Below are 288,358 nucleotides of genomic sequence, written 5' to 3' on the forward strand. Positions count from 1 at the left end.
TCGCTGCTTATTGTTTGTGACTCATGTACCCCCGTCTCTCTTTGAGAAGAATGGGATTTGTGTCCATCTGTCATCGTCTGTTATGAAAAGCTGTGATAAGCTGCATATGACATCACGGTTCTGAAAGCTTGTAGTCACATACGCATTATGACATGTAGCTCGAGCGCCACATCAGTCTGAGGTCCACTTTCCTCCATTCTCCACTCACTTCCACTTTTTTCCCCTACTACTGCAGTGCACTCCCTGCTCACTGCCACACTGCCACGGACAATGCCAGATCATTGGCATCGATCCATGGGTAGGCCTACAAACTGGACTCAGCTGCGGCAGGGAGTCAGGCATTTCCTCCTGACAGTGATATGAGTCCGGTCGGGGAGGCAGGGACCAGCGCTGTGGGAGAGACAGGCTGAGTTCTGCACCACTGATCCAAAGTGACAGTGATGGACAGGTTCTGAGAGGAGAGCTGATGGCCGGGCTTTTTCGCCGCTCTGGACAGTTTTTTTTGTTTAAAGGATGGACAAGACGGTCACAAGGCTTCAATGTCAGTGGGGCGTTTTGTCTTGTGTGTGTGTGTGTGTGTGTGTGTGTGTGTGTGTGTGTGTGTGTGTGTGTGTGTGTGTGTGTGTGTGTGTGTGTGTGTGTGTGTGTGTGTGTGTGTGTGTGTGTGTGTGTGTGTGTGTGTGTGTGTGTGTGTGTGTGTGTGTGTGTGTGTGTGTGTGTGTGATGCCAAACGGTCAAGCAGAGCAATACATGTGGAGAGGAGAAACACTTGAATTATTGATTTTGTTGAATTTGTACCCTGTTACAAGTGTCCATACAAGACACAGAAGATTCCATTAGCCTAATGATACTATGATGATTTGGTGACAAACCATCCTTGACATGATGAATGAATGCTAGCTTCACACTGACATTGTAAATTTACACGTTGACATTTAAAGTTGAAGTTTAAACAGTCAGGTTCAAGTCCTATCATGCTATGAGCAGGAGTTATGTGTCACAGAAGATGTTCCTCTCCCCCACCCAGCTTATGAAGTGTTGAGGTTCTCTGCTAACTCATTAATTCAAGAACAAATGTCGCCAAGCGCAGCAATTATTGCTAAACTTATTAGACACTATGCTGCCCCTGGGACCACACTCTAATCTGGACGTTAGGCCCTGGGTTGTGCCACTTACCAAGCTGTCAGCTTTGATGACTCGCACGCACGCACGCACGCACGCACGCACGCACGCACGCACGCACACACACACACACACACACACACACACACACACACACACACACACACACACACACACACACACACGTGTTGTTTACTGAGTGTGTGTGGGGGGGAGGAAGGATGAGAAGGATGTACATGTGTCTAGTATGTAGTATTTACAGAATGTGTGTGTGTGTGTGTGTGTCTATCTCAATGACAGCTAGGACAACCTCCTCACCAGACACAAATTTTACAGACAGATAGCTGTATGTCCTCTTTATGACCAAATTCATCTTCTCAGACTACATATGACTACTCCTTTCAAATTTGCTCATCCTGTGGAAAATATTTAGGCCTATGCCCAAATGTGTAGGACAATTTGTGAAGTTATTTTTTTAAAATTCCGCACTGTGTGTCTTCATCTGCCAGCACTCACAGTGTCACGTCAGAATTATACATTCATCCATGTTTCTAAAACGTCAAATGTTGAAGTGTTTAATTTTAAGTCTAGGCATTAGCTCAACATTTTGAAGGTTAGGGTTAAGTTTAGACATTAACTCAGAATTTCTCAAGGGTAGGCATTAACTCCGAATGGTTAAGGTAAGGGTTATGGTTTGGGATACGCTTACAACAAAATATATCAGAAACATCTTCCTAACGCTGGAATTGAACGTGCAACCTTTGCAATCGGTATCTGCAGATGCAGATGCTTATGGGCTCCCGAGTGGCGCAGTGGTCTAAGGCACTGCATCTCAGTGCAAAAGGTGTCACTACAGTCCCTGGTTTGAATCCAGGCTGTATCACATCCGGCTGTAATAGGGTGGTCCACAATTGGACCAGCATCGTCCAGGTTTAGCCGGGTTAGGCCGTCATTGTAAATAAGAATTTGTTCTTAAACTGACTTGCCTTGTTAAATAAAGGTTAGCTCACTGATGCCCCTAGTGGCCAGTTTCCATGTCACCTCCTGATGTTCTCAGACATGGATGGACATCGAATACTGACTTGTATCACTGGTGACCTGCCTCGTCATCATTGGAAATACTGTAGAAAGGGCCACATCCTGGCCTACCCATTTCTGTCTGTAACTTCTGTCTGGTGCTACTTTTCACTGAGTCCCCTGACTCAAGCCCTTCTGTTATGATCTAATTTTAGATGTTCCCTCGATCAATAATTAATCAGACACGATAAATGAAGAATAAACGACTAGCCTTCTGGTAAGCACTGCCTATGAGAATAGGATAGATGTACAGTAATAAGAATATTCAGGAGGTTGAGGAGAAGGATGGAGCCCCTCGACTACTTCCAGCACTATGTGTGATAGACATACTGTACTGAGCTGGAGATCTTCAGGGGGTTAGGAATAAGGATGTGTGTGTCATGTTTGTTTGTGTGTTGTGTGTGTGTGTGTGTGTGGCCAGAGACTTAGAGACAGACCCAGCTTTAGGGGCTTTTGTGAGGTTGTTAAACATGTTCCTGTTCACTTTTCCAGCTGTGCCTCCTAAATGGTGCATTAAACTCTGGTAAACCCCAAAAGTCACCTGGGAAAACATGAAATGCTCTGAGCGTCAAGTGTGTTCAAGGACAATCCTCTTGCTCTATTCTCTTCTTTCACATGTGTCATTTTTAGGGATACAAAGATAATAGACTCTTATAGATCACCAATTGCCATATATCACTTTAAAAGCATTTTTAAATAGCTTTTTAAACAAAGGGTGTGACCGGTTCGCACTCAAAAAGATGTTGCATAAAGCTTACTTAATTTTTAAAGATTTTTAGATTATTTTCACTGCATCAGGGATAGCGTACACAGACTTTTCGGATTTGCAGCCCTGTTCAGTGTGTACTGTAGGTACACACTGAAAAAATTGTAGGGAACACAGGTGAGTGACCGATGAGCAGCAGGTGCTTCTAATCAGGGTTGTCACTCATCTGCCAATCAGGGATGTGGCTTCTCTGGTCTACCTTAAATTCACTTACGCAAAATAGTTATAGGATAGAACAAATTGCTCCTATAATTAAGAAAATGTTGACCATTAAGCCCCATTTTACAATTTTACGTATCACTAATAGCATATTGCACAATGTTAAATTCAACATGTTACAAACATGTTTGTTTTTTGCTATTAGTGGATGTGAGTCATGCTGTAGTAATGTAATGTTGAATTACAGTACATAATAACTGTATTTTTCTAAACATATGTTCTGTAATTTTCCCTGGCCCAGAAAGATTACCCACTGTGGACTAGATGGATAAGGATAATCCTGAAATCGTTTTAGTGCTAATGTTACATCTGGTCACACACTGTGTTTGGTAGCCTATAACGACAGGTACTGGACAGATAAAGCCCATTCCTCTGAGAGCACATGAACCCAGCTAGTCTACATTTGCACTATCAAGGACACAGTATCACAGCTTGCTATTAAATTGATGAAGAACCCTGACTACTTATTGAATGTACGCTACAGCTTGGAATGATGCACTTAAAGATGCAGCGTTGCATTTTAAAATGATAATGAACAACATAAGAGGCTATTCAGACATGTTTTCCAATACATAATGCAGAGTTAATACCACGCCACAGCCTTGAATCAAGACCCTTCTGCCCTAAAGAAATTGACTAACACCAAGAACACTGAAGAGCAAGATGTGAAAACACACATTGTGGGGATAATAATGTAACATTGAAAGAGGACACTTATTCTGTAAAAAGCTTGCTCAAATGCGTTTAACATTCATAACGCAAAGCGAGAGGCAGTCAAAGGTGACAACCCACTGGGCGCACACTTCAATTCTATTCCACGTTGGTTCAACGTCATTTCATTGAAGTGATATGGAAACAACGTTAATTCAACCAGTATGTGCCCAGTGGGAAACCGTTTTATCAAAGCATAGTCTGGTTGTTTGGTGATAAAGAGCTATAGGTTGAGGAAAGATTGTGGATAGTACAGTGGGAAGAACAGTGACAACTGTTTCTTTGTAGACGACGAGTTCACAATGACTGTATGTGACTAGACAGCAGAATCTGTTAAAACATACATCATCACATAACGCATCCATCTTATTGGTTGCGGTATCCATCTTAATTGGTAGGACCTCATTGGATGATGGCCCGTGGTATATCTCTGCTACCCTTTGAGCAGACGCAGATGGGGTGATCTATGTATGTATCCATGTCGTCTCCTCTGTCATGCAAATAAACCGTCTTTTCGAGATGTTATCCTGTACACTGTTGCGCTCCTTATTAAAGAGCAATAGAACCCTGCTCCCGGGGATGCAACACGGACTCTCCTCTTAAAGAGAAGATCACGTCTTTTCACCTACCCTGCTGTTCACTGCCTCTGTTTATTCTTCCCTTATTTTTTTCATGGCAGGAGGTAGTTGCCACGGAAATATGACTTTGACCGATACGCTGCACAAAGGCAGTGTGATATCAATGCTTCACGATGCAAAATTCAAGATGTTTTTCTCTCTGTTCTGTGCATTAGACATGGGGCATTGTCATGGTAACAGCTGCCATTTTAAATGTTAAGGATTTCTTCACATTATGCTAGGTATGAATTGCACATAAATATTTCCCATAAGGGAAAAAATATAGATGTTCAATCAAACACTTGGTTTCATAAAGTTTCATTAAATTGATAAGGTTTTGAAGTGCCAAAACACTGTAATTTATGTTATTTTTTCACTAAAGCTCTCTGCATTGCTGCTATTCTAAATTTTAAAGTTGAAATAATCTAAAATATGCTTACATTTCTATCACTAAACACTGAGTCTAAAAACACTACATCATTGGCTGCTGCCGAGCCTTCTAAACTATGATGGTTACCAGGGCTACAGCAATATTTTCACAGCCTATTATTTTAACAATAACCACCTAAAGGCCAGTGAGAACTATTTCTCTCTAACAGAGTCTGGTAAATAAAACTTGAATTGACTATTGGCCTTGACGACAGCCTTACACTGACTGACTCTATGCCATGACTGTTAATCTGCCATCACCTGTTGCCAGGTAACGTAACAACGAATGAACGAACACAGTGCCATCACCATCCATTCTTTATGAAGAGATGAGCAATCTGTTTCTCCCTCCTCTCTCCCTTGCTCTCTGGCTCACGGGGGAGTTTCCACTCAAGGTCAGAGACAAGCCTCTTAGCTATCCAGCAGCTATATTCAAAACAAAGTGTATTGTGCAGGCTGACATGCACATGCACCATGTCTATATGTGTTTGTATACATATGTGGATGTACATCAATGTACTGTATCTGTTGGTGTATAGAATGTAAAACATACTGTACCTTACAAAAGCTATTCCTCATAAGTGCATATCATGAATGTTTGTTGTTGTGCAACAGCAGCGTATAATACAGTCCAGTTGTTACAGTAAGTGGCACCCATTTGGATGTAAAATGCCACCATAGCCCACTATGGAGCAACAGAGCTCAACAAATTACAGTGGCAAATCCTACTACCTTAACAGTGATTGCCCTTGTTGCCTGTCACTGTGATTTCGAAACCCCTGTGATTCAATAAGGGAACATTGTTTGGATTCGACCTGGGCTCGGAATGCGACAGTACCTCACAATAACATTTATTTCCCAAGCTTGCCGATTATCTGCACATGGTTCTGTCTGTACCATACTGTCATTTCAAAGAAAGTTGCAGAGCACAATCTCAGTAAGTTGCTGAAACTATTAGCTGAATTAGCTGTGAATAAGACCCTCTGAAAAGTGGCGCATGAGTCAAAGGTATACCGCTGCCATGGGGCTGTGAACTCTTTTCACAGTGTCAAAGAAAATAAATGACATTGCACAAGACGTCTGCCAAATATCTACTGGAAAACAGTTCATTTCATATCACATTTTAAACTATTTATTTCGATTTGATCAGATAGGATAATTTTGCAAAATGTATTGTTGATTACAAAAGATAAACATAATTAATGTGCGCCTTTTGATAGGCTTATAAAATGAATGGAAACAAGCTGAACCAGGTGTGTGGAATGGCCACACACACACACACACACACACACACACACACACACACACACACACACACACACACACACACACACACACACACACATACACACACAAACACACAACACTTTATTTCTGAGCTCCGTAACATGAGGGATAATTTTTGTTTTGATAAACTTTTACAGCTACAAAGCCAGACATTATTGTGAGATTCCTCTTCTGATCCACTCATTTCCCTAAGAATGCAAACCCTGAAAAATTCAGTAAGGTTGGTAAAATTCATGTCAGCTGATATTCAGAAATGGAGCTATACAGGCCATAAAATCTAAGACTATTTGATACAAAAAGAGAGAATATACTGTATAACAGAATCACAAGTTGCCTCAAAATCAATCCTAACCTAAAACATTACCTCATCATAAATATGAACTAATCCATTTTAATTGACTCAAATTTAAAACCTATGAAACTTGGTGGACATGGCAGGTACGATAAGCTGAAATGCATCCTTTGTATATTAAATAACATTTTACTCCTCTGTGATATGTTTTACAATCACATCTTCAGAGATGTCATTTACTAAAAACAAGTGTTTGGACGTGAGAATAAAATGTATCATATTTTATCTTCAAATGTATTTTTCATATACAGTATGTCACACCACGTCTTCAAATAAAAAAATGTTCTGCAATTTTTCAGAAATGAAAGCAGCATATTTTTGCCAGTGTTTGCAAAAATGGTGTTCGCTATACTTATTTACAACACTTGGTAATATGATAGTAGTAATACAACAATTGTGTAAATATTTTGTTCTCCATTTCAAACAAAAATATCTCAATTTTCACGGTGGCATAAAATACCTATATTTTGGAGGCCAATTTCTCACATTTCAGAAACCAAATATCTCACCGTTGACCTTGTCTGTAGCAGGGCTGCTGGTGTTGTTGTATTAGCTTTGGTCTAATAGGTGTAATGTGCTGTCACGTCTTTAGCTCAGGGGGAATCACACAGCATGGAGAAAGCCCAACACGCACGCACACACACACACGCACACACACACACACACACACACACACACACACACACACACACACACACACACACACACACACACACACACACACACACACACACACACACACACACACACACACACACACACACACACACACACACACACACACACACAGCAGCGGGAGAGCCCAACAAAAACCCCAGTGCAGTGGTTTACAGAGTAATGTGTGTGACAGGTAACTGTAGACCTGTTTCTAAGTCAGTGGAAGTGTTTCATATGAGAACTGACAGTTTTCCAATTGTATTGTGCTCAAACTGGGATGGTTTTTGACAGATGACACAATGGACAAACAGGCTCACGCATACACATAGGCCTATGCACACACACACACACACACACACACACACACACACACACACACACACACACACACACACACACACACACACACACACACACACACACACACACACACACACACACACACACACACACACACACACACACACACACACACACACACACACACACACACACACACACACACACAAACAGCTTCAATGCTCCTTGGCATAGATTCTACAAGTGTCTGGAACTCTATAGGAGGGATGCGACACCATTCTTCCATGAGAAATTCCACCATTTGGTGTTTTGTTGATGGTGGTGGAAAACGCTGTCTCAGGAATCGCTCCAGAATCTCCCATAAAAGTTCAATTGGGTTGAGATCTGGTGACTGAGACTGATATTATTTAAATAGTTTTCATGCTCATCAAAGTGTTCAGTGACCACTCGTGCCCTGTGGATGGGGGAATTGTCATCCTATGGAGGCATAACCATGTTACTCAAAATAATGGCCTGCTCAGCATTTTAAAACATGACCCTAAGCATGATGGGATGTTAATTGCTTAATTAACTCAAGACCACACCTGTGTGGAAGTACCTGCTTTCAATATACCTTGCATCCCTCATTTACTCAAGTGTTTCCATTATTTTGGCAGTTACATACTCACTCAAAATGATATCACGCCTTTTCAGATGTGGATTTGATGAGGCCTCTTGTGTACTTTGTCCTAAACCATAACAGCCATAATCTCCTATAATAGGCTTCAGTGTAGAAGTCTAACATCCTGTTCTGTCTACCATCTCCCTCTCCTTCTCACTCTCTCTGTATCCCTCTCTCTCGCTCTCTGTCTCTCTCTCTCCTGGTCTCATGTTTCTCTATGAATCTTTCCCCCTGTTTCTCTGCTTCTGTCTCTCTGTTTCTGTCTATGTTTCTCTATGAATCTTTCCCCGTCTGTCTGTTTCTGTCTCTCTGTTTCTGTCTCTCTGTTTCTCTATGAATCTTTCCCCCGTCTCACTGTTTCTGTCTCTCTGTTTCACTATGAATCTTTCCCCCTGTCTCTCTGTTTCTGTCTCTCTGTTTCTGTCGCTCTGTTTCTCTATGAATCTTTCCCCCTGTCTCTCTGTTTCTGTCTCTCTGTTTCACTATGAATCTTTCCCCCTGTCTCTCTGTTTCTGTCTCTCTGTTTCTCTATGAATTTTCCCCCCTGTCTCTCTGTTTCTGTCTCTCTGTTTCTCTATGAATCTTTCCCCCTGTCTCTCTGTTTCTGTCTCTCTGTTTCACTATGAATCTTTCCCCCTGTCTCTCTGTTTCTGTCTCTCTGTTTCTCTATGAATCTTTCCCCCTGTCTCTCTGTTTCTGTCTCTCTGTTTCTGTCGCTCTGTTTCTGTCGCTCTGTTTCTCTATGAATCTTTCCCCCTGTCTCTCTGTTTCTGTCTCTCTGTTTCTCTATGAATCTTTCCCCCTGTCTCTCTGTTTCTGTCTCTCTGTTTCACTATGAATCTTTCCCCCTGTCTCTCTGTTTCTGTCTCTCTGTTTCTGTCTCTCTGTTTCACTATGAATCTTTCCCCCTGTCTCTCTGTTTCTGTCTCTCTGTTTCTCTATGAATCTTTCCCCCTGTCTCTCTGTTTCTGTCTCTCTGTTTCACTATGAATCTTTCCCCCTGTCTCTCTGTTTCTGTCTCTCTGTTTCTCTATGAATTTTTCCCCCTGTCTCTCTGTTTCTGTCTCTCTGTTTCTCTATGAATTTTTCCCCCTGTCTCTCTGTTTCTGTCTCTCTGTTTCTCTATGAATCTTTCCCCCTGTCTCTCTGTTTCTGTCTCTCTGTTTCTCTATGAATCTTTCCCCCTGTCTCTCTGTTTCTGTCTCTCTGTTTCTCTATGAATCTTTCCCCCTGTCTCTCTGTTTCTGTCGCTCTGTTTCTGTCTCTCTGTTTCTCTATGAATCTTTCCCCCTGTCTCTCTGTTTCTGTCTCTCTGTTTCTCTATGAATCTTTCCCCCTGTCTCTCTGTTTCTGTCTCTCTGTTTCTCTATGAATCTTTCCCCCTGTCTCTCTGTTTCTGTCTCTCTGTTTCTGTCGCTCTGTTTCTGTCTCTCTGTTTCTGTCTCTCTGTTTCTGTCTCTCTGTTTCTCTATGAATCTTTCCCCCTGTCTCTCTGTTTCTGTCTCTCTGTTTCTCTATGAATTTTTCCCCCTGTCTCTCTGTTTCTGTCTCTCTGTTTCTCTATGAATCTTTCCCCCTGTCTCTCTGTTTCTGTCTCTCTGTTTCTGTCGCTCTGTTTCTGTCTCTCTGTTTCTGTCTCTCTGTTTCACTATGAATCTTTCCCCCTGTCTCTCTGTTTCTGTCGCTCTGTTTCTCTATGAATTTTTCCCCGTCTCTCTGTTTCTCTATGAATCTTTCCCCCTGTCTCTCTGTTTCTCTATGAATCTTTCCCCCTGTCTCTCTGTTTCTGTCGCTCTGTTTCACTATGAATCTTTCCCCCTGTCTCTCTGTTTCTGTCGCTCTGTTTCTCTATGAATCTTTCCCCCTGTCTCTCTGTTTCTTTCGCTCTGTTTCTCTATGAATCTTTCCCCCTGTCTCTATGTTTCTGTCTCTCTGTTACTGTCGCTCTGTTTCTCTATGAATCTTTCCCCCTGTCTCTCTGTTTCTCTATGAATCTTTCCCCCTGTCTCTCTGTTTCTGTCGCTCTGTTTCACTATGAATCTTTCCCCCTGTCTCTCTGTTTCTGTCGCTCTGTTTCTCTATGAATCTTTCCCCCTGTCTCTCTGTTTCTTTCGCTCTGTTTCTCTATGAATCTTTCCCCTGTCTCTCTGTTTCTGTCTCTCTGTTTCACTATGAATCTTTCCCCCTGTCTCTCTGTTTCTGTCGCTCTGTTTCTCTATGAATCTTTCCCCCTGTCTCTCTGTTTCTTTCGCTCTGTTTCTCTATGAATCTTTCCCCCCGTCTCTCTGTTTCTGTCGCTCTGTTTCACTATGAATCTTTCCCCCTGTCTCTCTGTTTCTGTCTCTCTGTTTCTCTATGAATCTTTCCCCCTGTCTCTCTGTTTCTGTCTCTCTGTTTCTCTATGAATCTTTCCCCCTGTCTCTCTGTTTCTGTCGCTCTGTTTCTGTCTCTCTGTTTCTGTCTCTCTGTTTCACTATGAATCTTTCCCCCTGTCTCTCTGTTTCTGTCGCTCTGTTTCTCTATGAATTTTTCCCCGTCTCTCTGTTTCTCTATGAATCTTTCCCCCTGTCTCTCTGTTTCTCTATGAATCTTTCCCCCTGTCTCTCTGTTTCTGTCGCTCTGTTTCACTATGAATCTTTCCCCCTGTCTCTCTGTTTCTGTCGCTCTGTTTCTCTATGAATCTTTCCCCCTGTCTCTCTGTTTCTTTCGCTCTGTTTCTCTATGAATCTTTCCCCCTGTCTCTCTGTTTCTGTCTCTCTGTTACTGTCGCTCTGTTTCTCTATGAATCTTTCCCCCTGTCTCTCTGTTTCTCTATGAATCTTTCCCCCTGTCTCTCTGTTTCTGTCGCTCTGTTTCACTATGAATCTTTCCCCCTGTCTCTCTGTTTCTGTCGCTCTGTTTCTCTATGAATCTTTCCCCCTGTCTCTCTGTTTCTTTCGCTCTGTTTCTCTATGAATCTTTCCCCCTGTCTCTCTGTTTCTGTCTCTCTGTTTCACTATGAATCTTTCCCCCTGTCTCTCTGTTTCTGTCGCTCTGTTTCTCTATGAATCTTTCCCCCTGTCTCTCTGTTTCTTTCGCTCTGTTTCTCTATGAATCTTTCCCCCCGTCTCTCTGTTTCTGTCGCTCTGTTTCACTATGAATCTTTCCCCCTGTCTCTCTGTTTCTGTCTCTCTGTTTCTCTATGAATCTTTCCCCCTGTCTCTCTGTTTCTGTCTCTCTGTTTCACTATGAATCTTTCCCCCTGTCTCTCTGTTTCTGTCGCTCTGTTTCACTATGAATCTTTCCCCCTGTTTCTCTGTTTCTGTCTCTCTGTTTCTGTCTATGTTTCTCTATGAATCTTTCCCCATCTGTCTGTTTCTGTCTGTCTGTTTCTGTCTCTCTGTTTCTGTCTCTCTGTTTCTCTATGAATCTTTCCCCCTGTTTCTCTGTTTCTGTCTCTCTGTTTCTGTCTATGTTTCTCTATGAATATTTCCCCGTCTGTCTGTTTCTGTCTGTCTGTTTCTGTCTCTCTGTTTCTGTCTCTGTTTCTCTATGAATCTTTCCCCCGTCTCTCTGTTTCTGTCTCTGTTTCTGTCTCTCTGTTTCTGTCTCTGTTTCTGTCTCTCTGTTTCTGTCTCTCTGTTTCTGTCTCTCTGTTTCTCTATGAATCTTTCCCCCTGTCTCTCTGTTTCTCTATAAATCTTTCCCCCTGTCTCTCTGTTTCTGTCTCTCTGTTTCTCTATGAATCTTTCCCCCGTCTCTCTGTTTCTGTCTCTGTTTCTGTCTCTCTGTTTCTGTCTCTGTTTCTGTCTCTCTGTTTCTGTCTCTCTGTTTCTGTCTCTCTGTTTCTCTATGAATCTTTCCCCCTGTCTCTCTGTTTCTCTATGAATCTTTCCCCCTGTCTCTCTGTTTCTGTCTCTGTTTCTGTCTCTCTGTTTCTCTATGAATCTTTCCCCCTGTCTCTCTGTTTCTCTATGAATCTTTCCCCGTCTCTCTGTTTCTGTCTCTCTGTTTCTCTATGAATCTTTCCCCGTCTCTCTGTTTCTGTCTCTCTGTTTCTCTATGAATCTTTCCCCCTGTCTCTCTGTTTCTCTATGAATCTTTCCCCCTGTCTCTCTGTTTCTGTCTCTCTGTTTCTGTCTCTCTGTTTCTCTATGAATCTTTCCCCCTGTCTCTCTGTTTCTGTCTCTCTGTTTCTCTATGAATCTTTCCCCCTGTCACTCTGTTTCTGTCTCTCTGTTTCTCTATGAATCTTTCCCCCTGTCTCTCTGTTTCTGTCTCTCTGTTTCTCTATGAATCTTTCCCCCTGTCTCTCTGTTTCTGTCTCTCTGTTTCTCTATGAATCTTTCCCCCTGTCTCTCTGTTTCTCTATGAATCTTTCCCCCTGTCTCTCTGTTTCTGTCTCTCTGTTTCACTATGAATCTTTCCCCCTGTCTCTCTGTTTCTGTCTCTCTGTTTCACTATGAATCTTTCCCCCTGTCTCTCTGTTTCTGTCTCTCTGTTTCTCTATGAATCTTTCCCCGTCTCTCTGTTTCTGTCTCTCTGTTTCACTATGAATCTTTCCCCTGTCTCTCTGTTTCTGTCTCTCTGTTTCTCTGTGAATCTTTCCCCCTGTCTCTCTGTTTCTCTCTGTTTCTCTATGAATCTTTCCCCGTCTCTCTGTTTCTGTCTCTCTGTTTCTCTATGAATCTTTCCCCCTGTCTCTCTGTTTCTCTATGAATCTTTCCCCCTGTCTCTCTGTTTCTGTCACTCTGTTTCACTATGAATCTTTCCCCTGTCTCTCTGTTTCTGTCTCTCTGTTTCTCTATGAATCTTTCCCCCTGTCTCTCTGTTTCTGTCTCTCTGTTTCTCTATGAATCTTTCCCCGTCTCTCTGTGTCTGTCTCTCTGTTTCTCTATGAATCTTTCCCCCTGTCTCTCTGTTTCTGTCTCTCTGTTTCTCTATGAATCTTTCCCCCTGTTTCTCTGTTTCTGTCTCTCTGTTTCTGTCTATGTTTCTCTATGAATATTTCCCCGTCTGTCTGTTTCTGTCTGTCTGTTTCTGTCTCTTGTTTCTGTCTCTCTGTTTCTCTATGAATCTTTCCCCCGTCTCTCTGTTTCTGTCTCTGTTTCTGTCTCTCTGTTTCTGTCTCTGTTTCTGTCTCTCTGTTTCTGTCTCTCTGTTTCTGTCTCTCTGTTTCTGTCTCTCTGTTTCTCTATGAATCTTTCCCCCTGTCTCTCTGTTTCTCTATAAATCTTTCCCCGTCTCTCTGTTTCTCTTTGAATCTTTCCCCGTCTCTCTGTTTCCCTCTCTGTTTCACTATGAATCTTTCCCCGTCTCTCTGTTTCTCTATGAATCTTTCCCCCTGTGTCTCTGTTTCTCTATGAATCTTTCCCCGTCTCTCTGTTTCTGTCTCTCTGTTTCTCTATGAATCTTTCCCCATCTCTCTGTTTCTGTCTCTCTGTTTCTCTATGAATCATTCCCCCTGTCTCTCTGTTTCTCTATGAATCTTTCCCCCTGTCTCTCTGTTTCTGTCTCTCTGTTTCTGTCTCTCTGTTTCTCTATGAATCTTTCCCCCTGTCTCTCTGTTTCTGTCTCTCTGTTTCTCTATGAATCTTTCCCCCTGTCACTCTGTTTCTGTCTCTCTGTTTCTCTGTGAATCTTTCCCCCTGTCTCTCTGTTTCTGTCTCTCTGTTTCTCTATGAATCTTTCCCCCTGTCTCTCTGTTTCTGTCTCTCTGTTTCTCTATGAATCTTTCCCCCTGTCTCTCTGTTTCTGTCTCTCTGTTTCTCTATGAATCTTTCCCCCTGTCTCTCTGTTTCTGTCTCTCTGTTTCACTATGAATCTTTCCCCCTGTCTCTCTGTTTCTGTCTCTCTGTTTCACTATGAATCTTTCCCCGTCTCTCTGTTTCTGTCTCTCTGTTTCTCTATGAATCTTTCCCCGTCTCTCTGTTTCTGTCTCTCTGTTTCACTATGAATCTTTCCCCTGTCTCTCTGTTTCTGTCTCTCTGTTTCTCTATGAATCTTTCCCCCTGTCTCTCTGTTTCTCTATGAATCTTTCCCCCTGTCTCTCTGTTTCTGTCTCTCTGTTTCTCTATGAATCTTTCCCCCTGTCTCTCTGTTTCTCTATGAATCTTTCCCCCTGTCTCTCTGTTTCTGTCACTCTGTTTCACTATGAATCTTTCCCCCTGTCTCTCTGTTTCTGTCTCTCTGTTTCTCTATGAATCTTTCCCCCTGTCTCTCTGTTTCTGACTCTCTGTTTCTCTATGAATCTTTCCCCCTGTCTCTCTGTTTCTCTATGAATCTTTCCCCGTCTCTCTGTGTCTGTCTCTCTGTTTCTCTATGAATCTTTCCCCCTGTCTCTCTGTTTCTGTCTCTCTGTTTCTCTATGAATCTTTCCCCCTGTTTCTCTGTTTCTGTCTCTCTGTTTCTGTCTATGTTTCTCTATGAATATTTCCCCGTCTGTCTGTTTCTGTCTGTCTGTTTCTGTCTCTCTGTTTCTGTCTCTCTGTTTCTCTATGAATCTTTCCCCCGTCTCTCTGTTTCTGTCTCTGTTTCTGTCTCTCTGTTTCTGTCTCTGTTTCTGTCTCTCTGTTTCTGTCTCTCTGTTTCTGTCTCTCTGTTTCTGTCTCTCTGTTTCTCTATGAATCTTTCCCCCTGTCTCTCTGTTTCTCTATAAATCTTTCCCCGTCTCTCTGTTTCTCTTTGAATCTTTCCCCGTCTCTCTGTTTCCCTCTCTGTTTCACTATGAATCTTTCCCCGTCTCTCTGTTTCTCTATGAATCTTTCCCCCTGTCTCTCTGTTTCTGTCTCTGTTTCTGTCTCTCTGTTTCTCTATGAATCTTTCCCCCTGTCTCTCTGTTTCTCTATGAATCTTTCCCCGTCTCTCTGTTTCTGTCTCTCTGTTTCTCTATGAATCTTTCCCCATCTCTCTGTTTCTGTCTCTCTGTTTCTCTATGAATCTTTCCCCCTGTCTCTCTGTTTCTCTATGAATCTTTCCCCCTGTCTCTCTGTTTCTGTCTCTCTGTTTCTCTATGAATCTTTCCCCCTGTCTCTCTGTTTCTCTATGAATCTTTCCCCCTGTCTCTCTGTTTCTGTCACTCTGTTTCACTATGAATCTTTCCCCCTGTCTCTCTGTTTCTGTCTCTCTGTTTCTCTATGAATCTTTCCCCCTGTCTCTCTGTTTCTGACTCTCTGTTTCTCTATGAATCTTTCCCCCTGTCTCTCTGTTTCTCTATGAATCTTTCCCCGTCTCTCTGTGTCTGTCTCTCTGTTTCTCTATGAATCTTTCCCCCTGTCTCTCTGTTTCTGTCTCTCTCTATGTTTCTCTATGAATCTTTCCCCCTGTTTCTCTGTTTCTGTCTCTCTGTTTCTGTCTATGTTTCTCTATGAATATTTCCCCGTCTGTCTGTTTCTGTCTGTCTGTTTCTGTCTCTCTGTTTCTGTCTCTCTGTTTCTCTATGAATCTTTCCCCCGTCTCTCTGTTTCTGTCTCTGTTTCTGTCTCTCTGTTTCTGTCTCTGTTTCTGTCTCTCTGTTTCTGTCTCTCTGTTTCTGTCTCTCTGTTTCTCTATGAATCTTTCCCCCTGTCTCTCTGTTTCTCTATAAATCTTTCCCCGTCTCTCTGTTTCTCTTTGAATCTTTCCCCGTCTCTCTGTTTCCCTCTCTGTTTCACTATGAATCTTTCCCCGTCTCTCTGTTTCTCTATGAATCTTTCCCCCCGTCTCTCTGTTTCTGTCTCTGTTTCTGTCTCTCTGTTTCTCTATGAATCTTTCCCCCTGTCTCTCTGTTTCTCTATGAATCTTTCCCCGTCTCTCTGTTTCTGTCTCTCTGTTTCTCTATGAATCTGTTTTCCCTGTTTCTGTCTCTCTGTTTCTGTCTCTCTGTTTCTCTATGAATCTTTCCCCCTGTCTCTCTGTTTCTCTATGAATCTTTCCCCTGTCTCTCTGTTTCTGTCACTCTGTTTCACTATGAATCTTTCCCCTGTCTCTCTGTTTCTGTCTCTCTGTTTCTCTATGAATCTTTCCCCTGTCTCTCTGTTTCTGACTCTCTGTTTCTCTATGAATCTTTCCCCTGTCTCTCTGTTTCTCTATGAATCTTTCCCCGTCTCTCTGTTTCTGTCTCTCTGTTTCTCTATGAATCTTTCCCCTGTCTCTCTGTTTCTGTCTCTCTGTTTTCTATGAATCTTTCCCCCTGTCTCTCTGTTTCTCTATGAATCTTTCCCCTGTCTCTCTGTTTCTGTCTCTCTGTTTCTCTATGAATCTTTCCCCCTGTCTCTCTGTTTCTCTATGAATCTTTCCCCCTGTCTCTCTGTTTCTGTCACTCTGTTTCACTATGAATCTTTCCCCCTGTCTCTCTGTTTCTGTCTCTCTCTGTTTCTCTATGAATCTTTCCCCCTGTCTCTCTGTTTCTGACTCTCTGTTTCTCTATGAATCTTTCCCCCTGTCTCTCTGTTTCTCTATGAATCTTTCCCCGTCTCTCTGTGTCTGTCTCTCTGTTTCTCTATGAATCTTTCCCCCTGTCTCTCTGTTTCTGTCTCTCTGTTTCTCTATGAATCTTTCCCCCTGTTTCTCTGTTTCTGTCTCTCTGTTTCTGTCTATGTTTCTCTATGAATATTTCCCCGTCTGTCTGTTTCTGTCTGTCTGTTTCTGTCTCTCTGTTTCTGTCTCTCTGTTTCTCTATGAATCTTTCCCCCGTCTCTCTGTTTCTGTCTCTGTTTCTGTCTCTCTGTTTCTGTCTCTGTTTCTGTCTCTCTGTTTCTGTCTCTCTGTTTCTGTCTCTCTGTTTCTGTCTCTCTGTTTCTCTATAAATCTTTCCCCGTCTCTCTGTTTCTCTTTGAATCTTTCCCCGTCTCTCTGTTTCCCTCTCTGTTTCACTATGAATCTTTCCCCGTCTCTCTGTTTCTCTATGAATCTTTCCCCCTGTCTCTCTGTTTCTGTCTCTGTTTCTGTCTCTCTGTTTCTCTATGAATCTTTCCCCCTGTCTCTCTGTTTCTCTATGAATCTTTCCCCGTCTCTCTGTTTCTGTCTCTCTGTTTCTCTATGAATCTTTCCCCATCTCTCTGTTTCTGTCTCTCTGTTTCTCTATGAATCTTTCCCCCTGTCTCTCTGTTTCTCTATGAATCTTTCCCCCTGTCTCTCTGTTTCTGTCTCTCTGTTTCTCTATGAATCTTTCCCCCTGTCTCTCTGTTTCTGTCTCTCTGTTTCTCTATGAATCTTTCCCCCTGTCACTCTGTTTCTGTCTCTCTGTTTCTCTGTGAATCTTTCCCCCTGTCTCTCTGTTTCTGTCTCTCTGTTTCTCTATGAATCTTTCCCCCTGTCTCTCTGTTTCTGTCTCTCTGTTTCTCTATGAATCTTTCCCCCTGTCTCTCTGTTTCTGTCTCTCTGTTTCTCTATGAATCTTTCCCCCTGTCTCTCTGTTTCTGTCTCTCTGTTTCACTATGAATCTTTCCCCCTGTCTCTCTGTTTCTGTCTCTCTGTTTCACTATGAATCTTTCCCCCTGTCTCTCTGTTTCTGTCTCTCTGTTTCTCTATGAATCTTTCCCCGTCTCTCTGTTTCTGTCTCTCTGTTTCACTATGAATCTTTCCCCTGTCTCTCTGTTTCTGTCTCTCTGTTTCTCTATGAATCTTTCCCCCTGTCTCTCTGTTTCTCTATGAATCTTTCCCCGTCTCTCTGTTTCTGTCTCTCTGTTTCTCTATGAATCTTTCCCCCTGTCTCTCTGTTTCTCTATGAATCTTTCCCCCTGTCTCTCTGTTTCTGTCACTCTGTTTCACTATGAATCTTTCCCCCTGTCTCTCTGTTTCTGTCTCTCTGTTTCTCTATGAATCTTTCCCCCTGTCTCTCTGTTTCTGTCTCTCTGTTTCTCTATGAATCTTTCCCCCTGTCTCTCTGTTTCTCTATGAATCTTTCCCCGTCTCTCTGTGTCTGTCTCTCTGTTTCTCTATGAATCTTTCCCCCTGTCTCTCTGTTTCTGTCTCTCTGTTTCTCAATGAATCTTTCCCCCTGTCTCTCTGTTTCTCTATGAATCTTTCCCCCTGTCTCTCTGTTTCTGTCTCTCTGTTTCTCTATGAATCTTTCCCCCCGTCTCTCTGTTTCTGTCTCTCTGTTTCTCTATGAATCTTTCCCCCTGTCTCTCTGTTTCTCTATGAATCTTTCCCCGTCTCTCTGTTTCTGTCTCTCTGTTTCTCTATGAATCTTTCCCCCTGTCTCTCTGTTTCTGTCGCTCTGTTTCTCTATGAATCTTTCCCCCCGTCTCTCTGTTTCTGTCTCTCTGTTTCTCTATGAATCTTTCCCCCTGTCTCTCTGTTTTTGTCTCTCTGTTTCTCTATGAATCTTTCCCCCCGTCTCTCTGTTTCTGTCTCTCTGTTTCTCTATGAATCTTTCCCCCTGTCTCTCTGTTTTTGTCTCTCTGTTTCTCTATGAATCTTTCCCCCCGTCTCTCTGTTTCTGTCTCTCTGTTTCTCTATGAATCTTTCCCCGTCTCTCTGTTTCTGTCTCTCTGTTTCACTATGAATCTTTCCCCCCGTCTCTCTGTTTCTGTCTCTCTGTTTCTCTATGAATCTTTCCCCCCGTCTCTCTGTTTCTGTCTCTCTGTTTCTCTATGAATCTTTCCCCCTGTCTCTCTGTTTCTGTCTCTTTGTTTCACTATGAATCTTTCCCCCTGTCTCTCTGTTTCTGTCTCTCTGTTTCACTATGAATCTTTCCCCCTGTCTCTCTGTTTCTGTCGCTCTGTTTCTCTATGAATCTTTCCCCCTGTCTCTCTGTTTCTGTCTCTCTGTTTCACTATGAATCTTTCCCCCCGTCTCTCTGTTTCTGTCTCTCTGTTTCACTATGAATCTTTCCCCCCGTCTCTCTGTTTCTGTCGCTCTGTTTCTTTCTCTCTGTTTCTCATGTTTCTCTCTTTTAGAATGTCTATAGCCTTGGTCACAGTATTGTTGAAGCAGCAATATACAATTCAAGTGAACAAAAGCTACTTCATAAAAGCTGTGCATGAGCGGAGGATGAAATAACACCAAGACACATAACATTCACATAACTCAACACTATTCTTAGGTTACCGGGCATAGAAACAGGCTGGGTATGATTCAATAATGTTATAATTACTTAATGACATTTACTTTAATCAGTAGGACAGAGCGTGGGAGCTGGATTTTGTCCAGACCATGCATTTCTTTGTTCAATCAGATAAAAAATAATAATGCCAATCCAATAGCCCCAATACAATCCAATAGCCCCAATACAATCCAATAGTCCCAATTCAATCCAATAGCCCCAATACAATCCAATAGCCCCAATACAATACAATAGTCCCAATACAATACAATAGTCCCAATTCAATCCAATAGACCCAATTCAATCCAATAGCCCCAATACAATCCAATAGTCCCAATTCAATCCAATAGCCCCAATACAATCCAATAGTCCCAATACAATCCAATAGTCCCAATACAATCCAATAGCCCCAATACAATCCAATAGTCCCAATTCAATCCAATAGCCCCAATACAATCCAATAGCCCCAATACAATACAATAGTCCCAATACAATCCAATAGTCCCAATTCAATCCAATAGTCCCAATTCAATCCAATAGCCCCAATTCAATCCAATAGCCCCAATACAATCCAATAGCCCCAATACAATACAATAGTCCCAATTCAATCCAATAGCCCCAATACAATCCAATAGCCCTAATACAATACAATAGCCCCAATACAATCCACTACCCCCAATACAATCCAATAGACCCAATACAATCCAATAGCCCCAATGAAATCCAATAGCCCAATACAATCCAATACAATCCAATACCCCCAATACATATGCAAGTTGTAATGCAGAATATGCCACAAGCAGATGCAGAATGCCGTGGCAGTGTGGTGGCAGGGTGGGAATGATGCACAGCCACAAGCAGATGCTCTTTATCTTTCTGCTGCAGAGTGAAATGTAGAGGAATGTAAGCTGTGCATTTACAGGGGCCCTGAGGAAATATAATACTCCTGCTTTGTGGATGTACTAATGTAATTATGAAAAGTTCCCGCTTTGGCTCAAGATTGCTATCCCCCACTAACATAAACATTTGTCCACAAGAACACCTTTTCAGTCTAATATGACCGTTTTATCTGTGTGTGCCCCTCCCCCCTCCCAGTAAAACCAGGGTGAAATGGTAAAATCAGATTTTTTTTGTAACACATTTAGTGTGCACACGCAGATGCATACACACACACACACACACACACACACACACACACACACACACACACACACACACACACACACACACACACACACACACACACACACACACACACACACACACACACACACACACACACACACACACACACACACACACACACACACACACACACACACACACACCACATTTTGGAATACAGGGTCTGTGATCTGAGTTTCAATGAAACATCTTGTTTGATGTATTTGGAAGGTGGACATTAAATAATGTCCAAATCACCAGCAGGTAAAACATCAAACAGAAACAAATGAAAACACTGTAATGACTGCTCGGACTCCGGCTTATTGTGCCTTCATTTGCGACCGGGCCCTGTGGACACAGCTACAGGACTGTCTGATTATAGATTAAAGATGGGTTGATTAGTCCAGTACTTTCATCTCTACCAAACTTCGACCACTTCTCATTTGCTACACGAATAGGGTCATCATTGATATGCTGTATCATAGTCTAAGCCAAAGTAATGCCCAGTTGGAAAGCTTGATGGCTAGAAAGGTGAATGGTGACATTCAGGGTGCGTGTTCTTTTATCAATGGCAGGTGACTGTGTTCCAATAGGGAATGAAGCTGCTCCCTAACCCCTCCCCCTCCTCAGAGTATATTATAGTATTATCCCGCCTCCCACTCATCATGGGGAAAGAACATGATCACCAGTATATTGGACGGTACTACAATGCACTTCTCTTGAAGATGATAAGGCAAGAAAGCTAATATAACAGACAGATTACTTAGTGATAATAAACCAATATATATGCATCATGCAACAACAAAATTACCTAAAGTCTTGGGAGAGAAGGGAGGCCCATATTTTTCATTCATCATTATTTTTTGCATGAGCTACGAACACATATAGAGGATTCTGACACAAAATGAACACCGTCACATCCTGGACCCTGTCGTGTTGATATTGGTGTTAGAAAGGGGGATTTGATTGTGTGCCACTGATTTAACAGTCAGAAGAACTAATGGATACCATTTCTGTCTCTGTATATAGTATGAAGGAAGTTAGAGGCAGTTTCGCAAGCCAACTAGCTAGCATTAGCACAATGACTGGAGGTCTATGGGTATCTGCTAGCACGTTAGCAGATACCCATAGACTTTGTCATTGCTCTAATGGTAGTTACCAATTGCGCTATTAAGCAACTTCAAACTGCACGCAGAGAAATAAAAATGGTATCCAGGAGTTCATCTGACTCTGGGGAAGTAGATAAAGGGCTTCATTGCCAAAATCCTGAAGTATCCCTTTAAGAGGTAGCTTTATCGTAAACATCTAAATCAGTGGCACACAATCAAATCCCCCTTTCTAACATCAGTAACAACACGACAGGGTCCAGGATGTGACTGTGTTCATTTTGTGTCAGAATCCTCTATATGTGTTCGTAGCTCAGGCAAAAAAATAATGATGAATGAAAAATACGGGCCTCCCTTCTCTCCCAAGACTTATTTTTGGAGAAATCCTGACGTATCCTGTTAAGACAAGACAAGATCCACTCCTTTCCAACTGAACTGCGAGTCCAAGAGAGCCTGCTTGTACTGTATTTATGGTCCTGGTCCCTGGTCATCAGCTTTCATCTGATTTTCATTACAACTGAAGTGAACGCAAAGCCAAGTTTCCAAATAATATAACAGACCGGTTCAGTGTCTCCCGGCCGGGGCCTGATGGATCTGGATGGCTCTGTGTAAACGGAGAGGCTGACATTCAAACACCGCGGCAGGGAGCCACAGTGGATTTAGCAGCTCTGCTCCTCTCTGGCCTGCCGTGGCCACAGCCCCCGCTCCTCTCTCTCACTCCAACGTCTGACAGAGAATTGGCATCTCACATGGTCTAATGAAGTGTATGTCACAGTTCAAATGCAGAACCGAGCAGACGTACGTTGTCTACTAAGAACAGCTGGGTGGTCAGCTTCAAGCAGGACCTACGGGCTGGAAGACCTTACTAGGCAATGATATTTGAATTAACGTTATTGAGCAGGATCAATCAGATAACTCTCCTGTTGACATTTCTTTCCATGACTACAGGTCTAAACAGAAGCTTAGCTCTCATCTTGCTCCATGTCTGGACATGAAAGAAAAGTAACAGTGAGCCATTGCAAACCAGAAAAAATCTCACATTTATTTGATATCAAACAAGAGTTGAATTTTTATATCAGCTGACAATGGGCACTTACAAAATAAATGAACTTAATCTAAACCGTGCTGAAAGTCGCACTACCCAAACATTTTTATTTTTTTCAAATTTTCAATAATTCTGTTAATAAATTAATGTCAAAGGAAATATGCTCGTAATATGCTTGAAATATCGCATTGACACAAATGTTTTTATTTTCTTTCAAGTAAAATAAATTACACAAGGATCCAATTCACTCCAAATCTGTGCATGGCATGGTGTTAACAACAAATATTACCGCCAAAACTCTTCGTTCATGAAAGCAAAAAGCACTTCACAAGCAGAGATGTGAGTATTGTTTCTTATGAGATTTTCAAAAAAGTATATATATTTTATGTTCAAACAGACTACAACGTGTCAAGTGAGAGGAAAAAAGACGTTTGCACCGTTTGAGCAACCTGTTTTGAGGACAATCTCCTCAATATTGAAAGGTTGTATAATTGGTTGCCACAACATTTGTATTCTTTTCTTTTTTTTTTACACTGTAGTACAGCAAAATATATTTGATTTAGCTGTTACTCTGACAACAGTTAAATGTGCAATAGAGAAAATATAATGCCTGAGTCTGAATTAGTGGTTCTTCATTTGACATTCCTCAATGTGGAGTGAAATGACTCTTAGGTTCTGGAGTGGAATGACTCAACAGATCCTCATACTGGAAACCCTTCCAGGAAGACTTCCCCAGTGTTCCTAAAGTTCTAAACCTAGAGTTTGAAACCATATTTTTCTTCTTCTTCCATATAATACAAATGCAAGCTGGACAGGGATGGCGCCAGACAGATTCCTCTCTGACACATTGAGTAGTCTGTGCATTTCCTTCTCTGTAGTCCCACAGCAGAGCGGAGCAGTTCTTGTCCAAAGGACATTTGTATGTGACCGAGTGTATGTGTGAATAAGCCATCCATCTCCTACCTACCAGCCACAAACATTTCACTTCTTGCTCTGACGGGTCATTGGGAGTGCAGAGGAGGGCCAGGAGGACCGGTGAGGGCTGGCAATAGTCTTGACATCAACCAAAGCCCACACACACATACATATGTTCAAACCTGTGCAAAAACACCAGAGAGGTGCTTCCTCTCCTTCCTCCATCCACCTGCTCAGAGGCTGGTAATGAGCTGCATCTGTCCATCCTGGGGGCCCTGTCCCTCAGGTTCACAGTCTTCAGCGCTGGGGGGCACAATGCACCCATCGCTGGTGCCCCGGTGTATGTGGTAGTAAGACAGGGGCTGGGGCCCATCGACCAGCTCAGGCATGCTCTTATGGTACAGGTCCTCCCCCTCACTCCTGGGGGAAGGGGACAGGTCGTCGGCTTCATCGGGGGGGTAGGGTGAGGCCGAGGGGGAGTCTCTCAGGTTGGGCATGCTGGTGTACTGGGAGTCCCCGTCCTCCATCGCCCCCACTGTCTTTGAGCCGTGGCCCCCAGGCCCCTCCACAGCCCTCCTGGGGGCCTTGTGGGCGCTGTAGAGCAGGGAGTGAGTCCTCTGGGGTAGGAGGGGGGCCTCTAACGCCTCCTTATGGTGGGGGTGCAGCAGCAACTCCAGGGTAGGGTGACCTCCTCCAATTACCCCGACTATACTACCGCTCTGGGGGGACGTAGCCTCAGCACGGTCATTCACTATGGCATCATCCTCGCTGCCGCTTCCACCCCCACCATCCCTATCCCTGTCCCCAGTCACCCTGGTCTGGGGAGGGGCCCGGTCCCTGTCCCTCTCCCTGCTATCCCGGTGGGGGTTGTGGCCCTTAGGGGGCCCGCGGGGCCTCAGGTTGTTGTGAACCAGCTCAGAGATGATCATCTTCTCGAAGGCAGCGTCGTCCAGGCTGAGGCCCCCCAGGTCCCCTGGGCCGCAGACCACACCCCCGCCCACAACATCCTCATAGTCATCGTCATGGTCACGCAGGGAGTAGCAGTTGTTAAAGTTTCCGTTGAGGGGGAGGGTGTCCATGGCACTGATGTCCTTGCTGTGGGTCAGAGAGTGCTGCCCTGCAACGAGAGGTACGACACATGGATTAGATATCACTAAAGCACGGTTTATAAATCATTATTAAATTACAAATCAATACAATACAGTTTGATACTGCTCAGGACACTTCACTGTTAAGTGTTTTCAATAGTTGCTAACTCGATTTTTATGTTCAAATTTTAATATTTATACATAATATACAGTTCAAGAGGTTCAAATTTCAAATCATTATCTATCATGTCTGTTTCCATTTTGCATCATCATGTCTGACATTATCATAGCCGATACTGAAGTTATCCTGAACAATATTCGACAAATGAGAAAAAAGAAAAAAAAGAAACATTACACATCCAGCAACAACACACTGATAATGTAGCTAGCCAGGTAGCAACAACATAGCAAGATAAACATATCATATCACAGGTTATGAGAGAAAGAAATACTGTGGGGGAGGTGGAGGTAGAAAAGAGACAATGAATAAAACGTTCATTCCAGCCTTAAAAAAATAAAAAAAGAAGGAGTAATGTGGAACACAGACGCAGGGCCACCTTGTTCACCCACTGGGGCCACACAAGCACAGCCCCCCGTACACACACACACACGACCACGACACAGGCACGGTGCAATGACTCACTTTGCCACCACTCACATCAAGTGTGTCTGCTCAGGCTATCTGGCCTAAGAACTGCTGATATGCAACAAAAAAAAGTAAAACATATGCTTTTTATTGCGGCATAAAAAACAAGAAAATCACTGAAATAAGATAAAAGAGGAAGGAGGCCTGGATTCAGTCGGCCCCGCTCAGATTTGGGTCCCCTTAAAAAGTTAACGATTTAACTCGAATTTACAGATTCACCTGAAAAAAATGTCAAACATTTGAGAAAGCTCTAGAGAAATAATCCTGAGAACAACTGAATCCAGGACTTGGCAGGTGGAGGGGTTTCAGCAGCAAGCAATCACAGCCTCTTTACAGTCTAAAATGGCAAGTACACTATCATATCATTACTATCTCTCTCTCTCTGCTTAGAATTTGATTGAGGGATGATTTGATTTAACAGGTTTCTATCTATCTACTTCTCCCAGATGGGTAGGAAATACTTTGTACACAATAGATCACATTGATAACCTCTTGTGAAGCTCAAAGATTGGCTAGAAGAATGTCGGCAGAAGATGAAGACTTGGAATAGGGGGATCAGTCTAAATGAGTAAGGGAAGAGGATGAAAAAAAGAGCCGTATTTTGGCAGTTAGTGACTGCCTCGCTTCAAGCTCCGCGAAAGGGGGGAGATTGAAGTTTTAGATTTCAGTTAAATGAGTCTGAATAGACCTGACTGTGAGATGGAGGAATAAAATTGGAGCTGGGCTGTGACACACACTGCCGTGGAGATAAGGACCGTCTCTTTCTCTCTTTAGTAGGGAGAAAAGAGTGTAAAAACAGACATCAAAGATTATTTTTTTTAAAGAGCGAAAGGAGGGAACGGGGAGGGAGGGGTGGGGGAGGAGTGTGAGGGCAAAGAAAGGGGGCTAGGGGGAAAAAAGACAGAAATGGCGTGAAAACAGCCCCACTGCAGGATTTGCATTTGTTTAAGCAGGGAGAGTCATTTTGACGCAGACAGATATTCTACAGGGAGAGGGGTAAGTGATGTGAACAGAATTTAACTGGACACTGCCAGAGCCAGACATCTGCATTCTGGGAAAGATTCCAACGGAGATTCGCCCAAGACGTTCTCTTTACCGTTACTGCAGCAAATGAACATCTGCACTGTATTACCTTTGTATTAATACACTTCATAGAAGCCATGTTGATCCTTCAGGATGGGGAGGATCATCTATAACGACTACAGCAGAACACATTAGGAATAAGCTAACATTTTCAACTTGAGCCTCTTCAATACTTTACACTCTCTTATTGATTTTCTATTTCACCTTTATTTAACCAGGTAGGCTAGTTGAGAACAAGTTCTCATTTACAACTGCGACCTGGCCAAGATAAAGCAAAGCAGTGCGACACATACAACAACACAGAGTTACACATGGAATAAACAAACGTACAGTCAATAACACAATATAAAAATCTGTATACAGTGTGTGCAAATGAAGTAAGGAGGTAAGGCAATAAATAGGCCATAGTGGCGAAGTAATTACAATGTAGCAATTAACACTGGCGTGATAGATGTGCAGATGAGGATGTGCAAGTAGAAATGCTGGTGTGCAAAAGAGCAGAAAAACCTTCACCCAAATCCAGACAGCTGATGTTCTGATAGAGCTGCAAAATCTGGACCTCTACTAATCAGCTGGTCTAGACAATCTGGACCCTCTCTTCCTAAAATTATCTGCCGCCATTGTTGCAACCCCTATTACTAGTCTGTTCAACCTCTCATATCGTCTGAGATTCCTAAAGATTGGAAACCTGCTGCGGTCATCCCCCTCTTCAAAGGGGGAGACACTCTAGATCCAAACTGTTACAGACCTATATCCATCCTGCCCTGACTTTCTAATGTCTTCGAAAGCCAAGTGAACAAACAGATCACTGACCATTTCGAATCCCACCGTACCTTCTTCGCTATGCATTCCGGTTTCTGAGCAGGTCACAGGTGCACCTCAGCCACGCTCAAGGTCCTAAATAATATCATAACAGCCATCGATAAAAGACAGTACTGTGCAGCCGTCTTCATCGACCTGGCCAAGGCTTTCGACTCGGTCAATCACCGCATTCTTATCGGCAGACTCAACAGCCTTGGTTTCTCTAATGACTGCCTCGCCTGGTTCACTAACTACTTCTCAGATAGAGTTCAGTGTGTCAAATCGGAGGGCCTGTTGTCCGGACCTCTGGCAGTCTCTATGGGGGTGCCACAGGGTTCAATTCTCGGGCCGACTCTTTTCTCTGTATATATCAATGATGTCACTCTTGCTGCTGGTGATTCTCTGATCCACCTCTATGCAGACAACACCATTCTGTATACATCTGGCCCGTCTTTGGACACTGTGTTAACTAACCTCCAAACTAGCTTCAATGCCATACAACACTCCTTCCGTGGCCTCCAACTGCTCTTAAATGCTAGTAAAACTAAATGCATGATCTTCAACCGATTGCCGCGCGCCTAGCATCACTACTCTGGATGGTTCTGACTTAGAATATGTGGACAACTATAAAAACCTAGGTGTCTGGCTAGACTGTAAACTCTCCTTCCAGACTCATATTAAGCATCTCCAATCCAAAATTAAATCTAGAATCGGCTTCCTATTTCGCAACAAAGCCTCCTTCACTCATGCTGCCAAACATACCCTTTTAAAACTGAATATCCGTCCGATCCTTGACTTCGGCGATGTAATTGACAAAATAGCCTCCAGCACTCTACTCAGCCAATTGGATGCAGTCTATCACAGTGCCATCCGTTTTGTCACCAAAGCCCCATATACTACCCACCACTGCGACCTGTATGCTCTCGTTGGCTGGGCCTCGCTACATATTCGTCGCCAAATCCACTGGTTCCAGGTCATCTAGAAGTCTTTGCTAGGTAAAGCGCCGCCTCATCTCAGCTCACTGGACACCATAGCAACACCCACCCGTAGCACGAGCTCCAGCAGGTATATTTCACTGGTGTTCCCCAAAGCCAACACCTACTTTGGCCGCCTTTCCTTCCAGTTCCCTGCTGCCAATGACTGGAATGAATTGCAAAAATGACTGAAGTTGGAGACTTACATCTCCCTCTCTAACTTTAAGCGTCAGCTGTCAGAGCAGCTTACCGATCGCTGGGTGATTCACCATTATATACCTAGGCCCGGGAATTGCCAGGGACTTCACGATACCGTATTATCACGATACTTAGGTGCCGATATGATATGTATTGCGATTCTCACGATTCTATATGTATTGCAATTTCAGACTGCGATTTCATCGCGAATCGATATTCCAAACATATTCCTCCCCATATGTCTGCTGCAGAGGGACCAGAGAGACATGAGAAAACACGTTCTGATCAGTTCTGCTGCAGGTACAGCCAAGTAGCACAAAAATAATACTGCAATATTGTCAAAATGATACGATGCAACATATCGTCAAAAATCATTTCCTGATCTGTAACTGTATACATCGCCCCCATCACCACATATAACACTACTTGACATCTGTCTGTTAGGAAGTTACACCCAAACCAGTCAACATCTATTGAGGTCCATTCCTAAGTGTTTCATGTCTTTCAACTGTTAGTCATTAATAATGTTTGAGTGCGTTCATTTTCTTTAACTGTGAGTCATTGTGTTTGAGGATGCAGGTATGTGGACTATCTCCCTTATGATTGGCTGTGTCTTTCATGTATTTCCATGATTCAGCCAGGCCTGTAGAGAGGCCTGTAGAGAGGCCTGTACAGAGGCCTGTAGAGAGGCAGGTCATGGGATGATCACACTGACGCATACAATAACCTGTTAATTAGAATCTGTCACTGTTAATTTATTACCATCGCTCAACTAGAATAAGTTATCTTATACTGTAATTACCTATGATGACTGTGAATTTTAATGTCCCAAAAGCATTGTTTGCTTTGCAGGTGGCGTGGGGCTATTTGTAGATTCTAGATACATTTGTGGTGTTTTGATTATGGTCATTGGTATATTGATTGTAATGAAATAGCAACGATATCATGAAATGTCTGATTTCTGTGACAATCTGTTCGTGGTAGGTTCCGAACTCTTTCCAACCTCCAGAGAAAAGGGCAGATGATTTGCCTTAAGTGTTCTCAGTGTGAAGCGAGCGAAATTGGAGACCTGCCAAATCCGAGCGAACAACTACACTTTCTGTATGTTCTCCTGTATCCTTCTCTTCCCTCCCTCCACACATTCATCCTGGTGCTGCTTCCTTCCCTTCCATCCTCTCCTCTTTCATCATCAAATGCCTCTGCATATCTGAGGGGTATAATTCTGCCTGCACTGCGTCTTGTACTCCTGTGTTTTTGTTTTTTTGGGCTTCCTCCTTTAGTCTGATAGAGAGCGTATCTGGTTCAAGCTACACAGACACTGACAAAATTAAAATGAAACGGGGATCGGGGTTTGTAGTCAAGACATTCTTTTTTTATAATGCCATTGAACCTGCTATAAATGTAGCGTCAACAGGTGTAGACGGAGAATGGTAAATAATAAGATATAATATATAAACGGAATAAATGCTTCTGATTTCCAATAAATGACTGTTGGAGTAGTCTTGATAAGATAGCACTGACCTTTCTCAACCGCATCTGGTTGGGTGTTACAAAGCACAGCTTGTATACTAGATAACAATGAAATACAGATCTGTGGTAATGAGAGGAGAGAGGAGAGGAAGGGAAACCCTACAATCGACAGCAAGACTTCTCAACACATGCTGTGTAGGGGCCACAACCCCACAAACAACTGCTATTACAATTAGTTTCAAACACACACTAAAACAAAACAAAGTGTGTCCACAAGGCACCCTATTCCCTATATAGTGCACTCATTTTGACTAGAGCTAAACTTATCAAGGTAACACACCACACAGGGAATATGGTTCCATTTCAGACACAGAGAAAGACAGATCACCATAGGGAGAAAGGTTAGAGGTCACCATGCACCTGGTGGGTGAAATGCCGGAGGGGAGGGGGCGTTGCACACCACCGTCTCAGCCAGCAGGTTGTTATAGGGGTTGTTAGGGTCGTGGGCTCGGAGCAGAGGGTTAGTTAGGAGGTAGTTGCCAGTCATTCCTGTAAGAAGGAAGGAAAGAGTGAGGGAGGGAGGAAAGACGAGGCAGGATAGTGAGAAAGAGAGGAGAAAGGGGGAGAGAGGGTATGTTAAGAAGTAGTTGTCAGTCAACCCTGTAAGAATGGCAGGGGAGAAAGGGAAACAGAGTGAGAGAGGGAGACAGTGAGTGAGAGAGGGAGACAGTGAGTGAGAGAGGGAGGGAGACAGTGAATGAGAGAGGGAGGGAGACAGTGAGTGAGAGAGGGAGGGAGACAGTGAGTGAGAGAGGGAGGGAGACAGTGAGTGAGAGAGGGAGGCAGACAGTGAGTGAGAGCGGGAGAGAGGATGCGAGTGAGGGAGGAGAAACACTAGTATCTGATTATATTTGATTATATTTAAAGGACAAGGCAGGAGAGTAAATAAGGGAAGAGGAGATGAAGAGAGAGAGGCCAGAGTAAAAAGTACCATCAGTATAGGGTTTGCAGCAGTGTGCTTCTTCAGTAAATGCAACAGGCTGGGTAGTTGATGTTTAAATCATGTCTACACATCTTATTCTCCAGATTTAATTTCACAGAACAGCAAGCAATATTGTCCGCAACAAGTGAGTCGCTATAAACAAAGCCACATTCTGTACCACCAGAAAGTACCAAGCAAACATGTACTAAACACATTGTAAAGTACCTTCTCTGTTAAACAAATACTTGACTAATAAATAAATACTACTGTAGGGACTACATTTTAAAGTGGGAGTCAAAATATTCCGCATGATTTCAGTAATGATAAGAGGCCATCTGCACTCTTTGAAGATCTTTACTACTGAATAGTGTCTGTTCCAGGTGCCTAGGAATCAAAAGAAGTACACTGGAATAGATTGTTTTCTGGGCACCATGATGTTTTTATGAACATTTATTTTTCATTCAAGCCTCAGTTTTGGATTATTCCTTCTTTTTGAAAGGTTTTTTTATTTTTTACAGTGTGCAGGTCTCCATCTCTTCTGGTATGTTTACAGTAGTCATGTAAAACATGTCATTGTAAACAGCCACTTTACAGTCTAGAGACAGTGGACTGTATAGACTATACAATCAAACTGATAATGTGGGGACTACACACCGACATCACTGTGCTCCCACATAATGGAAGTGTACATAATGCATCTATCTATAAGTGTAATGTATAATAGCAATGTCCAGTCATTGAAAACAATATCTCATTTCTTATCAGTGGTGATTAAGGGAGCTTAATGCTGGCACTGATAAGGGGGACAGAAGTTAAAATCTATTTTACAGTGCAAGTCTGAGCTGTATCATGTTAAGCCTCTCTGTGACCTCGCCCTCACTCTCTTCCTCTGTCCTCTGTCTCTCTTTCCCCTCTCTCTCTACCTCTCCTCTTTCTTATTCTCTCTGTCAGTCTCTCCATCTCCCCCCTCTGTCTGTTTGTCTTTCTTTCCCAAGTCTATGTCTGTCTCACTCTCTCTCTCTCTCTCTCTCTCTCTCTCTCTCTCTCTCTTCTCTCTCTCTCTCTCTCTCTCTCTCTCGCGTGCTCTCTTTCTTTTCTCTCTCTCTCTCTCTCTCTCTCTCTCTCTCGCGTGCTCTCTTTCTTTCTCTCTCTCTCTGTCTTTCTCTCTCTGTCTCTCTCTCTCTGTCTCTCTCTCTCTGTCTCTCTCTCTCTGTCTCTCTCTCTCTGTCTCTGTCTCTGTCTCTCTCTCTCCGTCTCTGTCTCTCTCTCCGTCTCTCTCTCTGTCTCTCTCTCTCCGTCTCTCTCTCTCCGTCTCTCTCTCTCCGTCTCTCTCTCTCCTCTCTCGCGCGCGCTCTCTCTCGCGCGCGCTCTCTCTCTTTTGCGCACGCTCTCTCTCTTTCGCGCTCTCTCTCTCTGTCTCATGGCAGAAAAACATCAGGAGACCAGGCCAGGGTGAGGATGAGTCAGTGCACAGCCAGCAGAGCCCCTGTAGCCAGTCAGTCAGGGTCGCCCAGAGTTGAACACACAACACCAGCTTCTCATCACTGCCACTTGAAGCCAGACTAAGTAGCTATGTAACACTTCTCTCATCCAACAAGTAGCAGCTGTGCAGATCGGCCACCAAAAGACACATTGACGTGAACTTTGAGTCGTCATAAAACATTTGTTTAGCGTGTATTTGTTTACTTGCTGCTGAATAACCTGTATTTTATTTGTTGTTTATGTTTTTTTTGTAATAAGGACAGACACTAGCAATATTGAGTAAACATGTATCATTTTACCACAAAGCCGCCTCCTTGAATGAAGAGCATCATCATTGACTTGTTAAATAAAAGGTTAAATACATCAAAGTAAAATCTGCATCTGCCTTATTTATTCAAGGGCCCATAACAGAGAGAACATAACATGTGTAGATAGAGACAGAGGGGCCAGTCTTACCCTGGTGGTTCAGGGTGGAGGTGCTGTTGATGTCTCCGGAGATGAAGGAGGATTCTGACTGCTTCCTCACTGTGTCGTTCCACATCCTCCTGATACGACTCTGTAGGAGGTAAACATCAACACACGTATTAGAATAACCTTAAACACTGATGTCACTTCCCTTTACATGCTATCATGCAACAGAAAAAGACCACAAGAAAAATGCCCTGTGAAGGAAGCAAGCAAACACAATGGATTACAAGAACAACCTCCAAAACAAAATGGATGCATGCGAAATGACACCCTATTCCCTATATGGTGCACTACTTTTGACCAGGGCCCATAGGACTCTTGTCAAAAGTAGAACACAAAATAGGGAATAGGGTGCCATTTCGGACGCAACTTCAATCTTCAACGCTGGTATCCTTCCCTGTTCCCTCTGTATGCTAGCATGCAGCAGGAGAACAAGGCGTGGGCTCTCCCTTTCACCCTCAGTGGAAAGAGAGAAGGCAACTTCACACAAGAGGATCAGAACGACCACCTTTAACTCAATACAGACTCTTCCCTCTATGTGTTAGCATGCAACAGGAGAGAAAGACCACAACTGGCCGCTTCCTTCCTATGCCGCAAGACAATCTCTCTCTGGGCAAATACAGTTACTGAAGTGTACTAGAGTTCTGCTCTCAATAAAAAAAAGAAAGGGTTGAGAGGAGGTATATTCAAGTGTTCATGCTGGTCCTTGGCGTGCTAGCATGCAACAGGAGAAAGAGTAGAAGAAGAAACCTCGTTTCCCTCTCCATAGAAAGAAAGGATAGAAAAAAGGGTGTATATAATCCAACTTCCCGCTGCTGTACCGTACCTAGTATGTACTGTACCTGTGTGGCGGAGGAGTAGCGTGCGGTGGATCGAGACGTGGCCGTCTTGGCCGAGCTGTGGGACCCTTCAGAAGGCAGACCTCCGCAGCACTGGGACTGGCGGAAGCATTTGCTGTACTCTTTACGGACCTGCAGCGGGCACAGGATCAGGGCAGAGCGACAGAGACACAGTGAGCTCAGAGACACCACAACAGTGACAGTCGACTCCAGAGAGCGATAGAGAGAGGAAAGCTTTCCAACAAAGCCACAAAATCCATATCTTTATCAAATGCCACCAAGCCGACAGCAGCAGTTCAAATGGCGTGTCTCTGGAGATAGGCCTATCACGTCCGCCATGATGACACATTCAAATCTCACACAGAGGGGGGTTTCCAGGGGGGCAAATATGACATAGAAGCGGTGCTAATATCAGAGATAGTCTTAAATGTCAAGAAACAGCAGACATTGAAATGAGAAGCATATATTTTGCCTTGGACTTAAGTACACATAGATACATACAGTCATCTTATTTCTTTGGGAAACTGGTCATTAGAAAGGTTATTTCCCACTTCTGGTGAGGAAAGCTTGTCTTATATTCAAACATTGACGTACAAAATGCAGTGCTTGTTAGAGTCTGCTTCATTATCTTTATATAGGCCATTGGCATTAAATCCTTACCTTTTTCTGGAGGAGGCAGTGAAAGATAAAGATGAACATCCCTTGCAGAGTGTTGAAGATGGTGAAGAGGTACGCCATGACAACGGAGGACTCGTTGAGGAAGAACAGACCAAAGGACCAGGTCAGGCCCAGGAGAAAGAGCAGGGCGAAAGCTCCGAGCACCCAGGATCTGAAACACACAAACAATATTGATCACAAACATTAATAATAACTGAAGCGGCTGCCTTGATTTCATCTTTCATTCATTTGAAGTTGCTCTCTGTTCGGTTCCTAAGATTTGTTCTGTGGGGAGAGAAGGGGGCCGTGTTAGTATTCCTCCTTCTGGACATGTCTATACACTGAACAAAAATATAAACGCAATATGCAACAATTTCAAACATTTTACTGACATAAGGAAATCAGTCAATTTAAATAAATAGGCCTCCCGGGTGGCGCAGTGGTTAAGGGCGCTGTACTGCAGCACCAGCTGTGCCATCAGAGTCCCTGGGTTCGCCCCCAGGCTCTGTCGTAACCGGCCGCGACCGGGAGGTCCGTGGGGCGACGCACAATTGGCCTAGCGTCGTCCGGGTTAGGGAGGGGTTGGTCGGTAGGGATGTCCTTGTATAATCGCGCACCAGCGACTCCTGTGGCGGGCCTGGCGCAGTGCGCGCTAAGGTTGCCAAGGTGCACAGTGTTTCCTCCGACACATTGGTGCGGCTGGCTTCCGGGTTGGATGCGCGCTGTGTTAAGAAGCAGTATGGCTGGTTGGGTTGTGTATCGGAGGACGCATGACTTTCAACCTTCGTCTCTCCCGAGCCGTACGGGAGTTGTAGCGATGAGACAACATAGTAGCTACTATAACAATTGGATACCACGAAATTGGGGAGAGAAAGGGGTAAAATAAAAAAGACAGATATGCATCTGTTGGTCACAGATAACTTTTTTAAAGTAGGGGCGTGGATCAGAAAACCGACCACTATTTGCTTCATGCAGCGCGACACATCTCCTTCGCATAGAGTTCTTCAGGTTGTTGATTTTGGCCTGTGGAATGTTGTCCCACTCCTCTTCAATGGCTGTGGGAAGTTTCTGGATATTGGTGGGACCTGGAACACGTCGATCCAGAGCATCCCAAACATGCTCAATATGTGACATGTCTGCTGAGTATGCAGGCCATGGAAGAACTGGGACATTTTCAGCTTCCAGGAAAGGTGTACAGATCCTTGTGACATGGGGACGTGCATTATCATGCTGAAACATGAGGTGTTGGTGGCGGATGAATGGCACGACAATGGGCCTCAGGATCTTGTCACGGTATCTCTGTGCATTCAAATTGCCATCGATAAAATGCAATTGTGTTTGTTGTCTGTAGCTTATACCTGCCCATACCATAACTCCACCATGGGGCACTCTGTTCACAACATTGACATCAGCAAACCGCTCGCCAACACGTCGCTTTACACGTGGTCTGCGGTTGTGAGGCCGGTTGGATGCACTGCCGAATTTTCTAAAATGATGTTGGAGGCGGCTTCTGGTAGAGAAATTAAGATTAAATTGGTGGATATTCCTGCAGTCAGCATGCCAATTGCACACACCCTCAAAACTTGAGACATCTGTAGAATTGTGTTGTGTGGCAAAGCGTCACATTTTCGAGTTGGCTTTTATTGTCCCCAGCACAAGGTGCACCTGTGTAATGATCATGCTGTTTAATCAGCTTATTAATATGCCACACCTGTCAGGTGGATGGATTATCTTGGCAAAGGAGAAATGTTCACTAACAGGGATGTAAAAAATTTGTGCACAACATTTGAGAGAAATAAGCTTTTTGTGCGTATGGAACAATTCGGGGATCTTTTATTTCAGCTCATGAAACCAACACTTTACATGTTGCGTTTATATTTTTGTTCAGTGTACATAGAGTACAACCCATAAATGCTGATACGTAGATTTGGAATGAACTGAGGTCCTCTGACACAGTCAAACTATGTTTCCCTGTTTCTTCTCAGGGTTGGTTGGCTAAACAGAAACCGCCAACACAGCATGTTTCTCACATGAGGTTCCAGGAAAGCCCAAAGAGAATCAGATAGCCAACGGTAAGTTCCAATGGCGACGGCTGGCAACGGGAGCCATCGATACGCAGCAGAAAAGGGCTGAGCCTCCACGGAAGACAGAAAAAGAGAGAAAAGGAGACTAGTGAAAACCAGACACCACGTCTTTTGACTTTCAGAGAGACAAAAGACAATACAAACCCGAAATAGCGAGAGATGCTACAGATTAGTTGCGCTTTTGTGTCCGTGTGTACATTGTTCATTATTTGATGGTATTTTGGGCGTGGGTATTCTGGCTCTTTATGCTTTTCAAACCTCAATTGACTTATTATTTCAAAGTCTTGTGGAAAGTTACAAATCTAACTTTGCAAGAGTAAATAATTGGTCGATTAGAGGTGGACTCCAATTAATGACAGTTTAATGAGTTTTGCATCCTTTGAATGATTTGTTTGAATGAGCCTGCTATCTTTGAAAGCAGACCCTCTTTGAAACTACATTCTTAACCAGGACAGCATGACAGAGGTCAATTCAACGATGCCTCTGCTTTTAAAAGCTTCGACTCTTCTTTTATCCAATTCCCTGGAACGACAGGCTGTTTGAATAAAGATGTGAGTACAACTCCAGTTCCTCCACCCCACACATGCATCTAAGAGCCACATGTTTAAGCCAGTGTTCCAGGGGAACCTGTACACGACCACAGGAGCAACTGATACAAGAGTTCAGGGATGCAGTTATGAAGAAATGAAAGAGGCAATGTAACCCCCCCGCATAGTGCAAACACTGCCCTCATAAACACCAAGCCCCCCAAAAAATAACACCCGAGGATAGAAATCAAATCTGAAAGGAAAATATTTGTCCACTCCAGTTATGGGTTATTGAGATGTAATTCTAAGGTCAAATACACCAAATAAACCGTTCAATATCACACAAGCAAGACCGTGGCTGGGAACAGCACGCAACACGTTGGTTTCTCACTTCAAACTGAGCTGACACGAAACCAGTAGTATCAGCCTTCACGTCATCTCCAGAGTGACCTCAGAACCCCCTCTCACCTGATACCGCCCAGCCGGGTCGAGTCGGGTTTCATAGAAGTAGAGTGCTTCACCATCTTGTACATGGTCACCACCAGGAAGATGAGATTGAGCTGTCAAAACAGAGGCACAGCGAGGTTAACACACCACACTGGAGCACGGCATTCATTTCCTGGTATGAGCAGCAATCCACGCCGCCAACATTTCATGGTAACTTAGACCCAGACCAGGATGGTTCGTACACAAATAGGAAAAAACATTTAACAAGCAGCATGTCGCCTACATGTTCAGTGACTCACTGAGATCATATAATAATAACAGATCAACATTATTGTGTTATACCAGGAGGGATATGAAACGTTCCATCTTTAAAACAGACTCCCAAATGTGAGAATAGAGAGGATGTAGCGTAGCTTTGGTCTCCAGCTCCACTAACACTGGCTCTGGTAAAGTGCCTCGAATGCCCCTTCCCACTCCTATGGCTGACGTAACGCACAACACCTCAGGCCTTGGCCAAGCAGTCTGGTGCCAAACACGTGTTATTACTCATCACAGCATGGGAATGTTCATCTAATACAGCAAAAAAACAGAACAGAGACCGAGAGAGAGACCAGAACGCCATATTTTAGAAACAAAGGACCGGAGCCAGGAAAAACAGCTCCATATTCTAAGCTATACATTCAGAGAGGTTTCCATGACTTCATGATGTTTGTCTGTAAGCACAGGGAGGTCCACCGCCACCAGGGGAAGGAGGGATATGGGACATTAAAACCTCACTGAAAACAATTGTTCAGTAAATATTATATCTTTTTATACTTCTATATATTTAGCATTTTCAGTTATTACAACATTCTCTATGAAAGAAAATAAATGACAATAACTGCCTGGCTTGGAAGGAATACAAACATATTCTGATCTAGCAGAGATACTGTCCCAAGATGATCAAATGCAATATACCTGAGGGCTGAATTTTATGAAAGCTGTTCAGTATATAATCTCACTCTAAAACATGAATACACCAGGCCAATATAGAGCCGTAGCTATATACATCCTTTTCAAATAGAAACCAATAACGTGGGGTGGAAGAGGGAGAGGGCAGAGTTAGAGAGAGTGATAGAGGGAGAGAGAGAGAGAGAGAGAGAGAGAGAGAGAGAGAGAGGGAGAGAGAGGGAGAGAGAGAGCGGGATAGAAGGAGAGACAGAGAGAGGGATAGAGGGAGAGAGGGATAGAAGGAGAGCGAGAGGCAGAGGGATAGAGATAGAGAGAGAGAGAGAGAGAGAGAGAGAGAGAGAGAGAGAGAGAGAGAGAGAGAGAGAGAGAGAGAGAGAGAGAGAGAGAGAGGGAGAGGGAGAGAGGGAGAGAGAGAGCGGGATAGAAGGAGAGACAGAGAGAGGGATAGAGGGAGAGAGGGATAGAAGGAGAGCGAGAGGCAGAGGGATAGAGAGAGAGAGAGAGAGAGAGAGAGAGAGAGAGAGAGAGAGAGAGAGAGAGAGAGAGAGAGAGAGAGAGAGAGAGAGAGAGAGAGAGAGAGAGAGAGAGAGAGAGAGAGAGAGAGAGAGAGGAGAGAGAGAGAGGATAGAAGGAGAGACAGAGAGAGGGATAGAAGGAGAGAGGGATAGAAGGAGAGCGAGAGGCAGAGGGATAGAGAGAGAGAGAGAGAGAGAGAGAGAGAGAGAGAGAGAGAGAGAGAGAGAGAGAGAGAGAGAGAGAGAGAGAGAGAGAGAGAGAGAGAGAGAGAGAGAGAGAGAGAGAGAGAGAGAGAGAGAGAGAGAGAGAGAGGAGAGAGAGAGAGATAGGAGAGAGAGAGGGAGAGAGAGAGAGAGAGAGGGAGAGAGAGAGAGCGGGATAGAAGGAGAGACAGAGAGAGGGATAGAGGGAGAGAGAGAGGGATAGAAGGAGAGAGAGGGAGAGAGAGAGGGATAGAAGGAGAGACAGAGAGAGGGATAGAAGGAGAGAGAGAGGGATAGAGAGAGGGATAGAAGGAGAGATAGAGGGAGAGACAGAGAGAGGAATAGAGAGAGGGATAGAGGGAGAGACAGAGAGAGGGATAGAGGTAGAGACAGAGGGATATAGGTAGAGACAGAGAGAGGGATAGAAGGAGAGATAGAGATAGGGATAGAGGGAGAGACAGAGAGAGGGATAGAGGTAGAGACAGAGGGATATAGGTAGAGACAGAGAGAGGGATAGAGGGAGAGACAGAGAGAGGGATAGAGGTAGAGACAGAGGGATATAGGTAGAGACAGAGAGAGGGATAGAGGGAGAGACAGAGAGAGGGATATAGGTAGAGACAGAGGGATATAGGTAGGATAGAGAGGGGGAGAGACAGAGAGAGGGATAGAGGGAGAGACAGAGAGAGGGATAGAGGTAGAGACAGAGGGATATAGGTAGAGACAGAGAGAGGGATAGAAGGAGAGATAGAGAGAGGGATAGAGGGAGAGACAGAGAGAGGGACATAGGTAGAGAAAGAGAGAGGGATAGAGGGAGAGACAGAGAGAGGGATAGAGGGAGAGACAGAGAGAGGGATAGAGGTAGAGACAGAGGGATATAGGTAGAGACAGAGAGAGGGATAGAGGGAGAGACAGAGAGGGATATAGGGAGAGACAGAGAGAGGGATAGAGGGAGAGACAGAGAGAGGGATAGAGGTAGAGACAGAGGGATATAGGTAGAGACAGAGAGAGGGATAGAGGGAGAGACAGAGAGAGGGATATAGGTAGAGACAGAGAGAGGGATAGAGGGAGAGACAGAGAGAGGGATAGAGGGAGAGACAGAGAGAGGGATAGAGGTAGAGACAGAGGGATATAGGTAGAGACAGAGAGAGGGATAGAGGGAGAGACAGAGAGGGATAGAGGGAGAGACAGAGAGAGGGATAGAGGTAGAGACAGAGGGATATAGGTAGAGACAGAGAGAGGGATATAGGTAGAGACAGTGAGAGGGATAGAAGGAGAGACAGAGAGAGGGATATAGGTAGAGACAGAGAGAGGGATATAGGTAGAGACAGTGAGAGGGATAGAAGGAGAGAAGAAAAGACAGAGAAGGGATTTTAGATCAAAGTGATGTTTGTCTCCTAGGCACCAGGGCCGATTTAGGTCTGCATGAGTCTAGTGGTTGGAGATGCATTTAACACAGCCGCCAGTGATGACACAGATCTGATGAGACAGGCAGAGGAGCAGGCAGAGGAGCAGGCAGAGACAGCTTAGGGCTGGCTCAACTACCGTAGAACCGTGTAACCGACTGTTATGGATGAAGAGCGTCATGAAAACAATAACTATCATAATCGTTTAAAAAATATATTTTTTACATGGCATTTTTTGTAATGTCAGTTGAGTTGAATCAACAAATCACAACCCATATTTTAGCATATCATTCACTAGCTGCCAGTCCACCCATTACGCCATCATTGCCTTGAAAGGGGACGCCCACTCTATTTATTCTATTTCTATGGCAGCAAATGCAATCAGGAGCAGAGAGCAGAAAATGGGCATAATTTCGTATATAAACGGTTATTGAGGTCACCACGGTCATTTGGCTGGCCAATTACCGTCAAATAAAGTTCCATGACCGTCACAGCCCTAAGGCAGGCAGGCAGAGAGGCAGGCACTGAACTGTACATGTCCTTGCTTCTCCCCGCACCCCACCCTGTACGGACTCTCTGCTCTGCACTACCTACTAGCTCTGCACTACCCATTACCTCCTCAGAAAACACACCACCAAAAACACAGCACCCTTTCCCTTATGTATCCATGCAGAGTATGTGCGTGTGTATGTGCTGTATAAACACAGTATGTACACATGTTTTCTGTGTGAATAATACAAATGTACAGTACCAGTCCAAAGTTTGGACACGCCTACTGATTCCAGGCCTTTTCTTTATTTTCACCATTTACTACATTGTAGAAGAATAGTGAAGACATCAAAACAATGAAATAACACACATGGAATCATGTAGTAACAAAACAAAAGTGGTAAACAAATCCAAATATATTTTATATTTGAGATTCTTCAAAGCAGCGTTGCACACTCTTGGCATTCTCTCAACCAGCTTCATGAGGTAGTCACCTGGAATGCATTTCAATTAACAGGTGTGCCTTGTTAAAAGTGAATTTGTGGAATTTCCATCCTTCTTAATGCGTTTGAGCCAATCGTTTGTGTTGTGACAAGGTAGGGGTGGTATACAGAAGATAGCCCTATTTGGCAAGAACAGCTTAAATAAGCAAAGAGAAACGACAGCACATCATTACTTTAAGACATGAAGGTCAGTCAATCTGGAAAATCTCAAGAACTTTCTTCAAGTGCAGTCACAAAAACCATCAAGCGCTATGATGAAACTGGCTCTCATGAGGACCGCCACAGGAAAGGAAGACCCAGAGTTACCTCTGCTGCAGAGGATAAGTTCATTAGAGTTACCAGCCTCAGAAATTGCAGCCCAAAAACATGCTTCACAGAGTTCAAGTAACAGACACATCTCAACATCAACTGTTCAGAGGAGACTGCGTGAATCAGGAATTCAAGGTTGAATGTCTGCAAAGAAACCACTACTAAAGGACACCAATAATAAGAAGAGACTTGCTTGGGCCAAGAATCATCAGCAATGGACATTAGACCGGTAGAAATCTGTTACATTTTTGGTTCCAACCCCTGTGAGATGCAAAGTAGGTGAACGGATGATCTCTGCATGTGTGGTTCCCACCGTGAAGCATGGAGGAGGTGTGATGGAGTGGGGGTGCTTTTCTGGTGACACTGCCAGTGATTTATTTAGAATTCAAGGCACACTTAACCAGCATGGCTACCACAGATTCTGCAGCAATACACCATCCTATCTGGTTTACTCTTAGTGGGACTATAATTTGTTTTTCTACAGGACAACGACCCAACACACCTACAGGCTGTGTATGGGCAATTTGACCAAGAAGGAGAGTGATGGAGTGCTGCATCAGATGACCTGGCCTCCACAATCACCTGACCACAACCCAATTGAGATGGTTGGGGATGAGTTGAACCGCAGAGTGAAGGAAAAGCAGCCAACAAGTGCTCAGCATATGTGGGAACTCCTTCAAGACTGTTGGAAAAGCATTCCAGGTGAAGCTGGTTGAGAGAATGCCAAGAATGTGCAAATCTGTCATAATGGGTGGCTACTTTGAAGAATCTAAAATACATTTTGATTTGTTGAACACTTTTTTGATTACTACACGATTCCATGTGTGTTATTTCATAGTTATGATGTCTTCACTATTATTCTACAATTTAGAAAATAGTAAAAATAAAGAAAAACGACCTGAATGAGTAGGTGTCCAAACTTTTGACTGGTACTGTATGTGCATGCATGGGTGTGTGTACGCGTGTGTGAACTCCATGCGGCCTGCATGAAATATTTAAAGGTGAGGATGGAGATGTCCATACAACGGGATTGGCTGGGGACGTGTCATGATCCCCGGGAGGGCCAGGGGGTTATGGGTAATGGCTGTCTGGCCCACCCACTCATTATTTCCATGTTCAACCCTGAGCAAATGACCTTCATGCCTGAGATTGTCTCTCCTCCTCCTCAGACAACTGACAGTGTAAGGCAAGGACTGCTTCCTCAATCATCAACTATTTCCACCAAACAAACAGCTAAGCTGATGAATGCTGCTGCTCACTAGACTAGACAAATTTCATAGGATTTTACAGCTGAATGACTGCTGATGTCCTCATGTCAGCTATAATGGACCACTTTCCTTTCATGCAACTTGATCAGCAAAAGCAAGAGCTAAGTGACCAGGCGAGACAGAAAAACAAAACAAACATTAACTTTTCTCCCCATTCACATTACTTTGTGGAAAACACATACATGTAACAGACTATACAAACATAGTAACAGACATAGGCAGAGACACAGACACAGACACCAACATAGTAACAGACGTAAGCAGAGACACAGACACAGATACCCACATAGTAACAGACATAGGCAGAGACACAGACACAGATACCCACATAGTAACAGACGTAGGCAGAGACACAGATACAGACACCAACCAAGTAACAGACGTAGGCAGAGACACAGACACAGATACCCACATAGTAACAGACGTAGGCAGAGACACAGATACAGACACCAACCAAGTAACAGATGTAGGCAGAGACACAGATACCAACATAGTAACAGACATAGGCAGAGACACAGACACAGATACCCACATAGTAACAGACGTAGGCAGAGACACAGACACAGATACCAACATAGTAACAGACGTAGGCAGAGACACAGACACAGACACCAACATAGTAACAGACGTATGCAGAGACACAGACACAGACACCAACATAGTAACAGACGTAGGCAGAGACGCAGACACCAACATAGTAACAGACTTAGGCAGACACAGACACAGATACCCACATAGTAACAGACGTAGGCAGAGACACAGACACCAACATAGTAACAGACGTAGGCAGAGACACAGATACCAACATAGTAACAGACATAGGCAGAGACACAGACACCAACATAGTAACAGACATAGGCAGAGACACAGACACCAACATAGTAACAGACGTAGGCAGAGACACAGACACAAATACCCACATAGTAACATACGTAGGCAGAGACACAGACACAGACACCGACATAGTAACAGACGTAGGCAGAGACACAGATACCAACATAGTAACAGACGTAGGCAGAGACACAGACACCAACATAGTAACTGACATAGGCAGAGACACAGACACCAACATAGTAACAGACGTAGGCAGAGACACAGACACAGACACCAACATAGTAACAGACGTAGGCAGAGACACAGATACCAACATAGTAACAGATGTAGGCAGAGACACAGACACAGACACCAACATAGTAACAGACGTAGGCAGAGACACAGATACCAACATAGTAACTGACGTAGGCAGAGACACAGATACCCACATAGTAACAGACGTAGGCAGAGACACAGACACCAACATAGTAACAGACGTAGGCAGAGACACAGACACCAACATAGTAACAGACGTAGGCAGAGACACAGACACAGACACAGACACCAACATAGTAACTGACGTAGGCAGAGACACAGACACCAACATAGTAACTGACGTAGGCAGAGACACAGACACAGACACCAACATAGTAACAGACGTAGGCAGAGACACAGACACCAACATAGTAACTGACGTAGGCAGAGACACAGACACCAACATAGTAACAGACGTAGGCAGAGACACAGACACCAACATAGTAACAGACGTAGGCAGAGACACAGACACCAACATAGTAACAGACGTAGGCAGAGACACAGACACCAACATAGTAACTGACGTAGGCAGAGACACAGACACCAACATAGTAACAGACGTAGGCAGAGACACAGACACCAACATAGTAACTGACGTAGGCAGAGACACAGACACCAACATAGTAACAGACGTAGGCAGAGACACAGATACCAACATAGTAACAGACGTAGGCAGAGACACAGATACCAACATAGTAACAGACGTAGGCAGAGACACAGACACCAACATAGTAACAGACGTAGGCAGAGACACAGACACCAACATAGTAACTGACGTAGGCAGAGACACAGACACCAACATAGTAACAGACGTAGGCAGAGACACAGATACCAACATAGTAACAGACGTAGGCAGAGACACAGACACCAACATAGTAACAGACGTAGGCAGAGACACAGACACCAACATAGTAACAGATGTAGGCAGAGACACAGACACAGATACCAACATAGTAACAGAAGTAAGCAGAGACACAGACACAGATACCAACATAGTAACAGACGTAGGCAGAGACACAGACACAGACACCAACATAGTAACAGACGTAGGCAGAGACACAGACACAGACACCAACATAGTAACAGACGTAGGCAGAGACACAGACACAGATATCAACATAGTAACTGACGTAGGCAGAGACACAGACACAGACACCAACATAGTAACAGACGTAGGCAGAGACACAGACACCAACATAGTAACTGACGTAGGCAGAGACACAGACACCAACATAGTAACTGACGTAGGCAGAGACACAGACACCAACATAGTAACTGACGTAGGCAGAGACACAGACACAGACACCAACATAGTAACTGACGTAGGCAGAGACACAGACACCAACATAGTAACTGACGTAGGCAGAGACACAGACACCAACATAGTAACAGACGTAGGCAGAGACACAGACACCAACATAGTAACTGACGTAGGCAGAGACACAGACACCAACATAGTAACAGACGTAGGCAGAGACACAGATACCAACATAGTAACTGACGTAGGCAGAGACACAGACACCAACATAGTAACAGACGTAGGCAGAGACACAGACACAGATACCAACATAGTAACAGACGTAGGCAGAGACACAGACACCAACATAGTAACAGACGTAGGCAGAGACACAGACACAGATACCAACATAGTAACAGACGTAGGCAGAGACCCAGACACAGATACCAACATAGTAACAGACGTAGGCAGAGACACAGACACAGACACCAACATAGTAACAGACGTAGGCAGAGACACAGACACAGATACCAACATAGTAACAGACTTAGGCAGAGACACAGACACCAACATAGTAACAGATGTAGGCAGAGACACAGACACCAACATAGTAACTGACGTAGGCAGAGACGCAGACACAGACACCAACATAGTAACAGACGTAGGCAGAGACACAGACACCAACATAGTAACAGACGTAGGCAGAGACACAGACACAGACACCAACATAGTAACAAACGTAGGCAGAGACACAGACACAGATACCAACATAATAACTGACGTAGGCAGAGACACAGACACCAACATAGTAACTGGCGTAGGCAGAGACACAGACACCAACATAGTAACAGACGTAGGCAGAGACACAGACACCAACATAGTAACAGACGTAGGCAGAGAAACAGACACCAACATAGTAACAGACGTAGGCAGAGACACAGACACAGACACCAACATAGTAACAGACGTAGGCAGAGACACAGACACAGATACCAACATAGTAACAGAAGTAGGCAGAGACACAGACACAGACACCAACATAGTAACAGACGTATGCAGAGACACAGACACAGACACCAACATAGTAACAGACGTAGGCAGAGACGCAGACACCAACATAGTAACAGACTTAGGCAGACACAGACACAGATACCCACATAGTAACAGACGTAGGCAGAGACACAGATACCAACATAGTAACAGACATAGGCAGAGACACAGACACCAACATAGTAACAGACATAGGCAGAGACACAGACACCAACATAGTAACAGACGTAGGCAGAGACACAGACACAAATACCCACATAGTAACATACGTAGGCAGAGACACAGACACAGACACCGACATAGTAACAGATGTAGGCAGAGACACAGACACCAACATAGTAACAGACGTAGGCAGAGACACAGACACCAACATAGTAACAGACGTAGGCAGAGACACAGATACCAACATAGTAACAGATGTAGGCAGAGACACAGACACAGACACCAACATAGTAACAGACGTAGGCAGAGACACAGACACAGACACCAACATAGTAACAGACGTAGGCAGAGACACAGACACCAACATAGTAACAGACGTAGGCAGAGACACAGACACCAACATAGTAACAGACGTAGGCAGAGACACAGACACAGACACCAACATAGTAACTGACGTAGGCAGAGACACAGACACAGATACCAACATAGTAACTGACGTAGGCAGAGACACAGACACAGACACCAACATAGTAACAGACGTAGGCAGAGACACAGACACAGACACCAACATAGTAACAGACATAGGCAGAGACACAGACACCAACATAGTAACAGACGTAGGCAGAGACACAGACACCAACATAGTAACAGACGTAGGCAGAGACACAGATACCAACATAGTAACTGACGTAGGCAGAGACACAGACACCAACATAGTAACAGACGTAGGCAGAGACACAGACACAGATACCAACATAGTAACAGACGTAGGCAGAGACACAGACACCAACATAGTAACAGACGTAGGCAGAGACACAGACACAGATACCAACATAGTAACAGACGTAGGCAGAGACACAGACACAAACATAGTAACTGACGTAGGCAGAGACACAGACACCAACATAGTAACAGACGTAGGCAGAGACACAGACACCAACATAGTAACAGACGTAGGCAGAGACACAGACACCAACATAGTAACATACGTAGGCAGAGACACAGACACAGACACCAACATAGTAACAGACGTAGGCAGAGACACAGACACAGATACCAACATAGTAACTGACGTAGGCAGAGACACAGACACCAACATAGTAACAGATGTAGGCAGAGACACAGACACCAACATAGTAACTGACGTAGGCAGAGACGCAGACACAGACACCAACATAGTAACAGACGTAGGCAGAGACACAGACACCAACATAGTAACAGACGTAGGCAGAGACACAGACACAGACACCAACATAGTAACAGACGTAGGCAGAGACACAGACACAGATACCAACATAGTAACTGACGTAGGCAGAGACACAGACACCAACATAGTAACAGACGTAGTCAGAGACACAGACACCAACATAGTAACAGACGTAGGCAGAGACACAGACACAGATACCAACATAGTAACTGACGTAGGCAGAGACACAGACACCAACATAGTAACAGACGTAGTCAGAGACACAGACACCAACATAGTAACAGACGTAGGCAGAGACACAGACACAGACACCAACATAGTAACAGACGTAGGCAGAGACACAGACACAGACACCAACATAGTAACAGACGTAGGCAGAGACACAGACACAGATACCAACATAGTAACTGACGTAGGCAGAGACACAGACACCAACATAGTAACAGATGTAGGCAGAGACACAGACACCAACATAGTAACTGACGTAGGCAGAGACGCAGACACAGACACCAACATAGTAACAGACGTAGGCAGAGACACAGACACCAACATAGTAACAGACGTAGGCAGAGACACAGACACAGACACCAACATAGTAACAGACGTAGGCAGAGACACAGACACAGATACCAACATAGTAACTGACGTAGGCAGAGACACAGACACCAACATAGTAACAGACGTAGTCAGAGACACAGACACCAACATAGTAACAGACGTAGGCAGAGACACAGACACAGACACCAACATAGTAACAGACTTAGTCAGAGACACAGACACAGATACCAACATAGTAACAGACTTAGTCAGAGACACAGACACAGACACCAACATAGTAACAGACGTAGGCAGAGACACAGACACCAACATAGTAACAGACGTAGGCAGAGACACAGATACCAACATAGTAACAGACTTAGTCAGAGACACAGACACAGACACCAACATAGTAACAGACGTAGGCAGAGACACAGACACCAACATAGTAACAGACGTAGGCAGAGACACAGACACCAACATAGTAACAGACGTAGGCAGAGACACAGACACAGACACCAACATAGTAACAGACGTAGTCAGAGACACAGACACCAACATAGTAACAGACGTAGGCAGAGACACAGACACAGACACCAACATAGTAACAGACGTAGGCAGAGACACAGACACAGATACCAACATAGTAACTGACGTAGGCAGAGACACAGACACCAACATAGTAACAGACGTAGTCAGAGACACAGACACCAACATAGTAACAGACGTAGTCAGAGACACAGACACAGATACCAACATAGTAACAGACGTAGTCAGAGACACAGACACTCAAGCCCATACTGTATGGATAATGCACATAATATACCAGGCTTTCATGCCATCATAGACACACACACATCCCATAAAGTATAATGTGGCTTACCATGATAATGAAGATGACAGGTCCTATGAAGCTCCAAATGAAGTGGTTATCCACCCTCAGCCAGCAGCTGCAATGGAACATGGTCATGTGATCAGGTGATTGACATCCCTCAAGAGCAAATGATCTATTCTGTCTCCCCCACTGTGACTGTGACATCTCTGCATTTTCTACACTCTAAAAACACAGCAGCATTTGTCACAATGTATCCTACTGATCAGTAGCCAGCCTGGCTTCTAGACTTGCTAGATGACATGATGATATAGTTACTACAGCAATAGAATAGTGATTGTCATTCTGGACCACAGAGAGAACCTGACCTTGAACACATTCTGGCTGTGAGCCATACAACAGCACTGGTATTGCATTCATGACTTCAGTCTGCCAATGTCTACAATTGAGAGAGCAGTCTGGCTATACTTTTGACCCTAAACACAGTCAAAACGTACGCACAAATAGTTCCAACAAGATTTGTGCTGAAGCTACTGTATGTATTATCAGATAATATGTTCATTCAAATGCAGGGAGTGCTGCACCACAGACCCGAATGTAAAAAGAATACCCAATTTACATAACTCCCTCTGGAAAAAGACAAGCCTACGACAAATCATATGGCTTGTTTCTTGGATAAAGGCCACTGGAGAAGAAAAGTTTAAAGAATTAAGGTCAAGAGAGAAAAAACTAGCTCACAGAGAACACACCAGACCAGAGCAACCGACCGGACAGACAACTCATTAATGTAGTAGTTTTGCTCACAGCTTTCCTATATGACAGGGTGTACATTTGCCAGGAGGCAGAGGGAGAGGCAGTGGGAGACTGGGGCCTGTGATGTAGCTCTCATTAGCAATATATCTATCTATGTGTGAAGAAAGGGATTCTTGATCTGGAGCTGGCTGGCTTGGGAGGCCTGATGCTCTCTGCACCAAGAAAGGAAGACAGATACTGTTGAATGATCCCAGTTTTATTGTGCAACGTTTCCACCCCAAGGTCAACATCCGAAGAGGGTATCTATCTTTATTTCTATCTTTCTTGACATTACTTTTCGTACCCTGCACCTGGCGGTTACTGGACGCACGGACACCACTTCTTAGCTACTGCATTTTGCACCAAAAACACAAAGAGAAGGTCTACAGATGTGATCAGATGTTACTTACGCTCTCGGTGTCCCGTAGCTGCGGTAGTCGATGGCGGCCGAGATTCCCACCACCACAGCAGGAAAGAGGTATCCTGAGGCGTAATAGTACTTCCTGCGGGAGAACTCACTCTCAAACACCTCAACCAGCATGAGGTAGAGCTGCACGCCCTCCAGGCACATCCAGGCAAACGCCGCGAGGAAGAAGAAATGAAGAACGACCGCGATGATGGAACACACCAGCTGGGATGGGGACACATTGAAAGGTGACACATAGAGCGGTAGAGGGACAGTGGCATTGAAGCTGCATTGAGACAAGGGAAGTTAAAGTAGGCAAATATAACTGGAACATATTCCCTGGGAACACAATGATAATTAGCCAAAACAACTGTGCATCGAAGCCCACTCCGATCCATGTGTACGTTCGGGGGGCACCGACACTCCTTACCTTGGGTTCAGTCATATTGATGCCCACAAGAAAGACCAGCTCAGCAATGAAAAGGTTGAGGCAGAGGTTCTTGTGGATGGTGTTGCGGTCGCTCTGAAGGCCCCTGAAGAAGCAGAAGGTGAAGAGGCTGATGGCCAGACACACCAGCGACACAGCGATTCCCATCCGGGTTATCACCGTCAGCAGCAGCTCATGGACACTCCCCTCTGCCTGGAGAACAGGGCAGAGAGACACAAACCTCCGGAGTTAGAAGCAACAACCTGCCGGATGTACCTAAACACGGGGGGTGGTTAGACCTAATAAGCTTTGCTTTGTTGCGAAGACCTTTTTATCTTATTCAAATGTATAGGGAATACAATGAGTAGGACGCTATCTAGTACAGTACCACCGCCACCTTCCTTTCTCAGGCCATTTTAAACAAATCCCGTTCCCAACATTTATCAGTATATGCTATATAATCTTAAGTATACCCAATAACCTGGTATAATGTACCATGTAAGATCATGGAGCAAGTATGATTTCATGACATATACAGATATTTATAAAGGGATTTAACTCAACATCTAGCTGCACCAATCAGAAACATGAGGCAACACAGGAGGGAGGGTTTAGACCCAATAGCCTGCCGGAAAACATAAAACATGACAGACTTCATGTCCCCATCAACGAACCTTGACATAACATGAATGTCCAGGCTCACTGAGGGTTTGAAAACCCAACATCTACTGTAGGAAACAGATGATGCCCTGCCAATGTAAAGTCCTTAGTAAGCGGTCACAAAAGCACGACATGTTATAACATATATTGGGGGTGCGCTCTGTGAAGAGATGACATTATAAAATATAGTGTGGGATCACTCTGTGAAGGGATGGCATTATAAAATATAGTGTGGGATCACTCTGAAGGGATGACATTATAAAATATAGTGTGGGATCACTCTGAAGGGATGACATTATAAAATATAGTGTGGGATCACTCTGTGAAGGGATGACATTATAAAATATAGTGTGGGATCACTCTGTGAAGGGATGACATTATAAAATATAGTGTGGGATCACTCTGTGAAGAGATGACATTATAAAATATAGTGTGGGATCACTCTGTGAAGGGCTGATTAAAGTGTGTGTCACAACCCATGAAAATGAACACATTTCAACGTAGGCTACAACCATACGCGAAAAAAATAGACGGCTTCACCATCCAGAATATCATTCAGGGACAGTGGTCTGAACATGAGGTAATGCGTTCCGTGATATGAGTCATTTTATTGAGGGCAGGCCAGGAGGAGTTGTAGTTGAGGTGTAGGGCTGGTGTGACGGGAAGTCCTAGCTCAGGGACTGGTTTCTCCTTGTGGTGAAGGGTTTTAAAGGTTTGGGGTTTGTGAAGGGAAGAGTTCATGAGTCGGGACATGTTATTATATAAACCACAAACTTACGTTCCACGTTTATTACTGGGTAGATGCTTGCAGCACATTATATTTATCATAAATTGGATTGTAATTGCATTTTGCTTGCAAATGGATCTCACCTACTTCATGTCGTTGAGTGGAAATGCTAATTAAAGAAGCGTAATGCAGGGCCACCGTGTACGTTTTCCTGTGTATGATTCCAGCAGACGTGCGTGAAGGCTATTAGTCACGGACCATAGGTAAAATTTATTTATTTCCAATAATGTTTCAGCTAGCTCTCACTACAGTATCTTATGCCTGCGATCTCTTACTTTTTTGCTTACGGCAAAGTAAGTGACAGCCTCCTTCCGTTTCTCTCCACATACATTAACTAACCCCATTCCTCACCTCAACTCCCATCCCTCCAACAATCCCCCCCCCCACATACATACAGTACAGTACAGTACATACGACGAGGGGGATGGGGTAGATTCACTAGTGTCCTTAAATCCCAAATCAACCCCTAGCCCCTACCCCCTAGAGCAGGGATCGGCAACTTTGATGGGGGTGGGGGCCATAAAAAAATCAACTCATCATGAGGGGCCACAGTGGCTCTCGGGTCTGGGTACCCACATCCATACCCACACTTGCAGTCAGAGGCGGTTCTTGCCTTTTGGGGGCCTTAAGAAACTTTTTTCTGGAAATTCTACACATTTTGTCATGGGTCGGAGAAAAGGGTTTGCAATTTTCTAACTAATTTCATGCAATTCTACTCCTTTTGCCATGGGGCAGAGACGAAAATGTGCAGTTTTACAGCTAATTTGCTGCATTTCTACACACTTTGCCTTAGGGTTGAGAGAAATGTTTGCAGCTCTTAATATAGAAAAAGAAAAACTTTGACGCACTTCCAAATGACAAAATCGCACCTGTATTCTACTATTCTAACTCTCAACAGTAATTTGAGACCCCGACTGAATTAAATTGTTTTTTGTATTGCGGCCGGGAAATACAATGGTCGTCAGTTGCCCATCCCTGCCCTAGAGACTTATGTATATCTAATAGGATTGGATGGGTATCCACAATATGGTTACAATTCCACAGAGGACAAGAATGGTGGACATTCCACCATATTTCTTACACATACAGCACTAGTCAAAAGTTTAGACACACCTACTTATTCCAGGTTTTTTTTTATTTTAAAAAAAAACAATTTTCTACATTGTAGAATAATCAAAACTATGAAATAACACATACGGAATCATGTAGCAACCAAATAATAAAATAAAAAAAGCTAAATATATTGTATATTTAGATTATTCAAAGTGGCAACCCTTTGCCATAATGACAGCTTTGCACACTCTTCGCATTCTCTCAACCAGCTTCATGAGGTAGTCACCTGGAATGCATTTCAATTAACAGGTGTGCCTTGTTAAAAGATAATTTGTGGAGCCAATCAGTCGTGTTGTGACAAGGTAGAGGTGGGGAGAGAACGTCAAGACTGTGCAAAGCTGTCATCAAGGCAAAGGGTGGCCACTTTGAAGAATCTAAAATCTAAAATGTATTTTAATTTGTAGAACATTTTTTTGGTTACTACATGATTCCATACGTGTTATTTCATAGTTTTGATGTCTTCACTGTTATTCTACAATGTAGAAAATAGTAAAGATAAAGAAAAACCCTTGAATGAGTAGGTGTGTCCAAACTTTTGACTGGTACTGTATACAATCCTCTCTGATCTACACAAGTGTCTAGGTGGTTAGTGGCTAGCCAGGGGATGGTTTGAACCAGCCACTCACCACGTTCCCTAGATGGGAACATGCATACATATTACATACATCAGTGGAGACCAACCCCACGGCACGATAGAACCCCTTGAAGGCCACTCACCACGTTCCCTCTATGGGCCATTAGGATGGCAAAGTTGGTCAGGTGACTACAGGAACAGGTGGTGTGGCTCTTGTTGGTGTCCAGGAGCTTACAGCCCTGAGTGGACCAGTAGCCTATCATACTCCTCTCAGAGTAGTTCCAGAATGAGCAGTTGGGGTTGTCGTAGTGCTCCTTCTACAGAGCAGGACATTAGGAAATAAGAACATTGTTTCAGACAAATAGTTAACAGTTAGGGTTGTAGAAGTTCTCAATAAGCAACACACGAGGAAACCTTTTGAATACCACAAACAATAACATTTTAAGCATTGTTTAAAACGAACTAACACATTACTTTAGAGTACATATGCTTCCTACCTATATATACATACTGTTATTTTCCATCAAAAGGCAATTAACAGCAGGCTAAGATTTGAGTTCAGTATACTATTAACAGTATATAGTCTAGTGAGTGTGTGTAGGAACAGTGCAGATCTACTAATCTGGGTAAGAGCCTAATAAAACTTGATTAGATTTTTTTTGTCTGTCATGCCAAGTGTAATTATACACAATTTCAGTCAATTATAAACAATTGCAGAATACCATGGCATAAACATGATAGCATGTTCTATGTAAACTAACAAACGTATAACCGTGGGAGTTCCAGATGTACACAAGTATCGATATTTTACAGCCGTGCTCACAGTGCAGCTGTATCTTATGACATTGGCTTTGATCCTCCAACTACTAAAGACCACACTGCCATTTCCTTTCCCACTATTTCCCCCTGCACTGAACAACACCGCAGAATGACACTAGGGCTAGGGGAACTCACGTCGAGGTGCTCCAGGGTGAAGATGACGGGGTCAGACACGAACACACGGCTGGACTCCTTGGTGATGGAGGCGGCCAGGATGTGCGAGTTGACGGTCAGGTCTGAGAGGTTACGTCCTCCTCCTCGGAGCGTGGCATTCTCTGTACTGAGGAACTGGCCCAGGTGCTTGTAGAGGACAAACACCAGCTTGGCCACACCTGGGGAAAAAACAGAATAAGATTTACGGTGGCATTGTGAACGTACAGAATTGCTGCTCATTTCTATCCTTCAGCCACTTTCTCAGTGAAGGACAATTATCCTTCAGCATGATCTCATTCATTCATTCATTCCCCCCTAGTTACCGTTTTTACTGTTAACTTTGACTGTGTTTGCAGACAGCTGAATCGAGGCTCCACCCTTGCTGGTCTGGGGGAACCTGAAGTCCTGCACCTGGCCGTCTGTACTGAGCACATACACATCCAGCACTGGAGAAGGACAAGGAGAGGGGGAGGTAGAGGTAGAGGGGGGGATTAGGGAATGTTGGTGGTATACATGACTAAAAGATCACGTTTCAATCAATGATTTATAGATACACTAGATGACTATTAAGGGGTGCTGTGTTGAAGCCACCGTACCTCCATCTTGGCACTCCCCACAATTGTAAAAAATGTTTTGGAAGCTATAGAAATGCATTCATTAATGTCGACATTAGTTTTTTGCATGCTTATTATTTTACAGATATCTTAATGCATACTTGTAATAATATTATGTGAGCTAAACATAAGAATATACAGTACCAGTCAAAAGTTGCGACACACCTACTCATTCCAGAGTTTTTCTTTATTTTTACTATTTTCTTCATTGTAGAATAATAGTGAAGACATCAACACTATGAAAAAACACATAGAATCAAGTAGTAGCCAAAAAAGTGTGAAACAAATCAAAATAAACGTTATATTTGAGATTCTTCAAAGTAGCCACCATTTGCCTTAGTGACAGCTTAGCACACTCCTGGCATTCTCTCAACCAGCTTCATGAGGTAGTCCCCTGGAATGCATCTCAGTTAACAGGTGTGCCTTGTTAAAAGTTAATTTGTGGAATTTCTTTCTTTCTTAATGTGTTTGAGCCAATCAGCTGTGACAAGGTAGGGATGGTGTACAGAAGATATCCCTAGTTGGTAAAAGACCAAGTCCATATTATGCAAGAACATCTAAAAAATAAAGAAAAATTGACAGTGCATCATAACTTTAAGACATGCGGGTCGGGTCAGTCAATACCGAGAATGTCAAGAACTTTGAAAGTCTCTTCAAGTGCAGTCGCTAAAACCATCAAGCGCTATGATGAAACTGGCTTTCATGAGGACCGCCATAGGAAAGGAAGACCCAGGGTTACCACTGCTGCAGAGGATAAGTTCATTAGAGTTACCAGCCTCAGAAATTGCAGCCCAAATAAAATGCTTCACAGAGTTCAAGTAACAGACACATCTCAACATCCACTGTTCAGAGGAGACCAAGTGAAAATCAGGCCTTCAAGGTTGAATTGCTGCAAAGAAACCACTACTAAAGGACACCAATAATAAGAAGAGACTTGCTTGGGCCAAGAATCATCAGCAATGGACATTAGACTGGTGGAAGTCTGTCCTTTGGTCTGATAAGTCCAAATTTGAGATTTTTGATTCCATCCACTGTGTCTTTGTGAGACGCAGATTAGGTGAACGGATGTGGTTCCCATCGTGAAGAATGAAGGAGGGGGTGTGATGGTGCTTTGCTGGTGACAATGTCTGTGATTTATTTAGAATTCAGGGCCCACTTAACCAGCATGACTACCACAGCATTCTGCAGTGATATGCCATCCCATCTGGAAAAGCAGACAACAAGTGCTTAGCATATGTGGGAACACCTTCAAGACTGTTGGAAAAGCATTCCAGGTGAAGCTGGTTGAGAGAATGCCAAGAGTGTGCAAAGCTGTCACCAAGGCAAAGGGTGGCTACATTGAAGAATCTCAAATATAAAATATATTTCTTGGTTACTACATGATTCCATATGTGTTATTTCATAGTTTTGATGTCTTCACTATTATTATACAATGTAGAAAATAGTAAAAAATAAAAATAAACCCTTGAATGAGTAGGTGTTACCAAACTTGACTGGTGCGGTATATACATAAAAAAATCTTAAAGTATAATTTTTTGACATTACTAATGTTACTGTCCCCACTACAATAACAAAAATACTTAAATACATGTAATTTTGCCCTTGAAACATTTAATTGAAATTTTGTCGAATTCCATTTATTCCTATGGCAACCGGTGGCTTTAAAGCATCTCAATAGCCAATACATAGAATCAGCAATTAAAGGTTTATATACATCATTGGTTTCAATAGCAACAAACAGTGTTTAATAGAGCTCTGATATAAAGGTTGGGAAGAGTGAAACAAGAGAGCAGCAATGTCCAGTGTTCCTGCTACAGAATCCAATCAATATCCCATCCAGTGCTATTTACTATATATATAAAAAATGCACTAAGCTGCTCCTGGTAACCCCAGTCTACAGAGCTCCTCAGGGAGAAAGAGAAAGATCACACCACCATACAACCTGCTACAGATAAAATGTTTGACCATTTCTTCCCCCTTTGGTCTCTCTCTCTCTCTCTCTCTCTCTCTCTCTCTACCTCTCTCTCCCTACCTCTCTCACATACACACACCTGTCTCTCTCTCTCTCTCTCTCTCTCTCTCTCTCTCTCTCTCTCTCTCTCTCTCTCTCTCTCTCTCTCTCTCTCTCTCTCTCTCTCTCTCTCTCTCTCTCAAAGGATACATCTGTTGGAGAAATGGAGAAATCTATTGTTGAGGCCTTGTGTGCTAAAAGCACATAAACTATGCAAGTATTCATGGTGCAGTGTATAAGCTTTTCCTTATCTGCTTCTATTGACCATTTACTGAGAAAGAGTTAAGGCATGGTTAGAGGATATAGCCACCATATAGAATATGAAATTATTCAATTGATTTCTTAGATTTTCCATAAGGAGACTGGACAGCTCATCTTGCAAGGCGCGCGGGGAACTCATAACCAAGGAACAAAGAGGCTTGTGTGGGGAAATGACAGTTCACTGCACAAAGCTGACTTAAATGAATGAGATCACATTGCTAATAAACTGCCTGTGAGAACATATTAGCTTGCCTGGCGCCGAGCGAGACATCAAACCTCCTACTGTGACTTCAACTAAATGTGGTCTTTTTAAAAACCACTTTGCCTCTCTCCTGGAGGAATAGCTGTCCAGGTTCTTTTTCTGTGTCTAGAATGAGAAGCCCGCGGAAACTAACATCAGTATCTTTCTATAGAATGGTTGTGAACGTTAACTTCCACTTCCTTGGACATAACCAACTGTTGTAAAAAAAAAGCACATTTTACTACTGAGGACAAAGTAATTTTCTTCCAAGACAGGGTCACAGTTCAATTAAAATGATAATTAAACTGTGGATTGCAACTGGCAGACGTGTCTGTCTCGTTTTTCCTTTTTATGAGTGACGGGCAGGGAGGGTAGAGAGAAGAAAACAAACATACGGATGTTGTCCGCAGGCACTTTGACGACAGCGGGCTCAATCAGGTTGTCGGCAAGGACGAAGGCTCCTTCCTCCAGGGTATCCAGTAACATGGTGGCGGCGTGCGTTTGCTCCGTGGAATTCATGTCTTCCCAGGACTTCAGGGCTTCCGGCCTCAGGAGGTTGTCAACCGTATCCACAATGGCCTGTATCCGTGGAAACAAATGTCAGAGTTTGTTGCTTTTTTATGCCTCATAAATTCTACAACTGTCCGCAGCAGAAAGGGGGCAAGGAAGGCATGTTATGCAGATAGCAAGCAAGGACAAGCAAATCAACATCAACAACTTAACACTTTAATAAATAAGGTCACTGGCATTATAGGATGAGATGAAGATACATTTAAATTAAAACATCACTTAAAGATGGCATGGCGGTCACAGAATATAAACTAAAGGAACTTGTCTCCCCACTTCCCTGGTTTAGACCCATTTATTTTCTTTTGAATAACAAAACTGTGCCAGAGGGGAAGTTGGAACACAAACCAAATGTTTTTCAAATGAATGGAGCAGTTCCTTCTCAATACTGCTCTCTTAGTTCCTGTTCTTAAACATCTTACTTTTCCCAAAGAACAATTATCTTCCCTAACAATGAATATATTCCATAACAGGATCTGGTGATAATGGCCTTGAAATGTGCAGTTTTTCCTTCCTTGAGGCGAAAATGGTATCAAAAAACGAAATGCATTTGTTTCTTGGGTAGCAGTCGAAGTAAAGATGGGGATATTTCTGCTTGTTTTCAATGGCAATCTTTTCATTTCCTGCTTGGCTGATAAGCAGTAAGTAAGCAAAACATTCCAAACCTTCTAGAAAAAGTATCATATTTTGATCAAAATGGAGGTCCCTGTGACCCTGTGCGGGAGAGTTCATGACTTCCATGTAGTTAAGCATATCTATATCCACACAGCATCGCTAACGCTAGCCCCACTGACGACTCTTATGTAGCTTAGCATATCCATAGCCACACAGAAACGCTAGGCTAGCCCCACAGATAAACATAGCCATTGGCATAATTACCCCACAAATCCATATCAACCCATGGCCCAATAAACCAGAGACAATTTAACCACAGGTGCCATTAACCACAGCAGAGGTCCAGGCTACACTATAGTGGTAATTAGGAAATAAAAAAGTCACTCTCTGTACCAATTAGTGCAAAGCTGTGATTATCATCCACACACACACACACACACACACACACACACACACACACACACACACACACACACACACACACACACACACACACACACACACACACACACACACACACACACACACACACACACACACACACACACACACACACACACACACACACACACACACTAATTGACCATAGGCACAATTACCCTGTTGCCGGGATTAAACAAAATAATTTATACATACACTAGATGACTGATGCGAGTGTGCTGTGTTGAAGCCCTGTGCCTCCATCTTACCACTCCCCCACCATTGTAAAAAAAAATATATATATTCGTTTTTGCCACATTTATTTTATTACAGACTTAATGCATACTCCTAAATTGTTTTATGTGAGCTAAAAAAAAAATCTTTAAAGTAGGAGTTTTTGACATTACGAATGTTGCTTTACCCAGTACAAGAACAGAAAATACATGTACATTTTGTCCTTGAAACATTTAATTGAAATATCGTAGAATTCCATTCATTCCTATGGAGGACTGCTCCTACTGGGGAGTACCAATACATTGCATCAGCAATCCAGGGTTTATATACATCATTGATTAAACCCTGTAGTCCCTCGCTATCAAACCAGACTGATGATTAACCAATCACCACAACATGTAAACAGACCACACAGCATGGCTACCATTATTACCTAGAGGTATGATAAGCGTACAGTCCAGCTCTGAATCAGATGCCTATAGTGTCTGTCTGTCTCTCTCTATGGGGGAGTGCTGACCCTTCAGATGGGAAAGATAGAGCCTCTGTTAAGGACCACACACACAACATCTAACGTTGATCTGACGTTGATTCGGGCGCGCTGTGCTTTAGGGAACACGCACTGTTGGATGTCTGACTGCACAAATTACAGCAGACACTGTTCAGAGGTGATAATTATTCTCGGCCGGCAAACGCTATTGGTGTGTCCTTTATTGGAGTGTGATGGGGGAGTCAGAGAGGGGATAGGGAGGATAGGAGAGAGGTAGAGAGTCAGAGAGGAGAGGGGTGTCAGAGAGGGCATAGGAGAGGTAGAGAGTCAGAGAGGAGAGGAGAGGGGTGTCAGAGAGAGGATAGGAGAGAGGTAGAGAGTCAGAGAGGAGAGGGGTGTCAGAGCGGGGATAGCAGAGGTAGAGTCAGAGAGGAGAGGAGAGGGGGGTCAGAGAGGGGGTAGGGAGGATAGGAGAGAAGAAGAGAGTCAGAGAGGAGAGGGGTGACAGAGAGGGGATAGGGAGGATAGGATTGAGGTAGAGAGTCAGAGAGGAGAGGGGTGTCAGAGAGAGCATAGGAGAGAGGTAGAGAGTCAGAGAGGAGAGGTGTGTCAGAGAGAGGATAGGAGAGAGGTAGAGAGTCAGAGAGGAGAGGGGTGTCAGAGAGGGGATAGGAGAGAGGTAGAGAGTCAGAGAGGAGAGGAGAGGGGGTCAGAGAGGGGGTAGGGAGGATAGGAGAGAAGAAGAGAGTCAGAGAGGAGAGAAGAGGGGGGTCAGAGAGGGGATAGGGAGGATAGGAGAGAAGAAGAGAGTCAGAGAGGAGAGAAGAGGGGGTCAGAGAGGGGTAGGGTGGATAGGAGAGAAGAAGAGAGTCAGAGAGGAGAGAAGAGGGGGTCAGAGAGGGGATAGGGAGGATAGGAGAGAGGAAGACGCTCTTATCCCGACTTACAAATTAGTGCATTCACCTTATGACATCCAGTGGGTCACTTAAAGTGTAAAACTTAGGGGAACAGGGGGAGACGAGGTGTGTCAGTGTTACCCAGAGAGGAGAGGTGTGTCAGAGAGAGGATAGGAGAGAGGTAGAGAGTCAGAGAGGAGAGGAGAGGGGTGTCAGAGAGAGGAGCGGGTAGCGTCAGAGTAGCAGTAGTGATCACAGGTCTAGGACCATTACACCCCAGACAAACAGAGAAACACTCAACGGTCCTCACTCCTGGTGAGAACCCCCTTGTAGGTGTGAAGGAGAAACAAAAAATGAAACAAATTCATGCCTCTAATTTGTGACAGTGTTAAAATAAAGTAAAAACTGTTCTGATTGAGTAGTCTTTTATTCTCGCCTGGGTGGAGGTCGCACAACGCAACAATCACAAGGGTGTTACCCAAGATGCCCCACAGTGAACAGGACATTCTTGGGTGGTGGTGCTGCTGCTGATTTCACTAACATTGTCTATTGATGGATGGCGATGCATAAAGAAGACAGCCTTAAATCAAGTTGACAGAGACATATCCCCATTTTTCCCAGTAAAAGAAACCTCAGACGTAGCCAACGGTCAGGGATGAGTTGATGAGCGAGGTGAGGTAAGGAGAGGTCTATGGTCTGGAGAAAACAGCCCTAACTCATCATGGTGAAGATTTGCTCCGACCAGTCAAACAGAGACTGATGAGAGAAACACAAGAGATCTGAGAAGGCTGGTTTGTGCTGTGTAAGACAGGCCCACTTTGTGTTTACGCCAGAGCCCATTCTTTCAACAGGACCTGCTCTCAGATTATAAACTCAGAGCAAAGGAAAATGACATGGAGAGAGAAAGGAATTAAAAGACCCAACATCCGATATGAACACAAACACATTAATTGGACTGAACACGAATCCACCAGACAAACACTAAGATGTCAGCGAGAGGAAGAACATGGAGACGCTGAGAATGGTAAAGTGTAAGCAAGTGAAAAACTGGGTACACTGACACTTTGATCACACTTACGGGTGACAGGGAGGTACAATTACGGCCGTGGGAAGGCAATTATTCATACAACACACAAGGAGCAGACAGGAGATGGAGGGATGGACAGAGGGATTGAGAGAGGGGGGATGGAGAGAGATATAAGTGATAGGAGAGATATTAAAGATAAACCGAGACATATTGACTGACAGACAGGCAGGCAGATAGATAGACAAACAGACAGGTGAGTCGAGAGGTAGAGAGATGGATGGGCAAACCGACAGGCTAATAGACACACAGGCAGATAGACAGGCAGGCAGATAGACAGGCAGGCAGATAGACAAACAGACAGGTGAGTCGAGAGGTAGAGAGATGGATGGGCAAACCGACAGGCTAATAGACACACAGGCGGATAGACAGGCAGAGAGACAGGTGGACACGTTGTGCATACAGACAAGCCAACAGATAATCACAGACGGACAGCCACAGGCATAACACCAATGCTACTGAGCAAACTGTGGACACTTTAAGAGGTAAAGGAGTCTATGTGGAACCAGCAGGTATACAGTACCTTCATATATGCCCTGCATGTCCTCTCTCTCTTTTGAAGCTTTTTAACACAAAGAGAAGATCAAGAACAAGAGAAACACTATTAGGAAGCAAAAAGCTTAGGGGAAAGAAAGAGGATGGTCTGTGTCTTTAGAAAACACCTAAAATACACCACTTACCCAACTTGAATCAGGAAGGAAATTAGAATATATAAACCTTACGTTAGGTAGATGAAATAAGAAGCTCACAATATATTATGTAGCACATTGTCAATGTGTTTGGGAAGCTGTGTCTGAATATGTATCTTACATAACTACAAGGTCCTGGCTGGCAGAGACAAGGCTGCACAGCATTGCGTTGTAGAGGGGGAATTGCTGAGATTCAATTCCTATGCTTTGCATTAACGATGCTTTATAAAGCATTAAGACAATAAGCAAAGCCAGAGGGGGTCATTTGGATTCCATGGCACTGAGGTTATAACAGTCTGCCAGCTCTGGGGTTTATTTAGAGCCTTAGTTGGCCTGTCTCGGTCTCAGTCAAAAGAGACGGATTCATTATTCCCACAGCCAGCTAAATCGTGGCTGAAGGAGTGTAGCATTGTGCTGTTGTAAGACAGTACAGTTAGAACACAGACAGAAAGGTTCAGTCTATGACGAGCTACGAAGGGAACAAAGAAAACACTACGGACGTGCCTTTTGGTCCAAATCCACTTCGCTTTCACCTTTGCGTTCTGAATAGCACTGTAAAACTGTCATTCATTTCTATGACTGTAGAAGTTAGGCCTTAAGATTCCTGCTTGTACCTTTCACTCAGAGAGACATGGTAAGTGCTCTGGAGGAGGGAAGGCAGCTCTGCTCTTGCCTGTCTGGTGGTAGAGAGGAGAGTTATTCTTTGTGTTGGCTAGCGGGGGGCTGCTATCCATTAGCTCTTAGAGCTGCCAGGTGAGAAAGCTGCATTTCAGAACCCAGTAATTTCTAGGAAAAGGTGGGGCTAGGGGCTGGAAGAATAAGCTCCCTCCTTACCCTCAGCCACAGCTCCCCCTAAGGGCTGGGGATGCCTTACCTCACTCCCTCCTTAACCTCAGCCACAGCTCCCCCTAAGGGCTGGGGATGCCTTACCTCACTCCCTCCTCCCCCTTACCTGGAGAAAGACTTGTGGTTGTGGAGGGGTGGGTGGGTGGGGGTGGGGGTTGGGGTTGGGGTTAAATGAGTGACTCATAATTCACTTTTTATTTTATTTTTATGTTTCTTCATACCAAGCGAAATTATCTAACGTCATTGCCAGATCAATTTGTTTATTTTAAGCTTAAAATGGATTTATACAAGTAACTTAGTTTAAGGTAAAATATCTTGAAAATGACATTTAAAAAATATAAATGACTTGTATAAAGCCTTGTTAAGATTAAAATAACAGAATGATCTGCCAATGATGTTAGATAATTTAGCTTGGTACAAAGAAACCTAAAAAAGTGAATTATCACTCCAAATAGGTTATTTGGGCTTTTGATTGGAATGAACTGCAGTGAGACTACCTTGAGGAGAGCAGGGAATACTACCTACCTAGATATATACACACATGTTCATACAGTATATGGCACTCGTAGCCTACCTGGGGTCACATACAGTATATGGCACTCGTAGCCTACCTGGGGTCACATACAGTATATGGCACTCGTAGCCTACCTGGGGTCACATACAGTATATGGCACTCGTAGCCTACCTGGGGTCACATACAGTATATGGCACTCGTAGCCTACCTGGGGTCACATACAGTGCGTTGGGAAAGTATTCAGACCCCTTCACTTTTTCCACATTTTGTTATGTTACAGCCTTATTCTTTAACCTGTTCAGGATACCACGGTTTACTGCCCCTTCTGGAGGATTTGGGTACCCATATAAAACAGGATACATTTTTTTCAAAAGTTGCTAATATATGCATATAAAAATATTATCAAATAGAAAACACTCTAACGCTTCTAAAATCGTTTAAATTTTTGTCTCTATGTAAAGCAGAAGTGTCAGGGCATGCATTCTCCCAAAGTCTCTCTTGTAATGGAAAAAGTTGGCACCACTTTGACGTCATCGTATACGCACTTACCAAGCAGTTACAAGCCTGGGAAGAGTCTGTATGTGTTCAGCGGGAAGCCTGCTTCCAATGAGGCGTGTAACTGTGAGAATCGCGCGCTCACGAGACTTTGAGCGTGCCGAAAGGTCTCGGTCACGCCTAAAAACAGTGCACCTATTTGCGCGCTCTGCACATTTTCTCTCTTTCCCTCAGGATCGATTAAAAGACGTGTGTGTTTCGCTTCGTCCTCACAATTGCTGTAGACCTTTATAACATGTTAAAGCTTAATTATGAACATAGTTTGACAAGTTTACTCGACATATGATATATATTTTCAACGTTTTGGTGCGCACCCACTTCAATTTTGCCTACATTTTGACCAAAAACAGGCTATTTTGAGAACCGAAAGACGCAGACTTGAAAACTGAACGCTAATTTGGTGAGTATAATCCCTTCCAGGTCTTCTGATGGAAGAACAGCAAAGGTAAGGGAATATTTATGTGTTAATTTTGGGTTTCTGTCGACTCCAAGATAGAGGAGTCATTATGCTAATGTGGGAGCGCCGACTCCCTATTATAGCCTAGTAAACGCAAAATGTAATGTTATAAATAAAAGTAACACAGCGTTTGCATTTAGAAGAAGTGTATCTTCCTATACATATGTAAAACATGCATATTTAGTCAAAGTTTATGATGTGTATTCCTTGTTAGCTGACGTTATCTGCCGGAGCTATTTAATTTCTCCGGACATTTTAGTAGCATTTTTTGAACGATGCATCATTGTAAACAGAGATTTATGGATATATATAGCATATTATTGAAAAAAAAATGAATGTACTGTGTAACATGTTATATTACTGTCATCTGATGAAGATTTCAAAAGGTTAGTGAAATTATTTTTCTTTTAATCCTGCGTTTGTTGATTGCATATTTTTTCCTACTTGGCTATGCAAATGAGCTATGTCTGCGGTGGTGGTTTGACATAAATATGTGCTATGTTTTCGCCGTAAAACATTTTAGAAATCTGACTTGCTGGCTAGATAAACAACTTGTTTATCTTTCATTTGAGCTATTTTACTTGTTAATGTGTGGAGGTTAAATATTTTTAGGAATATTTTTGCGCATTGTGCATTATGGTAATGAGCTTGAGCTGTAGTCACGCTACCCGCACAGGAATATAACCCCCTAACAAGATAATGGATTAAATAAAATTAAAATCTCATCAATCTACAAACAATACCCTATAATGACAAAGTCAAAAGTATTCAGACGCTTTGCTATGAGACTTGAGATTGAGCTCAGGTGCATCCTGTTTCCATTGATCACCCTTGAGATGTTTCTAAAATTTGATTGGAGTCCATCTGTGTTAAATTCAATTGATTGGACATGATTTGGAAAGGTCCCACAGTTGACAGTGCATATCAGAGCAAAAACCAAGCAATGAGGTCGAAGGAACTGTCCGTGGAGCTCAGAGACAGGACGACTGTGGCGAGGCACAGATCTGGGGAAGGGTACCAAAACATTTCTGCAGCATTGAAGCTCCCCAAGAACACAGTGGCCTCCATCATTCTTAAATGGAAGAAGTTTGGAACCTCCAAGACTCTTCCTAGAGCTGGCCACCTGGCCAAACTGAGCAATCTGAGCAAAAATGCCGAAATTGTTGCAACTCCTATTACTAGCCTGTTCAACCTCTCTTTTGTATCGTCTGAGATTCCCAAAGATTGGAAAGCTGCCGCGGTCATCCCCCTCTTCAAAGTGGGAGACACTCTAGATCCAAACTGCTACAGACCTATTATATCCATCCTACCCTGCCTTTCTAGTCTTCGAAAGCAAAGTTAACAAACAGATTACTGACCATTTCGAATCTCACCGTACCTTCTCCGCTATGCAATCTGGTTTCAGAGCTGGTCAAGGGTGTACCTCAGCCACACTCAAGGTCCTAAACGATACCATAACCGTCATCGATAAGAGACATTACTGTGCAGCCGTATTCATCGACCTGGCCAAGCCTTTCGACTGATTGCCTCGCCTGGTTCACCAACTACCTCTCTAATAGAGTTCAGTGTGTCAAATCGGAGGGCCTGCTGTCCGGACCTCTGGAAGTCTCTATGGGGGTGCCACAGGCTTTTCTCTGTATATATCAATGATGTCGCTCTTGCTGCTGGTGATTCTCTGATCCACCTCTACGCAGACGACACCATTCTGTATACCACTGGCCCTTCTTTGGACACTGTGTTAACTAACCTCCAGAAGAGCTTCAATGCCATACAACACTCCTTCCGTGGCCTCCAACTGCTCTTAAATGCTAGTAAAACTAAATGCATGCCCATCAACCGATCTCTGCCCGCACCTGCCCGCCCGTCCAACATCACTTCTGACTTAGAATATGTGGATAACTACAAATACCTAGGTGTCTGGTTAGACTGTAAACTCTTCTTTCAGACTCGCATTCAGCATCTCCAATGCAAAATTCAATCTAGAATCGGCTTCCTACGTCGCAACAAAGCCTCCTTCACTCATGCTGCCAAACATACCCTTGTAAAACTGACCATCCTACCAATCCTCGACTTTGGCGATGTCATTTACAAAATACCCTCCAATACCCTACTCAACAAATTGGATGCAGTCTATCACAGTGCAATCTGTTTTGTCACCAAAGCCCCATATACTACCCACCATTGCGACCTGTACGCTCTCGTTGGCTGGCCCTCGCTAAATACTCGTCGCCCTTGTCTCACCTGATTTGCTCACATTGTATATAGACTTATTTTTCTACTGTATTATTGACTGTATGTTTGTTTATTCCATGTGTAACTCTGTGTTGTTGTATGTGTTGAACTACTTTGCTTTATCTTGGCCAGGTCGCAATTGAAAATGAGAACTTGTTCTCAACTGGCCTACCTGGTTAAATAAAGGTGAAATCATTTGTTTTTGTTAATCGGGGGGGAAGGGCCTTGGGACAGGGAGGTGACCAAGAACTTGAAGGTCACTATGACATAGCTCCAGAGTTCCTCTGTGGAGATGGGATAAACTTCCAGAAGGACAATCATCTCTGTAGCACTCTACCAATCAGGTATTTATGGTACAGTGGCCAGACGGAAGCCACTCCTCAGTAAAAGGCACATGACAGCCCGCTTGGAGTTGGCCAAAACGCACCTAAAGGACACTCAGACTAGACAACAAGATTGTCTGGTCTGATGAAACCAAGATTGGCCTGATTGACAAGCGTCACGTCTGGAAGAAACCTGGCACCATCCCTACAGTGAAGAATGGTGGTGGCAGCATCATGCTGTGGGGATATTTTCAGTGTATCTTACAGGGAGACTAGTCAGGATCAAGGGAATGATGAACAGAGCAAAGTACAGAGAGATCCTTGATAAAAACCTTCTCCAGAGTGCTCAGGACCTCAGATTGGGGCGAAGGTTCACCTTCCAACAGGACAATGACCCTAAGCACACAGTCAAGACAATGCCGGAATGGCTTCGGGACAAGTCTCTGAATATCCTTGAGTGTCCTTGATAAAAACCTGCTCCAGAGCGCTCAGGACCTCAGATTAGGGCGAAGGTTCACCTTCCAACAGGACAACGACCCTAAGCACAAAGTCAAGACAACGCAGGAGTGGCTTCGGGACAAGAATGTCAGAGCCCGGACTTGAACCCGATCAAACATCTCTGTAGAGACCAGAAAATAGCTGTGCAGTGACACTCCCCATCCAACCTAACAGAGCTTGAGGGGATCTGCATAGAAGAATGGGAGAAACTCCCCAAATACAGATGTGCCAAGCTTTGTAGCATCATATCCAAGAAGACTCGATGCTGGAATTGCTGGCAAAGGTGCTTCAACAAAGTACTGAGTAAAGGGCCTGAATACTTATGTAAATGTATATATATATACATATATATTGTATAAATAACATTTCAAAAACTGTTTATGGACTATTGTGTGTAGATTGATGGGGGAAAAAACAATGGAATCCATTTTAGAATGAGGCTGTGGCGTAACAAAATGTGGGAAAAGTCAAGGGGTCTGAATACTTTCTGAAGACACTGTATTATTTTATATTACCTTGTTGAAGCTCCGCCCGGCCGAGTCCTTTTCGCTAGGCCGTAGCTCCTGGAGCTGAGCATCCAGGATGTCAACCAGCTGCTCCATGAGACGCACTGATGAGCTGACGTCACCGGCGAACACCGGGCCCTGTGTGTGGTGGGCCAGCTCATTGGCTAGGTTAGCCGCGTTCTCCCCACTACGGATCTAGAGTTGGAGGAGAAAAAAACATAAATATTAATGGACTGTTAAAGCTTTTAATTACTTGTTTCTTACTAAATACAGATGTAAGATCTGGATTTGGTCACTGTTTTGTTGCTGCAACTTTTCCTGCCCCGGAGGAAATGCACAAATTCACTGAAAACCCACATTAACACACAGTTATATTAACAGTATTCCACTTTCCATGCAGCCTCATTTTGACCAGATAATAGCCTAACCACCAATCATGCAACACTTTGGACTAAAGGTTCAAATCCGGTTTCCGCAGGATTATTTAGCTGCGACAATACAGGTCAAATGAAGATCCTACATCTGTACCTGGAATGTGGTACGTTAACTATGTGATAACAATGGATACTGCTGATTTACTGTGGAGAAAGGAAGAAAAACAGCACAGCAGGAAAAGGCTCAGGGTCATTGGTGCAACATCTCTGGAGGATCGGCATCACAGTGTCAGACCAGTATACAAGTAATGTATCATATACTGATTAAAACTCAAATCAATATTAACGCTTCAAGCTATAGGCTCCAGAGAGCAATTCAAAGTGGCAGAGATTTTTTTTACAGAGAAAAGTGCATTGAATGTGTATTGTTGTTTACATCTCGAAGTCATGCAGGGGAATACAGAATGTATGGGCAAACCACGTCTTTAGTGTTGCAACCAACAAGATGCTAATACAAATACAGATATACTTTTCCCTTTCAGAAAAGGTGGTGTTTTGTTCCTTCCCTGCCACCCAGGAGCTTTGGGAGGACACTGCTGACCAACCTTTTGTGCCACTTGAGCGACCCAGTGGGAGGTACAGTTGCTGAGGTCGGGTCCCTTTGGGTTCCAGGTCCCCCCTGCTACCGTGCAGAGGTAGGAGGCGATGCCTGGAGAAACACACAACAAACAACAGTTACACAACCCTCTATTGTCTGTTTCTGTTGTGTATCGAACACTTATGTGAGCATTTATTTGTGTAACATCTGGTGATGTTGCTGAACACTGTGTGAGCATTTATTTGTGTAACATCTGGTGATGTTGCTGAACACTGTGTGAGCATTTATTTGTGTAACATCTGGTGATGTTGCTGAACACTGTGTGAGCATTTATTTGTGTAACATCTGGTGATGTTGCTGAACACTGTGTGAGCATTTATTTGTGTAACATCTGGTGTTGTTGCTGAACACTGTGTGAGCATTTATTTGTGTAACATCTGGTGATGTTGCTGAACACTGTGTGAGCATTTATTTGTGTAACATCTGGTGATGTTGCTGAACACTGCCATCTTGAATACACGGTTATATCCCCTGCAAATGAGATTGTATGACAATGAGAATAGCCTGTTTAAATAAAGGTTGAATAGAAATCAATGAAACCGAGCCAGGACATCCGTTTGTCCTGCTCCTGCTCCTCTTACTATCCTGGCTTCTCCAGAGCACGACAAACAATTGACTGAGGGCAGCCATGGTAGAAAAGAAAATTTAAAAAGGTATGATGTGAAACATCTCGGAAGATTGCCAGCTTTGTGATATCTAACTGAGTGGACACTACACAGTGAGAGATCCTCATACATTTCAGCTGTATCCTGTAGGAATCACGGGTTGTCAATGAATAAAATGCTCTGTATCATATATATTACTGCATTCTTGTCAACAGGTCTTACTACCTATTGGTACACCTTCATATCCAACGTGTCTGCATTCCATACATTCCATTTCCAAATGATTGAAATAACAGTAACTCATCCCCTTCATGCCACCTACTGTTTTTTAAATCTTCCTATATTGTCTGTTTTGACAGTTCATTCATGGAACTATTTACTATTTGGAGGTATTAGCATATTGTAGGTAATGAACATTACATCTTGGCACCTTGTCTAACATATGGAAGGCTATATGAAAGACAATGTGTAAACACACTAACATGTTCATATAGAGGAACACACACACACCCTCCCTCCCTCCCTCCCCCTCCCTCCCTCCCGGTTCCTGATAGTACCTCTGGTTCCTTTGGGGCAGGGTCTTTCCACTGTGGCTCCAGTGTGTGTCTGGGGCCAGGAGATACCCCTCATCATCCCTCCCTCACAGAAGCGCCTGGGGGTGGGAGGGATCTCTGGGGTGGTGGGGTCAGCTGTACCATGGGGGTCCTCCGCTGGCTTACCCGCCTCTCTCTCTCTCCCATCCCTGGGGTCTGCTGGAACTGTGGTGTTAACAGGGACCTTGACTATGACCATGGTGGTGGTGATGATAGTGGTGGTCTCAGGCAGGGCCGAGGAGAGGGAGACGTCTTCTATAGTTGGCACTAGGAGGAGAACAGAGCAGAGAGAGAAGTGGAGGTTATAGCTTTAATAAAACCAGCCTTATATTGAACTCCCTCTATACCTTTCAGACATACATCAGATATAACAGTCAGCAGGGAAAGTTCAAGGTACTTTCAGTGTTTTAGTTCCACACCGCTTGGAGGGATGGCTGCTCTACTGAGTCACGTCTACTGGAGTCTACAGCAGCACTGGGGTATTACTCCACACTACTCCTACTCTCTCTGTTCCGTTAGGAGGAGGAAACCTGTTAACACTACACTGTCTCAGCTATTTGAAACCCAATCTTGATAATAACAGGAGGACAGGTAGTGTAGCAGCATCTGCTTGGCCTGGCTCTGCTTGGCCTGGCTCTGCTTGGTCTGGCTCTGCTTGGCCTGGCTCTGCTTGGTCTGGCTCTGCTTGGCCTGGCTCTGCTCGGCCTGGCTCTGCTCCGCCTGGCTCTGCTCCGCCTGGCTCTGCCTGGCCTGGCTCTGCTTGGCCTGGCTCTGTCTGGCCTGGCTCTGCTTGGCCTGGCTCTGCTTGACCTGGCTCTGCCTGGCCTGGCTCTGCTTGGCCTGGCTCTGCTTGGCCTGGCTCTGCATGGCCTGGCTCTGCTTGGCCTGGCTCTGCTTGGCCTGGCAGCGATGTCCTTCTGGAGGGAGAGTCAGTACCTTAGGCTGAGTCATGTCAACAAGGAAGACAAAGCTGGTCTGCATTTGACTATTTTCTCCTCCCTTTCATCTCTCCCCTTGATGAAGCCGGCGTAAGAAAACTCAAACTGGAATGCTCTGGTCAAAAACCATACATCAGCTATGCACAGCTATAAAGAACATGTGTGTGTGTGTGTGTGTGTGTGTGTGTGTGTGTGTGTGTGTGTGTGTGTGTGTGTGTGTGTGTGTGTGTGTGTGTGTGTGTGTGTGTGTGTGTGTGTGTGTGTGTGTGTGTGTGTGTGTGTGTGTGTGTGTGTGTGTGTGTGTGTGTGTGTTGTGGTCACCAAGAAGGTGTGGTCTCTAGGCCTTTTCTACAGTGTCTACCCATTTGTGTGGTCACAGCACTGTGAATGTACAGTAGAATGAATGAAAGAAAAGAAGAAAATAGATATAAAAGAATAAAGAGAAAACTGTATATGCATACCGCCTACGTATGAGCATGATGACTACACTGGCTGCCTCTTGCCCGACTGATTATATATCACAGCCACAGGATTGCTAGCGCTGATAAGAGGTGGCTTCCCACAAGGAGGTCTGCTACTCTGAGCGTCCTGCAGTGCCGTCTTCAGAGGCCCAGGGAACAGGCAATATCATGCTGTCTGATGCTCCATCATCAGACTCATATCTCCATTTCCTCCCCACCTGAATGGTGACAATGCCCACATTTAGCATCTGGGCTCCGGAGAGACTCGTCGTCTTTGTTTTGTGTTTCTGTTTCAGTGGAATATTGAAGTTCATAACAATGTCCTGTCTGTGTCTGTCTGTGCTAAGGGGGAAAAAGGAGCTGAAAGTGCATAACCAACAATACATTAAATCTAGCATGACGCGGTTCTCAGAAAAAGAGGAGGGTAAAAAAGGGTCCCGGGCAGCGACACATTTCTATTTAGAAATGTCAGGCAGGATCAGTCAGCCGTGTTGCAGTGTTGTTGTGTTATGACATTTCACTCAATGACCTTTTCTCCCATGGCAGAAGCAGTGTTTAATTGGGCCGTACTCATTCCTTCATTGTGCGTCCGTCTGTCTGTCAGCCACGCACGCAATTGCTCGTTCACACATTCCTGAGCACTAAGTAACTATGCAAATGACACTGACATATGTCCCGTTTATTGTTGTGAGAGCAGATGTTGAGAGGAGCTTATAATCTGAACAAAAATATAAAGGCAGCATGCAACAATTTCATCAATTTTACTGAGTTACAGTTCATAGGAGGAAATCAGTCACTTAAAATAAATTCATTAGGCCCTAATCTATGGATTTCACCAGACTAGGCAGAGGTGCAGCTAAGGGCCTCAGAAGACAAAGGCCTATCTACTTGGCATCAGTCCCACCCACTGGGGAGCCAGGCTAAACCAATCAGAATGATTTTTCCCCCAAAAAGGGCTTTATTACAGACAGAGATACTGGGCTGGCATGGTTATACGTGGTCTTTGGTTGTGAGGCCGGTTGGACGTACTGTCAAATTCTCTAAAACTACGTTGAAGGCAGCTTATGGTAGAGGAATGAACATTACATTCTTTGGCAACAGCTCTAGTGGACTTCCTGCAATCAGCATGCCAATGGCATGCTCCCTCAAAACGGTGGCATTGTGTTGTGTTACAAAACTGCACATTTTTAAGTGGCCTTTTATTGTCCCCAGCACAAGCTGCACCTGTTTAATGATCATGCTGTTTAATCAGCTTCTTGATATGTTACACCTGTCAGGTGGAGGGATTATTTTAGCAAAGGAGAAATGCTCACTAACAGGGATGTAAACTAATTTGTGCACAACATTTGAGAGGAATACGTTTGTGTGTGTATGGAACATTTGGGGGATTTTGTATTTCCGCTCATGACACATGGGACCAACACTTTACATGTTGCGCTTATAATTCTGTTCAGTGTAACTTCCGGTCTCTCTGTCGGTGTCTCTCTCTCTCTCTCTCTCTCTCTACCACTCTTTCTGTCCCTCATTCTGTCCCTATCCCAAGTGGCTCCGGTTGGAGCGAGTGGTCGCATCTGCACTTCGCTCCCGCGGGTAGTATAGTATAACTTTTTCATTATATTTCATTATAGCACAACGGTTTGATTTGTCTAATCTTAGCAATTTCTTCTCAGCTAGCTACATAGCCGTCTTTGTATCAAAGATAATTGCGTAATTATCGTATTTCGCCGTCCTAACGTAGTCTTCACTGGCCAGCTAGCTAACGTCCACTGATTAGCTGCACTGGAGAAACTATTACACTCAACTGAACGACTTGATTAGTGTAGTGTTAGCTAGCTACATAGCTGTCTTTGCTGTCTTCGTATCATCGTATCCAAGATAATTGTGTTGTTTAGGTTTAGAGTGTGTAGTCTTAGAGTGATTATCTTAATTTACCGAGGTTAGCTAGCCAGCTATTTGTCGTCCTTAACGTAGGTGACTCTGCTAGCTAGCCAACGCTAGCCAACGTCTTCTGTATAGAACTCAACAACCCGGTCGCATTCACAGGTAGTATCACATTTTCACTTCATTTCATTACAGTACAACGGTTTGATTTGTTTGATCGTAGCTAGCTACATAGCTAGCTACATAGCCGTCTTTGTATCAAAGATAATTGTGTAGTCTAGAGCGATTTTCTAGGTTCGCTAGCCAGCTATTGTCGTTCTTTTAACGCAACGTAACGTAAACAACACTGCTAGCTAGCCAGCTAGCCCCCGAATAGCAACACTGCAGAAACTATTACACTCAACGGAACGACTTGATTAGTGTAGTGTCAACAACGCACCCACTGCCAGCTGGCCTACTTCAGCAGTACTGTATCATTTTAATCATTTTAGTCAATAAGATTCTTGCTACGTAGCTTAACTTTCTGAACATTCGAGACGTGTAGTCCACTTGTCATTCCAATCTCCTTTGCATTAGCGTAGTCTCTTCTGTAGCCTGTCAACTATGTGTCTGTTTATCCCTGTTCTCTCCTCTCTGCACAGACCATACAAACGCTCCACACCGCGTGGCCGCGGCCACCCTACTCTGGTGGTCCCAGCGCGCACGACCCATGTGGAGTTCCAGGTCTCCGGTAGCCTCTGGAACTGCCAATCTGCGGTCAACAAGGCAGAGTTCATCTCAGCCTATGCCTCCCTCCAGTCCCTCGACTTCTTGGCACTGACGGAAACATGGATCACCACAGACAACACTGCTACTCCTACTGCTCTCTCTTCGTCCGCCCACGTGTTCTCGCACACCCCGAGAGCGTCTGGTCAGCGGGGTGGTGGCACCGGGATCCTCATCTCTCCCAAGTGGTCATTCTCTCTTTCTCCCCTTACCCATCTGTCTATCGCCTCCTTTGAATTCCATGCTGTCACAGTTACTAGCCCTTTCAAGCTTAACATCCTTATCATTTATCGCCCTCCAGGTTCCCTCGGAGAGTTCATCAATGAGCTTGATGCCTTGATAAGCTCCTTTCCTGAGGACGGCTCACCTCTCACAGTTCTGGGCGACTTTAACCTCCCCACGTCTACCTTTGACTCTTTCCTCTCTGCCTCCTTCTTTCCACTCCTCTCCTCTCTTTTGACCTCACCCTCTCACCTTCCCCCCCTACTCACAAGGCAGGCAATACGCTCGACCTCATCTTTACTAGATGCTGTTCTTCCACTAACCTCATTGCAACTCCCCTCCAAGTCTCCGACCACTACCTTGTATCCTTTTCCCTCTCGCTCTCATCCAACACCTCCCACACTGCCCCTACTCGGATGGTATCGCGCCGTCCCAACCTTCGCTCTCTCTCCCCCGCTACTCTCTCCTCTTTCTCCCCTCTCTCTCCAGATGAAATCTCGCGTCTTGTGACGGCCGGCCGCCCAACAACCTGCCCGCTTGACCCTATCCCCTCCTCTCTTCTCCAGACCATTTCCGGAGACCTTCTCCCTTACCTCACCTCGCTCATCAACTCATCCCTGACTGCTGGCTACGTCCCTTCCGTCTTCAAGAGAGCGAGAGTTGCACCCCTTCTGAAAAAACCTACACTCGATCCCTCCGATGTCAACAATTACAGACCAGTATCCCTTCTTTCTTTTCTCTCCAAAACTCTTGAACGTGCCGTCCTTGGCCAGCTCTCCCGCTATCTCTCTCTGAATGACCTTCTTGATCCAAATCAGTCAGGTTTCAAGACTAGTCATTCAACTGAGACTGCTCTCCTCTGTATCACGGGGGCGCTCCGCACTGCTAAAGCTAACTCTCTCTCCTCTGCTCTCATCCTTCTAGATCTATCGGCTGCCTTCGATACTGTGAACCATCAGATCCTCCTCTCCACCCTCTCCGAGTTGGGCATCTCCGGCGCGGCCCACGCTTGGATTGCGTCCTACCTGACAGGTCGCTCCTACCAGGTGGCGTGGCGAGAATCTGTCTCCTCACCACGCGCTCTCACCACTGGTGTCCCCCAGGGCTCTGTTCTTGGCCCTCTCCTATTCTCGCTATACACCAAGTCACTTGGCTCTGTCATAACCTCACATGGTCTCTCTTATCATTGCTATGCAGACGACACACAATTAATCTTCTCCTTTCCCCCTTCTGATGACCAGGTGGCGAATCGCATCTCTGCATGTCTGGCAGACATATCAGTGTGGATGACGGATCACCACCTCAAGCTGAACCTCGGCAAGACGGAGCTGCTCTTCCTCCCGGGGAAGGACTGCCCGTTCCATGATCTTGCCATCACGGTTGACAACTCCATTGTGTCCTCCTCCCAGAGCGCCAAGAACCTTGGCGTGATCCTGGACAACACCCTGTCGTTCTCAACCAACATCAAGGCGGTGGCCCGTTCCTGTAGGTTCATGCTCTACAACATCCGCAGAGTACGACCCTGCCTCACACAGGAAGCGACGCAGGTCCTAATCCAGGCACTTGTCATCTCCCGTCTGGATTACTGCAACTCGCTGTTGGCTGGGCTCCCTGTCTGTGCCATTAAACCCCTTCAACTCATCCAGAACGCCGCAGCCCGTCTGGTGTTCAACCGTCCCAAGTTCTCTCACGTCACCCCGCTCCTCCGTTCTCTCCACTGGCTTCCAGTTGAAGCTCGCATCCGCTACAAGACCATGGTGCTTGCCTACGGAGCTGTGAGGGGAACGGCACCTCAGTACCTCCAGGCTCTGATCAGGCCCTACACCCAAACAAGGGCACTGCGTTCATCCACCTCTGGCCTGCTCGCCTCCCTACCACTGAGGAAGTACAGCTCCCGCTCAGCCCAGTCAAAACTGTTCGCTGCCCTGGCCCCCCAATGGTGGAACAAACTCCCTCACGACGCCAGGACAGCGGAGTCAATCACCACCTTCCGGAGACACCTGAAACCCCACCTCTTTAAGGAATACCTAGGATAGGATAAGTATTCCCTCTCACTCCCCCCTTAAGTTTTAGATGCACTATTGTAAAGTGACTGCTCCACTGGATGTCATAAGGTGAATGCACCAATTTGTAAGTCGCTCTGGATAAGAGCGTCTGCTAAATGACTTAAATGTAAATGTGAGAAACTAAATGCTTACGGAAACTGCAAAATACCAGCATAGTGAGAAAAACACTCATACCGCAGTGTCACTATTCTGTGCACCAGTCTAATGTACGCTCTAGAGACTATTATAGCTATTGATGTGCACTGGAATTCTGGTTTAGTTGTAATTTGGAAGTGCCTGAGTGAGCCCCTGACTACCTCCTTTCTACAACGATAGACAGATGAAGGGGGAAAAATGGAGAGAAAAAACAACAACTAAAGAAATAGAATCTAAAGCACTTGTCAAAGAGGCCCATTTTCCTGTTACATTTCTCTTGATGTCTCCATCCACTGCCCGGCCACACACTACAATTTTCTTTTGATTATGATGAGCCATTTCACCAATGGCGGTTGAAAGCCGTGTGTCCTCTGCTAGCACTCAGCCCAAAGAGGGGCCATCTCAATTAGCTGTCATTTCACTCAAAACGCCTAAAGGTTCAATTCAGCTCTTTTTATCTCAATATCAAATCATTTCTGGGTAACAATTAAGTAATTATTTTTGACCGTTTTAATTTAAAAACAAACAAAAATATATTCTTAGCAAATAGCAATATCTCAAACAAGAATTTAGCTAGGAGTGTCTGGGAGTGGTCTGAGTGGGGAGGGGAAAATTGAACACTAGCTGTTACTGACAGAGAACTGGTTTGGAACTCCTTCTTATATGAACTCATTTACCGCCTGCTGATGTCAACAGGCAGGCCAAAACTCCCTCCCAAACAGCTCTTATACTAAAAGGGCATTATCATCATTTTCACAATTTCACAGTATAATTCCAACCTCATAAGCCCAATTCATATGGGATTCATTTGACTGGGGAAGATAATTACATAACCCTATGTGCACAAGCACAAATCACCAGATCTGTATTTTTTTCCACACGATCTCGACAAACCATTTCTGTATGGAGCTTGCTTTGGGCACGGGGGCATTGTTATGCTGAAACAGGAAAGGGCCTTCTCCAAACTGTTGCCACAACAGTTCTTGTGCTGACGTTGTTTCCAGAAGCAGTTTGGAACTCCATAGTGAGTGTTGCAACCAAGGACAGATGATTTTTACGATCTACGCGCTTCCCGACTCGGTGGTCTGAGCTTGTTTGGCCTTCCACTTTGCGGCTGAGCCGTTGTTGCTCCGATACATTTCCAGTTCACAATAACAGCATTTACGGGGCAGCTCTAGCTGGGCAGAAATTTGACAAACTGACTTGTTGGAAAGGTGCCATCCTATGACGGTGACACGTTGAAAGTCACTGAGCTCTTCAGTAAGGCCATTCTACTGACAATGTTTGTCTATGGAGACTGCATGGCTGTGTCATCGATCCACTAATTTGAAGGTTTGTATACATAGTGTATGAAGGGAATACATGTTTTAACTTTCACAGTGAATGCTTTCTTTTCTAAGTGTTGTGCCAATAAATTGAACATCAGACAATGCGTCAGTAAAATATATTGCGCCTATTTAATGCAACCCTTGTGGTTAATAGATCGTTAAGCAGCATTTACAACTGAGCTTCATTTGGGGAAATGACACGTTCCCTTTCTCATCCATAGCCTAAAAACACATCTCAAGTACAAGTGCACTGTTTAGTTCACATCTGCAGGCTGGGGTGATTAAGGACGTCTTCTACTGCGGATCGCAAAAATATCATCATATTTCAATTCAAATATTATGGGCGACAGTATGCCAAAGATGGTTTGGTAGGGTTTAGAAACGTGGGAGCCAAGCTGGAGTTATCAAAGATGGTTTGGTCAAAGCTGGAGTTATCAAAGATGGTTTGGTAGGGTTTAGAAACGTGGGAGCCAAGCTGGAGTTATCAAAGATGGTTTGGTAGGGTTTAGAAACGTGGGAGCCAAGCTGGGTTAGTTTTGGGAGCCAAGCTGGAGTTATCAAAGATGGTTTGGTCGTGGGAGCCAAAGTTATCAAAGATGGTTTGGTAGGGTTTAGAAACGTGGGAGCCAAGCTGGAGTTATCAAAGATGGTTTGGTAGGGTTTAGAAACGTGGGAGCCAAGCTGGAGTTATCAAAGATGGTTTGGTATGGTTTAGAAACGTGGGAGCCAAGCTGGAGTTATCAAAGATGGTTTGGTAGGGTTTAGAAACGTGGGAGCCAAGCTGGAGTTATCAAAGATGGTTTGGTATGGTTTAGAAACGTGGGAGCCAAGCTGGAGTTATCAGTGTATCCTGTTAACACCTAGACATGTTGAAATATCTCCAGGCCGAGAATAAAAACCTCCAGGCTTCTGTAATAACTGTCAATTTATTTTAAAAACTGTCCGTTTGTAAAGAATTGATCCCATCCGAATCGTCCTGTGAAATAACAGACATTCTGGGGTAATAATTACATAACAAAGTTCTCTAGTAATACCATAGAGATAGATAGAGGACTAATCGTTGTTTCTGTGCCATTATAGCGCAGCTCCACTGAGGAAATCTCCATTTTGAAGTAGTACAATTTGTTCTTCACGATTGGCTTATCCCTCCTGGTGACATGCTTGGACATGACCCCAAACATTGTCACCAGGAGGGATCAACCAATGAATTTGGAAGTCCCACCCAGTTGACTACATTAAAATGGTGGAAGCCCTCAAAGGAGCCCCCTTGCTAATATGGCCTTTTGGCAACTCGATCATTCTCTATGACTAATACCAGTCCCGTGCGTATAGGGCTACAGAGTGAAAAATATAAAAACACAGGAAATCACGTTTTTGACTGCACTGGGCCTTTAAAGTCTCTCTTGGTGGGAGGCAGAAGCCTAGGACACTCTGGGTGGCATATGTTTAATCTGTGATAAATAACACGAGGTGCTCAGGGGCTGAGCGGCAGTATACATTTTTTTTTTTAGGAAGTTCTGAAAACTGAATAGAAGTAACTAGATAGAATGTAATCAAGTGCAGGACACTGGGAAAGCAAAGGGAATACTGTCCACTGAAAAACGTGTCCAAACTAGATACAACTAAATAGAATGAACTCGACAGAATCCATGGCAAATAGAAGGGACCTTTGAGGATGGAGGAAAGGGTTAATTAAGCATAAGTAAGTAATAAGTAATACTACATAAGTAATACTCTTCACTAAAATGCAAGATGATAAATGAAGATAAAGTTCCACATTTGAACATCTTTCCAAAAATGAAATAATAATTAAATAAACCATGATAAGATGATCAGAGGCATAGCTATGCTGTTTGTCTAAGATAGCTATTTCCGTTAAAGGCCTAGCCCCCCCCCCCCCCCTCCCCTCATAAAAGCCAGATTTCCCATGGCTCTGGAGTCTAGACATGTTTGCCATTATCTCTGAAGCATTGGGAAAACGGCGTGAAGGTTATCTAAGAAAGTTTGACAGGGAAACAGCATAATAATGGGCTATCACCATCAGTGTGTCTGTGGTCTGGAAGAATCAGACATCGTCTGACTTCTGCAGAAACAACTTATTTCAGTCTTTTACCACAATTTAAGGTTTGTTTTGAAATCAATGATTGTTGAAATGAAAGGGTTGATTAAATAGTCGACGGACTGAAAGTAAATGTAAAATACTGAGTGCCACTATATCAGCGTAACGATATAGCCAAATAATTAAGCTAAGTCTCAGTGCACTTCCAAACCTCAGAATCCTCCTAACTTCAAACTTGAGGGCGTTATGACATTATCTTAATTCACACAGTATTTGTCTAAGTGTGAATCTGGCCACCTACGTGGACTGCAATAAGAAGACAAAACAGCCTGTACCAAACTGTTGGACGTCATGCCAACGCACCACCATCCTACACTGCAACGCCATGAATAAGGAATGGTGTGAGTGTGTCTGAATATCTTCAACTTAAAGGAAGTAAACAGCAGTACTTGTGAGCCACAGTATTGGTGTTACTTTTTTGAAGATATCTACCGCCAGTAGCTAATGATAGAGAAACAACAACACCCAGAAGACATGAATATTACATTAGTTTGTTTTTATGCAGTCTCACCCTGCTCTGCTCGAGCCTGTGTGAGGCGCTTATGTGAACATCGGTCCTGTGTAGCTAGTAGCTTCGGTAATGGGTCTAAGTGGTCACATACAGTAGCCTTTTTATACTGCTCTGGGAAGACAGGTTTTTCCAGACTTTGCCTTTAGTACAATTTTGAATAAATGACGGGTCTTCCTGGCAGAAATGTGCAGAAATTACTGCCATCACACAGTGGATGAAGTCAATAAGTGAAAGGTGTAGGTTGTTTTCTTCCTAGCGTGTGCTTATTGCCTGTATTTAACGGACTTATGGCAAATACCACGTCGAGCATCGGAGTTGCATTGCTGTGTGCGTTCTTGACACTTGGTCTTAACGATCAGGAGACAGAAAACGGCCTGCCACTGCCAACCAGACAGGTCCTGGAGCTAAGTGTTCGGATTTACACGAGTTCAAAATGAATGACACCTCATACCTCCGGCAGGGACACCAGCCCATGGACCCACTTTGGTAGAAAAAAGGAGGCGGCGAGCAGCACAAAGCTAAACACATCCTGTATTATTTCATGTTCACTTCAGCGATCAACAGCCTCTCTTCCACTTCTTCAAATGTCCACTTGAACAAAGTCCAAATATTACTATCCACTAATCATGAAGTCAGACTCATGAAGACTTGTGCCATGTCAACAAGAGGAACAAATGGAGTTGTTCCAACCATACGCTTGGCACATTGATCCAGGACACACACACACACACACCTCGACTCTGGTCAGCGTGAATCTCCTTGCTGATGTGTTAATTCCTCCTGATCCACCAAGTGGCATGGACCAAACCATGAGATCTGGGTAAATATTCCATTTGTTTCTGCACTTCTAAGAGTAGAAAGCTCAATCTCCAAAGCCTCACTGTGTGTCTGTCACAATAACATGTATTAATGAGCCCAGCAAGTGCTTCATCATGCCACACTTCCTATGTTTAAAAAACATCCAAATCATTATGCATAACTGAGTTTTATAAGCAGCCATATTGAATGAGCCGAAAGCAAATATGATATTAGCAAGCTTTGTAAGGCAGAATAAGATTTAAGCCATTAGAAGATTTAAGCCACTTACTAGCCTTTTCCAAGTTCATGTACAGATGTAGGATCTTCATTTGATTACCCTGTAGCAGGAGAACATTGCTGCAATTCAGGAAATGTAAGACTAGTGTACTTGAGGTCTAAAAAGGCTTCCGAACCCCTACAAAAATGTAAATGAATTATAATCCACATAATAATAAACATTTCCTGTTGCTGCAGGATTACTTTGCAGCTGTAGCAAACTGTCTCAAATGAAGATCCTACACCTGTATGCAGTGGCATGGCCTTCCTTCTGCCGGTGCCGTCAGATCTCTTCATGTGGCTTAACCCGATCGCTCTCCAGCGGCACTGCTCCTCTCATTGAAGCCATGAATTTAACGCTCAAATTTAATGCTTCTCAGATCAATGCTACCTCAAAAGCAAATTAATGTTCTCCCTTCGTTACTTTGAAATGCTCCTGGCAATTATAGTCTCCCCTGATTAGTCTTTTGAATTCACTGGACCGAGACCCAAGTCGATGTCTTTGAGGCATCTCAGACAATACCTTCTAAGTGTCAATACAAATGTTGTAATGGGCGACACGAAGGGATGCATTTTATTGGCACGTCGGAGCAAGACAATCTCTTAACTAGTGAGTCTTCTTCTTAGGAGTTCGAACCATCAAAATATTGATCACTGGTGTGGTGTCTGTGTGTTGAGAACCTATGTGTTTAAACACTCATATCCCTGTAGTGAATTCAAATGAATACTTGAAGAGTGTTCAATATATCTTTGAGGAATTAGACAGGTATCAAATACATAACATGTTGTTGTTTTTTACATAGTAACACAAACAAAGTATTTAAAAAAAATATATATAAAAAAATATTTTTAAACATTATACAAATTACACACACAAGTTTACATACACCTTAGCCAAGTACATTTAAAACTCAGTATTTCACAATTCCTGACATTTAATCCTAGTAAACATTCCCCGTCTTAGGTCAGTTAGGATCACCACTTTATTTTAAGAATGTGAAATGTCAGAATAATAGTAGGGAGAATGACTTATTTCAGCTTTTATTTATTTCATCACATTCCCAGTGGGTCAGATGTTTAGATACACTCAATTAGTATTTGGTAACATTTCCTTTAAATTGTTTAACTTGGGTCAAACGTTTCAGGTAGCCTTCCACAAGCTTCCCACAATAAGTTTGGTGAATTTTGGCCCATTCCTCCCTACAGAGCTGGTGTTATTGAGTCAGGTATGTAGGCCTCCATGCTCGCACACGATTTTTCAGTTCTGCCCACAAATGTTCTATAGGATTGAGGTCAGGGCTTTGTAATGGCCACTCTAATACCTTGACTGTGTTGTCCTTAAGCCATTTTGCCACAACATTGGAAGTATGCTTGGGCTCATTGTCCATTTGGAAGACTCATTTGCGACCAAGCTTTAACTTCCTGACTGAGGTCTTGAAAAGTTCCTTCAATATATCCACATAATGTCCCGCCTCATGATGCCATCTATTTTGTGAAGTGCACCAGACCCTCCTGCAGCAAAGAACCCCCACAACAAGATGCTGCCACCCCCGTGCTTCACGGTTGGGATGGTGTCGGCTTGCAAGCCTCCCCCTTTTCCTCCAAACATAACAACGGTCATTATGTAAAACATTTATATTTTTGATTCATCAGACCAGAGACATTTCTCCAAAAAGTACGATCTTTGTCCCCATGTGCAGTTACAAACCGTAGTCAGGCTTTGTTACGGCGGTTTTGGAGCAGTGGCTTTTTCCTTGCTGAGCAGCCTTTCCAGGTTATGTCGATATAGGACTCATTTTACTGTGGATATAGATACTTCTGTACCCGTTTCCTCCAGCATCTTCACAAGGTCCTTTGCTGTTGTTCTGGGATTGACTTGCACTTTTTGCACCAAAGTACATTCATCTCTAGGAGACAGAACGTGTATCCTTCCTGAGCACTATGACAGGTGCGTGGTCCCATGGTGTTAATACTTGCTTACTATTGTTTGTACAGATGAACATGGTACCTTCAGCATTTGGAAATTGCTCCCAAGGATGAACCAGGCTTGTGGAGATCTAAAATTATTTTTCGTGGCTAATTTCTTTTGATTTTCCCATGGTGTCAAACAAAGAGGCACTGAGTTTGAATGTAGGCCTTGGAATGTATCCACAGGTACACCTCCAATTGACTCAAATGATGTCAATTAGAAGCTTCTAAAGCCATGATGGGGGAATGAGCCAAAATACCAGCAACAGTGTGTGTGAACCTTGTGAAGACTTACAGAAAACGTTTGACCTCTGTCATTGCCAACAAAGGGTATATAACAAAGTATTGAAATAAACTTTTGTTATTGACCAAATACTTATTTTCCACCATAATTTGCAAATAAATTCATTAAAAAAATCCTACAATGCGATTTTCTGGATTTTTTTTCTCATTGTCTGTCATAGTTGAAGTGTACCTATGATGAAAATTACAAGCCTCTCTCATCTTTTTAAGTGGGAGAATTTGCACAATTGGTGGCTGACTAAATACCTTTTTGCCCCACTGTGTACACACACACACACACACACACACACACACACACACACACACACACACACACACTACCAGTCAAAAGTTGACACACCTACTCAATCAAGGGTTTTTCTTTATTTTTCGACATTGTAGAATAATAGTGAATATCAAATTTTATTTGTCACATACACATGGTTAGCAGATGTTAATGCGAATGTAGCGCAATGCTTGTGCTTCTAGTGCCGACCATGCAGTAATATCTAACATGTAATCTAACAATTTCTCAACTACCTTATACACACAAGTGTAAAGGAATGAATAAGAATATGTACATAAAAATATATGGATGAGTGATGGCCGAACGGCATAGGCAAGATACAGTAGATGGTATTGAGTACAGTATATATATCTATATATGAGATGAGTAATGTAGGGTACGTAAACATTATATAAAATGGCATTGTTTAAAGTGGCTAGTGCTAAATTGATTACATACATTTTTGCATTATTAAAGTGGCTAGAGTTGAGTCAGTATGTTGGCAGCAGTCACTCAATGTTAATGATGGCTGTTTAACAGTCTGATGGCCTTGAGATAGAAGCTATTTTTTCAGTCTCTTGGTCCCCGCTTTGATGCACCTGTACTGACCTCGCCTTCTGGATGATAGCGGGGTGAACAGGCAGTGGCTCGGGTGGTTTACATTTAACATTTACATTTAAGTCATTTAGCAGACGCTCTTATCCAGAGCGACTTACAAATTGGTGCATTCACCTTATGACATCCAGTGGAACAGTCACTTTACAATAGTGCATCTAAATCTTAAAGGGGGGGGGTGAGAAGGATTACTTATCCTATCCTAGGTATTCCTTAAAGAGGTGGGGTTTCAGGTGTCTCCGGAAGGTGGTGATTGACTCCGCTGTCCTGGCGTCGTGAGGGAGTTTGTTCCACCATTGGGGGGCCAGAGCAGCGAACAGTTTTGACTGGGCTGAGCGGGAACTGTTGTTCTGGTTGTTGTCCTTAATCTCTTTGTCCTTCCTGTGACATCAGGTGCTGTAGGTGTCCTGGAGGGCAGGTAGTTTGCCCCCGGTGAGGTGTTGTGCAGACCTCACTACCCTCTGGAGAGGCTTACGGTTGTGGGCGGAGCAGTTGCCGTACCAGGCGGTGATACAGTCCGAAAGGATGCTCTTGGTTGTGCATCTGCGCTGCTGCGCCTTCTTCCCCACACTGTTTGTGTGGGTGGACCAATTCAGTTTGCCTGTGATGTGTATGCTGTGGATAGGGGGCTGCTCCCTCTGCTGTTTCCTGAAGTCCACGATCATCTCCTTTGTTTTGTTGACGCTGAGTGTGAGGTTATTTTCCTGACACCACACTCCGAGGGCCCCACCTCCTCCCTGTAGGCCGTCTTGTCGTTGTTGGTAATCAAGCCTACCACTGTAGTGTCATTTGCAAACTTGCTTATTGAGTTGGAGGCGTGCATGGCCATGCAGTCATGGGTGAACAGGGAGTACAGGAGAGGGCTGAGAACGCACCCTTGTATTGAGGATCAGCAGGGTGGAGATGTTGTTTCCTACCCTCACCACCTGGGGGTGGCCCGTCAGGAAGTCCAGGACCCAGTTGCACAAGGCGGGGTTGAGACCCAGGGTCTCGAGCTTAATGACGAGTTTGGAGTGTACTATGGTGTTAAATGCTGAGCTGTAGTCGATGAACAGCATTCTTACATAGGTATTCCTCTTGTCCAGATGGTTAGGGCAGTGTGCAGTGTGATTGCGATTGGAGGTGGAGGTGATATGGTCCTTGACTAGTCTATCAAAGCACATAATGATGACGGAAGTGAGTGCTACAGGGCGATAGTCATTTAGCTCAGTTACCTTAGTGTTGATGTCTTCACTTTGCTATGAAATAACACATATGAAATCATGTACTAACCAAAAAAAAGTGTTCAATCAAATATATTTTATATTTCAGATACTTCCTAGAAGCCACCCTTTGCCTGGATGACAGCTTCGCACACTCTTGGCATTCTCTCAACCAGCTTCATGAGGTGGAATGCATTTCAATTAACAGGTGTGCCTTGTTAAAAGCTACTTTGTGAAATTTTCTTCTTAATGCATTTGAGCCAATTAGTTGTGTTGTGACAAGACAGGGGTGGAAGAATGTATTTTACCAATAAGGCTAATTCCATATTATGGCAAGAACAGCTCAAATAATCAAAGAGAAACGATAGTCCATCATTACTTTAAGACATGAAGGTCAGTCCATCGGGAAAATTTCAAGAACTTTGAAAGTTTCTTCAAGTCAAGCGCATGAGGACCTCCACAGGAAACGAAGACCCAGTGTTAACCCTACTGCAAAGTTCATTAGAGTTTGCTGGCCAAATAAATGCTTCACAGAATTCAAGTAACAGACACATCGCAACATCAACTGTTCAGAGGAGACTTCATGAATCAGGCCTTCGTGGTCAAATTGCTGCAAAGAAACCACTACTAAAGGACACCAATAAAAAGAAGAGCTTTGTTTAGGCCAAGAAACACAAGGAATGAACATCAGACCAATGGAAATCTGTCCTTTGGTCGAATGAGTTCAAATAAGCCATCATGGCTACCACAGCATTTGCAGCAATATGCCATCCTATCTGGTATGCACTTAGTGGGACTATACATTTTTTTTTTTACAGGACAATGACCCAACACACCTCCAGGCTGTGTAAGGGCAGTTAACCAAGAAGGAGAGTGATGGAGTGCTGCATCAGATGACCTTGCCTCCACAATCACCCGACCTCAACCCAATTGAGATGGTTTGAGATGAGTTTGACCGCAGAGTGAAGGAAAAGCAGCCAACAAGTGCTCAGAATATGTGGGAAATCCTTCAAGGCGGTTTGAAAAGCATTCCAGGTGAAGCTGGTTGAAAGATTGCCAAGAGTGCAAAGCTGTCATCAAGGCAAAGTGTGGCTACTTTGAAGATTTGTTTAAAACTTGTTTGGGATAGGGGGCAGTATTTTGACGTCCGGATGAAAAGCGTGCCCAAAGTAAACTGCCTGTTACTCAGGCCCAGAAGCTAGGATATGCATATAATAGATTTGGATAGAAAACACTCAAGTTTCTAAAACTATTAAAATTATGTATGTGATTATAACAGAACTGACATGGCAGGCTGGTTTTTGGAAAAATGTACCAGAAATTGTAGTTTTTCTATTTGGCTCCCAATTTGGCTGTAGTGTTTCCAAGCGCGTGGAAGAGAATGCGTTCTTTGGTATTTTTCTCCGGTATAGACAATAATGATTCTCCATCTTAAATTGTATGGTTTATTGGCCTCCCGGGTGGCGCAGTGGTTACGGGCACTGTACTGCAGAGCCAGCTGTGCCATCAGACTCTGGGTTCGCGCCCAGGCTCTGTTGTAACCGGCAGCGACCGGGAGGTCAGTGGGGCGACGCTGTGTTAATGGTGGAGGGAAACTGGGTGGATTATTGACTGCACACCAGCTAAACTGAGTTTTTATGGAAATAAAGACGGACATTATCAAACAAAAGGACCATTTGTGATGTAACTGGGACCTTTTGGAGTGCCAACAGAAGAAGATCAAAGGTAAGACATTTATTATATCGCTATTTCTGACTTTCGTGTCGCACCTGCTTGGTTGAAAAATGTTTTTCATGTGTTTGTATGCTGGGCGCTGTCCTCAGATAATCGCATGGTTTGCTTTCGCCGTAAAGTCTTTTTGAAATCTGACACAGCGGCTGGATTAACAAGAAGTTGAGCTTTATTTTAATGTATTATACTCGTGATTTTATGAAAGGTAAATTTCACCAACTTTCAGTGGCAGCCTTCAACAAAGAGGTTAACACTTTTTTGGCTACTATATGATTCCATATGTGTTATTTCATAGTTGTGATGTCTTCATTATTATTCTACAATGTCGAAAATAGTAAAAATAAAGAAAAACCCTTGAATGAGTAGGTGTGTCCAAACTTTTGACTGATATTGTATATATACTTTTTTCTGACTGCACTCACTCACACACACAAGTTTGGGGTCACATAGCAATGTCCTTGTTTTTGAAAGAAAAGCAAACTTATTTGTGGCAGCTTCATTAAATAGCATCCGCAAAACACCCGTATCAACGTCAACAGTGAAGAGACGACTGCGGGATGCTGGTCTTCTAAGCAGAGTTGCAAAGAAAAAGTTCTCAGACTGGCCAATAAAAAGAAAATATTAAGATGAGCAAAAGAGCACAGTCACTGGACAGAGGAACTCCTAGAAACTGCCTAGAAAGCCAGCATCCCAGAGTCGCCTCTTCACTGTTGACTGGTGTTTTGCGGGTACTCTTTAATAAGCTGCCAGTTGAGGATTTGTGAGGCGTGTGTTTCTCAAACAAGACACTAGTGTACTTGTCCTCTTGCTCAGTTGTACACCGGGGCTTCCCACTCCTTTTTCTATTCTGGTTAGAGCCAGTTTGCGCTGTTCTGTGAAGGGAGTAGTACACAGCGTTGTACAAGATCCTCAGTTTCTTGGTAATTACTCTCATGGAATAGCCTTCATTTCTCAGAACAAGAATAGACTGACGAGTTTCAGAAGAAAGTTCTTTGTTTCTGGCCATTTTGAGCCTGTAATCGAACCCACAAATGCTGATGCTCCCGATACTCAACTAGTCTAAAGATGGCCAGTTTTATTGCTTCTATAACCAGCACAACAGTTTTCAGCTGTGCTAACATAAAAGCAAAGGGGTTTCCTAATGATCAATTAGCCTTTTAAAATGATAAACTTGGATTAGCTAACACAACGTGCCATTGGAACACAGGAGTGATGGTTGCTGATAATGGGCGTCTGTACACCTATGTAGATATTCCTTCTTTTTTTTTTTTAAATCAGCTGTTTCCAGCTACAATAGTTATTTACAACACGAACAATGTCTACACCGTATTTCTGATAAATGTTATGTTATGTTAATGTAGAAAAAATAAGGACATTTGTAAAGTGACCCCAAACTTTTGAACGGTAGCACACACAGTACCTTCAGAAAGTGTGTTTAGACTTTTTCCACATTTTGAATTTAAAATGCATGAAGTGTAGATTTTGCGTCACTGATCTACACAGAATACCCCATAATGTCAAAGTGGAATTATGTTTTCAGAAATGTCTACTAATAAATACAAAATGTAAAGCTGAAATGTCTTGAGTCAAGAAGTACTGAACACCTTTGTTCAACCCCTTTGTTGGGCAAGCTTAAATAACTTCAGGAGAAGAAATGTGTCTAACAAGTCAGATAATAAGTTGCATGGACTCACTCGGTGTATAATAATGGTGTTTAACATGATTTTTTTTAATGACTACCTCATCTCTGTAACCCACACATGCAATTTTCTGTAAGGTCCCGCAGTCGAGCAGGTAATTTCAAACACAGATTCAACGACAAAGGCCAGGGAGGTTTTTCCAATGCCTTGCAAAGAAGGGCACATACTGGTAGATAAAGACATTGAATATCCCTTTGAGCATGGTGAAGTTACTAATTACGCTTTGGATGGTTGATCAATAAACCCAGAAACTACAAAGATACAGGCGTCCTTCCTAACTCAGTTGCCGGAGAGGAAGAAAACCCCTCAGGGATTTCACCATGGGGCCAATGGTGACTTTAATACAATTACAGAGTTTAATGGCTGTGACAGGAGAAAACTGAGGATGGATCAAAAACATTGTAGTTATTCCACTATAGTAACCTAAATGACAGAGTGAAGCCTATACAGAATCAAATATATTCCAAAACATACATCCTGTTTGCAATAAGGCACTAAAGTAATACTGCAAAAAAAGTGGCAAAAACAGAGCGTTATGTTTGGGGCAAATCCAACACAACAGAGTACCACTCGTCATATATTCCAGCATGGTGGTGGCTGCATCATGTTATGAGTATACTTGTCATCGGCAAGGACTATGTAGTTTTTTTTAATAAAAAGAAAAGGAGTAGAGCTAAGCATAGTCCTAGAGAAAAACCTGGTTCAGCCTGCTTTCCACCAGACACTGGGAGACATATCCACCTTCCAGCAGGACAATAACCTAAAACGCAACACCAAATATACACTATTACTTACCAAGGCAACATTGAAATGTTCCTGAGTGACCTAGTCACAGTTTTGACTTAAATCAGCTTGAAAATCTATGGCAAGCCTTGAAAATGGCTGTCTGGCAATGACTAACAACCAACTTGATAGAGCTTGAAGAATTTGGGCAAATATTGTACAAACCAGGTTTGCAAAGCTCTTAGAGACATACCTAGAAAGACCCCCAGCTGTAATCACTGCCAAAGGTGATTCTAACATGTTGAATACTTATCAAAATTAATTAGTGGTTTATTTACCATGAATTTAAAAAAAAAGTTTCTTACACTTTGACAGAGTATTTTGTGGAGATCATTGACTAAAAAAAGTCAATTAAAACCATTTGAATTCCACTGATTAACACAACAAAATGTGGAAAAGTCAAGGGGTATGAGTACTTTCTGAAGGCACTGTAGGCTGGTGGCATAGTAGGAGAAGACACATTGGTGGTATTGTAGTGATTATACTGTTCTCTATAAAAAAAAGGCTGAGAATTGTAGCGATTCGGTTCTTCAAGGAACTTTAACTGTGGGACCCCGTGAATCTTAATGGACTAAATTAATTTCCTCTCTGCGCCTCAAGTGCTTCTCAGTATCAGTGAGAGATGTTCTTTTAGCACCATTAGATCACCCTGCAGAACAGGTTGTTTAATCCCCATCTATACTCTCTCAGAGGCGCAATAAATCCTAATAGCGGTGTAGTCAGGGCAGTTAAAGGTGTAGATCTGAGCAACCTAATAAACATGAACCAATTTCTTTCATGTGAATGGCACAGGCAGAATCTTGCTGTAGGCACAGCCATGCTTCTCCATTTCCCTCCCTCTATGAGCAGCTAAGGGCTTTTGTTCTCATAAAACTTAACTTAATGATCTGCAGAGGGCAGTTATGAATGCAAATACATTGTAGCTGTATGCATTCAAGTTTCAATTCCAGCAGCAGAACCGTAGCTGGAGTAAGGGTTCTTAAACTCATGTGTAAACTCAACAACTACAGTGCCGTGTGAAAGTATTCGGCCCCCTTGAACTTTGCGACCTTTTGCCACATTTCAGGCTTCAAACATAAAGATATAAAACTGTATTTTTTGTGAAGAATCAACAACAAGTGGGACACAATCATGAAGTGGAACAACATTTATTGGATATTTCAAACTTTTTTAACAAATCAAAAACTGAAAAATTGGGCATGCAAAATTATTCAGCCCCTTTACTTTCAGTGCAGCAAACTCTCTCCAGAAGTTCAGTGAGGATCTCTGAATGATCCAATGTTGACCTAAATGACTAATGATGATAAATACAATCCACCTGTGTGTAATCAAGTCTCCGTATAAATACACCCGCACTGTGATAGTCTCAGAGGTCCGTTAAAAGCGCAGAGAGCATCATGAAGAACAAGGAACACACCAGGCAGGTCCGAGATACTGTTGTGAAGAAGTTTAAAGCCGGATTTGGATACAAAAATATTTCCCAAGCTTTAAACATCCCAAGGAGCACTGTGCAAGCGATAATATTGAAATGTAAGGAGTATCAGACCACTGCAAATCTACCAAGACCTGGCTGTCCCTCTAAACTTTCAGCTCATACAAGGAGAAGACTGATCAGAGATGCAGCCAAGAGGCCCATGATCACTCTGGATGAACTGCAGATATCTACAGCTGAGGTGGGACACTCTGTCCATAGGACAACAATCAGTCGTATATTGCACAAATCTGGCCTTTATGGAAGAGTGGCAAGAAGAAAGCCATTTCTTAAAGACATCCATGAAAAGTGTAGTTTAAAGTTTGCCACAAGCCACCTGGGAGACACACCAAACATGTGGAAGAAGGTGCTCTGGTCAGATGAAACCAAAATTGAACTTTTTGGCAACAATGCAAAACGTTACGTTTGGCGTAAAAGCAACACAGCTCATCACCCTGAACACATCATCCCCACTGTCAAAAATGGTGGTGGCAGCATCATGGTTTGGGCCTGCTTTTCTTCAGCAGGGACAGGGAAGATGGTTCAAATTGATGGGAAGATGGATGGAGCCAAATACAGGACCATTCTGGAAGAAAACCTGATGGAGTCTGCAAAAGACCTGAGACTCGGACGGGGATTTGTCTTCCAACAAGATAATGATCCAAAACATAAAGCAAAATCTACAATGGAATGGTTCAAAAATAAACATATCCAGGTGTTAGAATGGCCAAGTCAAAGTCCAGACCTGAATCCAATCGAGAATCTGTGGAAAGAACTGAAAACTGCTGTTCACAAATGCTCTCCATCCAACCTCACTGAGCTCGAGCTGTTTTGCAAGGAGGAATGGGGAAACATTTCAGTCTCTCGATGTGCGAAACTGATAGAGACATACCCCAAGCGACTTACAGCTGTAATCGCAGCAAAAGGTTGCGCTACAAAGTATTAACTTAAGGGGGCTGAATAATTTTGCACGCCCAATTTTTCAGTTTTTGATTTGTTAAAAAAGTTTGAAATATCCAATAAATGTCGTTCCACTTCATGATTGTGTCCCACTTGTTGTTGATTCTTCACAAAAAAATGCAGTTTTATATCTTTATGTTTGAAGCCTGAAATGTGGCAAAAGTTCGCAAAGTTCAAGGGGGCTTTCGCAAGGCACTGTATGTAGGCTAGTGTGTGGCTGTGTAGTTTTCATCATTACATCTTTCACATGCAGTTAAGCCAGTGAGAGTTTGTGTGTCTGTTTGGGCTGACCCCAATTATTCAGCCGAGATTTTGTTGTTGAGGAATTTTTTTTTAAACTAAAAAAACAGGTGTCTCCTGTGCCAGAAAAATAAATAAAACAATTGTGTGTGTGTATATATATATATATTTTATAGCAGAGGAGACACCCGTTTGATTTGCGCCCATCTCAGTTAACTAATCCATTGCGGATGCCGAGACTATTCCATTGTGGAGGTACAGTCCAAGAAGAGGGGGAGTGTGGCTGCACAATGCACGTCTCTCTCCAGAGTGTGCCCTCTCCCGACAATTTGTGTACACTCATTGTTCCATAACTTCATTGTGTGAATTGTTAGTGTCTATCAATTCCCCATTACATGTATCACTAGTAGTACATTTACCGTTAATTCCTATCATTTCTAATCTACCATTTGGGGATCTGATAGTATTCCGGATTGGTTTAATGCAGCCCCATTAATGAGCTGTGGAGCTTCTCAATGTAATGTTTATTTGACCTCAAACAGCAAGCAAATTAAGTCTATTTTTACATCCATTGAGAATGACAATTCCTCAATGCATTTGAAAAATCTTTCCAGCTCTCTCCCTTTCCATAACCACTCATTGTGTAAGGGAAAAATGTAATGCTCTGATCCAGTGGGAACGTCATAAAATAGACCTACCTGAATAATTCTTATCTCTTGCGCAAATTGCCTACAGGGATGTGTGTCCCGAGCTCACTGGCGCAGGAAACTGTATGTTGCCGGATGGACCCAAGTTAATAGTTGATACAATGTTTCAAATTGGTTACAGACAGGCCATGTGTAGCCAATGTGATTTATAGGATATTTATTTTTAAATCGGGATATTTTCTACCTGCAGGCTGCATTGTTTAAGCTATTTTATTGTTTTTATTAGGCTTTATGTAGGCTATTTTTACATAGTTGGCAATGGCAATAGAACTTACAAACCTAAAAAGTATCATTTTCATTTAGATTTGAATAGAATTTTGATTAACCACTTGACAATGATATATGAAGACGTTATTATAAATTAAATGAAACTGTTCCACAAAAATGTTCATATGAAAACCATTACCGGCACGCAGATCGGTAGAAATGGTAAGATAAATTGGCCTCCCACATGAGAAAGTTTGCCGTCTCCTAGTGTAGCCTATTACCGGCAACATCAGGAGGGTAATGGCAGAATCTGCAAAAGCCAGCAGGAGAGGGAGGAGGATGGTCGGGACAGGTTAAGGTTTCAATCTTCTGGTCTTGATCTCCCTCTCGAGTCATTTGTGTCTTGTTTCATCAAATTGTGAGCTTAAAGCATCAGACAAGCTCAATGCATATACAGTTGATTTTATCAAAACACATAGGATGTGGCTATAGAGGGAAAAATACACATTTTAACATTTTGACCAATTGATCGGTCGAAAGAACAGACGACTTTCAGTTGACAAAGATTTATATTAGGTCTGGGACAGCCCTAGCGTCAGTTTTTGGCATTTGCGTTTGCTGAAGCATTAGCTGAGAGCAAAACAGAGTAAAGCCCCTTGATTGGGAATGCACTGCCATGCTGACTTCTCTCCTCTCTGTGTGGCTGTTATTAGGCATGAAGGGGAATTATGATAATTCACTTGTTAATTACATTTACATACATCTTATCCTGAGCAGCCAGAAGAGGCCATTTGCATGCAAATACATGCCAATTCGGCAATGGAGAAACAACTTAAAATACTAGTATCTGGTGTCTATCTATTCTAAATGGTCTTAATTGACTGCTTTGGTTGGGTTGGGCACACAGAGACTGAACCTCTAAGACCGTCACGAGCTCAAGGCGTCCGTCCGTCCGTCCGTCCGTCTGTCGCGTTGACACGTGATCAGAGTGCAGGAACATATGGTATTCATGGGGAAATTGCCCTTGCACACACAGGTCAGGGATCACTTTTCCTTTGGGAAAAATCCTTAACATTAACCTAGCTATACACTGGAATGCCAACTTACTGGATATCACTTTATTCTCAATAAAAAAAAAAATTAAATCAGCGAAAATGTGAGAACTCAGTCAAAACTTACTCTTGTGCAGGGGGCAGCACTGTGGAACAACTTGAAACCCCAATGGCAGCGTGGTAGCATGTTCCCCCAAAGTGACTAGGCAGGTACTTAGCCTAGCGTTTAGCGATAAGGAGGAGGCTCCACCCCAACACGTCACAGCATCATGGTATAGAGTTGATAGTTCCTTGTTGTGCAGAGCGTTAGCAGGGACTTAGCCTAGCTCTCAGGGATAAGGAGGAGGCTCCACCCCAACACGTCACAGCATCATGGTATAGAGTTGATAGTTCCTTGTTGTGCAGAGCGTTAGCAGGGACTTAGCCTAGCTCTCAGGGATAAGGAGGAGGCTCCACCCCAACACGTCACAGCATCATGGTATAGAGTTGATAGTTCCTTGTTGTGCAGAGCGTTAGCAGGGACTTAGCCTAGCTCTCAGGGATAAGGAGGAGGCTCCACCCCAACACGTCACAGCATCATGGTATAGAGTTGATAGTTCCTTGTTGTGCAGAGCGTTAGCAGGGACTTAGCCTAGCTCTCAGGGATAAGGAGGCTACAGGCAGGTAATTACACCCATTATCAGACACTGTGATGTAAGGGCCCTGACTGATGACATGCACGTCCGTCTCCCCTCAGACACTTCACAGATTCATTTAAAACCCTACAGCGTTTGACAGGATCATCAGCCGTTATTGATATCTTGATCATATTTTTTTCTCCTTTTCAACAGCGCTCAAGTCATTCTTCTAACCGTGTCATCCGGCCATGATTCACCGGTGTTACCGCCATCTAGCCACATGGTACTTTGACTCTGCGTTTTAACACCGACCGCCAGGCCATAATATTATGGAGATTGTCTCAATCTAGGGTAAATGAGGGGCCGTCAACGAACGGTTGATGGGGTAGCCATGGCAACAGATGTCCGAATCGGCTCCAAAGGCAAGGCAAAGAAAGTGGGATAACCTTCTGTCATACTGTATGCAATATTTCAGAATCCCATTCCGGGGCATTAAAAGGGAAGTTCACAAGGCCACTGTTCATAAAGGACTGGGATAAGACCTGAGATTAGAACATTCGATAGGGTCCAAGCTTCAAGTGGAGAGGGAGTTCTTGAGCTTGCCTTATGGTAATAAAGGAAGCAAGGCTTTATAGCTGATGCCTTGTGCCAGAGTATGAAGGCTCCTGAGGGAGTTCTACCTCGTACCAAGGTGAATCTGTCATTTTCTATTTACAAATTAGGTCTTTCCCCAGGACAAACAATCTCCTATTCTCTGAATCACACTTGAATTGTGTTCAAAATTAAAAATCAGTCATCTGTGACTTCCCATGCAGCAACACACACTCAACACACACAGGAATATATTCAGCACCTGACGCAAATACAACACAAAGTGCTGACTCTCAACCTGAAATATGTGCATGTAACTCAGTCTTTTTACAGAAATCCTGTTTTGATTTCAATGGGAGGCTTGCTTGAAAATTCAATGTACACATACAGATCTCAGATCAGGATTCATCTGAAACCTGCCGTACTGTGACTGAGGCTTACCGTCAGCAGGGTCTTTCTCAGCGTCATACTCCAGGTCGTAGCGCAGGATGTAAAAGTTATTCCACACGTACAGCTGGTTATCTCTGGGGTTGTAATCCACAGCAGCGATGTACTGGTACTGGTTGGGGAACAGGATGTCCGTGTACTCTCCCTGGCTCAGCTTGGTGTTGTAGATGTAGTCGATGTGGCTCTTGGCAGTCTCGCTCTCGTTCTCCTCATAGGTGGACCGCACCACATGCAGCACGCCACACACCATAAAGGCATTGGAGGCGGATCTCTTGTCGTACGCCGTCTCCCAGGTGGCCTCGAAGCGGAGCGTGTAAGGGTTGAGCTGTGAGATCACGATTCGTCCGTTGTTTTGCTCCGTTGCGTAGATCACCCACAACCCCCGCTCGTCAACGCCGAGGTCTATGTCCGTCTTGCCGCCCCAGCGGTACGGCGAGGTGTCGTGATAGTTGGCGTTGGCCACAATGGCTTCACCACTCTTGATGCGTGTGCGGAGATCAAATTTCACAATGTTGCGCGTGCGCTCCTTGTTAAAGAAGATGGCCCCGTCGTAGGCCACAAAGCCCGTGCCGTCAACACGATGTGGGAGTTTATACGTCGTAGTCTGGCGGCCATTTTTTAAGTCCTCCAGGGAGGCATACTCAATAAGGGTGTCAGTGCGGTACGGCGTCCAGGGCATGAAGAAGACCTTGTCTCCTGCCTGCAGGGGGTCTTTAGACCACGCTCCCGCCTGTTGCTCCACCTCAAACACAAACGTGGGCTCCCCCACCTCCTTCAGGGTCCCGGGACAAATGAAAACTAGTGAGGGACAGAGAAACAGAAAGATGGGTTTAAGTCTTTTTTTTTTTATATGCAGAGTATAAACAGATATTTCATCACGGTATGTAGTGTGTATATTGTATAGTTTTCGCTGCTGTCCAAGTAGAGTGTGGGACAAAGATGAGTGACAGTCATTTAACTAGTGTTTAGTGCTATTGCTTATCAATAGAACGAAAAATCAAAGGTGAAGCCAAGAAAATGATGTGCAAGAGTGAGTAAAGGTCTTGCTTCTTTATAGAGTTTGTCTGCCGTACACGTTAACTGTGTGGGACCAAACAAATCCAAAAAGTCAAACCAAAGGAGGATAAACCCTGTAAATGCAAGACATGTAAGGGGATGGGAGAGGTAGGGATGAAGTGTATACTGGAACCCTTGTTTTAATTGCAACCTCTACCTGGCATCAAACAGTGACACTGACAATTGTGTAAATGGCAAAACTGCACATGCTTACTGAAAAAGCACACAGAGAGAATGATAAGGGATAAGACTTGTGGAGAGAACCACAACAACATTCTGGATGGAGGAGGTGGCAGCGAAGCTGGGGTAAGATGAGAGTAGGGTTTGGAGAGGAGACAGGACAACAACAGCAGCTTTTGTTGGGCTTCTTGGGTTTGGGGTTTTGTTGGGCTTCTTTCAGTTTTTGCCAACCTCACTCTCCCATATCTGCCAACAGGTGACCATCACACATGTAAGTGTGTATTATAAGCATTTGTGAAATGTAAATGTCTTTTTTTTGCATATCCCAACTCCCCGAGATACCCCCGGAGGGTGGGGTCAAGTCGTGGGTCAGCCATTATCAACAGTGACCCTGGAGCAATTATGTTTAAGTGCCTTGCTCAAGGGCACAGACAGATTTTTTACTTTGTCGGCTCAGAGATTTGAACTAGTGACCTTTCGGCCACTGGCCCAATGCTCTCACTGCTAGGCTACCTGATGCACATCATTATTTGTTTAGCTTGCTACCGAGCTCAGTACAATGCATATGATACTGTATGATAATATTTATGCATTTCTGTATTTGAGAGCTCTAGCTAATAGTTTTTTTATAGTTAGGCTTGGTGGTAGCTTAGTTATGTTGTTGTGTCCGACTATGTCATTTGAATTTAAATGGGAAAATAACCCTCTTAAAATGTCTTCACATGCTTGTGAATTGGTGTATCTGTATCATGTTGTATTATTGAAATGTATAATGGTTTAGATGACAAACTGCCTTCATAGCATTCTTCCAAACTGTCTACTGCGAGATTTGAGGTACTAGAGGTGCGTAGGGGATGTAATATCTGGTGACGTACGAGACCAGCACTGGTAACATGTCTAGTGAATCTGAACGGGCTCCATCTCTCAAACCTCAAGGCTGCTTTTACAAATCGGCTTTGAAATTAAAATTGTCTCCCAGAGTTGCAATCAACACCTTATGGGGGTTTGGGGCAGGCGTTTTGACAAGAGGCAATCAGGAGGGAGGAGACAAGAGGGAGGGTTGTAACACCACATTACAGGGAGCTGGGGAAGGGTGGGGCTGGGACAGAGGGAGGACTGGACCACTCATTTACCTTTTTGTTCCACTTCTATTTTAGGCATTGAAAAAGAAAGAAAGCAAACGAGAAAGAGTGCAAGAGGGAGAGAAAGGTTATCGTGAGTCAACTACCAGGTAGGCTACATGAGTAGAGAAGGTTACAGGATATGATCGATAGAGGACAAAGAGATGGCTGTTTTGGGGGAACAAGAAAAAACAGCAAACAGAGGGAGATTATCAGACCCTATAATATGGAAGCATACAGGTTAGGGCTGGAGACAAACTACACAAATTGTTCCACCAATCACGATTCCATGCTTTTCTAGCCATCAAAATAATATTTGTTTTGCCTGATTGCATCAGTAATAAACAGGCCGAATTACTGTCCAAGTGAATCGTTTGACATAAAGAAACATTGTACTGTTTCTGAAATCCCTAATCAGTTTAAAATCAGATAACATTCTTAGAGAAACAGCAAAAGGGTTATTTCTGGCAGTATTGTCTGGGGCGGTATTTACTCAAAAACTTTATAGACACAAATCTAAATTCCGTAGTCCGCTTCGCCCACACACAGAACATTACTTGCCAATGTTACAGGCACAATTTCCCAAATGAGCCAAAAAATACAATTGCAAGTGAACAATGGCTGATGACGAGCAACCCAATATTGAGTTCCTTCATTAAAGCAGTGAAGCAACAAACGGAAGAGGGAAAAGATCCTAGCGAGACAACTAAGGAACAAGAAAGACTGAAACATAGAAGGAGAGAGAGGATAGAGGTTAATACAGAAAAGATACAAGAGGGGACGGAAAGTTAGATGAGAAATGGAGAAGAGGTCAAAAACTAAATATTATTTCATGAAAATAAATCTTCAGCTAATTACATACCGTAACAGCAACAAGAGTCAGATTATTATTTTTATAAATACATTTACTATTTCATTTAAAAAGATCAGCTTTTGTTTTATAACAGACAGAAAAACAAACTTCTACACACAGATAACACATATCCCCCCCTCCGACAGGACCCCCACTTAATAAGTAAAGGATCTAATAAACCTAACTACACATTCAAGAAAAAATCAGATTTTGTTGCACAGCATCATTACATGCTGAATACTTACTATATGGGACACATTCATACTGGACCTCTAGGTACTTGTAAGTGCCAGGACAAGGATCAGGGAAGACATCAGAGCCAGTCACAACCACACACTGGGTACGGTTGTTGCACCTGGAAAAGATGAATCACAAACATTTCAGCAATGACACAAACTACTATAACATCCCCAGAGTGGTATTAGAATGAGAGAGACACATGAATAATACATAGCCACTTCCCTCTTCCCTCCACACACTCATTCAAATCCAGTTTGCAGTATTGCTGTGGTGAAGGATATGAAAATCATATTAATCCAAGCAGGGCAGTAAATATACTGTACTGTTGATGCTATTAACAAGTTGAGGGAGGAAGAAGAGAATAAATAGAGGGAGATAAATAAAAGAGAGAAACAGTAAATAGATAAAGAGACACACACACACACACACACACACACACACACACACACACACACACACACACACACACACACACATATATAAAGAGGAATACAGACACAGTGTGGAAGAATGAGGAGTTGAGCTGAAGGTAGGGAGTATATTATGGGATGTTCATGTATATGAGATGAGAATATCAGCCTTATCAGTTCCAGCCACTAAGCACCACTCACCCACACAAAGAGCAATTAAAATGTGCACAACAGGCGGCTGCAGAGGGTAATTGGCTGAAATGACTGTTTCTAGTGGGTCACAGGAAACACATAAGTCTCATCAAGTGAAAACCATGTACTGTTTATCAAGTGTTTCCCGTGTATTTGTTATGGGAGACTCCCTAGCCTTTGCTATGGGAGTTAGTTATTTGCCTCATAACTTGAAATGACCTTGGCTGTGAAGTTTTATGTACTACTCTTAAAACTGTTACAACTGTGTGTGTTTGTGTTTGTGAGTGAAAGATGGAGGGGGAGAGAGAGGGGAATAGAATAACTGATTTTGTGTAAATATAGGATAAAATTGGCCTCACTTCAATCAAGCTCTCTTGAGGCTGAGGGATTGAGAAGGCATAGCATCAACAGCAGCCGCAGAGGCATCCCAGCTTGCACTTTTGGTTCCTAGGAAGTTGTGAGAACGTCTGTTTTTGGTTTCACATTGGATGTGGAAATGAAGCCATACGTTTCATGACCGGTAAAGCGGAGCGTTTTTTGACGTTCTAAGAACAGAAGTGAAAATGTCTTTATTATTAACCCTCTATGAACAGAAATGATAGGTTATTTGGAGGTTTTTAATAACTTCCTTAAAACTAACTGAATGTTTCAACAAGACTTAACTTTTTAAAACTCCAAGCACAGATCAGACACTTCCATAGGCATTAATCATGCAAACATTTATTTATATATTTCAGTGAGATTCGAACCTATAGTCTTTTGTTCTCAATCTATGGAATTAGGCCACTGCGTCACCAGGATGGAGCTAGCATGCCATGGTTTTTTACGCATACAAAGGTGGTCATTTTAGTCTATTTAAACAGACCCCATTTCAAAAGAAACAAGCACTCATTAAGATCAGGTGTGGTCAATTATTGGGGGCAGCTAACACACCTGAACACACTTAGAGGATAGAGAGAGAGTATTGTTACAGGCCTTGGTTCACTCTGCTGTAGCTCTACTTTCACATCATCATCTGCTCATTTATCACTCCAGTGTTAATCTGCTAAATTGTAATTCTTCACTACTATGGCCTATTTATTGCCAACCTCCTCATGCCTTTTGCACACACTGTATATAGACTTTATTTTTTTCTACTGAGTCATTGACTTGTTTATTGTGTTAGTGGCTTGTTTATTCCATGTGTAACTCTGTGTTGTTGTCTGTCACACTGCTTTGCTTTATCTTGGCCAGGTCGCAGTTGTAAATGAGAACCTGTTCTCAGCTGGCCTACCTGGTTAAATAAAGGTGAAATTAAAAATAAAAAAATAAAAATTGTTGATGCTATGAATGGAATGTATACATTCTTATAGCGTTCTGATTGTTAGTAACGTTTTTTTAGGGAGTGTTTTCTTAACGTTCTCAGAATAATTTGAGAACATGAATTTAAAAAGAACCATTGAACTTTTAGGAAACGTTCTGTTAAAGTAATGAAATATCAAGGAACTTAAGTTAATTTTCAAACAAATCAAATTTATGTCACATGCTCGTAAACACAAAAATATAATAACAAATATAAAAAGTGACAGGAGGAACAAAGTCGTATGGCTTTGTGTGTGCGCGTGTGGTCAATATGCGTGTGTGTGTGTGTGTGTGTGTGTGTGTGTGTGTGTGTGTGTGTGTGTGTGTGTGTGTGTGTGTGTGTGTGTGTGTGTGTGTGTGTGTGTGTGTGTGTGTGTGTGTGTGTGTGTGTGTGTGTGTGTGTGATTGGGTAGAGTCGGTGCAAGAGTTATTGGTCAATGCAGGTAGTCTGGGTAGCCATTTGATTAGCTATTTAGCAGTCTTGTTTAGCAGTCATATGGCTTGTGGGTAGAAGCTTTCCAGGGTCCTGTTGGTTCCGGACTTGGTGGACTGGTACCGCTTGCCGTGCGGTAGCAGAGAGAAGATTCTATGGCTTGGGTGGCTGGAGTCTGATAATTTTCTCTTACTTCCTCTGACACCGCCTGGTATAGAGGTCCTAGATGGCAGGGAGCTCAGCCCCAGCGATGTACTAGGCCATAATCACCACCCTCTTGCAGTCCGGTGCCTTGCCAGTTGCCGTACCAAGCGGTGATGCAGCCAGTCAAGATGCTCCCAAATGGTGCAGCTGTAGAACGTTTTGAGGTTCTGAGGGCCCATGCCAAACCTTTTCAGCCTCCCGTGGGGAAGGGGCTCTGTCGTGACCTGTTCTAAACTGTTTGTGTGTGTGGACCATATCAATTCCTTAGTGATGTGGACACAGAGGAACTTGAAGCTCTCGACCCGCTCCACTACAGCCCCATCGATGTGGATGGGGGCGTGCTCACACCTCCGTTTCCTGTGGTCCACAATCAGCTCCTTTGTCTTACTGATGTTGAGGGAGAGGTTGTTGTCCTGGCACCACACTGCCACGTATCTGAACTCCTACTCCTATCGTCGTCGGTGATCAGTCCTGCCATGTGCTGAGAATGTTCCAAAGCCAAGCAACTATTCTGCACCCTTCTCAGAAAGTTGTGGGATGGTTGTATGTAAAATACCCAGAGGACAAAACCACGCTCTCACCAAGCTCTAAGAAGCATGTGGCTCTCAGAACGTTATGTGCTGGAAACAGTTATCCATTACAAAAACAAGCTGAAAGAATTGCACACCGTTTAGTGATAAATATTTGAGAAGGTCAAATGCAAAGTTGTGCAAGTTGGACAGATCTCTCACAGAATCACAGCTGAAGCAGAAAGCCTAGCTGTCCCTCAAAAGCCGAAAAGTAGAGCTTTCAGTGTGACAGCCAAAGTAGAAATTAGGTTGTTATCAGACCTGCCATAAAACTTCCCTGCAGTGAGCCAGTAACCTTGTAGGAAATCCATGTGTAGTTCTAATTACGTACAGATAAGAAACGCATACGTAAAATGCTAAGAGTTTATTAACCAGCCACTCGCTGCCTATTACTGCCTGCTTATAAGTATGTGATTAGCATTGAAATATTGGACAATTACGTCCAACTTATGTACGGTCGGTAGGCTAATACATTTTTTTCTCCCATTACGTCTCCCTTGAATCATCTATTCTACAATAGCAGCCGGCAGATCATCATCATCATCATCGTCATCACCATCACAATGACATTACAGGAGGTTTTTGGGGATGCAGACAAGACAGTGGCGTCTGATATGTGAGCTACAGTCATCAACTCCCCTCCGTCAGTAAATATTAATTATGAAAAATGTCATTATCCCCCGCCCAGGGCTATTACCCTGTCCTACTCTGAAGGGAGAAATAGCGATGACAGGGAAAGAGTGTGAAAACCCCTACAGACCTTTCCTTGCAATTAATCTGTAAGCTAGCTTGCTACCGTTTTATGTTTTTTTTCCCTCCCTCCAATGACACCAGAAATGATGAAACCAAAGAAGTTAATTTATAGACATTACTCGTGTGTAAACACTCATTTCTCTCCTTTGAAACAGTGATTATTTTCACGTATCATATTTTTCTGTTCATCATCATATTTGTGTGGTTTTTGTTTATGACCAATTGGCTGATGGGTTCTTTTTAATTCTTCAAATACTTAGTAAACCGATAGTGGCATCCATGGTCACGGACAAATCCCCACCATCATTTTTCTCTTCTTATGAGGTGTATTCATCTCCATCGTTTCAGCCAGCATGTGTCAGACAATCACCACCGTTGTCCAGGGGTTTCCCTCCATTGTCATAATCGGCGGTTTAAAGTTTGTATCCATACATTTATTTACACGCTGATCATATCGAAAAAAGAAAATACTTCTGCATTTCCTGCTGTGTCAACACATTGCAAATAGGCTCACGGTAACTCCTGATAAAGTTGGGTAGCTGATATTCAGAGCTTAAATAGCCAAACGGATTAGTCACAGGTATCAGGACTAATAAAGCCAATGCAACAGCCTGTTTTACAAATGGTGGGCCAACCACATGGATGGGCATTCAGAAAATTCCATTGTGGGCCGACATGGTAGGCTACACCCCAGTAAGCATGAGCCGACGTCTTTTTTTTGTCCTGGCAGACCGGACATATTTTGGGGGTCTTGTAAAAACGGTAGGCTTACCACATAGATGGCTATTCATAAAATAAAAGTTCAAGCAACACTGTAGGCTACACCTCTGTAAGCACGGGCTGATGCTTTTTGGATGTCTTTTTCTGGTGCAGTCCGGACCGGCCTTGATTTTGGACAAATATAGATATTTATAAATTAAATCTTTTCAACTTTCATTCAAACCAAATACAAGCCTGATTTCAACATCTGGATAATACACATTTCTAACTTGAATTCAGAACCGAAAATGAACCCGATTTCAACGTCCTGGAAAAAAATGTATTTTAAACTTACAGAAAATGCTTATTTTCACCTTTCATTCAGAACCTAAATTTAACTAAACTTAAACACCAGAAAAATACGTCTTTTCAATGTCATTTTGCTTACTGGGACTATTCTAGTTCTGTGGAGGCGGCATTTTTTTAGTCTCACCTAGGGTGGCAGAACGGGAAGAACCGGCCCTGTGCGTGCGTAATGGGAGCGCACAAGTCATACTTTTTGCCGCCTGTTGGCCTGCAGAACTATTGTTATGAAAATGTCTATTCATTAATGGAAAGTATACCTGCTTTGAAGATAAGCCAGGAATGTTTAAGATGTTTATTTAGACGGAATATGCAAATGTGGGTACAATGAAGGTGTCTATTACATGATTTAATATGCCATATTTGGGTAAAGAGCTCCATGGTTAATGGTATGGTAAATACTGAGTGGCTATAGGTATAAAGGTGTTCAACCTGTGAGCTAATGTAGTGTTCTAGCTCTAGTATATAAGCTGTGTGGGGAGGCCGTCCATAGCCTGGTATACCCCAACCTGCTACAGTATAGATGGTTTGACAGGGTAGGCCAGATTTAATTTAGATTCCAACCGGTATTTTGAGTCTGTTCATTTTGTAAATACCTTTGGAGATTATGTAAATAGTAATTGAATTTCGTCATTCAACTGGAACCACCTTTCACTGTTAATAAACTGGACACTATTGTGCACCTGATCCTGCTGCCTCCTGCTACTTTACTGTCCTTAAGGCTGCTCCAACAACCGGCCCGTACGACATGGGGTCCTTAAATACACACCGCCGGGCTGGGGCCGGCACAACAGCAGAGTTAAAGTGATGAAAGCAGCCTAGTGACTGTACTGTAGCTAAATGCCCTGGGAGAGTGTTACTAATATAAATGGTATTATAAAGGGGGAAGGGGTATTGCTCAGGGCGTTGGGCTGGGCCGTGTCAATGTTGGAAAAAAGAAGCCAAATGTTCATGTGACTCTTTGGGTCCTTTTGAGATGGACCGGCTGGCTGGCTGGCTGATTGTGCAGCTGCAGTGGTACTGGTGCAGGAATGCATAGGCCATATGGTCTAGGGTTGCTACTAATGACCCCCTGTCCAGTTTTTAAAGTCTAGAGTTTCACAACAATACCCCCCAAAAACCATCTGATTATTGAAAGACAGGGAGGTGTGGGTAAACGGTCTGTTTTTTTGTCCACAAGTTGAGTATGTGACAAAAACGCTAGTTTATTAGGGTTACCACCCAAACCAAAACCACTTGTTTTCATTTGCAAGTTGTGGATCCAGAATTACTAGACTGGACTCTAGAATATCGTGCCACCACACATCCATAACTAACTCCAGGTTTTATTTGTGTAACGAGACCTCTCTGTTCTATAACCTTTGAAATACAATATTCTAGGCCTTGGGTGAGGTAACAGTTGACTCTTACCTTTGTGATATGATCTTGTAGGCATCGGGGAGGTAGCAGTTGATGTTCTCCATCTGGAACGGGTCGGCGTCGCAGATCTTGTTGTCCGTGCGGCCGTAGTTGGCCGTCTCGATCATGATGACATCGGCACCGGGGCAGCGGAGATCAATGGCGTAGCCCTCGCAAGAGAGCTCTCTTCTGACCAGGCCAAACGGCAGAGCGGCACGACTGAATCCTGGGAGAGAGCAAGGATGGAAGGGATGGAGGGAGCGAGAGAAAGAAATATTAGGACATTAGTACAAAAACTATAATTACACATTTCTCTACGGCCTCGTTTTCTGGCAAAGATATCACATCAAAGTCGTAGGATATCTGAAGTTATATGGTCATCGTTTAAAAGTCAATGTAACAACCCAGGGAACAAATTCAAATACCTTTAAACACAAAACTATAAATACACTAAATCCCTCTCTCACTTCCTCCTCCAGGACCATAGTTCAACTAAGTTTGAATGGTTTGTTTCGACAATGGGGCACAAGCTCACTCATTAGATTTTTGGTTTATGTGTTCTGTTTTTCTATCAGTAAAGCAACAGGCAAAAAAGAGCCTGAATCTACCAGCGGTAACATGGAGTGTAATTTAATCCATTTTACAGTGCCAACGATCGAAGAGGGGACTGTTTGGAGTCCACAGAGGAGAAAGAATCTATACATGGAGCTCAGCAAATGTGAACACCAGCCAAGTAGTGGTGCTTTGGGGACAATTTACTATTTAGCTAAATGGTTGCACCCCCATCAACAAATTATATTGAAAGGGATTTTCCCCCTTGCTTTTTTTAACCTAAAAACAATAAAACCTCAAGCCAAAATACCTTGAAAGTACAAATAGATATATTTAGAAAAATAAATGAGAAAATCAAAAAAGAAAGTCATCAACAATGAAATCTAGGGATGCACAATATATCGGTAAGCATATTGGAATCGGCCGATATTAGCTAAACATGCCCGCATCGGCCTGATGTCTAGTTTAACGCCAAAAACTGGTGTGAAAGCTGAAAGCGAACTGCGTAGGTAGATGACGTAATGACGGCACAACAAAATATTGCGCTACACGTGCTACACAGCATTCCTAACCGAAGTACAATGTCTGCTGTGTTTATCGAGCAGTCATTTGAAAAAGTAAGAACATTTCAGCGACACAACTCAAAGGCGAAATCCATTAACCCCAAGATAATAGAATTCATTGCTCTTGACAATCAACCGTTCTCCGTCGTGGATGGTGTTGGCTTTCTCCGACTGGTCGAGCCCCGGTACACACTACCGGAGTTACACAGTAATGTTGAAACTCACATCCATGAGCTACTTGCTATGAGCGTCACTGCTATGAGCTTCACGACTGACATTGGGACCAGCGACGTCAGCCCCATGACCATTATGAGTCTGACAGCACAGTGGGTCCGTGACGATTTCCTACTGAGGAAAGCTGAATTACATGCTCAAGAATGTGCTTGTTCTCATACCACTGCTACCATTTCCATGGCATTTGAGAACATGTTTGAAACTTGTAAACATGAACATTCCTAGCTCCATTCGAGCAACTGACTGGAGAAATAAACTCAACTGTGTCTGCAGCAGACGCGGCACCCTCTGTCATGTCATTGAAACGCCTGCTCGACAAAAATGCCAACACAGAACGGCGGGTTAACTTGGAAAAGTACTCTACCAGAGGCTGTGAACAAGTGATTCGGTGGCACTCTCTCTGAGCCTCTACTGTGTTGCGTCAATGCTCGATACTAGGTACAAAAATGCCAACACAGAACGGCGGGTTAACTTGGAAAAGTACTCTACCAGAGGCTGTGAACAAGTGATTCGGTGGCACTCTCTCTGAGCCTCTACTGTGTTGCGTCAATGCTCGATACTAGGTACAAGGACCACTACGTCGATGCACACAAGAGACGGGGTTAACGTGAAATGTTACATACACAGCTGGACAAGATGGAAACGGACACAGTGACAGTGGGCACCGAGGAAGAGCGGCCACGGACAGACAGAGCTGAAACGTCACCGCTTGACATGTATGATGAAATGAGACTGAACAATGAAACAGCACAGCAAGTGAAAGAAATAGGTTTTGATGATGTTTTACTGGTAATGGGGACATACAGTTGGTCGGAAGTCGGAAGTTTACATACACTTAGGTTGGAGTGATTAAAACTTGTTTTTCAACCACTCCACTAATTTCTTGTTACCAAACTATAGTTTTGACAAGACAGTTAGGAACATCTACTTTGTGCATGACACAAGTCATTTTTACAACAATTGTTTACATGCAGATTATTTCACTAATAATTCCCTGTGTCACAATTCCAGTGGGTCAGAAGTTTACAAACACTAAGTTGACTGTGCCTTTAAACAGCTTGGAAAATGACAGAAAATGTCATGGCTTTAGAAGCTTCTAATAGGCTAATTGACATCATTTGAGTCAATTGGAGGTGTACCTGTGGGATGAATTTCAAGGCCGACCTTCAAACTCAGTGCCTCTGTGCTTTGACATCATGGGAATATCAAAGGTAATCAGCCAAGACCTCAGAAAAAATTGCAGGCCTCCACAAGTCTGGTTCATCCTTGGGAGCAATTTCCAAATGCCTGAAGGTACCATGTTCATCGGTACAAACAATAGTAAACAAGTATAAACACCATGGGACCACGCAGCCGCCATATCGCTCAGGAAGGAGATGTGTTCTATCTCCAAGAGATGAACGTACTTTGGTGCGATAAGTGAAAATCAATCCCAGAACAACAGCAAAGGACCTTGTGAAGATGCTGGAGGAAACAGGTACAAAAGTATCTATATCCACAGTAAAATGAGTCCTATATCGACATAACCTGAAAGGCCGCCCAGCAAGCAAGAAGTGCTCCAAAACCACCATAAAAAGGCCAAACTGCGGTTTGAAACTGCACACGGGGACAAATGTCGTACTTTTTGGAGAAATGTCCTCTGGTCTGATGATACAAAACTAGAAATGTTTGGCCATAATGACCATTGTGAAGCACGGAGGTGGCAGCAACATGTTGTGGGGGTGCTTTGCTGCAGGAGGGACTGGTGCACTTCGCAAAATAAATGGCATCATGAAGAAGGAAAATTGAATATATTGATATATTGAAGCAACATCTCAAGACATCAGTCGTGAAGTTAAAGCTTGGTCGCAAATGGGTCTTCCAAATGGACAATGACCCCAAGCAAACTTCCAAAGTTGTGGCAAAATAGCTTAAGGACAACAAAGTCAAGGTATTGGTGTGGGTATCACAAAGCCCTGACTCAAAATGTGTGGGCAGAACTGAAAAGGCGAGCAAGGAGGTCTACAAACCTGACTCAGTTACACCAGCTCTGTCAGGGGGAATGGGTCAAAATTCACCCAACTTATTTTGGGAAGCTTGTGGAAGGCTACCCGAAACATTTGACCCAACTTAAACAATTTAAAGGCAATACTACCAAATACTAATTTGAGTGTAAGTAAACTTCTGACCCACTGGGAATGCGAAGAAATAAATAAAAGCTGAAATAAATCCTTCTCTCTACTATTATTCTGACATTTCACATTCTTAAAATAAAGTGGTGATCCCAACTGACCTAAGACAGGGAATATTTACTAGGATTAAATGTCAGTAACGGTGAAAAACTGAGTTTAAATGTATTTGGCTAAGGTATGTAAACATCCGACTTCAACTGTACGTAAATGGCAACAAAATTATTTTTTGATCTGTGGGTGTGTTTCAACTATTTAACTGCACTATAATGCTTACAAAGGCTGCTAAGATTTTAAATATCGGTTATTGGTATCGTTTTTTTTTTTTGGGCAAAGAAAATATCGGATACCAGGCAAAAATCTCATATCGGTGCATCACTAATGAAATCCATTAATTATGTTTTCAAACTTTGAAGTATATACTGTAACAGGTTGCAGTTTATTTGGAGGCAATCACAAAGAAAAGTCCAAGGTCCAGAAATGCATCTGGTGTTCCACTAAAGAACTAGGTTTGAGGCAGTAGCACTGCGTGACCTGTCAATAATCACTGTTGTCCATGGCAACAGTGTGCCTCCCCAAGTGGCCAGCTGCCATTTGTGTTTTCTGCCACTGCACTACTCTCCTAATTAGTCTCTCCATTCAGCATGTTACCTTCTCAGCACTCACATTGGCTCCTTGGCATTGTCATGTAATAACACAAACCACCCAAGGTTCGCTTGCACACGCCTGCTAATTGCACCGACACACACACACACACACACTTTTGACACCCAGGGCCTGACGCAATTAGCAATTGTTTGAACGAATGGCTCAAAGTTGAAGTGATTTCGGCTTGAAATTCTAACTACCCTGAGACACCGACCTTGGCTCAAACTTCTGTCTGTCTGCTTGTCATAATCTAGCCTGTAGTGGTGCCTTGCCTTGTTTTATTATAATGGTATTCTGTGTCGGTCCACAAATGTCACAGACAAACGTTGACGAGTGTCGAGCAAGGTTTGAATACAAACTTGGATATAAAGCACCTGTAAGCCACGAGGTGAGAAACTCTGAGGACTTGGAGGCACCAACCAGCTCTCAATAAGAAAACACCTTATGTATTAACCACTTTACAAGATAATGCTATGGATTTTCATACAAGACTACTTCAGAGATATATACAACACACACACACACACACACACACACACACACACACACACACACACACACACACACACACAAATGACTATTATAGCCGGAAAGGGCTGATTTTTCATGGAATATCTACATAGGCATGCAGGGGCCCATTATCAGCAACCATCACTCCCAATGGCACATTGTGTTATCTAATCCAATTTGATCATTTTAAAAGGCTAACTGATCATTAGAAAACCCTTTTGCAATTATGTTAGATCACAGCTGAAAACTGTGGAGCTGATTAAAGAAGCAATAAAACTGGCCTTCTTTAGACTAGTTGAGTATCTGGAGCATCAGCATTTTGTCTTGGAATGCCAAGAGTGTGCAAAGCTGTCATCAAGGCAAAGGGTGGCTACTTTGAAGAAATTCAAATATAAAATATATTTTGATTTGTTTAATACTTTTTTTGTTGCTACATGATTCCATGTGTGTTATATCCTCGTTTTGATGTCTACACAATTTTTCTACAATATACAAAATAGTAAAAAAAAATCAATAAAAACCCTTAAGTAGGTGTGTCCAAACTTTTGACTGGTACTGTACGTGCCATTGGGGGTTGTATGTTCATTCCATCTAGTCCAACTAACTGCAACAACCACTGGAATTATCCATATACCCTTTATTTCATGAGAAACCTGTCCAGAATAGGGAATGATGAAACACAGACCATGCGGCTTCAACTTTACCGCAAAGACTAATGAACAGGTTCCACGGCCATTCCTCATGGAGGGAGTGACAGCTTTATCACACTGGCTACAGAAAGCAGACATAAATAATGCATTTCATGGGGTTTTAGAGTTTCTCAATGGAGAAACCCTCCTTTGAGCAGACTGTAGCTTGCTATCCCCTTCACTGTATATCCCCTCCCTCCCCTTCTGTCCACCAGCTTGCTATAGGCCATCTATCCGTGCACTATATGGTCTGATCACACACAGCTGCTATCAATTGAGGCCTAGCAATTGATTAAGCCTGGGGCTCGCTTGCCTCCTCCTCCTCCCCGGTACTGTATAGATACATCTGGTCATAGGGCAACAATATATCAATTAAGGGAGAGTATCTTCACTGTCAGGCAGCCCACAAGGACAAATTGTGGTGTCTCCTGGCTCTCTTCACTCTTCAGATAGCATGGATCTCATTAATGACAATCTTACTTCCTGGTAATTGGACACGTATCATGACAAATCTTTCCCAAAACGTAATATTTTGAGACAATAATGTTGTTTTCCTAAAGGGGGAAATAATGGAATAAAACATGATTTGCTTCTGTTTGAGAACTGCACATCATGTTCCCTCAATCATCCTTAGATCCAAGCGTTCACAATACAATTAAGTGAACAGTTGGGGAACAGTTGTACTTTACAACGTAGCCATTTTTTAGGAACATCACTCTTATTAAAAGTACAAATGAGGCAGAGAGGTTTACACAGGGGGGAGGGGAGAAAAATGGTATGCATGATGGGTTGGGGAAGTGTGAAAGGCTTTCTATCTCATGGCTCCATGTAGCTTTGTTTGACTGCTCTGCTACAACTTTGCAGCGGTAGGAGAATAACTGCCACAGGACACAAGCACGTTGGGCAGCCAGCTGCAGTTCACAACAGTTCAGAAGACGGGAGGGAAAATCCATAGCACATTCTCTGTGTGTAAAAAAGAACGAAGCAAGTCTGCCTCCCTCTTTATTGGTCCTTCAGACAAACATTAAATCCTCCTACGGCTGCATCCAACAGGCCAGTAAATCCAGTCAATAATATATTTTATACAACGGGTGGATCTAATCCTGGATGCTGACTGGTTAAAACCGCATTCCAGCCAGTGTCTATTCCACAAGTACCACTGGCTAAATCTACGATGTTAAAATGCCTATTTACTGTTCCATCTCACTGCTCAATCCAGTGTCTCATCAACCCAGCCAGGTCATTTAGAAACTTGATCTCCACTATAAAAAGCATATAGACATTATTTCACATTTATTTTAGACTAGCATTTGATTTTCAACAGCGGAAATTTGTATAAACCTTGCTGTCGGTCTCTGACATTTGTAAAACTGCTTCAATGATGAAATCCTGCTGTCCCAAAGTTCTCCCCAATTTCAAGGTATCCAATTGGTAGTTACAGTCTTGTCTACTTGCTGCGACTCCCTTACGGACTCGGGAGAGGCAAATGTCGAGAGCCAAGCGTCCCCCGAAACACAACAACTCAACCAAGCAGCACTGCTTCTTAACACAATGCCCACTTAACCTGGAAGCCAGCCGCATCAATGTGTCGGAGGAAACACCGTACACCTGGTGACCGTGTCAGCATGCACTGCGCCCGGCCCGCCACAGGAGTCGCTAGTGCGTGATGGGAAAAGGACATCCCTACCGGCCAAACCCTCCCCCAAGTCGGACCACACTGGGCCAATTGTGCGCCGCCCCACAGGTCTCCAGGTCGCAGCCGACTGCGACAGAGCCTGGACTCGAACCCAGAATCTAGTGGCACAGCTAGCACTGTGACGCAGTGCTATAGACCACTGTGTCACTCGGGAGGCCGTCCCATAAGAATGAACGTATCGAGACTTAGCGACTGGGTCCCGTCCATGGTAACCAAACCGATAGAACGAACAACCAGCCGGCTTGGGTAGCAACCTTAGACTTGTGTCGGGACTATATCTCGTGGAAGGATGAAACAGTATGAATAATTATTATTTGAATATGTTGGTAACATATTGTATAGATTTGCAGTGGTTGCCATGGAGATTCCATTGGGCATTCTATATTTAAGCGATAATGGCCTAGAAGCCGGTGTTTGGAGGACATATTGCCACGGTTTACCGGCCCTCGACGAACAACACCCATGCCATTATATACTCCAAACACCGGCTTCTCTGGCATTATCACTTAAATATAGAATGCTCAATCGAATCACCATGGCAACCATTGTGCAAGTCTACTCTGTCCCATAATTGACACAACGCCTTATCAAGCATTCTGGTCAGTGACTGACTGACTTTGGGGGGGGGGGTAGGCTTTTCAGATTCCTCCCCCTGACCAGCCAACGGTAAGCCTGCTATTGAGCTTCTGAGCACTGAGCAGCCAGGCTCACAATGTGTTGCATTCTGAGAGTGTGGAGTCCCTCTTCTCTTCGGTCCGCACCCTATAACTCAATGGCAACAATCCCTTCCATAATACAGATTTTGTTTTCTATCAACACCCTTGAAATTGTAAGTGGCACTGAGGCTCAGATGGGTGGTGCAGAATACAGGCCCAGTCTGTGGCGCGCTGCCATCGTCTTCATGCTTTTAAAACCCAGAGAATAAAAGAGAGAGAAAAAAAAATCTACAGAATTGGGGTTTTGGCCAACTGGGGGGCAGTTTAGAGCAGCAGACATGACACAGTACACAGTCATGTTTAGCCCCTTATCCTAACCCCTTAATTTCTTAGCATTGTTTTGTCCTTTAAAAGGCCTATCCAATACAACCTTAGAACCTCTGATGTTAAGTCCCCTACTTAGAGGACATTAAGCGATTCTGGACTTGTTACGGCTGACATTTTAGTTTACAAAGCGTTGTGAACTTCGCAGGATCCAGTGCCTTAATGCCAACTTATGCTTGATACGGCAATGCGGTCTGAAGGTTCCGTATGGAAAGTGTGATGCAATGCAGAGCCTCCGGAGGCTTGTAGAGGCCAAATCAACATCTGTACGGTAATACCGTGTGCCTCCCAAAATCTTTAACAATGCGGAGGGCTCCATATACAGTTGAAGTCAGAAGTTTACACACACCTTAGCCAAATAGATTTAAACTCAGTTTCACAATTCCTGACATTTAATCATAGTAAAAATTCCCTGTCTTAGGTCAGTTTGGATCACCACTTTATTTTAAGAATATGAAATGTCAGAATAATAGGAGAACGATTTATTTCAGCTTTTATTTCTTTCATCACATTCCCAGTGGGTCAGAAGTTTACATACACTCAATTAGTATTTGGCAGTATTGCCTTTAAACTGTTTAACTTGGGTCAAACGTTTTGGGTAGCCTTCCACACCAAGTTGGGTGAATTTTGGCCCATTCTTCCTGACAGAGCTGGTGCAACTGAGTCAAGTTTGTAGGCATCCTTGCTCGCATAAGCTTTTTCAGTTCTGCCCACAAATGTTCCATAGGATTGAGGTCAGGGCTTTGTAATGGCCACACCAATACCTTGACTGTGTTGTCCTTAAGCCATTTTGCCACAACATTGGAAGTATGCTTGGAGTCATTGTCCATTTGGAAGACCCATTTGCGACCAAGCTTTAACTTCCTGACTGAGGTCTTGAGATGTTGCTTCAATATATCCACGTAATTTTCCTCCTCATGATGCCATATATTTTGTGAAGTGCACCAGTCCCTCCTGCAGCAAAGCACCCCCACAACATGATGCTGCCACCACCGTGATTCACGGTTGGGATGGTGTTCTTCAGCTTGCAAGCATCCCTCTTTTTCCTCCAAACATAACGATGGTCATTATGCCCAAACAGTTCTATTTTTGTTACATCAGACCAGAGGACATTTCTCCAAAAAGTATGATCTTTGTCCCCATGTGCAGTTGCAAACCGTAGTCTGGCTTTATGGCGGTTTTGGAGCAGTGGCTTCTTCCTTGCTGAGCTGACTTTCAGGTCGATATATGACTCGTTTTACTGTGGATATAGTTACGTTTATACCCGTTTCCTCCAGCATCTTCACAAGGTCCTTTTGCTGCTGTTCTGGGATTGATTTGCACTTTTCGCACCAAAAGACGTTCATCTCTTGGAGACAGAACGAGTCTCCTTCCTGAGCGGTATGACGGCTGCGTGGTCCCATGGTGTTTATACTTGCGTACTATTGTATGTAAAGATGAACGTAGTACCTTCAGGCATCTGCATTTTTTTGCTGAGGTCTTGGCTGATTTAATTAGATTTTCCCATGATGTCAAGCAAAGAGGCACTGAGTTTGAAGGTAGGCCTTGAAATACATCCACAGCTACACCTCCAATTGACTCAAATGATGTCAATTAACCTATCAGAAGCCTCTAAAGCCATGACATCATTTTCTGGAATTTTCCAAGCTGTTTAAAAAAGGCACAGTCAACTTAGTAAATTTCTGACCCACCGGAATTGTGATACAGTGAATTATAAGTTAAATAATCGGTCTGTAAACAATTGTTGGAAAAATTACTTGTGTCGTGCACAAAGTAGATGTCCTAACCGACTTGCCAAAACTAGTTTTAACAAGAAATGTGTGGAGTGTTTGAAAAATGAGTTTATTAACTCCAACCTCAGTGTATGTAAACTTCCGACTTCAACTGTAGCTCCACATTGACATGATTGGTTGATGGTAGGTGGGGCGGTACATCCTGTATAAACACAAATTCACTTCCTTGATAACTTCCTTCACAAATGCTTTGCGAAGTGCAAGGAGTATGAATGCCCTGACTTCTGCAGAGGCTGCATCGCCGTATATACTGTATGGCCAACGGAGACGCCGCATTGACCATCAAATAATTTTGTTTATAGTGCCAGTAAGCCCCATCTGTCTGCTTCCCGCTACCACTGTCAGCGGAGCTGACTTGAAGTGTCAGGTTGCATACTCAACATTTGCAGAGAGAGTAACACGTCACATTTTCTGGCCTATCCAGACAAAGAATCTAATTGCTCTCCCTCTGAGCAACTGAGCCCAGAAACAGCATATTAAAGGGGCCAGTCCAGCAATTTCAGCAATCATGGTCTGATCTCACTGTGATATTCTCTGCCAAAATTAGTGCTCTCAACATGAAAACACAAAATTCTAAAATCAATTTATGCATAAAGCTAAAGTTATAATGAGTCTAAAGACATGTGAATGGCGTCTCTGCGTCGCTCAGAGGAGGCCCTGTCGTCAGTTAAATAAAATGGGGCCAAATTTGTTCTATAACTAAATATGAGCATATTTATTTTACAGTTATAAGGTGAAATCTTACAGTAAGTAATTTATCATTTGATTGTTACTATATTTATGAAGCTTTTCATTTTAAGCCCTATTCTTCATTTTAAGCCCTATTCTTCATTTTAAGCTCTATTCTTGTACTTTTGTTGAATAGGATTTTTATAATATTTGTACTACTTCAGAAAGTATTCATATGCGTTGATTTATTCCACATTGTCTTGTTACAGCCTGAATTCAAAATTGATTATATATTTTTTTCTCTCGCCCATCTACACAAAATACCTCATAATGACAATGAAAACATGTTTTTAGAAATATTAGCAAATTTATTGAAAATTAAATATATAATTTACATAAGTATTCACACCCCTGAGTGCATACTTTTTAGAAGCACCTTTGGCAGCGATTATAGCGGTGAGCCTTTTTCGGTATGTCTAAGATGTACAGTGTACACATGGATTGTACAGTATTTGCATATTCTTTTCGTAATTCTTCAAGCTCTGTCAAGTTGTTTTTTGATCATTGCTAAACAGCCATTTCCAAGTCTTGACATTTTCAAACTGATTTTAGTCATAACTAACTAGGCCACTCAGGAACATTCAATGTCATCTTGGTAAGCAACCAGTGTATATTTGACCTTGTTATTTTCCTGCTGAAAGGTGAACTTGTCTCCCAGTGTCCTCTAGGATTTTGCCTGTGCTTAGCTCTATTCCGTTTCTTTTCATCCTAAAAAAACTCCATAGTACTTGCCGATGACAAGCAGACCCATATCATGATGCAGCCACCACCATTCTTGAAAATATGAAGAATGGTACTCAATGATATGTTGGATTTGACCCAAACATAACACTTTGAATTCAGGGCAAAGTTAATTTCATCAAAAAAATTCTAAATTCAGTTTGACTTTAGTGCCTTATTGCAAACAGGATGGATGTTATGGAATATTATTTATTCTGAACAGGCTTCCTTATTTTCACTCATTTAGGTTAGTGTTGTGGAGTAACTACAATGTTGTTGATCCATCCTCAGTTTTCGCCTATCACGGCCATTAAACTCTAACTATTTTAAAGCCACAATAGGCCTCATGGTGAAATCCCTGAGCGGTTTCCTTCCTCTCTGGCAACTGATGATGCCTTCCTCCCCAGCAACTGAGGACGCTTGTATCTTTGTCGTGACTGGGTGTATTGATACACCATCCAAATTGTAATTAATAACTTCACCATGTTCAAAGGGATACCCAATGTCTGCTTTTTTATTTTATTTAATCCATTTGAAAAACGTAGGCTGTAACACAAAATGTGGAAAAAGTCAAGGGGTGTGAATACTTTTGGGGAGGCAGGTAGCCTAGTGGTTGGACTTGTAACCAAAGGTTTGCAAGATCAAATCCCCGAGCTGACAAGGTAAAACTCTGTCGTTCTGCCCCTGAACAGGCAGTTAAACCCATTGTTCCTAGGCCTTCATTGAAAATAAGAATTTGTTCTTAACTGACTTGCCTAGTTGAATAAAGGTAAATAAAAATACTTCTGCACTGTATGTTGGCACTACTTAAGCTTTTGTCTTTAAAAGTGAGTACACCTCAGCAATGTATAACTATTTTTACTAAAAAGATGAGTTCCAAACCTTCCTAGAACTATGCAGATTACTAGTTATTGTTAACGGTCATCTCATGACAAATATTTACCTTTGGGTATGTCTTTTTAGGCAGAAATAGAAATTGAGGTTTTACTCCCCAAACTCCCTTCCTCTCCTCTCAGACAGAGGAGCCGCAAGAAAAAGGGGAGGGAAATACCAGAATGTTTGATCAGTCTGGGGGAAAAAGGCCAGTTTGGGGGGTGGGCGATGCAGACGAATGGCGAGGGCTTTCACAAACAGACAGAACACAGCTAGGAGTTGGTTGACACTTGTCATTCTCCATTAAGGCCTCTTTGATTAGTCTTTGTTGTCATGGAAACAGCAAACAGCTACATGCAAATGGCCTGTTCCCGCCCCAGGCTGGCCCCCATTGTTCTGGGCCCAGGCTTGACAGGGACACTTTCTCCACATGATAAAGGCGGGAGTAGCCCTTTAGGAATAGGAGTGGCCCCACCGCGGACACAGCGTGAGTCCTTCAAAATTGCCTGTCTTTTTTGTCGTTTTATTCTTCAATATTACTGGTAGCCACATCTCTGGAAAGAAGAAGGGATCTTCCAAAGCCACGCATTCCTCGCCAACCGAGCTGGATGCCTCCATAATCCAATATCCGGAATTAAGAAAGGGGAGTTGGGGGCATATCTGAATACTTAACACGTGAGAACAAAGCGGTAACAAGGTTTCGCCTATTTTGTCCCTTTCTGTTCTCCTCAGTATTCCCAATCTGCTCAATGGAACTTATTGAGTGCAGGTCAAGGAAATCGTTTAAAAACAATAGACTAGAATCATTTCTAAATAAAAACACATTGAAGAAAATAATGGTGACTTCAAAAAGGCAATTAAATAAAACACAACTAGTCTCAAATTGTAAATATGTCCACGACATTCTAAAGCTCAAGCCGAAAAGTATTATATTTTGTTAAGAGATCATACAAGTCTCTCTGTTTAAAACCCTCTGCAACACAAAATAAAATGAAATCTACTGCAACTGTCTGCTGTTTGACATGTTCGATACAATCTCACAAATACTATGTAACATGAAGACACACATTAAAACACATGGGAGTGAGGTGGGAGATGAGGAAGGAGACTTGGGGAGTTGCAAAATATAACAAAATCTGCTTTAAAAACAGGCGGTTTAGACTCGACCACTTTACGACAGGCCCGCATTTCATTACAACCACCAAAACTGCCATTATACAATCGACAAAAACATATGGCACCATCTCCATGACACTCACCACCCCCCCCCCCCCCCTTGTCTCTGTTCCACCTTGCTGGGAATCGTTTGTAAAGACAACGTCAGACAAGACCACAGAGCAAACCCCAAAGGCTAAACGCTGCTTTCTAGACAGACAACTGCTATCAAACCCCCCAGGTTCCGATATACTGTACCATAAGCATTCTAAAATAGAACTGTATAAGCTAGTCAGTTCATTTGTAGTGAGAGCCATGCTCTTAGTAATGCTTTTTTTCTCTCTTTAATGTGGATCAAATACAATGGTGTTGGCCGTTCTCTCCAGTTCATCTCTTAGACCAGGGGTAGGCAACTAGATTCAGCCATGGGATGCATTTTGTCGTAGAGGATAGTTTGGGGGCTGGAACCAAATTATAATAATTAGTATACTGCACATTTACCACAAATAAGCCCAAAAAGAGATTGTACTTGAAACTAACAATTTCATACCTTAACTACACTAAACTAAACAAATGTTTTGCTGAATTCCTGGTGATTTTAGTCTTTTTTGACATATGGGGCTAAAAATAAATCACCTGCGGGTGAGTTTTGGCAGCAGGACACCTGTTGCTGACCTCTATCCTAGACTGTGTTTTCTGTTAAAAAAAATGTTTTATCCAAAAACCGTACAGGGGGAGAGCATTACATGGATAGAATTTTGATGAGTCTCCATCTGGAGAACGAAAGGGGAAGGATTTGTCATATCACGGGACTAAAGCGTGATAGAGTCAGGTGTCTCTTACGGCAGGAGATAGTGTGTGTGTGTGTGCATGTGGTAGATCCTGTCACGACAGACACTCAGGTGCCATCCCTCTTTTCTCTATCCTGCTCACAGCCATGGTGCAAGCCTCCTTTAAACCCCAACCTAAAAGGTGATGCAATAGTGACTGATGTTCCTATTGTCCTCATTTTTACAACAAACGCCATTTAGTAACCTGCATAACCTGTTTAGTTGTCTTCAAGTTAGCAATGAAAAAACATGACAGTTCACGACCAGTTTTAAGAAGGTCATACATACCATGGAACATTTAGCTATTTCATGTAGAATTTTAGGACCCCTGTATATATAGAAAACATACAGTGCATTCAGAAAGTATTCAGACCCATTGAATTTTTCCACATGTCAGAGCAAAAACCAAGCCATGAGGTTGGAGGAATTGTCCGTAGAGCTCCGAGTCAGGATTGTGTCGAGGCACAGATCTGGGGGAAGATACCAAAACATTTATGCAGCATTGAAGGTCCCCGAGAACATAGTGACATCCATCATTCTTAAATGGAAGAAGTTTGGAACCACCAAGATTCATCCTAGAGCCGGCCGCCTGGCCAAACTGAGCAATCATGGGAGAAGGGCCTTGGTCAGGGAGGTGACCAAGAACCCAATGGTCACTCAAAGAGCTCCATAGTTCCTGTGGAGAATGGAAAGAACCTTCCAGAAAGACAATCATCTCTGAAGCACTCCAACAATCAGGCTTTTTGGTAGAGTGGCCAGACGGAAGCCACTCCTCAGTAAAAGTCACATGACAACCCACTTGGAATTTGCCAAAAAGGCACCTAAAGGACTCTCAGACCATGAGAAACAGGATTCTCTGATCTGATGAATACAAGATTGAACTCGTTGGCCTGAATGCCAAGCGTCACATCTGGAGGAAACCTGGCACCATCCCTGCAGTGAAGCGGTGGGGGTAGCATCATTCTGTGGGGATGTTTTTCAGCGGCAGGGACTGGGAGACTAGTCAGGATCGATGGGAAAGATGAGCGGAGCAAAGTACAGGGAGATCCTTGATGAAAACTGCTCCAGAGTGCTCAGGACCTCAGCATGGGGAGAAGGTTCACCTTCCAACAGAACAACGACCTTAAGCTCACAGCCAAGACAACGAAGGCATGGCTTCAGGACAAGTCTCTGAATGTCCTTGTGTGGCCCAGCCAGAGCCCGGACTCGTACCCGATCGAACATCTCTGGAGAGACCTGAAAATACCTGTGCAGCGACACTCCCCATCCAACCTGACAGAGCTTGAGAGGATCTGCAGAGAATAATGGGAAAAACACCCCAAGCCTGTAGCATCACACCCAAGAAGACCCCAGGCTGTAATTAATGCCAAAGGAGCTTCAACAAAGTACCGAGTAAAGGGTTTGCATACTTATGTAAATTTGATTGAAGTTTATTTATTTTTAATACATTTGCAAAAATGACTAAAACCCTGTTTTTGCTTTGCATTAACGGGTTATTGTGTGTAGATTGACGAGAGAGAAAAAATGCATCAATTTTAGAATAAGGCTGTAATGTAAAAAAAAATCTAATGTGGAAAAAGGTCAAGTAGTCGGAATACTTTCCGAATGCACTGTATATGTAATTTAACCATACTGCTAATAGCCATAGAAAGGCATTGAATAACATATTCATACAAAACAGATAGTCCAAATCTAAAATCTAAAAGAAGTTTGTTTTGAAGTGTCAATCCTATTTCTAAGAGATCGAAGATCAGGAAATTATTTCTCTATATATTTTTTTTTGTACACCTATTTAACCCCTTTTTTGGACACTGAACTACTTCCATATACTATTATACATCCATACATTTTCTGGAACTGGTACCGGGCTACCTTGGAATGAGAATTGAGAGTCTTGTGGGCATCCAAAACATCCGGCGTGTACGTGTTGGTGAGAGATTTACCTTCCGATGGTGTCGTCCAAACTTTTCGGACGCTACAGACAGAAAGTGGGAAGATCAGCGGTTCCAGCTTCAGACGAGTCCTGGTCGTAGAGCAAAACGGAGAACGCCATCGTGTTCATGACGGTCATCTTTCCATAGAGGGATTTGTAACCCAAATGGTTTGGACGCGCTACAGATGTTTTGGTGAAAAGACAGGATGTCTCCTGGTCTGACAAACACTGCTGTAGCTCTACCGCTTTCAACCACTGTGGATTATCTCTAGTTTAAAGAGACATTTTGATGGGGATTTTTTTTATTTATTATGGCAATTCGATTTACACACAGGCGCAGAAATCGACTCTAGGGGGTTAAATTAAGACACGTTAAAAGGAAGCCATCTAAGAACGAAGAGCGACATCCTTACATAGCTAATGCATATAATCCTCTCAGGGTCACCCATTAATATAGCTCATACTGACAGGGATGACACCATGTTAAAAAGATGTCTTCGAAAAACATCTGCTTCTGTCCATCTGTATCCAGGCCAAACACCTGTTGGATTATTAGTGCTTGGCAAACCCAACACCTGTTGGATTATTAGTGCTTGGCAAACCCAACACCTGTTGGATTATTAGTGCTTGGCAAACCCAACACCTGTTGGATTATTAGTGCTTGGCAAACCCAACACCTGTTGGATTATTAGTGCTTGGCAAACCCAACACCTGTTGGATTATTAGTGTTTGGCAAACCCAACACCTTAGTTTTAGTAAAGAAAAAGGAAATGTCTCCCTTTGGTCACAAGGTTTAAATCACAGACTGTAGGGTTAAACATAAAAATAAAATAAATCACTCAAGGCTGTACTTCAGAGTTCAGATGAAAAACCTACACACACACGGGAGATCATCACGTTGACAGAATTAGTTCACTGTTGCAAGACGCAAAGAATATTGTCGCATGCTTTTTTTGCACAGGAGTTGATGAAACACACAGAAAGAGGAGAATATGGAAGGAAAATCTCCCCTGTGTAGCAAGCTTGGCACTTTATCTCCCCTGAATGATTGTGGTGCATGCTTAAATGTTCTCAAAGCCCTATTCCTAACCCCTCACACTTAAACCCCAGCTGGGCTTTCTGCTTCAAGTCCCGGAACCAGTCAGGTGCTTCCCTAAGGGGGGTCCCCTCCTCATCACATGGCCCTGCATGTGTGTATGTGTGTTTTGAGCCTGGCCCAGGAGGCTCCCTCAGTGCGGCACAGGCAGAGTGTCAGGAGAAGTGGTGACTGGAACAGGGATTAAAGCGGTTCTGAATAACAGTAGGGCTGACTGGTAACTAACCAGCACCAGGAGGCTACAGGGCTAGGAGAAGACACACACACACACACATTACACAAACAAAAACACAGCTGTGAAAGCCGTACATAATATATTCATGATAACAGATACTCTAGCATGTGTTAACTTATCATTACAGTGAAGGTTCAGTCACCTCCTGACATACAGTACAACCATGTTCCATTCACCTCCTGACATACACTACAACCATGTTCCATTCACCTCCTGACATACAGTACAACCATGTTCCATTCACCTCCTGACATACAGTACAACCATGTTCCATTCACCTCCTGACATACAGTACAACCATGTTCCATTCACCTCCTGACATACAGTACAACCATGTTCCATCTCCTGACATCTGACATACAGTACAACCATGTTCCATTCACCTCCTGACATACAGTACAACCATGTTCCATTCACCTCCTGACATACAGTACAACCATGTTCCATTCACCTCCTGACATACAGTACAACCATGTTCCATTCACCTCCTGACATACAGTACAACCATGTTCCATTCACCTCCTGACATACAGTACAACCATGTTCCATTCACCTCCTGACATACAGTACAACCATGTTCCATTCACCTCCTGACATACACTACAACCATGTTCCATTCACCTCCTGACATACACTACAACCATGTTCCATTCACCTCCTGACATACACTACAACCATGTTCCATTCACCTCCTGACATACACTACAACCATGTTAGACATATACGGATCCCATATACAGTCATATTAGGTGTCCCTTGGTCAAGGAAGTGAATGACAGAATCCAGACTCATTCCAATGCAGTAGCATTGGAACACTAACTGACCACTGATTGACTAGTGTGATGACTGGGATGACCTTACCCCCTCCACCGGTCAATACGAGCAACAAGCAGCCTGGCCACTGATAAGAGATTGGCCAGATGGGGAGAGCTTGGTGACAGACAGCTTCCTGGTTCCGTGCTTTCCTCCTCCTCTTGGATGAGGAGCCATTGTGGGCTGGCAGCCCTGCACACTCAACAGGGGAGTATGCTACAAGAACAGGTCAATACTGATAACGTACCAGGCAAACAAAAACGTTCTTTGTGCCTCGCTCTCGGTCTCTCCATTTCTCGGTCCCCTGATTCGCGGGACTTTTCCCCCTCTTACCGCACATAATACATTTCCTGCACAAGAAGAAGGGGTTCTTATCTTGGGCTGTTTATACCTGCAAATCGTCCAACTGCCCGTTTGTTTGCAGGTGAGCCACACCGAGGTTACATTTCATTCCTGGGCAGAAAAGTGTGGTCATGCTCCATGGCACAGCCTCCCTAGCCTTGGTGACTACTAATACAATGCTGCTACAAGCAGAGTGGTGTTCATTCACCATCAATAGTAGACAGACCTAGCAGACGGACAGAAGCACACAAAGAAAATGTGCTACTGCTGCTAAAACATGAATGGAAACAGCCCGGTGACAAATGAATAGTAATCAGTATGTATACTTACCTATCCTACACTGGTTAGAACAGATAAATGCACAACTGATAGAAATTCAGCCCACAAACATGTGATCATATTTCACTTTAATGACTTCACACCTTTTTTGTTTTTCCTTTGCCCATATCCTATTTTTGGAATAATCAACATCTGGGGGTGTAAATCATATTCAACGCTGCCCCAAAAAAGAATCAACTCCTTTCAAAAACAACTGCAGCGTAAAAATGTGAACGTCAACAACAAATTCCTCTAAATAGGGATCATTTCTGGACAATTTTCACAGTCTCTATGGATACAATATAATTATAGTCCACTTTCCCTTTGATACCAGCAAGATCCTTTCTTCCTATAACAAGAGAATATTCTTTTAGAAACAGGATGTTTTTCTGAACTAAACTCCCCCAGACACATTAAAGCTCGGAATCTATGTCAAGATGAAGGAGGAAATGTCTGACAATGCCTGTTTCAAATATTAAATAGCACAGGTAGAAATAGTCAGGGCGCAATAGGACTCTGATTGCATTGTTTGCATTGATCATTGCTATTCTTTGGTCTCACCTGTAATAACTCATTTTTTTCTTATTTGTTGTCTAGTATTTGCTATACTTTGTGTAGATTGTTGATTCACTGTGACATACTCTTGGCTTGAATTCATCTCTATGTAAATATTACCATACGAACTGGAAATTATACTGTAATAAAATCTGACATTGCTATTACCTTCAATTGTCTTATTCTCAAGTCTCAACGCTGTTTTGCGAATACATAAAGACAACCTACGTGTTGTTACAGGCATACTCTGATCATTTGATTTCACTTAAAAGCCTTATGTTTCCCCTCTGGATTAAATGCATTACTTTGTCATGACATCTGTAAGCCCTAGGAAGAAGTGACTCGTGAAAACCGACTCCAAGAGTTTACATTCAGGCAGGGGTTTTCAATTCAACGGAAACTCCTCTCTACTGTAGGGAACAATATTAGTTGGCCACCTCCATGATTTGAGCTGGGTTGTTTGAGTCTGAGGAACCTCCGTTGACTCGAACTGTAGATCTCACGTCTGGAGTGGAAAAAGTGAGGCAGGGATCGGGTCCCATGTGTTAATATCCACCTGAGACGGTGAGGCTGTGAAGTGAGCTGGGTTGAGTTGCTGCCAGCAAACAAGATTTAGGGGCATGCTAAGCTAATTAAATCAACCTGTCAGGCGCCTTAGCTCCGACCCTATTAGATTGAGTGTCTGTTCATCATCGGGGCATATAACAGGGTGGTTTACAATCACATCTAAATACACAATAAAAGCAGACTAGGCTTCTCCTCTCCCAAAGGCCTGCGCTCTTAAATCCTACATACGGACAGATTGGGAACATTCTTGTTGGTGCTTTTGATTTACCAAAGACCCAGGAAGACCCCAGGAATCACTCCTGCTCTTAATTTAGGGTTACCCCATCAAGGGTGATATTCTTGAATGAAACACAGATCCTATTCGATGTAGCTTCGTCTCATTTTAATTCCATGTTTTGGTGAAATAGTAGCTAGGTTTCCCCAGTTTCTCTGTCGTTTGAATCTTTGGTTATAATTAAAATGGCAATTTCTTATTCATGAAAAATTCTAAGAGGTTATGTTCAAAAAGACACATTTCATAAATATGAACATGGTGAGAAAGCATTGTGAGGTAAAGGATTGTTATACACTGTATGATGTTGCCAATATTGACTGAATTATAATGATGACTGTGGTTTAATAAACATATTAAGAATGTGATGGATAAGGATGTCTCTCAGCGACACCCACATGCCTCCCCAATGCCTCTGTCACGGCCAGATGAAAAGTCCAAACAATAACACCAGACTTCCATTTGGGCCAGAATGCACCATGAGAAAGCGATAAATCGGAGGGCGTCCTGTGTGGATGTTCACAACACTGAGAACGCAGTCTCATCAGTCATCTGTGAATCTAACAGGGCCCGACTGATCATTCATGATCGCCCTGTCATAGACCCGTACCGTTCAGATATGAATTATAAAAACACCAAACCAAGCATATCAGTCAGATGACAGACTGGACGTTTATAGCTGGAGGCCAGTGTGGAGAAACGAGACACAATGCTTTCTCTCCATTCATTCTGCTCTGACGACTGGAAATACCAGTGTGACACATGGGAGACCATTCCATCAATACACAGCCAAGCTTACTTATGGCTTGTTACCAATCATTTTGGTGAGTTGGGACTTATAGTTGACCCTTATAACCATCTGGATATAATAAAATTACTCAAGTATGGGAGTTAATAGAATAATATCATCACTTTCTGGCAAGATCTGCTATTGAAAGCAACAGTCTAATGCATGGGACATTGCAAATGATGTGCAAATAGTTTAGGTTAAAACGCTTCAGCCCTTCATATATATTAAGGAGATACTTCAGGATTTTGGCAATGAAGCCCTTTATGTCCTTCCCCAGAGACAGATGAACTTGTGGATTCCATTTTTATGTCTCTGTGTGAAGTTTGAAGGAAGTTGCTAACAAGCACAATTGCTAATTAGCGCAATGACTGTAAGTCTATGGTATCTGCTAGCAGATAGCTAGCAGATAGCATAGACTTCCAGTCATTGCATGAATGCTTGTTAGCATTGGCTCACGAAATCACCTCTAACTTCCTTCATACTGGACGCAGAGATGGTATCCAGGAGTTCATCTGACTCTGGGGAAGTAGATAAAGGGCCTCAATGCCAAAATCCCCAAGTATCCCTTTAAGAGTGACTACATTTTGGCAATTTTCACTGACTGAAAAAGTTGGTATATAATTCAAACTATGAATAAGTGTCAGATGAGTAAACCATGTAAAAAATCATTAGACAACTTTCTGCTTCAGTTCTCAGAAACTTTCCGTAAAGGCTGGTATTTATATAGACAAAACATTGACACCTTTTGTCTAAAGCAGTTTAATATGCTTGACAAGTACACATAACAACCTGGTCTAGAAACAACATTTGAAATATATCGCCTGCAACATTCAAACACTTGTTGGGAACAAAGCAAAACAGTGTTTCCTAAGTTATACTTGATCCCCGTCTACACAGAGAGATGACACAGATAAAGAGAAATGACTTCATCTGATTCATCTTCCTGTTTTAAACATGTTTGGATGTTTCGGTTGAGGGACCTATTGTACTCCTGGAATGAACAACACAACAAGGTCTACAAAATGTCTACACAAAATAAACCGCAGGATATAATCCCCCGAAATCTTGGCTTCTTTTCTTTTGAAGTTCATTATAACTACCATTGTGAGAGGTACTTGGCATGCAGGAGCATGTGCGCACTGGCCCTGCCTTTCTAGGGTTGGCTGCTTGTCTTGCTCTGAATCTAGTTGTCAACTTCTATCTTCATATCTACAGGCTGGGCGGTCTAAAACCACCCTTGACTAACATGATACCCTCCCAGTTTGCTGCTCCATGAATGATTTTGCACTACATGACCAAAAACTATGTGGACATCTGCTCGTCGAACATGTCATTCCAAAATCATGGGCAGTAATATGGAGTTGGTCCCACCTTTGCTTCTAATATGGAGTTGGTCCCACCACTTTTCTGGGAAGACTTTCCACTAGATTTTGGAACATTGCTGCACAGACTTTCTTCCATTCAGCCACAAGAGCATTGTGAGGTCGGGCATTGATGTTGGGTGATTAGGCCTGGCTCGCAGTCAGCTTTCCAATTCATCCCAAAGGTGTTCAATGGGGTTGAGGTCAGGGCTCTGTGCAGGCCAGTCAAGTTCTTCCAAACTGAGCTCAGCAAACCACTTCTGTATGGACCTCTTTGTGCACAGGGACATTGTCATGCTGAAACAGGAAAGGGCCTTCCCCAAACTGTTGCCACAAAGGCAGAGGCACAGAATCATCTAGAATGTCACTGTATGCTGTAGCATTAAGATCTCCCTTGACTAGAACTAAGAGGCCAAGCCCGAATGACAAAAAAAGTCCCAGACCCCTATTTCCCCTCCACCAAACTTTACAGTTGGCACTATGCATTGGGGCATGTAGCGTTCTCCTGGCATCCGCCAAACCCAGATATGTCCGTCAGACTGCCAGTTCGTGAAGCGTGATTCATCACTCCAGAGAATGAGTTTCCACTACTCCAGAGTCCAATGGCGGCGAGCTTCACACCACTCCAGCCAATGCTTGGCAATGCGCATGGTGATCTTTGGCTTGTGTGCAGCTGCTCAGCCATGGAGACCCATTTCATGAAGCTCCCGCCAAACAGTTATTGTGCTGGCGTTGCTTCCAGAGGCAGTCTGGAACTCGGTAGTGAGCGTTGCAACCAAGGACAGACCATTTTTAAGCACTACGCGCTTAAGCACTCGGTGTCCTGTTCCGTGAGCTTGTGCGTTCTACCACTTTGCAGCTGAGCGGTTGTTGCTCCTAGACGTTTTCACTTCACAATAACAGCACTTACAGTTGACCAGGGCAGCTCTGTCACTGAGCTCTTCAGTAAGGCAATTCTACTGCCAATGTTTGTCTATGGAAAATTGCATACCTGTGTGCTTGATGTTACACACTGGTGAGCAACGGGTGTGACTTAAAAAGCCGAATCCACTCATTTGAAGGGGTGTCCATATACTTTTGCATATACAGTAGTGTACTTAGTCAGTATATAGCCAGTCAAGATCATTTGAAAAAGCAGTGCAAATACAGAACGGAAAACACATTAATAAAACTTTAAAAAATAATTGTGGATAAATAGAGGGAAACAGAGATACATTTTAATATAAATATAATATGCGCTGAACCATCATTTTCGATGATCTGATTATCTCTGCATCCAATTATATCCCTATTATGCTAATACGAATGGGACTGCCATTCATAATATATTTTCTCCCTTAACACTAAAACATCATTTTTATTCATAACTACTTGCCATATTAAGGTACAAAATATGTTGGGTGGTTTTAAGAAGACCCACCAAATTGCATTTTTTTGCAAGCGTTAATCAACACCGATGGAATGAGGAGACAGAGTGTGTGTGCTGACTCCATTTCTCTTGTAACAAAAACCCAGCATGAGCATTCAATAACCCAGAGACGAGAGAGAAAAAATCATTTTCTGCTCAAGTATGTCATTAAGGATTTTCAAAGCAAGAGGAATGTTCATGGGTGTACATGATCACATCATGATACTAGGAAGTCATTATAAAGACGGGGGCCTTTTTGTAGGACGGACATTCATGGAAATTAGGTTCATGATTCAAAATGTCATACACACACGGGGGGGTGTAATGGTGAGTGGCATGTGGATGGATCTGACATTGGCTTTCGCTCTAAAAACAGACACATTCCTTCTTTGATGAATGGCCAAATATGTATTCATAGGCCTGAGAGCCCACGCCTTTGTCAAGTGAAACCCCAAACCTTGACTTTCTTTCTGCATACCAAAGCAGGAACTCCTCCCCAAAAAGAGAATCACCAGGACCGTTCAGCACAGACCATCTCCAAGCTCAAATCAGAGGCCCATTCTTCAAACGTCTCTGGAGGCACTATTTTCATTTCTTCTGGGAAAAAGACCCTGCGATTTATTTCGTGTGGTCTACAATTGCTATGAATCTACAAAGTGAGTGTATCTCTTTCTGAATGTTACGCCTGGCTCGACTGTTCCATATCCATCTCTTTTTAGTTAATCACCTCACAGAGTCAGATTTAAATATAAAACCAAAAGACAAATGAAATCTATGCAAGTGTGAAATAAAAACATGAGAAAAGAGAGAAATGTAATTTAAAAGAAACCCTGAGTTGATATTCTTTGACGTTTGGCTGTAATCAATGTTTGGCACGCTAGCATGTGACTTGAGTACAATGAGAGTGAAACAGAGCAGACATGTAATGATTGTCATTAAGCAGACATACTAACCAACCGACATCAAAGCCTCTGATGGGTATAAGAGAGGGGGTAGTTTGGGGACAGAACTTGTAATTACAGTCAAATGTACTAATCTAAAGTAAGACAATTAAATGAAACTAAAAAACTAATGAGATGACTTTGGGTAGCATAGAGAAAATAAAACACTGCTAGTTCCTTCCAAAAGTCTTCTGTTTGGCAAAATGCCAGCTCCTTCAATTGAAGGTTCAAGATGCAGGTACTTAACGGAGTCAGCCAATCAATATAAAAACAGTTTTCTGAAGCACAAAAGCCTGGGTGCACTGCACTCAAATATTCAGCTAGAAAACCCACTTCCAGTGTTATTGTCAACTTTTAAAGAGAAAAGTGAATTCACTATATAACAACAACTCTTCGCTCCCATTAGAAGACGGAAAAGTGAGCAAAATCAACACTTTCATGAACCACATTAGAAAAACACATAGTATTCGACACAGGCGCAGACACACATAAGGACTTACCTTCTGAACAATGGAGATGAATGAGGGTGAGCAGTAGACCATGGAGAACTAGACACCTCCATGCTGCAGGAGCCATCGTTGCCGAGTACTGAAGCCGCTCCAGGTGCCTGCTAGCAAACCACTGTGGCTTTAGGATATAGAATAGAAGAAGAGGAGTCTGGGAGTAGTCAGTGATCCGTGGTTCTAGGAGAAGCCTCTCATCTTGTCATCTGAAAATACAGAGAGAGGAAGAAGAGGGTGAGGAGGAGGAAAACTGTGTTTTACTGCTACAAGTCGAAACGTGGTCATCATCACAAAGGCTATGCCATCCCAGCTGCCGTCTCTAAAGGTGGGATTGAACAGATTGAGGGATAAATTAACAGAAATATTAAAACAGTACAAATGGTGAATAATCATGGTGAGACGTAAGTATGCTGAAAATGTGTGATAACTAAGTCTCTTTGGATATATTGGGTCTGCTAAAACAAACACAAAAAATACATCAAACCAGTGAGATATTCAGCAGGCAAAAGGATGGGTATGACAAACTCATTAAGAACACCTGCTCTTTCACAGACAGACAGACCAGGTGAATCCAGGTGAAAGCTATGACTCCTTATTGATGTCACGTGTTAAATCTACCTCAAATCGGTGTAGATGAAGGGGAGGAGACAGGTTAAAGAAGGATTTTTAAACCTTGAGAGAATTGAGACATGGATTATGTATGTGTGCCATTCAGAGTGTAAACGAACAAGAAAAGATTGAAGTGCCTTTGAACTGGGTATGGTAGTAGGAGCCACAGGCACAACGGCTTGTGTCAAGAACTGCAACGCTGCTGGTTTTTTTGACGCTCAACTGTTTCACGTGTATCTAGAATGGACCACAACCAAAAGGACATCCAGCCAACTGTTTCACGTGTATCTAGAATGGCCCACAACCAAAAGGACATCCAGCCAACTGTTTCACGTGTATCTAGAATGGCCCACAACCAAAAGGACATCCAGCCAACTGTTTCACGTGTATCTAGAATGGCCCACAACCAAAAGGACATCCAGCCAACTGTTTCACGTGTATCTAGAATGGCCCACAACCAAAAGGACATCCAGCCAACTGTTTCACGTGTATCTAGAATGGCCCACAACCAAAAGGACATCCAGCCAACTGTTTCACGTGTATCTAGAATGGCCCACAACCAAAAGGACATCCAGCCAACTGTTTCACGTGTATCTAGAATGGCCCACAACCAAAAGGACATCCAGCCAACTGTTTCACGTGTATCTAGAATGGCCCACAACCAAAAGGACATCCAGCCAACTGTTTCACGTGTATCTAGAATGGCCCACAACCAAAAGGACATCCAGCCAACTGTTTCACGTGTATCTAGAATGGCCCACAACCAAAAGGACATCCAGCCAACTGTTTCACGTGTATCTAGAATGGCCCACAACAAAAGGACATCCAGCCAACTGTTTCACGTGTATCTAGAATGGCCCACAACAAAAAGGACATCCAGCCAACTGTTTCACGTGTATCTAGAATGGCCCACAACCAAAAGGACATCCAGCCAACTGTTTCACGTGTATCTAGAATGGCCCACAACCAAAAGGACATCCAGCCAACTGTGGGACGCATTGGAATCAACATGGGCCAGCATCCCTGCGGAACGACACCTTGTAGAGTCCATGCCCCGACAAATTTAACTTGTTCTGAGGGCTCAATATTATGAAGGTGTTCCTAGGGCTGTGGTGGTCACAACATGTCACCAGCCGGTGATTGTCACACAAATAACTGTCAGTCTCACTGTAATTGACCGTTAATTAACATAAACACATTTAGCATCTCTTGGCTTCCACACGGCCTACAAGCCATTTAAAAAATTATAATAAATCCATGTAATATAGCCTACACCTTCACAACAAATCTATTATTTATTTTAGACAGGTCTAAAGAAGCATGATATGACGAAAACAAAAGTATATTTCTGAAGAACAGAATAGCATACTCGGAGTTGTCTTTATGTTAGGCCCTGATCTGGCTATGCCGAATGGCTGTGGGCTACACTAGTTCATTTAGCAGACAAGATTTGCTTATAATTCCACTGAATTCTTTTATATTTTATTGAACAGCTTTATAAAATATAAATATTTTCTCAAAATGATTTGAGGGAGTGCACACATGCAGCTATTTTGTGTTGAGCGGTTAACAAAGAAATAGGTTCTCCTATATGCTTAATTTAGAGGTATAAATGTCATTTTAGTTGTTCTACAAACACTGGGCTACATGTTTTGATTTTTAATACATTCTAAGACTGCATGATGCGACTAATAATGATATGAAAAAAGTTGCTTGAAAGCTCTAAGCTCTGCTTAGTTTATTGCACCGGCTGTACACACTTCATCAGTCTCTCTATATAATTCACAATGATAGGCTAATATTGTCACCCATCAGACTATTCTTGATTCAATCTGGTCTTTAAATACACTAAATAATATATATGTGTGACATTTGTAATGATTTAGAATGGACCATTATCATGCACCTATATCGAAACAGGGGCAGCAGGAAAAAAAATACATAACCTCATGCACTTAAATAGCGAATGGAGGACGCTATTCCAGTGTTTAATTTTCATGCCAGCCAGGTAGGCTATACTCCTGTTGTAAAGAGAAGCAATGTGCTAAATATTAGGACAAGTGAGAAATAAATATAGTAAGCTTAGCCTATAGAAAGCTGATAGGATCCTCCTCTTTTTAGTAGTGGCCATCACTCTGTTTTCTCACGCAATTGCAGAGCCTATAGAAATGTTGCGCAACATGAGCTCATGGGTTCTTATGAAGCGATGGATTAGATTTCAAACACATTTGCATTGATGTCAGAGTGATTAGAGGGACAATAGAGTGCTGAGTACCAGGCAGTTAAAAATGTCAGTAGGCTAGAAATGACCATCAGCAGCATCAGAACTTGAAGATTAATTACAGTGCCTAAACGATCATGTGGAATTTGACTGCCTTCATGACTCGTGACCGCCGGTGTGGCGGTAATACAATCACAGCCCTAGGTGTTCCTAATGTTTGGTATACTCAGTGTACTTAGTCTATCAAGTCTGAATATGTGTTTATTTTTCACTTCTGACAGGAAATACTCTTGGGTAGAGGAGAGCATGACGGAGCACTCATCCCTGGGCTACAGGCTACATGTTTACACTGACTGCCTTCACACCGCATTCCTCCCTCAACTCACTACTACCCCCTTCCCTCCCTCCCCAGAGTTCTACTGCCTTATCCCCACAGGAGAGGACCCTGTTGCTCAGGCAACGCGCTCACACAGACTCACACAGCAAACCATTAGAGACACAGCTCCTTTGTGAGGTACTTTTGTCTGCTTCCTCCTTATCTTGAGGGCAGCCACAAACTAGCGGGAGGAGGGCAGCCACAAACAGTCCACACGGCTTTGTCTGCCTCAGCTAAGGTTAGGCTCCACTCCCTAAAATGCTCTCAATGCACCAGATAGAGAGACTTGTTAGAACACAAGTCAAATACTCTGGATCGATGACATGTCAAATATACACGTTAGTACACACACCTTGACCTGTACATAAACAAAACCAGCAAGAAGACATCCAACTAGTACAGATGATTTAACCTAGGCCATGATGTACCTATCTACACTATATATACAAAAGTATGTGGACACCCCTTCAAATGAGTGGATTCTGCTATTTCAGCCACACCCGTTGCTGACAGGTGTATAAAATCGAGCACACAGCCATGCAATCTCCATCGACAAACATTGGCAGTAGAATGGCTTTGCTGAAGAGCTCAGTGACACCATCATAGGATGCCACCTTCCCAACAAGTCAGTTCGTAAAATGTATGCCCTGCTAGAGCTGCCCTGGTAAACTGTAAGTGCTGTTAAGGTGAAGTGGGAATGTCTAGGGGCAACAACGACTCAGCTGCAAAGTGGTAGGCCACACAAGCTAAAAATCATCTGTCCTCGCCTGTCCCAGTTCCAAACTGAGTCTGGAAGCATCGTCAGCACAAGAACTGTTCAGCGGGAGCTTCATGAAATGGGTTTCTATGGCCGAGCAGCCGCACACATGCCTAAGATCACCATGCGGAATGACAAGAGTCGACTGGAGTGGTGTAAAGCTCATCCCCATTGGACTCTGGAGCAGTGGAAGCATGTTCTCTGGAGCGATGAATCACGCTTCACCATCCGTCAGTCCTACGGATGAATATAGGTTTGGCGGATGCCAGGAGAACGCTACCTACCCCAATGCATAGTGCCAACTTTTTAGTTTGGTGGAGGAATAATGGTCTGGGGCTGTTTATTATGGTTTGTTCTATTCTCCTTAGTTCTAGTGAGGGGAAATCTTAAAGCTACAGCATAAAATTACATTCTAGACTATTCTGTGCTTCTAACTTTGTGGAAACAGTTTGGGGGTCCATACATAAGTGGTTTGTTGAGATCAGAGTGGAAGAACTTGACTGGCCAGCACAGAGCCCTGACCTCAACCCCATCGAACACCTTTGGGATGAATTGGAAAGCCGACTGGCGAGCCAGGCCTAATCGCCCAACATCAGTGCTCGACCTCACTAATGGTCTTGAGACTGAATGGAAACAAGTCTCCGCAGCAATGTTCCAAAATCTAGCGGAAAGCCTTCCCAGAAGAGTAGAGGCTGTTATAGCAGCAAAGAGGGGACCAACTCCATATTAATGTCCATGATTATTGAATGAGATGTTCGACGAGCAGGTGTCCACATACTTTTGGCCATATTGTGTATGTTTAACATCCAAAATGTGACCATGTCCATATAAACACCATGCCACCATCCACACAGTACACTGCATTTCACACTTTAAAGAGTGGAGGACACCAAAAGAGGATCATTTGCTTTTCTGTGTGTACTCCTCCTCTCCAGAGCCACTCGTCAACTTCCCTGATTATTTTATAATGAACCTAAATTTGAGCAGCGGAGCACTCTGCTCTGATCGCTCTCTGGACCCCACTAATGCCCAGCTAAGATATTTCTGGCAACGTGAAGGCACACACGCACAAAACATTGTTTTGGGAGCTTCTATCTGCATTGGCTTACGGAGTCATAAGTCAAATCTCCATATTGGAATCATTCTTTAAAATGGCTCTATAGGTGGCTGGAGATCCCTATTTAAAACAGGCTAACTGAATGCAACTGCAGGTCCTCGCGGAGCAGAGTGCACAGTTTACAGGCCCAAAGGTAATTTATCTTGCTTTGAGGTCAAATGTACCACTAACTGTTATACTGTGTGGTGCCAAGCTAACACACACAAGGCTATGATAATTTATCAGTTAGAAGTTAGGTGGTGCATTCAGACTCGGATTGAAAGAGAATCATTAGACCACTAGATCAGACAAGAGCATAGCGGAGCAGCAGTATAGCGCTACTTCGTCTCACAGCGGCCCAAAACAGAGTGAGCCTTGCTAATAATCCCTGATTCCCAGGAGTCTGAGGGCTGTGAGGCCTGGCACCCTGGTTTTCCATTCACCCCCCCCCACCTCCCTGCCAAGCTCTGCAGTGGTACTGTGCTGTAAGATGAATGTGTATAACTCTAGCGTTATACACATTCATCTTCCCCAAATATGAGTTGTGGGGGCAGGGGTGGGAGGGAGTGAGCCTGTAATGCCCTGCCCCCTACCCCCTACCCCCTACCCCCTACCCACTAAACTCTCTGCCTCTCTGCCCTGCTCGGCTGGCTCAGCCGCTCTTCCCCACCAGACACCAGGGAGAGTGGGGCCTGGGGTTCCTTCCCTCTAGACTAGTCTGCCCCAGGGCCCCTTTCCCCTCCTGCTCAGTACTACCCAGAGCCACCCGCACCGTCACCCCGCTGAGTATCATGTTCCCTTTCTCCTCCTGCTCAGTACTACCCAGAGCCACCCGCACAGTCACCCCGCTGAGTAACATGTTCCCTTTCTCCTCCTGCTCAGTACTACCCAGAGCCACCCGCACCATCACCCCGCTGAGTATCATGTTCCCTTTCCCCTCCTGCTCAGTACTACCCAGAGCCACCCGCACCGTCACCCCGCTGAGTATCATGTTCCCTTTCCCCTCCTGCTCAGTACTACCCAGAGCCACCCGCACCGTCACCCCGCTGAGTATCATGTTCCCTTTCTCCTCCTGCTCAGTACTACCCAGAGCCACCCCAGTCACCCCGCTGAGTATCATGTTCCCTTTCTCCTCCTGCTCAGTACTACCCAGAGCCACCCGCACCGTCACCCCGCTGAGTATCATGTTCCCTTTCTCCTCCTGCTCAGTACTACCCAGAGCCACCCGCACCGTCACCCCGCTGAGTATCATGTTCCCTTTCTCCTCCTGCTCAGTACTACCCAGAGCCACCCTGAGCACCTTTCTCCTCCTCACCCCGCTGAGTATCATGTTCCCTTTCTCCTCCTGCTCAGTACTACCCAGAGCCAGCCACCCGCACATGTTCCCTTTCTCCTCCTGCTCAGTACTACCCAGAGCCACCCCCGTCACCCCTGAGTATCATGTTCCCTTTCTTTCCCTCCTGCTCAGTACTACCCAGAGCCACCCGCACCGTCACCCCGCTGAGTAACATGTTCCCTTTCTCCTCCTGCTCAGTACTACCCAGAGCCACCCGCACCGTCACCCCGCTGAGTAACATGTTCCCTTTCTCCTCCTGCTCAGTACTACCCAGAGCCACCCGCACTGTCACCCCGCTGAGTATCATGTTCCCTTTCCCCTCCTGCTCAGTACTACCCAGAGCCACCCGCACCGTCACCCCGCTGAGTATCATGTTCCCTTTCTCCTCCTGCTCAGTACTACCCAGAGCCACCCGCACCGTCACCCCGCTGAGTAACATGTTCCCTTTCCCCTCCTGCTCAGTACTACCCAGAGCCACCCGCACCGTCACCCCGCTGAGTATCATGTTCCCTTTCTCCTCCTGCTCAGTACTACCCAGAGCCACCCGCACCGTCACCCCGCTGAGTATCATGTTCCCTTTCTCCTCCTGCTCAGTACTACCCAGAGCCACCCGCACCGTCACCCCACTGAGTAACATGTTCCCTTTCCCCTCCTGCTCAGTACTACCCAGAGCCACCCGCACCGTCACCCCGCTGAGTATCATGTTCCCTTTCCCCTCCTGCTCAGTACTACCCAGAGCCACCCGCACCGTCACCACGCTGAGTAACATGTTCCCTTTCCCCTCCTGCTCAGTACTACCCAGAGCCACCCGCACCGTCACCCCGCTGAGTATCATGTTCCCTTTCCCCTCCTGCTCAGTACTACCCAGAGCCACCCGCACCGTCACCCCGCTGAGTATCATGTTCCCTTTCCCCTCCTGCTCAGTACTACCCAGAGCCACCCGCACCGTCACCCCGCTGAGTATCATGTTCCCTTTCCCCTCCTGCTCAGTACTACCCAGAGCCACCCGCACAGTCACCCCGCTGAGTAACATGTTCCCTTTCTCCTCCTGCTCAGTACTACCCAGAGCCACCCGCACAGTCACCCCGCTGAGTATCATGTTCCCTTTCTCCTTTAAGCTGGCAGAGGAGCCGGCCGCTGCGCTCATCTCACCCCTCATCCCCCCCATCCCTAAACAGACGTTTTGTTTGCGGGGGTTTCTGGACTGGATTTGGTCAGACTTGAGATAAAAGGATTAGCCGATTAACATGAAGACGCTTTTCACGAGTGCTGACAGACGTATCATAATTTTACATCAGAGAAGGGGAGATTGTGGTGGGTGGTGGGGAGGAGGCCTCCTCTAGCAGAAAAGAGGTAAGTGAGGCATAGTTAACCCATCAGAGACCGTGTGTGTTTGTGGAGAAATTCTCTACAGCACAGCTCCTCAGAACAGCAAGGAAGTCCAGAGATTGGGACTAAACTAAATCATCTTCAAAAAGATGATTCTGAAAATTGCCTTTAAAATTTGAATGGTGTCAGCAATTTTATATTGTAGTTTAACAACATGAATTGGGTTATTCAGAGTATTATAAAGATAGAAAAATAGTTGACAACCTTGTTCTGTTTTCTATCTTTTTTTATTTTATTAGATAGAACCTTATAGTCCTAAACTCTCAAATGATTCAGGTTACTCAACCAGGAAGGAATATTCACATCGGGCTCCAATTCCACCATCGCCGTTGGCAGCGGTTATAGTAATAATAGTGTACAGAACAAAGTTATGACTTACTGTCACCAGCTACATTAAATCTTATGGCTTGACGGTTTAATAATCCTGAAATCTTCTAGAATCATTTCAAGTTATTAACTCATCATCTGCACTTTAGGTGCTAACCTTTCCCTTATACGGAACAATGGATATGAATCGTCCCTTTCCCTGCTTTCACTCTTTCTATTCACCGTATATCATCCCAGACAACAAGAATCCATCCCAGGAGATGAAAAATGACATGTAAACATCTAGAACATCTTTCGGTTTCTCCACCCATTGACAATGAGAATAGCCAGGAGACAAATGTATCATCAGTCCGGAGGATGGAAGAGAAAAAACACCACATTGCAAACAAATGTTTCATATTTCAGAGGAATGACAGAAAATAAATAAGCAAACATTTAAAAGTGGAAGGCAAGCAATTAAATTAATATTAGAATAAATGGATGGAAAGAAACAGGCCACATGTCCTAACATGAAATACGAGGCTAATTGGTGCAGCAGCAGGCTGAAGGAATGTAAAGAGACAAAGCTTGTGGCTGCCTCTCTCAAGCTGGAGAGGCAACCGGAGAAAGAATAGACTAGAGAGAGAGAATGGGAGTCCAGGCTTTAGTAAGAAGGGAGGAACTGAATGGATGGGAGAGAAAGAGAGAGAGGAGAGGGAGAGAAGAATGGGAAGGGAGGAGAAAGAAAGGGGTGGGAGGGTCACTGGGAAGGATTGACAGCTTGTGAGTATGGCTTGACCTGCTGGGTTCACCCTCCAATATTTTCAACAGGCTTAACGAAGGACTAAATAAAGCCCCAGGAATGTTAATTTATTTTCAATTGTCAGTGCCAGGGACAGGGAGAGATATAAAGAGTGCATATATACATATCAAGTGAGATTGGAACACAACTAGAGCAAGTAAGTAGTCATGGACTGGTGTAAGCTCAACGCTCCACGTTGAAATAAAGATGTGGGCCTAGCTGTGTGTTTTGTCTGTGTTCCAGTCTGAATCTCGCAGGCATAATGCTTTAGTTCTTCAGCCCTCTCTGACTAACTAATTTGGGGAACGGTGCACCCCACCCACCTACCCCCACACATGGCCTACATTCGGAACAAAAAGACCAACACGTGAGGGGGAATATCAAACATGAGAAGATGGTAAGAGGGGAGCAGGGGGTCTGGGTTAGGGTGTAGTTGGAATCTACAGGAACTGAGAAAACAAGTCCCCCAGATCCATTGCACACCAACACTTTGTCATGACAGACCCAGTCTGTCAGGGATCTCCTCTCCAACTCCTCTCTTAAGGGACATGATGTCACTTCCTTGGCTCTGTCAGTGGTGCAGACAGAGCACATGCCATGGCTGCCAGTGATGGAGACAGGCGCAAGTCAGGCATGGCAGTCAGGTGGGAGGAGGGTTCAGCACCGTGAAGCTGATAATATATTTTGGGATGGGGCATGAAGGAGGGAATGGGGCAAGCAAGAACCAGTAGCAAGCTGCATGGTATTCATAGGCTCAACGATGGTCGGTTGGTGCGTTTCAAGACTCTCTGCCAACAGAGATTGAAATTATAGATAAAGAGTGTCAACGGACACACACACACACACACACAGGATGAGAGAGAGAGAATGTATTGTGAAATTGAGAGGACAGAGTGGGGTAGTCTTCAGAAGATCGACTACAAAAGAGAAAACAACTAGGTCTGTCATTGAGGTTAGCAGAAAGCAGAAGAATAGAAATGAATAGGCAGAAATAGGAGTGAGAAACGGATGCAAGAGACCCAGAGAGAAGTATGAATTGTATTGAATGAGCAGAAATACGTGTGGGAAGAGTTAAGTAAAAAAGTCAGTCAATACTACCCTCATCATTTCAACCCTCACTACTGTGTTTATAATACCCATCAGAATTAGTGGCCTAAATAGTAAGTTCAGAAGCAATTTTGACATTACATTGTCTAATGTTATAGTGAAAAGTTCCTGTTCAAAACATTCCCCATCTTTAGTCTATAGCTTCTCAACAAGACCGATTTATAAAAGGTTACCTGGGCTAAATTAACCCAAATGTATTCTGAGTAATCTGTGAATTTGAAGAAGAAAAATAACAATCAGAATCAGTTTCAACTTAACCAACACACCACACCCCTCTCTTTCCGAAGAAGACTCAGAATCATACTTGGATGAGTCAAAATAATCATAAGGGGGAGAAGCTTTTAAATGTCAGTTTCATCAAGAAATACTACACCCTTCGCTCTCCCACTCCTCCCAGCTCAGTACCACTGCAGAGCTTGGCAGTGAAATGAATAAGCTGACCTTTACACAGTGAGTTAAACAGTGAGGGTCAGTTAGAGAACAGCACCCAGCATCTCATCCTCTGACATGTCACACAGAGCTCCTCTTTTCAATCAGTCTGTCCTTCATATCTTCACACTGAAAGACATACTCCTCCTCTCCTCTAGTCCTCCTCCATGCCTTGTTCTGGTTCTCTCTCACTCCACTACATGATCTTTATCCACACACACACACACACACACACACACGCGCGCGCACAGGCATTAACGAACATGCACAAACACATGCAAGCGGGCGCACGCACATACCCCCACCCTCACCTACCCACCCCCACCCTCGGCGCACTCAAACACTCAATAACAATTTACAAGGGAAATTGTGGTTGGCTTGGCACCCTCACTCACACTCATATTCACAGCAAGTAAAAAATAAGCACCATAAAACATTTGTGATCATTCCCTGAATGTTCAAATGTTCAAACAGGGCGTGAATCCTGGCTGAAGGACAGGAACAGCTCGATTCCCCTGCAGGTAACGTGGTAGGAACTTCACAACTACCAATGTGAAACATATTACATGCTGCTGTGGACAAACATCCTCTGCAGCGGAACACCTGAGCCTCTACCTCTCAATCTACACTCTCAGTGAGGCAGAATGTGATGGAAGAGAGGAGTGCAAATGTACACAGTTACAAATAGGAAGGAGGTCGCACAGACACACACAGATAGACAGAGAACACCCACACACAGATAGACAGAGAACACCCACACTCAGATAGACAGAGAACACCCACACTCAGATAGACAGAGAACACCCACACTCAGATAGACAGAGAACACCCACACTCAGATAGACAGAGAACACCCACACTCAGATAGACAGAGAACACCCACACACAGATAGACAGAGAACACCCACACACAGATAGACAGAGAACAACCACACACAGATAGACAGAGAACACCCACACACACACAGACAGAGAACACCCACACACACAGACAGAGAACACCCACACACACAGACAGAGAACACCCACACACACAGACAGAGAACACCCACACACACAGACAGAGAACATCCACACACACAGACAGAGAACATCCACACACAGATAGACAGAGAACATCCACACACACACAGACAGAACATCCACACACACACAGACAGAACATCCACACACACAGACAGAGAACATCCACACACACAGACAGAGAACATCCACACACACAGACAGAGAACATCCACACACAGATAGACAGAGAACACCCACACACAGATAGACAGAGAACACCCACACACACAGACAGAGAACACCCACACACACAGACAGAGAACATCCACACACACAGACAGAGAACATCCACACACAGATAGACAGAGAACATCCACACACAGATAGACAGAGAACACACACACACAGATAGACAGAGAACATCCACACACAGATAGACAGAGAACATCCACACACAGAACACACACACACACAGATAGACAGAACACACACACACAGATAGACAGAACACACACACACACACACACACACACACACACACACACACACACACACACACACACACACACACACACACACACATAGACAGAGAACATACACACACAAATCGGTTCAACACACACACAATGTATGCTAAACACAATATGGCAAGCAAACAAAAGGAGTATGTTACTGAAAAACCTGCAAATCCATCTATTGAATACCAAGCAGTTTCACTAGAGCTAGCTAGTTGACTGGGGGAGGGGATAGTTAGAACTACTGCATTTCATTGCCAACCCTGAACCATTCTGGATAAAACATTTGCATTTCCTAGGGGGAAAAGAAACTGGTTTGACCCGTTTACCCTGTTGTCTGTTGGCTAATCATTTACTTATCGCTTTCACCGAGATTCCTACAAGAGAGGGCTAGGTCATACTTAAACCAGCCCTGTTTCTTATGGATATTTTGAACAGTAGGTTGAGGTTCAAACACACACACACTTTAACATTTAAATATTCTGACAGATGTAAAAAGAAGCCGAACCAGTTCTTTCTGTCCTCCATTCAGACCACTGACAAAACCAAGAAATAAGAATCAAACAAACAGCCATTCTTCTCAATGCTTCAGACAAAGCAAGAGAGCTACAGCGGCGTTTCCCTTATTCTGTAGCTTAGCCCTAGCCCAGTCCTGGAGTAGAAGACTGAAGCAGAGCCCTAGCCCAGTACTGGAGTAGAAGACTGAAGCAGAGCCCTAGCCCAGTACTGGAGTAGAAGACTGAAGCAGAGCCCTAGCCCAGTACTGGAGTAGAAGACTGAAGCAGAGCCCTAGCCCAGTCCTGGAGTAGAAGACTGAAGCAGAGCCCTAGCCCAGTCCTGGAGTAGAAGACTGAAGCAGAGCCCTAGCCCAGTCCTGGAGTAGAAGACTGAAGCAGAGCCCTAGCCCAGTCCTGGAGTAGAAGACTGAAGCAGAGCCCTAGCCCAGTCCTGGAGTAGAAGACTGAAGCAGAGCCCTAGCCCAGTCCTAGAGTAGAAGACTGAAGCAGAGCCCTAGCACAGTCCTGGAGTAGAAGACTGAAGCAGAGCCCTAGCCCAGTCCTGGAGTAGAAGACTGAAGCAGAGCCCTAGCCCAGTCCTGGAGTAGAAGACTGAAGCAGAGCCCTAGCCCAGTCCTGGAGTAGAAGACTGAAGCAGAGCCCTAGCCCAGTCCTGGAGTAGAAGACTGAAGCAGAGCCCTAGCCCAGTCCTGGAGTAGAAGACTGAAGCAGAGCCCTAGCCCAGTCCTGGAGTAGAAGACTGAAGCAGAGCCCTAGCCCAGTACTGGAGTAGAAGACTGAAGCAGAGCCCTAGCCCAGTCCTGGAGTAGAAGACTGAAGCAGAGCCCTAGCCCAGTACTGGAGTAGAAGACTGAAGCAGAGCCCTAGCCCAGTCCTGGAGTAGAAGACTGAAGCAGAGCCCTAGCCCAGTCCTGGAGTAGAAGACTGAAGCAGAGCCCTAGCCCAATACTGGAGTAGAAGACTGAAGCAGAGCCCTAGCCCGGTACTGGAGTAGAAGACTGAAGCAGAGCCCTAGCCCAGTACTGGAGTAGAAGACTGAAGCAGAGCCCTAGCCCAGTACTGGAGTAGAAGACTGAAGCAGAGCCCTAGCCCAGTACTGGAGTAGAAGACTGAAGCAGAGCCCTAGCCCAGTCCTGGAGTAGAAGACTGAAGCAGAGCCCTAGCCCAGTACTGGAGTAGAAGACTGAAGCAGAGCCCTAGCCCAGTACTGGAGTAGAAGACTGAAGCAGAGCCCTAGCCCAGTACTGGAGTAGAAGACTGAAGCAGAGCCCTAGCCCAGTACTGGAGTAGAAGACTGAAGCAGAGCCCTAGCCCAGTACTGGAGTAGAAGACTGAAGCAGAGCCCTAGCCCAGTCCTGGAGTAGAAGACTGAAGCAGAGCCCTAGCCCAGTACTGGAGTAGAAGACTGAAGCAGAGCCCTAGCCCAGTACTGGAGTAGAAGACTGAAGCAGAGCCCTAGCCCAGTCCTGGAGTAGAAGATGCCCTGCCCTCTTTTCATTCTCAGGGCACCTCCTCTCCTCCTCCACCAGCAGGCCTACATCATTCCTTTGGGTGTTTGTGTAGTGTCCCTTAGTTACCTCTGAAGAGACCTGGCCAGGTCAGCAGCAGCAGAAAGGCAGCTCAGAGAGTTAAAAGCCTGCCCGGTCCTACTCATAGGTACAAGGCCATCAATAATTCACCGTCATCGGGAAGCATTATCTAACAGCCTGATAAAATATTTAAAATGGTGGGTGACAACACAGAAACAGTGAAGAAGTGCTCCATAAGAGGACGAAAGAGAAGGACACTGCAGGTGGCGACAGAGGGAGGGAGTCCGCAACAGATGTGACGTTGCTGCGGCAACTGAAGTGGGAGAAGTAGTCTCCCTTCCAAAGGTATTCTGATGTGTTAGCTTAGCTAGCTAGTCTACTCCTCTGAGGCCGATTTAACCATTACACATCAAGTACAGAATCTGCCTTGCTTAATATAGGCACAGACAGTGAAGGTCCTCTAATGTGTCAGCTAGCTATAGCCTGGTTTAAACAGATGGAACGCTACACAGAATTCCATCAGATTTAACCAGGATAAGCTAGCTACCCCTCGGAGGTGTAAATAAATTATACTAAATAAACGGCACAGTAAGTGAATGAACAATCAACCCCCTGCATTGCTGTCTCTTTCATTTTTCACCATAACAGTGGAAGTACAGGCTCTATGTAACAGTGGAAGTACAGGCTCTATGTTACAGTGGAAGTACAGGCTCTACGTAACAGTGGAAGTACAGGCTCTACGTAACAGTGGAAGTACAGGCTCTACGTAACAGTGGAAGTACAGGCTCTACGTAACAGTGGAAGTACAGGCTCTACGTAACAGTGGAAGTACAGGCTCTACGTAACAGTGGAAGTATAGGCTCTACGCAACAGTGGAAGTATAGGCTCTACGCAACAGTGGAAGTATAGGCTCTACGCAACAGTGGAAGTACAGGCTCTACGCAACAGTGGAAGTACAGGCTCTACGTAACAGTGGAAGTACAGGCTCTACGTAACAGTGGAAGTACAGGCTCTACGTAACAGTGGAAGTACAGGCTCTACGTAACAGTGGAAGTACAGGCTCTACGTAACAGTGGAAGTACAGGCTCTACGTAACAGTGGAAGTACAGGCTCTACGTAACAGTGGAAGTACAGGCTCTACGTAACAGTGGAAGTACAGGCTCTACGTAACAGTGGAAGGTACAGGCTCTACGTAACAGTGGAAGTACAGGCTCTACGTAACAGTGGAAGTACAGGCTCTACGTAACAGTGGAAGTACAGGCTCTACGTAACAGTGGAAGTACAGGCTCTACGTAACAGTGGAAGTACAGGCTCTATGTAACAGTGGAAGTACAGGCTCTATGTAAGCGCAGGTGGAAGCATTCACTGGCCTGTACTAACAAATAGGCCTTTCTCAATGACAGAGAAATCCCTCCAAGCCTAGATCAATGACACCCAAGCTCGGCTGTAATTAAAATGTCCTAACAAAGGTCCTGGAACGCAGGACACAAACCTGCACGCTGAAAATAAGCCCTGTTCAATCTACACCACTATCTAAAAGCATTGGAAAGGGTTTGAGTTTTAGATTCAGCTCAGGTTTCCTGTAGGCACATTGAATGGTATGCTAAACTGCAAGGACATTTCTTCATGTTTCTTTGTGTACACAAACAGTTACACATCAGGATATTATTTGACAATATATTGTATCTTTTTGACAATATCACAATATTATTTTGCGCTAGTTGTCTGTACCTGCACCATTTTTCTTTCATTGCTTGTCTCCAGTCATCTTTTTAAACAGGGAGCCAATTTGTTTTCAGCACTTTTATTTCCCTGACTGATCAAAACTCATTTTCTCATGGCTGTCTCTTGTCCCTCTGTAGCAGACATATGTTTGGAACATCGAATTGCAATAAGATCAGTGTCAAATCGCAATACATATAGACTCGTCAGAATCACAAAACATAAAATATCAGCACCTAAGAATCATGACAATATGTTATTGTGAGGTCCCTGGCAATTGCCTGCCCTATAGGATAGGGTTAGACATGGCACATCATATGCAATACGTTTATGAGCCAAGTATGATATACATCAAGTATATTATCTACTCCACAAAGCCGGTTTACAATCACATGAAATGCTATATTTAAAATTGGCCTATTGCCCCATCATTTGCACTTATTTTTCCCCTTCTCATTACTCTAGCTGTCAGCAAAGTCATTATTTGTTTCCTTTAACATGTTTGATAGTAGTTTTGTTTAGCAGAGAGAAGACAGGCTGCTTAGGACTCTCTAATTAAAATCCCTCTCTCTCTCTCTCTTTTTGAAGGGGGGGTGTCGATGCTGTCTCTCTGAAAGCATTGTTTTCCACCCAAAAACAGTCTCTTTGAAAGCATTGTTTTTGGGTGGAAAACAGTCTCTCTGAAAGCATTGTTTTTGGGTGGAAAACAGTCTCTCTGAAAGCATTGTTTTTGGGTGGAAAACAGTCTCTCTGAAAGCATTGTTTTTGGGTGGAAAACAGTCTCTCTGAAAAATGTCAATAACAGTCTTCTGATTAAAAAAACAAATCACGCCAAATGCCAGCAATATCGTGGGAGGTGACATTTATGTTTGGGACTTAGACAATGCACACACAAAGTAAATAAGCTTTCACTCAACCTACAGAGGACACAAATGTGGTTTCTACTATTATGCAATGTGTGAGCAAAGCACAACAATTAAAATAACATTAAAAAACATAACTCTCAACAAACTAACCCCAAATATCATTCTAGCTGAATTTGGATTAAGGTGGTGTGTCGTTGAACAGAAAGACCCTGGAGCCTGTTAAAATATTCTTGTCCGACAGCTATTTGCTCAAGTCCTTCTCTGAAATCATTTTACAGATGAATTCAGTCTATCACGAGTACAGGCCCCAGAGATTCATTCAATGGCACAACATTGGTTTGATTGATGGAGTGTGAATGGCTATCTGAGATAAGTAGATTCTTTGTCTTACTCGCCAAAGCAAATATTAAAATAACAAACCTTGATATGATGGGAGAAGTGATTGATATAGACATATATTTTCATATATATATAAAAAAGAGACAAACAGACTAATCTACAGCTATGAGACTCGTTAAAGCCTGAGAGGGTGTACGGTAGTCCTTGGAGAAGACACTAGAGGTCGCCCGATTAAATCGGAATGGCCGATTAATTAGGGCCGATTTAAAGTTTTCATAACAAATCGGAAATCTGTCATTTTGGATGCCTATTATGCCAATTTTTTTTATTTTGTTTTATCTTTATTTAACTAGGCAAGTCAGTTAAGAACACATTCTTATTTTCAATGACGGCCTAGGAACGGTGGGTTAACTGCCTTGTTCAGGGGCAGAACGACAGATTTTTACCTTGTCAGCTCAGTGATTCAATCTTGCAACCTTACGGTTAACTAGTCCAACGCTGTAACCACTAGCCTCACGAGGAGCCCACCTGTTACACGAATGCAGTAAGACGCCAAGGTAAATTGCTCGCAAGCATTAAACTTAATCAATCATAATCACTAACTACACATGGTTGATATTTCTAGTCTATCTAGCGTGTCCTGCGTTGCAAATAACCGATGCAGTGTGCATTCGCGAAAAAGGACTGCCGCCGTTGGTCCAACGTGTACCTAAGCATAAACACAAATGCTTTCTTAAAATCAATACACAGACAGACATATATATTTTTAAACCTGCATATTTAGCTAAAAGAAATCCAGGTTAGCAGGCAATATTAACCAGGTGAAATTGTGTCACTTCTCTTGTGTTCATTGAACGCAGAGTCAGGGTATATGCAACAGTTTGGGCCGCCTGGATCATTGTGAACTAATTTGCCAGAATTTTAGGTAATTATGACATAACATTGAAGGTTGTGGAATGTAACAGGAATATTTAGACTGATGGGTACCACCCGTTAGATACAGAACCGTTCCGTATTTTATTTCACTGAAAGAATAAATGTCTTGTTTTTCGAGATGATAGGTCATTAATATGGTTGAATCCGGAAACTAAGTCTTGTATATCTCTGTGTGTTATTATGTTATAACTAAGTCTATGATTTGATAGAGCAGTCTGTCTGAGCGATGGTAGGCAGCAGCAGGCTCATAAGCATTCATTCAAACAGCACTTTCATGTGTTTTCCCAGCAGCTCTGCTGTTTATGACTTCAATCCTATCAACTCCCGAGATTAGGTTGGTGTAACGATGTGATGTAAAATGGCTAGCTAGTTAGCAGGGTGTGTGCTAATAGCGTTTCAAACGTCACTCGCTCTGAGACTTGGAGTAGTTGTTCCCCTTGCTCTACATGGGTAACGCTGCTTCGAGGGTGGCTGTTGTCGTTGTGTTCCTGGTTCGAGCCCAGGTAGGAGCGAGGAGAGGACATCTAATAGTCAAAGGTTAATGAAATACAAATTGTATAGAGAGAAATAGTCTTATAATAACTACAACCTAAAACTTCTTACCTGGGAATATTGAAGACTCGTGTTAAAAGGAACCACCAGCTTTCAAATGTTCTCATGTTCTGAGCAAGGATCTGAAACGTTAGCTTTCTTACATGGCACATATTGCACTTCTTCTCAAACACTTTGTTTTTGCATTATTCAAACCAAATTGAACATGTTTCATTAGTTATTTGAGGCTAAATTAATTTGATTGATGTATTATATTAAGTTAAAATAAGTGTTCATTCAGTATTGTTGTAATTGTCATTATTACAAATACATTTTAAAAACCGTCCGATTAATCGGTATCGGCTTTTTTTGTCCTCCGATAAATCGGTATCGGCGTTGAAAAATCATAGACGGTCGACCTCTAGAAGACACATTCATCTCCAGTCCACTCAAAAAAACAATCTTTCAAAAAAGGAAAGAGAAACATGACTCCAATAGTGTGGAACCTGTATATTCCAAACTTGCTATTTCTAGAAATCACGGAAGGCAACGAAAAAATATTCATAGCAAGCCTCCGATCTGCCTCAGCGTGATCCACCCTACCAAGACAAAAGCATAGCACCTGAGCGCTATAAGCTCCACACTTCCTGTGACCTGAAGGTATAGAAGACCACCAAATAAAGCACATAATCAGTCTCCTCCCCTGAGACAGAACCAGAGCAGTGTCCTCTTACGCTAATGCCCTCCAGTCCAGTGGTGGTAGAGCACCACAGAGCATCTCTGAGGGCGGTCCAGACAACTCACAGGTCATTGCTAATCTCCTGATAGATGAAGCCTAAGGACCCCCGGCCATCCATCACACCCCTGCGACACGTCTCCCACTGGGCCAGCTTTACACACTCCAAAGAGTTAAACACGGACCCAAAAGACCCAAAGATCATCCATCACTCAAAAAACTAGCAGCCCCTCCGCTCCCTTCCAGACGATGTGGGCTTTAACAACACCAAGGGGGCTTGCTTTCTTAACAGAAGGAAAAGCGTTCTGTGTTGTAGGGGCTATGGAGGGTAGGCAGGGAGGGAGATGTTTGGTGAGAACATATCTAGGGCTGCTCTGCTCTATAGCTCAGCTCCAGGGCCTCTGTTGATCATTAAACATCCATTTGAGAAGCAGTGGGGGAAAGTTAACTGTCATTTAAAGCACAGAGGGTGGTGAGGGAGATTTTTACCCCTTAGAAATACCAAAGGCATACATTAATCGAGCGGGTCAGCTAACACAATGTCATTTGTTCCAGTCTCCATCCATTTATCTCAGTTGCTATAAAAAGGAGGAAGACAGATGATGAAAAAGCTACGATGAACATTTACAATTAACTACCAAATCAAACAACTCATCACCCTCCTCTTCCTCCTTACGTATCCCCCTCTCCTTCTCTTCCTCCCATTCTCTCCTTCTCCATCTGTTTGTTCCTAACTTTTGACAGTGAGCGTGTCAGAAAACAGAAAAAGACAGCTGTCAAACCGGCCCCTTGTGATTGAGGGTGGCAGGTGAGCTTCTCTCTCTCCCTCTGTGTCTTCTCTCTCCCTTTCTCTGATGCGATTGTGCGTGAGCATAGGAAGCAGGCATCTCTTTTCATTATGTGTCATCTGGGTTGTGGCGGGCCGTAGCGGGCAGAGGAGAGCTGCGCTCACTTTATTACCAAAAGGCAGGATGATCAGGGCCACTAACCCTTGGGAGAACGCTACCCCTGGCATTTACATCCACCGCCTGTGGGGCTTTTGTCCCAAATGGCTCCCTATTCCCTATATAGTGCACTACATCTGACCAGAGCCCTGGTCAAACGCAGTACACTATATAAGGAATCGGGTGCCAACCGACCATCACCATTGACCTGTCCTGTAGGCCGGCACCCTGCGTTACAGCAACCTGGGCTTCAACTAATGGATGTGAGCGATGTACATTTCAGAAGAAATAGAAATAAAATGAAAAGAATGAGGGAGGGAAGGGAAGAGGCTTTTCCTCTTTCTTGACATAAATTGTCATCCGTTTGTAAGGAAGGAATGGCTTGTGTGTGTGTCCATCTGTTTGATTCCTCACGGTTACATTGTGTTCGACATCCCTATTAGGCGATGTTTGACAAGACATTAAAGGAAATAAATCTAAATAAACTCAGCAAGGCTTCACTCAGCAAGGCGTTCTTTCACAGCAGAGCAACAGCTGCATTGCATGGAAAATAAACCATCTTTATGACAGAAAAACAAGAGGCCCTTGGTTGCTCAAAACAGTGCTTCCCACAAAGCTGTCGAAGAGGCCTCCAGAAATCTATTTGGATTTTTGTAAATAACCAATAACTCAAATAGAAGTTAAAGGAAATGGCTTAATCCATTGATCGTTTTGCTTATTATTTTATTTTACAATAATATAATTACACAAGATGCTACTTGAAGCATGTAGGCCTATTGTGTAGTTTCTTCTTGAGTTATCTTTATAAAAGAGCTGGTTTTGATCATGTTTTGTGGTCATGCCAAGTATAGGCCTAGTGTGTACTTTTAATGTGAGAGACAATAGCAAACAAAAAGTGTGCCGTAAAGATTTTAATCTTAGATCCTATAATTATTTTTTTATTTTTTTATGTCAGAAAATAAATCAATACATGTCAGCGTATTTAAATAAGCTCCCACCAAAACCCCCAAGTGGACACTACTCACACTGCAACAAGCACTTCTCACATTTCTCTACTTACACACCTTTCAAACCACTACGTTTTCCCGGGAAAAACAGTATCCAGACAATCTTTTGACGACATTTCTTTATATATAAAAAGGTATTGCCGACGACAAAAGCCTCTACGCTGCTTTTAGACAAGCGTGGAGACTCGTCTTGATAAATCAATCCATGTCAGATTTTTATTTTCACTGAATCTCCATTTGGATATTGGTTAGGCTGCAATTAGGCTGTGGAAATGTTAGCTAAATTGAGGTGAATGCTGCTCATGATCATCTTGTCCATTTGGCTCATTTAAATATATATATATATATATATTGCCAGCACGTTCTGTAGTTTAACAAGTGGATTATTTTGCTCTTCACTTGCAAGTCACTTAATGGTCGAGGCCTAGTCCCTACCAAAAGCTTGTGATGCGTCTTAATCAATCAATGGGATTTTGTTTCACTGAATCTCCATTTGAACATTTGGTTAATTCTCTGGCTGGGCAAATAAGGGGAGGTAATAAAGCTCATTAGTCATTTGTTCATCTATCACTGAATAAGAAATATTTAGCATGCAATAATGTAGCTTAAATCAAGTGTAGATTTCATTTTTGCTGGATCGAGTTCAGGGCAACTCAAATAGCCTGCGGAGGTTGTGAAATATGAACACGAGACTCACATGCTTTTGAAAATATAGGTTGCTATCATTTTCTATTGGTATCATGATGACAATACCCTCAGTGTAGGACCCTATTCCTGCTCCTTAACGAAGCAGAGTGAGGGTAGGAAAGAGATGAAACCTGTATCTAAAAAGCATAGGCTTGCCTTGGGCTCTGTTTTAAAAATATTACTTTTCATATGACATCAGTTCCACACGTTGCCATGTGTGCAAAATAGTATTCAAATGTATTTCTATTTTTCTCATTATAATTCTTAACCTACTATACAATATGTGTGTTGACTGTGATAAAGGTAACCGAAGTGTGTCTTGTCTGTTGAATTAACAAAATAACTTTTGATATCATGTACATGGCGCTACCATGTAGCATATAGGCTGCACCGACCAGCAACATAATTGAACTCAAAATATGTCATTCTATCCTTTTGAAAACAGATTTTATTCTTTATTATTTTATTTAGCCTTACAGTGTTTCTTACGACCTGTCCAAAACAAATGAATAATGGATTTCTTTGTGATGGTGTATATTCAATGGATTTTTCAAATAGACGTCCACCCACATCAGCCCACGTCTGCTCCCACTCCAAAATGTGCCGGCATGTGCACTGGAGACTTATCCCGGCAAGAACGTGGTAAAATTGGACTGTATGAATTGGACTCTTAAAAAAAAACATTGCCTACATTTTTTTTTTACAGGCAACATACTGTAAAGTCTGTCTGCAAAGGGTATTACTTTGGGGATTTTGGTTTGAATTATGGCAGCCTACCAACTCTTGTCAATCCCAACTAAATCTGCATTTGCAATCCAACATAAGCACTCTCTCACACAAACACATACGCACAGAATATTGATGCTGCATTAAATAACTGGCAAAAAAAACATTTACAGTGGTCTGCAATGAACAGCATTCCTATTCTATAGCCCAGCAGCACCCTTCCCCTCTCAGGACAAAACTGGTTGGGGGATGGGGGCTGGTAGCTCAAGTTCTCTCCATTGAAATGCAGCCACTTTGATATGTAAATCGACAGTTACAACAACAACAAAAATGCTAGAAATCACACTAGCATAGGCCTACATTGAAGCCATTTGCACCCGAGCTGATGTGAGATGAGATGGCACTTCCCCTGGAGACCCCGGGCTTCAACAAATGGACCAGAGAGCATCTGGGGCATGGGAGGGACAACGGAACATTTGTCCCAATGAATTCCCCAAGCCCATCCCAACACTGACATGAAATTCATGAAAGTTACTCCTCCGGTTCCTAGACAGGTATTTAAAACAAATTAGTTATGATTTTGATTTTACCATCACATGTAAAAAACAAAATAAAAAAAATAAAAAAACACCTTTATTTAACTAGCCAAGTCAGTTAAGAACAAATTGTTATGTACAATGATGGCCTACCCCGGCCAAACCCTAACCCGGACTACGCTGGGCCAATTGTGCGCCGCCCTATGGGACTAGTTGTGCAATACAGCCTGGAATCAAACCAGGGTCTGTAGTCTGTAGCCGTAGACCGCTGCGCAACTCAGGAGCCTATAGGCCCTACCAGCAGCTGATTTTCTCCAATAACCTTGTTAAAAATGCTTACATTTTCTCAACTGCATTTTCAATCCTGATTTGACCTAGTTAAATAGACTACATCACCAGCATAGAAAATGGAATGGGCCAACACACAACATTACCCTCCTGTAGTGAGTTGAGTGGTGTGTCTACAGGTAAGGTATACTGCCTCACCTCTGTGATATATAGGCTAGCTAGAGCTAGACTAATCACTAATGAACTTATAATGACTGGTCAAGCTCTTTACCAGATGTATGCTCCGCTTGGAATCCTATGCTATTTGCTTATTGCTTCCCATAGAGCCCAATATGCTTGTTAGGGTGCTTGCTTTGGCATTTGGCCTCGTTTATGTTGACTTATGATGATGATTCATAAACGGAATCCACCATGAAAGATAATGAGGACTTTATATTCTCCCTTCTCTTATTAGATGGCCTGCCCAGCTCTAAACGACGAACAAATCTATGGAATTAGTGCACGGTAACTGTGTGAGGACTAATTTAATGCAATTCTACACATTTTGTCATGAGGCTAGGACAGAATGTTGCAGTTTTAAAGCTTATTTCCTGCTATTCTACACTTTTACCATGGGGCAGAGAAAGAAAATGTGCTGTTTTATAGCTTCTCATGCTTTTGTTCACAGTTTGCCATAAAGCCGAGATAGAATTTTGCAGTTTTAATGCCAATTTCCTGGAATTCTACACATTTTGCTACCATATGCTATCTGGGGGTTTTGTTGTGTGTGTGTCCCATCACACATGGCTGGCTTAGATATCTGTGAATTATACATGTTCAGTGAAATGATCTCATTTTACAGCCGCAGAATGGAGAGGAAGATGAAGACAGCAACTGACTTGCAGCTACTTAGGTCGTTGTGTCCTCGGGATTAGGTTATGTCTAATGGGGTAATGGGAGATGTTACATTTATTTGACAGTTTATCGCTCCACGTCTGTACTTGACAGCGTGTTACCTAGACAAAGAATTTGCCAAACCACCCTACTGCACATACATTTATATTTTCTTCCTAATCCAAGATGATTATGCTACTTGTCTCTTTTACGGTGCTAACCCAAAACCTCATCTACACAGGTGACATCTAGACTAATTACCAAAGCCAGGTCAACAACGCCTCATTCAGAGACCAACAGAATAAAAACTATAATAATATATTTCAGGTATTAGGCCTAGCCCTCAATCCATCCATTCATTCATTATAGCTTAACTAGATTTTTAAAAGCACAGTAGTGTGAATAAACCAAATTCACTGAATTCAGAGCAACGATGGCCGCCGAAGAAGTCCACATCTGGATAAACCTCATGCAACTTTTCCAATATCCCAAGGCCCAGAATCGCTTAATGTAAGAACCACTGATGTATGTTAAAATGCAATTATTTCAGGTTGTAAAATCTTTAGGCTGGTATACCAAGCAGTAGCAGATAGACCTAATTTTCACAGATTGCTTGGCATTGACATCACAACTATAGACCAATCTGTAAGTGTTCTTAAAATGGAGTGAAATTCGGTAAAATGTCCGTTAGTGACCGCAACGATATCGTTAGGAATGAAGTGTATTTTCTCAACTCAGCCTAAAAAAAAAACACCGACACCCTCATCGCAAGTAACCTAACTAGCACCCAGACGGCAGGACGGCGTGTTAGACCAATGTTGGAATACTTACATTTGGGGGCGAATAGTCCTAACTGGTGATTGACAAATATTGCAGTTCGGCACCGAAGTAACACAGAGAGAGTGGTTACCCCTTCAGCAGGCTATAGGCCACCCTCAAACTCGGTATACGCAGCGGGCAACACAAAGACGTCCGTGGTTCCGATGCATGCTCCCCTTACGAGGGACAGATCGTGTTGTTTCTTGTGGCAGGTATCTCTCTCTCTCCATGTCCATGCGCCCCCAAGGACCTGACGAACTCTTCCATAGCGAGCTGATGTTCGGAACTATTAGGCCTAATCAATAGGTTTCTTCCATATCCCTCTCACGCATCCACATTTTCCTTTCGAGGGGACGCAATGAATTCAACAACTGCACGGCTGTAATTTTAGGCTATAGTAAACGATGCGAATGAGAAGCAAATCAGCTCATATCCTTTAAAAAATGCAGGCAGTCGTCTTCCACGATGATGTCAATGTATTCGGAGTCGCCTAAAACAATGCTGAAACATTCTAGAATGAGACTTCAGTTCGGGGGTCTCAGGTCGGGCTTGTGCTCCAGTCAATCTCTTCCCTCCTCTATCTACACACCGCTGAGCCAGAGCCAGTCGAACTCCCCATACAAACAAGAGAAGAAACCGTGAGCCGGTTCTCTGCTCTGCAGCAGCTGGCTTTCAATGGGCCAGCCTAAAACCTGGCGTGGATCTGGCAGAAGGCAGGGACTGATGTCTGGTGATTTTAGCAGTTCTGTATAGGACCTGCCTGTACACTAGAAGGAATATGGCCCCCAAAGGATGTGATGGACCTGGTGCCTGGATTTTGATAGTGATAATATTATAAAACAATATATATATTTCACCTTTATTTAACCAGGTAGGCCAGTCGAGAACACATTCTCATTTATAACTGCGACCTGGCCAAGATAAAGCATAGCAGTGTGACAAAAACAACAACACAGAGTTACACATGGGATAAACAAACATACAGTCGATAACACAATATAAAAATCTGTATACAGTGTCTGCAAATTGATAGGCACAGTCAAATACATATTTCTAAATTCCTCTAAACACAGTGTTTCGTATAGGGCTCTGTTAAATATGTAATTCATTGCAAAGTGGGCTATTGTTGAACTCAGTATCAGCTAATAGCTTACAGAAGTTGTCACTACTAAAGACAAACAATAAAAGGGAAAAGGCAGATACATGATTTATCCCAACTGACCCTGATGAATAATCTGGACAGAATGGGAAAAGGCAGCTATGTTATTACATGATTAATCCCAACTGGTCCTGATGAATAATCTGGACAGAATGGGAAAAGGCAGCTATGTTATTACATTATTAATCCCAAATGGACCTGATGAATAATCTGGACAAAATGGGAAAAGGCAGCTATGTTATTACATGATTAATCCCAACTGGACCTGATGAATAATCTGGACAGAATGGGAAAAGGCAGCTATGTTATTACATGATTAATCCCAACTGGACCTGATGAATAATCGGGACAAAATGGGAAAAGGCAGCTATGTTATTACATGATTAATCCCAACTGGACCTGATGAATAATCGGGACAAAATGGGAAAAGGCAGCTATGTTATTACATGATTAATCCCTACGACTTGATGAATAATCTGGACAGAATGGGAAAGCCACACCGGGAAGGTAATAAGATTATGTGGGGCCACTGCTGATGGAAAAACATAAGAAATCCACCCAGCACATGAAGCTATAACATCTAAACACATCCAACTTAAACACAAACCAAACAGCATCTCTCTAGTAATCCCTGGGCCAATAGGAACTGTTTGTCTACCTGTTTATATAGTTTTCCCAGCTGTGTCTGTATGCCCTGTCAACATGACCACAATGTCACTGCTGTGCATAACTCCCAAAGCAAGTCCTCTGATGACAACATGTCATATTGGATTTACAGGCAAGAAATTGTAATTTCCTGTTGTTTTATTATAGCCTTGTTATGTGGGAACATCAAATGTGAACTGTATATGTCTTGTCGTCGTTATAGACAACAATGGATGCACTGGAGGGCAAAATGATATCCGTCAACTGGATTGAGCTCAACAGGTTTATGGTAATTATTTTCAGTTTCCCAGAATTCCCAGGCTGTTTCCCTTTGAACATAATATCACACTATTATTAATACCAGTGTCAGTTTCTGGACCATTACATTCCACTATTTATAGAAGTAATCTTTGTTTAAACATTGTGAAAAGAAATAACAGAATTACAGACTCTGTTACTAGTGCATGTTGACACAGAATACATTATTACCCCTCAAAAAATGGAGTCTACTTTCTAACAAAAAAAAAACACAAGAAAAACACAACAGCAAAGTTTGAAGGAAAGTTATTGTCCTGAATGAAGATGAATTTCCTCTCTTTTCTCCCCCTAGCCAAAGTACATTGCTAGGTCAGTGGGCTCTGTTACACGTGGCTTCAATAAAAAGCCGGTCTCCTGGCCGCACAGGGGAAATGCGAATTTGGGTCAAATTCACCAGGTGGAAAGTGAGAGGATTAGTGAGGAGCTCTCATGTTTTCCACAGCATAATTTTACATAATAAAGAATAGCGCAGTAAGACAAAACAGATGTAGGCTAATGATGGTAATCCGCTGGCACATATTCCTATTTAGAGAAATAATGTTTATGTATAGAGTACTATTGAAAGTATAAACACAATACTTTATTTGAACTGACCTGCGAAGTGCCTGAAATATTTGTGTGTTTTATTATTCAGGGGCTTGTGATCAATGCCATACTGTATATGTCCAAAAGTCACACAAGTAGCCACTTCCCTGTATTTTCAGAAGACTTATGGTGCTCGTAGAAAATGCTTATTCTTGCTGTTACACTGTAGCCGCATGTTGTTGCCCTTACTCAACACAACGTTTCAGTATAATTGTTTCTTTATTCGGTGCAAGCTTGTGAAGAATAGCTCAGCTCCCACCCATACATATGCATCAACTCACCCTGGAGTCTTTCTCACGATTGTCAGGTTTCCCTGTTTTCCTCAGTAATGAAGCCACAGAATGAGTGAAAGGAAGAAACCAACAGAAACAGAATACTGTATCATATTGAAGCACTAAGACAGTCTTTCCCTTCCCACTGCTTGTGTTGCACAATATGATCATCTCGGAGATCCGTTATCATGTGTTTTTCTCCTAAAGTGTATAACAAACAGAGCACATGGAGAGGAATATGATGATTTGATTTGAACTTTCAACACTCATGTAGCCTATAAGAAGAGGGGGACTACATATACAATATTTCATATTTCATCCGAGAAATAATATGATGATGAATCTTCAGATGCTATGCTCAAGTGTTTTGAATTTTTGTGTGACTGTCTGAAATAAATACCCCCCAAAAGTCCCATGTCTCACTGTCTCCCATTCCTCCACCCCTACATATGTTCTTTGATTTCACTTCCCATGGATGTGTGTGTCCCCCTCCCCCAATGTGTTGTTCACATTATGGACAAAACCTCATGCAGGATTGTGGACTGTTTCAACCAACCATAACACAGTTAATAAGAGAGTACTGGAGAGTGTTGTGGTAAATATGTCTTGAGTCATTGTTCTGTGGTTTTACTCATTATGATCAAAAGCCCGACAGTTCTAAGGCAATCTGAAGTGAGAGGGAAAAAGACCTAAATTGAGGCTAAAAGTAGGTTTGAGGGATTTGCCCTGGCATTCGATAAATGCTTGTTCCATTCAGACAACAAACACTCAGTTGAAGCCAGTTCCATGTGCCCCTCGGATTCACAACATATTTCCTTTTCAATCTATTATGTGTGCTTCTCTTTTAGTTTAATTATTTTCAGCGGTACCAAACACGTTGCCATAGTGCTCCAGGATAAACCACCTGAATGGCAATCCCATTTTGGACCAAAAGGAGAAGTCCTTCAAGATTGATGGAAAGCTATGTCAAGGAAGATGTTATTGTATCACTAGATTATCACTAGATTATGTAGTGATTATATTCATCTTCTTGTTTGTGATAGTCATTTCTATTCACGATACAGGGCAAAAAGTTCCTCATTCAAAATCAAACGTTCAATCGTAGATCTGACTCAATTTAAACCATCAACTGAATTGCAGTACTTGCAAGGAAGTGACTCTACAACACCCTCTTTTGTGTTTCAAAAGCGCACAGCTATACTGCCATACTCTCCTTTTCTGAAACCCATTTCTATTCGTCCCCCACATCTATCCCCACAGGTCATCCTCCGACTGCAGCCAGCCAGGCAGCCCCAGATGACAGAAGTTAGATCAAGCATAGAAGAAGAATCCAGGCCTTGAGTCCACATCGGATGAAATCTGACAAGCAACACGGATCCAGACTTGTCCACTCTCAAGATCTTCTTCCTTGGCTCATAGAACTTTTCCTACCCTCTATCATCCAAGAGAGTTTTGGACCTACGCGAAATGTTCTGAAGACTGACATAATAAATAAAGCCATGCAAATAAACTGGGGGAAAACATTTTATCTTTCAAACTTTTGGGCTGTACTTCAATCATTAGACATTATAGTCCCTGATCATTGAATATGTCCCTGATCTTTATTAATATAATAACCTGTGCCATAATTTTGGACTTTGAATATAAGACTGGTTAAATAACCACTTTTATCAACATGTTAAAATAAATTCAGCTAAGACGGTGTAAACAAATAAAAGGTTGATAATAGCTTCAAGTTTCAGTTTATTCGCCTTGTGCACAGGATACAACAGGTGTAAAACAGTACAGTGAAATCCATACCTTGAGAACTCTTTCCAACAATGCAGTGATAATGATAATAATAATATAGATAATAATAGAACATAGAATAACAAATAAAAACCAATAACTCGGATGTGAGTAAGAAACACGAGAATGCAAGTTTATACAGTACAGGTCAGTGCCAGTACCTTATTCAATGTGATGGAGTGGTTGAGGTGGGTTTATACATAAAAAGTGACTGGTAGTAGGATATGCATATAAACAGCTGAAAAGTGACAGGTAGCAAGAATATATAAATATGTATGGTAATATACTAATGGTAATATATACTGTACATGTAAACAGGAGTAATGGTGACCAGTAGCAGGATAAATATATAAATACTAATGGCAATCAATAATCAATGGACAGCAGTGTAATGGAGTAAAACATCTAGTCAATAATCATTTTAGCAGCAGCATTGGTTGTGTCTGAGTGGGTAGAGGCCTGTGGATGGACATAGAGTCAGTGTGGACAGTCTGTGGGAGAGGGAGAGCAGAAGTTGTTAGCCATTTAACAGTCTTATGGCCAGGAGATAGAGAAGCTTTTTTTCGGAGTCTGTTTGTCTGAGCGTTGATGTACCGGTACTGACTGCAGGACGAGAGCATAAAGAACAGTCCACGTATTGGGTGGCTGGAGTCTCTGGCAATTTTTAGGGTCCCCAGCGATGTGCTGGGACATGCACAGCACCCTCTGTAGAGCCTTCTGGTCGCGGGCGGTGCAGTTGCCATACCAGATGGTGATATAAACAGTCAGGATGCTCTCAATGGTGCAGCTGTAAATGTTCCTGAGTATCTGAGGGGCCATGTCAAATTGTTTCAGCCTCCTGAGAGAGAAGAGGCGTTGCTGTACCTTCGTCACGACTGTTCTGCTGTAAGAGGATGTTAAGTCCTCAGTGATGTGGACACAGAGAAACTTAAAGCTCTTGACCCTGGGAGTACAGGAGGGGGCTAAGCACACACCCCTGGGGGGCCCCCGTGTTGAGGATCAGTGTGGCTGAGGTGTTGTTTCCTACTTTCACCACGGAGCGTCAGGAAGTCCAGGATCCAGTTGCAGAGGGAGGTGTTCAGTCGCAGGGTCCTGAGCTTGGTGACAAGCTTAAAGGGCGCTATGGTGTTGAACACTGAGCTGTAGTCGATGAACAGCATTCTTACATAGGTACTCCTTTTGTCCAGGTGAGAAAGGACAGTGTGGAGTGCAGATGAGATTGCATCGTCTGTAGATCAGTTGGGATAGTATGCAAATTAGATAACATTTCTAAAAACCTGTTTTTACTTTGTCATTATGGGGTATTGAGTTTAGATTGATGAAGACAAACATGTATTCAATCCATTTTAGAATAAGGCTGTATGTAATGTGTTGTTACATACCTAACAACACATTACAAACTGTTACAGACCTATATCTATCTGACCCTGCCTTTCTAAAATCTTCGAAAGCCAAGTTAACAAACAGATCACCGACCATTTCGAATCCCACCGTACCTTCTCCGCTATGCAATCTGGTTTCCGAGCTGGTCATGGGCGCACCTCATCCTCGCTCAAGGGCCTAAACGATATCATAACCTCCATCGATAAAAGACAATACCTTCACTCATGCTGCCAAACATACCCTCATAAAACTGACTATCCTACCGATCCTTGACTTCGCCGATGTCATTTACAAAATAGCCTCCAACACTCTACTCAGTAAATTGGATGTAGTCTATCACAGTGCCATCCGTTTTGTCACCAATGCCCCATATACTACCGACGACTGAGACCTGTATGCTCTCATTGGCTGGCCCTCACTTTATATTCGTCGCCAAACCCATTGGCTCCAGGTCATCTATAAGTCTTTGCTAGGTAAAGCTCCGCCTTATCTCTGCTTACTGGTCACCATAGCAGCACCCACCCGTAGCACGCGCTCCAGCAGGTATATTTCACTAGTCACTCCCAAAGCCAACTCCTCCTTTGGCCGCCTTCTCGTTCCAGTTCTCAGCTTCCAATGACTGGAACGAATTGCAAAAATCACTGAAGCTGGAGACTCTTATCTCCCTCACTAACTTTCAGCATCAGCTGTCAGAGCAGCTTACCGATCATTGCACCTGTACATAGCCTCTCTGTAAATAGCCCACCCAACTACCTCATCCGAATATTGTTATTTATTTTTTTGCTCCTTTGCACCCCAGTATCTCTGCTTGCACGTTCATCTTCTGCACATCTATCATTCCTGTGTTTAATTGTTAAATGCTAAGTATTTCGCCACTCTGGACTATATTTTTTACCTTACCTCCCTAATCTTACTACATTTGCACACACTGTATATCGACTTTTCTATTGTGTCATTGACGGTATGTTTGTTTATTCCATGTGTAACTCTGTGTTTTTTGTGTCGCACTGCTTTGCTCTATCTTGGCCAGGTTGCAGTTGTAAATGAGAACTTGTTCTCAACTGGCCTACCTGGTTAAATAAAGGTGAAATAAATAAAACAATTGATTTAACAAAATATGGAAAAAGGAAGGGGTCTGAATAATTTCTGAATGCCACGTACATATGAAATGGGACATGGTGTATGCGTACATCTCCTCAGCTGTAGCCTCTGGATTGGCTGCGATAGCCCTGTGTGCGGTAGCTCGGTCCTTTAGTTTAGTGCCAACCTCAGTGTTAATACAGGGCTTTTGATTGGGGAAGCAGCGAACCTTCGCTGTGGGGACAACGTTGGCGATGCATTTCCTGTTAAAGCATTTCCTGATGAAGTCTAAGACGGAGGTGGTTAGCTCGTCAATGCTATGTAATAGTTTAGATGATATTCTGTGGTAAAAACTTGGCTTGCAGACATTGCGATGTTACTGTCCTTGCTAGGTGTTTTTTATGGGTTTCTTTACACTACAGTACTTTGACAACACAAACTTGGTCCAGGGGAGATACTTGTGTAATGTAAAGAGAGGGATCTAAATTAAAATCTCTCTTTAAAAAATATCTCCCACACTACTTCTGAAGGTAGTGTGGGAGACGTCTACACCATATACACACCTCTGAGAGGTACAGTGTAGACAACAGCTTTCCCACACCACGTCCCTACAATAATTATCTTAATTACTTTAATACCAGTAGACATCATTTTTTCTCTCTTAGCCAAATTGAAAATGGAAGGCTTTTAAAATATCCACACATTTGTGAATCATTGCATTAATCAAGTGTGTAGAACACTATGTGCAACATGGTTTAGATGAGTAGCTTCTGTACAGTTTGAATTGCTATCCTTATTTTGTTTGTCTATATATTATGATATTTAAGGTATGCTAATAGCTGCACATCCTATGCTAGTGTAAATGGAAAACTTGCAAATCTGATATTGAAGAGAAATAGATCTCACTAGACATATTTTACTCATGTAAATCCACTCTGTTCGTGTGCTGTTATGTGACTTGGTTCAGGAGAGTGTGATGTGTCCGAGGGGGTTAAGGTTCTGTTGTTGTGAGTCTGATCTCTCTTTTTTTCTTTCTCCCCAAGAAAATGCAGAGACACAGTCAAATGGAAACAGATGCTCCTCCTGCCACTGAAAGAAAGAAAAATAGAAAGAAAGGGGGAAAAAATAGATTTACAGTGTCTAATTATTCCATTCAACAGTGACTGACCCCCCAGTTCGCTCCACTCTGTTGAGATGTGCATTAGCCTGTACTGATATGAGCTTCCACAAAATAAGCATCTGTCTGTCTGTCTGTCTGTCTGTCTGTCTGTCTGTCTGTCTGTCTGTCTGTCTGTCTGTCTGTCTGTCTGTCTGTCTGTCTGTCTGTCTGTCTGTCTGTCTGTCTGTCTGTCTGTCTGTCTGTCTGTCTGTCTGTCTGTCTGTCTGTCTGTCTGTCTGTCTGTCTCTCTCTCTATATATATATATACGCACGCACGCGCGCACACACACACACACACACACACACACACACACACACACACACACACACACACACACACACACACACACACACACACACACACACACACACACACACACACACACACACACACACACACACACACACACACACACACACACACACACAAAGTCAAAGTAGGTACCCTTTTCTTCATGTCTTCTTCACTGTTCATAGTTAATTGTCAGAACATTGTTATTAGTCATCAGAAAGAAGTAGCAGCATTCCAAGGCAGCTCAAGGCGGAGCTCTGGCATCTGGGACTGTCTCTAATTTTAGCACCTGGAGTTCAGAAGCATACCAGTTTAGCCATGACACGCTCAGACACAATAAATCATAAAACCAACCACCAAACATGGAGACGTATAATATGTTTCTCATGACTTAAAACGATTCAGTCATTTGAAATGGTAATAAGCTCCTTTCAGAGTAAGAGGAATGACTAAAAAGAAATTCAGAAAAAGTGCTGACTGAAGTATACAAGGCTGGTAAAATATGGATTTATGTATCACTGTCATTTTATACTTTTCTTATAGAATGTAATGAAACCTAAAACATTTAATATGGACAAAAATAGCTTAAATAGCCCACAAATCCATCCTGCACCTCCCTTGTATTTCCCAGAGACTGTCCTGAGACCCCTTATAACACTTGCAAATGTTTATGAGGAAATTAATACAAAATTGTATTCTTCAAAAAATATTGGTTCAATCATTCTGCAGAGACTTTTTACACATCCTCAAATATAAATCTGTATGCTCTAGGACCAAAAATATTTGACAATTTATGGGCATCTGATTTTATTCATATCCTTGTTTCTCTATTGGTTTTCTTGACTTACTCTATATTTCACTTGACTTACTCTATCCACAAGGTCTCTAATAGTTTAATCAATAACAACGCCAACAACTTCAATGTCCTCCACTGACTGACCACCTTTTATGTTGGCTTATGGCTCTCATCTCCCGCTCATTCTCATGTGAGCACAAGGCACAGCTTTGAGCCCTGTCTATTATTCAGACTTTCATAGGAGCTGTACATTTTGCTTTTGTGTGATTGCTCTGCTTCTGTAAAGGACATGCATTACATTTCTCAACCTTAAGTATAGGAGCACAAATAGAACTGTACAATGGGGGGCTGTCAAATGAGTTTAGGTTCCAGTGAGTCATCTGCTGTATGTACCGGCTCTCATCTCAACTGCTAGGAATCAATATGCTATTTCCCCTACTTGTTAGAAGTGTGCAGAGACCCGGATAGTTGTTTTTTAGTTGAACACATTTCCGGGTATGTGGGCTGGGTTGTTCCATGAAATGAGTGCCTTCGATATTTGAAGTAGAAATTGTGCACAAATATAGAATATAAAACCCAATTATATTCAATGAAGGGCCCTTTAATATAGACCACATGAAAAGTGCTATAAATGTTAATATGAATAAAGACTTGCTAAAGTGGAAGAATGTATCATTTTGACATGTCCCTCTGTGCACCTTCTGTGACTTCTAGGAAGATTTAACCCACGAATCTCCAACATTTCTCCAAGTTTTCACCATCGTGGTCAAGTCTTAGTTATTATCAAATGAAAGTTTATTGGTCATTTACACAGTTTGGAAAAGATGTTATAGCGGGTGCAGATAAATACTTGTCTCACTAGCTCCTTACAGTGCTGCAAGAATGTTAAACAATTACACAAATAATAATCAAAAACTAGAAACAAAAATGTTTCTTCTGTGTTGCTTTGACAAAGTCATTTCTGGTGATTATTATTTATTTAAAATGATTAGTGATTCATTTTAAGAAAAAAAAAACTGTCCTTCATTTTAAGGTCAACCCTGTTACTTGAACTGAACTCTCATTTTAATGTGGTGAAAATATTCCTTTTTAAATATGTTTTTCAAAAGAAACATTGAACATCTTATAGTCAAACCTTGTGCAGTTGAGCTGGTTCTACTCTTTTTGGCAATTGTCTGGTGTTATGTGGTGGAAAGCTGAGTTTGTCGAGTATAACACGTCAACCCTGTTACCCATAGATATACAGGCTAGAAATGTATTTTAACCATGTAAAAATAAATGGTGAAGCTTGCATTCAATTGGCCCTCCCTGTTGCACACAACACATTTCCATTCCTCTTGTCAAAAGGGGATTCATGGCTGATTTAAGATGGAATCATCAACCCCGTTAAAGTCAACCCTGTTACTTTACTTCTCACTTAATAGCCAGTTACTGTAGTCATGTTTTATTTAACCTTTTGAAATGGGAAAACAAGTTGAACGTCTGCTCTTTATGACAGAATGTCATATGACAGAAACAAAAAGTTATTTTTCACCATGTTACACTACTCAAAAGGCAACCAATTGGTGGAGCGACCCCCGCTTTACATTCTGTCATTGAATTTATTTGAACAAATGCCTCATTGGTACCAGTAGACTAGTCTGTTGTAATGTAATGCTCTCTTCTTCAGCAAATGCCAATGTTTAGGTCGCTGGTTTTCTCAACTCCACGATATGTACATCTTGGTGGAATAAGACCATATTTTTGTTGGAACTGCAGAACCGTCATTTGGTGTAATGTAATTTCCTTTATTTTCCTATGTGTGGAGCTCCATATCAAGTGACAGACAAATTAATAACATGAGTGGATATAAACAGCTCACTGTAGGCATGTATTGCATGTAGGTCTATATGGTTGCATATTGTATACCGGTAGCAGATGAGGTGATTCTCCCTTGACGACGCGAAGCACTTTCAGCTCATTGGAAAAGCCTGTATAAATCCAATCCAGATATATGCACATTCAAAAATGCCAGATGGCAAATATCATATTTGTAGCTTCAAATCAACCTGAGTGCATTTTTATTGTCATTTATGAAAGCTGCAATAGTATTTACCAAGGTGTCCATGGGGTTTCACTGGTCAGCCCAGTTATTTCCCTATTTGTTTAGTGCTGGCTGTTTTCTCCATTTCATTTGACTTTATTTGTGAAGAAATAAAAACGGAACAAATATGGCTTGTGTCAACAACAAAAGACATGTCATGACATCTCTCTCGGGGCAACATTGACAGTTAGAAAATGAGTTGAATAAATATGCCACTCACTATATCCCTTCTGTCAAAACCTCATTGTGCTTGACTATTGTGTGTCTTGTGCCTTCAAACGGATATATATATATATATCTCTTAGCATATCAATATTTCTCCACTGTAGTATTTTAGTCTTCCCTTTCATATGCATACCATGTGTGGACTGGAGGCAGGGAGGCAGGCTGGGCTATTTGACTTGGTGTTAGTGCGGTAGTTCTCAGGCGTAAGGCCTCATGACAGATACTTTACACATGCCAGACTCTTAGACAATGGAAGACTGTGAGACAATGATAAAATGTTCATATCAAAAGCATTTACCCCTCTCCAGGCGCCAGACTGTCTAACACTGGCTGAAATTGATTCTTAATTGGGTTTGTATGGACCCTCGGTCTACTGTTGAGGAGCAGCACACAGAGCTGTGCTGAGGAGGAATGGACTGAGACTTGCTCTGTTCCTGCCGACCAACCAGGAAATGTGATAACACCAAATGCCCGACCCCACTGGAAGAAAGAAAATACATCACATTGTTTTTTAAATTTTTTATCTTGCAGGAAGAAATTCTGAAATGGTTTATATAGCGCATCTTGAAAAAGAATTCAAAGGAGTGTTCCATCATTTGGACACGCTTGAGCAAAGTATCGAATTGAAGAGATGTCATTACTCATCAGCAGTCACAAGCAGTTGGTGTTAACCAGCTGTGGTAGCTAAATGTCCTTTCTGGAAGACCTGTCCTTTTGTTGTTGCAATAAATCCCTCCAGGTTGCTGTGGAATGTGAATGCTGGACCAGTGCTCCAGAACAGCTCGGTCTTGGTAAAGGTGATGGTTTTTTTGTAGGCTGACCTCCTCATTATCTATTTTGGCTTGCCATGTGTGCACACTGAGTTGTGCTGCAGAGGCCTGCCTGGTTAAAAAGTGAAGGGGCCATTTTGCTTCCCAGCGTTTTTTGAACCTGGTCCTCCAGTGAAGCTCAGCATGCCAGTGTCTCTCCCGGAGTGGGAGGGAGGGAATAAGGGAGGGAGGTTACCCCCACCTTGTTTGAGCTGATGCATTATTTTTTCCCCAGTCACAGAAGGAGCTTGTTAACAGTACAGGTGGAGGGGCTGCAGGGAGACTGAAGAGCCGCTCCACAATACCTTATTCAGTGAGAGGGAGAATCTGCTGTGGATTATGTCCCATCTTTGGCCTCGTCTGGTCTCAATTTCATTTATTTTATTCAGACTGAGGGGTGCTTTTTGTTAGTTTCCCATTTTTGATGGCCCAACGCAATGTCATATAATTCAGAAGCATGACCTGGAGCATGTTATAATAATGATAATTATTATTATTATGATTATATAACAACATGCTCCAGGTCAGATAAGCTGCTTAAGAGTCATAAGAAGTCATTATAATAATAATAATAATAATAATAATAATAACAATTGTGATTATTATTACTATGATTATGATTATTATTATACTTTATCTAGCGTCCTGGGTTTTTCCTAGTCAGGTCAAAGTCTACCGGCCCTAATTATCACTATTGTTACTGTTGTCATTGTTGTCATTTTTGTTAATATTTTATAATTTGCCATCCCGCTGTGATCCCCTTGATACCAGCTGGGTGGGTATTGTTGAACATACCCGTGCCGTACAGCACAAAGCTTTGTACATTGCATTGCCAGACACCTGCAGAGAGCAGGTGAGCAGTGTGACATTGGATCATACCCTCCCTGTGTCTGTCACCCTCACCCCCGCCACCTCCTGCTGCCCTGCAATCAGCTGGTGGGGTGAGACTGTTGCTGTAACCGTAAATTGGGCCAGTGACCCAGGGTGGTCTTCCTACCCATCCCAGCCAGGGTGGGCCTGCCTGGGCTTGGAGCCCTCTCCCTCTCCCTCCCCACCCCAGGCCCAGTGGCCTCGTCAATGTCACTTTGGCCCTTCTATTCTATTTTAGTCCACAAGTCAAAACAAATGAGGATAGGAAAATAACCTGCTTTAAGTAAAGGTATGTGCTGTATGTCCTGTCTTAAGCACATGGTGGTCCCTGCTTCCTGTCCCCTTTTACACCACCAGAACACTGTGGAGTATGTCAAATGGGAGGGAATAATTTACAAGGCAACACTGGAAAGCACCTCTTAAATTTACCTCTTAAAATTTATGTTGAGAATTAGGAGCCACAGACCGACTATGGAATAGGAAACTCTTGTTTAGGTCTGTGCTAGGTTCGGTAGGTAGGTCAATATCACAGTTGTTCCCTCCTGGATCATGATCATGAGGCAGATGGATGAAACTCAAACTAAGGCCAGTTTTGACTTCTTAAGCAGCTTATCTGCTCTCCAGCCAAGATAGTGAATACTTCCACTATTGTCATTGCTGGACTTTTTACCTCCCGGTTTTCAAACTGGTCTCCATGTCCATAATCCCTCCCTCATTCCCTCTCTCTGATCCATGGAAAAATAATAATGTATCTCTCTTTCTTTCTCTTTCCTTCTCTCTCTTTCTTTGTTTTATAACACAGTTGTCATTCATCCTAAAAAAAGACTTCAATAATATTTAAAAAAGGGATTGTTGCCAAGAGAGTATGGGTTGGGCGTTTTCCCAGCTACGGGATTTTTCTTCTGTAGTGGTCTTGTCTTCACTATTTGAAGGGCTATTTCTCACACTGCGTAGAACAAAGACAGAATGCGGTGCCAAATCAGATTCAAGTGTTCCTGTTTAACAGGCTTAAATACATGATTGTCTATTCAACTGTTGTCTTTTTGTTAGTGGGAAAATAGAGTATGGAGAGGGGGATACATACCATTATGTTCTGTTAGTTGGTAATAAGCAGATTAATAATCAGTCATTATTTGTAAATAAATGGCAATTAATTTTAGGGAGTTAGTACTCAATGCACGATTAATTAATGAACAAGAATGAAATGTTACTTCAGAAATCTCTTCAATTTTTCTAGAACAATCCAATGGTTGGCGAGAAAGTTATTGTTTGGTTGCAATTTAATTATGTGTATGATAATCACAATACAATTTTTCTATTTTTCACAACTGCAATAATTCATTTGAAGGTTTTCTATTATAACGAAAATGTTTCTATGATTATGGGATCATGCACAACCTTCTAACAGGATAGATCTGTCAGCAATTGTTTCTTCATATCTCATAAATAAACACTTCCTCTTACCCAGTTGTTCCTATATATATGTTTTTAGGTTCTTAGATGTTCTGAGGCTCTTTGCGTAAATTCAAATTGGACTTTTTAAAAAGACTTTATTGCATTCCATCCTTAACCAGATTGTTCTTGTATTTTAACGGGTAGAGTGGTCCTCTGTAGTTGTGCTCAGAGGCAGCAACCCATGCCAGATTTGTGACCAGTTGTGGTCCAAAAGAACAGCACCACAGGGAACTTCACTCAGATTTCAGTTTCTGTAATACAGTCCCTGCCTGGGGGAACAGACCCTTTCTCTGTCCAATATGTCAAATCAGAGATGGGGTAGGGCGGTATATAGGCTCCACTGGAGAAGACCAAAAGGAAAAGGAAGAGATCTACATGTAGAAAGAATCAAAAAATCATTAGAGAAGTAAGAGGAAACCAAACAAAGCTAGACAGACAGTATGAGATCAGTTGAATAGACTACGTGTTGCTTGGTGCCCATAGCTACAGCACCACACATGAATGACCCCTGGACAGGTGCAGAGGTCTTACGAGTCTGGAGGGAAGCTTAAGAGCTCTCTGCACTTTTACAAGGCCAGACTGGATTTTATGCTAGATTCACCCATGTCTTTATTTAACAGTGCTCTGGCACGTGGTATATGAGATGTGTCTCAAACACTCAGCTTCATTATGTACTTGTGTCCATACAATGGATGAATGGCATCATTGTGTCACACAGAACCCATTCCGTTTGTAAAATGTATGTTGTGTAATATGACATGTATTTTTGTTCTCTGGCGCCCTAATTCCAAATGAATGCTCTGCAACTGAACATTACTGGAGACCAAATGAAAAATTAACTGGAAGGAATGTCTGTATATCTTGAATGACAAATATATTCATCCATGAGACAGTCTAGAATGTTCCTCAACAGGCCTTCTTCCTTTACTTCCTGTGAAGTGGAAATGAAACATCCCGTTGGTGAAGCAGCCAGCTGCATTGTGTGTACACAGCATACATTGATTTGTTCCAGTGTGGAATATTTCTTTTCACTTCTTTAAAAGTCCCTCATTGTGAATATGCTAATAGGATCCGTCACGTTCATTGATTCCCTTTGAACTTTTTTATTTAGTCGCGGGCGGAGCATATCACAGAGGTAGAGAGCAGGAGGTTTCTGCCACAAGCCCACGGCCCCTCTCTCACCATCTGCCGGACCTCATTTCATTTGAATGATAAATTATAGATTTTTCTTTCTCCTCCAACTCGAAGGCACTTGTTTTGGTTCACTAACATGTTTTTGCAGTTCAAGGCAACAGCCACCAACCATCAGTGAGGATTGTTTTTTCATTTTCTCAGTCAGAGACTCCCTACCCTGGGTCTAAGGCCGCAGCAAAGCATACAGGCTTCCATGAACCCAGCAGCAACCGGCAGCATTTTAAAATGGGATTCAAACCTGAAGATATTCTGAGCCTTGCTGTGAAAGCATTGTGTTTTTCTTTATTTGGAGTAACTGCGGATGAATGGAAAAAGGAATAGGCATCCTGTTTGTCTTTGGAACAGAGAGAACTGGAAAAGTATTTCATGCTGAGTTAATTCATTCAGAAAGAAAATACTATTTCAAGACAATACCATAAGCACTAACCAGAAATAGAATATGTAGCTGGATCTACTGGGTATGGGCTTACCTATATGAACAGGGGACTATCCAATCATAACCATCCTCATTCATGATGATTGTCCTGGGTATAAGTGGCTGATGTTGGTAGCAGCACTACCAGTAGCAGAACCAGTAGAGGCAGTTAGAAAGGCACTATAAACTTCAGCCTTGCACATATAAAGGTGGCTCATTGATTTAACATAGGCCTAGTCCCCAGCTGGAGGTGTACTGAGGCAAATCAGATTGACTCTTCCTCAAAGACACACAGCAGTGCCCCACACAGCCACAGAGTTCCTAGCCTCTGCCCTCGAGCATGTCTCCCAATCTCCACACTCCACAGCCCTGTTTCCTATATAAAGCTTCTAAAGGCCCAGCACACTGAAAATTCAGTTTTCCTATTATTTGTATCATTTTGTACAACAGCTGATGAAACTAACACTCTAAAAGTGTGAACATGTTTTATTAGTATTTTTGTTCTGATAGATGCTAGTTTAAAATACAATCTACACATCTTACATTTACATTACATTTAAGTCATTTAGCAGACGCTCTTATCCAGAGCGACTTACAAATTGTTTGCACGGGTACGAGTTTTGGCTTTCCATGATAAATTGGTTAATAGACCAATAACAAAGAGAGTTCCAAACCTCTCTGTCAATAGCAGCTAGTTTTCAGGTTTCCCCTCGGCACTCCCAGAAAGTCCTAGTAAAATTCTTGCTTGATAAATAGCTTTTTGCTAAAAAGCTATTTTTGCCCATTTTAATGGAATTCTATTACAGTAAGGTATTTAATTGTTATCCAGAAATGATTTGATATTGATATAAAAACAGTTGCATTGGGCCTTTAACATGTGCTTACAAATGGATTCAAATCCAGTCATCGAGAGCCTCGTCCCCTGACAGAGAGGAGAACAGCATGTGGCTTCTCAAATAACCGCTGCAGTGTGTATCTTGCAATGGTTAATATTCAAATACTTGGCCATGATTCAGTCAACTATAATTTACAGCTCATTCGTGCAAAATATATCTGAATATAAATGACATCTTGGTTAATCCCCTTTCCCTGGAAGGAATACAAAAACCAATCAACTGACAGCAGAATTTGGAACACTCTCAGAATCCCATATTCTAGTATGCAGGATTGTAGAGGGAGAAGAGGAGGACTCAACACCGTATCCACTACTTCATTGCCAGAGTTTCTGGGAGTATGACCTCTTTTAGTTTTTCGGATAGAGTACCTGGAATGGGGAATGCCCCTGATACACTGGTCATGATGGAAAGAAAAACGAGCTGAAGCCCCTGGGATCAGTGTGGGTAGTGAACCAGACCGTTCCATTTCCCTCTCCTATAAAAGCACACCCTGGTCCTCTGCACACTAGGACCCACAGGCCCTGGACAGAACAATAGGATTCAGCTTGCCATAATTAAACAATTGTCAGTAAAGCTTTAAAAAATTAAGCAACTTCCCAAATGATTATGCAGTCTCCTGTTGCTCCACAGAATCACAGAATATGTTGGAGTGAAACACACATAGGTGCCATAATGGAACAACATTGAATCTTAGACTCCGAGGCCCCCAAGGACAGAGCAATGGGCCCTCCTGTTTCACCTTCCCATCTAAACCATTAGGGGTGATAATGACTAAGCTGCTACCTTGAAACAGCATCATAAGGAGCTGGTTGTTTAAGTCTCCCTTTATCATACCTAAAGTGTTGATTTCCCTAATATACTATCTGAGATCCAAGCAGCACTCCTAGCGGCAATATGGCGCTAATCATGGGATAAGCTGGAGTGTCACACTGTGAAAACATATCACATTGTCACCTTTGATTCCCTACCACCCAGCTACATGAGAGGCAGGCAACGCTGGTGGCACTGAGCTGAAATAGCAGGGTGGCAGTTTGTTGCAGCGTTGTGAATTTGTTTCGAAAGCCTGTTCTGATCCCAAGAGGGATTTTCAATATGAACTGACAATGTTGCTGCAACACCTTGGGGGTAGCTATTACGTCTAGTTTCATGGTGAGTGGAGTGTAGCGCATTAGTCATAGTGGACACTGAGCCTTCTAAGGCTCTATGGTAGAAGTCTAAAGCTGGGGAAATTCTCAATTGGGCAGAAGTCCCGTCCTCTCCTCGTTAGTAGGCGAACCAAGGAGTATGCTCCCCTCCTCCTTTACCTACTTCTGCAGAAGATGCACAAGAGTATCCTTTCGATAGCTACCGCGGAAGTGTTTTAAAATCCGCCACACCCCATTTGAATCAGCTGTTGTTTTCTGTAAGGAGAAAAGAATGCACACAGCTGGAAACCATACACTACTTATCCTTTTATCTATAAAATGTCTTGCACAACTAGCTAAATTGGTTTTCATCACTTAACACATTTTGGGATTCCACCCTTGTAAACATAATTTGGATAATTTGAATGGATAAGGAGAGTCTCATTTCATACAAGCGCATTTGTTTTCAAGTTTCCTTTCCTCGCCTTTTCAAAGTGGCGAGGAGAAGACAAAGGAGAGGAGGCGAGCAAAACCAATTGAGATTCTCCCATAGACTGTCGTTTTAGAGTAGACATGTAATGGCTCTGATTGAGAACCATATCAGGCCAAACATAGAAATAGACAAACTAGACACACAACATAGAATGCCCACCCAGCTCACGTCCTGACCAACACTAAACCCCCCCCCCCCCAGACCTTGGCCTAGTAACCCTCACAAAGGACCCCACTGGACTGAGGGGCAGCTCCGGACTGAGGTAGCTCAGGACTGAGGGGTAGCTCAGGCCTGAGAGGTAGCTCAGGCTTGAGAGGTAGCTCAGGACTGAGAGGTAACTCAGGACTGAGAGATAGCTCAGGCTGGTTGACGGCTCTGGCAGCTTCTGGCTGAATGGCGGATCTGGCAGATCCTGGCTGAATGGCGGCTTTGGCGGATCCTGGCTGAATGGCGGCTCTGGCGGATCCTGGCTGACTGGCGGCTCTGACGGATCCTGGCTGACTGGCGGCTCTGGCGGATCCTGGCTGAATGGCGGCTCTGGCGGATCCTGGCTGACTGGCGGCTCTGACGGATCCTGGCAGACTGGCAGCTCTGGCGGATCCTGGCTGAATGGCGGCTCTGGCGGATCCTGGCTGAATGGCGGCTCTGGCGGATCCTGGCTGACTGGTGGCTCTGGCGGATCCTGCATGACTGGCGGCCCTGGCGGATCCTGGCTGACTGGCGGCTCTGGAGGATCCTGGCGGACTGGCAGCTCTGGGGGACCCTGGCTGACTGGCGGTTCTGGCGGATCCTGGCAGACTGGCGGCTCTGGCGGATCCTGGCTGAATGGCGGCTCTGGTGGATCCTGGCTGAATGGCGGCTCTGGCGGATCCTGGCTGAATGGCGACTCTGGGGGATCCTGGCTGACTGACGGCTCTGGGAGATCCTGGCTGACTGGCGGCTCTGGGAGATCCTGGCTGACTGGCGGCTCTGGCGGATCCTGGCGGACTGGCGACTCTGGGGGATCCTGGCTGAATTGCGACTCTGGGGGATCCTGGCTGACTGACGGCTCTGGGAGATCCTGGCTGACTGGCGGCTCTGGGAGATCCTGGCTGACTGGCGGCTCTGGCGGATCCTGGCGGACTGGCGACTCTGGGGGATCCTGGCTGACTGACGGCTCTGGGAGATCCTGGCTGACTGGCGGCTCTGGGAGATCCTGGCTGACTGGTGGCTCTGGGAGATCCTGGCTGACTGGCGGCTCTGGAGGATCCTGGCTGACTGGCGGCTCTGGCGGATCCTGGCTGAATGGCGGCTCTGGCGGATCCAGGCTGAATGGTTGCTCTGGTTGATCCTGGCTGACTGGCGGCTCTGGCGGATCCTGGCTGACTGGCGGCTCTGGAGGATCCTGGCGGACTGGCAGCTCTGGGGGACCCTGGCTGACTGGCGGCTCTGGAGGACCCTGGCTGACTGGCGGCTCTGGCGGATCCTGGCAGACTGGCGGCTCTGGTGGATCCTGGCTGAATGGCAGCTCTGGTGGATCCTGGCTGAATGGCGGCTCTGGCGGATCCTGGCTGAATGGCGACTCTGGGGGATCCTGGCTGACTGACGGCTCTGGGAGATCCTGGCTGACTGGCGGCTCTGGGAGATCCTGGCTGACTGGCGACTCTGGCGGATCCTGGCGGACTGGCGACTCTGGGGGATCCTGGCTGACTGACGGCTCTGGGAGATCCTGGCTGACTGGCGGCTCTGGGAGATCCTGGCTGACTGGCGGCTCTGGCGGATCCTGGCGGACTGGCGACTCTGGGGGATCCTGGCTGACTGACGGCTCTGGGAGATCCTGGCTGACTGGCGGCTCTGGGAGATCCTGGCTGACTGGTGGCTCTGGGAGATCCTGGCTGACTGGCGGCTCTGGGAGATCCTGGCTGACTGGCGGCTCTGGAGGATCCTGGCTGACTGGCGGCTCTGGCGGATCCTGGCTGAATGGCGGCTCTGGCAGATCCTGGCTGAATGGCGACTCTGGGGGATCCTGGCTGACTGGCGGCTCTGACGGATCCTGGCAGACTGGCGGCTCTGGGAGATCCTGGCTGACTGGCGGCTCTGGGAGATCCTGGCTGACTGGCGGCTCTGGAGGACCCTGGCTGACTGGCGGCTCTGGCGGATCCTGGCAGACTGGCGGCTCTGGTGGATCCTGGCTGAATGGCAGCTCTGGTGGATCCTGGCTGAATGGCGGCTCTGGCGGATCCTGGCTGAATGGCGACTCTGGGGGATCCTGGCTGACTGACGGCTCTGGGAGATCCTGGCTGACTGGCGGCTCTGGGAGATCCTGGCTGACTGGCGGCTCTGGCGGATCCTGGCTGAATGGCGGCCCTGGCGGATCCTGGCTGAATGGCGGCTCTGGCGGATCCTGGCTGAATGGTGACTCTGGGGGATCCTGGCTGACTGACGGCTCTGGTAGATCCTGGCTGACTGGCGGCTCTGGGAGATCCTGGCTGACTGGCGGCTCTGGAAGATCCTGGCTGACTGGCGGCTCTGGAAGATCCTGGCTGACTGGCGGCTCTGGAAGATCCTGGCTGACTGGCGGCTCTGGAGGATCCGGGTTGACTGGCGGCCCTGGCGGCTCCCTGCAGACTGGCGGCTCTGGCGCCTCCCTGCAGACTGGCGGCTCTGGCGGCTCCCTGCAGACTGGCGGCTCTGGCGGCTCCCTGCTGACTGGCGGCTCTGGCGGCTACCTGCAGACTAGCGGCTCTGGCGGCTCATGACAGACGGGAGACTCTAGCAGCTCTGGACAGACGGGAGACTCTAGCAGCTCTGGACAGACTGGAGACTCTGGCAGCTCTGGACAGACGGGAGACTCTGGCAGCTCTGGACAGATGGGAGACTCTGGCAGCTCTGGACAGACGGGAGACTCTGGCAGCTCTGGACAGACGGGAGACTCTGGCGGCTCATGACAGACGGGAGACTCTAGCAGCTCTGGACAGACGGGAGACTCTAGCAGCTCTGGACAGACAGGAGACTCTGGCAGCTCTGGACAGATGGGAGACTCTGGCAGCTCTGGACAGACGGGAGACTCTGGCAGCTCTGGACAGACGGGAGACTCTGGCAGCTCTGGACAGACGGGAGACTCTGGCAGCTCTGGACAGACGGGAGACTCTGGCAGCTCTGAACAGATGGGAGACTCTAGCAGCTCTGGACAGACAGGAGACTCCAGCAGCACTGGAGAGGAGGAAGGCTCTGGCAGCGCTGGCCAGACGAGACGCACTGTAGGCCTGGTGCGTGGTGCCGGCACTGGTCCGAGGACACGCACCTCAGGGCGAGTGTGGGGAGCTGCCACCGGAGGGCTGGTGCGTGGAGGTGGTACTGGATAGACCGGACCGTGCAGGCGCACTGGAGCTCTTGAGCACCGAGCCTGCCCAACCTTACCTGGTTGAATGCTCCCGGTCGCCCTGCTAGTGCGGCGAGGTGGAATAGCCCGCACTGGGCTGTGCAGGCGAACCGGGCACACCATGCGTAAGGCTGGTGCCATGTACGCCGGCCCAAGGAGCCGCACTGGAGACCAGATGCGTAGAGCCAGCTTCATGACACCTGGCTCGATGCCCACTCTATCCCGGCCGTTACGAGGAGCTGGTATGTACCACACCGGTCTATGCACTGGGGACACCGTGCGCTCCATAGCATAACACGGTGCCTGCCCGGTCTCTCTCGCCCTCCGGTAAGCACAGGAAGTTGGCGCAGGTCTCCTACCTGGCTTCGCCACACTTCCTGTGTACCCCCCTAAGACATTTTTGGGGCTGACTCTTGGGCTTCCATCCGCGCCGCTGTGCTGCCTCCTCATACCAGCGCCTCTCCACCTTCGCTGCCTCCAGCTCTTCCTTGGGCCGGCGATATTCTCCTGGCTGTGCCCAGGGTCCTTTCCCTTCTAAGATCTCCTCCCAAGTCCATTTTTCCAAATAGTTCTGCCTCTCTTGCTGTTGCTGCTGCTCCAGCCTCTCCTGCTGTTGTTGCTTTTCACCATGCGGCTTGGTCCTGTTGTGGTGGGTGGTTCTGTAACGGTTTTCTTCCTGGGAAGGAGAGGAGGACCAAAGCGCAGCGTGGTTGAAGTTCATGGTTCTTTAATAAGAGACACTTAACATAAACAAACTACAAAACAATAAACGTGGCAAAACCGAAACAGCCCTATTTGGTGCAGAAAACACAAAGACAGGAAACATCCACCCACAAATCCCAACACAAAACACGCTACCTAAATATGGTTCCCAATCAGACAATGACTAACACCTGCCTCTGATTGAGAACCATATCAGGCCAAACATAGAAATAGACAAACTAGACACACAACATAGAATGCCCACCCAGCTCACGTCCTGGCCAACACTAAAACAAGGAAAACACAAAAGAACTATGGTCAGAACGTGACAAGACAGCCTTTATTGCAACACAGTTGACGTAACTGCTCCCAGAGTGTCACTGGTAAAAAGGAGCAACATAATAATACCACAGAAACAGTGGAGGCTGCTGAAGGGAGGACGGTTCATAGTAATGGCTAAGGGGGAGGACGGGTCATAGTAATGGCTAAGGGGGAGGACGGGTCATAGTAATGGCTAAGGGGGAGGACGGGTCATAGTAATGGCTAAGGGGGAGGACGGGTCATAGTAATGGCTAAGGGGGAGGACGGGTCATAGTAATGGCTAAGGGGGAGGACAGGTCATAGTAATGGCTAAGGGGGAGGACGGGTCATGGTAATGGCTAAGGGGGAGGACGGGTCATAATAAATGGAATGGCATGGAATGGCATAAAACACATGGAAACCATGGGTTTGTTGTACTCCCCATTCTACTAATTCCGCTCCAGCCATTGCCACGAGTCCATCCTCCCAAATTAAGGTGCCACCAAACTCCTGTGCACAGAAATACCTCAAGGACACAGTGTGCCTGCTGCCACTGAGACTGTACTCACTGTCCAATTTGCCTAGTCATGTGTGGAGAATAAGAATATCCTTCCAGTAAATGTGAGATGTGAAGATATGAGATATCTGCCTTGCTACCCAAATTCAATGCTTTGGCCAAATGCCACACCCCCAAACGTTTCTTCCCCCGAAATGAGTCCGAGGATTTCTAGAACGCAAACACATTCGAACCCTTCTGATTGCTCCCAGAAAACGATGGATTGGCCAGAGCCAGAACACACGTGGGTAAAGCAGCGGTTTGAAAATTCGTCATTGGCTTTGATACTCTAATTGGTTAGAGATCCAATCGCTGATACGTTTTTTTTGTTGTACAACACCCCTCATTTTGACGTCACCACAAACAACTTCAATGATGACAGTCTCAGACTGAAGTATGTAGCGAACATAAAGCAGCAGAAGAATTCAGTCATCAGGGCAAGTGAGAAATACCAAGTGTCCAAATTCATCATATAGAGTCTTCCTTAAAACATTTTTATTTATTTAAACTTTTCCATTACTACAGAAAAATATATATTTTCTGTCATGCATGGATGGGATACCACCTAAAGGAAGTGTATGGGATCACAACTGTGGTAAAAGATGATTAATAAACAGACACATGAGCATTGTATTTCAATGCATATTAAAAAAGCACCAATACCTGCTCTGGAAGATGAGTTTGAACCATATTCTCTTTGGACAGACATGTTCACTTTCCTTTTCATCCTGCTTTTGAAACTGGAGTCAAGGCATTTGTATTTGTTTGTTTAACTGCCAAGTTTGCGGTCTTGTGTACAAATACAAACAGAATGGAAGGACTTGTGGAGGGAGCACCGGGCGGTGTTGCGTTTTGTCTGACAGTACGGAATTATAGGAGCAGACTGGATCCGGACCGGGAGGAGGGAGGGAGGGGGAGAGAGAGAGAGAGCCAGGCAAGCTGCCCTGGCTTTGTTTACAACAAAAAGCCATTGTTTGATGTGGCCGAGCTGCCCGCTCCAAAGCTCCCGCTCCCACAGGATGTGCTCTGGGTAACATGCCAGACGGAGGCCACTGCTGTATGACTTCCACCCAGGCCATTTCTACTGCTGCATGGGACTAACAGTCCAGGCCTCCTGGGGCCTTCCTGAGACTTCTCTCTCTCCATCAACCCAACTTATAGAACAATAGCAGAGTCTGTCTACTCAATCGACCAGAAATATGTGGGTAATGTTTTTCATTTGTTGATAGGCAATTGTACTTGAGCTTCCTTATTTTGCCTGCCCGTGCTATGAATGCATCAGTGGAAAGTGGAAAATGAAGACAAAAACATCAATGCCTGACCTGAGCATGTTCCCGAGACAACACTGATTACAGTATCATTTTACAACAACAAAAAAGTAACTTGTTGTGTTTGTCTGTTGATACAAAGATTTACACGGACTCCTTCAATCGGTTTGTTTGTGTTCTTTGTTCAAGTGTTCCATACTGCTGTTTCGCTTTTCAAAGGACCGAACAGAAGTAATGAATTCATAAGTGGTGCAGTTTTCACACTGAGACGAGTCAAGTGTAATTAATTTCCATACAGACTTTAGTTTTTGTGCCGTCTGTCTAAGGTTTCTCTCCCCCTGTATTCTACAGGAAACATGAGTGGATTTCATTTTTCATTCAATGGAACATTTCTCTCTCAGCCTGAGCCTAGCCTACATCTGCCTGCCTGTGTTTCCACAGAGCCAAATCATTAACAGAATCAGGCTACATGCTCCTACCCAGCTACCTCACCGGCCCAGCCACTGGGAGACCAGAGCAGACCAGAGAAGACCAGACCAGTGTGTCGTTTATGCCATGAATGTTTCATTTAAACAGTAATGGTCTGATGTATAGGTGGCCTGCTAAGCGTTCAAATTATGTGCATTTAGAAATAAAAAACATATCCTGGTTATTTTTTTCTCTTTTATCACTGCAGGACCTTAGAAGAGGTTATCGGCCTTATGTCTGCCGCCCGCCCACCTGCCTTGCCGCTAAATCTTGCTATGAGTAAGTTGCTCTTTTTTAATCCCCTCCCCATTAATGCATTTATTGGACAATAAAGAGGAAAGGCAGCAGTTACATAAACATGCAAGTCAACGTAGGATAGATATAGTATAGGCGAGGCGTCCAATCAGCGTGTTAGCAAGGAGCTGCTGTGCCATAAAGACACAAAGGTTTGCTGTAACAGTAGCCCGTGTGGGGGGATAATCTGTGCCTTAAAGCAAGACTGGGCTAGTAGAGACACACGTGGTGGTAAGCCAAGCTTAAATCCCGTCTGACCTTACCCCATTCCCTTCCTTCCCTTCCCTTCCAGCAGCCAGGAGAGGAGATGAAAGGGGGTGGCGATGTCTCTACTGCCCCCCAGAGGATGGTACACAGACTGGTAGGGTAAAACAACATCTTCAAGGCAACTCTTCTTCAAACGCATTTCTTGTGATTATGCACAAGCCAGTATCATGATATGCTATGGAAATGTTCTAACACTGAGAAAAGTTAATGTGTTCATTTGGGTTTTATGGGTATTGAATATAGGTTTATCATTAGTGATCTAAAAAGCACTGAATGGAAAATAATTTAACAAAGCTCCATTTCATCAAAATAAAAGCAATTAATGAAGTCTGTTCCTAACAGCATTATTACTACAGTAATTACAGTGTTACGACACATATTGGATTCAGTGCGAATTTCTGAATGCCTGAACGTGTTCCTTTATTGAATGGGTTCCTTTATTCGTTTTTGATAACACCAGCAGTGCGCCAAACATTTTGGCTGATTTTGCAGTCTCCTCTCCTCTGGCATAGATCAACCTGTAATGTCCTTCCTAGATCTTAGTCAAGGGAATCATCATTCTGAACATAAAATATCCTCATACCCTTTGCCATAAATTGTGGTGTAGAAAGAGAAGTGGTGGCAGTGAAGGGATGTAAATGCGGCTAGATGGAGGAAATAAAATCACTGAAACAAAAGACGAGACTGATGACGGTCAACCGGCTCCTTTCCATTTCACGTTGTACAAGTTTGTCACTATGGTTTATGGACAGCCGTTTCACCTCCCTGCAGCCATAGTTTGGAATGATTAAATCGCCTCTTAAAGGCTCACAGCTGTGAATGCTCTATGGCTTGTGGCAGACTATCGCCATTGGTATTTTGATATGAAGAGACATCCTCTAATATATGGCATAGGTGCCGTGTTTCATCTTGCCTATACCCCCCCCCCCCGCCATGCGACTTGCTCGACCACCAAGCGCAACAAAATGATTTATATTTTCCTGAGCTGTCTCTGACGAAAGCATTCTATCTTATTGTATTATAGCTTAACATAGTTATTATTGAAGACAGACCAAGTGTAAATCTAAGCCATAAATATCTTTGATGACTGGAATCCAAACACTAAGAACATTTACTTTCTCGTATTTAGTTAACCTTTATTTTAACAGTGAGACATGCTGAGACCAATCTCGTTTACAGATGAGCCCTGCATACACTTCAATATACATCCAAACACATCAATATACTATATTCATCAACATACAGTGCCGTTCAAAAGTTTGGACACACCTACTCATTCAATGGTTTTTCTTTATTTTACTTTACATTGTAGAATAATAGTGAAGACATCAAAACGATGAAATAACACATATGGAATCATGTAGTAACCAAACAAGTGTTAAATAAATCTAAATATATTTTATATTTTATATTTTATATTCTTCAAAGTAGCCACCCTTTGCCTTGAGGACCGCCATGGGAAAGGAAGACCCTAATGAACGTATCCTCTGCTGCAGAGGATAAGTTCATTAGAGTTAACTGCACTTCAGATTGAAGCCCAAATAATGCTTAGCAGAATTCAAGTAACAGACACATCTCAACATCAACTGTTCAGAGGAGACTGCGTGAATCAGGGATTCATGGTCAAATTGCTTCAAAGAAACCACTACCAAAGGACACCAATAATAAGAAGAAACTTGCTTGGGCCAAGAAACAAGAGCAATGCCATTAGACTGGTGGAAATCTGTCCTTTGGTCTGATAAGTCAAAATTTGAGATTTGTGGTTCCAACAGCCATGTCTTTATGAGATGCAGAGTATGTGAAGGGATGATCTCTGCATGTGTGGTTCCCACCGTGAAGCATGGAGGACGAGGTGTGATGGTGTTGGGGTGCTTTGCTGGTGACACTGTCTGTGATTTATTTGAATTCAAGGAACACTTAACCAGCATGGCTACGACAGCATTCTGCCATGATACACCATCCCATCTGGTATGTACTTAGTGGGACTATCATTTGTTTTTCAACAGGACAATGACCCAAAACACACCTCCAGGCTGTGTACAGTAAGGGCTATTTGACCAAGAAGGAGAGTGATGGAGTGCTGCATCAGATGACCTGTCCTCCACAATCACCCGACCTCAACCCAATTGAGATGGTTTGGGATGAGTTGGACCATAAAGTGAAGGAAAAGCAGCCAACGAGTGCTCAGAATATGTGAGAACTCCTTCAAGACTGTTGGCAAAGCATTCCTCATGAAGCTGGTTGAGAGAATACCAAGAGAATGCAAAGCTGTCATCAAGGCAAAGGGTGGCTACTTTGAAGAATCTATAATCTAAAATATATTTAGATTTATTTAACACTTTTTTGGTTACATGATTCCATGTGTTATTTCATAGTTTTGATATCTTCACTATTATTCTACAATGTAGAAAATAGTCAAGTAAAGACAATCCCTTGAATGAGTAGGTGTGTCCAAACTTTTCAACGGTACTTGACACCTCAATATTCATGTCAATACATGAAAAGCAAAACCAAGTCATAGAAAACAAAACACATTCTTCAGTAAAAAAAGGTTCTCAATCAGCTTTTTGAATTGAGCAGCCTGGCCTCAAAGACATAGTAAATGTAAATCTGTGACACTCAAATTAGTATTTTGCTGTATGTTGCGTTTGATATGGTACCAAACCATATGAAACGTAACATATCATACTAAATGGAAGGAGACATATTTACATTTACTATGTTACGTCTACCTCTGAGTCCAGCTTGCCATGAGAGATGTGGAGAGCCTCATTGCAAAACACACAAAAGCTTCACACCTAAGAATATAATACATTGACACAAACAGTCAAAGTCAACTGACCAATAAACATGACTGATATGAAACAGTTTGAAAGTATATGAAATCCGGCGATGACGTCCCTGCGCAATGATGCTCTTTTCATGTCAAACCTAGCACCCACAGTCCTTGTCTATCCTTGTTTTGTGTAGCCTACCTTGGAGAAACCCATCAAATTGAATATGGTGGGTATTGCTGATGCTGACAGCATAATTGCAGTCTGAATGTTTTTATTTATTCCCGATTCAGATGACACCAAAATGAGTGTGGGTGCAGCTGCACTGTATCATTCTTTTGAGCTCTTAACTACAACTTGTATTAGGAAGGTGATTTAATAAGTATCATCACATGTGCTCTCAGAGGGCACCTTGCTCGGGGAGGGGGGTGGGGGGGGGGGGCATGCCTGTCAAGATGTTCACTTCAGGGCATCAGACAGAGTTGCTCTCTTCAACCAATATTCTTGGGGAATATTTGACAGCAATATTGCTTTTTAAAGTGTGGTTACAGTAATTACATAGAGCTGCTTTTCAGGAGAAACCGAGGACAGCTTTGAATTGAACCGCTGGAATTTCAATCAGACCCATAACATTACCCACCAAGGATATCTTTCTATTTCTTCCCCTCAGCTCTTTCTCAGAAGCTACCACTTCAATGGACACATTTACATGTTAGTCATTTAGCAGACACTCTTATCCAGAGCTACCTACAGTAGTGACTGCATCCATTTTCATACTGGTCCCCCGTGGGAATCGAACCCACAACCCTTGTATTACATGCGTCATGCTCGACCAACTGAGACACACTTTTCCTATGAAATTAATGGAATTGAATATGGACAATCTCTATGGCATCGAATTTGTATCAAAGCAAATTAATTGTACAGTAAGTGTTGACTTGAAAAATAAAAATCTCGCCTTGCTGAAAAAAGCAGCTGGCTTGGAGGAGATGAAAGAACAATTTCAAACATGTGCAATATGTAATGATCATTCATTCGTTCACTGTGCAATTTGAAAAGGTATGGAAGCAGAGGAGCAGAGAGATTGCTAGCCTAGTCACACCTGCTGCAGTGAGACTTCTACAGACACATCCAAACCCCTATAATACAGTTTGATGTGCAAAAATCACTTACACAAACATCTATTAGTAACAAAATGTATGTGGTTGGAATCATCATTGGGTATTAGTTGTGGTAGTAATAGAGGTATCAGATATAGTAGTGGTAATTATAAACAATGTAATTGTGTAGCAGTGGTATAAGATAATGTTATTGAAAATCATTGAATGTGAAATGAATGACTGAAATAAGAGTTGCTGATGCTAGCCTGTCTCTCAGCCCAAGAGAGGGGCCCAGGGATTAGCCTGAAGCAATGCTGCAGTGGGAAACAATGGATGGCCTGGGGCTAACACAATACAACTGGGATCTCTAGGCAGCCATCACACTGCAGTAGCAGAGTACACCCGATAATGTGTCACACAGCGGTATGTAGGTTTCACAAAGTCTGTTCTGTGCACTGTCAAGAAAGCCTTCACATAGCAGAATGAAAGACAGCCGGGAGAGAAAGAGTGAGGGGGAGAGAGAAATAAATTCTATTTTTTAGCAACTATTTTTTAGGTGAGAAACTTGCTGGGGTAGAGAATAGAGTTTTGTGGTCCTTTTTGTCAGAATTTGAAATGGTTGGAGGGATAATATAATTGGTTCCACGATTGTGAGAAGAGGAGGGGGGGGGGGCACGTATACATACCCGCAAAAAACAGATAGAACATACTGGGGGAAAAAAGAAAAGGAAAGCAAAATAAACGCAAGTTGACAAGCAAAATGGGGGACAGTGAGGCTTAGTGTTATTACCATGACAAAGAGTAAAACAGTGATGTGACTACTCTGCATGGAGGGGGAAGGGGTTTAAGGACAGAGCAGCAGGAGATGAGGAAGTGGCATGCCGGGATGCCGTGTGTGTGTGTGTGTGTGTGTGTGTGTGTGTGCGTGCGTGCGTGCGTGCGTGCGTGCGTGCGTGCGTGCGTGCGTGCGTCTATGTGTCTGAGTTTCTCTCGTATCTAGGCCTACATAGTTAAACTTTTCAGATCTAGCAGTTTGTCCCTTTAAAGTCTGCAACTTTAACACTGACTTAGAAAAGCTCCTGGTTTTTAGAGGAAATGGTTAAGTATGTTACTTATTACTACATAGGAGACTTGAAGTGGTGTTAGAGTCAGCTGGAAAAGAGCATATATCAAAGCTTGGTCCCACCTAAGGGGCCCTTCAAGCAAAACAGGAGACATAACTCCTCTGCCAGGCAAGAAGTGTCCTCATTGTTGGCTGGGAAATGTTATGAGGAGAGTTTGCAATAGCGCATGCCTCACATGACATACGTAGACCGCATACATTAGTATGTAGACTGGTGTGTCATGTGTGTGTGTATGGGTTTGTGTGTGTGACGCACACACACACTCACTGCAAGCTGGTGTGCGTGGCCAAAGAGCTCTATTTTCAAGTCATCCAACAAACGTAAACGCTTGGAATCGAACTGGGGTTATTGTCTGATGACATGAAAATAGAGCTCTTTGGCCACTCACACCAGTGGTGTGTTTGCTTCCGAAAGAAATATGCATAAATAGAAAAGCACCCCATACCTACTGTAAAATATGGTGGTGGATCTAACTTTACCCAGTATCAGGATATTTTAGCCAAAAACCTGGTTGCCTCTGCCAGGAGGCTGAAACATGGCTGCAAGTGTATCTTCTGCCAGACAATTATTATATATTTTTTTATGTGTAACCTTTACTTAACTAGACAATAACTCCGTGCACACGTAAAAATCGACAAAGAAATGGTTAATTGACCACAAAATCAACATTTTGCAATGGCCATCAGTCTCTGGACTTGAACCCCATTAAAAACCTGTGGTTTGAATTGAAGAGGGCCGTCCATAAACAGAGATGAAGGATATTAAGGATCTGGACAGATTCTGTATGTAGGAATGGTCTAAGATCCTTTCTAAAAACATTTTAGAAAAAGGCTCAATGCCGTTATCCTCGCAAGTTGAGGTATTGAAAGGTATTCATTTTAACACCTATATTTCTTTTGAGCATACACTATAGTTCCGTATTATTAGTATTAGTATTATATATTTTATACTTTTTTTGCTCATATTTATCAAGAGTGCCAATAATTTTGGACCTGACTGTGTTTGTCAATGAAGCTAGCTAGTAGCGAGCAGGCACATACAGGCTGGCCACTTTAGCTAAATCAGCTTATCAAGTCACTGGCGAGTGGCAAAGTGCCATTTTGTTTTTCTACCTTAGGGAAGTGTGCATCTGTCTGGCAGTGTTTAATCATGTTAGAAAACAGGATGCTCACACATGGGTGTTGAAGCAACTGCGCTATGTCTCAATTGTAATTTTGTGAGTGATCCCTATCAAACACATCAACAAGTGAGCTTAGGGGCCACTGCTTCATAACACAGCACGTATTCAACACGGTAGCCGTTCACCTGGCGACCTGGTTAGTGTGCACTGCGCCCGGCCCGCCACAGGAGTCACTAGTGTGCGATGAGTTGTCTAATGTACTAATGTAAACAAGTTTGTAGTGGGTAGGTGTGTCTGTCTGTCGGCTTTGCCCTACGATTGGATAGAGTGCAATCACCTATGGTGTTTCTCCGTGCATGACAATTTACCCTTGGCGTTATCATCCCGTGTTAGTAGACAAGTGGACATGATCTAAATCAAAACCCAACCTTCAGTTAACCAATGGAACGTAATGGAACGTAATGTAACAGCTTCCCTGAATCTTTCAAATCTCTATTTTGAAGATTATGACCAAAAATATGCTATTTACACTTTGTGGCACATTTTTACAGTAGAATCAATGTTTTTGACTAATATTGATGCAAAATAGGTTGTTTTCAAACATAGTTTTTTTTGTTGTTCAGCTACCCTTTTAAACTGTTTTTAAAGGATGGACGTGGTCTAGGAGAATAAACTTTACTCCTGACATTGGGATGACATTAACAAGGTCCTGATAGACAACTTTAGGAATGTCGCTGGGAATGGAAACATATCTGATATCGTCCAATAATGTTTTAAATCAACAAATATATCCATTACTAGACCCTATCTGAGAGTGACCACTCTACGAAATATGTTGCCTTGGTTATCTCTTGTGGCTGGTAATATGCTGTTCATTCTGGAATGCACTGCATGCCAACATTTACTTAGGATAGATATATTCCCCATATCTGATTGAAGGTTAAGCCTGGACCCTCCTGAAATGTTATTATGTCCTTAAATCCAAATTACACTGTTATCATTTTTCTGTGACATAAACAGGCAGGGAATTTATTCTCTCTATTTCAGGACTCAATTCTCAATTATCTGATTAGGTGTTGTGTTTTCTTGTCTGACTGTACAGTACATTATAGAATGAGGCCTTACAGCGTTTCTTATTACTTTATTTTCTCTCACTAGTCGGCTCCCCACTGACTTTTTCTCCCAGACTTTTTCGCATTACTTTGGATTTAATGTGCTAAGGATTATCAGCTAGGTTGTTCCTCATGCCACCTTTCTGTTATTTCGTATTCCCCAAGACAGCAGCTCGGTAGTTGGTCATGTTTCTAAACTCACATTGTCCTGTTGTCACAAGCAAGACCGTTGACAATGATGTGGATGTTGTTGATGGCCTGTCTCTTTCTATTGGCATAGTGTATACACATATGATGACATGATAACTCTGGTTGCGTAGTGTGGCTTTATTCCAATATTTTGTGATTCGGAATAATTGATCCTTCAGTCAACATGGATTTGATAGAATTACAAATTAACCAAACCAACCATAACTCCATTAAATGTGTTGACATAAGGAACAGTCAGAGTCAGAGGACAAAGTCTCTCAGAACTAGCAGCCGTTATACACATTTTGCTGCTGTGTACTGGACATGTCCTGGCACCATTGAAAGCAGTGTGCACTTTGTGGCATTTCTGCAACTGTGTGCCCAACAGCCGTCACATATGCCCTGACACTAATGTCAATCAATTGGATATCTTATTATGACATCCTCCCTTCGTTTTACTGTCCAATTTCCCAGTGGTAACAGTTTATCTCTACCGGCTTGGCAAACGTTCTATTTTGAACAGTGTTACCATTGTGTAAACCGCTGTTGTGCTCAGAGAAATTAAATTGTGTCTCTTGACAGCTGTATTTCCATGTGCCTGGCCACTCTGAATGTTCACCCAAACTATCTGATGGATGGAGGAAACGAGGTGGGAGAGTGTAGACTGACATGTGTGTTGTGTCATGATGAGCATGTCACATAACATTGTGCTGGCACAGAGTGTAGGGGGAATTGTATTTCCAAGGAACATGACTGTCAAAAAGGAATTAAGTCATATTATTGCAGTTTGGTTACAGTTGCAATAGCGCAATGATTTCGTATTACCTTTCTGTATATGCATATGATTGGTAGAGTTCAATCAGAATTCAGATTCCACAGAATTGAAGAATTTTAAATTGAAAAAAGTTTATGGGGGAGACGCCACCAGATAATGCAAAGGTTTGATTTGCCCACCACCCAAATCATTGAAAAGCAGGACAAAGTATGTCCTCAACTTCTCCCTGAAAACCCCATTAATATACAGTACCAGTCAAAGGTTTGGATACACACTAAGCGCAAACCAGATGGGATGGCGTATCGCTGCAGAATGCTGTCGTAGCCATGCTGGTCAAGTGTGCCTTGAATTCTAAATAAATCACAGACAGTGTCACCAACAAAACACCTCCACTCCATCACACCTCCTGTTTCACGGTGGGAACCACACATGTGGAGATCATCCATTCACCTACTCTGTGTCTCACAAAGACACGGCGGTTGGAACCAAAAATCTCAAATTTAGACACATCAGAGCAAAGAACAGAGTTCCACCGGTCTAATGTCATTGCTCGTGTTCCTTGGCACAAGCAAGTCTCTTCTTCTTTTTGGTGTCCTTTAGTAGTGATTTCTTTGCATCAATTGGACCAAGAAGGTCTGATTCACGCAGTCTCCTCTGAACAGTTGATGTTGAGATGTGTCTGTTACTTGAACTCTGTGAAGCATTTATTTGGGCTGCAATTTCTGAGGCTGGTAACTCTAATGAACTTATCCTCTGCAGCAGAGGTAACTCTGGGTCTTCCTTTCCTGTGGCGGTCCTCATGAGAGCCAGTTTCATCATAGCACTTGATGGTTTTTGCGACTGCACTTGAAGAAACGTTCAAAGTTCTTGAAATGTTCCGTATTGACTGACCTTCATGTCTTAAAGTAATGATAGACTGTCGTTTCTCTTTGCTTATTTGAGCTGTTTGTGCCATAATATGGACTTGGTCTTTTACCAACTAGGGCTATCTTCTGTATACCACCCCTACCTTGTCACAACACAACTGATTGGCTCAAATGCATTAAGAAGGAAATACATTCAAAAATCACAAATCAACCTATGACAAGGCATAGCTGTTAATTGAAATGCATTCCAGGTGTGTGCAAAGCTGTCATCAAGGCAAAGGGTGGCTACTTTGAAGAATTTCAAATATAACATATATTTTGATTTGTTTAACACTTTTTTGGTTGCTACATGATTCTATATGTGCTATTTCATAGTTGTTGATATCTTCACTATTATTCTACAAGATAGAAAATAGTAAAAAAAATAAAGAAAAAGCCCTGAATGAGTAAGTGTGTCTAAACTTTTGACTGGTACTGTACATTTTCCAGCTTGATCATGAAATCATCCAACTTCTTATAGGTTGTATACTGTACATACATCTGATTGTGTTTTCCTTCAAATATGCACATTGTTTCCAAAATCCACCTAAATTTAAAAACTCACAGTGACAGTAGGATCTAGTCCTCACTCCTCATGTCAATTCAGAGGATTAAAAAAAAAAAGTAATTAAAAAGTCTGTCAGGAGGGCTGAAAAATGAAGACAGGAAAAGTAGGCCATCCTGATTAGCCCCGTGTGTTTTATCCGCCTGGGCTTGAATGAAGGTTTCTTCATTTTTTTTCCAGAGATCTCTTAGATGGAAGGATTTGAATAAAACATCTGAGAGCGGCAGCATTTTGACGGTAAAACGTCAAAACTGACATTAAGTGAGCAAGAAAAGACTAAAAGGACACCGTCAGAAAAAGCAGAACATCTATAGCATTCTTTCTTTTTCCATCTAACCGAGGTGCTAACCTTTCTAGATAGGAATACATGCAGACGGCACTTATTGGGCCTGAAATACCGTATTTTGTTTCATGGCAGGTAATTGCTAGAGGGACATTGTCAGACAAAGAAAGTCATGATGTCTATGTCTATGCACAGCAAGAAGTTGAATCCATGGCATGTTTTTCCTGACACAGTACATGATAGCATAATTGTTTTATATAAATGGCATATATGACCTCCAATAAGAACACATTTTCAGCCATGATGATATATGTCAAGAAGATTAGAGCAAGAGCATGTTGAGAGTTTTAAAACCATCTGCGTTTGAAAATGGTCTTGATATTACTTTGTATTCCCAATGGTGTTCTGTCTGAAAATAATTGTTTTCAATTGTCTCTAGTGTATCACTTTCAGACATGCAGTATAGTGTGTTCCTTACTTTGGCTGGGTTACCAGTGTTGTGTCTTCTTTTCTCCTGCCTCATAAGAATTCAACTGTGCAATACATTATTACAACCGTCTACGCTTACAGGGAATCAGAGCAGAGTGCATTATACAATGACTTCAGAAAGTGTTCACACCCCTTGACTTTATCCAAATTCTATTGTGTTACAGCCTGAATTTAATATGGATAAAATCGAAATTTTGTGTCACAGGCCTACACTTAAAACACCATAATGTCTAAGTGGAATTATGTTTTTAGAATTTTTTACAATTGAATTAAAAATGAAAATGCTGAAATGTCTTGAGTTAACAAGTCTTCAACCCCTTTGTTATGGCAAGCATAAATACGTTCAGGAGTAAAAAGTCACATAATAAGTTGCATGGACTCACTTTGTGTACAATAAACGTGCTTGACATTATTTTGTAATTACCTCATCTCTGTACCCCACACATGCAATTATCTGTAAGGTCTCTTAAGTCAAGCAGTGAATTTCAAGCACAGATTCAACCACAAAGACCGGGGAGGTTTTCCAATGCCTCGCAAAGAAGGCCACCTATTGGTAGATGGGTCAACATTTTAAAAGCAGACATTGAATATTTATTTGAGAATGGTAAAGTGATTAATTACACTTTGGATGGTGTATCAATAAACCCAGTCATTACAAAGATACTGGCGTCCTTCGTAACTCAGTTGCCCGAGAGGAAGTATACATCTCAGGGATTTCACCATTCGCCAACGGAGGCATTGAAACAGTTACAGAGTTCAATGCTGTGATAGGAGAAAACTGAGGATGGATCAATAACATTGCAGTAACTCCACAATACTAACCTAATTGACAGAATGAAAAGAAGAAATCGTGTACAGGATAAAAACATTCCAAAACATCCATCCTGTTTGCAAGAAGGCTCTAAAGTAAAACTGCAAAGAATTTGGCAAAGAAATGTAACTTTATGTCCTGGATACAAAGCTTTATGTTTGGGCAAATCCAACACAACACATCACTGAGTACCACTCTTAATATTTTAAAACATGGTAGTGGCTGCATCATGTTATTGGTATGCTTGTCATCGGCAAGGACTATGGAGTACTTTAGGATAAAAAAAGTAGACTAAAGTTATACACAGGCAAAATCCTAGGGAAAAACCTGGTTCAGTCAGCTTTCCAACATACACTCGTAGACAAATTCTCCTTTCAGCAGGACAATAACCTAAAAAAAACACAAGGCCAAATATACACTGGAGTTGCTTACCAAGACAACATTGAATGTTCCTGGGTGGCCTATTTACAATTTTGACTTAAATCGGCTTGAAAATCTATGGTAAGACTTGAAAATGGCAGACAAACAACTTGACAGAGCTTGAATCATTTATTTGTTAAAGAATAATGTGCAAATATTGTACAATATAGGTGTGCAAAGTCCCTAGAGTCTTCCCCAGAAAGACAGTAATCACTGCCAACAATGATTTTAACCTGTATTGACTCAGGGGTGTGAATAATTATGTAAATTATATATTTCTTTATTTCATTTTCAACAAATGTTTTGCTTTGTCCTTATGGGTTATTGTGGGTAGATGGGTGAGGGAAAACACATATTTAATCCATTTTCAATTCAGACTGTAACATAAAATGTGGAATAAGTCAAGGAGTATGAATACTTTCTGAAGACACTGTATATCATATGTTGGCCTCTATAGAGGAGACAACTGTATGGGAATTGAAAAGTAATTAACCCTGACTGAGACCTACCATTGAGAGTTTTCTCCTGAGAAGGACACACATTTATTCAGAGAGTGGATGCTGAAGGAAGCCGCTGACTTTCAACCTTTCAATATAAATATGAATTTCTTATGAGATATACAATAAGAAACATTCCAGCACTTCAACTAACTCTCTGACCAATGGGTAAAATAAAATGCTTGTTCTTTGTTCTTGATCCAAGTTCAACTATGTTAAGCTGAGTAATTGCAGTTGAATAACCTTTGTAATGATACTGTAACAAGCTATTACATAAAGTTGTATGTACTTAGCTACCACCTCTGATCTCATATGTTTGGATTTACTTAGAAATTAGACATCTATGCTACAGACTATTATTGTATTACAGACCTTATGCATTGTGATTACATACATAATTATCTTTATAGTTACCCTGAAATAATGCCTCTATAGCTACATGGATTTCCCAAATTAAATTGAGTGTTTGTGTTATTATTACTGAAATAATATTTATCAATGTATTTTATGTATTTATTTATGAATGCTATTATTATTGTGTGCTTCAACAGTGCATAGCAATTGGACAAAAATCAATTCTGACTTTCCTTTCATACTATACAGTGTAGTTCACAGGAGGAACCACAGAATCAGTCTTTGGTGTAGCCTATCTATGTGCACCAAGGGTGTTAGTTTGACTCCAGGACACAGAGTAGAGCTCCTTTCCGAAATGGAGGGAAATTGAGAAAACGCAAACACTTGTCAAATGAATGTCAGACCATGACCCCTGCTATGATTGACATGACCCCTGCTATGATTGACATGCCACCTATGAGACGGTCTTTCCATGCAGCCTTCCAGCAGAGTTAAACAATTCCCTCTGGGTATAGTCACTGTCTTGTTAAAGGATGTGTAAGGGACCTCACATCCCTTGTATAACCCATGTTATGTTAGCAGGTCGGGCTCTCCATTCTAAAAGCATGGAGCTACAGAGAATTTTCCCATGACTGTAAGAATAGCTCAATGACATTGGAAAGTCATCGACAAACTCAGTTAATTTCAATGCCAGCATCAATATAAACTTGACATGTGACATTTTATAATTGAATAACTTGCTTTAATATATGAATATTTTACAGTAGGTTATGATTAATTGGTTATTGTCTGTACATTTTAGGTAACATAAATGACTGGAATAATCAAGGGTATATAAATGGAGTAAAATTCTTCAAATTCATCACAGCTTTTAGATTTAAGACAATATTCATGACACTGTTCTTTTATTTGAATTTAATTTCAAAACTCTTCTTAATGAGCAACGAATATCATTATTTGAAATATAAACCTTCTAGGGTTTTACAATACCCAAAACCACTCTGTGATAGTAGTTGAGCTACTGTGTCAGTACCGCAATACCAGTTGGATTTAATTGAGTTGAGGAGCCTGCTTACAGGCTGGGATTCAATCAAACTTGTGGGGGCTCAGGCATCTAGAAACAAAACAAAATACATTTTGATGTTAACGCAAGTGAGTTTGATTGAGTTTGATTGAATATGGCCCAGAGTGGAAGCTTTTCAAAGTTTTCTAGTAATTCTTCTTACAGAATGTCAAACAAAAGCGAGCTGGGATCCTGCCTTGGAAGAGATTCTCTATTTCTGGAGGTATTATAGGAGAATTAGACATGCCGCAGGCCCGCTTTCCCCCCTGGAAATGACCCAAAAAGCGTAATTTAAGAAACATGCATTGGAAGGCATAAGCGTTCCTGTCCCTTGGTAATCTCGCTTAGTAACTGTGGAGACTGTACACACACTGAAACACACACACAATGAATCCCACACACTGAAACACGCACACGCACGCACACACGGTGGATGAGTTTGTTAAATGGTGTGCCTGGTCCTACTTAGAAGTTAATGTCAAGAAAACCAAGGATATGGCTATTGATTTCCGGAGGAGGTCACTGCCACCAAAGCAGAATCTGACAGATGGTGAGCCAGTGGAGACCAATGATCAATACAATCAATCTTCCCAATATTAATATAATGAATTTGGCCTCCTATTTATAGGGCTAATGGTAACTACTTCTTAACTTCCAAAGGTTAAATCAAACATAGATGAATGAGGGTATACCTAGCTATGGTGTCCTGTCTTGGGCAAATCAGCCTGCATAAACTCAAACTCAATCCCAAATGTACTTTCACATACAGCTTGTGTAAGAAAGGTTTGAGGAATTAATTTCAGCTATTACATTTTATTTAGGTAGTCCAAGCAAATGAGCATGGAAGCTGATCAACACCTAAATGTGTTGCCATGAAAGCTCAGCTGAAATGAACAGAGGTTGTTTTCAATAATAAGCAGGATACACAGAGATTGGCATCTGGATGGTAGACTTGCTCTCACTGAAGTGTGTTACTCCTTATGTACCAATAGGAGTCACTGTTCAGGAAGCAGTTTATGGACTGTGGCTTCTCATTTTATGTCAATATACCTCTTTATTTAGGATGATGGCAGGATGTTAAAACTATGACTTTGATTCAAACATACCCTTTTACTATCAACATTGAAACAAGGTCAAATAAAATAAGTCTAATCAAATCTAAAATTATACATAATTTTAATATAGGAGGAAAAATGTTTTTTTTTTTACGTTTCTATGTGTATTTTTCCATTTCAACATATACATAGTTCTGATGATTATGATTGATGTCACGACTTGATAGTCAGGTTACGTCAATGTATTTAAGTTGAAGTTTTACCCTAATTTCAATGCGTACAACGCTGGTTGAAAGTAGATGAAAACAGGTTGATGACTTTTGGATTCCAATGTATCTTCCACATTGATTCCAGATCACAATACGTTGACAAATTATGTTGAAACAACATTGATTCAACCAGTTTGTGCCCATGGGTTGGCACTTTCCTTGACGGCAAACTGAGTTTTGACGCCAATGTGGATGTTATCTGTGGAAGGGGAAATCAGCCATCCATTCTGAGAGACACCCAGCATCCCTTTCCTCTGCTTTCCTCAGAACACAGATACAGGCTCCCCAAGTTTAAAACTAACAGGTCTAAACCCTTCTTCATGCCAGCTGCTATCAGCTTTCTCAATAAGCTGTAGTAGTACTGGTAGTTATGTACATATTGCTATATTTATTGTTTTGGTGTATATTTATTGTCATGTGTTCAATGTGTTTTTACTAGGTGCTGGAAAATGAATTGCCCCCTCTGGGGATAATAAAGACTCTACACACACGCACGCACACACGCACGCATGCACCGGCACATCCTCCCCCTCCATCCTCAGTGTCTCTGTGTCACCATGGTGATGTGTTTCATTATCCAGCCAAACAGACTGTTTCAGGTGGTTTCGGTTCACTCAAAATTGCATTTGTTTTACAATAAGAAGTAATTGTGGAGCAGAGATTTAGTTTAATCAGAAGTGTGCTTTTTCATCTGCATACTCACTATACAGTACAACTATGCAGAATCAATCTGTTTCCTATTTTGATGTAATATCAGTCCAGTCCATTGCTTGATTGAATAGCTCTGACTATAAGTATAAAATGTATGTGTTGAAGACATTTTGCATACTTCTAACCTGGATGAGCCACTACCTTTCACTAACAACCACCAATGTCATGTGATTAGATTAAATACAGTCAGTTGATTATACTTTTTTGTAATGGAATAGTCAAGTGGAACAGTCAAGTAGAACAGTCAAGTGGAAGAGTCAAGTGGAGCATTCAAGTAAGACATGTCAGTAAAGAACACATCACCGTACAGGTGTGGAATCTTAATTTGATTACCCTGTTGCAGTATAACTTTCCAGCAATGGAGAAAATCTAAAACGTATTGTTTATTTTAAGTTTAAAAAGGCTTCTGAAGTTTAAATTTCTACTTCGAAATTTCAGACTTGATTTCCCTTTCAAAAAAATGTATCAACCTCAACGATAATTGAAATGTCCTGTTGCTGCAGGATTATTTTCCTGCTGTAGCAACCTGGCTCAAATTAAGATCCTAAACCTGTATGCTTTGAGTGGAGTGTGTATTTCTGAGTACATTTCTGACTCTACGATGTGTTCTGTGAGGTGTATAGCGCCCCGCACCACGGTTGAGCAGTAAATGGGAGGGTGGTCAGCCCGATAAGTGTTTGAAGTCTGCAGAAAAAAGCCTAAATAGTCTGATTGATATGATTTAAGGAGCTGTTTGAGGCATGGTGAGGGAGATTTGACAATATGTTGGAATGATGATGTCACTGCTATTCCGCTGTAAAACCTCCTCTCACTGAAATAATGGATTTTCAGTCATTTTATTTATTTATCCACTTTACTATTTCCAGACAGTAGTACTGGCCAAGGTCAAAATCAGTAACTGTACTTTCAGTGAGAAACTGTACTTTCTATTGCCTATTTTCCATATGAATAGGCAATATACAGTGGATCGCATACTATCATCATTTTCCCTAAAACTGTTAATAAATGCATTGCCAAAAAGGTTTATCAGTCAAGCCTATTATTACCTTGATTTTATAATAAGGATATGGTTGGAACAATGTCCAGACCTCCTTACCCTCTTCTCTTGTCTATTCTTTAGGCAGGCCTCCCAAGGGGCACGTTCCTCTGCCCAGGCGTTTGCTGACGCATACCAGATCTTAAAATTCCTGGATAGGTATTTTAAGTATCAGCTAACCACATCATATGTTACAGCAATCTATCAGTCGATGACACAGTCGATGATGTCAGAGGTGTCATGCCCATAGGGGGCATAGGGGACATGCCCCCTCAGATGATTTTTAAAAAACATTTCAATTAAAAGCGGTTAAATAAAAACTACATTTTTAAGCCCATGTTTTATCATAATTATTTATAACAATGCCTATTAGCTGTATTTTGAGGAATCAGCACACTGACTGGACCAGAAGTGCTACCTTCCGAGGTGAACAGATTCCGTCAGTAGAGGAGAGTGTAGAGCAGAGACGGAATAGGAAGTGAGACCTCTGGCTCCCTCATTTTTTTCTGTTTCAATGGTATTCAATGAGCTAAGTAGACCAGACCCTGCAGCTATCACATTGGTGTCTATGGGGGAGCAACAGCCTTAAGTAGACCGGAATAAATGAATTTGATCACCAAGAAGCCATTTCAAGGTATCAAGTTTGAGTGGCTGGCTTGTCTAACTATCTTAACTGGCATGCCTGCTGGCAAGGTTGGTAGACTTTAGAAAAGTAAGCAATTACTAAATGTTCTGAATAAGACTCACTTCAATCTTTTACCCAGATTTTAGCAGAGATGCAGAGAAGCATATTTAGTTTCTTTAAAAAAAAGACAGACAACTCAAGAGGTAAGCTTAGATATGCAGAAAAAATTGACATAATTTTACATAGAATTAAGCATAATGAATATGGTTCTAGACTTCTAGACTGCAGGAACAAGCTGTTTTATAGCCCCCCTCCGGGCCACCCCCCAGCCATCATCACATACATTACGCCCCTTCCAATTTTTGGTGTGATGACACCCATGGATGACATGGCACACAACCATTGGGAAAGGGAACGGGGGATACCTAGTCAGTCCTACAACTGAATCAATTTGTTGATGCATGCAACATCTCAGCAAGAGAATGTGACCATTGTCACGCGACAAGCAGTTGCCAGGACATGAGACTAGGGCCACGTTTGAGAGGATCAAAACCGTAATGTATCATGGGTAAATTGTGACTGACTGACTGATCCACAAATAATAATGAGTAGTTATTTATGATGAAATGTTCTTTGTCGACTGCACTGTCAGCTCCAATGTCGAAGAAGCCCAATGGCAGGCCTCCAGCAAGACAAGTTTTACATCTCCGGCGCTTTTTCAAAGCCAGCCAAAATGCATTCCCTTGAGAGAGTTAGCAATACAAGCATTTCACAGCACCTATGTTAACATCTGCAAATCTGTGTACGCGACCAATAAACTTTGATTTGATATCAGTATACTAATTGCTCCAATTAGGAAAGTTTGACTGTTCATCTTTAGATTTAAACACCTGCTTGTTCAGGACCCTGAGCAAGGCAGTTAACCCGCTGTTCCCCAGGCACCCAAGACCTGGATGTTGATTTAGGCAGCCCCCCGCACCTCTCTGATTCAGAGGTTAAATGCGGAAGACACATTTCAGTTGAATACATTCAGTTGGACAACTGACTAGGTACCCCCCTTTCCCTTTCACGCTTAGAAAAAAGGGTTCCAAAAGGGTTCTTCGACTGTCCCAATTGGATTCTACATGGAAGCTAAAGGGTTCTACCTGGAACCAACAAGGGTTCTTCAAAGGGTTTTCCTATGGGGACAGCCTTTTTTTCTAAGAATGTTGGTTTGCACTGTAAGTTAACTGTTTATGTATGTGTTTAGTCTTGGTACCCTAAGCCCAGCATTATCTGTAACGATTAACAGTTATAATAACAGAGACCTTTCAAATCACAATTTAGACTAATATTGATTGTAGTCTAAACCTTGCAATACACACTATTATTATCAGATGATATTTTCTTGATTTTTGAGATGTTGTTTTCCTATTCTCTATTCAATTAATCCCATTCAATTTCATGCCGGTCTTCAAAGTAGAATAAGTACATGCCACGCTTAGAAGAAATACCTGCCATTATCACTAGACAACATATTTGGACACTCCATATTAGAATAATGGAGGAATGTGCTGCATAGATTTGTCACAGTTTTAATCTAAAATATATTTTTCTGAGCAACACAGACTAATGCATATAGTTTCCCCAATAAAAACACACCCTCGTTTTCCTTGTGCTTTGAGGATTCCATCTGGTGCCAAGCTGTTTTGGTCTCAGTTCCTGGTGCGATGTAATTTAGAAACCAATAACGATGGCCGTGGATATTTGTTTTGATTGTGATGACGTGTTTACCATCAACATCTCATGAATATGCATGAGGCTGCTGCTAGGTTTCATTGCTGCAATTTCCCCGAAGGGAAAAGTCTTAACTTCATAATCTCTTATTAGTGAGAGTTAAAAGAACCATCTGAACTGCCTTGAGTGTTATTCTGTTGAACATCAAAGACAATTGTTTTCCGAATATGGAGCCTCTCATAATAAATCATTTCCTGTGACACACAAACGCAGGTTAAATAGAACACATGGTACACTTTCAGTCATGTTAGCCTCCAGCAGCATAAAGCCAACCACTGAGACTATCATCATCCCCCTCACCCTCATCATCATCACTATCATCACCATCGCCATCATCACCATCCATCAACATCACTGTTGCAACCACAACAATAGTTGACATTTTGCATGTGTTCTCCCTACAGTTTTTTGTCTTTGCCCGTCAGTCACTTCCATTCTTAACAGCCTCATGTTAGACTAATCCCTCGCCCCCTGCCCTGCCATCCACAGGGAACTCCACAGCAGGGCATGCTTGTTTTAGTGGCAGGCTACATATAAATCCACTCTTAATCCGCTCTCTTCCTCTTTTTCCCCTGCAAATATGCCTTTCCCTTAGCTCTTGATCTCATTAGCAGTAGAGATATTCTGCTATTTAAATTCCTATTCAGGCTCTCTGCTGCAGTTTCACAGTCAATGTTGTTGAGAGTCACACTAGACCTTAGAGTACTAACAGACACGAAATACGATGACAAAACATGGCATATTACTTTCCCAATGTGCAATGTGGCTGATTTCCATGCCTTTAGCTGGAGCATAAATGATCCAGTTCGCTGAGAATGCTTTGAAAAAGCTTGGTTATACCCGAATGTGCTGGTTTCCCTCTTCTGCACCTCATCAAGGGTTCTCTCTCTTTCTCTTTGTGTCTAGCCTGTTGAGCTGTGCGGAGAGAGAAGCCTGTACAAAGAGAATCACAGATCAACCTCAGTGTTTGACAGTACATGAATACAGTCAAACACAGTAAGGCCCAAACAGGGAAGCCTCTCTCTCTACCTCAACAATAGAATCACAAATCACATAGCGTGAGCTATAAGAAAAAATAATCCTTGCACATAATAACAAGTATTAATACTCCTCTTTCTGGTTCTTTTTCTTGTGTAGTGGTTAGCAGATTGCATCTTAAACATCAGAAGGAATGTCCTTTGCTGTTTTCTTTAACAACTGCATAATAATTCATTTATTTTAATATTCATGTATTCTTTTCGAGATAAAAGGTCACAAATATGTCTCACTTGAACATTTTCATAATGCCTGTGTTTCTAAGAACAATTTATTATCCCAATACAGATTACTCATGCTCATTCTTTGGCTCTCTCTCTGTGGATGCTCAAAATGCTACTGTACCTTTGAATCAGCACCATGCAAAATTATTATTTAGAACATGGTGTTGTTTCTCAGTAAGCTCTTCCATAAACGCATTGTATATGAGAGAGGAATTAAGAGCATATACAGTATCAGTCAAAGGTTTGGACACACCTACTCATATTCAGGGTTTGTCTTCATTTCTACTATTTTCTACATTGTAGAATAATAGTGAAGACATCAAAACTATGAAATAACACATATGGAATCATGTAGTAACCAAAAAAGTGTTAAACAAATCCAAATATATTTTAAGTAGCCACCCTTTATCTGTATTGACAGCTTTGCACACTCTTGGTATTTTAGTATTTTATTAGGATCCCCATTAGTTGTTGCAAAAGCAGCAGCTACTCTTCCTGGGGTCCACACAAAACATGAAACATGACATAATACAGAACATCAATAGACAAGAACAGCAAAATGTTTTTTTAAAGGCACACGTAGCCTACATATCAATGCATACACAAAAACTATCTAGGTCAATAGGGGAATAATGTAGTAACCAAAAAAAATGTAAAACAAATCAAAATATATGTTATATTTGAGATTCTTTAAAGTAGCCACCCTTTGCCTTGATGACAGCTTTGCACACTCTTGGGATTGTCTCAACCAGCTTCATGAGGTAGTCACCTGGAATACATTTCAATTAACAGCTGTGCATTGTTATAGGTTCATTTGTGGAATTGATTTCCTTCTTAATGCATTTGAGCCAATCAGTTGTGTTGTTACAAGGTAGGGGTGGTGTACAGTCCATATTATGGCAAGAACAGCTCAAATAAGCAAATAGAAACAGCAGTCCATCATTACTTTAAGACATGAAGGTCAGTCAATACGGATACAACGTACAGATTCAATATGTGAATGGTTCGGCGAATGTGGTTGCCAGCGCTCTATCACGGGTTTAGTAACTGGGGAAGCGTTAGGGTTTTTGTGATTGCAAACTGGAAGTTTGCATGTTTTGGGGTGGGCGAGTTACGTTCCCCAGTTTCTGTGTTGTGGGTTTGTATATGTGTGTTTCAGGAAATGGCTTCCTGGATACTAAGCCACTGATTGGTTGGCCCCATTGATGATTGGAGTTCTGACCCCGCCCTCTCATCAGGAAAACAGCTGTTTTCAGTTACCGACTCCTTTTGCAGCTTTAAGAGCCAGAGTTCCTTTGTTAGGAAGAAAGAGCTTCTTGGTATGTCCTGTGTTTTGTTGTTGGCCTGAATGAATTTTTGTAACCCCCTAGCATAGCTAAAGTTAGCCAGATAGCTAAAGTTAGCGATCTAGCTGATACATTTTGCAAATTCGTAACATATAATACAAATGGTCATTCGTTACATATCATGCGAATTGGTTGATGGACATCCACAAATGAATACATACCATACGAAACATAACATATCATACTAAATTGAGTGTCAAGGATTTACGTACAGAATAATTCAAGTAACAGCCAAAATATGGGAAGCACTTGAGTAAATGAGGGATACAAGGTACAGTGCCTTCAGAAAGTGTTCAGACCCCTTGACTTTTTCCTAATTTTGTTATGTTACAGCCTTATTCTACAATGGATTATATAACTAAATCATCATCAGCAATCTACACACAATACCCCAAAATGACAAAGTGAAAACAGGTGTTAAGAAATGTTGCAAATGTATAAAAAGGTAAACAGAAATAGCTTATTTTCATAAGTATTCAGAACCTTTGCTATGAAACTCAAAATTGAGCTCAGGTGCATCCTGATTCCATTGATCATCCTTGAGATGTTTCTACAACTTGATTGGAGTCCACCTGTGGTAAATTCAATTGATTGGACATGATTTGGAAAGGCACACACCTGTCTATATACGGTCCCACAGTTGACAGTGCATGTCAGAGCAAAAACCAAGCCATGAGGTCAAAGGAATTATCTGTAGAGCTCTGAGACAGGATTGTGATGAGGCACAGATCTGGGGAAGGGTACAAAAAAAAAAATCAGTATTGAAGGTCCCCAAGAACACAGTGGCCTCCAACATTCTTAAATAGATGAAGTTTGGAACCACCAAGACTCTTCCTAGAGCTGGCCGTCCCGGCCAAACTGGGCAATCTGGGGATAAGGGCCTTGGTCAGGGAGGTGACCAAGAATCCGATCGTCACTCTGACAGAGCTCCAGAGTTCCTCTGTGGAGATGGGAGAACCTTCCAAAAGGACAACCATCTCTGCAGCTCTCCACCAATCAAGCCTTTATGGTAGAGTGGCTAGACGGTAGCCACTCCTCAGTTAAAAGGCACATGACACCCACTTGGAGTTTGCCAAAAGGCACCTGTAAAAACAAGATTCTCAGGTCTGAAGAAACCAAGATTGACCTCTTTGGCCTGAATGCCATGCACCATGTCTGGATGAAAACTAGCACCATTCCTATGGTGAATTATGGTGGTTACTATTTTCTACATTGTAGAATAATAGTGAAGACATCACAACTATGAAATAACACATTGGAATCATGTAGTAACCAAAAAAGTGTTAAACAAATCAAAATATATTTTATATTTGATTCTTCAAAGTAGCCACCCTTTGCTTTGATGACAGCTTTGCACACTCTTGGCATTCTCTTAACCAGTTTCACCTGGAATGCTTTTCCAACAGTCTTGAAGGGGTTCCCACATATGCTGAGCACGTGTTGGCTGCTTTTCCCAAACCATCACAATTGGGTTGAGGTCGGGTGATTGTGGAGGCCAGGTCATCTGATGCAGTACTCCACTCTCCTTCTTGGTCAAATATCCCTTACACAGCCTGGAGGTGTGGTGAGTCATTGTCATGTTGAAAAACAAATGATAGTCCCACTAAGCGATGTCGGCGATGTCATCTACAAAATAGCTTCCAATACTCTACTCAGCAAACTGGATACAGTCTATCACAGTGCCATCCGTTTTGTTACCAAAGCCCCTTATACCACCCACCACTGTGACCTGTATGCTCTAGTCGGCTGGCACTCGCTACATATTCGTCGCCAGGCCCACTTGTTCCAGGTCATCTATAAGTCTATGCTAGGTAAAGCTCCGCCTTATCTCAGCTCACTGGTCACGATAATAACACCCACCCGTAGCACGTGCTTTAGCAGGTATATCTCACTGGTCACCCCCAAAGCCAACACCTACTTTGGCCACCTTTCCTTCCAGTTCTCTGCTGCCAGTGACTGGAACGAATTGCAAAAATCGCTGAAGCTGAAGACTTACATTACCCTCAGTAACTTTAAACATCAGCTATCTGAGCAGCTAAATGATCACTGCAGCTGTACATAGTCCATCTGTAAATAGCCCACCCAATATACCTACCTCATCCCCATATTGTTTTTATTTACTATTCAGCTCTTTTGCACACCAGTTTCACTACTTGAACATCATCATCTGCTCATTTATCACTCCAGTGTTAATCTGCTAAATAGTAATTACTTTGCTACTATGGCCTATTTATTGCCGTACCTCCTCACGCCATTTGCACACACTATATAGACTTTCTTTTTTTTCTATTGTGTTATTGACTGTACGCTTGTTTATTCCATGTGTAACTCTGTGTTGTTGTTTGTGTCACACTGCTTTGCTTTATCTTGGCAAGGTTGCAGTTGTAAATGATAACTTGTTCTCAACTGGCCTACCTGGTTAAATAAAGGTCAAATAAAATAAGCGCAAGCCAGATGGGATGGCATATCGCTGCAGTATGCTGTGCTAGCTATGCTGGTTAAGTGTGCCTTGAATTCTAAATAAATCACAGGCAGTGTCACCAGCAAAGCACCCCAACACCATCACACCTCCTCCTCCATGCTTCAGAGTGGGAACCACCCATGAGTTCACCTACTCTGCATCTCACAAAATCACAGCGGGTGGAACCAAAAATGTGTGTCTGTTACTTGAACTCTGTGAAGCATTTATTTGGGCTGCAATTTCTGAGGCCGGTAACTCTAATGAGCTTATCCCCTGCAGCAGAGGTAATTCTGGGTCTTCCTTTCCTGTGGTGGTCCTCATGAGAGCCAGTTTCATCATAGTGCTGGATGATTTTTGCGACTGCACTTGAAGAAACATTCAAAGTTCTTATGTTACGCACACCTCTTGGAGGAGGGAACGCAACACCTTGCTACACTCAACTCCCCGTGGAGTGACTGTAGGTGCGGGTAAGGATAACAGAGGCAATATATTACCGTTAACAGGGAATGTATTTCCTTCACACAGTAATTTGGGGAGAAGGGTCTGGATAGAACCAAAGCAAAGAAAGTCAAAGTTAGAGAGCCCCCTCTCCTACCTTACCTACCTACCCACAACTTACCTAACTAGCACCAACTGGCACACTAACCAAAATACAGGGGATGGTCCTCCCAGGTCTTATCTAGTGTGCATAGACATAGCACATACTGCGGGTATGTGTATGCCAACAGGCCTCTTGCCTAAGCACTCCCAAGGTGCCTTCCCCTTCCCCCCTGGGAACAAATTAAACAGAATAATACAAACCTAAAGTGAACAATTTCACTAAGCAAAAGCACAGTCCTATGGCATACACAAACATCTGCAGGACCGGCTACAAAATACGTAGGGTTATGGTTACGTTTAGGAGTTGGGTTCAGGTTAGGGATAGGGGAAGGGTTAAGGTAAAGGCAGTGGTGGAAACCAATTGTCATAGTTGAGTAGAAGTATAGATACCTTAATAGAAAGTTACTCAAATAAAAGTGAAAGTCACCCAGTAAAATATTACTAGAGTAAAAGTCTAAAAGGATTTGGTTTTATATATACTTAAGTATGAAAAGTAAATGGAATTGCTAAAATATACTTAAGTACAAAAGTAGAAAGTAAAAGTATAAATAATTTTAAATTCCTTATATTATGCAAAGCAGATGCACCATTTTCTTGTTTTTAAAATATACGCATAGCCAGGGGCACACTCCAACACATTATTTACAAAAGATGCATTTGTGTTTAGTGAGTCCGCCTGACCATAGGAAGTAGGGATGACCACGTGTTCTCTTGATAAGTGAGTGAATTTAAACATTTTCCTGTCCTGCAAAGCATTCAAAATGTAATAAGTACTTTGGGTTGTCAGGAAAAATGTATGGAATAAAAAGTACAATATTTTCTATAGGAATGTAGTGAAGTTTACTATGTTGCGTCTAATCTATGAGACCAGGCTGAAATATTTGATGCTCAATAATGCCATTGATTAACAACAAATATGCACATGCATTATTGATGTTTGCATTATTAAAATTAAATCAATATAAAACTGCCATATCATTTTGCTGACACCTCCATAAGGACATTACTGTGATCTTCAACCTTTAACTTCTCTTGTTGGGGAGTCAACTCTACGTTGCACACTTTAAGACAGCAACTCTCTGCAATGTTCTATCTCAGGGTTTCCCAAACTCGGTCCTGCCCCCCTGCCCCATTCACATTTTAGTTTTGACCCAGGACTACACAGCTGATTAATAATCAAAAGCTTGATGAGGAGTTGAATATTTGAATCAGCTGTGTAGTGCTAGAGCAAGAACCAGCTGAGAGCAGAAACCCTGCGTATATTCTATTATATGAGAACATTGCCCCCTGCTGATGTACACCAGCAAATACTATATACAAAAAACAGACGACTAAATAACGTTTCAAAAACTGGCTGATTGGCTGATCAAATCCTAGGACCTATCACATATCCTTGGACTTATTCCATATACTGGAACCTTTAAAAGGAAAGAGTGAAAACCAGCAGTGATGTGGTCTTCCAAAGCTGTGACTGAATAGGTGTAGGATATAATGACTATGTACTAGTTTCGAATACACTAGTAAAATGCAATTGAATGGTTATTCCTCAAACGTCTCATTACTCAAACTTCAGTAGGCTATCAGATATGACCTTCAACAAATGATCAAAGGCATATACAAGGAGCTGGAAGCATGCTGCTTAGAGACCAATCATATCAATAGATACGCATGTTCTTATAGGCCCCACATAGCTCTTCATTCAATGAGTACCACATACTGTTTCACCCGTAGGCCTTGTGTCACAGACAATAATACAGGCTCTAATATTATTCCTGATGGAGATTTATGAAAACAGCCATGAAACATAATGGTCTGTGGACCACAATAAATGGGTAACATAGCCCCTAATGAGCAGAATCGGTATTCCAGGACAGCACCACCTCCAACCAACGCAGTTAATCTGTATTCAAACAGACTGTCATGTCAGATGAAAGCATTCAATTAGTAGTCAATTCTATTCAGTATCTCCCATCATGCCATCCATTTAGATTCTCTTTCAGCGCATGAGATAGATCGCTGCCAGACAGACAGTTGCGTTGTCCAGGATCAGCCCTGATGAGAGTAAGGGGACCCCTGCTGTGAACAAACTGTGAAAACAAGTGTTTTATTTTAATCAGGAGTACGGTGGATTGGTATTATGGTAAAATGGGGGACCTTGTAAAACAACATGTTTCATTGCACCTATTCGGTGTGACAATAAAAAAATTCTATACAAATAAATTATACCCCCCCTCATTCCCTGCCTCGTGGCTGTCGATGTGACTAGACAGCAGGTTGAAGAGGCATCCTTTTCAGTCTTAGGCCTGAGATTAAAAAGTTATAAAATCCAGCGAAGAGATGAAACATCCTCCCTATGCTTTGAATTGGAGCATCATGCTGGGGGTTTAGCACAGACCCACAGCGTGACGCATGTCCCCTCACCAGGTGTTCTAAGTAGAGATGAGCATCTGATTGAATTTTTACTCTACCACCTACATGCCTCTTTTGCTGGATGTATTAGCTTTCGCACAATAGCTTCTATCCTGTTAATTCAAGTTAACGCACAAAGGCAAAGTATCAGAGAATCAGGCTAAAGCAACACCAGATTTGACTGAAGTTATGGCACTGACCTTCCATGGCCTTAAAGGGATAGTTCACCCAAATTTCAAAATGACTTACCTTGTAAGTAATCCATGGACAAGGTATGACAGCAATCCATCCTTTTATTTAGTTTCCCTGGCACTGTTTCCACATGCTAATGTTTTAGCATTTGTGGCACAAATCCCATTCAAGTCATGGGACCGACATTAGCATTTTCATCAAAGAATCTAAAAATGGGCCTCCCGGGTGGCGCAGTGGTTAAGGCCTTGTCTCATCGTGCACCAGCGACTCCTGTGGCGGACCAAGGTTGCCTGGTACACGGTGTTTTCTCCGACAGTGGTGCGGCTGGCTTCCGGGTTGGATGCGCGCTGTGTTAAGAAGCAGTGCGGCTTGGTTGGGTTGTGTATCGGAGGGCGCATGACTTTCAACCTTCGTCTCTCCCGAGCCTGTACGGGGGTTGTAGCGATGAGACAAGATAGTAGCTACTAAACAATTGGATACCACGAAAACGGGGTAAAATAAGAAAATAAAAAAGATTTTAAAAATAATTGTGAAGCTCAACTAAGTCAATGATAGTTGTTTTGAACATGATGTGTAAAATGCTAATATCGGTCCCATGACTTGAATGGGATTTGTGTCACAAATGCTAAAATGTTAACATGTGAAAACAGTGACAGGGAAACTAAACCAAAGCATGGATTGATGTCATACCTTGTCAATAGACTGCTTACAGGGCAAGGAAACCAATATATCATTTTGTAATTTGGGTGAACTATCCCATCGAGGTCAACTTCTGAAGTTTATGAAAGCAGCATGACCATAACCCTCAGTAAGACGATTCTTAACACCCATATCTACTGAGTTCCTATAGATGTTTGATTGACCTCTTACCTCTGAGGAGCTTTGCAGGTTTCGTTTCCAGAGAGAACATTGGAGTAGAGGTATCAATCGTCACGCTGAAATAAAATGAGTGAGTTGATAGAATAAAGACATGTATTAGGTCTATATGATCTAATTAGCACAAGTGCTCTGTAGCTTATAGCTCAGTAGTCCATAGATGTAGGCCAAAGGGACAAGTGCATAAAGGTCAGGGCAAATCAAATCAGGAGGGATACAGTGGGATTCCACTCTAGTGGAGATAGGTCAGGCCAAGGTCAAAGTTCACTCAACAGAGCCTGGGCAGCTTCGGCTCAACGCTGTCAGGTCCTGACCCTGTTCAACATGCTCAGAATCAGAACTGATGGCTCCCCACTGGTGCTAGGTCGGGGAAGATAAACAGAGAAGAGAAGATGCTTAGCCTATTCACACAATGCAAATATGGTTAGGCCTACGTGGGTGCAAAGATCAGAGGCAGTTGCATGAAACAGCAAAAATGTAAAACCAAGTATGAGCAGAAAAGTAGAGACAACTTAAACCATTAGGTAAAACATTTTCAATATTAAATTATTAACCTATCATCATTAATATAATATTTGATTTACAATGGACTAATAAAGCTAATGGTTTATTTTTATTTTCTTGTTTTTGGCAAAAAAAGTAAATATCCAGAGAGCCTCTGTAATACACAACCCCTGCTATGGACAACATCATAAGTGACTTGGACACTAGGTTCCACACCACTGCAAAAATGGTAAAATCATTTTCTGCTGTTCTGAAAGTTGGGCAGATTAGTGAGGATAAAGTCCCTTCTGTGGTGCCAACCACTGATCATGAACTATTCCAGAGATCTGACACCTGAGTTTCAACATGAAGTAAGACCCCTGAACACTGTATATGATGCCACTTTCCTCCCTAACTTGTTCCCTCTTGGTCTCCTGAATGTAAGATGCAGCTACAAAGCATTTTTGGAGAAGTCTGCATTGCTTTACGTATATTTTGTACACTGCCTGTGACTGTTGCTGGTGGCGAGAGAGCTTTCAGTAAGCTAAAACTAAGATTTTAGGTCCACTATGTCCCAGGACAGGCTTTCCAGCCTTGCCATGCTTTCCTTTGAAAGTCAGTTAGCTAGAAAGCTGGACTTCAAAGACTTGATCAGTGACTTTGCTAGCAAGAAGGTTCGGCGCTGGGCTCTTGGTGAGTAAGGCTGAGCAAGGGCCAGTGATAACTGTTAAATGGCATGGCTGTGGATATTGGATCACTACACACATGATGCCCACAGGCTGAGAACAAGACTGAGAACAGACTGAGAACAAGATATATCTCAAAGTAATGGCTGGTTTGCCATAAAATTGGTTGTGCACAATCAAGACCCCAAGTGGAAGAAACCTATTGATTTGGTGACCACTTGACCTTTCCTCTAGCGCCATCATCAGGCCTTTTCATTTCCATTTAGCTTTCCATTTTCCATTTCCACTTTTACAGCTGCTTATTTTCTAGCTGGTATGTATACTTAGTTCAAAAATCTGCTGCTGATTTTATTATTTTGCTTGTTATATCATTCTATAGGTGGTAATGTTAATTTATTTTAATTGAAAAGGTTCATGTATATTTAAGTTATATTTATTTAAAGGTATTCATTAATGTTAATAGAATTTTCCATAACAATTACATTTACTCTGTAAAAGATGGCCTTTAGCACATTTCTTATAGAGGGTATCAGTCTTGCATCAAATAGTGAATTCCACTGTATCAGAATGTTGCATGCATGTCTGCATATTGTTATATTTTCACTGCTCACTGTCAGTAAATATCGTACAGTAAATATTGGACTACAGGAGAGTTGCAAGCCTGCAAATGTAGAGTTATTTAAAGCTTTGATTTAGTTCTGGTGGTGTGGTTACAGCAATTGCGCAGGGTTGGTGTGGCCTGTGGTGGCGGGGCCCAATGTGATATATTTTCATGGGGCCCAAAATCCCTGGTGGTGCCCCTGACCATGGAAGTTCCAGTGTAATTAAATGTATGTTCAAAACCATATGTTTTCAAATCGTCAAATTCAATTTAAGAAATTGTTCAAGTCAGGGAATTTATTCACAGAGATGGTAGTCAATGTACAACATCTGGCATTTGTAGAGAGGATAATTTCATAATGTAAAGAAATGTAAGAACAATGAAAAATGTGCCACACCTGTTGGGGGCAGTATCAAAACATGGGAGTACAGAGAAGGGAATTCAACCAATCAGGTGCCAGTTTAGCGATGCCCTGTCAAAGATGTTCACCATCAAAACAAGATTGTTTTATCCAGGTAGTGCGTCAGATCAATTTACGACTGCACAGAAATGTAAACCATTTTGGTAAGGTTTATATTATATTGGTCGTGGTACTAGAAGTGAGTTGATTTATAGTTTATACTGACTGTACACCATATTTTGCTGTGTAGAAACGTTATCTCGAAATCGCCATTTTAACTTGGTTGTGCGGCCGCGTCAGGTAGCTAGCTCAGCTGGAACTGTAACATTAGTTAGCTAACCGCTGGGTAACGTTAGCTCACTATTTCAGACGTTGACCTAGCTAGTACTACGATTTTTCAAAATAGCATGCTACTATAATTGTCTAACATGCTTAGTTACCATACGTGATTGGCAGTTCGTTGTAGCTAGCCTGTTTCAAGTTACAAAGTAAGCTAACTAGCTAACTAGGCTAGTTGGCGGAACCAATCAGCTTAACAACACTAACGCTACTGGCTAACGTTAGCTATAGGACGTTATTTACAACAACCAAACTGGACAAAACGTTGGATTTGGTCGGGTTTAAGTCGGGCTCAGCGGGTTCGCTGACCCCACAGAAGAAGATGAAGAAGAGGAAGGAGCTTAATGCATTGATCGGACTTGGGGACAGTAAAAGGAAGAAAACCAAGAAGGGGTCCGGCCACAGGCTCCTACGAACCGAGCCCCCAGACTCAGAATCCGAATCAAGTTCAGATGAAGAGGAATTCAGCAACCTTGGTACTGTCGCTGCTTTCGGGAAGTAAGTGATCAAACTTGTACTTAGTCTGAGTAAACCTGTAGAATTATGTTTATCAATGATGCATGAAGCTTGTGACTGTAAAATATTAATGCAAACTATGTGTTTCTAATTACTCATAGAATAAGTTACGTGCAGTGTTGCAATGTCTGCTATCCCTTGATCCTGTTCATCATACTGGCTGCCTGTGTCATGGCTTGTGCCGGGCTGCTATGGATGCAGATTGCTCTGAAAGAAGACCTTGACTCCCTCAAAGAAAAGCTGCATACTAGTAAGCCATCAGATAAGACCTGTCATCTATTTTATTTAACCTTATTAGCCAACTAGTCTAGCTAGCTTACGTTACCTGGCTGGCTAGCTAACTTTGTCATTTGAAACAGGCTTGCTACCATGAACAATTGTTTTATTTAACTAGGCAAGTCGGTTAAGAAACAATTCTTATTTACAATGACGGCCTAGGAACAGTGGGTTAACTGCATTGTTCAGGGGCAGAACCACATATTATTGTCAGCTCGGGGATTCGATCTAGCAACCTTTCGGTTACTGGCCCGCTCTAACCACTAGTCTACCTGCCGCCCCAAGTAACTACAAAGCACAACTAGCATGCTATCTGTCACCTGTCAACCTTCAGACACAGCCTTTTGGGTTAAATCTAGAATTCAGTTACAAGAGTACACACTACTCTTGTGGCTACACACTAACCCTAGTTTACCTTGTAATAAAGAGTAGGGTAACCTTTGCACAGCCATCACTTATTGCTGAGTTTTACAATCAAACAACCCAGTAACTGCAGTTTTAGTAAATTGTTATTCACTTGATGTATCTTCTCTCCACAGTGGAATCCAGCCAGAAAGTGTCATCACATGAAATACCAAAACTAAGTGAAGATCTGAAGATGAAACAGAGAAAGCTGGAGGATATTGAAAGTGGAGACAAGGGTCTGAACAAACTCTGGTCCAACCTTACGGAGATGAACAGAAAGGTAAAGTTGTTTTAGTGGAGGGAAAGTGTTATCAATATCAGCACAACTAATTCATGTACGGTCTGTTATCCCATCCACCCCCGTTATGTACACACAAAAGTGTAATCATTCATGGCCATTAATATGCAACCTGCCACACCATGGCAGGTTGAATTGAGGTTAAGAATTTTTCAAAGTCCAAACTTGGAAAAAGTGGGTGTCTCTAAGCTCAGAGTGAATGTGAAGTGAAATGTCTTTCCCAAGTGTAACTGAATGTTCTGCTCCATTCCATTAGATCAGTTTGCTGGACTCTGCAGTGAACCACCTAAAGGCCAACATCAAATCAGCCTCAGACTTAATCAACCTTCCAACTACAGTTGAAGAGCTCCAAAAGGTAAAACAGTTTTCAGATTAAGAAGTATTGGACATACAGCGAGGCAAAAAAGTATTTAGTCAGCCACCAATTGTGCAAGTTCTCCCACTTAAAAATATAAGAGAGGCCTGTAATTTTCATCATAGGTACACTTCAACTATGACAGACAAAATGAGTGAAAAAAAATCCAGAAAATCACATTGTAGGATTTTTAATGAATTTATTTGCAAATTATGGTGGAAAATAAGTATTTGGTCAATAACAAAAGTTTATCTCAATACTTTGTTATATACCCTTTGTCATTGCCAACAGAGGTTAAACGTTTTCTGTAAGTCTTCACAAGGTTTTCACACACTGTTGCTGGTATTTTGGCAAATTCCTCCATGCAGATCTCCTCTAGAGCAGTGATGTTTTGGGGCTGTTGCTGAGCAACACAGACTTTCAACTCCCTCCAAAGATTTTCTATGGGGTTGAGATCTGGAGACTGGCTAGGCCACTCCAGGACCTTGAAATGCTTCTTACGAAGCCACTCCTTCGTTGTCCGGGCGGTGTGTTTGGGATCATTGTCATGCTGAAAGACCCAGCCACGTTTCATCTTCAATGCCTTGCTGATGGAAGGAGGTTTTCACTCAATCTCACGATACATGACCCCATTAATTATTTCCTTTACACGGATCAGTCGTCCTGGTCCCTTTGCAGAAAAACAACCCCAAAGCATGATGTTTCCACCCCTATGCTTCACAGTAGGTATGGTGTTCTTTGGATGCAACTCAGCATTCTTTGTCCTCCAAACACGAGAAGTTGAGTTTTTACCAAAAAGTTATATTTTGGTTTCATCTGACCATATGGCATTCTCCCAATCTTCTTCTGGATCATCCAAATGCTCTCTAGCAAACTTCAGACGGCCCTGGACATGTACTGGCTTAAGCAGGGGGACACGTCTGGCACTGCAGGATTTGAGTCCTTGGGGGCGTAGTGTGTTACTGATGGTAGGCTTTGTTACTTTGGTCCCAGCTCTCTGCAGGTCATTCACTAGGTCCCCCCCATGTGGTTCTGGGATTTTTGTCACCGTTCTTGTGATTATTTTGACCCCACGGGGTGAGATCTTGCGTGGAGCCCCAAATCGAGGGAGATTATCAGTGGGCTTGTATGTCTTCCATTTTCTAATAATTGCTCCCACAGTTGATTTCTTCAAACCAAGCTGTTTACCTATTGCAGATTCAGTCTTCCCAGCCTGGTGCAGGTCTACAATTTTGTTTCTGGTGTCCTTTGACAGCTCTTTGGTCTTGGCCATAGTGGAGTTTGGAGTGTGACTGTTTGAGGTTGTGGACAGGTGTCTTTTATACTGATAACAAGTTCAAACAGGTGCCATGAATACAGGTAACGAGTGGAGGACAGAGGAGCCTCTTAAAGAAGTTCCAGGTCTGTGAGAGCCAGAAATCTTGCTTGTTTGTAGGTGACCAAATACTTAATTTCCACCATAATTTGCAAATAAATTCATTAAAAATCCTACAATGTGATTTTCTGGATTTTTTTTCTTCTCATTTTGTCTGTCATAGTTGAAGTGTACCTATGATAAAAATTACTGGCCTTTCATCTTTTTAAGTGGGACAACTGGCACAATTGGTGGCTGACTAAATACTTTTTTGCCCCACTGTATTTCTTTAGAATTACTGCCAATTTATAATTATTTGCGTCAACCACAAATGTATCTGGAAAGTGACTCGAAAAATGTTTTAATTTGCAGAGTGTAGCTACAATCGGCAGCACGTTAACCAGTGTGCAACATGATGTCCAGACAATGCAGACAACCCTTGCGGACCAGAAGAAAGAAATGGATGATCTAAAGATGACTCTGGTAAAGAAAATAGAAATACTAGCTTCCTTTGCAGCCCATTTTCTTCAGCTTGTACCTGCACAGTTAGCGTTAGAGTGCCAGTTAGTGGTGTCAGTGGCCAAATGCATGAGCTGCAGAATGATCTCAATGAGATTATACAACTTCTAGTTATGCAGCGATTTTAGTACCAAAATATTGTATTTTAATTCCATCACTTTAAATTTCTATTAGGATATTGATTTTGAATGGAATATTTTTGCATTTATAATGTGCAATTTAAATCATGAAATTCATAAATACATTTACATTACATTTAAGTCATTTAGCAGACGCTCTTATCCAGAGCGACTTACAAATTGGTGCATTCACCTTATGACATCCAGTGGAACAGTCACTTTACAATAGTGCATCTAAATCTTAAAGGGGGGGGTGAGAAGGATTACTTAACCTATCCTAGGTATTCCTTAAAGAGGTGGGGTTTCAGGTGTCTCCGGAAGGTGGTGATTGACTCCGCTGTCCTGGCGTCGTGAGGGAGTTTGTTCCACCATTGGGGGGCCAGAGCAGCGAACAGTTTTGACTGGGCTGAGCGGGAACTGTACTTCCTCAGTGGTAGGGAGGCGAGCAGGCCAGAGGTGGATGAACGCAGTGCCCTTGTTTGGGTGTAGGGCCTGATCAGAGCCTGGAGGTACTGAGGTGCCGTTCCCCTCACAGCTCCGTAGGCAAGCACCATGGTCTTGTAGCGGATGCGAGCTTCAACTGGAAGCCAGTGGAGAGAGCGGAGGAGTGGGGTGACGTGAGAGAACTTGGGAAGGTTGAACACCAGACGGGCTGCGGCGTTCTGGATGTGTTGTAGGGGTTTAATGGCACAGGCAGGGAGCCCAGCCAACAGCGAGTTGCAGTAATCCAGACGGGAGATGACAAGTGCCTGGATTAGGACCTGCGCCGCTTCCTGTGTGAGGCAGGGTCAAACTTTTATTTCCTGATTTCAAACTGAATTGAATGAATATTGCATTCAGTGAATTTTTTTTTTACATTCAAATTCAATATTTATGAATTCAGTTTAAATATGGTAGATATTAGTCATTGTGTGAGAATCCAGTTTACAAATTATTGTTTAAAGTTATCGTAATCAAAGTTTCATATTCAACTTCTCAGATGTTTTCAAATTTAATGCTATATATTCAAAACCAGAGACAACATCCTGATACTTTGCCAGCCAGGAAAGGTAGAGGAGAACAGATATAATCAAACTCTGTGGTAAATAGATGCTTCTGGCAGTTTCTGAAGCCAATGTGGCATGTTGAATGTATTTTCTAACTATGAATTTGGCTCTAGTGTTTTAACCGCTTTGGCTATAAGATATTCTGACCCCATTCCTAAAAGCTAAGACTCTGGAACATGGGTGTGCCTTCTGTTCCCTGCTTTGATGATCACAGACTGTGTAATACACATAAATTGGCCCCCATACAAATATAGTTGAATAGCCCTTCTAAGGATACCCTTTCCACTCCCTATTTAATCTAGCTCTTGTGACTGACTGGGATCGAACCAGGTCTCCTGCATGTCACAAGACTGTGTTAGCCCAGTAAGCTAAAGCCTATACTGGAGTCGTTCCACAAAATGAGAGCCTTTAGCATCCCTTTGAGTAAAAATTGTGCACCAATATAGAATTTTTAAAAGCCTGTAATATACAATGAAGTGCCTTTTTAATATACCAGTAAACCACATGGAGAATTTATTTAATCACATTTTTATATCAGTAAATGCTTACTAAAGTGCTAAAATTCTGCATTTTGACATGTCACTCCGTGTACCCTCTGACTTCTAAAGTGTCCTGCACAGCCTGTGATCATTATTTGGTATTTTATTAGGATCCCCATTAGCTGTTGCAAAAGCAGCAGCTACACTTCCTGGTGTCCAAATGAAACATGACATAATACAGAACAGACAAGTAGACAAGAACAGCTCAAGGCAGAACGACATACATTTTTTTAAAGGCACATGTAGCCTACATATCAATGCATACACACAAATCTAGGTCAAATAGGGGAGAGGTGTTGTGAGGTGTTGCTTTATCTGTTTGTTTGTTTTTAAACCAGGTTTGCTGTTTATTTTAGCAATATAAAATATGTGTCCTCCTCCCAGAGCGCTAAGAACCTTGGCGTGATCCTGGACAACACCCTGTCGTTCTCAACTAACATCAAGGCGGTGGCCCGTTCCTGTAGGTTCATGCTCTACAACATCCGCAGAGTACGACCCTGCCTCACACAGGAAGCGGCGCAGGTTCTAATCCAGGCACTTGTCATCTCCCGTCTGGATTACTGCAACTCGCTGTTGGCTGGGCTCCCTGCCTGTGCCATTAAACCCCTACAACTCATCCAGAACGCCGCAGCCCGTCTGGTGTTCAACCTTCCCAAGTTCTCTAACGTCACCCCGCTCCTCCGCTCTCTCCACTGGCTTCCAGTTGAAGCTCGCATCCGCTACAAGACCATGGTGCTTGCCTACGGAGCTGTGAGGGGAACGGCACCTCAGTACCTCCAGGCTCTGATCAGGCCCTACACCCAAACAAGGGCACTGCGTTCATCCACCTCTGGCCTGCTCGCCTCCCTACCACTGAGGAAGTACAGTTCCCGCTCAGCCCAGTCAAAACTGTTCGCTGCTCTGGCCCCCCAATGGTGGAACAAACTCCCTCACGACGCCAGGACAGCGGAGTCAATCACCACCTTCTGGAGACACCTGAAACCCCACCTCTTTAAGGAATACCTAGGATAGGATAAGTAATCCTTCTCATCCCCCCCCCTTTTAGATTTAGATGCACTATTGTAAAGTGACTGTTCCACTGGATGCCATAAGGTGAATGCACCAATTTGTAAGTCGCTCTGGATAAGAGCGTCTGCTAAATGACTTAAATGTAAATGTATAAAATGGAACGGAGTTCCATGCGATAATGGCTCTATATAATACTGTATGTGTTCTTGAATTTGTTCTGGATTTGGGGTCTGTGAAAAGACCTCTGGTGGCATGTCTGGTGGGGTAAGTGTGTGTGTCAGAGCTGTGTGTAAATTGACTATGCCAACCATTTAGGAATTTTCAACACAATGTTTCTTATACAAAGAAGTGATGCAGTCAACTCTTACATCGCTCGCATTCACCAACGAGCGTCTGCGTTGCCAAGGGCTAAAATAGAAGTCAGTTCTATTTGTGACGCAAATCGCGCTGCAAGTCCTGCCTCTCCCATCTCATTGGTTTTAAGAAGCAGATACCCACGTGCCATCTCCTCATTGGTTATACACACGTGGATGGCTGAAAGACAAATGAGGTCAGTGGCGGTAATGCACCTAATTTATGAAAGTTGCCACTTGCAATATAAAGTTGAGAAGAAAAACCCTAGAAGGAGGAGAGATGACCGTTTTATGTGTGGATTAATTGTCGGAGTAGAGGACCTTGTGCATTTCAGGTAAAATAACAACTCAATGTTTATATCCCAGGACAAATTAGCTAGCAACCACAAGCTAGCTAAATAAAAACAAAGTAGCTAGCAAGTGCAAGCTAGCTAGCTAAATTGCCATAAATGTTTAAGGCTTTTCGACCTGTCCTCAAATGAATGTAATTGGTTCAGAGTTTGATATTTTAACCTGCGTGTTGTGATTGCGATTGGTGTGGGGGGGGCAAAATAAATGTATGCATGATGGCGCACGTGTGCAGCCGGTTTGGGTTCCGTTAGCCAAGAGAGGCTGACGTGCATAATATTTATATCAGCCCTGTGATTGCAATGAAGAGCAAGATGTGCCACTCTGTTCTGGGCCAGCTGCAGCTTAACTAGCTATTTCCTTGCAGCACTGGACCATAAGACTGGACAATAATCAAGAATAGACAAAACTAGAGCCGGCAGAACTTGCTTTTTGGAGTGTGGTGTCAAAAAAGCAGAGCATCTATTTATTACGGACAGACCTCTCCCCATCTTTACAACCATTGAATCTATATGTTTTGACCATGACCGTTTACAATCTAAGGTAACACCAAGTACTTAAGTCTCTTCAACTTGGTCAACAGCCACACCATTCATTACCAGATTCAGCTGAGGTCTAGAACTTAAAGGTAAAATAAAAATAAAAAAGCAATGATTTGTACAAAATTCAATGCTCTTAGTTTTAGAGATGTTCAGGACCAGTTTATTATTGGCCACCCATTCCAAAACAGACTGCAACTCTTTGCAACTCTTTCTTTATTAGTTGTGGTTGCTGATGCTTATGTGGTTGAATTATCAGCATACATGGACACAGATGCTTTGTTCAGTGGCAGGTCATTGGTAGCCTATTGCAGACAGTCTGAGCACTGATGGAGGGATTGTGCGTTCCTGGTGTAACTCGGGCAGTTGTTGTTGCCATCCTGTACCTGTCCCGAAGGTGTGATGTTCGGATGTACTGATCCTGTGCAGGTGTTGTTACACGTGGTCTGCCACTGGAGGGAGGATCAGCTGTCCATCCTGTCTCCCTGTAGCGCTGTCTTAGGCGTCTCACTGTATGGAAATGGCAATTTATTGCCCTGGCGATATCAGCAGTCCTCATACCTCCTTACAGTATGCCTAAGGCACTTTCACGCAGATGGGCAGGGACCCTAGGTATCTTTTTTTTTTTTGTGGTGTTTTTCAGAGTCAGTAGAAAGGCCTCTTTAGTGTCCTAAGTTTTCATAACTGTACCTACTGTCTGTAAGCTGTTAGTGTGTTAATGACCTTTCCACAGGTGCATGTTCATTAATTGTTTATGGTTCATTGAACAAGCATGGGAAACAGTGTTTAAACCCTTTACAATGAAGATCTGTGAAGATATTTAGATTTTTACGAAATATCTTTGAAAGAGGGTCCTGAAATAAGGATGTTTCTTTTTTTGCTGAGTTTATGCATGTTTTTGTGTTGTATTTTTACAGGACGTAACTCACCTGAGAGAGGTTGTGAGCGAGGTTAACACGACCCAGACACTATACCACGCATGGACCGGTGACCAGATCCACAGTCTCCACACCTCTGTGTCCAACCTCACTCAGAGGGTGTCTTTTATAGAGCAGGGCTCTGCCCAAACAACACCATTCAGTGTGAGTAATGGGTTGGAAGTGGTTCATGGTTCTGTCAAGGCACTGTTGTTATTGTTCTAATGTCGAAATGCATTTTACATTGTACCATTCATGATTCCTAGTTACACACCAACAATTGTTATAATCACTGCCATGCTAAAAAAGTAAAATAATATAAAACTAAAGGTATCTTTCAACCTATTTAAGGACCTTGTGGAGGTTGTTGAACCAGTGCCCGTCAGTGGAGATGCAACCGTACCAGTAAAGGACCCAGTTACAGAGAGAGACACCAATGCAGATGGAATTAATGCAGCAACTTCAGAAGCTACACATGGTATAATAAGATCAGACCGGAGCGCTTATTTGTCCATGACATTTTCATAAGAAATAAGTATAGTGAAGTACAATGTTACCTGTGGATGACTGTCCTGTTCCTTCTCCTCCACAGGTTCAAAGCCAACAAGACGGCCACGGTTTTTGACGTCAAATCGCTCCAAGAGAGAGTCTGGAATAGAAAACCTTAAAACTGTGTCATTTCCTGGAGTTAACTCTTTGAAAGGTATTGGATAAACTTTTAGTTATGAAGTTTCATATCTGTGATCATACATCAAAATCTTAGTCATATACAGAGTATCCTGCATCTACAATTAAGGAGAAATGCAGATATGAATCTACGATTGACAGTGTGCTTGAGCAAGGAATGCGTGCATTTTATTTTGTGGCCAATGAAGAATTACCTGAAACTTCTACTTCTACTAGATCTCAATGGGCTCTTTGAGCACACAGGGACCGACCCCACCTCTCAGGGAATGTCTTACCAAGTCCTGAGGAAACTCTTTGACACTGCAACACCAGACCACCGTAGCCTGGAACGCTACGACAAAGACGGGGACCAGTGGTTCTCACTGGCTGAACTGAAAGCTGCTGCAGGTCTGTGAGAAGAAGTGGCTGAGGCTGCAGAGCACAGTATTGAACAGGGAGAGGTCGTCTCTGTTGTTTGTGTATGTGGAGTGCCTCACGGTAATGATGGCTGCACTTTTATTGAACTGAGTATTTAATAACAAGCTGAATGTGGAACAGTGGCACTGGCATGCTCCCCTACACACTTAAGCTACAGTCAGCTACCCAGATACAAGGTTTGTTTCTTATTAGTTGGCAAAAAAGTTTACAAAATTTACATTTCCGAAATCACATTTTTTTGATTGATGACAAGTGAAGTGGTTGTGAAATGAATGGTTGAAGGGACATCATGACTTAACCAAAATATAACTTATCAGAATCTAGTACCGACCACAAACTTTCCCATTTAGGTCATTTCAGTTAGTCTTTGCTTATTGCTTGTTTTGTTTAATGTCTTGAGTTATTTTCTGCATTTTAATGTAACACTGAGACTAAATGTATCCATAACCCATTATTTTGATTAAGTCTGCAAGATTCTAAGGGCTATAAACATGCTCTTTTAACTAGTTAGTCACCTTGAAATATTAACTCCCGAAGCATATGTAGAAATAATACAATGTTAATGGATTCATACAAGTGGAGTATTAGCTTCAATTTGCTGTATATTAGTGTTGTGTGTAGTACAGATGAAGAGACAGAAGTAGGCACCCCAGGTTGTGATAATGTAACAGGTAGTTATAGAAGCACTGATCTCTCTCAACTTAACCTTGTTCTTTTGTGTGGGCTGTTACATTCTAAAATGCAAATGTACAAATCAGGACATGTCAACTAACTCAACACTGTTGTATTATGTAAATATGGTAGACTTTTTAATATGGCATCCTGTAAGATTGACCTGTTTGGGGGGGGAGGGGGGCTGCATAGAGGTCTGTAGAAAATCCTCAGCATTGTACTTTAATGGAAATGATTGTATTAAGTTGTGCTTTGCATGTTGCTAATAATATAACTGTCTAATGTATCGATTTTAACATAGAGGACTGTTTGAGGGTAATTATGCTCTGCAGGATAATCGGGTGGAGTTCTGGAACAAAAAATGAGGGCAAACAGATTTAGAATTGCCATTTTGGTTTCCGACAGGAATATTGTTCCTATAAAGCTATGTGCTTTGGGGATACTGTGGGAATTGTATGAATGTGTTGTGTGAGCACTAATTAAAGTGACAACGTGGATTACAAGGATTTGACAATCTATTTAGTTTCCATAATTTCAAATGTTAGTATTCTAGTCAAGGTTATTTATAAAGGACTGTTTTTGTTTTGGAATAATGTGTATCATGTAGGCTCACCAGTATGCTCCAAGGTTCCGATAATGACGACCATACAGGCATAAACGGTTTGTTTGTGCGTTTGGTCTCAGCTGTGATTGTATATTTATTGTGCAACCACAGCAGAAACTAAGTTGGTGTGCATTTAACCATGGGGTTGATTTGTGTTGAGGGCTCCAGAAATGAGAATTGAGGATTTGGCTCCCAACATTTTATTTAATAAGTGCTGATAGTACAGTATTTCATATGCATGGTGCTTTCTGCATGTGTGTAACATTAGAAAAACAGCATTTACCACAAGAGCAAGTTTTATATACAGCACCAGTAAAGTTTGGACACCTCCTTTATCTTTTTAAAAACTATTTTCTACAATGTAGAATAATAGTGCAAACTATGAAATAACACACAGAATCATGTAATAATCAAAAGTTTAAACAAATGAAGGTATATTTCATATTTCAGATTCTTCAAACTAGCCACCCTTCACCTTGATGACAGCTTTAAACACTCTTGGCATTCTCTCAACCAGCTTCATGAGGAATGCTTTTCCAACATATGCTGAGCACTTGTTGGCTGCTTTTCCTTCACTCTGCGGTTCAACTTATCCCAAACCATCTCAATTGGGTTGAGGCCAGGTCATCTGATGTAGCACTCCATCGCTCTCCTTCTTGGTCAAATAGCCCTTACTCAGCCTGGAGGTGTGCTTTGCGTGAATGTCCTGTTGAAAAACAAATGATAGTCCCACTAAGCACAAACCAGATGGGATGGTGTTTTGCTGCAGAATGCTCAGGTAAGAATGCTGGTTAAGTGTGACTTATTCTAAATAAATCAAGGACAGTGTCACCAGAAAAGCACCATCACACCTCCATGCTTCCCGGTGAGAACCACCCATGCAGAGATCATCCGTTCACCTACTCTGCATCTCACAAAGACACGGTGGTTGGAACCAAAAATCTCATTTGGATTCATCAGACCAAAGGACAGTTCCTTAAATTCCAAAGATTGACTTACCTTCATGTCTTAAATTAATGATGGACTGTTGTTTTTCTTTACTTATTTGAGCTGTTCTTGCCATACTATGGAATTGGTATTTTACCAAATAGGGCTATCTTCTGTATACCACCCCTGCCTTGTCACAACACAACTGATTGTCTCAAACGCATTAAAGAAAGAAGTTATACAAATGAACTTTTAACAAGGCACAGCTGTTAATTGAAATGCATTCCAGCTGATTACCTCATGAAGCTGGTTGAGAGAGTGCCAATAGTGTGCAACGCTGACAGTCATCAAGGCAAAGGATGGCTACTTTGAATCTCAAATATACAAGGAGAGTGATGGAGTGCTGCATCAGATGACCTGGCCTCCACAATCACCCGACCTCAACCCAATGAGTTGGACCGCAGAGTGAAGGAAAAGCAGTCAACAAGTGCTCAGAATATGTGGGAACTCCTTCAAGACTGTTGGAAAAGCATTCCTCATGAAGCTGGTTGAGAGAATGCCAAGTGTGCAAAGCTGTCAACAAGGAATGGGTGGCTACTTTGAAGAATCTCAAATATAACATCTATTTTGACTTGGTTACTACATGATTCCATGTGTTATTTCATAGTTAGGATGTCTTCACTATTATTCTACAATGTAGAAGATAGTAAAAAAATAAAGAAAAACCCTTGCATGAATAGCTGTGTCCAAACATTTGACTGGTACTGTAGACATAACTGTACAAGACAACACTTAGACATTCAAAATCCTCAACAAAGGTTTGTCATTGACAGAGGAAAGAAGCTGGCTCCTTTGCAACTTTGCTATTTTATTTACAATCTGGAGAAACATTGACCCTATTCGGGTCAAAAGGACCCAGAAATTTTAAGCAAGGGCCCCTTTAGCCCTCCAGTCTCTTGACAGCAAGTGGAGCAGCTCTTCTTCATCCTCCTCATCGCTTCCCCTGGAGTCTTCCTGGTCTTCGGTCTTCTCCTTCACAACCTTCTTCACCACATCTTGCTTATCTCTCAATACCTCAACCCTCCGGTAACATTCGATTTGCTCATCGATTTCATCAATCTGACGCTCAAAACGTCCCTCCTCGTCATCCTCGGCTACAATGGCCTCTGATTTAGTGTTCACCTGCCGCATTTCCTTTTGGAACTCTTCCCACTCCTTATCCATTTGATCTTTTGGAGCGTCAACATTGCGGACTTTGGCATCTCTCACTGGGTCGTCAAAGAAGCCTTCTGGTAGTGCTTCAGGTGTATTTTCCTTCTTCTCCACACTCTTCTCAGTTTCATCTGGTTTGAGGATAGACCCGGAATGAGAGGCAGCTGGGACAGCTGGAATGGTGCCGTTGTCAAAGAAATCAGCTGGGAGTCCTGGGGCAGGTGTCCCCTTCTGCACACCCGAGCTGGAGGCTGCCCCAAGGTCAGAAGAGTCACCAGCCTCCTCTTCGTCTTCATTATAGACTCCGGCCAGAAGACTCAGTCCAGCAGATGTTTTTTTCAAAATTCCAGTTAGTTTCTTCGGTCCAGGAGGGGCAGGTTTCGCAAAGAAAACATCAGGCAGCCCTGACGACGTAGATGCCTGCTCGTTACCTGCCACAGGTTTAGACTTTTTCCCATTCGTGTCTTCAGAATCCAATGCTTTCCTTTTCAGCGGGGGCTGGGGTCCGTGACCTGTTGAACTTTGTTTAGACCCCTTGAGCTCGGCAACTTTCTCCTTATGCTGTTTTCCAAGAACGTGAGTCGGCCACAATATTTCATTCTTTACCCGCTCGTTGCAGAGTACGCAGCTAAGATGATCGAGACTGTTGTACTTGGCATAAGGGGATTCGACACGCTTCTTATCTATCGTTTGCTTTTGTTTCTCTCTCATCAACCGACGCAGTTCATCTTGATGAATCACTTTCTTCTGCTTATTCTTTGGAGGCATTATTTATTTGCGTTCCAAAACAAAATTTCTGAAAGCTTGGCAAACAACAAAAATATGGCGCGTGTAGATGACGTATGTTAATTCAAGACCCCCAGTAGGCGTCGAAAAAATTGCCAGAATCATGTTTGAGAACAAATTCTGTAAATAATACCTTATGCTGGTGCTTTTAAATTGTATATATATCATCATGAATTTACTACAATCATTTTTTTGTGCGTTAAATATTTATTTGTTGTTTCTAAAAAATAAAAGATGCTGTTCAACTAATTATCGCGATACCTAAGGAATGTGGGTTTGATGCTTTTTATTCTCGCGCGATACTACGCGGAAGATGGCAGATGGTCTTTTCACCACTGAGGTATTAAAGAACGCTTTTCAATCGGAAGGTTTCTAATCTTGCGAGCAAACGTTAGCAAGCAAACTACCGCACTGCAAGATGCAATTGGGACATTTTGAAACGAGTTTTATCAAGGATGTCGCCGAATAATTTGTTATTTTCATTCTTAATCGTGTGTTAACGATCTTGAGAGTATCTTTTCCAGTTGTTTTGTTTTTACGTGTGTGTTGTTTCTGTTGTAACACCCACATCCATTATATGGTTAAAAAAACTGCAATCTAGCTAGCTAGGTTAGGCAAATAGCTAGCTATTAAGGTAGCTATTGCAGCTGTCTTGGACAACCATAGTCAACATAATACAATATTCATCTGAAGTAGCTAGTCTCCTTGCTGGCTAGTAACGTTAAATCATGACCGGGGAAAAGATTCGCACATTGCGGAAAGACCATAACAACAAGCCTAGTAAGGATGGGTCTATAACGTTAATGGAAACATTTGATGAATCTACAAATGGAACAATAACCTCTCCAACCCCCAACGGTACCGCCATCACGTACAAATCAAACAAGAACCATAACAAGACGGTGAAACCTATGGCACTGCAGCAGCAGCTATCGAATATCAATGCAAACAATACCAATGCCAATCAATCAGTTGGTACTATCATCGATGACTATAACAAGAATCCCATCATTCTAACCAATGGTAATGAGGACTTGAATTTGGAATTCCCTGTTCACGAATGTGTGTTCAGAGGAGATGTGCGTCGCTTGTCCTCACTCATTCGGACCCAGAACATCTCCCAGAAAGATGTGCATGGTGAGTGTGCATGGTAACCCGAATTTAGTACATGGAATAGGAAACCGCATAGGTTATCACTTCTAGTTTTGTATCCATTACATTTTAGCTGACACTTTTTTGACTAACATAGTCCGTACTTGCTTACTAGCGTGTGTTGAGTTAAACATAAACATTGCCCATGTGCACCTGCACTAGCTGTGACATCAATAATCTCATAACTGGTCATTCTCTCTCTTTCTAGGAAACACACCTCTTCACGTAGCTGTGATGATGGGTCACAAAGGTAAGGGCTTTGACTTCTGGTAATCAAGAATCTCTGATATGGAGAATAACAGATACATAGACCTATTTGAACAGGACCGCGACATGCAAGCAACTGTTTCCCATTTGGAGCAGACTGACTTCTACTTCTGTACTACTTTCCTCTAAACTACTACACGACACCAGAGTTTGACAGGATTTTTTGGCCCGTACTCTCATCTCTGGCCTAATGCCACATTCAAACCAACTGGGAACTCTGAAATCTACGACTTAAATGTGTTCAAGACAACTAGGAGCTAGGAAAAAAACAAGCTCCGACTGGGGAAAAATGTATTTGATCTGTCATCGAACTCGGAATTTCAAGTCGGATACTCTGGCATCTTTTTTAGAGGTCCGACCTGAAGATCACTGACGTCATGATTTGACCTATTTTTTCCTGAGTTCCCAGTTGGCTCGAAAGCACCATAAGCCTAAGACCAGGAAATGACACAGAAGATGTGCCATGTTGCAGGGCATTATGCCCCACCTCTGGCATGTCTCCAAGTCATCTTACCAGCCATGTTTTTTGCCATTCACATAACATAATCAACATGTTCTCCAGCTCTCCTCTAGTAAATCCTCCATGTGGATTTCTTCTGGGATAAATTCCCATCCTACTGTACTGAGATCATCCTGTCTGATCTCTGCAGACTGCAGTGTGTTACATAGTCTAGTAGTCTCATAGTAGTGGCTGGTCCCATATCGAACGCCCTTCGGGTCAGTAGACGTCTTGTTACTTGACCCAATATACTGTTATCGTCATTAACTACAGAAATGAGTATTCAATGTCCAAGTATAAAGACCATGGAGACGGGTGATTGACTTAGATTTGAAAACAAAAACAATTCATCTAAAAGTAGCTTGATGATGTTTGATCAATTGTGATGTTTGTGTGTTTGTTTGTGCTGCAGAGTGTGCCCTCCTACTCCTGGCCCATAATGCCCCTGTGAAGGTGAAGAATGCCCAGGGCTGGAGCCCCCTGGCAGAGGCCATCAGCTATGGAGACCGACAGATGAGTAAGGATCTGGGGTATTTTCTATCCAAAGCAGTGTTCCTCAACCTTTTTTATATCGCGACCGGCAAACTATGATTCCTCTTGTCAGCGAGAGACAACTATGATTCCTCTTGTCAGGGAGACACAAGCTATGGTTTTATATGGTATTATACAACGGAAGGGTCTAATCCTGAATAGTTAAAACCGCATTCCAGACGGTTTTATTCCACATGTTGCCACCGGCTAACTCTATGACGTTAAAATGCCTATTTACTCTGTTCCATCTGACTTCGTAATCCGTTGTCTCATCAGCCCAACCAAGCAACTTATAAACTTGATCTCCACTATAAAAAGCATCTAGACATTATTTAATATTTCTTTTAAGACTAATATTTAATATTCAACAGTGGAGATTTGAATAAACCTTGCTCTCCGTCTCTCCCACATTTGCAACATTGTTTCAATATTCAAATTGAATCTCCTGCTGTCCCATAGTAATGAATGTGTCGTGAGTCAGGATGAGACAGGCAGGCAGCGTTTCTCAGCCAGTCCAAATCATGTTTCCGCTGGCATCATTTTTATTTATATATATATATAATGTACAAAAAATGTCAATTGAAAAAAGTTCAAACAAAACGCTGATAATCTTTCCAGCTTCAGTTTGAAGTGATTGTCTAACTGTAGTTTTGTTGTTGGCTAGCTCCTCTGAACAACATTGTCCTTACGATTGAGCACATTTTCTATGCCAGGCGAAATCATGGCTCATCAGCTTATTGTTATGGATGTATCCAAATAAATATCACTAGAAAACATTTTATGCAAATGCAGCTACTTTGCTGTTATTCTGGCTGCACTTTTTGACGTGACTAAGTTCGCAGTAGTTGGTTAGCTAGCAAGTAAGGGATAAGAACATTGCCAGACAGTATGGCAATGGAACATTTAGAACGAACGACTAGAACGAACGTCCATAGATGCAGAACAAAAAGACTCAACGACTCTAGCAACCCCAGATTTGTGTCGGGACTATATCTTGTTGAAGGATGAAATACTTTGAATACATTTAATTAAAATAACTTTTTTAATGAAAATATGTCAATCATTATTTGAACATGTTGCTAACCCATTGTATAAAAGGGATAATGCCTCAAAGCTGGTGTTTGGAGGATATATTGCCAATATCTCCTCCTCCAAACAAAACATGCAACAATTTTTATATTTTACTGAGTTACATTTCATATTAGGAAATCAGTCATTTGAAATAAATTCATTAGGCCCTAATCTATGGATATCACATGAATGGGAATACAGATATGAATCTGTTGGTCACAGATGCCTTTAAAAAAAGTAGGGCCATTGATCAGGCTGTTGATTGTGGAATATTGTCCTACTTCTCAATGTCTTTGCGAAATCCTGGATATTGGTGGGAACTGGAACATGGTGTCGTACACGTCGATCCAAAGTATACCGAACATTTTCAATGTGTGACATGTCTGGTGAGTTTGCAGGCCATGGAAAAACTGGGACATTTCCGGCTTCCAGGAATTAGTGTACAGATCCTTGCGACATTGGGCTGTGCATTATCATGCTGAAACATGGAGGGATGTTTGGCAGATGAATGAGCCTCAGGATGTCGTTACGGTATCTCTGTGCGTTCAAATTTCCATTAATAAAATGCAATTGTGTTCGTTGTCTGTAGCTTATGCCTGCCCATACCATAACCACACCACCACCATGGGGCAGTCTGTTCACAATGTTGACATCAGCAGACCGCTCGCCCACACGACGCCATACACACTATCTGCCATCTGCCTGGTACAGTTAAAACCGTAAATCATCTGTGAAAAGCACACTTCTCCGGTGTGTCAGTGGCCATCAAAGGTGAGCATTTTCCCTCTGAAGTCGGTTACAACGCCGACCTGCAGTCAGGTCAAGACCCTGGTGAGAACGACGAGCACGCAGGTGAGCTTCCCTGAGACGGTTTCTGACAGCTTTTGCGGATTTTTTTCTGTTGCGCAAACCCACAGTTTCATCAGCTGTCTGGGTGGCTGATGTGAAGTCCTGGGCTGCCGTGGTTACACGTGAGGTCGGTTGGACGTACTGCCAAATTCTCTACACCGATGTTGGAGGCAAGAAATTAACATTCAATTCACTGGCAACAACTCTGGTGGACAATTGCACACTCCATCAACTTGAGACTTCTGTGGCATTGCGTTGTGTGACAAAACTGCACATTTTAGAGTGGCCTTTTATTGTCCCCAGTACAAGGTGCACCTGTGTAATGATCATGCTGTTTAATCAGTTCTTGATATGCCACACCTACCACCAGGTGGATGTATTATTTTGGCATAGGAGAAATGCTCAGTAACAGGGGTGTGAACAAATTTGTGCACACAATTTGAGAGAAATAAGCTTGTGCTCATGAAACATAGGACCAACACTTTACATGTTGCGTTTTATGTTTTTGTTGCATATAGATATAATTGAACTGTGGTGTTCCATCCCTGAGTTCTTTATATAGATTTGTGTTTATCCTGTATTTGAATGGATTCAGGTTCCCTCATGTAAATAGCCTAAAACGTTTGCAATGTTATAAAAGCGAAGTAAGGATAATTTTTACAAATTTGACAGAAATTTGGCTATATATTGACATCACTTTCATATATGTGCAATCGATATACCTACCTAGTATTAAGCCATTAGACTACATCTGAACCACTTCAATATTTGTATCTATTAGGCCTATATGCTACTATTACCTGAATGCTCACGCATTAAACATTAGTCTAACCAATAACCTAAAGGTCATCATATTAGGTCAATGGAAATGTGGCTTAACTTGTAGCCTAGGCTACTTAATGTTTATTTCATTGTAGAATATCTGTTGGCATTCTTTATTTTCAATTTCTACCTGCCATAGGCTACAATTCATGATTTGTTGAGCAATTCCGAAAACCATTGTCATTATATCCTATTTTTAGGTCACGTTGATATAGAGAAGGTGGCAATGAGCGACTTTAATTATTTTTCACAGTTGACACAAACTGAAGAAATGCAGAATGTACATACACAATACACTTAAAATACATAACACATGGCAAACCTAATTATACAAACACTTAAATACATAATAGGCTACAGAACCTTTTTTCTTTTGATGGGAAAACATAGTGTAAAAAAATATACAGTACCAGTCAAAAGTTTAGACACACCTACTCATTCAAGGGGCTTTATTTATTTTTTTACATTGTATAATAATAGTGAAGATCTCAACTATAAAATAACACATGGAATCATGTAGTAACCAAAAAAGTGTTAAACAAATATATTTATTATTTGAGATTCTTCAAAGTAGCCAGCCTTTGCCTTGATGACAGCTTTGCACACTCTTGGCATTCTGTCAACCAGCTTCACCAGGAATGCTTTCCCAAAAGTATTGACGGAGTTCCCACATATGCTGAGCACGTTGGCTGCTTTTTCTTCACTCTGCTGTCCAACTCATCCCGAACCATCTCAGTTGGGTTGAGATCGGGTCATCTGATGCTGCACTCCACCACACTCCTTCTTGGTCAAATAGTTCATACACAGCCTGGAGGTGTGTTTTGGGTCACTGTCCTGGTGAAAAAGAAATGATAGTCCCACTAAGCACAAACCAGATTGGATTGCGTATCACTTGCAGAATGCTGTGAAAGCTATGCTGGTTAAGTGTCACCAGAAAATAACCGAATTTTCCACCGGTCTAATTTCATATTTCTTAGACCAAACAGGTCTCTTCTTATTGGTGTCCTGTAGTAGAGATTTCTTTGCAGCAATTTGACCACAAAGGCCTGATTTCTCATAGTCTCCTCTGAACAGTTGATGTTGAGATGTCTGTTACTTGAATCCTGAAGCATTTATTTGGGCTGCAATTTCTAAGGTTGGTAACTCTAATGAACTTATCCTCTGCAGCAGAGGTAATGCCGGCTCTTCCTTTCCTGTGGCGGTCCTCATGAGAGTCAGTTTCATCATAGCGCTTGATGGTTTTTGCAACTGCACTTGAATAATCTTTCAAAGTTCTTTTAAATGTTCCTTATTGACTGACCTTCATGTCTTAAAGTAATGATCAACTGTTGTTTCTTTGCTTATTTGAGCTGTTCTTGCCATATTATGGACTTGGTCTTTTACCAAATAGAGCTATCTTCTGTATACCACCCCTACCTTGTTACACACAACTAATTTGTTCAAATGCATTAAGAAGGAAAGAAATTCCACAATTGAACTTTTAACAAGTCACGCCTGTTAATTGAAATGAGGTGATTACCTGAAGAACTGGTTGAGAGAATGCCAAGAGTGTGCAAAGGGTTGCTACTGAAAATCTCAAATAAACAATATATTAAGATATGTTTCACACTTTTTTGGTTACTGCATGATGCCTTGTGTTTTTTCATAGTTCTATGTCTTCAATATTATTCTACAATGTAGAAAAGAGTAAAAATAAACCCCTTGAATGAGTAGGTGTGTCCAAACTTTTGACTGGTGCTGTTTGCGTGTATATATATTATATTTATTTATTTTTAATATTTATTTTAAAACTTTGAATATATTATAGAGCTACATTATGCTTTTTATCCTATATATTCTGGAATAATTTTCAGCACGGGACATATCCTGTAACGACCAGTGGTGTAAAGTACTTTAGTACTTTAAAGTATTTTTACGTAAGTAGTTTTGGGGGGTATCTGTACTTTACTATTTATATTTTTGACTACTTTTACTTCCCTGCATTGCTGAAGAAAATAAAGTACTTTACTGAATATATTTTCCCTGACACCCAAAAGTATTGTTACAATTTTTATGTTTAGCATCACAGGAAAATGTTCCAATTCATGCACTTATGGTCGTCCCTACTGCCTCTGATCTGGTGGACTCACTAAACACATGCTTCATTTGTAATTGATGTCTGAGTGTTGGAATGTGCCCCTGGCGATCAGTGAATTAATAAATAAATAATGAAACTATGTCGTTTTATTTGCTTAAAATAAGCAATTTGAAATGATTTTGATACATAATCCTCTTAAGGATTAGCCCCTTTTTTTTCAAATTTCGCCTATAATATCATACCCAAATCTTACGGCCTGTAGCTCAGGTCCTGAAGCAAGGTTCTGCATATTCTTAATACCATTTGAAAGGAAACAATTTGAAGTTTATGGAAATGTGAAAGGAATGTAGGAGAATATAACACAATAGATCTGATAAAAGATAATACAAAGAAAAAAACAACCGTTCTTTTGTATTTTTTGTACGGTCTTTGAAGTGCAGGAGAAAGGCCATAATGTATTACTCCAGCCCAGGTGCAATTTAGATTTTGGCCCCTAGATGGCACCAGTGTATGTGCACAGTTTTAGACTGATCCAATGAACCATTGTATTTCTGTTCAAAAGTTTGTATCAAGACTGCCCAAATGAGCCTAATTTGTTTATTAATAACTTTTCATGTTCAAAATTGTGCACTCCTCAAACAATAGCATGGTATTCTTTCACTGTAATAGCTACTGTAAATTGGAAAGTGCAGTTAGATTAACAAGACTTTAAGCTTTCTGACAATATCAGTTATGTCTATGTCCTGGGAAATGTTCATGTTACTTACAATCTCATGCTCGCATTAGCCTACGTTAACTCAACCGTCCCGTGGAAGGGACACCAATCCCAAAGAAGTTTTAAGTATATTTAAAACCAAATATTTTTAGACTTACTCAAGTAGTATTTTTGCGGTAGACTCTCACTTTTAAGTTAGTTATTTTCAATTAAGGCATTGTTACTATTTTACTCAATTGGGTACTTTTTCCACCACTGGTAATGACATAGTTCCATTTCACTTTGTAACAGGTATACTGCATGGTGTTTAGGGAAATGGTTTTGACGTCTTTGGTTGTTATCTTTATGATGCGTCATTCAAACACATATAAGCCTAAATTCCATCACTATCGGGAAACCGGGTCCTATTAGGCTGTAGACTGGCCGATTGCTCTCTGGTGCTGTTTTGGGGTTGGGTTGTAGGCTGGCCTTTCTCTGCATCCAGACGACCTGGAACCCAGCCTGGCCCAGGGCTTAGTGTGACTGAAGGGGCACTGAGCTGCTCTACAGCTGGCTGGCTCCCTGGCTCTCTGTCTGTTCACTTTAATGCCCATGCTTCTAATGCATTTAACACAGCACTGTAAACTAGAGGTCTTAATATAGGTTACATTTTATTTGTGTTGATTATGTGGATTTGTTAGGAATGCTAGTTAAGTGAAGAGTCTGTTTTTTTTAATGGTGAGAGTATCGTAGAGGGATGAATGGGCTTCACGAGCTCGCTCGTTTTTTTCTGTTTAATGCCTTGTTAGCAAAAAAAATCTAACTGCATAATATAAAACACTATTATAAATAGGCTAGTTTATAAAACATTCAATTTTTTACATATCAAAATATATTACAAATCTTTATTTCCCTTCAATTAAATTCCCTGTTATATGTTGACCAGGTTAGAGCTATGACCCTGTCATCCCAACATGTATTAGTATGCGTCTCCAGTCCTGCAGTAGGGATGCTTTGGCAGACTGTGGACAGAGGTCAGGCATGGGAAGGTCAGATCGCAGTGGGCAGGGAGGAGACAGCAGCTTGGCTCCATCCACACAGTACACCAAGGACAGGCAAAGGCAGCCAAACTCTAGCCAGGCACTGTGGTAAAATGAAAAGTTTAAAAATGTATTAGTCGTACTGTGCCTTCGGGAAGTATTCAGACTCCTTGAATTTTTCCACGTTTTGTTAGGTTACAGCCTTAATCTAAAACTGATTAAATATTGTTTTTCCCGCATCAATCTACACACAATACCCCATAATGACAAAGCAAAGACTGTTTTTTTTAGACATTTTAGCTAATTTATTTAAAATATATATAAAACGGAAATATCACATTCACATAAGTATTCAGACCCTTTACTCTGTAGTTTTTTGAAGCACGTTTGGCAGCGATTACAACCTTGAGTCTTCTTGGGTATGACGCTACATTCTTGGCACACCTTTATTTGGGGAGTTTCTCCCATTCTTCTCTGCAGATCCTCTCAAGCTCTGTCAGGTTGGATGGGGAGTGTTGCTGCAAAGATAGTTTCAAGTTTCTCCAGAGATGTTAGATCAGTTCCAAGTCCGGGCTCTGGCTGGGCCACTCAAGGACATTCGGAGACTTGTCCCGAAGCCACTCCTGCGTTGTCTTGGCTGTGTGCTAAGGGTCATTGTACTGTTTGAAAGTGAACTATATCCCCAGTCTGAGGTCTTGAGTGCTCTGGAGCAGGTTTTCATGAATGGTCTCTCTGTACTTTGCGCCATTCATCTTTGCCTCGACCCTGACTAGTCTCCCAGTCCCTGCCGCTGAAAAACATCCCCACAGCATGATGCTGCCACCACCATGCTTCACTGTAGGAATGGTGCCAGGATTCCTTCGGTTGTGACCCTTGGCATTCAGGCCAAAGAGTTCAATCTTGGTTTCATCAGACCAGAGAATCATGTTTCTCATGGTCTGAGAGTCTTTAGGTGACTTTTGGCAAACTCCAAGCGGGCTGTCATGTGCCTTTTACTGAGGAGTGGCTTCCGTCTGGCCACTCTACCATAAAGGCCTTGGTTGACCAAGGCCCTTATCCCCCGATTGTTCAGTTTTGCCGGGCGGCCAGCTCTAGCAAGAGTCTTGGTGGTTCCAAACTTCTTCCATTTAAGAATGATGGAGGCCACTGTGTTCTTGGGGACCTTAAATGCTGCAGACATTTTTTGGTACCCTTCCCCAGATCTCTGCCTCGTCACAATCCTGTCTCAGACCTCTATGGACAATTCCTTCGACATCATGGCTTGATTTTTGCTCTGACATGCACTGTCAACTGTGGGACCTTTTATATAGACAGGTTTGTGCCTTTCCAAATCATATCCAATCAGTTGAATTTACCACAGGTGGACTCCAAGTTGTAGAAACATCTCAAGGATGATCAATGGACACAGGATGGGGTGGCAGGGTAGCCTAGTGGTTAGAGCATTGGACTAGAAAGGTTGCAAGTTCGAATCCCCGAGCTGACATGGTACAAATCTGTCGTTCTGCCCCTGAACAGGCAGTTAACCCACTGTTCCTAGGCCGTCATTGAAAATAAGAATTTGTTCTTAACTGACTTGCCTAGTTAAATAAAGGTTTTTAAAAAAGGATGCACCTGAGCCCAATTTCGAGTCTCATAGCAAAGGGTCTGAATACTTATGTAAAGAAGCTATTTCTGTTTTATTTTTAACACATTTACAAACATTTCTAAAAACTTGTTTTCGCTTTGTCATTATGGGGTATTGTGTTTAGATTGTTTTTATATTGTTAATCCATTTTAGAATAAGGCTGTAACATAACAAAATGTGGAAAAAGTCAAGGGGTCTGAATACTTTCCAAAGGCACTGTATGTACGGGATACGCATAGGATACATCGTCCAACAAAATGCTTACTTGCAGTTTCCTTCTCGACAATGCAACAACAATAAGAAATAGCAACAACAAAAAAAGAATACTAGGGCTTATTATTATACTGTACAAAAATATAAAGTGTTGGTCCCATGTAAACTTGTAAAGTGTTGGTCCCATGTTTCATGTTTCAGATCCCAAGCATCTCCCCATATGCACAAAAAGTATTTCTCTCAAATTTTGTGCACAAATTTGTTTACATCCCTGTTCGTGAGAATTTCTCCTTTGCCAATAACAGTATTGAGATAAACTTTTGTTATTGACCAAATACTTATTTGCAAATAAATTCATTAAAAATCCTACAATGTGATTTTCTGGATTTTTTTCTCTCATTTTGTCTGTCATAGTTGAAGTGTACCTATGATGGAAATTACAGGCCTCTCATCTTTTTAAGTGGGACAACTTGCACAATCGGTGGCTGACTAAATACTTTTTTGCCCCACTGTATTCTATTGTCAAAATTGACTACAAAGTGTAAGTAGGGTAACTTTGGTTTTAAAGTCAGAGTAGTATCAGGCAAACCCCCATTGGATTACTGTTACAGTATATCACTTGGTTGAATGATTTATCACTCTGTCATTGACTGGCTGGGTATCTCCTTTTTCTTCTCTGGCTCAGACCTCTCACTGTCATTGAAGCGTGGGTTTACAAAGTTCATCTTTCACTTTTAGGTTTAGTGTTGTGTAACGCTTTTGAAAGTTGCTTTTTGCAAGATCATCTGCCCTTGTATTCCCTTCTTCTGTGTGTGTGGTCTCAGGGTAGAAACTTGCACATATAGAATATCTAGGCTATGGAAAATATTGGCTTTGTCTTGTATGGTGTTGTATAGCAGTGCCTTGCTATGGCTTTGTTGTGATCTCCTTCTTCTCCCATCGTCAGTTACAGCCATACTGCGAAAGCTGAAGCAGCAGTCCAGAGAGAGTGTGGCGGACAAGAGGCCCAAGCTGCTGAGAGCGCTGAAGGAGGTGAGGCTTTGACAGCCAACTGGGCTAGCCTACTACAGCATCCGGTTATACATAATGTATGGCGTGCACAGATCCTTTGTCAAAGTACTTGAGCTGCGCTTAATTTATTTTTGCCAGCAGAGTGGAATAAATTGAATATCTCAAACTATTTTTGGTCTGAAATTATTGACCCCCTTGATAAAGATGAACAATAACGACTGTATAAAATAAACAATACAAATACCTAACTCTATTGTATGCTCCAAACAATTGAGAAATTGTATTATTTTATACTAATACAATTGCTCAGAGAAAGAGATTTTGTTTAACAAGTAATACTTTTTTTTCTCAAAAAGGTAGGGGTCAAAATTATTGACACCGCAAAGATTCTTACAAATAAAGTTTAGTGTTAGTATTAGTATTTGGTCCCATATTTCTCGCACACAGTGACTACATCAAGCTTGTGACTCAACCTCAGCATAATAATGGCACCAAAATACATTTTCCCCTTTTTTAAAATGTTTTTAACAATTTACAGCTTTACAAAGGAACTTATTTGTGCATTTTGTTTGATAGTGTGTTGCTTGCATGACAATATAATAATGTACAACGTTTTTTTTTTTTAATCTTCATAGCTTGGTGACTTCTACTTTGAGCTTCACTGGGACTTTCAAAGTTGGGGTGAGTTGCCGCTACATGATATGCAATACAATAAAATAAGCTGCATCGAGCCAACATTTCCTTTCACACACTCTATTCATTGTTATTCTTAGTGCAGGACACCTTCGCCAGGTAGTTTCATTCTCCAATCTAATTAGCCTGTATTTAAAAATACAAATAAATGGTCTGTTACCGTTCTATCTTGGCTGTGAGTGTGGTGTGTTAATTGCTTAGAGGGTTTGTGGTGCTCTTTCGGCTCAGGGATTTGTTAAAGAGATTGTTCGGGATTTCGTTTTTTTATGTCTCTGCGTGCAATATGAAAGAAGTTAGTGGTAGTTTTGCGAGCCAATGCTTTGTGGGGGGGGGGGGACTGTGGGAGGGGTCTCGAATTGTTGACAGACAGCTATTGGAGAACTGTGGGGGGATCTTGGAGGGTTCGGGTTCGCGTTTTTTGGCCTGGTGGGAGATCTGTCAACGTACCCTTGAGCAGGGCATTGACCCTGGATGCTTCTGTGTGTCACTATGAATGGGAGTCTGTTGGATGACCGGTATGGTGTAGTTGTTGAGCGGCTTCACTGCAAGTATATTGTATGTTTTGGATAGTCAATTTAAAAAAAATGTTTTTAAAAAGTTATAGGTAGTTTTGCGAGCCAATGCTAACTGGCACTAGCTTAGCACAGGGGTTTATATTCGGGGGCCCCCCTTCCAGCATTGGGGAATATCCGGCACGTTCCACATATATTTCTATGGGCACAAGCACTGTTCATGACACAAACTGTTCACACCCCTCTTGTTAGTGGAGAGAATTTTGCAGGTTTAAAGTTTATTTCCTGCCATTCTAAACATTTGTCATGGGGTGCAAAGAACAATTTTGCAGTTTTAAAGCTAATTTTCATGCAATTCTATACATTTTGCCATGCCTAATGTGTATTCATGTAATATTTCAGTGACAAAAGGCACAACAGAACATTGTACTGTCTACACTCGGTTTGTTGTTTATATTAAAATAGTTTCATTAAATAGATTTTAATCAGAGCTAAAGTTTTGTTGCTAAGGATTCCATGACGCGGTAAGCCTTTACGACTGGGACTGCAAGTTTGTGTTACATTTTTTTGCATGGATTCCGCGAGTGCTAGCTGGCTGTACTACAGACACCTGTCGTCATCGTGGGAAAGACTCATTGTTATCTTTTTGTGAAACAACTGGTTGCAGTAAAGAGCCAACCTGGATACTAAGGAGATCCTGAGGTAAATCAACGAGTACCAACAGCTTTACGCTATGGAGGAACAACATACTCCCTCACAAAATAACTTTAACCTGACAAAAAAAAGAAAAACAGATTTATCTACAGACACGGACAATTTACTTGCCGTTGAAGTAGAGGCTAGTGCTCTGGCTGGAATCCATGCAGCGCTGTAAAATTGTGTGAGGAGGTAGCAGGGCTGAGGGGGAGTTTGGAGTTTAGCCAGAGTGAAATTCTCACACTCCAAGGAGAAAACAAGACACTCACAGCCAAGGTAAAAATCCACAATTCCTACATGGATTGTCTACTCAGGGAAAACAGGTGATGATGGAGTTAGTACTAGACATACAAAGTCATAGAATGTGTGAAAATCATTTTTTCTGGGATTCCTGGGGACGCATCCAATAATCCAGAGGGCGCGAGACCTACGGGTCCCCGACCAATCATCCGATCATCACAATGTTTAAACACTACCAACAAAAGGAGCTAATCAAAAGCAGGGGAAGGGAGCTTAAAAGGACCAAATTCAGTCTCAATGACCAATTTCCAAGGGAGGTAAACAAACATCGTAAGAGACTGTATCCGGTACAAAGGCAACAAAGGGAGAAGGGTAAGCGTGCCTTTCTCATTGTGGACAGTGTTTATAGATGAACAGCTATTCCGAGACAGCTCCATAACACCATGGCTGTACTAAATTCTACAGGGACTTCAGGTTACAAAAAAAGAAAGTATGGGAACTGTAAAAACATTAGAAATAGTGGATATTTGGAGACTAAAAAACCCCGACCTAGTGAGATAAACATGGAGGAAACTTAATCAAGCTAGTCGTCTTGACTACTTTCTTGTCTATTTCTCTCTTGCATCAAAGGTCAAAAAAGTTTTAATAAGAGATATAATGCGATGGGATCATCATCTAATTGACATTCACATAACTTATAGATTTTCCACGTGGACATTGGAAATTTAATCAAAGTTTACTGGAGGACAACTTATTTTTAACTAAGACAAAATCATTTATAACTGAATTTTTCCAGTATAATATAGGTTCAGCAAAGCCCCTTAATGTTTGGGATACCTTTAAATGTACCTTCAGAGGTCGTTAATTTCAATATTCATCAATAATAAAAAAGCAGTTTCTGGCTAAAGAGACCAGACTAACAAGGGAAATCCATGAACTAATAATAACAATACTAATGAGATACACAATAAGTTAGAGGATAACACACTTCCACAAGAAGAACTTGTGGAACTTATTCAAGAACGTTCTAATGTAATCTATTACAAAAATAAAGCAAACTGGATAGAAAAATGCACAAAATTCTTCCTGAATCTCCAATACAGAACACTAACAAAATGCCTTTGCAGAATCTCTTTACCTTTAGACGGAGTCATCTATGATTATCCTAATTATATTTTAATAGAGGAAACTAATTATTTTAGGCAGATGTTCTCTTTTCCGTCTCATCCTCTCCCACTGAATGAATATTACATTCAGGAATTATTTCCAAATAAAATAAAAAATGGATAATTAACAAATGTACAGAAAGATCAGTGCGAAGGCCGATATGCCATCAAGCCCTGGGGTTTTTCCAGGCTGAAAAGATTCAATAGCCTCAAAAAGTTATTCCTCTGAAATTGTATGTTATCCATCACAGGATAGTTGACACATACATGTAATAGTGCCAGACATACGTACAAATATATACAGTTGGCATTGCAGTTATGATTTTAGTTGTCCTTGATGTCCTTTGTTTAACTTTCTTTTTTTTTCTTCTTTTCTTTTTGTAGTGTTTGCTGTTTTCTTCTGTCTTTTTTTCTCTATAGTTCATTCTCTTTATTGTTCATAAATTGGGGGGGTTCTTGGGGGTGGAGAATGGAATACATTTTATTTTTTATTTTTCTTCTTCTGGGGGGGTGGCTGTGGGAGGGGTCTCGAATGGTATTGACCCTGGATGCGTCTGTGTGTTGCTACAACAATAATTTAGAGGTAGTTTTGCGAGCCAATGCTAACTGGCATTAGCGCTAGAAGTTTACATACACTTAGGTTGGAGTCATTAACTTGTTTTTCAACCACTCCACAAATTTCTTCTTAACAAACTATAGTTTTGGCAAGTCGGTTTGGACATCTACTTTGTGCATGACACAAGTAATTAGTCCAACAATTGTTTACAGACATATTTTTTCACTTATAATTCATTGTATCACAATTCCAGTGGGTCAGAAATTTTGAGTCAATTGGAGGTGTACATGTGGATGTATTTCAAGGCCGACCGTCAAACTCAGTGCCTCTTTGCTTGACATCATGGGAAAATCAAAAGAAATCAGCCAATACCTCAGAAGAAAATGTGTAGACCTCAACAAGTCTGGTTCATCCTTGGGAGCAATTTCCAAATGCCTGAAGGTACCACCTTCATCTGTACAAACAATAGTATGCAAGTATAAACACCATGGGACCATGCAGCTGTCATACCGCTCATGAAGGAGACGCATTCTGTCTCCTAGAGATTAACATACTTTGGTGTGAAAAGTGCAAATCAATCCCAGAACAACAGCAAATGACCTTGTGAAGATGCTGGAGGAAACAGGTACAAAAGTATCTATCTCCATAGTAAAACGAGTCCTATATCGACATAACCTGAAAGGCCGCTCAGCAAGGAAGACACCACTGCTCCAAAACCGGCATAAAAAAAGACAGACTACGGTTTGAAACTGCACATGGGGACAAAGATCGTACTTTTTGGAGAAATGTCCTCTGGTCTGATGAAACAAAAATAGAACTGTTTGGCCATAATGACCATCATTATGTTTGGAGGAAAAATGGGGAGGCTTCCAAGCCGAAGAACACCATCCCAACCGTGAAGCACGGGGGTGGCAGCATCATGTTGTGGGGGTGCTTTGCTGCAGGAGAGTCTGGTGCACTTCACAAAATAGATGGCATCATGAGGGACGAAAATTATGTGGATATATTGAAGCAACATCTCAAGACATCAGTCAGGAAGTTAAAGCTTGGTCGCAAATGGTCTTCCAAATGGACAATGACCCCAAGCATACTTCCAAAGTTGTGGCAAAATGTCTTAAGGACAACAAAGTCAAGGTATTGGAGTGGCCATCACAAAGCCCTGACCTCAATCGTATAGAACATTTGTGGGCAGAACTGTGCGAGCAAGGAGGCCTACAAACCTGAGTCAGTTACACCAGCTGTGTCAAGAGGAATGGGACAAAATTCACCCAACTTATTGTGGGAAGCTTGTGAAAGGCTACCCAAAACGTTTGAACCAAGTTAAACAGTTTAAATGTATTCAAATACTAATTGAGTGTATGTAAACTTCTGACCCACTGGGAATATGATGGAAGAAATAAAAGCTGAAATAAATCATTCTCGCTACTATTATTCTGACATTTCACATTCTTAAAATAAAGTGGTGATCCTAACTGACCCAAGACAGGGAATTTTTATGAGGATTAAATGTCAGGAATTGAGTTTAAATGTATTTGGCTAAGGGTATGTGAACTTCCGACTGCAACTGTATATGGCCTTATATAAAATTAGTAGCTGACATGAGCTAGTTGATCTGGACATTTCTGACAAGGTATGCAATGACTAACGTGACAAGAGGAACTGACGATGCACTAACCAGTTTCGATATTGCACCACGTACTTTCTACTATTACAACTTTCAGGATTAAGTTTAAAGCCAGACTGAGTTCCTTTCAAAAATAAAAGTAAAAATTGAGGGGGGGCTGACCCCCACTGCTGACCCTTCGGGGAGGGCCCCACAGTTTGTGAACCACTGGCCTCGTGCAACGACTGGAAGTCTAGCTGTACCTGAAGACTTCATCTTTGCCCTAAGCTAGTTAGCATTGGCTGGCGAAACTACTTATAACTTCATCATCCTGGATACAGAGACACAACAATTGTATCCACGAGTTCATCTGACTCTGGGGAATTAGATAACTATCCCTTTAAAGACCATGCATTGCCTAGCCACTGGCCATGTTCATTTATATACCACATAATGATACCAAATATTATCTCTGCAGTTTATCTTAATGAATCTTATCCGTTAACTACTGTTGATCATTACATTTTATTTCTCGTGTCTCATAGTGCCCTTGCTCTCCCGTATTTTGCCATCTGATACCTGCAAGATCTACAAGCAGGGGATCAACATCAGGTAAGGCATCACATACACATTTGACACAGACGCCAGCTACAAGTTGTGAGGATTATAGCTGGCGTGTGCGACCACTCATCTCCCAGAGTTAACCCATTACACTCTTTCTCCTTTGACAGACTGGACACAACTCTGATAGACTTCTCAGATATGAAGTGTCAGAGAGGAGACCTCAGCTTCATCTTTAACGGAGATGCTCCGCCCTCCAAGTCCTTCTATGTCCTGGACAATGAGCAGAAGGTGTACCAGCGGATACATCACGAGGTGATCTATATGGTTTGGTCCCATGTCCTCCAAACCACCCAACCTCACATGAATGTGATCTATATGGTCTGGTACCATGTTCTCCAAGCTACCCAACCTTACACAAATGTTTAAGTCGCTCTGGATAAGAGCGTCTGCTAAATGACTTAAATGTAAATGTAAATGTATTGCCCTGGCAAAGGTTGATTGATTGAAAGCACAGCTATTGTTACAATGGATCATATTTCTTTTCTTCTGGAATCTAATGTGTGTGGAAGTTCTCTTTTCACCATGTCACCCATAAAGATAATGGGACCTATTGAATTCTGTGATGTCATTATGATGATAATTATGACGACTGCCTGATTGTGTCCCTGCAGGAGTCTGAGATGGAGACTGAGGAGGAGGTGGACATCCTGATGAGCAGTGATGTCTATTCTGCCACCCTGTCCACCAAGTCTATCACCTTCTCCCGCAGTCAGATCGGCTGGCTCTTCAGGGAGGACAAGACGGTAAGCGCCCCCTCCCGGTCCTGTTCAGTAGGCAATTTATTTTGTTGAAACACAGCAGAATGTGGGGAGGGGTGCAGGGGTCACTGGAATATAGAGGGAATAATACAATTGGTCTTTGATCATAAGCTGTGTTTATTTATATTTATTTAACCTTATTTACAATGACGGCCTACCATAAGGCAAAAGGCCTCCTGCGGGGACGGGAGCTGGGATTAAAAATGTAAAATAAAATATAAATATAGGACAAACCACACATCACGACAAGAGAGACAACACAACACTACCTAAAGATAGACCTAAGACAACAACATAGCAAGGCAGCAACACATGACAACACAGCATGGTAGCAGCACATGACAACAACATGGTAGCAACACCACATGGCAGCAAAACATAGTAGCAGCACATAACATGGTACACAAATTATTGGGCACAGACAACAGCACAAAGGGCAAGAAGGTAGAGACAACAATACATCATGAAAATCAGCCACAACTGTCAGTAAGACTGTCCATGATTGAGTCTTTGAATGAAGAGATTGAGATAAAACTGTCCAATTTGAGTGTTTGTTGCAGCTCGTTCCAGTCGCTAACTGCAGCGAACTGAAAAGACGAGCGACCCAGGGATGTGTGTGCTTTGGGGACCTTTAACAGAATGTGACTGGGTGTTGTATGTGGAGGATGAGGGCTGCAGTAGATATCTCAGATAGGGGGGAGTGAGGCCTAAGAGGGTTTAATAAATAAGCATCAACCAGTGGGTCTTGCAACAGGTATACAGAGATGACCAGTTTACAGAGGAGTATAGAGTGCAGTGATGTGTCCTATAAGGAGCATTGGTGGCAAATCTGATGGCCGAATGGTAAAGAACATTTAGCCGCTCGAGAGCACCCTTACTTGCTGATCTATAAATTATGTCTCCGTAATCTAGCATGGGTAGGAAGGTCATCTGAATCATGGTTAGTTTGGCAGCTGGCGTGAAAGAGGAGTGATTACAATAGAGGAAAACAAGTATAGATTTAACTTTAGCCTGCAGCTATGAAATGTGCTGAGAGAAAGACAGTGTACTTTCTAGCCATACTCCCAAGTAATTGTATGAGGTGACTACCTCAAGCTCTAAACCCTCAGAGAGGAGAGGGGCATTCTTCTTACCAAACCACATTACCTTTGTTCAGAACAAGGTTAAGGGCAGAGAAAGCTTGTTGGACACTAAGAAAGCTTTGTTGTAGAGCATTTAAAACAAAATCCGGGGAGGGGCCAGCTGAGTATAAGACTGTATCATCTGCATATAAATGGATGAGAGCTCTTTCTATTGCCTGACCTATGTTGTTGATGTCAATTTAGAAGAGCGTGGGTCCTAGGATTGAGTGGGTCCTGAAACAGCAGGTGTTCTGACTTTTGAGCCTTCGCAAACCAGGCCAAAGACCCCTCAGAGTTACAAGAATGGAAGTGTCTACCCTTGGTGACAGACAGTGGCTGAAACAGCAGGTGTTCTGACTGGGTGGGTTTTATGCACTGCACTCTTTGTCTCAGGAGAGTAGTAGTGGTGTGGGGGTTCTTTGGCAAAGTGGGTGGGGTTAAACCAGGCCAAAGACCCCTCAGAGACACCAATACTCCTCGGAGGACCTGAGCCCTAGTGCCCCCACAAGAATGGAAGTGTCTACCGTATCAAAAGCTTTGGCCAAGTCAATAAAAATAGCAGCACAATATTGCTTAGAATCAAGGGCAATGGTGACATCATTGAGGACCTTTAAGGTTGCAGTGACATATCCATAACATGAGTGGAAACCATATTGCATATCAGGGTGAATACTATAGACATCAAGAAAGCCAGTCAGTTGATTTTTCCAACACTTTTGAGGGCAAAATAGAAATAGGCCCATAACAGTTAGGATCAGCTTGGTCTACCCCTTTAAATACAGGATGAACCGTGGCTGCCTTCTAAGCAATGGGAACCCCCCCAGAGAGGAGAGACAGGTAAAAAAGGTCAGAGATAGGCTTGACGATGATAGGGACAGCCACCTTAAAGAAGAAAGGGTCTAAACCATCTCACCCAGATGGTTATTTGGGGTCAAGGTTAAGGAGCTCCTTTAGCACCTCTGACTCAGTGACCGCTTGCAGGGAGAAACTGTGTAGCGGGGCAGGGGAAAAGGAGGGAGGAGCATCGGGGCTAGTTGCATTATAAGGGGTGGGAGAGGAGCCATGGCTGAGTCAAATAGCAGTCCTGACTTTATTAAGTGGTGATTTAAGAGCTCAGCTATGTGTTTCTTGTCAGTAACAACCACATCAACATTAAGGGACATGGGCAGCTGTGAGGAGAAGGGTTTTTTCTCCAGGTCTTTAACCGTTTTCCAGAACTTCTTGGGGTTAGACCCACAGAGAGAGAACTGCTCCTTAAAGTAACTAACTTTAGCCTTCTCAATTCTTGAGGTGGAGTAACTCTGCAAGATCACGGTCGAACCAGGGGCTGAACCTGTTTTTAATTCTCATTTTCTTTATGAGGGCGTGTTTGTTACCAATACCACTGAAAACATTTATTTAAAAGTCCAAGCGTCTTCGACAGAGGGGATCAAGCTGATTCCATACCATTTAACAGAGGCCAGTTCGTTGAACGAAGGCTTGCCCATTAAAGTTTTTTAGCAAGCGTCTATGACAAATCAGGAGAGGTCGTTTCACTGAGCAGCCATTATGAACACAGGCTGTAAAACAGTGATCACTGTATGTACTGTATAGGGAATAGGGTGTCATTAATAATGCATCTGGCTTGTGTCTGTCCCTGCAGGAGAGAGTCGGTAACTTCCTGGCTGACTTCTACTCTGTGTACGGCCTGGTGCTGGAGTCCAGGAAGCGCCGGGAGCATCTGAGTGAGGAGGACGTCCTGAGGAACAAGGCCATCATGGAGAGCCTGAGCAAAGGAGCGAACCTGGTGGAGCAGAACTATGAGGTGAGGGAGGGACTTGGATGGAGGGAGGGTGGCGTTGGGTATTTAGTCTCTTCTTCAGTAGTGGGTGTGGTTTTGGTGCACATAATATGGATATGTGGTTATGATGCATACATGTGGTGATCTTCCTCTCTGTCTTTCCCTCAGCCTCAGAGAAGGCTGTCCCTCACGGCTCCAGACCCCAACACTATCTCCTGGGAGGAGTACATTTCTGCAGAGCACGGAAAGTAAGCACTGCTTTATTCCTTTTAAGAAAGGTCACAGATGACACTACTGTCCGCATTAATATCAAGCCACTGTTTATTATTGAGTTATTTCATTGAAGATCGTTACTAGCAGTGGCTTACTATTAAATCTCCAAACGTATACGCCAAAGGTGCTGACTTAGCGTGTTTGTGTGTGTGTTCATCCCCAGGGCACCTCATCTTGGGAGAGAGCTTGTGTGTAAGGAGAGCAAGAAGAACTTCAAAGCGACCGTAGCCATGAGCCAGGACTTCCCTCTGGGCATTGAGTCGTGAGTAGAATCCCTCCTCTTATTGGCTAGTGGGGTCTCATCAGTCTCACCACTGACTGTAGTGTATTTGGAAACCTCCATGTATTTATCGTTATTGTGCACACAGATTCTGATTAACTGTATATTAGGCGGATGCAGATCGCCTATTCAGAAAAGTTATTGTCTAGCAAATGCTTTTGGAAGGCCTCTTGATTTTAGGTACATTTTAAGTTTGATTGAATAGGATCTAGGCTAGTAATGTACTGTTTGAATAATGCAAACATCAATTCAAAATAAGTGTTTGGCACTGACCCTTTTTTCTGTCCTCTTCCAGGTTACTGAATGTGTTGGAGGTCATAGCCCCATTCAAACATTTCAACAAACTAAGAGAATTTGTTCAAATGAAGCTTCCTCCTGGGTTTCCAGTCAAGCTTGGTATGAATATATTGTACACTGAACTAAAATATAAATGCAACATATAAAATGTTGGTCCCATGTTTCATGAGCTGAAATAAAGTATCCCTGAAATTTTTCATAAGCACAAAAAGTTTATTTCTCTCAGATTTTGGGCACAAATTTGAGCATTTCTCATTTGCCAAGATAATCCCATCCACTTGACAGGTGTGGCATATCAAGAAGCTGATTAAACAACATGATCTTTACACAGGTACACCTTGTACTGGTAACAGTAAAAGTCCAGTCTAAAATGTGCAGTTTTGTCAGAAAACACAATGCAACAGATGTCTCAAGTTGAGGGAGCATGCAACTGGCATGTTGACTGCAAGAATTTCCACCAGAGCTGCTGCCAGATAATTTAATGTTAATTTCTCTACCATAAGCCACCTCCAGGGCGACAGGTAGCCTAGCGGTTAGAGCGTTGGACCAGTAACCAAAAGGTTGCTGAATCGAATCCCCAAGCTGACAAGGTAAAAAATCTGCCGTTCTGCCCCTGAGCCCACTGTTCCCCGGGTGCCGAAGACGTGGATGTCGATTAAGGCAGTCTGCCGCACCTCTCTGATTCAGAGGAGTTGGGTTAAATGCGGAAAACACATTTCAGTTGAAGGCATTCCGTTTTACAACTGACTAGGTATTTCCCAACATCATTTTGGAGAATTTGGCAGTACGTCCAACCTCACAACAGCAGACCAAGTGTATGGTGTTGTGTGGGAGAGCAATTGCTGATGTCAACGTTGTGAACAGAGTGCCCCATGGTGGCGGTGGGGTTATGGTATGGACAGGCAAAAGCTACGGACAATGAACACAATTGCATTTTATGGATGGCAATTTAAATGCACAGGGATACCGTAACCAGATCCTGAGGCCCATTGTTGTGCCATTCATCCACCGCCATCACCTCATGTTTCAGCATGATAATGCACAGGCCCGTGTCGCAAGGATCTGTACATAGTTCCTGGAAGCTGAACATGTCCCAGTTCTACCATGGCCTGCATACTCACCAGACATGTCAACCATTGAGCATGTTTCGGATGTTCTGGATCGACGTGTACGACAGCGCGTTCCAGTTCCCGACAATATCCAGCAACTTCACAGAGCCATTGAAGAGGATTGGGACAACATTCCACAGGCCACAATCAACAGCCTGATCAACTATATGTGAAGGAGATGTGTCGAGCTGCATGGAGCAAATGGTGGTCACACCAGATACTGACTGGTTTTCTGATCCAAGCCCTCTACCTTTTTTTTAAAGGTATCTGTGACCAACAGATTCATATCTGTCTTCCCAGTCATGTGAAATCCATAGATTAGGGCCTAATGACTTTATTTCAATTGACTGATTTCATTATATGATCTGTAACTCAGAAAAATCGTAGAAATTGTTTCATGTTGCGTTTATATTTCTGTTCAGTATACATTGCACTTGGAAAGTATTCAGACCCCTTGACTTTTTCCACATTTTGTTACATTACAGCCTTAATTCTAAAATGTATATTTTTTTAAATGGCATATATTATTATTATTATATTATTCAGACCCTTTGTTATGAGACTCGAAATTGAGCTCAGGTGCGTCCTGTCACATTGATCATCCTTGAGATGTTTCTACAACTTGATTCTTACAAGACACTTCCTGGCCGCCTGGCCAAACTGAGCATTCGGGAGATAAGGGCCTTGGTCAGGGACGCTCCCCATCCAACCTGATCTGAGAAGATCTGCAGAGAAGAATTGGAGGAACTCCCCAAATACCGGTGTGCCAAGCGTGTAGCGTCACACCCAAGAATATTCACAGCTGTAGTTGCAGCCAAAGATGCTTCAACAAAGTACTGAGTTTTTAATTTTGAACAAATTTGCAAACATTTCTGTGAATCTGTTTCTGCTTTATCGTTATAGGGTATTGTGTGTCGATTGATGAGGATTTAATTTTATTTTAATCCATCGTAGAAAAGGCTGTAACGTAACAAAATGTGGAAAAAGTGAATGGGTCTGAATACTTTCCGAATGCACTGTACGTTATGTGGCCACATGGCTGATTTTATTTATAAGTTCAAATAAAATGAAATATTGTAAAATTATGAAGAAACTGACATATTAAACGCCAGAAACAATCCCTCTTATTTTTGTGTTCCAGACATCCCTGTGTTCCCCACTATCACAGCGACGGTCACCTTCCAAGAGTTTCGCTACGATGACTTTGAGGAGTCCATCTTCTCCATCCCAGCGGACTACAAGGAGGACCCCAGTCGCTTCCCTGACCTCTGACCTGGTTGTCATAGCAAGCAGAGGTGCCCCTGTCCCACCCGCTCGGAAACTGACAAACAACCTCTACCTACCTACGTTATTAAAAGGAAAATAACCAACTTAAGTTGAGACAAAATTAGAATGTGCAATTTTATTGTTTGATGTCTGTCTGTGTGTTCTGATGGAAAAAAAGGGAATTATCTCTTGGCCCTGAGTGTTCAATTTGTAGATATTTCCTCATAGCAAACAGGACTCGCATTGCACCACAACCATGTTCATATGTGTAGCAATAACAGCACAAGGTCCCCCAAAAATATTTGATATCTGTTTAACAACTTCATTAACCTACTACATGATCACTGCTCTGAAAAGTTATGGAATTGACTGTGACATCTTCAACGTGCACTTCTCCAGGCTTAGCAATCACTGCATCTAGCGTCTGCCCTCTGGAGACCACCCTTTTCTTATAAACTAAGTGTTCGAAAAATAGAGATGTCATAACTGAGCATAAGTTTTTCATATTTAAATGTAGATTATATAGGCCTAGTAAAAAGGGGCAACACTGTGTAGCAATACATTTTCAGTACATCAGAATGTTATTTTTAAACCTACTGGTTTAAACAGCATTCTTACACAGATCAATACCCAAGCCTTTCGCTCGCTCGCTCTCAGGATGCAAACACGTGTATTTTCAGGTTAGCTCATATCTATCTTACCTCCTGGCTATCACCGTCTGTTTCAAGTGATCGTGTGACTCTGTTCAATCCGTAGCGCTGAAGATCCGCTTTATAGTGCGATTGACAATTATAGCCAATTTTCCTGTGGTAGCAGGGACTGCATTCACGGTAAATGCTGTGTCGGCTCAATCGGAAATTACCTTTACATTTTAATGCAGATCTTCCGTGATATGGATTGAACCCAGCCCTTAATGTGTCTTGTGTGTGAGAGGACTGTTGTACTGTACTTTAAAGGCGTGTGAGGGAACCCAGATGAGGTTTCAGGAAAGCTGTTCTAGTTTGATACTGCACTGACATTAAGTACATTTTATTGCATGCCGTGTTGACCCAATTGGATTACTTATGTCCTCTTGAGTGTACATTTCCTACACACTTGTTATACCTGCTGCCATCTCTTCAAGTTATTCAGGAAGACCAACTTCTACCATATAAATATTGTAACCACACGAAAGCCCTTTGGTCAAATGCTGACCTGGTGCTTTTACCACAAGATTATTTCCTGTCCGTAGTACACTACTACATTACATTTCAATGAGAGTTGGACTATCAACCTGTAAAATCCATATGGTTTTGGAAATGAGATGACCAGCAGTAGGTAACAGTTTGGGTCATAAGAATGTGTATCTGGCTTGAGCCTACTGGTATTTAGAAATGTATTGCAGCTTTTCCCATTCCTTTAAATAAATCACCAGCATCATGTCTGCACTGAGGCTGCATTGTGACTGTTAGTTCTCAGATTCTTATTTAAAAAAAATATATTGCTCCATTATCTTTACACATGGGTTTTTATTGTATATAAAAGAATCACTGATAAAGCACAATACAAAACTTAAGAATGACAAGAATAAGATCTAATGGGTATTGTGAATAGGTGAGCTATAAGGAGTGGTTATTATAGCACCACAAGACTCACTATATGTCTTCCGTATAATAACGGATGGGATATGAACACTATACCACGTACAGGAGTGACAAAAAATAGTAAATGGTGAATTATTGAGGTAACAATAAAAGAATGAAAAGCTAAGTCCACAGCAAACTGCTCCATCTAGCAGCCATGTCTGATGAAATGGACATACAGTGAATTTGTTAAGCAGTGCAACTGGCTGCTTCTGCTCCCAGCAATGAGTAGAAACTAAACAAAAAACTAAGTCAAGTACACAAATGCCGTTATCATTTAAGGAAAAAATAAAAAAGGTTGCACACTTGCTAGAGTATACACTTAAAATTACAGCAATAAACCTTTCAACCAACCACACCTTTTCACCACCAAAATAGGACAAAATAAAGAATCATGTATCACCATACAAACAGAAAATTGACAAAACTGTGAGAAGTCTTAAGGTTCATCTTCTAATTGATCTATTTTGTCTAGTCACTCCAAAAGAAAGCTAACAATTCAAGTGAGATAAAGAGGGATGGAGTTGATTGAAGCCTGTATACAGTAAGGACGGTGCAGCATGGAGGGTTGGGAACAATGGAGGGTTGGGTACACAGATCTATGCACCCATCTCTATGATTAGGTGACTCAATCACTGACATCCATGTCGTCCTCTTCGTGGTGGTCGACGTCCTCTTCGCGGTGGTCGTCACCATTGACTTTGGGAGTCCCAGTGCCATTGCCTTCCACTGAGTGAGGAGACTGGGCTCCAGAGTCCTGGTCGGAATCCTTCTTGTCCAGCCTCTCCCTCTCCTTCTCACTGTCGTAGCCCTGCTCTTCCTCATCATAGTCTCTGGTGACCTGCAAAGACATCTAGGACATTTGAAATGAGTAAGTTTCATATTTCATATTACTTGTTTTTCATTTAAATACAGCGAGTCACGCTAGATCTCTGAGGTCAAAAGCCAGAAGGAAGATTACATAACTTAAGACAAATCAGTTCCAGTCATTGCTGCTTACCTTCATGTCGCCTTTCTCTCCATCAGTTTTCTTTTCCCGTTCCTTATCTTTACTCCTTTCTTTCTTTTCCTTCCGTTCCTCCCGGCTGCGGTCTTTATCGCACCTGCGCTCTCTATCCCGGTCATTCTGTCTTTCCTTGTCCCTCTTCTTCTCCTTCTTATGTCTGTAGAGAGGAGAGGTTCATTTAAAATCTTTAAATATATTTTTTTTTTAAGTCTCAATCTAAAAATGTGTGTAGACAGTCCAAAATTGTTTATATTCAGGTCCCTTAAAAGAAACCTTGATATTTGAAATCAAAATAAATTATTTGAGTGCATGATTCGAGGGCATTCACACTGTAAAGAAAATGTCCAGAAGATTGTCTCATATTCGCACTCTCAAAGTAGCCACCAAAACCACTGGCATGATTTCGAAAACGTGTCCCCTTCGGAAAAGATTTTCTATGAGAAGCAATCAATAATAAAAATGGTAATAACGAGACCATATATAGGCCAAAATATCCACCTTCTAGGAGAGGGAGTCCTGGAAACCTTCCTCTTGGGGGATTTCTTAGGAGATCGGCTGGCGCTGCGACTCTTCCTCCGCCTTCTGTACTCAACAGCAACAAAATGAAAAAATGAAATGTCACAAGTAGTAAATATCTGACTAATCAACATGGTTGGCAGCATGGAGAAACAGACAAGTCAGACGTGTGGCTCTGACCAAACAAAGCTGCACTCACCGATCTATACTGCGAGACCTCCTGGTAGTGCTGTAGCTTTTCGGTGGTGTTTTGGTGCACTTTTTATCCCGCTCCTCTTTCTTCCTATCCCTGTGGTTCAGAGACAAGTTAGTTACATCTGATCAATATTTGGTATTGTATATACAGTGCCTTCGGGAAGTATTCAGACCTTGACTTTTTGCACATTTTGTTACGTTACAGCCTTATTCTAAAATGGATTAAAGAAAGCAATTTGCTCAACAATACCCCATAATGACAAGCGAACAGGTTCGACATTTTTGCTAATTTATAAAAAATAACAGAAATACCTTATTCTTAAGTATTCAGACCAAATGCTATGAAACTCAAAAATGAGCTCAGGTGCATCCTGTTTCATTGATCATCCTTGAGATGTTTCTACAACTTGGAGTCCACCTGTGGTAAATTCAATTGATTGGACATTATTTGGAAAGGCCCACACCTGTCTATTTAAGGTCCCACAGTTGACAATGCATGTCAGGGCAAAAACAAAGCCCTGAGGCCGAAGGAATTGTCCGTAGAGCTCAGAGACAGGATTGTGTCGAGGCACAGATCTGGGGAAGGGTACCAAAACATTTCTGCAACATTGAAGGTCCAAGAACACAGTGGCCTCCAACATTCTTAAATGGAAGAAGTTTGGAACCACCAAGACTCTTCCTAGAGCTGTCTGCCTGGCCAAACTGAGCAATAGGGGGAGAAGGGCCTTGATCAGGCAGGTGACCAAGAACCCGATGGTCATTCTGACAGAGCTCCAGAGTTCCTCTGTGGCGATGGGAGAACCTTCCAGAAGGACAACCATCTCTGCAGCATTGCACCAATTAGGCCTTTATAGAAGAGTGGCCAGACAGAAGGCACTCCTCAGTAAAAGGCACATGACAGCCCGCTTGGAGTTTGCCAAAAGTCACCTCAAGACTCTGGTCTGATGAAACCAAGATTTAACTCTTTGGCCTGAATGCCAAGTGTCACATCTGGAGGAAACCTGGCACCATCCCTACGGTGAAGGATGGGGGTTGCAGCATCATGCTGTGGGGATGTTTTTCATCTGCAGGGACTGGGAGTCAGGATCGACGGAAAAGATGAACAGAGCAAAGTACAGAGAGATCCTTGATGAAAAACCTGCTCCGGAGTGCTCAGGACCTAAGACTGGGTGAAGGTTTCACCTTCCAACAGGACAACAACCCTAAGCACACAGCCAAGACAAAGCAAGAGTGGTTTCGGGACTAGTCTCTGAATGTTCTTGAGTGGCCCAACCAGAGCCCGCACTTGAACCCAATTGAACATCTCTGGAGATCTAAAAATAGCTGTACAGCAACATTCCTCATCCAACCTGACAGAGCTTGAAAGAATCTGCAGAGAAACTCCCTAAATACAGGTGTGCAAAGCTTGTAGCGTCTTACCCAAGATGACTCGAGGCTATAATAGTTGCCAAACGTGCTTCAACAAAGTACTGAGTAAAGGGTCTGAATACTTATGTAAAATGTGATTGCTAATATAAAATAAAAAAAACTAACATTTCGGGGAGAAAAAAAGGTTTTTTTGCTTTGTCATTATGGGGTATTGAGTATAGATTTGGCCGTCGTTATAAATATGAATTTGTTCTTAACTGACTTGCCTAGTTAAATAAAGGTTAAATAAATCAAAAGTTTGGAAACACCTCATTCAAGGGTTTTTCTTTATTTTTTACTATTTTCTGCAATGCAGAATAATAGTGAAGACAAACTGAAATAACACATACAGAATCATGTAGTAACCAAAAAAAAGTGTTAAATCAAAATATATTTCATATTCTTCAGTAGCCACCCTTTGCACACTCTTGGCATTCTCTCAACCAGTTTCATGAGGTAGTCACCTGGAATGCATTTCAATTAACAGGTGTGCCTTGTTAAAAGTGAATTTGTGGAATCTCTCTTCTTAATGTGTTTGAGCCAATCAGTTGTGTTGTGGCAAGGTATGGGTGATATACAGAAGATAGCCCTATTTGGTAAAAGACCAAGTCTATATTATGGCAAGAACAGCTCAAATAAGCAAAGAGAAATGACAGTCCATCATTACTTTAAAAGGCATGAAGGTCAGTAAAACGGAACATTAAGATCTTTGAAAATGTAACAAAAACCATCAGGCGCTATAATGAAACTGGCTCTAATGAGGACAGCCACAGGAAAGGAGATGAGATGGTTTCAACATCTTGAGATGTTGCTTCAATATATCCACATACTTTTCATCCTCATGATGCCATCTATTTTGTTAAGTGCACCAGTCCCTCCTGCAGAAAAGCACCCCCACAACATGATGCTGCCACCCCTATGCTTCACGGTTGGGATGGTGTCCTTCGGCTTGCAAGCCTCCCCCAATTTCCTCCAAACATAACGATGGTCATTATGGTTCTATTTTTGTTTCATCAGACCAGAGGACATTTCTCCAAAAATGACAAACTTTGTCACGTGCAGTTGAAACCGTAGTCAGGCTTTTTATGGCTGTTTTAGAGCAGTGGCTTCTTCGTTGCTGAGCAGCCTTTCAGGTTATGTTGATATAGGATTCGTTTTACTGTGGATATAGATACTTTTGTACCCGTTTCCTCCAGCATCTTCACAAGGTCCTTTGCTGTTGTCCTGGGATTGATTTGCACTTTTTGCACCATATGACGGCTGCGTGGTCCCATGGTGTTTATACTGGCGTACTTTTGTTTGTACAGATGAACGTGGTACCTTCAGGCGTTTGGAAATTGCTCCCAAGGATGAACCAAACTTCTGGACGTCTACAAAAAATTCTGAGGTTTTGGCTGATTCCTTTTGATTTTCCCATGATGTCAAGCAAAGAGGCAGTGAATTTTTACGGTAGGCCTTGAAATAGATCCACAGGTACACCTCCAATTGACTCAAACTATGTCAATTAACTTCTTGGTGACAGGGGGGGCAGTATTGAGTAGCTTGGATGAATAAGGTGCACAGAGTAAACTGCCTGCTACTCTGTCCCAGATGCTAATATATGCGTAGTATTGGATAGAAAACACTGAAGTTTCTAAAACTGTTTGAATGATGTCTGTGAGTATAACAGAACTCATATGGCAGGCGAAAACCTGAGAAATCTCCAACCAGGAAGTGAGAAATTCGAGGCATGTAGTTTTTTTTTTTACTGAGCCCCTATTGCAGATACAGTAAGAGATTGGTTATGTTGCACTTCCTAAGGCTTCCACTAGATGTCAACCATCTTTAGAAACTGGAATGAGGATTCTACTATAAAGGAGGGGCTCATAAAAACAGTTTGAGTACCGTAATTTCTGGACTATTAAGCGCACCTGAATATAAACCGCACCCACTGAATTTTTAAGAAATACGTGTGCCTACCGGTACATTGAAACAAATTAACTTTACACAGCCTTTAAACAAAACATGGCTTGTAACAAAAATAAATAGGCATTAACGAAACACTGCTTGTAACAAAAATGTAAAAAAATAGCAGTAAACAGTAGCCTACCAAGAAAGTCATTGGTCACTATCTTCCTCCTCCTGTGCACTGAAACCACTGAAGTCATCTCCTTCGGTGTCAGAGTTGAATAGCCTCAGAATTGCTTCATCCGATGTTGGATCGCTGCCCTCTTCAACACGCAGCAGTCCAGCCTTTCAAAACCCGCTGATAGTGGATTTTTTGACAATGCTCCACGCTGTCAGCAGCTCTATTTCCTTTTCCAACAGCCAGATCGATCGCCTTCAATTTGAAAGCTGCATCATATGCATTTCTCCATGTCTTTGCCATGAGGAGGGTGACAAAATGACTACCCGTAATCAGAATGATGGGAAGTTTGAGCGCGCTCGATTTACGTCACATTATGTGACGGTGCTCAGTTTTTTGGCAGCATGAATCTTGTGAAAGCGGGAAAAATCCATAAATTAGCCGTGTCATTGTATAAACAGCCAGGTTCAAAGAGTGGGAAAAAAGTAGCGGCTTATAGTCCAGAAAAGTAAGGTAAGTGGTCTGGCAGAGAGCCTCGGTCTCATGAAGCACGGTCACGAGAGAGTTAGCTTTCGTTCCATTGCATTTCAACAGACAAAGGAATTATCCGGTTGGAACATTATTGATGTTTTATGTTAAAACATCCTAAAGATTGATTCCATACTTAGTTTGGCATGTTTCTACGGTCTGTAACGGAACTTTTTGAACTTTTAGTCCTAAGTTCGGCGCGACCTGAAAGCGCTTTTGGATTTGTTAACCAAACGCCCCAACAAAAGAAGATATTTGGACATAAATGATGGACATTATCGAACAAATCAAACATTTATGGTGGAACTGGGATTCCTGGGAGTGCATTCTGATGAAGATCAAAGGTAAGTGAATATTTAAAATGCTATTTCGGAGTAATGTTGACTATCCAATTTGGCGGATATCTTTTGGCTGCTTTGTTGTCTGAACGCTGTACTCAGATTATTGCATGGTTTGCTTTCTCCGTAAAGTTTTTTTAAAAATCTGACACAGCAGTTGCATTAAGGAGAGGTTTATCTAAAGTTCCATGTATAATAGTCGTATCTTTATCAATGTTTATTATGAGTATTTGTGTAATTTGACGTGGCTCTCTGCACAATCGCCGCATGTTTTAGAACTACTGAACGTAACGCACCAATGTAAACTCAGATGTTTTTATATAAATATAAACTTTATCAAACAAAACATACATGTATTGTGTAACATGAAGTCCTATGAGTGTCATCTGATGAAGATCAAAGGTTAGTGATTAATTTTTATCTCTTTCTGCTTTTTGTGACTCCTCTTTGGCTGACAAAATGGCTGTGTTTTTCTGTTGCTTGGTGGTGACCTAACATAATCGTTTGTGGTGCTTTCGCTGTAAAGCCTTTTTGAAATCAGACACTGTGGCTGGTTTAACGAGAATCTTTAAAATGGTGTAAAATACTTGTATGCTTGAGGAATTTTAATTATGAGATTTGTTGTTGTTTTGAATTTGGCGCCCTGCACATTCACTGGCTGTTGGCGAGGGGTTCCGCCAGTCCTAGAGAGAGTTAAACAAGAAATTTGTGGAGTGGTTGAAAAATGAGTTGATGACTCCAACTTGTGTATCTACACTACCAACTTCAACTGTATATATGGAATTAGAGTTGTGGTTAGATATGAAGATATGAGTGTGCAATTTGAGGATGAAGAATGGGTCAAGTCTGTGCTCTGTGGCTCACCTGGATTTACTTGGAGATGGTTTGCTCCTGTCTTTGGAGTGGGACCTCCCACTTCTCCTTCGAGGGCTCTTGGAGCGTCTCCTGCTCCTGGAGTGTGAACGTCGCTTAGACCTGCTCTTTGAACGCCTGCAGACCACGAAGATCACACAGACACATCAATCTCTACCCTCAATATAAATTTGAAAAAACGTTATATTTTAACTCAATCCAAATAATTTGTGTCAGGAAAACAGATTTCGTGTTCACCTGTGTCTAGAGCGAGAACGGGACCTTCTGCGTCTGGACCTGGACCTGGAACGCGAGTGCTTCCTCTTGCTCTCCTTGTCTGCATAAACAAAACGTTAAAATTACTTTGGTACAGCAAATAATAGTTTTTAGCTAGGGCTAACGGTAATTTATCTGAGATGTAAAGTATGTTTTGGAGATGCAATGCTTTAGCTACTCACTGCCAGGCTCGATGGCAGCAGAGATTAGGGACTGGGCCTCTCTGACCCTCTTCATGGCCACTTCTATCTCTTTGTTGGAGGAGTCTGCCTTCAGGCCTGGATTCATGTTCATGTTCATCCCTACACCCATGTGGTTCATTCTGAAGAAGAGGACATTTTTTTGGTGATTATAAACCGGGTAGTTTGGGTCCTGGATGGTGTTTGGCTGAAACAGCCACAGCATTCCAGTCATGTGTATATCAGACAATATATCTTGGGTATGATGCAAAACTATTTGTTTACTGTTACATTTATATTAATAACCGGTTTATAATAGAAATAAGGTACCTTGGGGGTTTGTGGTATATGGCCAATATACCACAGCTAAGGGTCGTCTTTGCGTTGTGCCTAAGAAAAGCCCTTAAGCGTGGTATATTTAAGTAATAAGGACCCAGGGGGTGTGGCATATGGCTAATATACCATGGTTAAGGGCTGTTCTGGCCATTATAAACCGGGTGGTTTGAGCCCTGAATGCTGACTAGCTGAAAGCCGTGGTATATCATACCGTATACCATGGGTATGACAAAAAAAAGTACTATTTGTCTATTTATGTTAACTAGTTTATAATAGACACCTCAGGGGTTTCTGGTATATGGCCAATATACAACGGCTAAGGGCTGTATCCAGGTCGTGCCTAACAGCCCTTAGCCTTGGTATATTGGCCATATACCACACCTCCTCACGCATCTTTGCTTAAATATACCACACCCCCTCAGGCCTTACCGCTTAATTATAAACTGGGTGGTTCCAGCTCTGAATGCTGATTGGCTGAAAGCCGTGGTATGTCAGACCGTATACCACAGGTATGATAAAAAAATTTTTTTACTGCACTGATTACTTTAGTAAGCAGTTTATAATAGCAATAAAGCCCTTCTGGGGTCCATGGCATATGGCCAATGTGTTGTGCATAAGAACAGCCCTTAGCCGTGGTATATTGGCCATATACCACACCCCTTCCGTGCCTTATTGCTTAATTAGAATACACTGGAGTGCAATCCAACAAATTAATGGTTCATAGGTGTTACTGGAGGTAAGCTAGTCTGATGCCTTATAATGGGAATTTTCTAGAGACACGATGACTTACTTTGGATCCACCTGCGTCATAAACTTCAGAAGCTGCTCAGTGGGAAAAGACTGGGGAAGAAGAGTGTAAAATATATAATATACAAGTAAAAAATATAATTTCAACATTTCCCCTTTAACACCAGCATTTGCGTGTGCATACAGAACACTATACAAAAGTATGTGGACACCCCTTCAAATAAATGGATTTGGCTATTTCAGCCACAAACATTGCTGAAAGGTGTATAACATTGAGCACAAAGCCATGCAATCTCCATAGTCAAACATTGGCAGTAGAATGGCCTTACTGTAGAGCTCAGTGACTTTCAATGTAGCGCCATCATAGGATGCCACCTTTCCAACAGTTCACCAAATTTCTGCCCTGCTAGTGCTGCCCCAGTCAACTGTAAGTGCAGTTATTGTGAAGTGGAAAACACTAGGAACAACAGCGGCTCAGCCGCAAAGTGGTAGGCCACACAAGTTCACAGAATGGGGCCGCAGAGTGCTGAAGAGCATAAAAATAGTCTGTCCTCGGTTGCAGCATACACTACAGAGTTTCAAATTGCCTCTGGAAGCAACATCAGCATAAGAACTGTTCGTCGGGAGTTTCATGAAATGGGTTTCCATGGCCAAGCAGCCACACACAAGCCTAAGATCACCATGTGCAATGTCAAGTGTCGGCTGGAGTGGTGTAAATCTCGCCATCATTGGGACTATAGAGCAGTGGAAATGCGTTCGCCGGAGTATGAATCACACTTCACCATCTGACAGTCTGACAGACGAATCTAGGTTTGGCGGATGCCAGGATAACGCTACCTCGCCGAATGCATAATGCCAACTTTAAAGTTTGGTGAAGTATTAATGGTCTGGGGTTGTTTTTTATGAGTCAGGCTAGGACCCTTAGTTCCAGTGAAAGGAAAGCGTAATGCTACAGTATACAGTAACATTTTAGACAAGTCTGTGCCTCCAACTTTGTGGCAACAGTTTGGGGAAGGCACTTTCCTGTTTCAGCATGGCAATGGTTTGTCGAGACTGGTGCGGACGAACTTGACTCCCCTGCAGAGCCCCGACGACAACCCCAACCTTTGGGATGAATTGGAACGCCGACTGCAAGCCAGGCCTAATTGCCAAACATCAGTGCCCGACCTCACTAATGCGCGTGGCTGAATAGAAGCAAGTCCCCACAGCAATGTTTCAACATCTAGTGAAAAGCCTTTCCAGAAGAGTGGAGGATGTTATAGCAGCAAAGGGGGACCAACTCCATATTATTGCACATGATTTTGGAATGAGATGTTCAATGAGAAGGTATCCACATACTTTTGGTCATGTAGTGCATCTCCAGGTTGCAAGCAAACACTCACCTGGGGATTCATATTCATATTCATATTGGGGTTTGAAAACCCAAATGCTGCCATCGCATCCATGGAGGGACCACCAAAAGGATTGCCTCCCATCTAAAATGCAACACATCATTAACCCTTTCATTGTCTATTACTCTATTTTACAGACCATTGTCCCCATGGGGGAAATCATGTCTCATGTACACCAGGGTTCATCAACTAGATTCAGCCCAGGTCCAGTTTTTTTTCTTGAGTGGATGGTCGGAACATAATTACAAATCCTTTGTAGACTGCAAATTGACCGCAAGAATCCCAAACAGATATCATATTTGACTAAAACGTAATCATTTCAAACCTTGCTTACATTTGTATACGATCATCTCTTTATTATGCATGAGAATACTTGGAACAGATTTCCTCAATTTAAATAAATTGGAGCTGATTTCTTGGTGTTTTTACAGTCTTATGATCACAACAAAAAATATGTTTGTTCTTTGCTAAGAAAGCTTGGGGAGCCAAATAAAACCACCTGCAAGCTAAATCTGGGCCGACAGGCTGCCGTTGGGGAACCCTGGTGTACACATTTAAATTATATACCTATATATATACCCGTGGTCATGTATATGCCTGTGTTCATGTGAGAGTGGACTTATCAGGGCATGTTCCATTTCATTAACTTAAGAACCGACATTGTCTTATGTCAGATGGCGTCACTCCTACCCAATGCTCGCTTTAACAATCTGTCTTGTAGGAAGTGGAACTTGTATGTAAATATGAATATTCCCGAGCATCCACCATTCAACAATGAAAACATAGGAACTATTTTTTTATCACTACGCTTTTGTATCCATGAAATAGGCAGAATAATTACCTAAATGAAAATGAAATAGAAAAATAATAAAAAATGAGAAAATAAACAAAAAAAAACTGTGGCTATCTCCTGCACAAATAATGTGCAAGGACCTCGGTCGCCAGTGCAGTGACTTGATCAGCAGCTTTGCTAACTGTTGTAGCTAGCTTACTGACAATAGCTGGCTAGCTCTACCTTTACTGACATGAAAAGCTTGCTTAGCCTGGTTAAATTACACTGAAGTTGTAGACATGCAGCCACAAAATGAGTGACCGTTATCAGAAATCAGTCCATAAGTCAGCATGTTTCTCTGCGATCGCTAACATTTAACTTGTAAGTAACTTTGTAAAATTGTCTACAGCAGCTGACTCTGGAGACTACTGCAATGACTCACGACAGAACAGCTGCTTGAAAACTCATAAAAGTTAGTATCTGTAAACCCCCCCACAACTAAATAAAAAAAATAAACAAATTTGGTCGCAACATTTTTTTAAATTATAATGTTAAAATTAGCATTACTAAAGTAGTTTGCGAGCTAGCTTTTGTTTGAAGTGTTTAACAAATTGTGTACGCAAATAGGTAATCTTGTTGGTTAGCAGCAACGTTTCTCCTCTAGCAAGCTAATATTGGTCAAATTTATGCTAGCTTTTGTGCCCAGTCAAACTTCAGAAATACCGCTCATTGAAGCTTCTGCCTTCTGCCTTCGATACTGTGAACCATCAGATCCTCCTCTCCACCCTCTCCGAGTTGGGCATCTCCGGCGTGGCCCACGCTTGGATTGCGTCCTACCTGACAGGTCGCTCCTACCAGGTGGCGTGGCGAGAATCTGTCTCCTCACCATGCGCTCTCACCACTGGTGTCCCCCAGGGCTCTGTTCTAGGCCCTCTCCTATTCTCGCTATACACCAAGTCACTTGGCTCTGTCATAACCTCACATGGTCTCTCCTATCATTGCTATGCAGACGACACACAATTAATCTTCTCCTTTCCCCCTTCTGATGACCAGGTGGCGAATCGCATCTCTGCATGTCTGGCAGACATATCAGTGTGGATGACGGATCACCACCTCAAGCTGAACTTCGGCAAGACGGAGCTGCTCTTCCTCCCGGGGAAGGACTGCCCGTTCCATGATCTCGCCATCACGGTTGACAACTGGACAACACCCTGTCGTTCTCAACTAACATCAAGGCGGTGGCCCGTTCCTGTAGGTTCATGCTCTACAACATCCGCAGAGTACGACCCTGCCTCACACAGGAAGCGGCACAGGTCCTTATCCAGGCACTTGTCATCTCCCGTCTGGATTACTGCAACTCGCTGTTGGCTGGGCTCCCTGCCTGTGCCATTAAACCCCTACAACTCATCCAGAACGCCGCAGCCCGTCTGGTGTTCAACCTTCCCAAGTTCTCTCACGTCACCCCGCTCCTCCGCTCTCTCCACTGGCTTCCAGTTGAAGCTTGCATCCGCTACAAGACCATGGTGCTTGCCTACGGAGCTGTGAGGGGAACGGCACCTCAGTACCTCCAGGCTCTGATCAGGCCCTACACCCAAATAAGGGCACTGCGTTCATCCACCTCTGGCCTGCTCGCCTCCCTACCAATGAGGAAGTACAGTTCCCGCTCAGCCCAGTCAAAACTGTTCGCTGCTCTGGCTCCCCAATGGTGGAACAAACTCCCTCACGACGCCAGGACAGCGGAGTCAATCACCACCTTCCGGAGACACCTGAAACCCCACCTCTTTAAGGAATACCTAGGATAGGATAAAGTAATCCTTCTCACCCCCCCCCTTAAATATTTGTAGATGCTCTATTGTAAAGTGGCTGTTCCACTGGATGTCATAAGGTGAATGCACCAATTTGTAAGTCGCTCTGGATAAGAGCGTCTGCTAAATGACTTAAATGTAAATGTAATGTAAATGAAGCACAAAAATCCATGCTAAATGTAAAATGACTAGAACTTCCTCACCAAAGAAACTTCATTATTGACCAATTTATTGTTTTAGCTGATATTAATAGACAGTTTAGAGGCAGAAATTCGGTTCAGCAGACGATGAGGTAGCGTAAACTCAACCTATTCCGTATAAATGTGCGTAACCGCGACATTCAAACGAGGCTACAATGAAAACGAATGGGACTGTAGTGACTGTGTTGGCATCAGAATCTGGGTTGTGAACTACGTTTCGATTCAGCATTGATTGACATGGTAATGGACTAACAGTATTGGAGAAAAGATTAAAAACTGACCCCTCTGACGCTGTACGTTACATCATGACGTGTCACTACGTAACGTACAGCGCGCATTTGCAACTCATTTTGTGCCGTACAACCTCTTTCCACCAAGGGTAGCCGTTCTCTCGCAGATTAAAATCATGCTTAACCATATACACTTGTAAGAAAACGTAATTATTCATGATTTTTGTCTAAATTAACTTATTGGTGACAGGGGGGCAGTATTGAGTAGCTTGGATGAGTAAGGTGCCCAGAGTAAACTGCATGCTACTCTGTCCCAGATGCTAATATATGCATAGTATTAGTAGTATTGGATAGAAAACACTGAAGTTTCAAAAACTGTTTGAATGATGTCTGAGTATAACAGAACTCATATGGCAGGCAAAAACCTGAGAAAAATCCAACCAGGAAGTGGGAAATCTGAGGTTTGTAGTTTTTCAACTCTTTGCCATTCCAATATACAGTGTAAATGGGGTCATATTCCACTTCCTAAGGATTCCACTAGACGAACTTTGTTTGAGACTTCTACTGTGAAGTGGGGGCAAATGAGAGCTGATTGAGTCAGGTATCTGGCAGAGTGCCATGGGCTCTGAGGCGCAGTCACGAGGGAGTTAGCTCTCGTTCCATTGCTTTTCTACAGACATAGGAATTCTCCGGTTGGAATTTTATTGAACATTTATGATAAAAACATCCTAAAGATTGATTCTATACTTAGTTTGACAAGTTTCTACAGGCTGTAATATAACTTTTTGTACTTTTCATCCGATGTTTGGCCTGAAAGCACGTTTGGTAAACAAATCCAAACGCGCGAACAAAAGATGCTATTTGGACATAAATTATGGACATTATCAAACAAATATCGTGGAACTGGGATTCCTGGGAGTGCATTCTGATGAAGATGGCAGAGTGCCACAGATGGCAGTGGGTGAACAATCCAACACTTGGTGAATTCTGCTTCACAATGATAGGAAGAGCCGACATCGAAGGATCAAAGGTAAGTGAATATTTATAATGCTATTTCTGACTAATGTTAACGACACAATATGGCGGATATCTTTTTGGCTGCTTTGTCTGAACGCTGTATTCAGATTATTGCAAGGTTTGCTTTTTCCGTAAAGTTTTTTTTATTTTTTTAAATCTGACAGCGGTTGCATTAAGGAGAAGTATATATCTAATTCCATGTATAACACTTGTATTTTCATCAACATTTATGATGAGTATTTCTGTAAATTGATGTGGCTCTGCACAATCACCGTATGTTTTAGAACTACTGAACGTAACGTGCCAATGTAAAAATAGATTTTCTGATATAAATATGCACTTTATCGAACAAAACATACATGTATTGTGTAACATGAAGTCCTATGAGTGTCATCTGATGAAGATCAAATGTTAGTGCTTAATTTTATCTCTATTTGTGCTTTTTGTGACTCCTCTCTTTGGCTGGAAAATGGCTGTTTTTCTGTGAGTTGGTAGTGACCTAACCATTGTGGTGCTTTCGCTGTAAAGCCTGTTTGAAACCAGACACTGTGGCTGGATTAACGAGAATTGTATCTTTAAAATTGTGTAAAATACTTGTATGCTTGAGGAAATTTAATTATGAGATTTTTGTTGTTTTGAACTTGCCGCCCTGGACTTTCACTGACTGTTGGCGAGGTGGGACGCTTTCGTCCCACATATCCCAGAGAGGTTAATATAATTATTGCTAATATTAAACTAATATTTCATGACTAGGGTGCCAATGACATTTTTTTTTGCACGTCATTACTGCGAGCCATCATGACACTTAAGTCGGAACAGCTGCACTTCACTTGTGAGGCTAATGTTAGCGCAGCCCTAAATCCCTCTTCAAATTCGACAAACCTTCAAACAGGTGATGAGACATTACATAAACTCTGTTTTATTAACATTTTAAAGTTGATTAGTTTGACAAATCGGGTGGGAAAAAAAATCCTTTCCCCCTTTCAAGATCACTTCGTAGCCTTCGCTCCCCACCCAACATTTTTTTAAAGACCCGAGGAAGCTCACTGCCTTGAATTATGCAGAGATGGGCATCATGAAGGTCTCGTCATTAATTTGTTTGGAAAGGAGAGAAGTTGTGCTTTACATTGGTATTGATATTACAGTTGATATGGAAGTATTACGTTTTTTTGGGCGCAAAAATAAGGTCAATTGTACGGACCAAGGCGATGTATGAAAGTGAGTGAGTTTACGTTAGTATTTTAAAATGTTAGACAGCACATTGTAGCTAAACTACTTTTGATCTATCCCATACCTTTTGCAAGATACGAGACAGATTAGCGCAGGCAGAATCGTTGCGCTATCTGACGTAAGACAATGAAGGCACACATAATTAAATTGAACAACAAAATATTGTGTCTATGCTGAGGACCTACCTGTGGATAGGACATGGGGTTTGGTGTTGGGAGAAGTCCTACCTGTGGATTGGACATGGGGTTAGGTGTTGGAAGGAGACCTCCTCCGGACATAATCCCTGCAACAGCATTTGCTGGCGCCAGCAGTGACAAAGCCTTAGCCTCCTCTGGGATAACACCTACAGAAAAACAAAACAGGCATTATGGGAAGAAGAGAACGTCTACGTCTAGAATCTACTAAAGAGGAGAGACATTTTGAAAAACACAAAGATTACTTGCTCAGGTATTCTTCAAACAAACATGTGTACAGGTTTCAATACTGTTACCTTAGATAGCTGCTACATTTGAGAAGGTTTGTTCCCTTTATTCTTTTAATCATTGTAGATAGTTATTCTTCTAAGGTTGGGAAAAAAGTATATCACAATACACACTACTCCAGTGAACACTGCCAAGATTGTATCACCTGAAAGTGTATTTTAAGTCATGAACCAAACGTTAGCTAGCACAGCGGCTTCTCCAGTGGGGTGTGCTCTCAATTTTCATATAGATTGAACAAGCGACTCACGTTGGTGGCTTCACTACTAAGGAGCACAGAGAAAAAAAAAGGAAAAAAAATCGAGATACACAAAACAAAAAGAATTTCAGAGAGTTGGAGGTCAACAGTAAATACTGTACAGTCAGTTTCTACTACTTACCAGCAATACGTAGAAAATAACCTAGCTAGCAATCAAATTCTAGGTAGGCGATATCTACTCTCCCAAGAACCTTACTTGTCACTGCATCAAATATGCTTAAAATTAATGCTTTTTGATTAAGTTTAATAATAAACTTGGCAATATTAGATTAGCTTGTTTTTTTATGTCTGACTAATATAGGGCAAAAAAACTATGGTTTCACATCTCAATGTTACCAATGCTACCTAAAAAAGGAAACATACAATATCTTAATCAAGATGCAACGGGAAAAATAACATTTTTTTTACAGAAGACGCACAAACATACACACACCAAGACAGACACACATACGCACACACCCACAAAAGAAAAACATTTAAAAAATGGCACATGGGAGAGAGAATTTAGCTGCAGGAGACAAAACGGTTGGGTGGTATTTTCAGCAGGGCCTGGTTTACAGGACTGGCTGAGCCAGGAAAAAGAACTGTAAAACACAACAACAAAAAAGAAAGACCACTGTTAAAGGAGAGAGCACTGAACCAGTTGCCATTGTCATGTGGGTGGATATCTAAGACAATTAACGACAACTAGATAGTCAGCAACCTTAAAGTACAGTATCACTGGTCAACATAGAAAACACAGCCTAGTTATTTGAATATGCCAATTTGAGGGACAGCGAGTGTTGAGTGAGTGCATCTAATTTTTAGCTAAATTAAAATTGGATACTAGATTGCAACTAGGGTTCACCCAACTCCCCAAACCAGGAAGTGCCTTAACGCTAAAGGTGAAAAAAGTATGAAATGCAGGTGTAGCAATAGCCGTGCCTACGAGATGTATGTGTATTGTTCACTATTCAGTGACCATTTGGATCCAATGAGAATTAGATTGGATGTTATACAGGTCAGATTATTAAAATACCTATTTTGATAAATAGATGTGTGTAGTCAAATAACATGTTGCGTTATACATGTGATCTGCCTTATGGTAATATCTAACTACTGCATTCCACTTAAACTAAAATACATAGAGAATAGAAAATGAGAGAAAGAAGAAAGGACACAGAAAAAAGAGAAAGAGAAGGGGTTGGGGGGCTGCTTGAATGCTTGCTGGCCTTTTGTAATTGTCTACAATCCCCTGTTGGCAGGCAGAGGACCACTTTCAGCCATCAAGGAGGGGGCTCTGCTTTTGCCTTCTCCACTACAACAAATCACACACACAAATAACAGAGATAAGTTTAATAGAGGATAGTCCAATATGGGGGAGAAAATAAAAAGCATGGTTAAGTTTTCATATACATGTAAGTTCCTCTCTGCTTTCTTTTTGTCTGCCCGTGCACAGTCTGGGCTTGTTCAGCTCTCTCTGTCGAAGCAAGTGCCTGTCCCTAAAGCAGATCTTGGTATACTGTGGTTAATGGTAAAGGGGTGGCATGGAGGGGGCAAAGAATGGGCTCTGGAGACCACAAAAGACTTAAAGTAATCTGTGTTGTTTAGTTTCTATCAAGTCCAATACATCATGGGTGACATTATGACCTTACAGTGTGGCAGTAGCTTTATATAATAAATTATGTGTATGGTGGTTATATGTTTGGTATTTAGTTCCACAGTATACCATGGATATGGGTTGAGAGATCTGATATAGAAATCTCTCTCATTGTAATTAGCAAGGGGATTGTACAAGACACTGGGAGAGTGGCATGGAATCATTTATCACAGAATCAGATAAGCCTGTCAGACCGAGAATGGATACTAGGATCTGAAATAGCTAGGACACATGCTTAAATAGTATCTCAAACCACAGGATCATAGAACTCCATCATGAAATTAATGGGCGCGTCACTCTCCCATAACTACGTCATACAGTCAAGGATCATTCATACTGAAGAGGGGAGAACAAAGCACCAACCTTCGGCAAAAGGGACGACGATCAGCGCTCTGTCCACGAAGACTGTGTTGGTCAGATGCTGAGAAACTCCCACGGACTCCGACTCTTGGAACTTCACAAAACACACACGCGACGTCACTGGCAGAGGCGATTCACTGCAATACGTTAGTTTGTAAGTTAGTTAGATAGCAACAACATAGTAGTAGAATGTGTCCAACAAAACACCCCTGAAGTAGCTAACCAACATATATCTTAGCTAGCTCATGTTTCGTCTAATATTTGGGGTACGGACAGTTTGGGCCTCCGATGCTAACGTTAGCTAGCGTTAGCTAAAGTTAATAATAAACGTTACCTATATGGAAATCAACCAAATCACAAATTGGTAGGGAATTAATAGTCAAATAAACAATAACGATGTCTAGTTTGCGACAAAAGTTAAACAAATGAGTTACTTACTCTGGTGGAAACAATTTGAGTTCTTCAATGGTTCCAAGAAACCCGAACAGCATTCGCATCTGCTCAGATGTTGTGCTTGGCGACACGTTCGTCACTTGCACTACGTTCGTGGTACAATTCATTTTTCACAATACAAATTTAAAAACAAATATATAAACAATTAATCCTCGATTTGAGAAGGCTTTTTTAGAAATGTACTTCGTTGCTATCCTAGCCGAAGATGTTTTATAAACTCAAACGTTCATCCCAATGTGTTTCGTCGCCATGTTGTAAGCGTGAATACACATAGAAAAGAACGGCATGCGCACTGTGAAAATCCTGCAGTGATGTAGATAGTTTACACGGGCGTGGGATGGACAACTGGCGGCGGCGGGAGGGCCGCCCCCCTTTTGAACGCCCTCGGACCAATTCAGTCAGGGTCTCAATTTACTGTTGTTGCAAGTTATGTAGAATAATATAATACACAAGGTACACTATCGTAATTTGGTTGTGAATCAGCAGTTTTTCTCTTATGTCAGCCACTGATAGCCACTCAATTAGTCCATGTCAGCTAACATTTTTAGATCTTTAAATTAGTTTAGCAGCCAGCTGATTTTGATAGTCAGTCTCACTTGGGTATCATATTTAAACCTGCAAACATTTCTCTCCACCCTATGGAAAAATGTGTAGAATTGCAGGAAATTAGATGTAAAACAGCACTTTTGCATCTCTGCCCTATGGCAAAATGAGTAGAATTGAATGAAATTAGCTATAAAATGCAGTCTTCTCTCCACCCCATGGCAGAATGTGTACAATTGTACAAAATAAAACATGTTCTCTCCGGTGTTAAGGGAGGCTGATAAAATGTTTTGCTCGAAATGTGGTGGTGGGGGGTTACAATATCTCAGTAGGGCTAATCACTGTTCATGTTAGATTTGTTGGTAACCAATGGCTTTGTTGAGGTCATTGATTTGAAAGTTATTAGGCTGACAAGTGTTATGTGGATATTGACTATGTTTTCAACCAGAATGGGTACAGTAACATGTGTCAACTGAGACTTAGATGGTTTATGCAAATCTTTGCAGGAATGCAGTGTAGAAAATCAAAGCTCTCCTTTTATCCGCGTCAACAACAATAGGCCTTATATTCCCACCCAAAGCTTTACTCTGACGCTCAGTGTTTGTGTTTGGTACAAATCTGCCACAGCAATGTAACAATGGACTTGGTATTCATCTAAACGTTTTCAGAGAGTGAGTGTCCCTCTGTTCACAGAGTTTTTCATGATCAGCTGTGGCAGCCATTTAGTTTGATGAAAAATGTATACTTTTGTGCCGAATACAACAGGTGTTACAGTGAAATGCTTACTTACAAGCCCTTAACCAACAATGCAGTTTTATGAAAAATAAGTGTTAAGTAAAAAATAGATAAATACATTTCACGTAAAAAATAATTCAAGAGCATCAGTAAAATAACAATAGCAAAGCTATATACAGGGGCTACCGGTACAGAGTCGATGTGCGGGGGCACCGGGTAGTGGAGGTAATTGAGGTAATATGTACATGTAGTTAGAGTTAAAGTGACTATGCATAGATAGTAAACAGAGAGTAGCAGCAGCGTAAAAGAGAGAGGGGGTGCAATGCTTATAGTCTGGCTAGCCATTTGATTAGCTGTTCAGGAGTCTTATGGCTTGGGGGTAGAAGCTGTTTAGAAGTCTTTTGGACCTAGACTCTGGTACCGCTTGCCATGCAGAGAGTAGCAGAGAGACCAGTCTATGACTAAGGTGGCTGGAGTCTTTGACCATTTTTAGGGCCTTCCTCTGACACAGCCTGGTATAGAGGTCCTGGATGGCAGGAGGCTTGGCCAAAGTGATGTACTGGGCCATACACACTACCCTTTGTAGTGCCTTGCGGTCAGAGGCCAAGCAGTTGCCATACCAGGCAGTGATGCAACCAGTCAGGATGCTCTCGATGGTGCAGCAGTAAAACTTTTGATCTGAGGACCTGTTTTAGTGGTCGATATTTTCAGTATCCTAAGGGGGAAAGGCTTTGTTGTGCCCTCTACACGACTGTCTCAGTGTGCTTGGCCATGATAGTTTGTTGTTGATGTGGACAACAAGGAACTTGAAGCTTTCAACCTGCTCCACTACAGCCCCGTCGATGAGAATGGGGGCATGCTCGGTCCTCCTTTTCCTGTAGTCCACAATCATCTCCTTTGTCTTGATCACATTGAGGGAGAGGTTGTTGTCCTGGATCTTTGTACATAGATACATAGATGCATGCTTACTTCTAGTCCACGTGAAAATATGTTAGGTATATTTATCCCTTGAAACCTGCCCCTTTGATCTGTGGAGTATACTATTCCTGATTTATAATTTGTTAGTGATGTAATTGGATACTAATGATTTATTTATTTATTATTGAGGCTACTTGCTTATTGTGATTTCGTACGAGTTTGAAGTTGCCTGTGTCTGTCTAAAAAAGCAACCAGCTATAATCCAGGTAGCTAAGGGCTTAGTATTCTGGACATGTGCAGAGGACAATCACCACATTGTTCTTTAGTCTCCTGGGAAAAAGCAACCCGCTCATATGAGGACAGCAAATTGTGTGCCCGTGGCAAAGTTCTGATGGCTACCTCTGTTCCTTACAAAAGAACTGTCAAAACAAATTTGTTTGCCATGATGCTATCAATTACATTTTTCACACTACACAAAATAGTACCCAGTATTTTAATATGAACATGATTAATGTTGGTAAAAACAATTTGACCTCTACAGTGTTTAGTTACTGATGTGGTGCAAAACAATAAACGACCTTGTGTTGTATTTTTTAGACACATTTCCCTACTTTAAAATCATGACTAATGTTACTTGTAGACATACCCAAAAGTATTTATTTATCATGAGAGGGCCATAAACAGTACCAAGTAATGCTTATACCAAGTAATGCTTATGTCGGAAAGATATCAGTTTGTCTCTGTGAATGGTTTGTCCTCTGACAAATCAACTGTAAATTTCGGTGTTCCTCAAGGTTCCGTTTTAGGACCACTATTGTTTTCACTATATATTTTACCTCTTGGGGGTGTCATTCGAAAACATAATGTTAACTTTCACTGCTATGCGGATGACACACAGCTGTACATTTCATGAAACATGGTGAAGCCCCAAAACATACCCCGCTAAAAGCATGTGTTTCAGACATAAGGAAGTGGATGGCTGCAAACTTTCTACTTTTAAACTCGGACAAAACAGAGATTCTTGTTCTAGGTCCTGTTGAATCTGACAATTAATCTTAATGGTTGTACAGTCGTCTCAAATAAAACTGTGAAGGACCTCGGCGTTACTCTGGACCCTGACCTCTCTTTTGAAGACATCAAGACTGTTTCAAGGACAGCTTTTATCCATCTACGTAACATTGCAAAAATCAGACATTTTCTGTCCAAAAATGATGCAGAAAAATGTATCCATGCTTTTGTCACTTCTAGGTTAGACTACTGCAATGCTCTACTTTCCGGCTACCCGGATAAAGCACAAAATAAACTTCAGTTAGTGCTAAATATGGCTGCTAGAATCCTGACTAGAACCCCAAATTTTATCATATTACTCCAGTGCTAGCCTCCCTACACTGGCTTCCTGTCAAGGCAAGGGTTGATTTCAAGATTTTACTGCTAATCAACAAAGCATTACATGGGCTTGCTCCTACCTATCTCTCTGATTTGGTCCTGCCGTACATACAACACACCCACTGCCAGCTAGCCTACTTCAGCAGTACTGTATCATTTTAATCATTTTAGTCAATAAGATTCTTGCTACGTAAGCTTAACTTTCTGAACATTCAAGACGTGTAGTCCACTTGTCATTCCAATCTCCTTTGCATTAGCGTAGCCTCTTCTGTAGCCTGTCAACTATGTGTCTGTCTATCCCTGTTCTCTCCTCTCTGCACAGACCATACAAACGCTCCACACCGCGTGGCCGCGGCCACCCTAATCTGGTGGTCCCAGCGCGCACGACCCACGTGGAGTTCCAGGTCTCCGGTAGCCTCTGGAACTGCCGATCTGCGGCCAACAAGGCAGAGTTCATCTCAGCCTATGCCTCCCTCCAGTCCCTCGACTTCTTGGCACTGACGGAAACATGGATCACCACAGACAACACTGCTACTCCTACAGCTCTCTCTTCGTCCACTCACGTGTTCTCGCACACCCGAGAGCTTCTGGTCAGCGGGGTGGTGGCGCCGGGATCCTCATCTCTCCCAAGTGGTCATTCTCTCTTTCTCCCCTTACCCATCTGTCTATCGCCTCCTTTGAATTCCATGCTGTCACAGTTACCAGCCCTTTCAAGCTTAACATCCTTATCATTTATCGCCCTCCAGGTTCCCTCGGAGAGTTCATCAATGAGCTTGATGCCTTGATAAGCTCCTTTCCTGAGGACGGCTCACCTCTCACAGTTCTGGGCGACTTTAACCTCCCCACGTCTACCTTTGACTCATTCCTCTCTGCCTCCTTCTTTCCACTCCTCTCCTCTCTTTTGACCTCACCCTCTCACCTTCCCCCCCTACTCACAAGGCAGGCAATACGCTCGACCTCATCTTTACTAGATGCTGTTCTTCCACTAACCTCATTGCAACTCCCCTCCAAGTCTCCGACCACTACCTTGTATCCTTTTCCCTCTCGCTCTCATCCAACACCTCCCACACTGCCCCTACTCGGATGGTATTGCGCCGTCCCAACCTTCGCTCTCTCTCCCCCGCTACTCTCTCCTCTTCCATCCTATCATCTCTTCCCTCTGCTCAAACCTTCTCCAACCTATCTCCTGAATCTGCCTCCTCAACCCTCCTCTCCTCCCTCTCTGCATCCTTTGACTCTCTATGTCCCCTATCCTCCAGGCCGGCTCGGTCCTCCCCTCCCGCTCCGTGGCTCAATGACTCATTGCGAGCTCACAGAACAGGGCTCCGGGCAGTCGAGCGGAAATGGAGGAAAACTCGCCTCCCTGCGGACCTGGCATCCTTTCACTCCCTCCTCTCTACATTTTCCTCCTCTGTCTCTGCTGCTAAAGCCACTTTCTACCACTCTAAATTCCAAGCATCTGCCTCTAACCCTAGGAAGCTCTTTGCCACCTTCTCCTCCCTCCTGAATCCTCCTCCCCCCCTCCTCCCTCTCTGCAGATGACTTCGTCAACCATTTTGAAAAGAAGGTCGACGACATCCGATCCTCGTTTGCTAAGTCAAACGACACCGCTGGTTCTGCTCACACTGCCCTACCCTGTGCTCTGACCTCTTTCTCCCCTCTCTCTCCAGATGAAATCTCGCGTCTTGTGACGGCCGGCCGCCCAACAACCTGCCCGCTTGACCCTATCCCCTCCTCTCTTCTCCAGACCATTTCCGGAGACCTTCTCCCTTACCTCACCTCGCTCATCAACTCATCCCTGACCGCTGGCTACGTCCCTTCCGTCTTCAAGAGAGCGAGAGTTGCACCCCTTCTGAAAAAACCTACACTCGATCCCTCCGATGTCAACAATTACAGACCAGTATCCCTTCTTTCTTTTCTCTCCAAAACTCTTGAACGTGCCGTCCTTGGCCAGCTCTCCCGCTATTGCTCTCTGAATTACCTTCTTGATCCAAATCAGTCAGTTTTCAAGACTAGTCATTCAACTGAGACTGCTCTCCTCTGTATCACGGAGGCGCTCCGCAATGCTAAAGCTAACTCTCTCTCCTCTGCTCTCATCCTTCTAGATCTATCGGCTGCCTTCGATACTGTGAACCATCAGATCCTCCTCTCCACCCTCTCCGAGTTGGGCATCTCCGGCGCGGCCCACGCTTGGATTGCGTCCTACGTGACAGGTCGCTCCTACCAGGTGGCGTGGCGAGAATCTGTCTCCTCACCACGCGCCCTCACCACTGGTGTCCCCCAGGGCTCTGTTCTAGGCCCTCTCCTATTCTCGCTATACACCAAGTCACTTGGCTCTGTCATAACCTCACATGGTCTCTCCTATCATTGATATGCAGACGACACACAATTAATCTTCTCCTTTCCCCCTTCTGATGACCAGGTGGCGAATCGCATCTCTGCATGTCTGGCAGACATATCAGTGTGGATGACGGATCACCACCTCAAGCTGAACCTCGGCAAGACGGAGCTGCTCTTCCTCCCGGGGAAGGACTGCCCGTTCCATGATCTCGCCATCACGGTTGACAACTCCATTGTGTCCTCCTCCCAAATCCTGGACAACACCCTGTCGTTCTCAACCAACATCAAGGCGGTGGCCCGTTCCTGTAGGTTCATGCTCTACAACATCCGCAGAGTACGACCCTGCCTCACACAGGAAGCGGCGCAGGTCCTAATCCAGGCACTTGTCATCTCCCGTCTGGATTACTGCAACTCGCTGTTGGCTGGGCTCCCTGCCTGTGCCATTAAACCCCTTCAACTCATCCAGAACGCCGCAGCCCGTCTGGTGTTCAACCTTCCCAAGTTCTCTCACGTCACCCCGCTCCTCCGTTCTCTCCACTGGCTTCCAGTTGAAGCTCGCATCCGCTACAAGACCATGGTGCTTGCCTACGGAGCTGTGAGGGGAACGGCACCTCAGTACCTCCAGGCTCTGATCAGGCCCTACACCCAAACAAGGGCACTGCGTTCAGCCACCTCTGGCCTGCTCGCCTCCCTACCACTGAGGAAGTACAGCTCCCGCTCAGCCCAGTCAAAACTGTTCGCTGCTCTGGCCCCCCAATGGTGGAACAAACTCCCTCACGACGCCAGGACAGCGGAGTCAATCACCACCTTCCGGAGACACCTGAAACCCCACCTCTTTAAGGAATACCTAGGATAGGATAAGTACCCCCCCCCTTTAAGATTTAGATGCACTATTATAAAGTGACTGTTCCACTGGATGTCATAAGGTGAATGCACCAATTTGTAAGTCGCTCTGGATAAGAGCGTCTGCTAAATGACTTAAATGTAAATGTAAATGTAATACCTACACGTACGCTACGGGCACAAGACTCAGGCCTCCTAATTGTCCCTAGAATTTCTAAGCAAACAGCTGGAGGCAGGGCTTTCTCCTATAGAGCTCAATTTTTATGGAATGGTCTGCCTACCCATGTGAGAGACGCAAACTCGGTCTCAACCTTTAAGTCTTTACTGAAGACTCATCTCTTCAGTGGGTCATATGATTGAGTGTAGTCTAGCCCAGGAGTGTGAAGGTGAACGGAAAGGCTCTGGAGCAACGAACCGCCCTTGCAGTCTCTGCCTGGCCGGTTCCCCTCTTTCCACTGGGATTCTCTGCCTCTAACCCTATTACGGGGGCTGAGTAACTAGCTTACTAGGGCTCTTTCATACCGTTCCTAGGAGGGGTGCGTCACTTGAGTGGGTTGAGTCACTGATGTGATCTTCCTGTCTGGGTTGGCGCCCCCCCTTGGGTTGTGCCGTGGCGGAGATCTTTGTGGGCTATACTCGGCCTTGTCTCAGGATGGTAAGTTGGTGGTTGAAGATATCCCTCTAGTGGTGTGGGGGCTGTGCTTTGGCAAAGTGGGTGGGGTTATATCCTTCCTGTTTGTCCCTGTCTGGGGGTGTCATCGGATGGGGCAACAGTGTCTCTTGACCCCACCTGTCTCAGCCTCCAGTATTTATGCTGCAGTAGTTATGTGTCGGGGGCTAGGGTCAGTTTGTTATATCTGAAGTACTTCTCCTGTCCTATCCGGTGTCCTGTGTGAATTTAAGTATGCTCTCTCTAATTCTCTCTTTCTCTCTTTTTTTCTCTCTCTCGGATGACCTGAGCCCTAGGACCATGCCTCAGGACTACCTGACATGATGACTCCTTGCTGTCCCCAGTCCACCTGGCCGTGCTGCTGCTCCAGTTTCAACTGTTCTGCCTGTGATTATTATTATTTGACCATGAAGGTCATTTATGAACATTTGAACATCTTGGCCATGTTCTGTTATAATCTCCACCCGGCACAGCCAGAAGAGGACTGGCCACCCCACATAGCCTGGTTCCTCTCTAGGTTTTGGCCTTTCTAGGGAGTTTTTCCTAGCCACCGTGCTTCTACACCTGCATTGCTTGCTGTTTGGGGTTTTAGGCTGGGTTTCTGTACAGCACTTTGAGATATCAGCTGATGTACGAAGGGCTATATAAATACATTTCATTTGATTTATACTTATCCTGTCAAAAATATTAAAATCTCACCTTTCTGGTCGTCACTTTTGAAGACACAAGCTCAATTGCAAAGTAAAAATATGATACAAATATGAACTATTTCTTTCTCCTATTCAACAGAAGTGTGTGTGTGTGTGTGTGTGGGGGGGGGGTTCATAATTGACACCCAGAAAATGTGATGTGTTGCTCCCTATGCAAATAAGGTGCCAGATTTCCCATACTGCATTTCAGACAAGAGCGGAGAGTGACATGCGAAGCGGGACAACCAGAGCTTTCACGGAGTGCACAGCAATTGATGTTGTGTCATTCAACAAGTGCTCTGTACACAAAAATGTCGGTCAGAACGAGTCCAGACCCGCTCAAAGTCCCATACATAGGGTACTTAATGTTTATAGACCCCAATGTACACAAAGTACTGTATTACTCTGTAGAAATGTACATTTAAAGAAGCAATACTTAGCCGAGATAAGCATTTACACAGTAACTCTGAATCACTTATGCATATATACAAGTCGAGAGCATAAGGCCCATTTGAAATTGGTGCCTTTTGACTATTGTTAATGTTCTGCCAAATAGTCAATTCAGCAGGAGGGTAAGGTAAATCTATCCCAGTTACAAAATGTAATCTACAGGAAAGTAGAAAATAACATAATACATTAATTTAGTGAAATGCCATGAAATGTATCTATCTATAGGCTCTCCCTGCTACTGTGGTTTGGTAAATATATACATGATTGAACAATCATCTTATGTTATTGCAACACATTTTCCAGGCAAACACAGGCCTATTGATTTTGTGAAATATTCAGGCAAAATAAATCCGGTTTTAGAGGGCCACCATTGTGCAACCAAGCTAAGGATATTGGTACAATGGCATTCTTTCTCAGGATGCAACCTGATTGGTCAAGAGAAAGGTTAAAGCCACTCAGGGTCGAGAAAGAGAGAGGGGCTCGATGTATAAAGACGCTAAACCCACTGGGAGCGCCAAGACTTCCAGTTCAGAAGTGATCTGAAGACACCTGTATGTGAGTGAGTGTGTGTCTCTGTGCTCCCACAACAAGGAGGAACCATGGTCAGCCGGTGAGTGATGGTTCATTTATTTAAGTCTGAATTCATGTCTGAACTCTCACGCTGTCAAGGGTCAACCATAGGGATAAAGTGGAAAATGTCAACTTTGAAAAATCTAACATATTTCATGCAAGTAGACCAATATTATTTGGAATAATGTGGGTTGCTTTACTCAATAAAGAGAAAATATGTATGAATGTATGCATTTTCAATTATGTTTGAGAAATTCCTCCTTACTAATTCCCGAAGAGCTACACTCCTGTAGGTTTTCACTTGAACCCTAATCTAGTGTACCTGATTCTAATAACTATCTGGTTGATTACCTGAACAAGTAAGTTACAACTGGGGTTGGATTGAAAACCTACAGAAGGGTAGCTCTTCAGGAACAGGGTTGGAGAGCACCTGGGCTTCAGTTACTTACATTTTCTTTCTTCACAAAACCAGATTTGAGCACCCTGCTGGTGGCTACAAGAAGATCTTTGAGACAGTTGAGGAGTTATCAGAGCCTGTCCCTGCAACAGTTACAGGTATGTTAACTACATATTTATTTGGTCATATGAAGCAGGTTATGTTAATTAATTTTACTACACTACATGACCAAAGTATGTGGACACCTGCTCATCGAACATCTCATTACAAAATCATGGGCATTCATATGGATTTGGTCAGCACTTTGCTGCTATAACAGCCTCCAATCTTCTGGGAAGGCTTTCCACTAGATGTTGGAACATTGCTCTGGGGTCTTGCTTCCATTCAGCCACAAGAGCATTAGTGTAGTTGGGCACTGATTTTGGGGGCAATAAGGCTTGGCTCGCAGTCGGTGTTCTAATTCATCCCAAAGGTGTTCTATTGGGTTGAGGTCAGGGCTCTGTGCAGGCCAGTCAAGTTCTTCCACACCAATCTCGACAAACCATTTCTGTATGGACCTCGCTTTGTGCACAGGGGCATTGTCATGCTGAAACAGGAAAGGGCCTTCCGCAAACTGTTGCCACAAAGTTGGAAGCACAGAATTGTCTAGAATGTCATTGTATGCTGTAGCCAGTGGTGTAAAGTACTTAAGTATAAACTCCCAGTAATTTACTTGATACTTAAGGACATTTTAGCAATTACATTTACTTTTGATAGTTAAGAATATTTAAAGCCAAATACCTTTAGACTATTACTCAAGTAGTATTTTACTGGGTGAATTTCACTTTTACTTGAGTCATTTTCTATTCAATTTTCTATTAAGGTATCTTTACTTTTACTCAAGTATGACAGCTTGATACTTTTTTCACCACTGGCTGTAGCATTAAGATTTCCCATCACTGGAACTAAAGGGCCTAGCCCAATCCATGAAAAACAGCCCCAGACCATTCATCATCCACCAAACGTTACAGTTGCCACTATGCATTTGGGCAGGTAGTGTTCTTCTGGCATCTGCCAAACCCAGATTAGTCCGCCGGACTGCCAGATGGTGAAGCGTGATTCATCACTCCAAATAATGCATTTCCACTGCTCCAGTGTCCAATTGCGGCGAGGTTTACACCACTCCAGCCAACGTTTGGCATTGCGCATGTTGTTTTTAGGCTTGTGTGTGGCTGATTTGCCCTGGAAACCCATTTCGAGAATCTCCCGACGAACAGTTATTCTGCTGATGTTGCTTTCAGAGTCAGTTTGGAACTCGGTAGTGAATGTTGTAACCGAGGACAGACGCGCTTCACTTGGCGGTCCCGTTTGTTGAGCTTGTGCGTTCTACCACTTCGCAGCTGAGCTGTTGTTGCTCCTAGACGTTTCCACTTCACAATAACAGCACTTACAGTTGACCAGGGCAAAAATGTTGCTAACTGACTTGTTGGAAAAGTGGCATCCTATGACAGTGCCACGTTGAAAGTCACTGAGCTCTTCAGTAAGGCCATTCTACTGCCAATGTTTGTCTGTGGAGATTGCATGGCGGTGTGCCTGATTTTATACACCTGTCAGCAACAGGTGCAGCTAAAATAGCCAAATCCACTTGCTTAAAGGGATATCCACATACCTTTGTATATATAGTGTAGATTTCTGGTACATTCAATCCTAAAAATCCACCATCCTAAAATGAGAACACAAATAAATCACTGCCATCTTGGAAATTCACGTGAAAACAGTACTGTATCTATGAGAAACATCCCCTAATATACCTGTTACCTGCTCTAGATACAATCACATTGAACAGTTCCTTGATCAATTGTTTGACAAACGCTCTTTTCTCTCACATCTACAGGTAGGATTCCTTCATTTCTGAAGGGAAGTCTTCTTCGTCTGGGCCCTGGCCTGTTTGAGGTTGGAGATGAGCCTTTCTACCACCTCTTCGATGGCCAGGCCCTCATGCACAAATTTGACTTCAAAAATGGCCAAGTCACCTACTTCAACAAGTATGAATGGATGAATAATATCTGTTAGAGATCAGTGGTTACATTGCATTTGAGTCTAATTAACCTAATGGATTTGATACCCATCTCTATCTTTATCCTTTAGGTATGTTAAAACAGATGCCTATGTGCGAGCCATTACAGAAAAGCGTGTGGTGATCACTGAATTTGGCACCTTCGCCTACCCAGATCCCTGCAAAAACATCTTCTCCAGGTTGGTAGCTAACCTCATCAGATGAATAACATAGCTGCAGGTTGGCATTCATTGGGATGACACATGTACCGGAGGCAGATCTGTAGGGTAGTCAATCGCTGGCAAAGCCACAAAGTCATACAATGTGATTTTAAACCTAAGCCTAACCACACTGCTAATCATATGCCTAACCCTAACCTTAAATTAAGACCAAAGTTTTTTTAACAGTATATAGGCAATTTGACAATGCAGCTGTCCTATCTAGTGGAAATTTCTCAGCCCTTCCTCCAGGACAATATTCATCCCAATAAACATCAACCTGCAACATATTATTTTAGTTTATTTAACTTGACAAGTCAGTTAAGAACAAATTCTTATTCACAATGACGGCCTAAGAATAGTGGGTTAACTGCCTTGGTCAGGGGCAGAAATACATATTTTTACCTTGTCAACTTGGGGATTCAATCTAGCAACCTTTCGGTTATTGGCTCAACGCTCTAACCGCTAGGCTACCTGCCACCCCATATCCTGTAAATGGTTATATTTGCTTGCCATATAATGCCTTCAGAAGTATTCATACCCCTTGACTTATTCCACATTTTGTTGTTACAGCCTGAATTCAAAATGTATTAATATTACATGTATATTTTTCCACCCATATACACACAATACCCCCCCATACTGACAAAGTGAAAACACTTTTCGAAATTTTGCCAAGTTTATTGAAAATGAAATAGAGAAATATCTCATTTACATAAGTATTCACACCCCTGAGTCAATACATGTTAGAATCACCTGTAGCAGCAATTACAACTGTGAGTCTTTCTGGGTAAGTTTCTAAGAGCTTTGCTCACCTGGATTGTACAATATTTGCACATGATTATTTTTGAATTCTTCAAGCTCTGTCAAGTTTGTTGTTTATAATTGCTAGACAGACATTTTCAAGTCTTGCCAAAAATATTTCAGCCATTAAACTCTGTAACTGATTTATTGATGCACCATCCAATGTATAAGCAATGTCTGTTTTTTATTTACATTTTTATTCTACCAATAGGGGCCCTTCTTTGCGAGGCATTGGAAAACCTCCCTGGTCTTTGTGGTTGAATCGGTGTATGAAATTAAATTCTTGACTCAAGGACCTTACAGATAATTGTATTTGAGGGGTACAGATATGATGTAGTCATTAAAAAATAATGTTAAACACTATTATTACACACAGAGTGAGTCCACGCAATACATTATATGACTTGTTCAGCACATTTTTACTCCTGAACTTATTTAGGCTTGACATACAAATGGGTTAAATACTTATTGACTCAAGACATTTCAGCTTTACATTTTTGGGTATTATGGGGTATTGTGTGTCAGTGACACAAAATCTAAATGTCAGACATTTTGAATTCAGGCTGTAACACAACAAAATGTGGATAAGTCAAGGGGGTGAATACTTTCTGAAGGCACTGTATATCTGATCCTTCATATCAATCATTGTGTATATTTTGACTGCCGTTGCCTTGATTGTCGTTTTAATGATGACTGTTGGATCCATTTCTAAACTGGTGTGTGTTTCTCTGTGCAGGTTTTTCACTTACTTCAAGGGTGTTGAGGTGACAGACAATTGTCTGGTGAACGTTTACCCCATTGGTGAAGATTACTACGCCGTCACAGAAACCAATTACATCACTAAAGTCAACACTGACACGCTGGATACACTGAAGAAGGTATGACTCTCCACTTTTCCCCCTGGCTGAAATTCCACCCCCCTTCATTACAGTATTCACAATATACTGTACCAGAAACCACAGTGTATGCCTATATCCTTTGGCCTGATTCAACAGACTCAAAACAGAACAAAATGGAAGTCTCACTTCTCATTAATAGTTATAACACATGCATAATGTATAACATAATAATGAATAACACTATGACTTCACTTCTCCTCAGGTGGACTTGTGCAACTACGTCAACATCAATGGAGTGACAGCCCACCCACACATTGAGAAAGACGGAACAGTGTTCAACATCGGAAACTGCATGGGGAAAGGAGCATCACTGGCCTACAACGTTGTCAGAATCCCACCCACTCAGAAAGGTTGGGCTTGTGTCCAAATTGATTCAAGGAAAATAAAATGAAAGATATTCATTCAGAATTAATGCACGTGTTCCAACTATTAAACTAGAAAATGTAGGTAACATGTACTTAACTTGTTCTGGATAGGATAACATGTTATAGTAAGGCACTCTGAAGGCTTCTGCCCTGATTGCATCTTGTGTTCTCTCCTCAGACAAGTCAGACCCCATTGAAAAGTCCAAGGTTGTGGTGCAGTTCCCCAGTGCCGAGAGGTTCAAGCCCTCCTATGTGCACAGGTGGGTCATAATAACAAATCCATCATGTTCATAGTTGAACTTGAGGTCCCCAAAACAGCAAGGAGTCAATCATGGACATGCCTCCTTCTGTGTTATTTGACTAGACCATATAACAACTTACAATGCATGCCAACTTAAATGGTCTACATATCACCCTTAGCTTTGGCATGTCGGAGAACTACTTTGTCTTTGTGGAGACCCCTGTGAAAATCAACCTGTTGAAGTTCCTCAGTGCCTGGAGCATCCGAGGCTCCAACTACATGGACTGCTTCGAGTCCAACGAGGTTCTCGGGGTAAGGAGGCAAACACTCAGTAGATTTTAGTTTAAAGTGACACATTTCTATACAGGACAATTATGTACAGTAACATAATACCTAGTCTCGACACCCAGAACCAAATCACACGTGTGCAGTCACAACAGACATAAGCATAACAGACATTATTGTCAAACCTAATAAACTTTTTAACATACATTTCACAGACATTGTTCCACATCGCCAGAAAGGACATTGGAGGAGGACAAGGAGAATACATTGACCATAAGTTCAGGGCCGCTCCCATCAACCTGTTCCATCACATCAACACTTATGAGGACAATGGTTTCATCGTGGCTGATGTGTGTACATGGAAAGGGTAATGGAACAGCTAAAAATGGTCTCTCTCATAAGATGGCAATGTCAATACAGTGGCAGATGTAAGTGACTGGATCAATTGTGGACTGAGGGATCTCAGGGGTGGCATTTATTTGAAGTGATTTGCCTTAGCAATGTCCTTTTTCAGAGTAATTGATTAATGAATCCTAGCCCTTGGTCTTTAAACACGGTCTGTTTAAAGGATTAGGAAACTCATTCTCATTCGTTTCCTGGTAGGTTTGAGTTTGTGTATAACTACCTTTGGCTGGCCAACCTGCGCTCCAACTGGGAGGAGGTGAAGAAGGCAGCCATGATGGCACCTCAGCCAGAGGTCAGGAGATACGTCATCCCACTGGACATCCACAGGGTAAGTCATTTCCTTCTCTTTAAAAATCTTTTTTTTTACTTTACATTTCATCTACAAATGATTTCTTAATTTTTGGACAATAAAGTGCATTATGTGTTACCTTGTATTTATTTTATTTTGGATCGCAGCGTGTTCAGTGCCCTCAGAAAGTATTC

At 42.7% G+C, this 288,358-nt stretch overlaps 6 protein-coding genes across 28 annotated transcripts in view; 3 read left to right on the forward strand and 3 right to left on the reverse strand.

Annotated features, from left to right (window-relative positions):
* Nucleotides 1-22,497: 22,497 nt before the first annotated feature.
* LOC124009345 (adhesion G protein-coupled receptor L2-like) lies at nt 22,498-158,137 on the reverse strand. Of its 14 annotated transcripts, XM_046321044.1 has the most exons (24): nt 157,510-158,137; nt 132,490-132,698; nt 107,172-107,385; nt 100,803-100,912; nt 99,717-99,731; nt 97,342-98,145; nt 70,953-71,255; nt 69,738-69,841; nt 68,768-68,953; nt 62,662-62,700; nt 58,231-58,414; nt 55,032-55,154; nt 54,691-54,887; nt 53,880-54,053; nt 50,606-50,815; nt 50,180-50,400; nt 49,029-49,095; nt 37,204-37,295; nt 34,128-34,296; nt 33,471-33,599; nt 32,617-32,716; nt 30,117-30,245; nt 25,168-25,221; nt 24,432-24,553 (listed from the first exon to the last, which is right to left on the reverse strand). In XM_046321044.1, the coding sequence occupies exons 2-23, from the start codon at nt 132,563-132,565 to the stop codon at nt 25,184-25,186; spliced, it is 3,684 nt and encodes a 1,227-aa protein (XP_046177000.1). In that variant the 5' UTR covers nt 132,566-132,698; nt 157,510-158,137; the 3' UTR covers nt 24,432-24,553; nt 25,168-25,183. The 14 variants fall into 14 exon arrangements, 12 of the variants coding, with proteins under 12 accessions (XP_046176994.1, XP_046176995.1, XP_046176997.1 ...); XM_046321038.1 differs by lacking the exon at nt 25,168-25,221 and having other exon boundaries at nt 22,498-24,553; XR_006834279.1 differs by lacking the exon at nt 25,168-25,221 and having other exon boundaries at nt 24,420-24,553; nt 33,455-33,599.
* Nucleotides 158,138-214,166: 56,029 nt separating this feature from the next.
* LOC124010030 (EF-hand calcium-binding domain-containing protein 14-like) lies at nt 214,167-225,327 on the forward strand. The gene is made up of 9 exons (XM_046322335.1): nt 214,167-214,957; nt 215,077-215,225; nt 215,791-215,936; nt 216,211-216,309; nt 218,036-218,146; nt 223,052-223,216; nt 223,403-223,529; nt 223,644-223,754; nt 223,955-225,327. Exons 1-9 carry the CDS (start codon nt 214,782-214,784, stop codon nt 224,131-224,133), a joined length of 1,263 nt encoding a protein of 420 aa, XP_046178291.1. The 5' UTR covers nt 214,167-214,781; the 3' UTR covers nt 224,134-225,327.
* A 1,676-nt stretch (nt 225,328-227,003) lies between these two features.
* On the reverse strand, nt 227,004-228,413 carry LOC124009743 (zinc finger protein 830-like). Its single transcript, XM_046321888.1, has one exon. It carries the CDS (start codon nt 228,336-228,338, stop codon nt 227,283-227,285), a length of 1,056 nt encoding a protein of 351 aa, XP_046177844.1. The 5' UTR covers nt 228,339-228,413; the 3' UTR covers nt 227,004-227,282.
* Nucleotides 228,267-254,624, forward strand: LOC124009741 (ankyrin repeat domain-containing protein 13C-like). Its single transcript, XM_046321876.1, has 13 exons — nt 228,267-229,493; nt 229,717-229,758; nt 230,687-230,791; nt 240,142-240,227; nt 240,842-240,887; nt 246,218-246,284; nt 246,404-246,548; nt 246,908-247,039; nt 249,818-249,979; nt 250,124-250,203; nt 250,392-250,490; nt 250,804-250,904; nt 253,056-254,624. Exons 1-13 carry the CDS (start codon nt 229,085-229,087, stop codon nt 253,184-253,186), a joined length of 1,605 nt encoding a protein of 534 aa, XP_046177832.1. The 5' UTR covers nt 228,267-229,084; the 3' UTR covers nt 253,187-254,624.
* Nucleotides 254,625-254,668: 44 nt separating this feature from the next.
* Nucleotides 254,669-273,399, reverse strand: LOC124009742 (serine/arginine-rich splicing factor 11-like). 10 transcript variants are annotated; one of them, XM_046321879.1, is made up of 12 exons: nt 273,068-273,399; nt 272,633-272,766; nt 270,120-270,235; nt 264,630-264,722; nt 263,291-263,340; nt 262,168-262,307; nt 261,968-262,046; nt 261,722-261,847; nt 256,524-256,613; nt 256,307-256,390; nt 255,803-255,965; nt 254,669-255,655 (listed from the first exon to the last, which is right to left on the reverse strand). In XM_046321879.1, the coding sequence occupies exons 1-12, from the start codon at nt 273,187-273,189 to the stop codon at nt 255,431-255,433; spliced, it is 1,422 nt and encodes a 473-aa protein (XP_046177835.1). In that variant the 5' UTR covers nt 273,190-273,399; the 3' UTR covers nt 254,669-255,430. The 10 variants fall into 10 exon arrangements, with proteins under 10 accessions (XP_046177835.1, XP_046177834.1, XP_046177833.1 ...); XM_046321878.1 differs by having other exon boundaries at nt 254,669-255,643; nt 270,078-270,235; nt 273,068-273,381; XM_046321877.1 differs by having other exon boundaries at nt 270,078-270,235; nt 273,068-273,376.
* An 8,736-nt stretch (nt 273,400-282,135) lies between these two features.
* Nucleotides 282,136-288,358, forward strand: part of LOC124009989 (retinoid isomerohydrolase) — a 9,174-nt gene continuing 2,951 nt past the window's right edge. The window contains exons 1-10 of the mRNA XM_046322280.1: nt 282,136-282,266; nt 282,699-282,781; nt 284,497-284,647; nt 284,751-284,858; nt 286,417-286,558; nt 286,782-286,929; nt 287,123-287,204; nt 287,365-287,497; nt 287,686-287,837; nt 288,074-288,203. Coding sequence (XP_046178236.1) covers nt 282,256-282,266; nt 282,699-282,781; nt 284,497-284,647; nt 284,751-284,858; nt 286,417-286,558; nt 286,782-286,929; nt 287,123-287,204; nt 287,365-287,497; nt 287,686-287,837; nt 288,074-288,203 — 1,140 coding nt within the window. The 5' untranslated portion in view covers nt 282,136-282,255. The remainder of the gene's footprint in view (nt 282,267-282,698; nt 282,782-284,496; nt 284,648-284,750; nt 284,859-286,416; nt 286,559-286,781; nt 286,930-287,122; nt 287,205-287,364; nt 287,498-287,685; nt 287,838-288,073; nt 288,204-288,358) is intronic.

This window comes from Oncorhynchus gorbuscha, linkage group LG22 (assembly GCF_021184085.1).
Source record: "Oncorhynchus gorbuscha isolate QuinsamMale2020 ecotype Even-year linkage group LG22, OgorEven_v1.0, whole genome shotgun sequence".
NCBI lineage: Eukaryota > Metazoa > Chordata > Actinopteri > Salmoniformes > Salmonidae > Oncorhynchus > Oncorhynchus gorbuscha.

Bases quoted from the DNA above. Each gene is read 5' to 3' on its own strand.
- LOC124009741 (XM_046321876.1), top strand. From the start codon at position 229,085: ATGACCGGGGAAAAGATTCGCACATTGCGGAAAGACCATAACAACAAG. The intron at 246,549-246,907 runs GTGATCTATATG...GTGTCCCTGCAG, and splicing joins ACCAGCGGATACATCACGAG to GAGTCTGAGATGGAGACTGA. The intron at 250,491-250,803 runs GTGAGTAGAATC...GTCCTCTTCCAG, and splicing joins TTCCCTCTGGGCATTGAGTC to GTTACTGAATGTGTTGGAGG.
- LOC124009743 (XM_046321888.1), bottom strand. From the start codon at position 228,338: ATGCCTCCAAAGAATAAGCAGAAGAAAGTGATTCATCAAGATGAACTG.
- LOC124010030 (XM_046322335.1), top strand. From the start codon at position 214,782: ATGAAGAAGAGGAAGGAGCTTAATGCATTGATCGGACTTGGGGACAGT. The intron at 216,310-218,035 runs GTAAAACAGTTT...TTTAATTTGCAG, and splicing joins CAGTTGAAGAGCTCCAAAAG to AGTGTAGCTACAATCGGCAG. The intron at 223,755-223,954 runs GTATTGGATAAA...TACTTCTACTAG, and splicing joins TGGAGTTAACTCTTTGAAAG to ATCTCAATGGGCTCTTTGAG.
- LOC124009345 (XM_046321038.1), bottom strand. From the start codon at position 132,565: ATGGCTCCTGCAGCATGGAGGTGTCTAGTTCTCCATGGTCTACTGCTC. The intron at 100,913-107,171 runs GTAAGAGTCAAC...CATCTTTTCCAG, and splicing joins TACAAGATCATATCACAAAG to GTGCAACAACCGTACCCAGT. The intron at 34,297-37,203 runs GTGAGAGGGGGT...TGTGTGTTTCAG, and splicing joins ACCCGGCTGGGCGGTATCAG to ATCCTGGGTGCTCGGAGCTT.
- LOC124009742 (XM_046321877.1), bottom strand. From the start codon at position 273,189: ATGAATTGTACCACGAACGTAGTGCAAGTGACGAACGTGTCGCCAAGC. The intron at 256,614-261,721 runs GTGAGCCACAGA...TCTGAACCACAG, and splicing joins CCATCTCCAAGTAAATCCAG to GGATAGGAAGAAAGAGGAGC. The intron at 255,656-255,802 runs GTAAGCAGCAAT...CAAATGTCCTAG, and splicing joins GAGAGAAAGGCGACATGAAG to ATGTCTTTGCAGGTCACCAG.